General features: G+C 57.6%; 4 protein-coding genes across 23 annotated transcripts; 3 read left to right on the plus strand and 1 right to left on the minus strand.

The window, feature by feature from the left end:
- Positions 1-86,720: 86,720 nt before the first annotated feature.
- On the plus strand, positions 86,721-102,413 carry DUSP8 (dual specificity phosphatase 8). Of its 2 annotated transcripts, none has more exons than XM_060019517.1 (7): positions 86,721-86,847; positions 92,786-93,124; positions 94,568-94,706; positions 98,822-98,988; positions 99,492-99,651; positions 99,776-99,899; positions 100,148-102,413. In XM_060019517.1, the coding sequence occupies exons 2-7, from the start codon at positions 92,894-92,896 to the stop codon at positions 101,190-101,192; spliced, it is 1,866 nt and encodes a 621-aa protein (XP_059875500.1). In that variant the 5' UTR covers positions 86,721-86,847; positions 92,786-92,893; the 3' UTR covers positions 101,193-102,413. The 2 variants fall into 2 exon arrangements, with proteins under 2 accessions (XP_059875500.1, XP_059875499.1); XM_060019516.1 differs by lacking the exon at positions 86,721-86,847 and adding an exon at positions 89,358-89,503.
- LOC132430352 (uncharacterized) lies at positions 101,816-103,569 on the plus strand. Its single transcript, XM_060019738.1, is given in 4 exon segments — positions 101,816-101,841; positions 102,400-102,620; positions 102,623-102,731; positions 102,733-103,569. Coding segments are annotated over 4 exon segments (765 nt in total). The 3' UTR covers positions 103,142-103,569.
- A 13,079-nt stretch (positions 103,570-116,648) lies between these two features.
- On the plus strand, positions 116,649-166,927 carry MOB2 (MOB kinase activator 2). Of its 3 annotated transcripts, none has more exons than XM_060017576.1 (5): positions 116,649-116,752; positions 156,910-157,070; positions 157,816-157,909; positions 165,485-165,609; positions 166,083-166,927. In XM_060017576.1, exons 1-5 carry the CDS (start codon positions 116,736-116,738, stop codon positions 166,391-166,393), a joined length of 708 nt encoding a protein of 235 aa, XP_059873559.1. In that variant the 5' UTR covers positions 116,649-116,735; the 3' UTR covers positions 166,394-166,927. The 3 variants fall into 3 exon arrangements, with proteins under 3 accessions (XP_059873559.1, XP_059873558.1, XP_059873560.1); XM_060017575.1 differs by lacking the exon at positions 116,649-116,752 and adding an exon at positions 150,105-150,248; XM_060017577.1 differs by lacking the exon at positions 116,649-116,752 and adding an exon at positions 155,374-155,396.
- Positions 166,928-170,820: 3,893 nt separating this feature from the next.
- On the minus strand, positions 170,821-235,217 carry BRSK2 (BR serine/threonine kinase 2). 17 transcript variants are annotated; one of them, XR_009520448.1, is made up of 23 exons: positions 235,007-235,217; positions 194,381-194,475; positions 193,323-193,408; positions 190,708-190,848; positions 190,096-190,212; positions 189,307-189,340; positions 189,023-189,091; positions 188,792-188,938; positions 187,950-187,981; positions 187,458-187,622; positions 187,252-187,349; positions 187,026-187,176; positions 185,264-185,329; positions 184,114-184,137; positions 183,257-183,317; positions 182,329-182,536; positions 181,553-181,601; positions 178,023-178,146; positions 176,525-176,705; positions 176,341-176,430; positions 176,076-176,170; positions 174,052-174,099; positions 170,821-172,355 (listed from the first exon to the last, which is right to left on the minus strand). XR_009520448.1 is itself a non-coding variant. In XM_060019525.1 (22 exons), exons 1-22 carry the CDS (start codon positions 235,098-235,100, stop codon positions 172,336-172,338), a joined length of 2,100 nt encoding a protein of 699 aa, XP_059875508.1. In that variant the 5' UTR covers positions 235,101-235,217; the 3' UTR covers positions 170,821-172,335. The 17 variants fall into 17 exon arrangements, 12 of the variants coding, with proteins under 12 accessions (XP_059875508.1, XP_059875504.1, XP_059875501.1 ...); XR_009520449.1 differs by lacking the exon at positions 170,821-172,355 and adding an exon at positions 172,716-172,795; XR_009520450.1 differs by lacking the exon at positions 170,821-172,355 and adding an exon at positions 172,825-172,843.
- Between the last annotated feature and the right edge of the window lie 8,576 nt (positions 235,218-243,793).

The following is a 243,793-nucleotide window of genomic DNA, read 5'->3' on the forward strand; positions in this document are numbered from 1 at the left end:
AGTTCTTTTGCCTTCCATATAAATTTTAGAATCTATGTCTACAAAAAACGTTTTTCCTATGTTTTGGTAGGAATTGTGTTGAACCTATATAGATCCATTTAGGAAGATTAAATTAAAATATAAAAGCAATCTATGTAATTAACTACGTGGATGTACCGAGTGAATAACACTCCATAGATGACACCCAGGCTGCCCCAAACCCTCTGTCAATCACCTATTCATACCCTCAGCCCATTTTTCTGTTGAGTTCCTGGCGTCTTACTTATTGATTTGTGTAATCAGTTTGGACATTAGGGATATTCATAGTTTCTTATTATATTCATTAGGAGTATTTTCTCTGACTCTGTAATCCTTCTTTATGGTTGGGATTTTCAGTAGAGAGATGTTTCATTTTGAAAGAGTCGAGGGAATTCCCTGGTAGTCCAGTGCTCAGGATTCTGCACTCCCACTGCAGGGGGCACGGGTTCAATCCCTGGTCGGGGAACTGGGATTCCGCATGCTGTGAGGTGCGGCCAAAAAAAAAAAAAAAGTCGAATGTCTCAGACATTCCCATTATTTCACTCCACAGAAAGAGCTCTCCTTCCCCAAGATTGTATTAACATTCCCCTGCACGTCCTTTCAGAAACTTCATATTTTTATGTTTCTCTTTAGATTTTGGTTTGTCTTTACTTTCATGTCTAAGTTAAAATTTAATTCTTTTTTAATTAATTAATTAATTTATTTATTTATTTATTTATGGCTGTGTTGGGTCTTCGTTTCTGTGCGCGGGCTTTCTCTAGTTGCGGCAAGTGGGGGCCACTCTTCATCGCGATGCACGGGTCTCTCACTATCATGGCCTCTCTTGTTGTGGAGCACAGGCTCCAGACGTGCAGGCTCAGTAGTTGTGGCTCACGGGCCTAGTTCCTCCGCGGCATGTGGGATCCTCCCAGACCAGGGCTCGAACCCTTGTCCCCTGCATTGGCAGGCGGACTCTCAGCCACTGCGCCACCAGGGATGCCCAAGATTTAATTCTTTTACTCCAGATGAACTAGCTGTTGTTGCCCTTGAGTGGCAGGCTGTCCTCTTCCCTGTTACGTAAAGATGCCACATCTACCTTATCCTGAATCAGGACGGGTGGGCTTGCTGGGGTGCCCGGGTGGGCTTCATTGTTCTGTCTGCCTAATCTTGAGTTGGCACGCTGCTCTTTCATTACTGGTCCTTTGTAGTTTGTGCTAATATCTGTCTGGGAACTCTCATTCTGCTTCCTTTGTATTTTGCTTTCAAAAAGTTAATAGCTAGTCTGTATATATCCTCTTTAATAAGAACTTTAAGGAAACTTGGTAAGGTACAAATAGTCCATTCTTTTAAGTGGGATGGAATTAAATTTGTAGATTCACTTTTGGAGAATTGAAGTTATACTGAGTTTTCCCAGTCAAGGAACAGGTTGTATTTCTCTTCATTTATTTAGATCTTTTCTTTAGGAGAGTAGGCTCTTAGGACTTTTTTTTTTATATGAAATTTTCTTCATTTATTTTAGTTTTTTGCCAAGGAGTTTCCTATAGTATTCTATGATTTCTAAATTAGAAATGGGAAAAGTTATCACATGAGATTTTCTATACATGGTATATAGAAAACCTGTTGATTTACGGTGTTTTATCTTGTACTGAGATTTTATTTGTTCTAGCGGTTTTGTCTCCCCCTTTTAAATATTTTAAATTATATTTACTTTTTATTTCATCATGGTGCTGTCATCCAAAACAATGCTAAGTAAAATAGGTAGTAGCTTTTTTCTTCTAATGTTTCACCTTTATATGAAGTTTAGTGTCAATTTCTGATGGATGGACTTTAGAAGTTAAAGACATTGCTAGCTTTTTAAGTCTTTCCCTTTTTTCTAAAAAAATGAACGCTGAGCTTTAAGCTTTAGGCCTTTGAACTTGGTTGAACATATAAGCCTTTGCAGCTTATATCTGAGATATTCATCGATTTTTATCATTTGTCAGGTTTCAGGATTTCATAAATCGATTGTCTGCTAGCCTTATCTTTCGGGCAGAATCCATCGTTAGGTTAGTGCCCGACACAGAGTAGATGCTCGATAAACATTGGCACCTAAACAAGTGAGTGGAGGGGAAAGAATGTGGAGAAACCCCCTCCGTGGTTCTGGCACGAAGGGCCTGCGGAAATCAGGGGAAGGGGGGTACCCAGGCCCCACACCACAGCACACGGGAGTGCCGGCCACCGGCACGGAAGAGAATCCCAATCTCAGCCCTCCTACTGGCCAGAAGGACCAACCTCTCCCTGAGGTCCTGGCAGAACAAGAGAGCAGCCCATTCTGGACCTACATCCATGTATCCCATGTTCTGCTGCTCTGGCCACAGTGGCTGCCTTCAGCAGGGTTTTACAAGGTGACAGAAGAGGAAGGTATAGGGAATCGCTGTCGTTTGATAAAGCAGGGGGTTAATGGAACCAGCCTAGGAGACCGTCAACTGATGGAACTACCATGGTTCCTCATGCAACCACAGAGCTCGCTCCAAGGAGGACCTAAATGTAGGAGCTAAAAGTAAAACTGTTACAAGAAAACACAGGAGAAAATATCTGTAGCCTTGGTCCAGGCATGACTCCTCACATATGACACCAAAAGCAGGATCCGTATAAGAAAACACGGATAAATTGGACTTTATCAAAATTAAAATTTTGTTATGCTTCAAAAGACACCATGAAAAAAATAACATTAGGGCTTCCCTGGTGGCGCAGTGGTTGAGAGTCCGCCTGCCGATGCAGGGGACATGGGTTCGTGCCCCGGTCCGGGAAGATCCCACATGCTGCGGAGCGGCTGGGCCCGTGAGCCATGGCCGCTGAGCCTGCGCGTCCGGAGCCTGTGCTCCGCAACGGGAGAGGCCACAACAGTGAGAGGCCCGCGTACCGCAAAAAAAAAAAAAAAAAAACATTAACCCCTCATACTATCCCCTCATATTTAAAAGTGTCTGGGGGGCTTCCCTGGTGGCTCAGTGGTTAAGAATCGCCTGCCAATGTGGGGAGCATGGGTTTGAGCCCTGGTCTGGGAAGATCCCACATGCCACAGAGCAACTAAGCCCATGTGCCACAACTACTGAGCCCACATGCCACAACTACTGAGGCTACGTGCCATAACTACTGAGCTTGTGCTCTAGAGCCCGCGAGCCACAACTACTGTGCCCGTGTGCCACAACTACTGAAGCCTGTGCGCCTAGAGCCCGTGCTCCACAACAAGAGAAGCCACCGCAATGAGAAGCCCGTGCAGGGCAGCAAAGAGTAGCCCTTGCTCACCACAACTAGAGAAAGCCCGCGCGCAGCAGCGAAGACCCAACGCAGCCAAAAATTTAAAAAAGGAAATGTTTGGGGCTGGAGGTGAATTTTCCTGTTGACTGTTCTTTCCTTCACGTAAACTACCCCCGTTGTCCTCTGGGCCCAGTTTGGCTGGGTGGGCAGTGGGGGGAGGGTTAGGGAGGCCGGGGCCCGTGGTGCCCTCTGACGCTCACGTTCCTTCAACCTGGGAAATTTTAGGATTTGCCTCTATCATTCGTACTACAATGTACTTATGGGAAGGAGTGCGTTTCTTCTCAAACCCTCTTAATATGAGAGTTTTTAAAAAAGTGTTTCTTTAATTCCGGGGAAAACTCTCTCAATTATTTCTTTCCCTCCAGAGTTCCTCCTCTCAGCCTCAAATTCCTATCATTTACATGTAGGCCCTTCTGCTTTTATTGTCCATATCTTTTAGTTCCCCTTTTATATATCCATTAACTTTTCCTGCTTCTTTTGGGCAAACTCTCCCCACATGGTGTCTGCCTTGCTTGTTACATGGCAGCTCGGCACCCTGTATTCCTCCAGAGGCACCCAAGGGACACCCCCCCCCCCGGAAACACGGGAGCACACAACCACTAGAAGAGGGTGGGAGAGAACAGCAGTGAGGAGACAGGTCTCTGGGGTCAGGGAGAGGCTTTGGGGACGCCTTGGCGCTTGGTTTTAAACACAGGAGTGACGGAAGTTGATAGAAGGCGGGGAGCTTGGATACAGCAGTCACCGCACGGCTTCAGTCCTGGGGCCTGTGGGCAGCAGCTCAGCTCTCACGCTGGCAGCACACGGGCACCAGCAGCCGGAGCCACAGCAGCCCATGTTCTGGTGGGTGGAGGGTGGAGTAGGTCAGAGGAGCAGGTGGGGAGGAGGGCAGGTGCTCAGGTGTGGGGCCTCCAGGACCGGGAGCCCTTATATACCTGCCAGGGGCAGGTGAGATCTGGGCACATGGTCACCTCCTTGTGTCTATTTGTGCCATCATCCAGAGACATTTATTTCAATTTAAAAATAACCTGTCGTTCACTCTAATTAGTTCACACTTTGCATGCTTACTTTTTGCATTTTTGTGAAAGTCAACCTGGGAGGCTGTGGGGTTCCTGTCACCTCCATTTCACGGCAGAGGACGCAGGTCTGAGGACCCTCTGGCTGGAGGGGTTCAGCCCAGCCTCCTCATTGCTCTCTTTCCACAGCCTCTGTCCCTCCAGGCCCCCAATTGTCAGTGGGAGGGTCTGTGGAAGAGGTGGACCTTGTTCAGGGAAAGGCCAACTTTGACCCTGAAGCCAGAAACGCCCACGTGGGGTGAACCGAACAGCTTCTGGGGGCAGAAGACCTAGCAGCTCAGAGCCGTGAGCCTGGGGCTGGAGCCCAGCGGGTGACCCCAACCCTGGGCTGGGGGGCCCTGGTCCTGCTTGCTGAGCCTCCCTGGAGTCGGGAGAAGCTGAATGAGTGTCGGGTGATGCTGGCCTCAGACGCAGGGCCATCCCGGGCTTGGCACAAGGGAGAGGCTGCAGCACAGGTGGGACCAGGTACCGAACACCTGGGGGCGGAGGCGGGCGGTCACACGAGGGCTGGGAGGGGAAGGACGCAGCGCCCGGCCCCGCATGGGGTCAAGTACCAAGTGCCTCTCTATTCCATCCCCAGAACTAGAGGAGGCCTCAGCGCACAGCCAGTGAATAAATGTGTAAGTCTATCATGTGATAACTGGGGACCTGGCATCCTGGCTGTCATTTTAGGATGGTACCCACGACCGTCTCCTGAAGCTCTTACCTGGGACGTAAGCTAAGGAAGCGGCTCTTTGTGAGACCGTGAGATCAGAGCAATTCTCCGAGGAGGCTGAGACTTCAGAGCAAAGGGCATCGCGCCCAAGTCCAGGTGGGGCTCTGTCCGGCAGGTCAGGGGTCAGCACACCCGCTCCATCTCCCCGGCCTCTAAGCCTGGAGGTGCATCTAATTAACTTGCCCCAAAGCGCCCAATAGCATCTGTAACTGCCCAGCAGACCCCACTCCCCGCCCCAGCACCCAGCCCAGCGTCTGCTCATGGGAGTTACTATGGCGACATCCACAGAGAGTGACTTTGAGCCGCAGGGCTGGATGTCTGAGGATCACCAGGTGAAGACCTTCCTGGTCCCAGGACAGCATCACCAGCAGAGGTGCCCGGAGTCCCCATCCTCCGGCAGCAGGGAAACACACGCTCCAGGGAGTGCTGGCCGCTCATCAGGGACCCGGCAGGGAAGATGGTCCTGGCTGATGCCAGGTCAGTGGCGATGGTTGATGCCTATGTGCTGTTGAGACTGGTTTGGAAGAACCTGGGAAAGCTGTCAGCTCAATGCTGCAAGCCGTGTCCTGTCTCCTGAGGGCGTGGAGTGAATCCACTTTGGGAGAGTCAGCGCATCAGCAGCAGGGCTGTGTCCGTGCTGGTCCTGAGCCCGAAAGGAGGACAAGGAGGGCAGGGACCTCCTGCTTCCACCTGCCCTCACCTTGGTCCCGAATCAGGACGCCTGGGAGTCCACACGCAACAACTTTGGGGTGGAGAGCTGGGAAGGACGCTTCTCGTCCTCCGGACTGAGAATCTTCTCCTCACTTCCTGCCCCTGGATCAGCCTCTTGCTAGCAAAGGGCCTCCTCGGGACAATGGCACCAGAAGAAGGAGCAGATTTCCGGGGCTTCAGGCCTTCAGAGTCACGGGGCATCACGTATGGGACAGCTGCAGCCCAGTCAGCCCATTACACCCTCTCCTCCAGGATTTGGGGAGGGCTGAGCCCTGCCATGGTGATTACGAAACTCATAGAGCAATGCAAAGGACCTAGAAAGGGCTTCCCTGGTGGCGCAGTGGTTGAGAGTCCGCCTGCCGATGCAGGGGACACGGGTTCGTGCCCCGGTCCGGGAGGATCCCACATGCCGCAGAGCGGCCGGGCCCGTGAGCCATGGCCGCTGAGCCTGCGCGTCCGGAGCCTGTGCTCCGCAACGGGAGAGGCCACAACAGTGAGAGGCCCGCGCACCGCAAAAAAAAAAAAAAAAAAAAAGCTGCAGCTTCAGCTTTTCAAAAGACACAGAGAAAGGAAGCGAAAGACATGCACAGACTGGAATAAAATATTTGCAAACCACATATCTGATAAAGGCCAAGAATATAGAAATAACTCTCAAATCTCAACCATCAGAAAACAAACAACCCAATTCAAACATGGGCAGAAATGCAATGGTCATTTCACTGAAACATACAAATGGAAAATAAGCACATGGAAAAGTGCTCCCCGTTCTTAGTAACTGGAGAAAAGAAAGTAGAACCACAGTGTGACGTTGTCACACGTCGGACGCCACCCTTAACAAGGATGCGCCTTGGAAAACCGGACCCTATTCAGCAGGAACACGGGAGAGCCTCAGAATTACCGTGCTGAGTGGTAAAGCCAGCCCCAAAGAGCACACGTGTTATCCTTCCACTTCTATAAAAAATTCACATTAATACGTAGTGACAGAAAGATCAGGGGTCACGTGGGGATGAGGTGGGTTAGGCAGTCATCGGAGGGAGGGGTTACAAAGGCGTGAGGGGCTTTGAGGGCGTTTGGTGATGAGGTTAGCATTTAAACAGCCTTTAGAATTTCAGGAAGCAGCCTGTCCTCCATCGTGTGGAGGGCCTCATCTAATCAGTTGAAGGCCTGGCTAGAACAAAAGACCATCTCCCCGAGCAGGAGGGCGTTCTCTAGCCGGCGGCCTGCGACTTCACCTGCGCCCTGGGCTCTCCTGGTCTCCAGCCCACACTGCAGATTTTGGACTCACCAGCCTCTGTAATCACCTGAGCCGATTCTTTTTTTGTTTGTTTTTTGCAGTACGCGGGCCTCTCACTGCTGTGGCCTCTCCCGTTGCGGAGCACAGGCTCCGGACACGCAGGCTCAGCGGCCATGGCTCACGGGCCCGGCCGCTCCACGACACGTGGGATCTTCCCGGACTGGGGCACGAACCCGCGTCCCCTGCATCGGCAGGCGGACTCGCAACCACTGCGCCACCAGGGAAGCCCGCACAAGCCAGTTCTTGGTGAAGAATCTCTCCGTCTACACACATGCATGTACGTACATTTGTTGTTCTGTCTCTGAGCACTCTGCTATGACCCCCAAGGAAGGCAGGACTTGAGGGTCCACGATACCAGGGCAAAGGGAACCACAGGGTCATGGCATTCAGTCCGGGGCTTTCCCTCCCGGGATTTCTGACACCTCAACTGTGCCCACGTGGCGTGAGAAACCAGGCAGGAAACAGCGGCGCCAAGCCAGAATTCAGGTAGGGACTCCAGCAACCTTGTGGCATCGGGAGGGGGTGGTGGCAGCAGTGCAAGCCCTGCCCAGGTGAGGGGCCCCGGGCTGTGAGCTGAGACCCAGGACGAGGGCAAACGAGAGACTGGCCATGCCTGCATCACCGCGATGCGCGGTACTTTTCCTGCTGCTGGAAGAAGACGTTTTTGGCTCTGAGGGAGGTTACATCATTCAGACTCTTTACGGATGTTCACGCACGACATCTGATGCAACCGAAGCTTTTCGGGGTGCTGGGCCTCAATGTGTGTGACCTTGAGTGAGCTACTTCATTTCTCCAGCCTTAGCTCCTCAATGTGAACGGGGGGCGGGAGTGGCAATGCGGGCGTGAGGCATCCTGGTCCTTACGGCTCACAGGTGAACCGTCACTTTCCTCTCCCCTCCCTTCTGCCACAAACTATAGCACAAAGGCCAACTGTGAGGATGCCTCCCCCCCCCCCCAAGCTGGATGTGTCAAGGGTCCTGCCCAGGGCAAGCAGGGGTTTGATAGGAACAGCACACACCCCTGGCGGTGCTGCAGCGTCTGGTCACAAAGGCACAAAGCCCTGAGGGAGGGGACGCAGCTGCTCTGTGTCGGTGGCCCCTGGTGCCCCAAATCCCCTGTGAGCTTACAATCCACGCTTCACCTGAGCGATGGGGCGCTGTCTTATCAGGAGATGCGGCCAGGCCATCTGTCTTCTTACAAATTACTGTTCTACCACCGAGCTATAAAAATTGCTATTTTAGCATCTCAGGAAATGCTTCTCCCACGCAAAGCACTGAGAACTCGCTGTGCCCTTCACGGGGTGACCCGCTTCACAGTGTTTCTGATTCAGCAGCGCTTCCATCCAGAACCACGCCATTGGTCACCCTGCAGCTGCGGCGTATGTACAGACCTGCGTGTGTGTAATTATACGCACTGCAATCATCACTGCTTTGGACCCAGCAATTACGTTCTCCCAAAAAAGCAGACACGTGACACACGCCCACTGGTTTATCATCACACCATTGGAAAGATGGGACCCAACTCAGAGAGGCGGAGAATCGAGTTCAGCCTCATCCCTCATGCAGGCTGGAGCTCTGGTCCCCCAGGCGGACCCAGCTGGGCCCACGCTCGGCCCGAGGTACCACATGATGTTACTTTTGTGTCCTTATGGGTTGATCAGACACCTTTGAGAGCGAGGACCTCTTCTCAGTCCCCTGCTTTCCACCCGCCTTGCCCATTGCAAGTTAGTGTTCTAGAAATATATACACGTATTGACTAGAATTTCTGGAAGCCCAGGGGTCTTGAGACAGCATTCAAACACTCAGCTGAAGCTCTTTCTAAGGGCCTACCCGCTCCATGCAAAAGGCCGAGGGACGCAGACCTGAGCCCGGGGCCAATTCTCTCCTGACTGAGATGATGTCTGCGTGGGGACGTAGGGCAGAGTCTGCAGACGGTTTACACGGGGGCCAGACAATAAATAGCGAAGGTTTTGCAGGCATGTGGGCTCTGTAGCAGCAGCTCAGCTCCGCCATCTGAGCGAGAAAGTGGCCACAGAAAGTCTGCAAATGGACGGGGCAGCTGTGCTCCGGGACAGAACACACGGGAGCTGCAGGCTCTGAAACGTGAACTTCATGCAATTTCCATGTGTCACAAAGTATTACTCTTTCAATTTTTACCCAACTATTCGAAAATGTAAATCCCATTCTTAGCGTGTGGGCTGCAGAGGGACGTGGTCTCAAAGCCCCCTCGGGTTGGGCCTGGCGGGGGTGACCCTTTTCTCTACCGACCTTTGAGGGCTCCTGAGCCTGCAGGTGGGAGGGGAATCTGTTGAGAAATGAGGGGAGAGCCGGAGGTCCGCAAACACAAACGGAGCTCCACCCTTAGGGAACTGACCAAGACCAGCCCCGATGGGGGAGATGCTGAGCAGGGCAGATGGGGAAGGAAGCTCCCAGGCCAGGAAGCGGGGCAGCCGGGCCGAACGCACAGGAATCCCCTGCCCACCACAACCGGGCGACGTCCTGCTCCCAGAGGGAAGGACAGGGCCGGGGCCCAGCCAGCCAGCAGGGAAGCAAACTCACCACTGGCATTTGCCAGCGCGGCCACTGTCCTTGGTGCTGCCACGCAGCCGGATGCAGTATTGGGGCCTCCCAGCCCCAAATCCCCGCGTCCCAGAGCCACGGGCAGCCGGCCCTTCCCGGCCAGGCCCCGGCCCATCCGTCCTCCCCCGGGGTGGGGGGGCGTCTCCAGGGAGGGGCCCTGCCCCAGACCCTTCTCCCAGCAGAGTCCTCACAGCCAGATAAGCGCCCAGCTCAGCTCAAGGTGGGCGGAAAGGCAGAACTGCTTCCCTAATTGGTATTTTCCAGTTGACAGAACATTCTATGCTTTTTTTCACTTGTATCATTTAATTACCAAATGTTTTCATTTTTGAGAAGACCTAAAATTGCAGCGATCTCGGGGATTTAGTGAAGGAATGCAAGGCCAATTTCGCCTAATTACGAAGCGTCTCGGCGGTCACTCTGGCGTGTCCCAGAGCAGGCGCTGCAGACCCCCGGGCCTCCCCGGAGGTGGGGCTGCGCGCTGACACAGATGTTTACCTGAAGTCCTGGGCCAGAGCCTGGTTCACATTCAGAAACCAGACTGTTTACAGTGGCCACATCTGCCTCCCCTCGGCTTCGCTTTCATTTGGCTGTAACGTTCTGCAGGTCTCTGTGGCGTCCCTGTGGGAGTATCTGTGACACCACGCGAGTCACGCCATCTCCGGACGGCCCCACGGGGGGGACGCGTCGGCTCCCGGCCTGGCCACCCGGGCGGTCAGCCGGGCTCTGGGCCGGCAGTGCCGATGGGGTGGGTCCGGGGACCCCTGGGTGGGAGACGGACGGGCGTTCAGCCTGGGCAACGGCCTTAGGGGGAGGGCAGGGGGCTTCTCCATGCCCCCATCCTCGCAGGCCCAGGGGGTGCGATGCCGGACACCCTGGGGCGGTCTGGGAACTGAGGCTGCGGGTGGGCACCGGGCTCTGTCAATGTCCCCGGACTCTGAGGGGCCCTGCTTCACAGGGACCCAGTGTCCAGAGCCCAGAGCCCAGGGACCCAGGAGGGGGTCAGTACCAGCACAGGAGGAGGTGGGGGTCACAGACAGGGCTCCTGGAGGGGCAGAGCCACAGCGGGGTCAGAGGGCGCCTGGCACAGGGGTCTGGCCCCGACCCCTTCCCCTCCACCTGTCCCCAGACCTGCTCCCCCCTCCACCCACCAGAACACGGGCTGCAGCCGCTCTGGGGGCTGCAGCCCTGCTCTCACCTGCAGCCACGCCCTGGTGTCTGTCTTCTGGCTGTGCCGGACCCGCCCGAGTGGCCCACGTGCCCGGGACGCTGCCAGCTCCTCTGCAGACTCCGGCTCCTCCGGGCACCAGCCTCGGTCCCCGGGTTGCAGGACCGCAGTCCCCGCCCTCTCCACACACCCCATCCCCCGGGTGACCGCTCAGGTGAAGGGCATCGCCAACCCGTGCGTCCAGGTCAGAGACCCCGCGGTCGCTGGGCCTCGTCCTCGCTCAGGGCCCAGACCCCTCCTCAGAGCAGCTGTCAGGCAGCCCGGACCGGCCCGTCTCTGGGTTTTGGCCCCAAGGCCCCCACCTCAATCCCACTGCCCACCCCTCTTGCAGGGCCACCCCGCATCCCCCGGGCCTGCAGCCCCCCCGGGCATCCAGAGGTGCGCCCCCCCACCCCTGCTTGAATACCCTCAGCAGCTTCCCACTGCTTTTGGGAAACTCCAGCAGCCGGCGGGGACAGCAGACAGCACGTGGCTCTGGACCCCTTTGCCTCCAGAGACAGAGCCCTGGCGCCTCCTCGCCCACCTGCTCACCCCGAGGCCTTCCCGCCGGCTCCCCACTCTGGACACGCGAGGCTGCCCGGTCCCCACCCCCTCCGCCCAGGATGGAGCCCTGAGGTGTCGCCGCATGTGTCAGGGCCTCGCTCACACCAGCTGCGGCCACACGCCCGCATCCCGGGCGCCCAGAAAGGATGCTAACCTGTGGTCACCCATCCTGGCCGGCAGGAGCCTTCTTTACCCTTCTGGTTTTCCTTTGTTCCCTCTGTTTTCTCCAGTTGCGGTAAAATGTATACAACGTAAACTTTGGCATCTTAACCATTTTTAAGTGCACACTCACATGGGTGTGTTACCATCACACCATCATCTCCAGAACCTCCCGTCTTCCCCCCGACACGCTGCCCCCATAACACTCACTCCCCTCCCCTCCCCCAGCCCCGGCCCCACCGTCCTGCTTCCTGTCTCTGTGGATGTGATGACTCTGGAGACCCCATGGGAGTGGAGTCACACAGGATTTACCCTTTGTGTCTGGCTTATTTCACTGAGCACAATGTCCCCAAGGTTCATCCATGTTTGTAGGCTGTGTCAGAATGTCCTTCCTTCTTAAATTAAGGCTGAGTAGTATTCCACTGTGTGGATGGACCACATTTTGTGTATCTACTCACCTGTTGATGGAGATTGGGTTGTTTCCACATTTAGGCTATTGTGAATAACGCTGCTGTGGACATGGGTTTGCAAATATCTATTTGAATCTCTGCTTTCAATTCTTTGGGTCGACACCTAGGCGGTGGGGGTGGCGGGTGGCCGGGTCATATGGTAATTCTATGTTCAACCCTCTTTCTCCAAAGGAACACACTCTGCTGGCTAGTGCACTCTTTAGTCTTTCCCTCTGTGCTCCCTTCTGCTTTTTAGAATGCTGATGCAATGGCGGGTCCTCCAGCAGCCATCTTAAAACATGAAGGATGGATTCCTCCAGCTAGGAGTGTGGAGCAGAAAGACGGAAGGCGCTTGAACACCTGAGTATCTGTTGGTGCCTCTTCGTAAAGAGCCTCCTTGGAATCTAGATTTTAACACTGTGATTGAGGGCTTCCCTGGTGGCGCAGTGGTTGAGAGTCCGCCTGCCGATGCAGGGGACAAGGGTTCATGCCCCGGTCCGGGAGGTTCCCACATGCTGCGGAGCGGCTGGGCCCGTGAGCCATGGCGGCTGAGCCGGCGCGTCCGGAGCCTGTGCTCCGCAACGGGAGAGGCCACAACAGTGAGAGGCCCTTGTAGCGCAAAAAAAAACAAAAAAACTGTGATTGAGGCTTAGAATCCTATCTTGCTTAGGCCATTGTTACTGTGAGTTCCCTGTAATGCACTGGGTCTTTAAAAATAACACTAGAGTTTGGACAAATTGGAATAATTTTTTCATTATAGAAAAGAATGAAACATAAATCGAAGTTGACCAAATCTCACCACCCAGACGCGTGCAGACTTAGCACTCTGGTTACTGCTCCACTTTTTGCTACATCTGCCCGGACTTTTTCCTTGCAAATGTGTGTGATTATGCAAATAGAGCTGTCTACCTGTGTACTTCCCAGGACATTCATCTTTTTTCCGTCCAGGACTTTAATGGCTAATATTATTTGAAGTGGGGTTGTCTCTCTTCCGTTACTATGTTAGAAATCTTTAAGCAGCGCCACTTTTATGTGTCAGCCTGTGAGCGCTCCCATAGATGAAATTGCAGCAGGGAAATTGCTGTTTCCAAGCACAGGGAGGGTTTGAGGTTGTGGTCCATTCTGCCAGGCTGCTTCCAGAAATGCTTTCGTCCCTCCCTCCGCAGGCATGGGGCTCAGCAGTCAGCTGGCCTCAGAGCAAAAGCTGAGGCTGATACCATCTTCCCAGGCTGCCCTCGGAGAGAGAAAGGGCGCCTCTCTTTCCTTTCCCAGTTTTTTCTTTTCTTTTGTTTCCTTCCTTTTTTGTTTTTTTTCTTAACAAAATGCCGAACGTTTTTCATACATGTGGCTAACATCTTAGCTTGCCCATTTTATGTGGGTTTGGTGTATTCTTCAATTTTTAGATCCTCTAGATATTAATGGTAACAACCTTTGTCATTATATTTAGCGAGTGTTTGACCGCACCCTGAATTTGTTTGGCTATCAGTTTAATTTGGTTATCTGAAGATACCTGTGTTTGTGGGCTTTTTAATGACAAAGGGACGTGGCCTGAATAACCAGGACCAGCAGTGCTTCAGTGGATAGAATAAGATGGGCAAATTCTGTGACTTTTCTCACTTGAAGTGTGGATTGGGGAGATGACAAACACTTACTAGTCGCTGGTGCGATGCAAAGCTAAGGTTCTGCATATCCATGTAGTGACTTAATTATGTAATTACCATCCCGCCACCCCGCCCCGTCCTGGCTGACACAGAAACCTCTCCATCTTTACAGAAGAGGAATCTGTTCACGGAGCCCTTCCTTTGGGCTCACACAGAAGGGCTGGTCATAGAACTCCGACGGCAGGGAATGAAGGGCTGTTACCAGTGGCTCTTGGTCAGATCACGGCTTTTGGTGCCAAGGCAGAGGGCTTTATCCCAGAGGAAGGTTTTAGGCAGGAAACTAACGTGCAGGATGGAGGCCGCGTGGCCCTGGATTGTATGGGAGAAGCAGCCACCCTGCCGGGGCCCGGCTCCTCCCCCTTGCCCTGCAGCCCCGCCCAGCCCTGCCCCGGAGCAGGGAGGAGCCGCCAGGCCGCAGCCCAGCGCCCGCGCCTGCCACCTGCAGGGCAACGGGGCGCAGCGACCCGCGGCTCAGCGAAGGCCAGCGTGGGGGCTCTTGCTCAGCTTGTCTCTGTTCCGGTCCCGCAGCCTCGGTTGGTGCGGGAGAGACGTGAGCCAGGCCCCGAGCAGCCACGGCCCGGCCCGCTGTGCGCTCCGGAGCCGCACCCTCACCCCACGCTGAGGCGCCCCCATAGCCGGCCGCTCAGGCAGCGAAGCGGGTGAAGGCGCCCGCAGCGTGACCACCTGCAGCTGCTCCCAGGGGAGGGGGCCGAGCGTGCACGGGTGTGTGTGTGTGTGTGTGTGTGTGTGTGTGTGTGTGTGTGTGGCGGGGGCTCCCTGCACGGTTTGCCGCTTGCTGCCATGTTTGCTACTGGCTACGACATTGCTGGCCGTGCAAGTGTCATCTGGGCCCGTGGTCATTATGCCCCTCCATCCCTGCTGGGCACTCAGGGTGGCAGGGAACCAATGCAAGCGTGCTGACGTCCACACTGCCTGCCGTGCCGGGAGTCATGTGGCCTCTGTCTGTGACCCAGGGTGGATGGAGCCTGGCTTGGGGCAGTTCCTCTCCGTGGGAGGCGGCAGCTGCCTGGGTAATGCCTGCAGCCAGAGGATACTGGCTGAGGCAAGTGTGGTTATTTGCATCCCGAGACAGTACCAGGCTGACCTGTCTGCTCTGAGTAGGGCGCTGTGTCTCACCCAGCACCTGGCTCAGCCGTCAGGATCTTTCAAACAAACTCAGTGACACACTGGGGTCCTGTCTCCCGGGTGCCCGCCACAGCCGTCAAGCTCACCACCCTCCTCCCAAAGGGCTCCTGTCCCCACCTCCAGCCTCCTTCCCTGCCCTGCCTGGTCCTCCTGCAGCGGCTGCTGCTGTCTCCTCCAGGCAACGTTCCCAGCGGCCTCCTCTCCCCTTCCTCTTCTTTTCTTCTCTCTGCCTCTCCCTCCCCCCGACTTCTTTATTTGACATCTGTATGCAAGAAATTCCCGGCGTGACCCTCCCCCATAGCCGTGCTCCCACACATGCTTTTGTGATCCGCTACCTGCTGGACGCTGCACGACTCGTCGCGGGCACCTGCCCGTCCGCACAGGGCTGCCCCGGAGCCCCGTCCTCCCCATTGGGGGAGAGCCACGGCTCCCGGGAAGAAACCTGGGCATCGTGCTGGGGACGGGCTCTTCCTTCGACCCCACACCCCATTCATCAACAGAGCCGTCGCTCTCAGCCTGAGATGTCTTCACATTTGTGCACATCTTGAAGTTATGGCTGACGGCCCCCCTCGGGCCCATCATTTGTAATGTGCCGGAAGCTTTATTCTCAGAACTCGGCCGGTCCCTTCCATTCTTCTTTCTGTCTGACAACCTGTCATCACAGAGCAGCGACAGTGGTCTCTAAAAAAACCCAAACCATCCCCTCTCACCCCCTCTGCAAAGCCCCACTGGCTCCCCGCTGTACTTAGAAGAAAAGCTAAAAGCCTCCACGGAGGCTGGTGCTGCTGGGCTGAGCGCGCGTCTTCCCGTGGGGCTGTGTGAACACACGCCTGGGGTGTGGGGTGACGGGTCACCACGATGTCACGTGTCCCAGGACAGACGGATGGATGGTGTCTCTTTTCTGGCCCATATTTTATTATTATATAAAGTTAGTTAACTCGATTTTACAGTTTAAGGCATGTGGATCTCAACCTTTTCTGTTTAACTTATTTCTGGTTATTCCGTACTTCAGCCGCTTGTGTCATTGGTGATGTCAGGTGAAGCCGTGGGTTTGGGGTTTCGTGTATTTTTCCTTGTTCTCTCTGCCACTTCACGTATAAACACTGTCTTCCCCAGATGGACAAGGGCTGTGCTCCAGGCCAGGCGCACACGGGCATCCACCCAGCCAACACCGCCTCTTTGCTTTCTTGGTCTGATTTGCCAAGATTTGTCAAAGACCAAACGCCAGGTCTGTTGAGTTTTTTCGTCTTTTCCCTTCTTTTCTATTTCTTTATTTGATGCTTTTATCTTTGCTAATTCACCTCTTTTCGAAAAATTGAAGTCAAAGACTTTGTCTCTAATTCCCCGAACAGTTGTTTTTATTTAAATAAAAGGATTGCAATATGTGCGTCGTCCTGCATCCTGACAAGTTTTCTTTAATTTGTACATTCCTTTAGATAGAAAAAAAAATCTGACTTTTGTTACTAGGCAAACAATATAGCGGTAAATAAATTAAAAGTGAAAACTTCCCCCCAACTCCCTCTAATTCCAATACCACATTGTCAACGTGAGACATTTGGGGTATACATTTTCAGCTTTCTGTGCTCACGTGAACACAGAGAGACAGAGATCTTTTTTATTTCTCAAACAGGAATATTTTAAGGTCACATCTGTAGATTTAACTCATTCTTTACAAATAGTTGCATAATATTCCATACTTGAGTTGTATCATCATGTATTAAACAGTCACCCTGTTGGTGGAAAATCATATTATTTCCAGATCATTTGTTGTGTATTGTTTTGCAGTTTCCATGACACATAATGCCACGGTAGACATCCTTGTTTATGAATATCTCTGTGCTGACATGTTTCAATTAAAGCTAAGGTCCAAAGGGGTCTTGAAGAGACAAAGGATATTTGCAATTTAAATGCAAAAGACAAAAAGACTAGTAGAAATACGGACAAATAATGTAAATGAGAAATTCATATAGAAGAGGAAACACTGATGGCCGGAGCACACATGAAAGGACCAACAATAGTCGTACAAACGCAAAGGAAAACTACAGATGAGATCCATCACTCCTCCCGGGTCGGGGAGGAAGCAGGGGGCCATCAGTCACAGCCAGGAGCACAGCCCGCTCATCCCAGTGTGCACAGGATTCTTCCCGTTTCCCACTGAAAGTCCCGCACCCGGGAGACCCTGCAGACTTGAGCAGCCCCCATGGGTGGAGAAGTTCAAGCTCTCTCCCCAGTGATCCGTCAACAGCAAACAAGGGGTCTGCCGGTACCCGCCCCCCACCCAGGTTTCCGACTGCGTTTCTCTCCTGAGGCTTCTTCTGTTTTCCACCCCCGCAGCCCGGCCCCACCAGCACCACAACAAGTAACACTGGTGGCATGGGGGGGGGGCTCTGAACCTTCCTTTAGTGGCGACGGTTTGGGGTCCGTATTTTAAAGTTCTGGTCCTCACTGCCTTTTGAAAAATAATATTTTCCCCACGTAAGCCTTCTCTTTCCACCTTTGTTTGACGTGGGGTTTTGTAACAAGGGGGGTTGAGTTTTATCAGGTACTCCATGGGTGTATGAAGAGAGGATCCGTTATCTCATGAGGTTTTCCAGCAGCACCAGCTTCCTCTGGAGCGGATGCCCCGACGGGTACAGTTTGGAGGATGCACTTGTTTCCTCTGCCACAGCGGAGAAGCCCGAGCCTTCCTGTCTCCTGGCAGCTGAAGTCGGGCGAGTGGGACATCCGCTCCCCTCCCTCATTTCCAGACCTTCTCAGCATCTTGACCACATCGGAGGCCAGTTTCCTGAGCGAGGACCCAACCAGCATCCCCTCAGAGGAGGTGCCTTGCCCCGACCCCCGTGGCCTTCCACAGGTACGACTCAGCTCCGGTCTCTCAGGGCCTGTTGACATTGGATCTATGAGGACGAAGAAGGCTATGGCCACACGCCAGTCAGAGCCGAGCTGGAGGGTGTGGGAAGCAGGTGAGTAACGGGATTCCAGCCCAAACCCAAGTCAGGGCAGGCCTGGTAGGGATTTTGCCTCCGTCCTGCAATTGTCCCCTCGGTCACTGGACTCCCGGCAAGAGGAGGCTGGCACGGGCTGCCCGAGGAGCACGTGGACCCAGAGGTCACCAGCCCGCAGGACCCAGTCCATCAGGGGGACCGAAAGGCCCCGAGGTCGCTCTCCGGATCCATGAAACCCTCCGGTCCTGACCGTGCGCAGTCCCAGCTCGGGTTCAGAGAAGGACAAGCAGCTCCGTCAGATCAGGACTCTGAGAGCAGCCTCCGTCCGGGCCACCTGCCCTCCCGACCACGTCACCGCGGCCTCCGGCTTCCACGCAGAGCCGAGACCCGGTCAGCGTCTGCCTGCAGCTACGCAGACTTGCCCGTGTCTTTCTGTGGACGCCGCCAACACTAGGCAGCCCGGCTCTGTCGTGGGTCTGCGGGGACCCCGCTGGTACCACGTGGCAGGGAACCACGCCACCCGCACTCAGAAGACACCCTGCTGATGGGGCCAGAGAGAGGAGGCAGCTGAGCTGGGGGCCTCGGTGAGACCCTCGCCTTCCAGAAAGCGGGAGGTGAATTCAGTGAAGCCCCAGAGGGGACACCTCCGGACATGTCCAGGCTGCTCCAAAGTGCGGGGGCGGGGTGGCTGTCCCCTACACTCCCTGCCACTGAGCAAAGTACACAGCGACTGGTGGGCCTTCTAGACCCCTGGGTGTGACCCAAGCCGCATTCGCTCTGCGGCTGCGACCCAGTTACCAGGAGACCCAAGAGGCTCAGCCCTGAGTGAGACCAAGGTGGGGAAAGATCCCAGCGGCCCAGCAGCTCTGCTCTGGGCGTCATGTGTGCTCCAGATGCCGTGGGCCGATGGAGGGCCCACAAGGAGGCTCCAGAAAGCCACAGGGGAGCAAGGAACTCTTCTCTTTGTAAACAAAAAATAAAACCCCTGCTTTCTCCTGCATTTTGATGGGAAAATAAAGCCTTGGTCACGCGACAACAAGTGGCTAAGGGACTCCAAATGCCCACTGGGGCCTGGTCCCACCCAACAAACCTACTCCACCAGGGGGCGGGGGGCAGGCAGACCCAGCCTCGGAGGGAGCTCCCAATCGGGTAAGAGCGTGACCCACGGGACCAGTGACCGCATCACTCCCCGGCCCCGGTCCCAGATGCTCTCTAGGATACGGCGTCGGTCGGGGTAATCCAAGCTCTGCCGTGCATCAGACGAGGCCTGAAATCAAGGGAGGTATCTTCGTCTGTTTCTCCTCCAAATCAGACTCTGAGACACGGACTCACCAGGTCTTGGTTCAGGGAGAAGACGGGGTGAGGGGGTGAGGCAGACACTGTGTGTGTGGCTGCAGGAGCCCCTGGGGACCGTCCCTGGGTCTGCCTCTCTACTCCTGCCCTTCATGTGTCCTTCATGGGCTCAGGTTACCCCTGGAAGGGAGTTAAACCACCACACTCCCCGGCTCCCACACTGGGGTCCGCAGGTGACCAGAGGTGGCCCAGAACTGAGCAGGTGGGAACTCGCAGCACCTGCTACAATCTGCTTGTTCAGGGCACAAATCAGGGGCAGTTACGAAGCTCGTGGGAGAGAGCCCTCCCAGCAGAGGCTCGGGGACCTGGCTCCTTCCTCACATGTCCTGGCCTGGGGGAGTCTCTCACCTCCAATCACATAGAAGAAAGAGGCAGAGAAAGGGGAATGCCAAGGGGCGGGGCCGGAGGGGGCATCACTCCTGCCCACTCCCTTTCCCTGAGCCCCAGGCCCCACCTGACCTCAGGGGAGGCTGGGGTCGAGGAAAAGGGGCCCCGTGAGCACCTAGAAGGTCTCGCCCCGGCAGGTGTTTGGGGAGGATAAAAACTGCAGCAGAAGTGCACGTGGCTCTGCAGAATCTGGGGCATGGAGGCTCCGGCTGGGTGGTTTCTGAGACGACGCTGCCTGTCGTGCACACGGAACTCAAATGATGAGCCCACAGCAACAGAGTTCCATTTTCTCTGGTGTCCCGGGCTTTAAAGGGACGCAGAGCCAAAGTTTTGTCCCCAAAGGGAAGGCCGAGTGGCAGCTCCCCGAAAGCAGCTGCCCTCGGTGCCCCGCAGCTCTCTGTGGCGTTGGCCCCTCCGGGACTCAGACATCTCTGCTGCGTGGGCGCGGGCGCTCACTGCTCTTCCCTCGGCTCCTGGAAGGGGCTCCATCCCCGCCGGCCACTCCATGCTTTCTGTCGGGCAACAGTGCCATCTGGTGGCCATCTCTGCACATTCCACCAGTCCCCTTCCTGGTCAGAAAAGAACATCTCAGAACCCAAGATTCAGGCACAGAGTGATTTTTCTTTTCTTTTTTCTTTTTTTTTAAACATCTTTATTGGAGTATAATTGCTTTACAATGGTGTGTTAGTTTCTGCTTTATAACAAAGTGGATCAGTTATACATATACACATGTTCCCATGTCTCCTCCCTCTCGAGTCTCCCTCCCTCCCACCCTCCCTATCCCACCCCTCTGGGTGGTCACAAAGCACCGAGCTGATCTCCCTGTGCTATGCGGCTGCTTCCCACTAGCCATCTACCTCACGTTTGGTAGTGTATATTACTCGATCAAATGCAGAAGCTTTTACTGAATTCAACAGGAAAGAGTTAAAGCTCCTAAAAGCTCTCTTGCAAAAGCAACCAGGGGTGTCTATCATCACGACAGCCTCATCCAGAACATCCGCCATGGGGTGGATGAACTTGATCTTGGCGCGTCTGTCCAGGACGTCGGGGGGGAGGGGGGCGCCCGCAAAGATCTGCTCTTGTATCTTCTGAATGCTTCCCACTTTTGAAACTGTGGGACCATTTATGGTGAGAGGGGCAAACCAGTTCTAGCAACCACCTGGTTCATCACAGGTGATATCATACAATGTCAAAGTCCTGGAACCATGAAGACAGTCCTCCAGTGTTCAGGAGAAGAGAGCAGGCCATTTCAAGAGCATCTTGTATGCCTATTACAATGGTTAATTTTGCGTGTCAACTCGGCTGGGCCTTGCTGCCCAGCTGTTTAGTTAAACACCAGTCTAGATATTTCCTTGAAGGTATTTTTAGATGAGATTAACATTTAAATCAGAAGACTTGGAGTAAAGCAGGTCACCTGCCATTTGGTGAGCCTCACCCAATCAGTTGAAGGCTTTAAGCGCAAAGATTGAGGTTTCCCAGAAAAGGAAGATTTCAAACTCAAGACTGCAACACAGGAAGCCTGCTTGGGTTTCCTGCCTGTCCACCTGCCCACGGAGTTCAGATGTGCCCCCGTCCCAACTGCATGGACCAATTCCTTAGACTAAATCTTACAGAGAGAGAAAACCAATAGGATATATACACACCCTATTGGTGCGTTTCTCTGGAGAACTCTGATTGATACACATGCATCCCAGGAAACAATGGTAAAAAGCCCACTGCCGACTAGAGCGGGGCTTGGCCGGCGCCAGGAGTGGGTGTAAGGAGTTCCATGCCCCTCTCATGTCCTTGGTCTGGTGAGGCTGGAAGGTCTGTGGGACTTGGAAATGCTCCTTAATCCACAGGCTCATTCAATCGGCAACTCACCAATCTATCCACATACGGTCATTGAGCACCACTGAATGCCCCCACCTGACCCCCCAGTGGCCAACGGTAACTCTATAATTTTTTTTTTTTTTTTTTTTGCCATACACAGGCCTCTCACTGTTGTGGCCTCTCCCATTGCGGAGCACAGGCTCCGGACGCGCAGGCTCAGCGGCCATGGCTCACAGGCCCAGCCGCTCCGTGGCATGTGGGATCCTCCCGGACCGGGGCACGAACCCGTGTCCCCTGCATCGGCAGGCGGACCCTCAACCACTGCGCCACCAGGGAAGCCCTATAATTTTTTAACTTTGTGATTTGGGTGATTTTTCTGAACTATGAGCTCTCTGCTGGCAAAACCAGAAAGCCCGTCGTTTTTCCTGACCCAGTGTCACCTAGGAGACCCTCAGTGACCACATACTTTGACCTACTTCCTCAGAAAACAAGAGGTGCATGAGCAGACAGCGGGAGACAGCGGGGAGACAAGCTCATCTCGAAACCGGTGCGTCTTATTAGGAAAGAGCTTCACGCCAATGATATTTCCTGTCTTTCTGTCACCACCTGGAATTCTGCTGATCATTTAAATGTTAAGACAGTCTTGAGGTCTTATTATTATTACTGAAAGGTATCACGTGCAATGCTTTCTTCTTGGCTCTCTGGCCTGATAATTCCTCCACTGTCCCTGGGAATCTGAAGGCGGAAGGAGCCTTAGCCCAGACCCTCGTCCCTAAGGGCACGACTGCCCTAAGCGGGGTCCAGCCCAAGGAGAGACACGTTTTCATCCCTTTTCCCGCCTGGGTCTGCAGATGGTGGGAGGTGGGCGAGGTCACAGATGATGAGGCAGAAAGTGTGGGATAAGTGTTCCTCCCTGGAGTGAGGGGAGCAGCTCAGGGCTAGCCCCACAGTCGCCCACACATTTCTGGGGACAGCAAGCATGGCCCTGGTGGGTTTGGTCACAACTGTAAACCATGGATATCGCCTGGTACATGGAAAATCACATCCCAGCCCTGCCCAGGTCCTCTGGCTGCAGCCCCAAACGGACGCAGCTGCTGTTTCCCCCCAAAAGGAACTTTCTTCCGTCCCGTTCTTCGTCCACGAGGAGCCGCCACGCTGGGCATCTCATCCGCCAGACGGCGCAGGGGTGCCTGAGCGCCGGTCCCTGCAGACGCCGGCGGCTGTTTGCACCAGGCCTGTGAGGTCGGGCTGGAAGGCTGCTGAGGGCGGTCAGACATCCCATAATCGCAGCACAATTGCAGAAGGACTCCGGCCCCGATCATCACCGGGAACTCTGAGTTACTGAATGAGGTGTGGGTTTGCCCTCATTTTCCATGTTTCTGCGTTACTTGGGATTGGAAAACTCAAGCGATGTGTGTTTTTCTATCGTTGTAAAGGCAGCCAGGATCTCAGGCTAAAAGAGGGTCGTCTGTGGTGCTTTCACACTCAGAAATGAACGATTCCCGAACGTCACCCACTCCTAGCAGAACCGTGTCTCCCACTGCGGACGTGACTGTTTCTCTGAGACCAAGGGCACGCTGTCCCGCCAGGCTGCGCACGCAGCCACCCCCGCTGCGTTCCCAGGGAATGCTTTCTTCCGCGGCCCGCAGACAGCGCCTCTCTGGACAGCCGGCCTTATCTTCAAGCAGCAGCTGTAGGAGAGATTAGTTCTTAAGATGAGCTGGATTTGAAATATTTTCACCAAAGACAGAAATGTTTGAAGATACGAAGTTCCCAAAGTCAGTTTATCGAAAGGTATTTGGGCCTTTACAGATCAGGGCTGATGGCCGCTGAAATGCGTCTGCTGGGAACATTCCTCGGGGCTTTACAGCCTCTGGGCAGATCCGAGGCCCCTGGGGGGGCTGCTGCGGGGGGGGGGGGTTCAGGAGGATGAACTGGTTGCCTTTCCAAATCCCTGCTCTGGTCTCATGGTGGGAAATGCGTAAGAAGAAACATTAAGAAAAACACAGCTTGAAACCCATCCCCTACCTTAAAGAAAATTATATGAAATGATGATTCTTTTGTACAAGAGAGATATCACCATCAACACACTCACTGAATTTCCATTCTTTACACACACACAAATACACACCACTATTGCAGGCTCTCATTTGCCAACACTGAAATATTGCTTCAAAATCAATAGCCTTTGTGATTAATGAAAAACACCCACTGTCTCGGACTACGCTTGACTAATTGTCTATCTCGCTCAACATCACATCAATCCGATTTTCATATTTTAATGTCAGCTCCCATCATTTTGATGTGATGAGTAGATATGTAATATTTAAAACTCCCCGTGGATTCTATGAAATGCAAACTTTTAAGGGGACTTGTGACAGAGGAAGGCAGAACTAAGAGCAAGTTGAAATCATGCCTCCCCCCCCACACCCCATTCTTCGGCCCATGTAGTCCATCACTTTCGCCTCCAGAACGCCAAGAGTTAAACAGTAGAGAAATGTTGTTTGTTCCCAAATAGCCCATTAAGTTCCCTGAAGAACGTTCCCATCCCACGGTCCTGGGTTACTTATGGCCATTACTTGTTGTAGATAAGTTTGCTTTCAGCCTGGAAACCTTGCAAATAAGCAGAGATAAGACTGTAAAGTAAAAATAACTGCTAAGGACTTGAGGATTTGCAGGCGCCTTGTGATCCAGCCTGCGTGAGCAAGCAGAAGAACGAAGCAATGCTGCGCTTCCTTGAAGGCCAGGTGGCTCCAGGAAGTCTGCAATCTGCCTTCACCCTCTAATCTCAGATCCTCCTGCTTCCCCTTTCCCCTTCACACAAAAGAAGCCCGAATTCTACCCCGAATTCAGGTGGTTCTTTAGGACATTAGTCCGCCATCTTCTCGGTCTGCTGGCTTCCGAATAAAGTCACCATTCCTTCCCCAAGACTCTGTCTCTCAACTCACTGGCCTGTCGTGCGGTCAGTGGTACGAGCTTGGACTCAGTAACAGAAGGGCACTGGGGAAAAAGCCATTGACAGACAGTGAACACTTATAGTTTCGCTTAAAAATGCACCCTTCATTTTTCTTTTGAATTTTATTTTATTTATTATTTTATACAGCAGGTTCTTATTAGTTAATGATTTTATACACATTAGTGTATACATGTCAATCCCAATCTCCCAATTCATCCCACCACCACCACCCCCAGCACTTTCCCCCCTTGGTGTCCATATGTTTGTTCTCTACATCTGTGTCTCTGTTTCTGCCCTGCAAACCGGTTCATCTGTACCATTTTTTCCAGGTTCCACATATATAAAAATGCACACTTCTAATAATGTGAGTCCACAACAGATAGAATCACACTGCTTCCTGTATGGGGTAAGACCTCATTTTCCCGATTCCTCCCTCCTGTGTCTGTTGCCATGGTGATCAACATCCCACATCCACGTGCGCCCTAAGCATCCAACTCATCATGATCATTAGTGTTTTCAACAGTCCGTGATCTAGTAGAACAATGAAAAATAAGGAAAATACATTTTGCCTTCCTTTTTTTTCCCATTTCTGACACTTTTCCTTTGTCACACGGCTTTTGGGTGCTCTGTTCATTTCTTTTCACTCTTTCTTCTCTTTGCATTTCAGTGTATGTATTTCTCTGGCCCTATCTTTAAGTTCAGATTCTTTCCTCAGCTCTGTCAAGTCTCCTGATGAGCCCTTTTGGAGGCACAAAGTTCTGTTACTGTGTTTTCAATTTCTAGCATTTCAATTTTATTCTTTCTTATAATTTCAATCTTTCTGCTGAAATTGCCAGTGTGATTAGAAGGCCCCCACGTGTCTCGTCTCATAGAAAGCCTTCAGACCCAAACACCATCCTGGCCCATGTCACCAGAGGTGAGTGGCACCTTTCTTTGGACAAGCATAAGTAGAGATGGACTTATAAGGATGTACTCTTTGGAGGCTGACCCGCTCAACATTTAGGTCTGTGTTGTCACATGTGGCAGTTCATCTTTTCCTTGTCGCCAAGGGTTCCACTGGACAAATACACAATTTACTTATCTGCTTTGTAGTTTATGGACATTTGAAATGTTTCCAGTTCTGGGCTGTTTGGGATAAAGCGCCTTTGAAGATTTTTGTATCTGCCTTTTTGGTTAACATCACCATTCACTTCTGTTGGGTGTAAAATAATCAGGGGGATTTGCTGGGTCGTGAGGAAATAGTTTTTGAAAATGATTGAGCCAAGTTTTGCTTCTTCAACAGCGTGTGAAAGTCCCAGCTGACCTCACAGCCTGGCCATCATTTAGTATTTTGTCATTTTCATTTTAGCTGCTCTTACACGTGTATAGTGGTATCGTATTGTGACTATAATTTTGTATTTTTCTGCTGCCTGAGAATCTGAGCAGCTTTCTCTATGCTTATTAGCCATTTGGCTGTCCCTTTTGTGAGGTGTCTGTTAAAATCTTCTGTGCATTTTTCCATTGGATTATTTGTGTCTTTAAAATTATTCACAGAGGTTATTATTATTATATTTAAATTACTCATAGTAGCCTGCTACTAGTTCTTTGACAAATATGTCCCTTTTCAACATCTTCTCCAGCCCTTCTGGTTGCCTTTCCATTTTCTTAACGGTTTCTTTGTAATGAGAGATTTCTTAAATTTTAGACATCCCAAACTATTATATTTTTACCCTTTAAGAGAACATGGATCATCGTAAAGTTGTCCTCCTAGGTTTCCTATAAAAGTGTTATTATTTTTAAAAATCTTTCACATTTAGAAATGCAATGTATCTGAAACTGACCTTCGTGTATGGTGTGAGGTAAGATAGTCTATTTATCTCAAACCATTTATGGAAAAAATGACCCTTTCCATGTTGTACTAAAGCAACCTTGGTTATGATCACCTTGGTTGTAAATAAGGTTATCGTATAAGACGTGGGACCATTTCTGGACTCTCTGTAAGCGTGCTGTGCAGTGCGGTGGCCGTTAGCCACATATGGCTGTTTAAAATGATTAGTAATTATAAATAAACAAAATGAAAAATTCGGTTCTTCAGTCTCTTCGGTTACTATTCAAAGACTCAACAGCCAATGGTGGGCAAGCGTGCACCCCATCGGGCAGAGCACAGGTGTAGAATAAGGCCGACACGGCACAGACGCTCCTGTGGACGGGGCGGTGTGCCGCTCCATCATTCCCCCCCCCTCCACCCCCTCCACCCACCCCCACCCCCCGGCTTTCTTCAATCCGTTTCTCTTAAACTCTACCTTCACACTAACTTTGGATGTCTGGTAAGTAAATCCTCCAGCTTTGATCCTCAAGATGGCCTGGGTTCCTCTTGGCCCTTCGAATCTCCATATACATTTTATTTTATTTTTATCTTTTAAAGATTTTTGGGGGGAGGATGTGGACCATTTTTTTAAAAGTCTTTATTGAATTTGTTACAGGACTGCTTCTGTTCTATGTTTTTGGTTTTTTGGCTGTGAGGCATGTGGGATCTTAGCTCCCTGACCAGGGATCGATCCCGCACCCCCTGCATTGGAAGGTGAAGTCTTAACCACTGGACCACCAGGGAAGTCCCTCCATATACACTTCACAGTCAGCTTATCAATTTAAACAAAGTGAGCCTCTGGGATTCTGATATGGGTGACGTTGATTCTACATATAAACCTTGGAAGAACTGACATCTTTATAATGTTGGCTTTTCAAATCTACAAACATAATACTTGGCTTTATTTACCTACATCTTCTTTAACTTCCCTCAAAAATATGTCGCGGGCTTCCCTGGTGGTACAGTGGTTGGGAGTCTGCCTGCAAATGCAGGGGACACGGGTTCGCCCCCTGGTCTGGGAAGATCCCACATGTCGCGGAGCAACTGGGCCCGTGAGCCACAATTACTGAGCCTGCGCGTCTGGAACCTGTGCTCCGCAACAAGAGAGGCCGCGATAGTGAGAGGCCCGCGCACCGCGATGAAGAGTGGCCCGCGCTCACCGCAACTAGAGAAAGCCCTCGCACAGAAACGAAGACCCAACACAGCCATAAATTAATTAATTAATTAAAAATTTAAAAAAACAAAAATTAAAAAAAAAGTTATAGGAGCCTTTTATAAAACAAAAAAAAGTCGCAATTTTCATTAGTTCTTTCTTTCGTTTTATACCTAGGTCATTATTTTCTTAAATTCCCTTGTTAATGATATATTCTAAATTTCATCTTTTATGTTATTGTAGCTTGTTAGCAAAACACGATTACTTTTTATATTGATCTTGTATCCATCTATCTTGCTATATTAACTGATTGATTATAATAGATTTCTTTGAACCTCATACATTCAAAAATCATGTTATTCATGAATTACAGAAATTTTATTTTCTCCTTTCCAATATTTACTGTTATTGGTTATTTCTTTTTCTTGCCTTATTGAACTGGGTTCCCCAAGTCAGTGTTTAATTGACCTAGAGATCAGATGCAACCAGGTTTTGTTCATGATTTTAGGGTATAATGTTTAGTATTTCAGGATTTAGGTGTTTTTTCATACTTTTATTTCTTTATCCAGTAGCATATATTTGTTAGAATTCAGTTTAGTGTTTGCTGTACGTTTTATAGATTTAAAAAATCAGATAGGAATGTTTACTTCTAGTCACAGTTCGCTAAAATTTTTATTATGCTGTGGTTCTCAACTGAGGACATTTGGCAAAATCTGGAGACATTTGCGGTTGTCATGACTTAAGGTGTGTGGTGCTGCTGGCCTCTCGTGGGTAGAAGACGAGGATGTTTCTAAATATCATCCAATGCACAGGACAGTCCCCACGACAGAGAATTCTCTACCCCAGATGCCAGCAGCCTAAGACTGAGAGACCCTGTTGTTAGGATTGCTGTGGAATCCCGTCAAATGTCTTTCTGCATCAAAAGAGACGATCAAATGAATCTTCCTCTTTTTTTCTGTTTTGTAATGAATTATATCGATTGTTTTTGAATGTTAAACCACCCTTGCAAACCTGGAATCAATTCCACTTGATCATAATATATTATCTCTTAAAATGTTGTTACACTTAATTAACATGTATTTTGTTAAATAGTTTTGCATCTGTGTTCGTGACAGAGCTTGGTTTTACATTTTTCTTTCCTGTAATGGCCTTGAAGGTTTGGGGTATCAGAGTTATGCTAACCTCATAAAAAGTTCAAAAATCTTCCACTCTGTTTATCTCCAGAAAAATGTATGTAAAATTAGTACTCTTCATTTTTGTTTTTGGAATTCACTGATGAAGCCATCTGGGTGTGGGGTTTTCTTTGTGGGAAGGCTTTAGTAATGGATTCAGTTTACTTAGCAGACATAGAATGATTCAGATTTTCTCTTTCTTCTTCATTGACTCTGTAGAAATTTAGATTTCAAGGAGTTTATCCATTTATAGACATTGTCAAATCCTTTTATAATCTTTCTGATGTTTGTGGGGTCTGAAACGATGTCACCCTTTTCTTTCCCCGTGTTGGAAATTTGTGTTTCTTTTCTCTTGATTACACTACAACTCTTTTTTTTCCCAATGCACGGTTGGCCTGGTGAGAAAAGAAAGGTGATCATCATGAATTCTGACTCCACCACCTCCCTCCCGGTTCTCTGGGCTCCAACCTGAGGAGGAGAGAGGCAGTGGGATGACAGAAACATGGCATCCCCAGATGACAGGCCCAGCAAGAGGGTAGGGGTTGCCTGGGCCCTGGTGAGGCTAAACGTGGGCATTTATGTGAGAAGAAAGAAAAATGAGGCACACAGGTGGTTCACACTGCTGACAGCTGTGCAGGGTGTGGGGCTCACACCCGCGTCTTGGCTGTGACGCTCCAAGTCAGGGGAGAGAGGAGAACACAGGTGGAACGCACACTCCCATCACGGCTTTGAAAAAACAATGACCCTAAGGTGCATTTGGTCACAGGCTGTCCTTTACATTCTCATAAGTGTCTCTTGTATCTATTAAAGAAGTGTGAACAGCAGAGAATCTGTATCTAGTGCTTTTCAAAGCAAGGGAACAGAAAGTCCTGCTTTTCTCACAAGCCCAGAGACACACACACACGATCTACAAGACAACAATTTACATTCCTTCTTTCTTCCCAGAATTTACTGATATCTCTCAGTCCAGGAAGGAGACTCAAGAAGGGGCAGCTGTGCATCTGTTTGATTCAAGAAGCTCTCATGGGGCCCGAGTGAGGGCTCACGAGGAGGCGGGGGGTGCGGGGGCAGGAGAAACACTGGGGGTCGGATGGAGAGCCCCCAGCCCGGGCAGGACACCCCCTTCCCCAGCTCAGCCCCACCCGGTCCCCAGGCTCTGATGGCAGAGCCCTGACCTCCTTGGTATAAGCTGTGCTCGTCCACACAGCCTTCCTCCCTCCAGGGACGGCGCTGAGAGTAGATTCTAGACACGGGGATGTGCGTGTTCACAGAAACACGTGAATTGTATGTGCACGAGTGTTTATATCATGTTAAGGAATTACCCCATTGCTGTTTCCCTGTTACATATCAAGCATTGGTGACTTTGATCAATACCTTCTCAGGACTGTGGGCATAGCTGATGGGCCTCTACCCATGCAGTGGGGTATTCTCATACGTTTATCAATACTAAGCACATTTACATTCTTGGTACACATCCTCTATTGCCAGGACGTGTCACTGTGTAAACGCGACGTTGGATTTGCTTTGCCGGTACTTTCGTTCAGGAAGCTGGGCCCGTTTCTGTTACGTGGGAGAGGCTGCAATTCTGTGACTGTCCCGCTGTTGCCAGGTCTTCACATCTGTGTGATGGTGAACCCAGAATGAGGTCTTGACACACAGAGACCCGGAGGCATCCTGAGAAGGGGCAGCTCTCAGGGTCTGAGTGGCTCCAGGGGCCTCTGTGGGCAAGTCTGGGTTGTGAATGAGGTGGGGGCAGAGCAGGAAGGTCTGGGGGGAGGTGTGGGCAAAGAGCTGGAAGGAGGGCCCAGTGGGTGAGGAGGGGTTCGGGGTCCTCTCCATCCTGACGATGTGTCTCAGAAGCTTGGGCCCAGGGGCAATGAAGTCCCTGAGTGAAATCATGGGGAGGGGGAGAGAAAGAGCCTGGGACAGCGGGCTGGGCATCGGCACAGGCCAGCTGAGGGCCAGAGCCTCAGCTCTAGCAACGGCAGCAAACGGGGACGCAGCAGCTGGAGCCGGGTCACGCCATGATGACTGTTTACGGTGCTTCCTGGGATGTGCTTATCCGTTTGCTGGGCTCCAGGTTTTCGCTGACCCAACCCAACGCTTAGAAACTTTTCTCAGTTTTCTAAATGTTGCCACTTCCCTATTGCATCTGGACCTTATAATTGTCCTGGTCACCGGCTCCGCAGGTGACAGGCGAGAGGAGGGGTTTCCTGCAGGATCACCGGCCCCAACCAAGACGCCTTCCCTCGAATGGGCCACAGCCTCTGAAATATGGTTAACAACACACGTTTTCCTTTCTTTCTCTTTTTAATTTTGACTGGGGTATAGATGACTCACAGTGCTGTGTTAGTTTCAGGTGTACATCAGAGTGAATCAGTTATACGTACACATGTAACAGCACCTTTTTATATTACTTCTGACGCTTAAAATACAGGATGATCGTGCAAAAAAAGAAACTCAGGAAATATAAGAAAGACGTTAACGTAACCAACAATCCCAGCACCCAATGGTAACCTTTGGATCAACGTCTCCCCACCTTATCTTGCCACCTCTACAGCTATATTTCCTTTTCAGCTGTGATCTCCATGTAAGCATAGTTCTTTTTGACTGACCTTTTATCCATGTCATTAAAGAAGCTTACTTGAGAAGGATATTTTATATTCATACCCCATCTTAACACACCTGAGAGCGCTTGTTAATTCGGCCTTTCGGCCTCTCCAGGACATCAGTTTGCTCATAATTCTTGGCGACTATATGGACAGCCTCACGACAGTTTTACCATTTATTTTTAAAATCTCCGTGAATTTCACAGATGGAAAAGGGCATCTCATTTATTGCTTTAATTTCTTTTTAGTGAGGGTGATTTTCTTTCTTTACATTTTATTGTCTTTGAATTCTCTTTGTTGCTTTAAAAAGTTATTTCTGTATGGAGGACATAAACTCCTCGTGCTCAAACAACGTGGTTTGCTTTCCACTGCTGACTATGTGCTCGTTTAGTTTATAATGCTTTTTTTTTTTGTGGTACGCGGGCCTCTCACTGCTGTGGCCTCTCCCGTTGCGGAGCACAGGCTCCGGACGCGCAGGCTCAGCGGCCATGGCTCACGGGCCCAGCCGCTCCGCGGCATGTGGGATCTTCCCGGACCGGGGCACGAACCCACGTCCCCTGCATCGGCAGGCGGACTCCCAACCACTGCGCCACCAGGGAAGCCCAGGTTTATGATGCTTTTAAAGTCATTTTCACTTTTACTTGACTGGCCAGCACACTTAGATGGCATGAGGATGAGGATGTGAGAAGTAAAAGCCGGGTACCGTTGGGGAGAAGTGAGGCGGGGTGTCATTTCAGTTAATCCGCGTTACCAGTGGGGGTGGAGAGGTGGATGGTGGCAGAAATTCAGAGGACCCGTATGTGGGCCCCGCACGTGGCCCCAGCAAAACTCCCTGCATCTGAAGCCTGGGCAGCCCCAGGACGACAGTTTACACCTTCCCACCAGCTGGGACCAAGTCCTAAGAACTAGGAGGTGCAAGCAGGCCTGAGAGCTCACAAGCTCCCCTCCCCAAGCCGTACCCCAGGGCCACACCAACTGGACAGGACAGTGGGCGACCAACCACCCAGTGGGAGCTTGCAGCCTTGCCCGCAGACACTGGGGAGAGGAAACGAGAGATTTCTCATTTTGTTTCAACATAAATAGAGGGTGTACACAGGGCTGCCCAAACCTGAGAAAGGTAAAGAGATGTCCTGATAATGACGCCCAAAAAATGTAGAAAAAAGGAGAGGGAAGGAGAGAAGGGAGGGAGGGAGGGAAGGAAAGGAAGGAAAAGACAAATAAATAAATCTAAGTTAAAACATAATCCGGATGGACTTCCCTGGTGGCGCAGTGGTTAAGAATCCGCCTGTCAATGCAGGGGACACAGGTTCAAGCCCTGGTCCGGGAAGATCCCACATGCCACGGAGCTACTAAACCCCTGGGCTACAACCACTGAGCCTGTGCGCCTAGAGCCCGTGCTCCGCAGCAAGAGAAGACACCACAGTGAGAAGCCTGCACACCTCAACTAAGAGTAGCCCCCACTCGCTGCCACTAGAGAAAGCCCGTGCGCAGCGACGAAGACCCAACACAGAGGAAAACAAACAAACAAGGAAACATAACCTGGGAAACAAAAGTGCATTTCCTCTAAATGGTTGAGTTACGCAGCAAATCAAAATATGGCAGAATCATTTGAATAGGACTCATGGAAGAAATGATAAAACTATAGAAAAGTTTGAAAAGGGACACGTGGAGACCCGTAGACAAAAACTGACCATCAGAGATCATTATAGATAAAATCAGTGAAACAGAAAAGCACAGAGCACGACAGAGATGACTAGAAATTGAATAGCCATCATTGAAAAAAAAAAAACACTTGAGAGGTTCACAGCGTAGGTGAAAATGCAAAGCTACTAGTCACCAGAGAGAGGCTAACAGATGGGGGTGGGGAGCGCAGAGAAGACCCAGCCTTAGTACGGGCAGTAAAGACCTCAGTAAGAGGAACTGAAAGGTATCCTTTCTTTCTTTCTTTTTTTAACATCTTTATTGGAGTATAATTGCTTTACAATGGTGGGTTAGTTTCTGCTGTATAACAAAGTGAATCAGCTATACATATACATGTACCCCCATATCTCCTCCCTCTTGCGTCTCCCTCCCACCCTCCCTATCCCACCCCTCCAGGTGGTCACAAAGCACCGAGCTGATCTCCCTGTGCTATGTGGCTGCTTCCCACTAGCTATCTATCTTACGTTTGGTAGTGTATATAAGTCCATGCCACTCTCTCACTTTGTCCCAGCTTACCCTTCCGCCTCCCTGTGTCCTCAAGTCCATTCTCTACGTCTGCATCTTTATTCCTGTCCTGCCCCTAGGTTCTTCAGAACCTTTTTAGATTCCATATATATGTGTTAGCATACGGTATTTACTTTTCTCTTTCTGACTTCGTTCACTCTATATGACGGACTCTAGGTCCATCCACCTCACTACAAATAACTCAATTTCGTTTCTTTTTACGACTGAGTAATATTCCATCGTATATATGTGTCCATGTGTCAATATATATCTTATTTATCCATTTGTCTGTCAATGAACACTTAGATGGCTTCCATGTCCTGGCTATTGTAAACAGAGCTGCAATGAACATTTTGGTACATGACTCTTTTTGAATTATGGTTTTCTCAGGGTATATGCCCAGTAGTGGGATTGCTGGGTTGTATGGTAATTCTATTTTTAGTTTTTTAAGGAACCTCCATACTGTTCTCCATAGTGGCTGTATCAATTTACATTCCCACCAACAGTGCAAGAGAGTTCCCTTTTCTCTATACCCTTTCCAGCATGAAATGTATTTTTAAATGTAAGAAACTGTCCATGACCTGAAGGAAAGTCTGCAAGCTGAGCCCCAAAGAGTATAACATGTCCCAGGGGAAAATGGATATAAAATGCTTAAGACTAAGATGTACACTGACTACGTTGCAGAATTCCACGGTTTCAAAAAATGTTGAAAAACAACAATTTCCCGGTCCCCACGCCATGGGCTCGGGAGGGTATGGACACCTGGCCAACTTCAAACCTCCTTTGAAAACATCCTAAACCCAAAGATACATTAGCAATATCTTCAAAAACCTGGTGAAAACAAAGTCTGACCCAAGAAGAGTACATGTGGACACAACATCGTGTAAGTAAAAGAAAACAGACAAACAGTCCCAAACAGGACAGAAGTCCAGAACTACAGCACGCCGGGCCCCTTGACAAAACGATAACAAGGTCCCTCCCATCAGGACTGACTCACATCAAAGAAGAGTGATAGGAGACGCACTGGTGGGAACCCAATAAGACGGGGATTAATATTGAATAATTCACAAATGATGATCACAGCAGAGACCATCAACAGATGCCTTGAGCGGAAAGCTGTAAACTGCACAATCTTCTTCCTCCCCAAACTAATTCCTCTTGTATCTTCCAAGGGAGCGAGGAGATTAGCCATGAAAGCTGGTATCACAAAATTGCTTTTGAAAATTGTTCCTCCTTTACTTGGTCTACATTATTCCCATCCTGTCTCCCTGTTAAGGAGGGGCCGGACCCCCTCCTGATTTTCCCTTCTTCCCCAAGAAAGAACCCACACTGAAGCACTTCAAAGATACCCATGCCTGCGTGTATGTCCTGGAAACACACGGTGTGGCTTTTGATGTTTTTGTTTTAGATTCACATGCATGTTGTGCTGAAGATTTTATTTCATTCCTTTCACTGGCCGAATATTATATTGTGAAAATGCAGCCACGCTTCTTTGTATAAAGAAGTTCATCTTCCCGCTGGTCTGTAGTTTGCCGGCCTAAGCCTGTACCCCCCTCACTGACTGTCTTGGTTGTGGACTCCGGCAGTGACCCCACTTGCCTCTCCAGGAGCCGGGGCCCTGAGAGCATCCTGCTGCGTGGTCGTGGCTCTGAGTGCCTGCCCAGGACGGCCGTGATTCCATCATCTGTAAAGGGGCTTGGAGCCACTACCCGTCTCGGGATCTGTTGTGAGCATCAATGAGGCACTTCTGAAGGACACTTAGAGCATCCCCGACACATAAGAAATGTCACCTGTATGACCCGCCAGCATTACTGTCCCGGATTTGTAAGGCTCTCGGGTGCCGTGTCCCCACTGTCTCTGGCCTCCGCGCCTGCCCCGCCCTGACCCAGCCCTGCCTCTCAGGGCCCAGGCTCCACATCTGGGAGGCTGACTCTCCTTCCATTGTGATCCCTGGGACTTCATGCTTCCATATCATTTCAGAATTGCTTGTTCAGCTCCTCACAGAGCCTTCTGGGAGTTGTTAGAATTGGCTGTATAGGTCAGTTTGGAGAGAAGGGCATCCTCTGTCCATCACCACGTTGTGCCAATGCAGGTGTTCACAATGGCCGGTGGTAGTTTAGTAGAGGACAAGCCTCGCTGGGGGCGATCCTGGTAGCTGACACTTGTTCTGCATGGGGTGTTCACCGCAAGCGCAGCCCTGTCCTGAACATTCTCCCTTGTCAGCCTCTCTACAAGCCTGCCAGTTTCCTTGCTCAGCTAAATCCATTAGCATTTTACTATCTTAAAAAAATGTTCCTTTGCTCTCATTGTCATTTGGTTCCAGGTGGTAGAGGAGGAAAACCCACGTGACCCCCGACCAAGTCCCGTGGGACGCCCACAGCACACGGGAACGGGAAGTGCCCTTCTGTCCCTCTTCCCTGGTGCCTCTGTTTCTAGTAAATTCTCAGTCTGGAGCCTGCGGCCCATGGATGGATATTGGGTCTGATGTGGAGTCTTTAAGCTTCTATGCAAGGATTTCCCTGGTGGTCCAGTGGTAAAGAATTTCCCTTCCAATGAGGGGGACGCGGGTTCGATCCCTGGTTGGGGAACTAAGATCCCACATGCCACAGGGCAACTAAGCCTGCACGTCACAACTACTGAGGTGGCGTGCCTCAACCAGAGAGTCCGCGTCCCGCAAAATACAGAGCCCACGCGCTCTGGAGACCGCAGGCCACAACTAGAGAGAAGCCTGCACGCCGCAACCAGAGATCCCGCATGCTGCAACTAAGACCCGATGCGGCTAAATAAATAAACATATAAAATGAATAAATAAATAAAACAAATATTTTTAAAATAAAATAAAATATACTTCTATGCAAGATTGTGAGCTTATATGCAGATCTGAACACTCGTGTGGAGAGAAGCTATTAGAATTTCAAAGAGGGGTATAGGCACCGAAAGCACTTAAGAAAGTGTCTGCAGGCGTGCTGCCTGGCGTGGAACAGGAAAAGGATTTTAAAACACGTTCCACCTTCACAAAGATGAAAAGTCACTAACATGCAGTACATGACTGTACAGGAGCATTTGTACAGTACGGAAATGCACGTCTTCCTGGGTGCAGCTCAGAAGCTCTTTACCGATGGCTGACCGTCGGGAGGGCAGAGGCCCCTGCTGTGTCGATGGCTCAGCCTGACGGCCCAGGAGCCCCCTCCTCACCTGCTCAGGCCTGACACCCACTCTGCAGGACTCAGTGAACCGAGCAGTCATCAAAGGACCGAAGCGAATGAAGGCCTTCTCTAAAGACCCCCCCGCAAGTAGTAATAAGCCCTCCCCCACCCTGGGGAGGGAGCTCACCCAGGGGACGTTATAGGGGTCCGCTGGACAGGTCAGTACCTTGTTCCCTGCACTGGATACAAAATGTTCTATGTAACTTCCTCAAGGAGGAAGAGCTGCCTCTGCCTGGGGGTGAGCTGCCTCCCAGCCTGTGGTCCAGCTCTTGGGAGGTCCTGGGGCGACATCGTGTGGCCGCAGGAAGAACAGCACAGCGTCTGTCCCCGCCTGAGCACAGATGCGGTATTTACACCCATGTTACATGTGGGACATCCTTCTTCCTAAAAAGCGTTTGTCTATGGGAAACCCAGGCTCCACTGGCATCCTGAATTTTACCTGTCAACCCTGCCACCTAGGAGATGGGCTGAGTAGAGACGTCTGAAAGGGCCTGAACCAATATCTTTGTTATCTCAGCAGCAGCCTTCTTACATGGACCACGTGGCAAAATTCTTAATCCATTATTCAACCAATACTCAGAATATCCCATAGAGTCTTACACAGACGAGAAACCTGAAGGCCAGGAATAGCCCCTGGCCAGGCACTCCCCGTGGACAAGGAAGGTGAGGGTCCAGGCCCCTCTAAGGCAGGAGAAGCAGCTGCAAAGATGACATCAAACAGTCCACGAGCTCAATGTCAGAGCCCAAGGCCAGGCTCTGCGTCCGCTGCTGCCTTTGCTGAGAAGACAGGAAAACATCCAATCACAAAGGAAGATAGCAAGGGAGAAAGAGCAAGAATACAAAACAGCCAGAAAACAGTTAACAAGAGGACAAGAGTAAGTCCCTGCCAATCAATGGTTAATTTAAATGTAAATGGATTAAATTCTCAAGCCAAAAGACATGCAGAGGCTAGTGAAGAAAAAGACAAGTCAGTCTAATTTAAAACAAAAGCCAGGAGACAAAAGTCATTTCCTAGAGATGGTTGAATTATGCACCAAATCAGAATATGGCAAGATCAGTTGAATAGGACTCAGAGCTGAAATGATAAAACTATAGAAAAGGTTGAAAAGGGGGACATGGAGACCTTAGACAAAACTTGACCATCAGAGATCATAATAGACAGAATCAATGAGACAGAAAGGCACGGAGCAGGACAGAGATGGCTAGAAACTGAATGGTTGACATTAAAAACATAATAATAATAAGGCTTTAGAGGTTCACAGCGTAGGTGAAATGGCAAAGCCACTACATCACCAGAGAGAGGTAAACAGATGTGTGAGGTGGGGGGCAGTGAGGACCCAGCCATAGGGCAAGTGGCAAAGGCCGCAGTTAGGGGAACTGAAATGTGTTCTTTAAACGTAAGAATCGCTATGACCTGAAGGAAAATCTGCAAGCTGAGCCCCAAAGAGTATCACACGTTCCCCAGCGGACAAAGGATCCAAAATGCTCATGAATAAGACGGATGGTGACTACGCTTTAGAATCCAAAGGTTTTTTTAATGTTGAACAACAGCAATTCCCAGTCCCCGTGCCATGGGGTGGGGAAGGTGTGGACACCTGACCGACTCCAGCCCTCCTTCAAAAACATCCTAAACCCAAAGGTCCACGAGTAATATCTTCACAAACCTGGTGAAAACAAAGTCTGACCCAAGAACAGTACGGTGGACACAACATCATTCAAGTACAAGAAAATAGGCAAACAGTCCCAAACAGGACAGAAGTCCAGAACTACAGCACGCCAGGCCCCTTGACAAAACGATAACAAGGTCCCTCCCATCAGGACTGACTCACATCAAAGAAGAGTGATAGGAGAGGCACTGGTGGGAACCCAGTAAGACGGGGATTAATATTGAATAATTCACAAATGATGATCACAGCAGAGACCATCAACAGATGCCTTGAGCGGAAAGTTGTAAACTGCACAATCTTCTTCCTCCCCAAACTAATTCCTCTTGTATCTTCCAAGGGAGCGAGGAGATTAGCCATGAAAGCTGGTATCACAAAATTGCTTTTGAAAATTGTTCCTCCTTTACTTGGTCTACATTATTCCCATCCTGTCTCCCTGTTAAGGAGGGGCCGGACCCCCTCCTGATTTTCCCTTCTTCCCCAAGAAAGAACCCACACTGATGTACTTCAAAGATACCCATGCCTGCGTGTATGTCCTGGAAACACACGGTGTGGCTTTTGATGTTTTTGTTTTAGATTCACATGCATGTTGTGCTGAAGATTTTATTTCATTCCTTTCACTGGCCGAATATTATATTGTGAAAATTCAGCCGCGCTTCTTTGTATAAACCCAGTTCGTCTTCCCGCTGGTCTGCAGTTTGCCGGCCTAAGCCTGTACCCCCCTCACTGACTGTCTTGGTTGTGGACTCCGGCAGTGACCCCACTTGCCTCTCCAGGAGCCGGGGCCCTGAGAGCATCCTGCTGCGTGGTCATGGCTCTGAGTCCCTGCCCAGGACGGCCGTGTTTCCATCACCTGTAAAGGGGGCTTGGAGCCACTACCCGTCTCGGGATCTGTTGTGAGCATCAATGAGGCACTTCTGAAGGACACTTAGAGCATCCCCGACACATAAGAAGTGTCACCTGTATGACCCGCCAGCATTACTGTCCCGGATTTGTAAGGCTCTCGGGTGCCGTGTCCCCACTGTCTCTGGCCTCCGCACCTGCCCCGTCCTGACCCAGCCCTGCCTCTCAGGGCCCAGGCTCCACATCTGGGAGGCTGACTCTCCTTCCATTGTGATCCCTGGGACTTCATGCTTCCATATCATTTCAGAATTGCTTGTTCAGCTCCTCACAGAGCCTTCTGGGAGTTGTTAGAATTGGCTGTGTAGGTCAGTTTGGAGAGAAGGGCATCCTTCTGTCCATCACCACGTTGTACCAGTGCAGGTATTCACAATGGCCGGTAGTTTAGTAGAGGACAAGCCTCGCTGGGGGCGATCCTGGTAGCTGACACTTGTTCTGCATGGGGTGTTCACCGCAAGCGCAGCCCTGTCCTGAACATTCTCCCTTGTCAGCCTCTCTACAAGCCTGCCAGTTTCCTTGCTCAGCTAAATCCATTAGCATTTTACTATCTTAAAAAAATGTTCCTTTGCTCTCATTGTCATTTGGTTCCAGGTGGTAGAGGAGGAAAACCCACGTGACCCCCGACCAAGTCCCGTGGGACGCCCACAGCACACGGGAACGGGAAGTGCCCTTCTGTCCCTCTTCCCTGGTGCCTCTGTTTCTAGTAAATTCTCAGTCTGGAGCCTGCGGACCACGGATGGATATGGGGTCTGCTGTGGAGTCTTGAAACCTCTGTTGTGTGTTGATGTGCATATATGTATACTCGTCTGAAGAGAAGCACATTAGAATTTCAAAGAGGGATATATGCACTGAAATTACTTAAGAAAGGGTCTACAGGCGTGGTCCCCAGCATGGAGCGTGAAAAGGATTTTAAAACATGTTCGGGCTTCCCTGGTGGTGCAGTGGTTGAGAGTCCGCCTGCCGATGCAGGGGACACGGGTTCGTGCCCCGGTCCGGGAGGATCCCACATGCCGCGGAACGGCTGGGCCCGTGAGCCATGGCCGCCGAGCCTGCGCGTCCGGAGCCTGTGCTCCGCAACGGGAGAGGCCACAGCAGAGAGAGGCCCGCGTACCGCAAAAAACAAACAAACAAACAAAAAAACACGTTTCACCTTCACAAAGATGAAAAGTCACTAACTTGCAGTACGTGACTGTACAGGAGCATTTGTACAGTACGGAAATGCCCGTCTTCCTGGGTGCAGCTCAGAAGCTCTTTACCGATGGCTGACCGTCGGGAGGGCAGAGGCCCCTGCTGTGTCGATGGCTCAGCCTGACGCCCCAGGAGCCCCCTCCTCACCTGCTCAGGCCTGACACCCACTCTGCAGGACTCAGTGAACCGAGCAGTCATCAAAGGACCGAAGCGAATGAAGGCCTTCTCTAAAGACCCCCCCGCAAGTAGTAATAAGCCCTCCCCCACCCTGGGGAGGGAGCTCACCCAGGGGACGTTATAGGGGTCCGCTGGACAGGTCAGTACATTGTTCCCTGCACTGGATACAAAATGTTCTGTGTAACTTCCTCAAGGAGGAAGAGCTGCCTCTGCCTGGGGGTGAGCTGCCTCCCAGCCTGTGGTCCAGCTCTTGGGAGGTCCTGGGGCGACATCGTGTGGCCGCAGGAAGAACAGCACAGCGTCTGTCCCCGCCTGAGCACAGATGCGGTATTTACACCCATGTTACATGTGGGACAGCCTTGTTCTTAAAAAGCGTTTGTCTATGGGAAACCCAGGCTCCACTGGCATCCTGAATTTTACCTGTCAACCCTGCCGCTCTAACCCTAGACACAGAGTGTCTGAGTGGTTTTTTTTTAAGACTCAACTATATGATGCTTCCTACTGGGACTCATTTCAGACTCAAGGACACACATAACCTGAAAATGAAGGGAAAGAAAAAGATACTCCATGCAAATGAGTAGGGATAGATATACTTATATCAGAGAAAATAGATTTTATGCCAAAAACTGTAACAAGTGGGATTTTCCTGGTGGTGCAGTGTTTAAGGATCCTCCTGCCAATGCAGGGGACACGGGTTCAAGCCCTGGTCTGAGAAGATCCCACATGCCGCAGAGCAACTAAGTCCGCGTGCCACGACTATTGAGCCCGTGTGCCCAGAGCCTGTTGTCTGCAACAAGAGAAGCCACCGCAATGAGAAGCCTGCGCACCGCAACGAAGAGTAACCCCTGCTCGCTGCAACTAGAGAAAGCCCGCGCACAGCAACGAAGACTCAATGCAGCCAAAAATAAATAAATGAATTAATTTTAAAGAAAAGACCAAAAAAACTGTAACAAGAGACAAAAAGGTTATTATATAATGGCAAGAGGGTGCATTTATCAAAAGGATATAACAATTGTAAATACAGATGCACCCAACATCAGAGCACCTAAATATATTAAGGAAATATTAACAAATCTGAAGTCAGAAATAGACAGAAATGCAATATATTAATGAAATTCTATGCCCCACTTTCAGCAATGGATAGATCATCCAGACAGAAACTCAATAAGAAAACATTGGACTTGAATTACACATTATATCAGATGAACTTAATAGATATCTACAGAACGCTTCACCCACAGGAGCAGAATACACACTTTTCTGAAGTGCATGTGAAACCTTCTCCAGGGTAGATCATATGTTGGGTCACAGTAAAAGCCTTAACAAATTTAAGATTGAGATCATATCAAGTACCTATTCTGACCACAACAATATGAAACTAGCAATCAATAACAAGAAAATGGAAAAATTCACAAATATGTGGAAATTAAATAAGACACTTCTGAACAAGCAATGGGTCAAAGAAAAAACCAACAGGGAAATCAAACAATATCTTGAAACAAACAAAAATGGAAACACAACACAGCAAAACTTCTGGGATGCAGCAAAAGCAGTTCTAAGAGAGCAATTGCTGTGGTCTGAATGGTCGCACCCTCCCCAACCCCCAAGGTCCTTTTCTGAAATCCTAGCATCCAGTGTGATGGTATCTGACAGTGGGGTCTTTGGAATATGCTTAGGTTATGAGAGTGGGGCACTCATGAAGGGGATTAGTTTTCTCATAAAGAGACCCCACAGAACTCCCTCACCCCTTTCGTCATGTGAGGACACAGCAAGAAGGTGTCACCTGTGAACCAGGAAGTGGGCCCTCACCACCACCACACCAAATCCTCCAGCACCAGGATCTTGGACGTCCCAGTCTCCATAACTGTGAGAAATAAGTTTGTTGTGTATAAGCCACCCAGTCAGTAGTACCTTGTTAGAGCAGCTCAAATGGCCTGAGACAAAGCTCATAGCAATAAACTCCTAAATATATTAAGCAAAATATATTTTCCTATGTTAGGAAACAGAAAGATCTCAAGTAAACAACCTTTACATCTCAAGGAACTGAAAAAGAAGAACAAACAAAGCCCAAAGTTAGCAAAAGGAAAAAAATAACAAAGATCGGAGTAGAAATAAATGAAATGGAGGCTAGAAAGCAACAGAAAAGATCCACCAGACCAGGAGTTAGGCTCTGGAAAAGAAACAGAATCGACAAATATTTAGTGATATTAACCAAGAAGAAAATAGAGAAGACTCAAATAAAATCAGACACGGAAGAGGGGCCGTTACAACAGATACCACAGAAATAAACAGATCCTAAGAGACTACTATGAACCATCACACACCTATGTCGACTGAAGAAACATGCACAAGGTGAGAGTTGTGAGTTAAGTTTTATTTCGAGCACAATGAGGACCACAGCTCAGGAGACAGCCTCTCAGTAGCTCCGAGGAACTCTCCAAAGAAGTAGGGGAGAGGTCGGTATATATGCGATTTTTGGGAAGGGGGTACATGCGACCAAGCCCACATTTTGGCAGAAGTTTGCTGCTACTTGTGAGGATCAGATGTCCCAGTTAATGATTTTAGTGCTTTTCTAGATGGGAGAAGATGCAAGAAATTGGGCTCGTAAGATCTTCTCCTGGAAAATCTCTAACTCTCTGAAGGCCTGTCCTGCCAGTTTTTCCCAGAGCACAGAGGGCCTCATTCTTGATCTCCACCCTAAACTCCGTTCAGGGGGTGTTGAAGGTCAGTGACTACAGTGGCCAGTGATTTCATTCGTGTAGAACCAGATGGGGAGTGACAATTTTTAGTTGGCACCAACAAATTGGAAAACTCCAATGTGTATTTTTTCAATACCACCAAACAAGTCTATAGTTCTCAGTGGTCACTGACTGGGTATCCCACAAATTTAACTCAATTTCATTCTGACACTATGTATCTGGAGTTAGTGTCAGACCCCAGAGGCTAAGGGCTCAGTCCTACCAACTGCCCACTTTCAACTTCAGACACCAATATCAAGTCCAGGTTATCACCTGTGCTTCTAACTGATTGGTCACAGAGCAGAAGTTCAGCAGACCTCTGTTTGATTGATTGATTGACTGATTTGCTACAGCAGCTCACAGAGTTCAAAGAAACATGTTACTGACTAGATTATTGATCTCTCATAAAAGGGTATAACTCAGGAACAGCCAGATGGAAGAGATGCACAGGGCAAGGCGTGTGAAGGGGTGCATAGCTTCCATGCCCTCTCCAGGTGCCCACTCTCCCTGAATCTCCCTGTGTTCACCAACCTGGAAACTCACTAACCCTCGCTGTTGAAGTTTTTATAGAGCTTAGTCCGTAGCTCCCCTCTCCCCCTTCCCAGAGGTCAGCGGGTGGGCCTGCAAGTCCCCTCTGATCACTAGACTTTCTGACGACTGGCCCCATCCTGAGGCTCTCTAGGGGTTCCATCTGAGTAACCTCGTTAGCACACACACAGGTGCTAATGAAGGACAAACACTCCCATCACCCAGGAAATTCCAAGGGTTTCAGGGGCTCTGTGCCAGGAACCAGGGACAGAGACCAGATGTACATGGCAATGAGGGCGGTAAACGTCAGACCCCAAATATCTGTCAACAGCAGGACCAGCGGGGGCTGGTGTCACGGAAGGAAAACCCAGAGCCTGCGGCGTCCTGGCTCCGTCCCTAGCTGCCCCCTCCTCTCAGGAGTGGCTCCCCCACCTCTGAAATTCCTTCAAGAGCTGAGACGCAGGCCCCCCGTGCTCCCTCCCCATCCACCCCTCTGCCCCGCCCAGAGGGTCCAGGTTTGATCCCACGGGTCTCCTTACCCCAGGGACGAGGAAGGGCCATCGGCTCCTGGAAGTATTCACTGGCCAGCTGACCATTTCTCAGATGATTCCCCACCCAGACAGCTCACCTGCCTGGCAATGCACTTTACACCCCACGCCTGCCGGGTCTCTGTAGGTCCAGCTGCTGAGGCAATTGGCTGAGCGTGTGGGGAATGAACTCCTGCCTCACACTCACCAAACACAAATTGAGTTTGAGATCCATCATAGAACTGAACGTAGAAACAAAAACTAACGCTCCTATAAGGAAAGCTAGATTTTTTCAGAGGGGCAGAGGAAGGCACTAACCCTCAAAGATAAAAGTGTCAAATTGGATCATGAAAGTAAAAAACATTTCCCTGTCAAAGCATGCTATTAAGATATCAAGACAATGAGGAAGCAAGCCAGATACTAGGAGAAAATTGATAGATAAATAAATAGATTGATAGATAGATATAGATGATAGGTAGGTAGATAGATACATAGATGATAGATATAGTAGATAATAGAATAGATAGATAGATGAGAGATAATAGATAGATGAGAGATGGATAGATTGATAGATTGTTGACAGATAGATGAGAGATAGATGAGAGGTAGATAGATGATAGATGGATAGAAGATAATAAATAGATGATAGATAGACAATAGATAGGTAGATAGATAATAGGTAAATGGATAATAATGATAGATAATAGATAGATAGATAATAGATTAGATAGATAGATGATAGATAATAGATAGCTAGATATAGATATATACACACACAGTTTATTTAGCTGGAATTTATGAAGAATTTCAATAAATTAATCACAAAAAAAGAAAAGCAAAAAAAAAAACCAACACAATAAAAATGGACCCCCAAATTGAACATTTTTCCAAGAAAGCATATAAATGGCCAATAAACACATGAAATGGCACTCAACAACCCTCATCACCCGAGAAACACAAACCAAGGCGAACACGAGACATCATCACACACCACGAGAACGCCGAAGACTGTTCAAACCTGTAAGTATTAGGGAAGATGGGGAACCACTGGTGCTCTCAGGCATGGCCGGCAAGGATGAAAATGGCGTGAGCATCGTGGAAACTGTCAGTTTCTTATAAAGTTAAACCTCCCCCCGCCTACGCCCCAGCAAGCCCACTCCTACATGCATAAGCAAAAGACACGCGTTCACAAAAGACTCCTATATAGATATATGTGTGTGTGTAAACATATATAATTGAATCACTTTGCTGTACACCTGAAACTAACACGACATTGTACATGAGTTATATTTCAATCAAATAATAATAATGAAAGAATGTTCGTAAAAGTTCTATTCATTGCAGCCCAAAGCTGAAAACAATCCGGATAGCTGGGAACAAGAGAACGAACGGGGTCCCACTGGGGCACACCTTCACCTGGAACACGACTTGGCGATTTTAAATATAGACACATCACTGATACACAGGGTAAGATGTTGAGTGAAAGCAGCTAGAATATATGCTTCACGGCCCCATTTATGTGCCTCCAGCAACAGGAAAAACCAGTTGGAGGAAAGGGAGGCTGTGGGGCTGGGGCTTGGCTGGAGGCGGGGGAAAGTGGACCCCCTGGATGACGGAAATAGTCCATCACGACCAGGGTGGCGGCTACCTCAGAGCACGATGAGCAAAACTGGTGGGATCACATATTCAAAATATGTGTGTTTCATTGGATGTAACTTTCACCTCAATAAAAAAAATTAAAAGCGACTTTCTAGGAAACGAAGGTCCATCAGAGAGGATGGCTAACCAAAGGGTGGCCGGTCCACTCAAACTATTTTCACAGCCTTCGAAGATGGTAAATGTGAATTATGTCCGTTGACTTGTGCAGTTTTTATAAAAACTGACTGAATAAACTAAAAAGCATAGGAAGAGTAATAGGAATTTGTGAAGCCGGGTCCCGTGAAGAGAAAGAATACCGGATCTAATTCCTGTTTCGGGGGTGGTTAGCCAAGAGCGGGGGGGGCAGGAAATGAGCAAAGGGGGAAAAGTCAGGACACCCTGAAAGCGAAGTGCTTCAAATCTTGCTTTTCAAATTCAACAAAATATTAAGACTGGTGGTTTGGATGCAGGAACTATAAGTAGTCTTATTTTTCTGCTCGATACTTTTATTTACAGAAATGACACCAACTGATTTTTAAGTAGAGAAACATAAACATTAGAGCCAGGGACAGAGGATCTTTATCAATGAGCAGAAACTGGAAAGCCGAAGACGGTGACTCACTGCCTACGGGTGACCAGATCTCAGGGGCTCCCCGAGCCGGGAGCTCAGGCTCGGTTTACGAACAGAAATACCTTGAGGAAGAGGCCGCATTTAGAAACCAGAGAAGCAGACCTCAGCTTGAGCTATTGGGAGCTCATGGGACGGCAAAGAGTTTAAAAATAACACTTGTGGGGCTTCCCTGGTGGCGCAGTGGTTGAGAGTCCGCCTGCCGATGCAGGGGACACGGGTTCGTGCCCCGGTCCGGGAGGATCCCACATGCCGCGGAGCGGCTGGGCCCGTGAGCCGTGGCCGCTGAGCCTGCGCGTCCGGAGCCTGTGCTCCGCAACGGGAGAGGCCACAGCAGTGAGAGGCCCGCGTACTGCAAAAAATAATGATAATAAATAAATAAAAATAACACTTGTGCCTTTGAAATAAGTAAACACATAAGAGGAAGCCATCGTGTGTTGAGTATAAACACTGGCAGGTACACAGAGGCTCCTAACCCAGGAGGCTCCACACCTGAGCACCTGCCCTCTGTCCCCACCTGCCCCTCTGAACTACTCCACCCTCCACCCACCAGAACATGGGCTGCTGGTGCCCGTGTGCTGCTGCGTGCCAGCCTGTTCCTGCTCCAGCAAAGGGGGCTGTGGCTCCTATGGGGGCTCCCAGTCCAGCTGCTGTGTCCCCATTTGCTGCCAGTGCAAGAGCTGAGATGCTGACCACAGACCTCAAGCGGTTCCAGCCGATGCAGCATCCCTGGCCACGAGTGGTGACACATCCCATACCCCCAGTGCACACTTCTCGGTCCATCCTCTCCAGGAGTGATGTGGTCTGAATCTTCAGGACCAGAGATCCTGATGGAGAAGGGGGTCCCCCTCACGCTCTCTGAGCCATCTGAGGATTCACTGCCACACTCGTAACTCAGAATCTTCCTCCTGCCCACTGAGCTTTACCATCTGCAGGCCCTTCAGGGGCTAAGCCACAGAAAACCCACCCACCATGCTCCGAATGGGGCACAGAGCTGTTCTAACATCTTCCTGGCCTCTTACTGCTGGGTCCTGATTCTCATATAACCTCAGGGCTGGCGCTCGCTGCCCAGAGCCTGGGGGCCCAGACCCACTAAATACCCCTCCCCTCTTCCCTGACACCAGCTCATTCTGATTCTTGGTCTAGGAAATTCTATTCTGGACTTTGTGAAGCCTCTAAATAAATTCTCAACAACAAGCCTTGTCTCACTATGATTCTCTTCTTACAGCCTTTCTCAGAAGAAACATTTCTAAACGTCTGGTGCACCATCAGTGGTAGCAGAAACCAGGGTGTGTTGGCAATATTTACTAAAATTTAGTACATGTACACCTTTTTATTCTGTACCTTGACTTCTCAGTATTTATCCAGAGGAAAGGATACTGGATGTTCACAAATTTTGTGGGCAAGGTCAGTTAACACAAAATTATTTTTAAGACGATGAAAGTAGCAACCACCTAAAATCGAATGACTGAGACTTGTTTATATGACTTATGATATATTCTTTGGGTGGTTGTACAGACAACCAGTACAAATGCCGGTGGGATCTTTGTAACCTGGGGATGTGGTTTTGTTATTAGGTAATGAAAAAAAGTCACAAAATGTTATAAGCCTGTGATCACATCCATGCGTGCCCAACCAAAGAGAGATGGAGGAGGTAAAGTTTCCTTAATCTTTTTTTTTGGCTGTGTTAGGTCTTAGCTGCAGGATCTTCATTGTGGCTTCTCTCTAGTTGTGGTGTGTGGGTTTTCTCTCTCTAGTTGAGGCGTACGGGGTCAGTAGTTGTGGCACGTGGGCTTAGTTGCCCCACGGCATGTGCGATCTTAGTTCCCCGACGAGGGGTCAAACCCATGACCCTTGCATTGGAAGGCGGATTCTTTACCACTGGACCACGAAGGAAGTCCATAATCTTTTTATTTTTCATTTTAAAAATTAATAAACTTTTTAAAAATATGCAGATTTGGGACACTATGAGCATTCTTTATTCTGAAATGGGCGGTGGTTACATGGTACAAAAGTTCAGTGAGCTGTAAACTTTTAAGGTAGGTACACTTTCCCACCTCAAATCAAAAGCAAAACACAAAAATGAAAATAAATTATGCAGATGTTCTTAAGTCACACGAAGAAATAGATCACATCAAGCCCAATGTCGGATGTCAGAGAAAAATCACTTGCCTGGTTTCGCCAGATACAACACCATGCGGTGAGCAGGCACCTCTGGCCCTAAGCAAAGAGCTCGCCTCTACATGGAGTTTTCCGAATATGCTGCTCCTCCAGGAACTGCTGGCATTGTCAACACCAAAGAACGGTGGGAAACTTTTCATGAGGAGCCTGAAACCTTTCGTGAGACCCAATCCTGTCTTCCACAAACTCAAAGTTACAAAAATCTCTGGAGGGACAAGAGCGGCGCAGGCCAAGAACACTGGCAGGAAACACAAAGACTGCACAGCCAATCACCAAAAGGGCAGTAGGTGTCAGGGAGGGCTCTGCAGACAGGATCAGTGGGTTCCAGGGGCAAGGAACACCGACCCCAGTTCCCTCTGGGCTCAGGAACACTGACCCAGCATCAATCACTGGAGATCGCCATCAGCCAGGTAAACTTGTGGGGATGGATCTATCTAATGGGGAAAGAAGAGTCTTTCAACAAATGGTACTGGGACCACTGGGTACCACATGCCAAAGTATCAAGTTGGGCCCTTATTTCACACCATACACAAAAATTAACTAAAAATAGACCCAAGACCCAAATTTAAGTGCTAACACTATGGAACTCTTAGAAGAAAACAGAGGTGTAGATATCCATGACCTTGGACTTGGCAAAGCATTCTCAGATATGACACCAAAAGCACAAGCAACAGAAGAAAAATGGATAAATTGGACTTCATCCAAATTAAAAACATTTGTGCTTCAAAGAATATCACTATGAAAGTGAAATACAACACAGACTGGGAAAAAACGTTTGCAGATTGTGTATCTGAAATGGGCTTTTATCTGAAGTATACAAACTTAACTTTGCCTGATGGTGATTGCCAACGATTTCCGCTCAGGAAATTGGAAATAGAGGGAAACTTCCTCAACTTGATAAAGAACATCTACAAAAACCTGCAGGTAACATAATACTTAATGGTAAGAAACTCAAAGCTTTCCTACTAAGATCAGAAACAAGGCAGAGATGTACTACTGTCTCACCACTGCTTTCCAACATCATACTGGAAGCGCTAGCTAATGCAAGAAGACAAGAAAAGGAAATAAAAGGTATACAGACTTGGAAGGAAGAAATAAAACTGTCTTTGCTCACAGATGACATGATCACATGTGTAGAAAATCCAAAATAATCAATAACAACAACTCCCAAGGACAGACCACCCCCCATCTCATGTCCCCTGCCTCCTGTCTGTAGAAAAGTTTTAGCCTCCTAGGCCTTCCCTAAGTTCCAAAGAGCTAATTTAATCAGAGAGGTGAGAAAATGCAGAAACAAAGGAAAACGGTCAAGCAAGACAAAATAAGAGTTTAGCCATAAAACAAAGTCAAGAACTTTAGTTCTTCCTTAAGGGCTATAGATAATATCCTGAGCCATATCTCTGAGCTGTTTTGCAGATACTGAAACCCCCACCAGGTGGGAAAAGTTAACTGCATGCTGACCACCAGCACAGAAGCCCCAGATCAGCTGGAACCAAAAGGTTGATGATCGAGAGTCTCGAAACACCACCCTGTTATGTCACCATCGACCAATCAGAGAATTGTGCGTGAGCTGATCACCCACCCTGTGACCCCCCTCCCTCACAGAGTCTTTAAAGACCCTTCCCCCAGGAATTCCCTGGCAGTCCAGTTGTTAGGACTCCACGTTTTCACTGCTGAAGGTGTGGGTTCAAACACTGGTCGGGGAGATAAGATCCTGCAAGCCATGGCCAAAAATAATTAACCAATTATTTAATTAATTAATTTTTTTAAAAAAAGACCCTTCCCTGAAAGCCATGGGGGAGTTCAGGTCTTTTGAACATGAGCTGCCCATTCTCCTTGCTTCGTACTGTGCAGTTAGCACTGCACTTTTCTTCATCACAACCCAGTGTCAGTAGATTTGCAGCGCTGTGTGTCGGGTAAGTGGACTCAAGTTTGGTTCGGTAACCAATACAGAATTACCATGTGACTCATCAATTCTACACCTAGGTATATACCCAAAAGAATTGAAAGTAGGAACTCAAACAGGTATTTGTACACTCTCCTCCTGGCAGCGTATTCACAATTGCCAAAAGGTGGAAATAACCCGTGTTCAACAGATAAATGGGTTAAAAAAAAAAAGTGATCTATACACACAATGGACTATTATTCAGCCATAAGAAGCAATGCAGTTCTGATATATGCTACACCATGCATGAACCTCAAACACATAGGCTTAATGAAATCAGCCAGACACAAAATGACAAATATTGTTATTATTCCATTGTTATGAAATGTCTAGAATGGGCAAATTCATAGAGACAGAAATCAGACCCTGAACCACCAGGGCTGGTGGGAGAGGGAATGAGAGTTATTGCTTAATGGGGACAGAGTTTCTGTTTGGAGTGAAGAAAACAATCTGGAAATGGATGGTGGTGATGATTACACAACATCATGATTGTACTTAATGCCACTGAATTGTACACTTAAAAATGGTTAAAATGGTAGATTTTATGCTATGTGTGTTTTTTCACAACTTTAAAATTACTTTAAGATGACAGATGAATAATAAAGTAAACCGGAAAGTTTATTCAGAAATTAAGATTCCCTAAGGAATCCCTAAAAGAGGGGATCCTAGAATCGGGAGTGAACAGGGGCTGTCTCCCCTCTACCCTGAGCTACATGGTGTTGGAGACTCCTGGGTAGAGAAGGGGCATCAAAGGCACCTTCAGGTAAGTGAGGGTCTGGGCTTCATTGGGGACTCGGTAGAGAGAACAGCACACACCTAAGAACTGCAAGTGTCCCATTCCTAGAAAATTCCAGAAAAGCTAAAAATTCTGGAAATTAATTTCCATTAATAACTGCAAAACAACCAAAAATTAATAATAGCTGCAAAACAAAATGGCAAGAGGTTAAATTTAGAAACATGAGAAAGAGGATGGTGGGCAGAGCCAATGAGAGGCCAGGGACAAGAATCGTGCACGTGCACACACACACACACACACACACACACCACACACACACACACACTCACTCAATGTGCCCTGGAGAAACGGCACAAACAGGAAGTAGGAAGCCAGTATGTGGTCAGCTTGACCCTGGCAAGTGTATAAAGACTCCTAGCCCAGAAGGCCCCACACCTGAGCACCTGCCCTCTCTCCCCACCTGCTCCTCTGAACTACTCCACCCTCCACCCACCAGAACATGGGCTGCTGTGGCTCCAGCTGCTGTGTTCCCGTCTGCTGCTGCAAGCCTGTTGTGCTGCTGCGTGCCAGCCCGTTCCTGCTCCAGCTGTGGCAAAGGGGGCTGTGGCTCTTGTGGGGGCTCCCAGTCCAGCTGCTGTGTCCCCATTTGCTGCCAGTGCAAGATCTGGGGCTCTGACCTCGGACCCCCCTACAAGTGGCTCCAATCTGAGCTCCCATGGTCATGACCAGTGAGACACCCCATATCCTCAGAGCCCAGAGCCTCGTCCATCTTTATCAGGAAAGGCATCACCTGAGACTCTGGGTCCTGACAGAGCCGAAGGGCCACCTCATGCTCTGTCCCCATCTTGGAGTCCCTCCCCCACTCCTTGTCTCTGCACTTGTGTCTGATGCTCATCGGGGTTTGAACCAGAAACACTCACCACTTTCCTCACTGAACTCCAAGGATCAGCTAGTACTGTTACTGCCAGAGACCTACCTATCTCCCTGTCTCCATCACCTCTCTTCTGCTCGACCTGTAATACCTGAGCTGGGTCAGGGCCCCCAGAAGGTAGCTAATGCCCCCCCTGCCCTGGGGCTGCCAGGTACCCCCAAACCATCTCTCCTCTTCCCTGGGCCTTGCCCCCCCAACACCTCTCACTGTCCTCTGTCTGCCAAGGTCTGCTCCAGACCCTGAAGAGCCCCTAAATAAACACATTCTCCAACACAAGCCTTGGGCTCACTGTGATTCTTTTTTACATTCTTTGTAGATGTAAAACCTAGCAAACACCCAGTGGGAGTGAACACTGATGAAGTTTCATGATATTTACAAATGTTTAACTGGCATAGCCTTTTTGAGAGATACGTTTTCTCAGAATGTGTCCTAAGGAACAATTCCTGGTTATTCCCCAGAAAAAAACATAATAAGGCTGTGAGTCAGATCGTTATTTATAGAAGCAAGAATTCAGGAGGTCCCTAAAAGTACAGCCAGTGTGACTTGGTGATGTGAGAAAGTCTTCCACCCACAGGGTGGGCGGCAGGTGGAGGGTACAGACACGTGTGCATCCTTGCCACCTGAAAGGACGATTCTGTTGTCAGGAAGGACCTGCCAGGACGCAGCCTTTTCTCAGCTTCTGTGCACTCAGGACCTTGAGTAATGTTTCTGTTTCTCAGCTTGGCTGGGGCTCCTTCCTGCTCTGACACAGTCAGGACCAGTCTCTTAGGAGAATCTGAGCTTATCTCATTTGCCTTTTTAAACTACACGTTTTTTATGTTGATTCAAAAACATGGTTTAAAATAACATACAGGGGGTGGAATCAAGATGGCAGTGTGGGAAGACGCAGTTAGCATCTCCCCACAACTAGGGCACCTGCCAGCCTCTGGTGGGGGACTCTGACGTCCAAGAAGATGGGAGGAACCCTAAAAGTGAACCAGTAGGACGTAGGGGGACTGAGAGGGGAGGAGAAGTGGAGGCCAGACAGGATCGGCACCCCTGAGGCAGGGGAGATCAGGAGAGGCAGGTGGAAGGGACTCTCTGGGAAGAGAGGGAGAGGAGTCGAGGGCGGTCGCCTGGCCCATTCGGGCTGGGGAGCTTGCTGAGCTCCCAGGCTGGTCCCCTGCCTTCCAAGGCCACCCCCCTCCCCAAGCTTCACTGGTCCTGGGGGCATAGGGGTGAGACCAAGGAGATCAGGTGAGGCAGGCAGGAGGGGCCCTCCCAGACCGGAGGAGCAGGAGAGGAGAGGAGGGTGTTTGCCCCACCCACTCGAGCCCAGGAAGCCTGCTGGGCTCCCAGGTGAGGTCCCTGCCCTCTGCACCAGGGGTGGGGGGCACACCTAGGCCCCTTCCATTCCTTGAGCCTAAGCCCCACCCCCCACATCCCCCAGGGCCTTTCCCAGCTCTGTGGGTCCTGAGCATTGGCCCCGCCCACTGCCCAAACCTCGCCCTTGCTTAGGCCCTGCCCCCCACAGCCAAGGCCTTTTCACCCCGCTTTTTCTTTTTTTTCTTTTCCTTCCTCCTCTTTTTTACTACTGTGGTACTGACGTACCTTCCGGTGTTGATTCATCTGTATTTTTATATTCTTTCTAACATATCTGTTAGTTTACTAATTCCTAAAGGAAGACATTCTAGACATTGGGAACCATGGTGTCTCAGGAGAGAAGCATCTCAGGTTCTCAGAAAAGGCTGCAAACCTTCACTGACTCCACGAGCTCTTATTCAACACCTGCTGGATACCAGGCCCTGTTCTGACTCAGGAAACAGCAGCGAACAGCGTAAAGGACCTGCTCCCCAGGTCCTGACCGTCCAGTCGAGAGAGGCAGACAGGAAACATGTGAGCAGCCAGCGGGTGATGCCAGGCGCTGAGAAGGTGCCGTGGAAATGGGAGGGAAGGCTGGAAGGACGAGCGTGCAGCCCGGGGCCACAGCATCGCGATGCCCAACCCAGATGCCACGTAGACCACTAGGCACGTGGGGACGCAAATGAGGATGGCGGTCTTTCTCCACCTCAGTCTAGAGCAGCGATGCTCCCCAAGGCCAGAGGCAGACGGGCTCCCGTTCATGACAAAACTCTCCCCACGCACAGAATAATGAGGAAAAGTTTGTTTTTCATGAAGTTAAAAAAGATTCAATGCAAAAAGCTAAACTTGACACTGAGATTCTACCTTTGCTCATGATCAATGCTAAAATCTCCCTGCCTGACACTGATGTCAGTGGTGGGTGCTTTTCCAAGTCCTTTGTCAGCAAAGTCAAAAGTTGTCAACAGGGGCTTCCCTGGCGGCGCAGTGGTTGAGAGTCCGCCTGCCGCTGCAGGGACACGGGTTCGTGCCCCGGTCCAGGAATATCCCACATGCCGTGGAGTGGCTGGGCCCGTGAGTCATGGCCGCTGGGCCTGCGCATCCGGAGCCTGTGCTCCGCAACGGGAGAGGCCACAACAGTGAGAGGCCTGCGTACCGCAAAAAAAAAAAAGTTGTCAACAGTAAGCCGGTCCTTAGCACCGTTTTGTAAAATTTTACAGACCCATGAAATTCAGAACGCTGGGAACCACTCTCTTGGGCCTAATAAGATATTAACTGTACCCCTGATGCAAAAAACCTCTCAAATAATATAGTGGGTTTCTTGATTTACTGGTGTGTCCACTTTGAAATAGGAAAATACCCTGTGGATATCCACAGAAAAGCACACAAGCTCTCAAATCAAACACTGCTGATGGGTGCATTTTAACTACCCTCTGCAAATACCAGTTATTGGTTTGGCCGAGAAGTTCGTTCGGGTTTTTCCGTAACATCTTAACAGAATAGAATAGAATTATACTATTCACGTTTCTTTGTAAGCAACTTGATTTTTTTCACCAAAACATGTATCACGGATATCCATCCTAGGAGGTAGGTGTAGGTCGGACTCTTTCGTGGTTTTTATGCCTATACATGCATACCTTTCACATAGCAGGAGCACGTAACACACACGGGACTCACTTCTATATTGTCCTCTTCTTGGCCTGCCTCCTACCATTCCCCCATCCCACCCAACCACCATGCTAACCGCCCCCCCCACCAGGGACATACCCAAAATACACGTGAGATATTTTGTACTGTTTGTAACAAAACCAGGATCCTATGATGCTCATTTCTCTGCATCTGCATTTATCACCAACCAGTGCCTAGGGGAAATGTCTCCCATTCAACTGGTATGGCTTAATCTAATCTTCGTACAGGGAATTATTATTGGTTTCCAATTTGGTGGTACTTTTTTTGCCAGTGCTAACATAAATATAAAATATATATGTGGGGCTTCCCTGGTGGTGCAGTGGTTGAGAGTCCGCCTGCCGATGCAGGGGACACGAGTCCGGGAGGATCCCACATGCCGCAGAACAGCTGGGCCCGTGAGCCATGGCCGCTGAGCCTGCGCGTCCGGAGCCTGTGCTCCGCAACGGGAGAGGCCACAACAGTGAGAGGCCCGTGTACCACAGGAAAAAAAATATATGTGTGTGTGTGTGTGTGTGTGTGTGTGTGTGTGTGTGTGTGTGTGTGTATGCTTATATTTGCTTTTATTTTTAGCAATTTCAAGGCTAATTGTGTTGATATTACCTAATTGTATTAATTGATGCTTTCAAAACCAGTAAGTTGTAACAATCTGTATTCCCAGGCAAAATGTATAAGTGCACCCTTTTCCCCAGTTTCACCAGCAATAGGTGCTATCGTTCTCGTTAATTTTTTCCAGACTGGTAGATATAAAATATCCCATTCTTACTTTAATTTGCTTTTATCTGACTACCAGGGAATTTGATCTACTTTTCATATTTTTATTGAACATTTCTCTTCAGTGAATTGCCTATTTTCTACCCAACTGTTTGTGTTCTACTGGTGAATTTTTAAGAGCTGTTAATGTTCTACAGATCTTAGAACCGATAAAAGACCCCAGCAAGTTTTCAGGATACAAGATCCACCTCCAAACCTTGACTGCATGTCTATTCACTCACAATGAACAATCTGAAATTGAGCAGGCAATTCCACAGTCCCACAAAGAGCAAATTATTTCAGTGTAAATTTAACAAAGGAAAAAGCACTCTGAAAATGATGAAACATCATGGAAAGAAATTAAAGAAGATCTAAATACATTGAAAGACAGCACACGTTTTGTTATGTTTATGTGCCCCCGACAGTCGTACGTTGAAGCCCTAACCCCCAGTATGGCTGTATTTGGAAGTGGGGCCTCTGAGGAAGTACTCGAGGTTAACTGAGGTCACAAGGGTGGGCGTTGATCCTATAGGATTACTGTCCTTATGAAAAGAGACAGCAGAGAGCCCTCTCTCCCCACTCCCTCCCCTCCCCTCCCCCTCCCTCTCCCTCTGTCTCTCTCTCCCCCCACCCCCAGGCATGCACATGCTAAGGAAAGGCTGTGTGGGGAACACAGTGAGAAGACAGCCATCTGCAACCCATGGGGAGAGCTCTCACCAGAAACTGAATCAGCTGGCACCTTGATCTTGGACTCTGGCCTCCAGAACTGTGAGAAAACAAATTTCTGTTGTTTAAGTCACCGAGTCTATGGTATTTTGTTATGGCAGCTCGAGCTGACAAACACAAAGACTTGATATTATTATTATATATATATTTTTTGTGGTATGCGGGCCTCTCACTGCTGTGGCCTCTCCCGTTGCGGAGCACAGGCTCCGGACATGCAGGCCCAATGGCCATGGCTCACGGGCCCAGCCGCTCCACGGCACGTGGGATCCTCCCGGACCGGGGCACGAACCTGCATGCCCTGCATCGGCAGGCGGACTCTCAACCACCGCGCCACCAGGGAAGCCCAAGACTTGATATTATTAAGATGGCAATACTTCCCAAACTGATCTACAGATTCAATGAAACCTCTATCAGAATCCCAGCTGGCTTCTTTGAAGAAACTGACAAGCTGATTTTAAAGTTCCTATGGGAACTTAAGGGATCCAAAACAATCTTTGAAAAGAAGAACAAAGTTGAGGACTCGCACTTGCTGATATCAAAACTTACTACAAAGCTATTTTAGTCAAGACAGTGTGGTACTGGCATAAGGACAGACACATAGACCCATGGAACAGAACCGAAAGAAAGCCCAGAAATAAGTCCTCATATATCGGGTTGGCCAAAGTTTCATTCGGTTTTTTTCCATAAGATGTGGCTCTAGTAGCACTTAGTTATCTTTAATTTCATTTGAGACAATTTTGTTAGATCGTATTGTGACAGCTGTCATATCAGCGTTCATTTTTTTAATACTTTCATTTTATCTTTTCCCTCTCCCCTTTTATTTTATTACTTTTATGTATTTGTTTATTTATTTATTTTTGGCTGTGTTGGGTCTTCATTGCTGCGTGCAGGCTTTCTCTAGTTGTGGCGAGTGGAGGCTACTCTTCATTGTGGTGCGCGGGCTTCTCATTGCGGCGGTTTCTCTTGTTGCAGAGCACGGGCTCTAGGCGTGCAGGCTTCAGTAGTTGCGGCTTGCGGGCTCTAGAGTACAGGCTCTGTAGTTATGGTGCACGGGCTTAGTCACTCCACAGCATGTGGGATCTTCCCGGACCAGGGCTCGAACCCGTGTCCCCTGCATTGGCAGGCAGATTCTTAACCACTGCGCCACCAGGGAAGTCCCTCAGCATTCATTTTTTAAAAACTTCAAATTTGGTGAATTATTGTGTAGCCATTTTAATATTGATGATGGAAGAAAATATCAACATTTTCAGCATATTATGTTTTATTATTTCAAGAAAGATAAAAACAGAACTGAAATGCAAAAAAAGATTTGTGCAGTGTGTGGAGAAGGTGCTGTGACTGAGCGAACGTGTCAAAAGTGGTTTGTGAAGTTTTATGCTGGAGATTTCTCCCTGGACGATGCTCCATGGTCAGGTGGACCCGTTGAAGTTCATAGCGATCAAATCGAGACATTAATTTAGAAAATCAACGTTATACCGTGAGGGAGATCGCCGACATACTCAAAATATCCAAACTAATCACTGAAAATCATTTGCACCAGCTTGGTTATGTTCATCACTTTGATGTTTGGGTTCCACATAAGTGAGGCAAGAAAAACCTTCTTGACTGTATTTCCACATGCGATTCTCTACCTAAATGTAGTGAAAACATTTCGTTTATAAAACAAATTCTGACAGGTGATGAAAAGTGGATACTGTACGAAAATGTGGAACAGAAGAGATCGTGGGGCAGCGAAATGAACCACCACCAACCACACTAAGGGCCAGTCTTCATCCAAAGAAGGTGATGTTGTATATATGGTGGGAGTGGAGGGGAGTTCTCTATTATGAGCTCCTTCTGGAAAACCAAATGATTAATTCCAACAAGTACTGCTCCCAATTAGACCAACTGAAAGCAGCACTAAATGAAAAGTGTCCAGAATTAGTCAACAGAAAACGCATAATCTTCCATCAGGATAATGCAAGACCGCATGTTTCTTTGATGACAAGGCAGAAACTGTTACAGCTTGGCTGGGAAGTTCTGATTCATCCGCCGTATTCACCACACATTGCACCTTCAGATTTTCATTTATTTCAGTCTTTACAAAACTCTCTTAATGGAAAAAAATTCCATTCCCTGGAAGACTGTAAAAGGCACCTGGAACAGTTCTTTGCTCAAAAAGATGAAAAGTTTTGGGAAGATGGAATTATGAATTTGCCTGAAAAACGGCAGAAGGTAGTAGGACAAAATGGTGAATACATTGTTCAATAAAGTTCTGGTTGAAAATGAAAAATGTGTCTTTTACTTTTACTTATAAACTGAAGGAACTTGGGCTTCCCTGGTGGCGCAGTGGTTGAGAGTCCGCCTGCCAATGCAGGGGACACGGGTTTGTGCCCCGGTCTGGGAAGATCCCACATGCCGTGGAGTGGCTGGGCCCGTGAGCCATGGCCGCTGAGCCTGTGCATCTGGAGCCTGTGCTCCTCAATGGGAGAGGCCACAACAGTGAGAGGCCCGCGTACCACAAAAAAAAAAACAAAAAAAAAACTGCCAATGACTACTGACAAGGGTGCCAAGATCAGTGAGGAAAGGATAGTCTCTTCAACAAATGGTGCTGAGAGGGACTTCCCTGGTGGTCCAGTGGTAAAGAATCCACCTTCAAATGCTGGGGACTTGGGTTCGATCCCTGGTCGGGGAACTAAGACCCCACATGCTGTGAGGCAACTAAGTCCGCACGCCACAACTACTGAGCTCGCATGCCTCAATGAGAGAGCCCATGTGCTGCAAACTACAGAGCCCACGTGCTCTGCAGCCCGCATGCCACAACTAGAGAGAGAAAACGCGCATGCCACAACTAGAGAGAAGCCCAAGCACGGCAACGAAAAGACCCTGCACCATAACAAAGATCCCTTGTGCCACAACTAAGACCTGACGCAGCCAAAAAAATAAGGAAAATAAATAAATACAATAAATAATTTTTTTAAATGGTGCTGAGAAAACTGGACCTCCATATGCAAAGGAATGAGTTAGAGCCTTACTTTACACCATATACAATACCTAATTCAAAAGGGCTCAAAGGCCTACAATTAAGAGGTCAAAACTATAAAACTCTTAGAAGACTTGGGGGTAAATCTTTGTGACCTTGAATTTGGCAATGGTTTCTTAGCTATGACATCAAAACACAAGCAACAGAAGAAAAGAATAGGTAACCTGTACTTCATTGAAATGTAAAAATTTTGTACATCAAAGGACACGACCAAAAATGTGAAAAGGCAATCTGCAGAATGAGAAAAATATTTACAAATCACGTATATGAGAAGGGTCTAGTGACCAGAATATATAAAGAACTCTTACAACTCAAAAGTAAAAAGTGGGCAGGACTTGCCTGGTGGTGCAGTGGTTGAGAATTCGCCTGCCAATGCAGGGGACACGGGTTTGAGCCCTGGTCCGGGAAGATCCCACATGCCGCAGAGCAATTAAGCCCGTGTACCACAACTACTGAAGCCTGTGCACCTAGAGCCCGTGCTCAGCAACAAGAGAAGCCACTGCAATGAGAAGCCTGCGCACTGCTACCAAGAGTAGCCCCCACTCACCACGACTAGAGAAAGCCCGCGTGCGGCAACAAAAACCCAATGCAGCCAAGAATAAATAATTAATTTTTTTTAAGTGGGCAAATGATCTTCATAGATATTTCTCTGAAGAAGATATAGAAATGGCCAACAAGCACATGAAAAGATTTGCAACATCATTAGTCATCAGGGAAATTTAAATCAAAGCCAGAATGAGACACTACTGCACACCCACGGGATGGCCGTAATAAAGAAGGTCAGTGTGGTAACGACGTGGAAGAATTGGACCCTCCATACACTGCTGCTGGGAATGTAACTGGATCAGAACAATCCGGCCGTTCCTTGAAGAGCTGAACATCAGGTCATCATATGGTCCAGGAATTCTTCTCCTGGGTTTATAACTAAGAGAAATGAAAACATATGTCCACACAAAAGCTTGTACACAAATGCTCACAGCAGAAAAGAAAATGGATATAGACACAGAACTTACACCTTTCCCAAAAATTAACTCAAAATGGATCATAGACCTAAGTAGAAACCACAAAACTATAAAACTCCTAAAAGATAAGCGGAGAAAATCTGGTGACCTTGGGTTGAGTGAGGACTTCTTAGACACAACATCAGAAACATGATCTGTAAAGAAATAAGCTGTACTTTGTTAAAATTAAAAACATCTGCTCTGCAAAAACACTATTAAGAGAATGAAAAGACAAGCCACAGCCTGGGGGGAGAATTAAAAACCTTTCCAAAACACATCTCAGATACAGGACTGGTGTCCAAAATACACAAAGAGGGACTTGCCTGCTAGCACAGTGGTTAAGGATCCGCCTGCCACTCTCTCACTTTGTCCCAGCGTGAGAGAGCAGCATGGACATATAGACACTACCAAATATAAAACAGATAGCTAGTGGGAAGCAGCCGCATAGCACAGGGAGATCAGCTCGGTGCTTTGTGACCACCTAGAGGGGTGGGATAGGGAGGGTGGGAGGGAGACGCAAGAGGGAGGAGATATGGGGATATATGTATGTGTACAACTGATTCACTTTGTTATAAAGCAGAAACTAACACACCATTGTAAAGCAATTATACTCCAATAAAGATGTTTAAAAAAAAAGAATCCCCCTGCCAATGCAGGGAACAAAGTTCTGATCCCTGATCTGGGAAGATCCCACATGCCGTGGAGCAACTAAGCCTGTGTGCCACAACTACTGAGCCCACGTGCCACAACTACTGAAGCCCGCGCACCTAGAGCCCGTGCTCCGTAACAAGAGAAGCCACCGCAATGAGAAGCCCGCACACCGCAACAAAGACGAGCCCTTGCTCGCTGCAACTAGAGAAAGCCCGCGCGCAGCAACGAGGACCCAACGCAGCCAATAAATAAATAAATAACAAAATATACAAAGAATTCTTAAAACTCAACAATAGAAAACAAACAACTCAATTTAAAAGTGGGCAAAAGATCTGAAAGTACACATCACCAAAGAGGATGTTCAGATGATAAGTAATCACATGAAAAGATGCCCCATGTCATAGAGCACTCAGGAGTTGCAAATTTAAATGACAAGGAGATACCTCTCTATACACCCTGGTGGGAATACAAAATAGTGCAGCCCCTTTGGGAACTAAACATGCTCTTACCATACTATTCAGCAATCACGTTCCTTGGTATTTACCCAAAGGAGTGGAAAACGTATGTCTACACAAAAACCTGCCCATGGTTGTTCATAGCAGCATTACTTATAATGACCAAAAATTGGAAGCCACCAAGATACCCTTCAGTAGGTGAGCGGATAAATAAACTGTGGTCCATCCAGACAATGAAATGCTATTCAGTGCTAAAAAGAAATGATCAAATAACTAATAAGGACCTACTGTATAGCACAGGGAACTCTACTCACTACTCTGTAATGGCCTATATGGGGAAAGAATCTTAAAAAAAGAGTGGATATATGTATATTTATAACTGATTCACTTCGCTGTACACCGGAAACTAACACAACATTGTTAATCAACTACACTCCAATAAAAATGTTTTCAAAAAGAAAGAAAGGAATGAACTATCAAGCCATGAAAAGACAGAGAGGAGCCTTAAAAGCATGTCACTAAGTGAAAGAAGCCAATCTGAAAAGTTGACGTAGTGTATGATACCAACCACGTGACATTCTGGAGAAGACAAAGCTGTGGAGACAGTAAAAAGATCAGGGTTTTGCAGGTGGGGGGCGAGGCAGTAAGGAGGTGAGATGAGTAAATGGAGCACAGGGAATATTTAGGGCAGTGAAGCTATTATCCTGTATGATACCGTAATGATGGATACGTGTCATTACACTTTTCTCAAAACCCACAGAGTGTACAACACAAAGAGTGAACTCTAAAGTAAAATATGGGGACTTCCCTGGTGGTCCAGTGGGTAAGACTCTGCGTTTCCAATGCAGGGGACACGGGTTCGATCCCTGGTCAGGGAACTAAGATCCCACATGCTGCAGGGCAACAAAGCCTGTGCACCACAACTACTGAGCCCTCGTGCCTCAACTGAGACCCAACGCAGCCAAAAATAAATTGATTGATTTTTTTGAATACATAAAAAAATAATAAATAAATTAAAAAAATAAACTATGGACTTTGGTTAAATGGTAATACATCAGTATTGGCTCACCAATTGTAACAAATGTACCACGCTAATGCAAAATGCAAAAACTATGGGAAATTGGGTGGGTAAAGGGTGTATATGGGAATCCTCTGTACTTTTCACTCCATTTCTTCTATAAACCTAAAACTGTTCCAAAAAAATTAAGCCTATTAAATGTTTTTAAATCTGTGTGTGTGTGTGTGTGAGCACATCTGACTCACCTAAGCTACTCTTCATTCTGTTTTGTTCACTTGTCATTCAACTCCACCAGAAACTCCATTCTAGTAGGAGCTGGTGCCCAATCTCCTCATTCCTCCAACTCCGTCGCCCCTTAAGTGTGATGTAAGACTTCTTGCTGCCCCGTGGTGCCCACTCCACCTGCTAGGGCATCTGTGCTGGCTGCACCCTCCCAAGATGGGGGAGGCAACCTGGGCTCTGGCCCCGTGGACCATCGGCACAAGGCAAGGGTCAGACGCCGTCAGGCCGTCAGGTGGAATCCACCCTGCTTCCCAATGTGTCCACTGCTCTTCCAGGAGAAGAGAGGACCCATCCCTCCTTTTTCTTACCTCCTTGGGGACTAAGAGTGAGGACACTTGACTTGACTCCCCTCTACTCTGTGGTTCTCTGTGGTCCAAGTCCTTCTCCAGACCCACTACACCCCAATCCTTCCCCAGGCCAGGGTTTCTGACTCTTTCCCAAGTTCTCAATAAGCCCAGAGTTTCAAGGAAAGCCTGAAGCTTCATCTGCAACCCCATGCATGAGCTCCCTCCCCGCCAACCCTCACATGGGTTGGAATCAAAGCTGGCAGTCGAGGAAAGGTACTACAACTCAAGCTGCCATCTTCCTGGAATCCCCTCCAAATTTTACTTCTAAAGAGAGCTGCAAATTTTCTAAATATTAATCAACAGGATCCGACAGTGTATCAAAATAAAACACACACTGTGACCAACCTGGGTTTATTCCAGGCATGCAAGGATGGTTCGATAGCAGGAAATCTAGTCAAACCAGAGGGATGTAGAGATCCCCACCTGGCCATTTACGAGGAAGCCCTGAGATAAGGGCACAACCGAACATGGTGCTGCAGACTGGTTAGTGAACTTCACTCTGTAATCGAGTAAAAGGCTAACTTCGTGAGGAGAAATGTGCAGCTCTACCAAGATCATCACGTAATTCGCAGGATCCCTTGTCAGGGCCAGAATCAGAGATAGAGACTGAAAGAAAAGGGAAGGAAAGGAGGGGAATTCTCATGCAAAAGGGAAGATGTCCAGCCACGGGCAGCTGGGTTGGCAGCCCGAGGAGGAAGGTGGCCAGCAGGAGCGGGGGCCCGAGAGGATTCAGGAGCTGTGACATCTGGGACTCAGGCTTAAGTCTTCCTTTTCAGTAAAGTAATCCTCTTATGCCCTCTTCAGGGCTTAGAACCATCCCTTCAACAAAGTAGCCTTGTATCAGCAACAACTTGGTGTTTAAAGCTTTTTTTTTTAATTTTTATTGATTGATTGATTTTTGGCTGCGTTAGGTCTTCGTTGCTGCGCATGGGCTTTCTCTAGTTGCGGCGAGTGGAGGCTACTCTTCATTGCGGTGTGCAGCTTCTCATTGTGGTGGCTTCTCTTGTTGCGGAGCATGGCTCTAGGCATGTGGGCTTCAGTAGTTGTGGCACGTGGTTTCAGTAGTTGTAGTGCGCGGGCTCAGTAGTTGTGGCGCGTGGGCTTAGTTGCTCCACGGCACGTGGACCTTCCCGGACCAGGGCTCGAACCCGTGTCCCCTGCATTGGCAGGCAGATTCTCAACCACTGCACCACCAGAGAAGCCCGCGGCTTGGTGTTTAGAGAGGAACCTTCTTTCTCTCACAGAGCAAGGCTGAGGAGGGAGACAGACCAGCAGCTGAAAGAAGTACCCTCAGGAGAGAATGGTGTGAGTGGAGAAAGGAAAGAACAGGAACCAGAGGCACCTGTGAGGTTCAGAAATACTCAAGGAGGGGAAGGGATTTTCTTCTAAATACCAGGATGGGAACTAGACCATTCTTATTTGGATATTAAAGGAAAGGGTACCCCAAAAAAGCTGACAAAAGTCTCGGGTAAAATGAGGCAAAAATACCGACATACTTATTCATGCCTAGAAATCAACCAAAAAGTCATCTTCAGGCGACTGGATGATGGGCAATCTGTTTTCTTCTCTAGCTCTTATTGTTTCCAGGGAAGACCATGCATGACCTTTAAACTCCACCCATGTAAGATTAACACTGTCAGGGAGAAGCGAGCACAGCAAAGGTAAGAGCCCCTGGGTGGACCATGTCGTCCATAGGTCACCTGAGGTCAGCAGAGAGACCAGGTGACCAGCGCCCTGGGGCTCCTGCGGAGCCCTGGCAGCCTAGAGCTGAGGTCCTAATTACAGGGCCAAAACAAAGGGGAAGAGGAAGGACAGACAGGAAACAAAGAAAGTGGATGATCACCTTCCTCCTGGATGAACCACGAGGAAGGCAAGAGCAAAGGGGAAAACAGGGCTTAGAGTCACAAGGAACTGCACCTTGTGCACTCGGCACCTGGCCCCGGCAGGTATATAAGGGCTCCTGACCCAGGAGGCTCCACACCTGAGCACCTGCCCTCTCTCTCCACCTGCTCCTCTGACCTACTTCACCCTCCACTCACCAGAACATGGGCTGCTGTGGCTCCAGCTGCTGTGTGCCCATCGTGTGCTGCTGCGTGCCAGCCTGTTCCTGCTCCAGCTGTGGCAAAGGGGGCTGTGGCTCCTTCCAGTCCAGCTGCTGTGTCCCCATTTGCTGCCAGTGCCAGATCTAGAGCTCGGGACCCAGACGTTGGGTGTCTCACTGTTTGGTGAAACCCGTATTCTTGTGGTTTCCCTGAATCAGCTCCTTTGCACACACCCTCCCTGATATACCCACGACCTTCTACTTCTCACTTGTGTACGTATCTCGCTCCACGGCTCAGCTCTCCCTCTGGGACCTGTCTTTACCCTCCTCACTCAGGAGACGTGTATTTTCTAGTCACTGGAGATGCATCTCCTTAGAATCAGGTGCCGCTGACCACGACGATTGGCCTTTCTGACTCATGTGTGTGTCAGTTTCTGCTCTTCCCGGGCCGGCTGAGATCTGCAAGGCCAGGTCCGTGTTCAGAGTGATGGCCGAGGACCCTGTGTCCCACTGGGCCGCGTCCTGTTTCCCTGGAACCCTCCTCTCCCTACAAGAGCTTCCTTCCTTCCTCTGCCTCCAACTTCATCTGTTTATAAAAAAAAAACAACCAACTTTCCCTTCAATAAAACTTCTCCTGTCTCTTACGCCAACTGTATACTTGGTTTGACTCCTTCCTCGTAGCCTCTTTCACGTGTGGTGATGATTAGCATCTTCCTCGTAAATGTGCTTTGGATCCGTCAGCTGTGCTGGGAGATCCAGGCCGGAATGCCCAGCGTGTTCACAAACCGTCCACGGGCTTCTGTCTTTCCAGAGACCACCAAATATCCTCACCCTCTCTGCTTCCAGGACAAGAGGCTCGGCCCCAGGGGGGTGGCAGTGGGTGCCCACACAGGAGGTCCCGATGGGCAGACGGTCGTGAGTGCTGACAGCCATTGGAGCAGGGACTTGGTGTGTGCACCCAGTTGAGTAAGAGATGCCTGGCCTCCCGCCTCCCTCTCCACCCAGGTCCCAGTACAGGATTGGTGGTCCTTGGAAGGACCCCAGAGCCAGCCACATTCAGGAGGGGAGGTGTAAAACACCAGGATCCCCTGTCCATCAAGGCACAGCCCACCTTTTATTTTTAATTGAATGAAAGATTCTTTAAATTCTATAGAGTGCTTTACAATTTTCAAAAGTTTCACGCATAGGTCAACGTAACAGGATAGAGAGACCAGAAGTAAACCCATGCACCTATGGTCAATAAATCTATGACAAAGGAGGCAAGAATATACAGTGGAGAAAAGACAGTCCCTTCAATAAGTGGTCTGGGAAAACTGGACAGCTACATGTAGAAGAATGAAATTAGAACATCCTTTAACATCATATACAAAAGTAAACTCAAAATGGATTAAAGACCTACATGAGACTTGATACTATAGAACTCCTAGAAGAAAACATAGGCAGAACACTCTGACATAAATCGCAGCCATATTTTTTGGATCCATCCCCCAAAGTAAAGGAAATAAAAGCAAAAATAAACAAATGGGATCTAATTAAACTTAAAAGATTTGCATAGCAAAGGAAACCATTGACAAAATGAAAAGACAACCTACTGAATGGGAGAAAATATTTGCAAGTGATATGACTGATAAGGGGTTCCAACATATATAAACATATTCAACATATATAACATATATATCCAACATATATAAGCAGCTCACACAACTCAACATCAAAAAAACCAAACAACCCAATTAAAAAATGGGCAGAAGAACTGAATAGACATTTTTCCAAAGAGGAAATGCAGATGGCCAACAGGCACATGAAAAGACACTCAACATCGCTAATCATCAGGGAAATGCAAATAAGAACCACAATGAGATGTCACCTCACACCTGTCAGAACGCTGTCGTCAGAAAGAACACAAATAACGGATGCTGGCGGGAGTGTGGAGAAAAGGGAAACCTTGTGCACTGTTGGTGGGGATGTAAATTGGTGCAGCCGCTATGAAAAACAGTATAGAGGTTCCTCCAAAAACTAAAAATAGAGCTACCATAAGATCCAGCAATTCTACACTTGACATATAATCTGAAAGATACAAAAACACTAATTCAAATAGATACATGGCACCCCAATATTCATAGCAGCATTATTGACTATTGCCAAGGTATGGAAGCAACCTAAGTGTCCATCAACAGATGAATGGACAAAGAAGATGATATATTGGGCTGGCCAAAATGTTCGTTCGGGTTTTCCATAAGAAAAACCCAGTATACACAATGGAATACTACTCCCATCCTGGGGAGAGGGGGCAATATAGGGGTGCAGGAGTGGAAGGTACAAAATATTGGTTGCAAGATGGGCTCAAGGATGTACTGTACGACGTGGGGAATATAGTCAATATTTTGTAATAACTGTATATGGAAAGTAACCTTTAAAATTGTATAAAAAATAATATTTAATTTAATTTTTAAAAAAAGAAAAAAGTTTCACACAGATGATTTCATATAATCCCTTAATAACCCTTTTTTTCTCCTACCCCTATCTTGCCTCTCCCCCCTCCCTCTCCCCACTGGTAACCACTAGTTTGTTCTCTATATCTATGAGTCTGCTTTTTTTGTTTTAGCTACTAGTTTGTTATATTTTTAGATTCCACATGTAAGTGATGTCATACGGTATTTGTCTTTCTCTGACTTATTTCACTGAGCATAATGCCCTGCAAGTCCATCCACGTTGCTGCAAATGGCAAAATTTTGTTCTTTTTTATAACTAACATTCCATTGTACATATACACCATATCTTCTTTATCCATCCATCTGTTGATGGACATGGGTTGTCTCCATACCTTGGCAAGTGTAAATAATGTTGCTCTGGGGGACTTCCCTGGTGGTCCGGTGAATAAGACTCCGAGTTCCCAATGCAGGGGGCCCAGGTTCAATCCCTGGTTGGGGAACTGGATCCCATATGCTGTAACTAAGAGTTTGCATGCCACAACTGAAGATCCCGCATGCCACAACTAAAAGACCCCCATGCCTCAACTAAAGATTCCGCGTGCTGCAACCAAGACCCAGCGCAGCCAAATAATTAAGTAAATATTTTTAAAAAACCAAACACAATTGTACACAGTAAACTTACGCAATGTCATATGTCAATTGCATTCAATAAAAATAATTTAAAAATAACAATAACGCTGCTGTGAACATTGGGGTGCGTGCATCTTTTTGAATTAGTGTTTTTGTTTCTTTCGGATATACGTCCAGTAGTGGAATTGCTGGGTCGTGTGGTAGTTCTAGTTTCAGTTCTTAGAGGAGCCTCCACACTATTCTCTCAGTGGCAGAGCCTTTGACTGCACAGTCCACCTTTGATTCAAATACAAAATTAAAATTTTAGAATTTAAACTGAAGAGTGACCAGAAAGTTACAGCACTGCTCACAGCACCACAAGAGACCCATCTCCCCACAGGAAAGGCAAGTTCAGTGTGGCACATGTGGGGGAAAATCTGAAGAAAGTAAAATTGTCTTGTGTTGGCATGTCCTTCTCAGAACAGTTTACATGTTCAAGGTTTTAGAAATTACATCATTTCTGGGGAGGAGGGGACATGAGTTACTCAAGAAAGTTCTCCAACGAAATGAACACTGAATGAAAAGAGAGAGGAAAATACAACAGCCAGAAACATTGGTGAGCAATGAGTTCCAATAAAACATGCAGTAAGATCTAAATAACTGTTGATAATTAGGGGGAGAAATCTAATGTAATTTTGAAGAAAGGAATTCTGAGATAAAGGAGGGACGATGTGAGGGAGAAAAATAATCTAGAAATAAAATCTTAGAATTTTCAACTACATTGAGGAGGGGAGGGGAGGGAATAAAAGAATGCCAAAGGTCTCATCTCACTAGGGAACATGGTCGTTGTTTATCTGATGATGTTTAAAGAAAATGCTGTTTAACATATTTTGGTCAAGAATTCAAATTTGGGGAAAAATAGAATTCAAATAGGGGAATTCTAGAAAGGTGCCACCAGTAGTGGACACATAGTTTTTGTATATTCCTATATCCCCACGTAAAAAAACAGACAAAGCAACTAGACAGGAAAACAAAAATTCATAGCTGAAATTTATAACACAGTGAGGTGAACCCCAAAGTACAAAATTCCAAGAGCCACAGGTCCTCACGGTATCAGTAGCCACGCAGGAGAAACAAAGGGACAGCTGACAGACCCAAAGACAGGAAACCATCAAAACAACCAACAGGTATTCATCAGAAAAGCACAGCACTGAGCATGTGAAACCACAAGGGTTTTCCTCACTCCAGCGGAGAATGGGAGCAAGGGTCCTCAGCAAGTCCTGACGGGCAAGGGACACAGAGCAGAGAGGCCATGAAACAGACAGAAATGCAGCCTGCTCGTGAACAGTGGAAAGAAAGTACACAAGACGCGGATGGACAACGCAAATCAGAAATAGAACATTTGAGAAATGAGGTGACGGCACTCAAGGGAAAATTAGAGACCAAAGAAAAAGCATTTTAGAAATAACGACTAAGGGACTTCCCTGGTGGAGCAGTGGTTAAGAATCTGCCTGCCAATGCAGGGGACATGGGTTCAATTCCTGGTCGGGGAATTAAGATCCCACATGCTGCGGGGCAACTAAGTCCGCATGCCACAACTACTGAGCCCACGCACCACAACTATGGAGACCACGCACTCTGGAGCCCACATGCCACGACTAGAGAGAAGCCTGTGCACTGCAATGAAGAGCCTGCACGCTGCATCTAAGACCCAACACAGCCAAAAATAAATAAAAAAACATTGGGGGAAAAAAAAGAAATAAAGGCTAAAATGAAAGGGACACAAGAGCAAACAAGCACAACAAACTTTAAAAGCCAAAAGGCAATGAAGAAAGATAAAAAAAGGATTCAAGAGAGAGGGATCAGAAAGAGGAAAAGAAGATCCAACGCATAAATAGTAGGGGTCGTTGGAGACGAAAACCAAAGCTGAGTATAACAGTACCTACTACGGGGAGAAAAGAGAATAAGGGAAAAGCATTAATCAACCCAAGGAATGTAAGAGAAGTGAGAAGAATATAGATCAATTGATGTAATATTAAATACAAGATAAGAAGGTGGATTTAAGCCCAAATGTGACAGAAATTACTTTAAAAGGAAATGAACAAAATGCACTAGTTTAAATACAAAGATTGCGAGACTAGATTTTTAAAATCCAACTACATGCAATTTCAAAAGCGACATTTAACCATAAGGATATAGAAAGGTTAAAAATAAAAGGATTGAAAAAGAGATGACAGGCAAAGAAAGCTATATTGATACTCAGTAAAAATGAAATAAAAGCCAAAATGAATTACTAGGGAAAGAGAATCACTTCAATAAACTAAGAGTTCTAACCATTTAAAATCTATGCGTCCATAATGACATAGTCTTTTTTTAAAAAGTAAAGCAAAATGTGACAAACTGCAGGGTGAAAAAAGACGAAACCATAATCACAGTGGAAGATTTTAGCATTCCTATCTTAGTAATTTATACACAATCAGACAAAAACAATATCAGGGCAGATCTGGAGTATCTGAACCTCAAAATTAACAACCTGACCCACCGACTTAGAACACACATGCTTTTTAAGCACACATAGAACACTTTCAGAATTCAACAGGGCTGGCCATAAAGGAAGTCCACAAATCTCAAAGGGCTGCAGCCGCATAGGGCCCCATCTCCACCGTGGAAATAAACCAGAAGCCAGTGACAGAAAGGCAACTGTGAGTTTTCCTAATGGTTAGAAATGAAGAAACAAGCACTTTGACTGATTCAGCATCTCACTGTAGGACGAGAATGAAAATGGGGCGAAAGCGTCACGAAAATAGGCGAGTTACGTGAGATATGCAGTGTGGTCCCATTTCGGGGCAGGGCAGAGAGAGAGATACATCTTCAAACCATGACCCATGGTTACCTCTTCCATTTGGACAAGGTGAGAAGGGAGAAAGCAAGACGTTCGCTCCTTTCTCTGTATGGTTTTCACATCTCACACTGAGTACATAGTTTATCTCTGTAGTTGTAAAGGGCTTGTATCACCCAATTGAAATATGCATCTATAGAACATCCAAACGCACACATTTACGCATCGTATATGTGCCGAGAATCGTATGGAAGCTAATGATAACTTAATGAATCTCCCTGTTTCCTTATTTAACTTTTTTCTCCTTCCTCATCATCCCATCACCCCCAATCCCATCACCCTCTCCACCAACAGGCACCCAAATTGTGCACGTCTTTCTAGTCTGTCTTCCGTAAGTTTATATATGTGCATACAGTCATGACAAGTACATAGTATTTTTTCAGCATGTATCTTTATAAAGCTTGTCCTGTTTCTCACTTTTTAAAAGCAAATCTGGGGAATTCCCTGGGGGTCCAGTGGTTAGGACTCTGCCCTCTCACTGCTGGAGCCCGGGTTCAATCCTGGTCGGGGAACTAAGATCCCACAACTGAGTGGCGCAGCAAAAAAAAAAAAAAAAAGGCAAACCTGATGTGTTTGAGATTTATTTGTATTGGCACATGAAAACACAGGGTGTGGGGACTTCCCCAGTGGCGCAGTGGTTAAGAATCCGCCTGCCAATGCAGGAGCCAAGGGTTCAATCCCTGGTCTGGGAAGATCCCACATGCCGCAGAGCAACTAAGCCCGTGAGCCACAACTACTGAGCCCACACGCCACAACTACTGAAGCCTGAGCACCTAGAGCCCTTGCTTCACAAGAGAAGCCACCGCAATGAGAAGCCTGCGCACCACAACAAAGACCCAACGCAGCCGGAAGGAAGGAACGAAGGAAGGAAGAAAGAAAAAAGAAAACACAGGGTGTGATTTCTGGCCACTAAAGAGTGTTCCCCGTTGCATTGGTACCCACATTGCAGGCATCCACCACCCTTTGGGGGGCTCTTTGCAACCACAGAAAACACCACGATTAACACCCTTGACCTTAGCATCTGCCTGAGGGCTTCTCGGGGTGTGTACCCGGGAGGAACCCCCCTGTCAAGGGTACGTGAATACTCAGTCTCACTGAATACCTGCAGGGTGCCCTCGATCGGGACTGTGAGAGTGTTCCCTCTCTCCAACACTCAAGTGGGGTTTTGTTTCAATTTGCTTTACTCTAATTAAAAATGAGGGCAGGGCTTCCCTGGTGGCGCAGTGGTTGAGAGTCCGCCTGCCGATGCAGGGGACATGGGTTCGTGCCCCGGTCCGGGAGGATCCCACATGCCGCGGAGCGGCTGGGCCCGTGAGCCATGGCCGCTGGGCCTGCACATCCGGAGCCTGTGCTCCACAGCGGGAGAGGTCACAGCAGTGAGAGGCCCGCGTACCAAAAAAAAAATGAGGGCAAAGATCTCCTCATGTCCTTGAGAGCCACGTATGGGTAGCCCTCCTGTTGATTTGCAGGGGTTACCACTACAGTCTAGACATTAACCCTTTAGTGGTTATAAACACAGCAAATATCTTCGCCCAGATATCTAACCATCCTTGTGCTGCAGTGACCTCCACTGAGCTGACACACATCTGTGGTTTTGATGTGGTTATATCCAGCCTTTTCCCAACTATTACTTACGCTCTGGGATCATGTTTAAGAATTCCTTTCCTACCCCGGAGAGGATAGACACGACCTCCGACTTTATCCTCTACTCTTTTTTACGTTTTCCCTTTCCCTTGCACATATGCTTTTAGATCTCAATCCATCTGGATTTAGGGGGTGTGAAGTAAGTATCTAATTTGAACTTCCTGTATGGAGTGAGCCATCGTCCGTGTTCAATTTATTAAAAATTAAGTTTCCCGACGCACAGTCTTTTCTGGGTTCCTACTCTGTCCCTTCATCTACTCATCTGTTCCAGCGCCAGTAGCAAACTGTTAGCAACTGAGAGTTTATCGAGTGGCCTAACATCTGCAGAGGGTCCCCTGCTGCCCGTTATTCATAATCGCCTCAGTTATCCATGAACTTTACACGTAAGTTTTACATCTACGGAGAAATTCCAAAATTAAATCCTTCTGGGATTTCTATTGGGATTGAACTGAATATATAGAGTAATGTGGGGAAATTAACATTTTATAATGTTAACTCTTTCTACCTGAGAACATGGTCTATTTCTCCATTTATTCAGTTCTTCTAGGTTCTTTAAAAAAAAAATAAAAGATTTTTACAATTTCCCCTTAGAGGTCTCAGGCATTCTTTATAGATTATTTCTTAGATACATAAGATGTGTTGGTATTTTAACTAATGGCTTACTTTCCATTAGATTCTCTAGTTATTTATGGTGAAAAGGAATGACTTGTTTTTGTTTCTTGATCTGGAAACCTTGAAAACATGAATTTGACTTTGCTACCCGTTGGGTCTTTGAGGTTTTGATGTAAATTGTCACATTCTCTTCAAGAATATAACGATTTTCTCTCCTCCCCAGCGTACCTCGACAGCAGCCCCTTCTTGCTACCAGGCTTCGGTAGACGGTTTCCAGTTTCTGCCCTGAGTGTTACGTTTGCTGCCAGCTTTCGGTGGACAGGCTTTATCTGGTAACGGAGTCTTCTATTTTCTTAGTTTTCTAAGAGCAGTTGTCACAGATATTCGCCTCTGGTCTTTCCAGCCCCCACAGGGGCCAGAATTGCCTTGAGGATCCGGACTCTGGGTTCCCAGCCCTGGTCCAGGCCCGGCAGGTGCCCACAGTCCCCCGTCCCTTCCCTTCCCTCATCTCTGAGAATCCACCGCTCGACCATGGTCCCCAGCAGCCTGATCTGCGTGGCTGCTCCAAGCATCAGCGCCTTCAAAATACGCTCTGGACACCAGGCAACCAGCCTCCTGCTGGGGCGGGAGGGCCCCCAGGCCACTGCATGGCGGGCAGTTAGTAAACCACCCAACAACAAGTGCCCCGCCCTGCCCCCGCCAGGGAGCCTCCTTCTCTTCCGGTCTCCTCTCTGCTCAGCTCCACTGGAGTAAGAGACATTCTCCAAGATCAAAATCAAGGAGGAAGTGAAAGCAGACAGGTGACTGAGGGGGCAGCTTCTGATGAGAGAAGGGCGGTGGGCGGGGGAACAGGCCAAGGTGGCGGTATCTTGGCCAAACTCAGACCCCCCCCAGATGGGGCTGTGCGGGAATAGGGACTGCTCCCTGCACAAACCCGGACCTTCACTCGCGGGTGTTAAAAACAAGGCAACAGGCCAAAAATCAAGTTGCTGATGCTACCCCCACGTCACCAAACCGAGACAAGACTTAATTACAGTTTCAGCTTCTCCCAGAAATGGAATCTTAAACCAGTCCATCAGGAATAGGCTGGTCACTCTGGTGAGGTCATCTGCCTGACTGACCCCTGCCAGCCCCTAAAGAAAAGTGACCTTGACACACCCAGCCACTCTTGGCTACTATAACTGCCTTGTCCACAGCCTTCGGCCTAGAAAAGCCTTTCATTTTGTGCAGCTCCTTGGAGCCCCTTTCCATCTGCTGGAGGGGATGCTGCCTGATTTATGAATTGCTGAATAAAGCTAATAAGATCGCTAAAATGTAGCAGAGTTTTGTTTTTAATACAAGGAAAAGGTGGGCCAGAGAAAACCCAAACACCAGCAAAGGCGGCTGACAAGGAAAACCTATGTGACTCAGTGTGGCACCTGGGGGGAACACGGGCCTGCCCTCATGTGGAGTGCACAGCAGTACCCCCTGTGGAGCCACGGGGCCCCCAGAAGTGGTCCCATGTCGGGAAGTAAGAGAAGGTCTCTCGAGGAATCCACCCCCGGCTCCGGCTTCACAGGACAATTCCCACGGGTTAAGCACAGATGAACGTGCAGTCACAACCCAAAATTAGACACCGTAGGAAAAACCAAACCACCTGGGACAGGTGTTGTATGAGCCGAAAGAACAAGCAGCAGATTTAGAACCCTGGAACCTCTGAGATAGGCGTCCTCAGTTGAAGGATAGGATGTGCTGGAAATATTTCAGCATTAAAAATTGGAAAGGTAGCAGAACAGTTTCAAAAAGACCTGGCATCTTTGGGAAAAGACAGTCGAACTTCTGACATCTAAAACTCAAAGTAGCCTTCCGTTAGCTACAGCTGAAGGGGAAGCTGAATCCAGAGAAAATACCCAGAATGTTGCCCAGGAGGCAAAAGACAGTGACTGAGAAAGTCACCTCGGACACACAGGGACAGGTGGGCAGGTCCTTAAAGGTTCAACCATACGACCAACAATTCTACTCCCGGCATCTATCCAAGAGACATGAAAACGCACGTCCACACAAAAACTTTAATGCACATGTGTAGCGGTATTACCCAAAATAGCCAAAAGATGGAGACAACCCAAGTATCCATCAGCGGATGGAGTCGTAAATATAAGGTGGTCCATCCACATGATGGAATAACGTTCGGTGACAAGGAGTGAAGTTTTGATGAAGCACTGAAACACCGACAGCATGGAGGACCCCTAGATACGACGTGCTGGGGGAAAGCAGCCAGCCACAAAGGACCTCATGGTACGCGGTTTCATTTCTGTGAAATACCCGGAACAGGCAAATCTAGAGACAGAAAGTAGCCTAGGATGGGGGGCTGGGGGTGTAGGGTTGGGGAGTAACGGGGAGTGACTATAATGGGCATGGGACTCTTTTGGGGAAGAGGAAAATGTTCTCAAATTGACTGTGGTGATGGTTGCATGCCATCACCATCGAATTGTGTGGTTTTTTTTTTGTTTGTTTGTTTTTTTTTTTGCCACGCAGCTGGCGGGATCTTAGTTCCCCGACCAGGGATCGAACCCGCACCCTCGGCAGTGAAAGCACAGAGTCCTAACCACTAGGCCACCAGGGAATTCCCTGAATTGTGTGTTTTAAACGGATGAACGGTATGATATGTGAATTTTATGTCCGTAAAGCTGGGGTTTCTTTTTAAGTCCCGCGGGGACAGAACAGCAGGTTTGACATTTGTCCCATTAGAGATTAGAGAGACCAAGGAGAGGCCATTTCCAAAGAGAATCTCCCAAAATGGTGAAAAGCAAGAATCCTCAGGTTCGTGAAGCACACTGCACATAAAGCAGGTTAAACAATGAAACCCGCAGCAAAGCTCTTAGCAAAAGCGAACACAGAATGGCAGGTGCCTAGAGAGGAGGGGCCGCCAGATGGACCCAGCAACAGCAGCAGAAACAGTAGGTTGGCCTCTTTAAAGCACTGAGAAAAATAACAGCCAACCTGGAAGCTTGTCCCCAGTGAAGACAGTACCAAGAGTGAGGGGGGAAATCCAGCCACTCTCAGGGAAAGTGGAGTCTGCTAAGAGATGCTCAGTGAGGGAGCTTGCCAAGGATGGGCTTCGGGAAGGAGGAAGGACTCAGGTGCAGGAAGGAATGGTGAACAGAGCTACTGGCAAACACGCGGGTGAGTTTAATCAAACACTGACTATAAAAATAAACAAAAATGAGCCCAGAGGCAACAGGAAAACAGATGGCGCTCAGACACTGGACGCACCCCCACGCAGGACGGGAAAGGGAGCAGGGGCGAAGTTTCCTGAGTTCCTGCACTGCTCTTGGAGGCTGGTAGAAGGCCAATCGCATTTAGACAATGTGTTGTTTAAAAATACATAGGGAGGGGCCTCCCTGGCCATCCAGTGGTTAGGACTCCGCCTTCCAGTGCAGGGGGTGTGGGTTCGAGCCCTGGTCGGGGAGCTTAGATCCCACGGGCCTCGAGCCCCCCGAAACCAAAACATAAAACAGAAGCAATATCGTAACAAATTCAATACAGACTTTTTAAATGGTCCACATCAAAAAAAAAAAATCTTTAAAAACCAAGTAGGTATGAAATGAATAGGGCTGTCAGTAACACAGGGAATACGGTAAACAACTTCTAAATCAATCAACACGCACACACACAAATCTTTAAAACCCCATACACACGAGGAGAAGTGAAAGAAAGCATAAAAATAGGACAGTTAAGTGCAAAGAACGTAGGGACAAATGTAAATGTGTCAGAAATCACACCAATCCACATGGATTCGGCTCATGGATTAAAGGACACAAGCCCCTGAATACGGGAGCTTTCCAAGTAGCTTTACACTAGTCAGAAGAGACACGCTTAAAACGTAAGCACACAGAACGGTGGAGAGAAACTGGATGGGAGAAGGTACACCAGCCACAATCAGCACAACTCTAACTCCGTGGGTACCTGCTCACGGGGCCTCCAGTTCTACCGGGGGGAAAACTGGCAGCATCACAAGCAGAAATTTAAAACTCCAGAATCGAGTGGGAGGTTTTCAACACACTTGTTTTAGTCATTGATGATCAAGCAAGCAAAGAGTTAGCTAAGGATGCAGAATATTTACAGCACCATAGGTTGATGGAAAGGATTTATTGAGCCTGGAGAACACAGCGGATTCTTCAACACGTTTGGGCCTTTTAGGAAACATTCCCACGTGCCCGCCGAGGGCGTCCCCACAAAGACCAGATGGCCGGGACCCTGTGCTCTGGCCGCCTCACGTATCCAGCAGAAATCAGTCTGTGGCATCAGCCACAAAACCCTGGTCATTAGGAACATTTCGACCATTGCTAGATAATGCATGGGCCAAAGAGAAAATCAAAAGAGAAATTAAAAAATAGTTAGAACTGACTAATAACGAAAATAGTATGTATCAAAACTCGGGTTATGGGCTTCCCTGGTGGCGCAGTGGTTGAGAGTCCGCCTGCCGATTCAGGGGACACGGGTTCGTGCCCCGGTCCGGGAAGGTCCCACGTGCCGCGGAGCAGCTGGGCCCGTGAGCCATGGCCGCTGAGCCTGCGCGTCCGGAGCCTGTGCTCCGCAACAGGAGAGGCCACAACAGCGAGAGGCCCGCGTACCACAAAAAAAAAAAAAAAAAGAATCCAAAAGAAGGCAAGAAAGAAGGAATAAAGGAACAGAGAAGAAATGAAAGAAATAAAAACAGCAATTTAGGGCTTCCCTGATGGCGCAGTGGTTAAGAATGTGCCTGACAGTGCAGGGGACACTGGTTCGAGCCCTTGTCCGGGAAGATCCCACATGCTGCGGGGCAACTAAGCCCATGCGCCACAACTACTGAGCCTGCGCTCTAGAGCCCACGAGCCACAACTACTGAGCCCACGTGCCACAGCTACTGAAGCCCACACGCCTAGAACCTGTGCTCCGCAACAAGAAAAGCCACCTCAATGAGAAGCCCACACACCACAGTCAAGAGTAGCCCCTGCTCGCCGCATCTAGAGGAAGCCCACGCACAGCAACAAAGACCCAACACAGCCAAAAATAAATAAAATTTTTAAAAAACAGCAACTTAAGCCCAACAATATCAGCAATTACAGCAAAAACACAAATAATCTAAACACTCCAAGAAATGTCAGATTGGAAAAGTAAAAGTAAACTCAACTACATGCTATTTACAAAAGGCACACTTTAAACATTGGGACCCAGAAAGGTAGAAGGTGAAAAGGTGGGAAAAGGATATACCATGTAAACACTGATTTTATAGAAAACTAATGTAACTATATTAATGCCAAACAAGGTAGACCTTAAGATAAACTATTACCAGAGATAACAGAGAGCACTTCATGATGCTGAAGGAGGCAATGAGGCCAAAACGAAAACAACCCTAAATGCCTATGAACCAAAAACAGCTTCAAAATATACGAAGCAAATGTTGACGAAACTAAAAGAAGAAGTATACAAATCCACAAATAGGATTGAGGATTTTAATTTTTATATCTCAGTAATTTTAATTTTTATATCTCAGTAAAATTAAATTTTTTAATTTTTATACCTCAGATACAACAAGGAGATAAAACAAATCACTAAGGATATAGGCGATCCGAACAATGTGATTAGCCAACCTGACCTAATTGACATCTACTGAAATGTTACAGAGTATGTTCTTTGACAGAGAGGAATCAAACATGTCCTCAATAGGAGAAAGATATATTTTTTCAGTCCCCAAATGTTTGAAAATTAAATCACAGACTTCAAAATCACCCATAAGCATAAGAAATCACAGTGGAAATTAGAAGATATTTTGGACAGCAGTGCTTAAGGAAAACTCTATAGCTCAAAACACATGTCTTAGAAAAGAAGAGTAGGTGAAAATCAAATAAATTTCCATCTCAAGAAGCTGGAAAAAGAAAGGCAGACTGAATGTGAAATAAAGTAGAAGAAAAGAAATAGTAAAAGTAGGAGCATAATTCAATGAAATTGAAATCAGATGTAAAATAGAGAAACTTCATAAAGACGAACAAAATTTACAGGGAATTCCCTGGCGGTCCAGTGATTAGGACTCCATGCTTTCACTGCTGAGGGCCTGGGTGCAATCCCTTCTCAGGGAACTAAGATCCCACAAGCCATGGGGCACAGCCAAAACAAAACAAAAACAAACAAACAAAAAAACCACCACCAACAAAAAACAAAATTTACGCACCACCAGCAATACTGATCAAAAAAATAGAGAAAAAGATAAATTACAAATAACAGACATAAAAAGGTGACGTCACTACATATCCTACACCCGATAAAAACATAATAACTAGGTATGAGAACAAATTTACACGAATAATTTCAAAATTTAGATGAAATAGGCAAATTCCTTGAAAAACACAGTTTTATCACAACTGACATGAGAAGAAATAGAAAGTGTGAATAGTCCTGTATCTGTTAAAGAAAATGAATCTGTAAATGAAAATCTTCCCATGAAGAAAGCGGAAGACCAACGTCTTCAACAATGAATACTTCCAGATACTTAAGGAAGATATCATGCCAGCTGTGGGAGACAGAATTATGGACACCCAAAGATGTTCACATCCTACTCCTCAGAGCCAGTGAATACCTTACATGGCAAAAGAAACTTTGCGGATATGACTTAGTTCAGAACCTTGAAATGAGGAGGTGGTCCTGGGTTATCAAGGGGGGCCCACTGTGGTTATCAGGATCCTTGTGAGCACAAGGGAGAGTCTTAGGAGAACTGGTCTGTATCTTGACTATGATGATGGTACATGAACCTACACATGTGTTAAAAGTCACAGAACTACACATGTGTTAAAATTCGAGTCAATTGTGTCGAGGATGTTGAGAAATTGGAACCCTCATGAACTGCTGTTGGGAATATAAAATGGTGCACCGGGCCTTGCCTGGTGGTCCAGTGGTAAAGAATCTGCTTTACAATGCGGGAGATGGAGTTTTGATCCCTGGTCCAGGGAGCTAAGATCCCACATGCCACGGGGCAACTAAGCCCTCGCACCACAACACTGAGCCCACATGCCTCAACTAGAGAGCCCGCGTGCCACAAACTATAGAGCCCACACACCCTGGAGCCCGCATGCAACAACTAGAGAGAAGCCCACACACCGCAACAAAAGATCCCGCAATGCTGTAACGAAGATCCCGTGAGCCACAACTAAGACCCAACAGAGCCAACAATAAAAATTAATTAATTAATTAATTAATTAGATTAAATTAAAAAAATAAGGAATGAAATTCTGACACATGTTACCACAGGGTAATCTTGAAAACATTATGTTAAGGGAAATAAGCCAGTCATAAAAGGACAAATCTGTGGTATAGCACAGGGGACTACATTCGATATCTTGTAATAACCTACAATGGAAAATAATCTGAAGAATTATATATATATAAATATATATACACACATATATATAACCGAATCACTTTGCTGTACACCTGAAACTAACACAATATTGTAAATCTACTATAGTTCACTTTAAAAATAAATAGTTTTTTAAAGGACAAATCCCTATAATCCCACTTACATGAGGTCCCTAGAGGAGTCAAATCCATAGAGACAGAAAGTAGGACAGCGGGGGCCAGGGGTTGGGGAGGGCAGGGAAGTGAGGGTTTAATGGGAACAGAGTGTCAGTTTGGGAGGATGAACAAGTTCTGGGGATGATGGTGGTGATGGTTGCACAACAATGTGAACGTGCTTCACGCCATCAAATTGTGCACTTAGACATGGTCAAGACGGTAAGTTTTATGTTACGCATATTTTACCACAATAAAAAGTCAACAAAAAAGTCAATTTTATGGCACAATGATTGTAACCATTAACTAAAATGGTGCCAAAAAAAAAGCAAAAAATCAAATGTGGGGGCTTCCCTGGTGGCGCAGTGGTTAAGAATCCGCCTGCCAATGCAGGGGGCACAGGTTCAAGCCCTGGTCTGGGAAGATCCCACATACCGCAGAGCAACAAAGCCCGTGTGCCACAACTACTGAGCCTGCGCTCTAGAGCCCACGAGCCACAACTACTGAGCCCGCCTGCCACAACTACTGAGGCTGCGCGCCTATAGCCTGTGCTCCGCAACAAGAGAAGCCACCGCAATGAGAAGCCCATGCATCGCAACGAAGAACTGCCCCCGTTCGCCACAACTAAAGCAAGCCTGCGCGCAGCAACAAAGACCTAACGCAGCCAAAAATAAATAAATAAATATTAAAAAAAAATCAAATGTGCCTATGAATCTCCCAGAGTTGTTAAAACACAGATTCTGGCTCCGCAGGCTTGGGGTGGGCGCTGAGAGTCTGCGTTTCAACAGGCTCACAGGTGATGCTGACACAGCTGGTCCGGGATGACTATGAGTTACGAGTTAGGTGGCGCTAGGAGATATCTGCTAGAATGTTCCTCGCAGCACTGCTCCATGTAGGAAAACAAACCAAACGTCGACAGAGGAAATCCATTCATCAACGGAAACCTGCACAACAGCTACAATGGATGGACGAGCCTCATCTGCATCAACAAAGATGAACAGACTGCAACGTGAAGAAAAGCAAACTGAAAGAGAACAGTTACTATGATTCTTATACGTAAATATCTTAAAGCGTACAAGATAATACCATGTGGTGTACATGGGGCTTAAACATGCAGCAAAATGATAAAGACAGAGCCAGGAAGACACTTGCCATCATGAGTGGAGGCTGTCTCTGGACAGAGGGGCAGGAGAGGTCCAGGGAGCCCGCGGGGGTCTGCACTGTTGCTTTCTAACCTGAAGCAAAATGGGAAAATGCTGACATGTTTGGGTCTCAGAGTTATAGGTGTCTGTTATATCATTCTCTGTATTTACTTGCACATTCTAAAACTGTCATAAGATACTAGGAGAGAAAATAACCTGAAATGTGTTAGTAAAAGCTAAGAAGGAGGACTTCCCCGGTGGTCCAGTGGTTAAGACTCCTCGCTTCTGCGGCAGGGTCACTGGTTGGATCCCTGGTCAGGGAACTAAGATCCTGCAGGCCCTGAGGAGTGGCAAAAAAAAAAAAAAAAAAGCATATAGAAGGATGCTGCTTCACTGCACTGCTTTTAATAGCCAAGGTATGGAAAGAATGTAACGCATAGAAATGGAGAATTGGTTCAAGTGTCACCGCACACCCACAAAATACAATACCACAGACATTTACAGTCAGGTTGTGGGACACGGGAACGTGGATGAGCCTCAAAAGTATTGCCTTGAGTGAAAAAAGCGAGACACAAAAGAATACACGCCTCCTGTCTCCGTGTCTATGAAGTTCAAGAACAGGCAACATTAACTGACGGGGATCTTCAGGAGGGCGGGGGAGAACGGGCTGGGAAGGGTCGCGAGGGAACTTTCTATGACTTGTTATGCCACGGATACAGGTATACTTATTTGTTGAAACACTGAGTTGGGAGTCAGCAGGAAAAAAGGAACCCCGCTTTTCCTTTGCCCGGAAAGAAACTTTAAGAAATGCCCGGGAGGGCGCGGTCCCGCGGCGAGGCGGGCGCAGGCGGCCGGCAGGGGGCGCGCACGGACCGCGTGGACGACCGCGCTCGCACCTGCCGGCCGGGGGCGCGGGTCCCTCGGGGGCTGCGGGCTGCGAGCGCGCAGGGCAGGCCTGGCCGGACCTGAGCCCTCGCGGCCGCGGCTCCTCCCCGGCCCCGTGCAGGGCCCTGCTCCACCCTGGGGACCCTGAGGCGGCGGCCGCGATCACCTGCCCGGCTTGGACTTTGACCCGCCTGGCGCGGCGGCCCCAGCCGGAGGCCGGGCCCCGCTGGGGAGACGTAACCCCCGCGAGGCGTTCCTGCCCCTCCACAGCCGCGCCCCGCGGAGATGCAGGCTCCCCGCGCTGACCTGGGCGGGTCTGGGGGCGTGAGCGGCAGGGACCACCGCCCAGGCAAGGCGCCTAGACCGCTGGCCCTCCGCCTGGGCGGAGTAGGGGGTTGGGGGTGGCGAAGGGGGAAGGGATAGAGTCTAGCCCCGTGCTGCAGAGAACCCAGGGCCAGAGCTGGTGGCCTTGGAAGTCACTGTCCTCTCCAGAGTGGGTACCACTGCCCCATCGTTTTGCACGAGAAATGACCCTTAGGATTATAAAATAATCCTGGCCTGGGAACTCCCTGGGGGTCCAGTGGTTAGGACTCCGTGCTTTCACTGCCGAGGATGCAGGTTCAATCCCTGGTCGGCGGAACTAAGATCCCGCAAGACGCGAGGTGAAGCCAAAAAACTGAAATGAAATGAAATAAAATAATCCTGGCCCAAACACACTCCCCTGGCCAAGCACAGAAGGGGGAAGCTGCAGGCCACCGCCACCCCCCAGAAGGGACACTAGGACACCATCCCCTTCCCTCAGTTTACTGCTGCCTGCTCAGGCCTAGAGCCAGAAGCTGCTCCTGGGGCCACATGCAGGTGCTAACCACATCTGGGCCAGGAAAAAGAGCAGCCCACCTGGACGGCCCTCCCTTCTCCTCTCCACTGTGCTCGTCCTGGGCCTGGCCCCGGGACCAAGCCGAGCTGGGCATCCTCCCACCCCAGGCAACAGCTCCTCTATCCTCCCACTCCTGCGGGTCTCAGGGCCTTTGGGGGGGTCTGTCCATGCTTCCCCAAGGGCCTCAGTTACAGGCTCAGGCCACCAGGCCAGCTGGGGTGCTGAGCCTGAATCCTCCTACCCCCTCCCAGGACCCAGCCTCCTCCACTTTTCAGACATGGAGTGAGCCCAAAGGTAGCAAGGCCACTGCCACACCCCACACTCCATCGCGGACCTGACCTGGCCATGCACGGGGGTTGGGCATCTCCCTGAGCTCAGGTTCCACCTCCAGCCAGGGCTTCTCCCCTAGGCAGGACCTTCCTCCTTTGGGGCCCACCTGGGGCAGGGAAAGAGGAAGGACCTGATCCCAGCCGCAGCCCCATCCCCCCTCCACCCCCCACGGATGTTTGTTATTCCTACGTGCTGGCTCTGAGCCAGGAACACACTCTTCCCCCCCCCAACACACACACCCCATATACTCAAAGTTACCTGGGCACTCCTCAGGCTTGCAAGGGAGGGGCCCCAAGCACTCACTAAGCACCTACTGTGTGCAAAGCTCTGAGGCCAGAGATCCGGAGAACTGAGCATGGGAAAGCCGAGAGGCCCTCCAGAGCCCTACCCATCCCCCTCCTGCTGCCCTCTCCCAGTCCCACTCAGAGCTCTGGGGTCCTGAGTGCCCACCTGTCCCAGGACGGTGCAGGAAGCAGTCCCCTGCAACGTTTTTTGTGAACCTTCATTCAAACAGCCTCTCAGATCCCTCCCTCCATGGGAAGGGGCTGCACTCCCTGGGGGCCAAAGCCTCTCTTGGAGCCCTAGGGTGGCCCCCCGGGGACCTGCCATGGCTGGGGGTTCCAGGCTGGAGGAGGAACTGCCCTCGCTCTCCACCTGGTAGCCCTGGGGGAGGAGTTTTAGGAATGCTTAGGCCGTCTGGTCACATCTCCCCCCAAAAATAATTACCTTCAAAGACTCCCAGGGCTCCTTGGCTCCCTGGGCAGGGGTCTTTTCCCCTTTCCCAGAGCTAAGCCCCCAGTGTCCGACACAGGAGCTCAGTACACATTTGGCCCATCGTAGATGCATGATAGCATGTCCCCTTCCGCCTCACCCCCTCCCCCTCAGCTGCTCTGGCACCCGGCGGAGAGAAAAGGCCTTTCCAGCCTGGGGTGGTCCCTGCTGCACCAGGGCGCTTACTTGGCCTCCAGTCACTGCTTGCACGTCCCATCTTGGGGTGACCACCCGGACGCCCACCGGCTCCAGGGTATTTCCGCTCGACACTTGCCCAAGGTGTAATTACCTATGTTTGTTCCCGCTCTGGACAACCAGCGTCCAAGCGCCCAGTGGTTGTGTTCCAACCGCGGTCGGCTAGGGGCGGACCCTCAACTGCCTTTACGGAGCGGTGGGGGTCACGCTGTCAGGTCGGGTCCCCTAGAGCGCTGCTTAGGGGCCACTTTTCACTGTAAGCGACAAAGTCTGGAGGTCATCGGTGGGGCTGGGGGAACAGCGCTGCACTGGGGACCGCCCCCCACGCACACCACAGTTCATGAGACATGTGACCTGAGGCAAACTTTCTCGCCTCTGAGCTTCTCATTTCCTCCCAAGTAAAATACAGACCCAGGTTCCCACCTCCAGGGGTCGTGGAGAGGGGAAGCGCGGATGCCGCAGGTAAAGCGCCGCGCAGGGCCGGGCTCGCAGTGCGCGCTCTTGCCGGGCCCCGGGCTAAGCAAGGCTCTCCCCGCGGCAGGCCCCGCACGAACAAAGGCTGCGGGGAGAGGAGGGGGCGCCGGCTCCGGCCAGGCCGGCGGGGAGAGAACCCTCGTGCTCGGAACCCGGACAACTGGACCCTCCGCGGGTGTGTGTGCGACGAGTCTTAGGGTCTCCGGGTGGGGCCGAGGGCTGGGACTGAGAGGTCTTCCAGGAGGTGGGGTCCCGGCGCGGGATCGGACACCGCGCGGCCCCTTTAAGAGCCGGTGCCGGGGTGAGGGGTGAGGGCAGAGGGCGCCGGGCGGCGGCGGTGAGCCTGGCCCCCCGCCCCCTGCCGCCGCCGCCGCCTTTAATCTGCACCCGAAGCCCGGGCTCCGGCTGACGTCACCTGCCCCCGAGCCGTGCACGCTGATTGGCTGCAGGTGACGTCAGGGGCTTTTTTCGCTCGGCATGACCTCATCCCCGCCGGCGGCCCCGCCCTCCGCCCCGGGCCTGTCACTCGCATCTGAGCGCGGCGGCCGAGCCGGCTCCGCGGCCCCCCCGCCGGACGCCGGAGCCCGAGCCCGAGCCGGAGCCTCACCGGCCGCGCCCGCCGAGCCGCGGGGTGGGATGCGCGCCGCGAGCGCGCGTGCCCGCCCGCAGTGCGCGCGCCCGGGCCCGTGCGAGCGCTCCCCGCGGCGGCGGCGACGGCGGCGGCGGCGACGCGGCCCGCGCGCTCCCCCGGCCCCTGCCCCGGCTGCGCGGGCCCCCGCCGGGCCCATGGGCTGCGCGGCCGAGCGGGCGCTCTGAGCGCGGCGCGGGTCCCCGGGGCGGCCCGGAGGCGAGCGTGAACGAGGTGAGCGGGGGCGCCGGGCGCGGGGCGCGGGGACGCACGGGGCGCCGGCGGGGTGGGGGTTAACCGGCGCGCGGCCGGAGCGCCCTGCCCGGCCGGGGGGGCGCCGCGTAGGGAGCGCTCGGGGGGCTGCGCCGGGCGGGCACCCGAATGGAGGAGACCGTCTGGAGGTGAGCGGCGCCGGCCCGCGGGGCGCTGGCCCCCAACCCGGCTTGCGGGGACACCGCTGACCGGGCCGATAAGTCCCTCCCCCGCCTACCGCGGCGCCCAGCGGACCCCGGCCCGGCCCACACCCGGCCACCGCTTCGCCACCTTTCTCCGCGCAATTCCTTCTTTTTTTGGTGGGGGAGGGGCATGAATTAAGGACGAGGAGGACCATTGCGATCCAGCGTGGATCTGTACGAGCCTCTGCGCAAGCCCCAAACGCCCCCGGACGGCCCCCTGCTGGGGCCAGAATTGGAGAAGATCGTCCTTTCCCGGGCCGGGCTGGGAGATGCGGAGGCCTGGGCCATAGGAGCAGAGGGTCTTTGGCCGGTGGGAGCCTCAGGACAGAGGTCGTTCCGCGTCCGGCGGGGAAGGACTAGAGATCCATCTCCCCGGTCTGGCCAAGCTACCATGGGCTCCCCCACCTCGGGGTGCTCAGCTGGCCTCTGCGGAATAAAGGCCATCCGCCAGCCTGCTGCAGACGCGGCGGGGGCTGGGGGAGGGGCTGGCACTGCCAGGCTGAGTGCAACCGTTCTCGTTCAGCCTGTGCGCCCACCTTGGGGTGGGGGGTATGTAATAGTCTGGCCTGGAGGGGAGGGGGCAACAGTGCGCCCAGCCCCCACCAGGTCATCCCTTCTGGGAGAATTTGCCTTCTAATTTCCTGCTGCAAAAATGCACTGGCTTCTGCAAAGTGGAGCGCTGGGGCCTGGGCTCCGCAGTAATGAGGGGGCGGGGGTAGGCGGTTCCATAGGATGGAGGAGAGAGGTGACAGGATCTAGTGTGGCGTCTGCAGTTTTCTTGTGCAGCTTGTGGGGGGGTGCTGGAGGCCAGGGGAGCGGTGTTCTTCCTGCCCTGTGCCCCTGCTGCTGGGAGTCTGCGGAGGTCTGAGGGTCTGTGCACTCCCCGTCATCTCCCTGAGACCTTGCTCCCAGGGCAGCCCCGGGAATGAGTGTAGCATCCAGCGCCCCGTCCTGCTCAAGGAGGACAGATGTCCCATGTGTTCGCTCCTCAGATGGTTGATAAGCACCTGCCAGAGATGGCCAGATCATGTGACCAGGAGCTGGGAGTTCATCTTGAAGTCTGGCTGGAACACCTCCTGCTGTAGTCAGCCTAGGGCCCCAGAAGAGTTGCTGGGCAGGTTCTGGTCCCCTGCTGCCCACAGCCCTTGGGAAGGCTCCTGGGCCCCAGAGGCTGCCTCTGGGAAAAGCAGGTTCCATGCACAAAGATGCAGAAAGATGCCTAAAGTCACCTTCTGCTCCAGGACCCTTCCCAGCATCACCTCTCTTCTCAGGCTGAGACTGACCTTGGGGCCCAGAAGCTTCAACCAGGCAGAGAGCTCGGGGGACCATGGGCTGGGGGTGGAGGAAGCCAGAGAGTGTCTGCACATGTCCTAGATGTGCAGCTCATAGGGAAAGGAGAGGAAGGGGCCAAACCCACAGCAAGAGTGATGTGGGTCAGACTCTGACCATCGGGGCTGTATAGGCGGAGGCCGCCTCTGCCTGAACCCCTCGGGACAATGACGGGTAGATGCTGGCGCAGGTATTTAACATGGCGGGGGGTGTGGGGGGGAATGGTGACCCGCAGAAGTTTTGCAGATCAGTGGGGCTAAAACAAGCCAGGCAGGAACAGAGGAAACCTAGATTCGTAGGGTCCCGAGCCTGCCTTTCCAAGGACCCACACGCCATGCTAAGCCCTCCTATCCCAGTTCAGCCCCGATCCGCGGGAACTGAGCGGGTAGGGCCTCCACCCCACTGTCTCCCAAGTCCATAGCCTCCCCAGGACAGGCTGGCTCTGCTTGGCCTTGCCAAGCCCAACCGGGACAGATGAAGGCCAGCTTGGGTCCTGTGCCACTCACCCCAGAGAGCTGAGGGGGAGCAGAGAGTGGGGGCGAGAACATCTGGTAACATAAAGGGTCAAGCGAGCTGACCTGGTCTGTGCACGTGGGCCCCCTGCCGCTGGAAGGTCACCCCCTACCAGTCTCTCTCCTGGCCTTCTGAGTGTAGCAGTTTCTGCCTCCAAACCTTCCCCTGGGTCAGAGTGAGCTGACACCCAGCATCTTGGGTCCGTCCACCGTCAGCTCTTCCTGAGGCCTGCCTGTGTGACCAGGCTCCGCAAGGGCTGGAGATACACTGTGAGTGAGCTGCGGTCTCTGTTTGCCCGTCTCTGGGGGTCATGGATCCCTAGACGCTGAGCGCAAAGTCCTCTGGTGAAGATGCCCTTGATTGGGAGTTTCCTGGTCATGCATGTGCTCAGGGACATGGATGTGCCGCGTGGAGGATGTGGGAGCCCGTGTGAGGACATGCGTCAGCTGCACCTGGGGTTCAGGCACCCTGGGGTCTCGGGGCATTCAGCATACAGCATGTGAGAACGCACGCGTCCAGTGACCACATGAATGTGCACACGCACTGTCATGAGAATAACTGCACACAGAGCTGGGGTGGACTCGGGGAGTGGGGTAAGTACCAGGCCCTGAGCTCAGCCAGTGTGCCGAGGGGCGTGTCCAGCCTGCATGCAGCACGGGGGCCAGGCAGCGCTGCGTCTATGGACCTGGCCTCGGGGAGCCCGGGTACTGCCTGCGGCCTCCTAGGCCATGCCCAGCCAGGGCAGGGGCGGGAGGGGCCTCCTTCTGCTGTTGGGCTAGGAACTGCTGTCTCCCTGGCCCTGGGCCCGCTGATAGGGGTGTGTGGGGCTGTGCCTCCCTCACACCTGGCCCAGGCTCTGGGTGCTCTCTCCCCAGGGAAGGGGTCTCGCTGAGCCTGGGGTGGGTCTTAAAAGCGGGGAGGCCCAGGCCCTACCATGTCTGTTGCCTCTGTGCCCACCTGGCCTATTCTAGCCCCACTGCTCTGCTCAAGGCTGCCCTGAGCGTCTCCACCCCTCCCACCCTGCTGCCCAGCTCCAGGCCCTGACCCGTGTGTTGCACCTCAGGAGGTGACGGGTCTACGCCGCAGGAGCTCCAGGTCCGAGGAGGCCCTGTGGGTGCGGGTGCCCACCCAAGAGGCCAGCTCGGTGTAGGTCTCTCAAAGGAGGGGTGCTCTGGCCAGACCTTGGTCTTTCAGAGAAGGCCTCCCAGGGGTGGGAGGGAGGGAGCCTGTGCACGTGGCTGCTGGAAGGTGAGGAAGGTTAGGACCCGGTGGAGCAGGATGGAGAGGGGCTGGCCCGGCTGGGGTGGTCCAGGCCCAGCTACTGGGCACCTGCAGGGTGGAGCGGGGTGGGAGCCAGCGAACGAGGAGGGGACCTGGCTCTGCAGAGCGAGCTGCTCCGTGCTGCTGCCGCAGGAGCAGCGGTTGCCTGGCACCTCTGCTGTTGCCATGGAGACGACGGAGGTGCCAACTTGCTAATGAGTCCCCCTCGGCTGCAAATAACAATACTACACTGGTTAATAGGGCCGAGCCGGAGGCTTCCTTGGGAGGTGGCGGCCGGGCGGGGACCAGGTACCGGGCCTGGGATCAAGCTGCCCCCCACTCCAGCCCTGCCCCCACTCTCCTCCCTGGGTCTCCAACCTCACCTCCCTGCCCCTCCTCTAGCCTCCTTTCCCATCTGTGGAGTGGGCAACTCTCCACGTCCCTCCGGTCATTTAAGGACCAGAGGGCGGGAGGCGCGCAGGCTGGCCACGGGGAGAGCGAAGGCCTCTCCCCTCCCTCCCCCTCCCTTGTCCCCGCACCAGAGTTCCATTTGGCTTCTGTCGTTTTCGGTGGGAGGTAGCCCACCCCCACCTAACCCATGAGGATAGGACCCTCTGGCCCACGGTGTCCTCAGCCCACTGCATCCCTGTCAGGGTCCTGGGCCTCTGAACTGGGCTGTGGTCCACATCAAAGGGTGGGAGGCTCTGCTCAGGCCTGCAGGAGCAGCGTGTAAAGGGGACCTGGTGGCCACGGCCTGCCACAGCCTTGACAAGGTTCAGGTTAGCACTCAGGAAAAGCGTCTCAGAACAGCTCAGACAGGAATCGAATTGGGGACCCCTTGGCACACAGGCAGGGACCCCCTTAGTAGGCAGGCCCTGTGGCTGTTGAACTTGCTTGGCGTGGCCTTCAGGAGGGCAGCAGCCCCAGCTACACCCCCAGGCCTTGCCCCGCAGTTGAACTGGAGTGCCTGAGGAGTGGGGTGTCTGTGAACGGGACCCCAAGGCCCCAGCACTGTTCAGGGCCATCCTGGCAACCCCCTTGTCAGCAGCTCCGGTGGCCCAGCCTGGGGCTGCCCACACCACGCAGGCCCGGTCCCCACCTGCCTTGCACCTCTGTGACCTCCGCCATCCCCCTCCCCAGCCTAGGAGCTCGCCCGAGGGGGTGGTCCAGAGATGGTGGCAGCTGTCCCCAGTGTCATCAGCGCTGTTTGAAAGGTGACGAGTGTCCTCAGGTGCCGCACCCCAACGCTCTCTGCAGCTACAGGCTGGGGGCTTGCAGAGGGGGTTCCCTCTCTGTGGTCCCTGGAGGGAGCATCTGTCTCCCGGCCTCCCCCACCCCCAAGATGGCTGGGGATGTGGCAGAGGGAAGACCCTGAGTGAATGGCAGCCGTGGACGCCCCGGGTTCTGTCCAGTCTCATTAATCGGGTTGATCCCACCCCTTCCCTGAGCCTCAGTTTCTGCAGTTTTAAAGCAAACTCATCGTCCTGATGCTGCATGCCTCCGGGGGGCGCTCTGAGGCTTGGGGGTGCCTAGAGAAAGGCCAGGCCTGGCAGGTAGGACGGGGGTGGCAGAGCCTTGGCACAAATTGTGGGAGGGGCCTTCCGCCCAGGCTCTGGAGCCCCCGTGTGCCCACCCACCTCCTGCTCCCTCTGGGCGCCCCTGAGCAGGGGGTCCTACATGCGGGTCACCCACACTGACCTTTGTCCTCGGGTGCCCCCCACCACACCCCATCCTTGGACCTACTGGTCCCCAAAAGGGGCCCGCTAGACCCCCGGCCATTGCTGTGCCCGGGGTGTCCCGCTGCACTGTCACCCCTGCAGGAGGAGGACGCTGGCCCATGGCATGCCTAAACCTTGGCCTGCAGAACTCCACGCCTGAACCCCCTCCAGCGCCCCGCCCTGGCTTCTGCCTCCATCACCTGGTGGAGGCAGCCCCTCCCCCCCCCCCCCCCCCCCCCCCCCCCCCCCCCGCCATCCAGATTATCAGCTTATGCAGCGATTGGGCTGCAGGGGCTGGAGACGGAGGGTGTGCCACGGACAGACGGGAGGGCTTGGCAGTGGGGGAGGGTGGGGGCATGTTCCGGACCCTGCCTTGCCCTGGGTGCGGGGAAGTGGGAAGATGTGGAGGCCGGATTGGGGAGAGGTCTGCATCCCAGGGGTGGGATGACAGGAGATGCAGGGGCAGAATGAGGTGTTCTGGAATGAGTGAGGGTCCGTGGACCCAAGGGCCCAGGAGAGGGGCCCTCAGGCCTCGTCCTGCCTTTCCAGCCCAGCCTGAGCCCCGAGGCCCTTCCCTCCGTGAGCCCCCACTCGCCTTGCCGTGTCCTGCGGAGAGGCTGGCGCCGTGACCGGGAGGGTGCAGCAGTGGGCGGGCCACTCCCGAGCACCCTTCCATGGGTCACAGACTCCCCGAGTCGAGCCCAGAGGGGTCAGGGAGCTCGACCTGCACAGAGGAGCCAGAGGAGCCAGAGGGAGGGAGGGCCCCACGGGCATACGTCAGGCCCAAACGCGCCGGTGCCCCTGGACCAGTGCCACCGCCAGCCCCTCGGAGGCCGGCCCTGCCGATGCCCACCCCCGGGGCCTGCAGCGCCTCTCACAGTCTGCCTGTCCTTACAGGTCTGGCGCCATGCCCAGGCACTCGGAGCCCTAGGCCACACCCGGGCAGTGGGAGCGGCCCCTGCTCACTCCCGGGCTCACCCCCTCCCCACTGCCCACTGCCACGCCATGGCCGGGGACCGGCTCCCTCGGAAGGTGATGGATGCCAAGAAGCTGGCCAGCCTGCTGCGGGGTGGGCCCGGGGGCCCACTGGTCATTGACAGCCGCTCCTTCGTGGAGTACAACAGCTGGCACGTGCTCAGCTCCGTCAACATCTGCTGCTCCAAGCTGGTGAAGCGGCGACTGCAGCAGGGCAAGGTGACCATCGCGGAGCTGATCCAGCCCACCTGTCGCAGCCAGGTACCGCCTCGTGCCCGCCCATCCCCTCCAGGGTCCTCCGGGGGCCTGGGCTGGGGCAGCTCCCCTTCCTCTGCCTTCGAACCTAACCTGGGCTCCTAAGGGTTGGAATCTGAGCCATTGTAGAGCAGTTCCCCGCTCCCTCTTAGGGCTACAAGAAGGCCCCTCCCCCCTCCGCTGACAGGTTCAACACCCGTCCCCCCTTCCTTCCCTCCCAGAGCCACTGACCCCGTCTGGGTCCCCACTCGGCCCGCACTCTGATGGCTGTGTGGACTTGGAAGAGGACGGGCCTGGTGGCCGAGGGTCTCACGCAGACAGCTCATGTCCCCAGCCCCCCGTTCTTTCCCCTCCGGAGTCTTGAGGACCCGGAATTCTCTCTGTGGCCCCCAAGAATGTCTCAGGTCACCTGCAGAGAACAATCCTGTCTCTATTCCCAAGGAGTGTTGAGTCCGCACTGGGGAGGGACCGGGACTGCTGGGCCGTGACCTGGGAAGGCAGTGGCACCTCCAGTGGGGGAGGGGTGGCCCGCCAGGCAGCCCAGAGCCTGAGGGAGGGGTCTTGGTCTCAGGCCCTGCCCCGTGCAGAGCTGGGATGTGAGAGGACCCAGATGGGAGTCCCCCCACCCCAAGGGCAGAACCGGCTCCCTATGGCTACCGTGAGGGGAATCCAGTGATTAATAACCCCTAGCGAGGTCTCCCGGCCAGGACGCTCTCCCATTGGCTGCCGGTGACATCATCTGGCCCAGGGTTGGCAGCTCAGCTGGCTTAAGGGCTGAGCGTGCTTGGGGGGCGGGGCATCAGCTGCCGTCTGAGCGGGAGCTGCTCCACATCTGGGCCCCGGTGGCATCCGAGGGGCGGGGGCAGCCGGAACCCCCCGCTTCCTGCTGCTGCTGCCTGGATCACTGGGGGGAGGGGTCTTGCCGCAGCCCTCAGTTTCCCCATCACTGGCCGGGGAGGAAAGGAGAGCCCAGACCCAAAGACCCCCCCCACTTAAGAACCCCCGAAGTGTGCCTCCCGGGTCCCTAAGGAAGAGTTGATTTCCCTCAGCCTCCCTGGGAGCCAGCAGCCCCGGCCTCCCTGTGCGCCTGCCACCTGGCCCCTGTGTGCACCTGCCGGGAGCCCCACTGCCTTCCCCGTGTCTCCTCCACGCGGGCCTGGCCCACAGTGTCTGTCACCTTCACTCGTGTGAGTGCGCGCACCGGGCTCGGCCACGTCGGGGATGCGTGTCCCCCTGGCCCTCCCCGCTCCGAGGGTCTGCCCGTGTGGCTGTGGGCATTTACACCTGTCCAGGTGTGAACTGTGGCTGGGTGCCTGCCCCCACTCCCCTTGGGGCACCCAAGCGGCAGCCCCTCCCTTCCATCCCCCGACCAGCGGCAGCAGTGGCAGCAGGGGGTGTGGCAGCTGGCAGGTGCCCAGCCACCCTGACCTCTGCCCTCTTGGCCCCCAGGTGGAGGCCACGGAGCCGCAGGACGTGGTGGTCTATGACCAGAGCACAAGGGACGCCAGCGTGCTGGCCGCAGACAGCTTCCTCTCCATCCTGCTCAGCAAGCTGGACGGCTGCTTCGACAGCGTGGCCATCCTCACAGGTGCGTCTGGAGGCCTCTCTCCCCGCCGCCGGCAGCTTGGCGGGGGCGGGGGGGGGGTCTGTCTCAGGAGTCATGTTCTGGCTCTGCCTCTGCTCTCCTCTCTGAGCCCGGAGACCAGTGTGTGCTGCGGCAGTGGGGGCCTGGTGGGGATGAACCTCCGTAGCTCTGGAGTTCTCAGGGGCTCCAGGGACCCCTCCTCTGGGCCACCACACTTCAGAGCCCCCTCCAGCACAGGCCCATCCCCACCACCAGCAGGTGAAGAGGGGGACAGGAGGGAACCCCCGACACAGGCCTGGGGCAGGGGAGATGGGGGAGGAATCTAGGCCAAGACCCGGTCTGCCTTGGAAACCAACCCCACCCCGCCACACACACGCACACGCACACGCACACACGGCACTGAGCCAGAACTTGTCCCACACCGGGGGGGGGGGGTCCCCTGAACACTCCAGCTGGCACAGGTGGCCTCACAACAGCCTGCTTGATCATGACTGCTGTCTGGTGGGCGAGTGGAAGTCCCCACAGGGCTTCCCATTCCCCAGAAGCAGCCTGGCCAGCCCCCCATACACACACGCACGCATGCAGGCTGCACTGTGGTTCTTACCCACTCCTTCCTCCTGTAGGCACTGGCTAACATACTTCTGCAGAATCCACCCCCTGCCCAGGTGGCCCAGGGCCTGTCCCAGGGGCATGTGGCCTCCCTGCCTGGGTGCCCCTGGCCTCTCGTTGCCCAGGGCCATAGCAGGCGGGGGGGGGGCACGCTGGCGTCACCCCCACCACCACACAGCTGGTGGGATGCTTCGGTTCATTCGGCACACCTGCCCTGAGCATCTACTGAGCACAGACGGGGGTGCTGGTCGGTGGGCACGGGAGAGGGGCGGCTGCAGGTGGGCTCCATCAGCTGCAGGAGCCAGGCAGCTCTGGGCAGACCTCTCAGAGGAGGGGCTGCACGAGTGCATGCTGCCCTCTACACGTGCGTCGTGTCCAGGAGAGAGGGCTCTGCAAGGCCGGCTCTGCGAGGTCAGAGGGTGTCTGCACCTGGCTCTGTGTGTGTGTGTGTGCGCGTGTGTGTGTGTGCATGTGCGTGCGTGTGTGTGCGTGTGTGTGCGTGTGTGTGTGTGAACTCTGGGAACCAGAAGCCACAGAAATGCAGATCCTCTGATTTAGCCGCTGGGCTCGGTTTGGGGACCAAGCAGGGGGGCAGTTTTACAGGGGTCCTGGGCAGAACGGGAACCCTCCCAGGGCCCAGATGGGAGCCCCTGTGTGTGTGTGTGGACGCACGTGTGTCCCAGCCAGAAGTGACAACCAGAGGTCCTTCTGGGAGTCTGAGAAGAGGGTACTGGAGCAGCGCCCTCCCTTACCCCTGGGCTGTCCAGGGAAAGCCCAGAGCCTCTCATGGTCTGTCTCCCTGGGGGGCTGAGGGGGGTCACCTGGGACCCGGCCGTGCCCTACCTGGCTCACTCAGCCTTAGGAAGCACTGCCTCACCCTGCAGGGTTAGAGTATTCGCTCCCATTTCTCTGAGGGCCAAGCCAGGGAGAAGCCGTGACCCCCCACCATATGGGGAAGGCTCACAGTGACGCCAAATCAGGACCCGAACTTGGGGACGGCCTCCTGGCCTGGCCCACGGTGCCCACCTGAACCAGTGAGAACGGCAGGGCAAGGCTGAGGGGATTAGAGCGATGCTGCCCGCCCACAAAGGGGAAGTGAGTCTCTTCTCGGGGATCACCAGCACCGCAGAAGCCAGAAAGGAGGACCAGGCCCCCTCCGTGGGTGGGGCACAGCCAGAGAGAAGGCAGCTCCAGGACATCGAGGTTTGCTGGAGAGGGCCGTGCCGGGGTCCAGAACCGGCTGCCGTGACCAATGCCGCGCCCCTCCCCCCACAGCTGCTCCGCTGGTGACGTCCGGTGGGGGCGGGCATGGGAAAGGGAGCCTAGCCCTTTAAGCGGCGGGCGGTCCTGCCCGAGCCGGCTGCGCCCCGGTGCGCGTCCCTGCGGAATGCGGGCTGGTGATGTCGCCGCAGGCGGCTCAGCCCGCGCGCGTCGCCCTCGCACCCTGGTCGGAGACGGCGGAGGGAGCAGCCCCTGCGCGGAGGGTGGGTGCGGCCCCAGCCTGGGACCGCGGCGGGGCGGTGGGGGCTCCCGGGCGCGCCGCCCCGGTCCGAGCAGGAGCGCGTGGTGGAAGAGGCGGGTGGGGCCGGGAGTCCTCCCAGGACGTGCGCTTTTGTGCGGGTTCGGGGTTTCATTGTGAAGCCTGGGAGCTGCGTGTGGCTTCCCCTGACCTGCAAGGCAGAGAGAGCAGGGGGTTGGGGGGGGTCCCTCCGGAAGGAAGGTGCCCTGGAGAGCCCTCGGCGAGGCCCTGAGAGTCCGGGCCGGGGTGGGGGTGGGGGACCTGCAGAGGGTCCAGGGCTGCTGGCACCCTCCCTTGTCACCCATCCCCAGAACCTGGGGTGGCCCTGAAATCGCGGAAGGACTGCAGTCTCAGGCCGTACCAGACCTGGTGTCTACAGCGGGTTTGTAGGGGGCACCCCAAGCTGCCTGGCTCTTCCTGGAGGGGGTTCCTGGGGGTTCCAGGAATTGCAGCAAAGGCTGGCAGGTCTCTGCACCTGCCTTGAGACTCTCTTTAGGTGGGAGGTTCCTGATGGAATTCCCCCACCTCCATACTTGTCTGTCTTTGACGCTGAGAGAGCAGAGAGTAGGGGAACCAGGGCAGAGGAGTCTTGGGAGAGACGGTGCAGACCCTGCCCGTCCGCAGTGGGCGCTGTCCTCCAGCAGGAGTATCCAAGGGGCCCCTGGCTCTGGACTGTGAGTTGGGGCCCACCCTGGCACCCAGCTAAGCCCACCTCCCCTCCTGGGGACCTGAGAGCCACGGCATTGTCAGTCACCTGCCTCTCCCTGTCCAGCCAGCAGGTTTCTGAGGAAGGGACCCCTTTCCCTCCAAGGCTTATACCTCCACACCCCTAGGCTGGAGGTCCCCCACCTCTGTGGCCCCCCAAGGTCAAGGCTTTGTTGGGGGCACAGGGTGTGCACACGTCAGGCATTCTAGTTGGGCACCGAGCTGGACCGGGGCAAAGGCTGAGGCCACCAGGCATCTCTGTCCTCCGGAATCAGCCAGGTCTCTGGCACCAGCTGTGTCTGTGGGGCAGGGCAGGAAAGCACAGGGCACCTGCCTGGCTCCCCTGCCTCCTCCGCGGGATGGGGTAGGCCTTGGCCCAGTGGTTTCTTGGTCCTCTTCCCTGAGCCTCATAACAATGCCTGGGGCGCACAGGACCAGGACACTGAGGCCCGCGGTCACTCGCAGAGTCAGACGTGTGCCCGTGGGCCCCCCTCAGCCCTTTCTGGCCAGCGGAGGGTCTCCCTCCACCAATCTGGCCCAGCGCACACGTGCGGGAAAGGCGGCAGGACACATGCCAGCCACGTGTATAGCGCGTGGCCTGCGCGCTGCCGGTCCCCAGCGTTCCCAGCTCTCAGCCCAGCCTCTGCTCCTCCGTAGTCCCCTGCTGGGTGGAATGGAGCCGTAACCTGAGCGCAGATGCCCCTGCTGGCTGTGCCAGCTCCAGTGGGTGATGTCATGCCCAGTGTGGGGGGGCAGGCTGGCCCTCAGAAGCCCTTGCCTCCCGGTCCTGGCATCCAAGCCTGGCCCGGGGCTCCTGGCCAATTGGAGGCAGGGAGGGATTGCATCAGCCCAGGGGGAGAGGCAGGAAGGCCCAGCCTGGCCCAGGCCACAGTGTGAAGGGGCTGGTGATACCCCTGCAGGAAGACCCCCGTGGCCTCTGAGCCCGCCCCTCTGTGGGCCCTGCACGTGCAGGGCCCATCATTTTTATGGGCCCTGACTTTTATGGGCATCACAGCAGCGTCCTCAGCGAGGCCAGCCCCTGATTAGTGTGAGGAGGAATTAGCGCAGGGGCAGGTGATGTAAATGTGCCGGCCCACGCCCCCGCTGCGATGAGAATGGCCTTCCAGTACCAGCACGGAGACCAGGTGCTCAGGCCAGAGGCTCGCCGATTGGGCTGGGCGTCCGGGTGGGTGTGGCTGAGCCGCGGTGGTGGGTGGGTGGCCTGGCTCCCCTGCCCCAGCCGGCCCACCCCGTGACGCATGTCTCTCCGCTTCTCCTCCTGCAGGGGGCTTTGCCACCTTCTCCTCCTGCTTCCCCGGCCTCTGTGAGGGCAAGCCTGCCGCCCTGCTGCCCATGAGCCTCTCCCAGCCCTGCCTGCCCGTGCCCAGCGTGGGCCTGACCCGCATCCTGCCTCACCTCTACCTGGGCTCCCAGAAGGATGTCCTGAACAAGGTGCGTGCACCGCCGGAGTCCGAAGCAGGTCCTAGGCTGGTCTGGGGGAATGACGGATGCACACAGGTGTGGGGGAAGCACGGGTTGGGGGCGCGGGAGGACCCAAGGGGGCCTGGCAGGACCAGAGCAGGGCTCGGGCAGGGCCTGGCCAGGCTGGGTGGAGAGGCAACTCCCTGCCCCTTTGGCAGTGCAGCCCACATGCCAAACTGCTGATGTCACTGGGCCCCTGGCCAGCCCTGAAAGAACCCCGTGTTTTAAAAATGGTGACGAGGGAAGAGGGTAAAGCCACCGCCCAGGCAGCCCAGCCATAAAATTCCTGGGAGCCTACGGCAGGCCAGGCCACAGGTGGGGCTCTCAGGGCCCGCCAGCCTCCTCACCACCCCCTCCCCAACTCTCCCCTCCTCCCCGCATGGGGCCTGCAGGCTCCCACCACAAGAGCATCCCAGCTTTCGGGCCTCCTGCCCAGCCGCACCCCCTTGCAACCTGTTCTCCCACCCTCCCAGGACCTGATGACCCAAAACGGAATAAGCTACGTCCTCAACGCCAGCAACTCCTGCCCCAAGCCTGACTTCATCTGTGAGAGCCGCTTCCTGCGCATTCCCATCAATGACAACTACTGTGAAAAGCTGCTGCCCTGGCTGGACAAGTCCATCGAGTTCATCGGTGAGGTGGACAGCACCCTCCTGCCCAGTCCCGGGGGAGGGCTGGAAGCAGGGGGCCAGGGGTCCTGAACCTGGGGTCGGGGAGGACTGCAGCCCCAGCCCTCACCTGGCCCCCCTGCCCTCAGATAAAGCCAAGCTGTCCAGCTGCCAGGTCATCGTCCACTGTCTGGCCGGCATCTCCCGCTCCGCTACCATCGCCATCGCTTACATCATGAAGACCATGGGCATGTCCTCCGACGACGCCTACAGGTAGCCCCTCCTTCCCGCCTGGGCCTGGCCCCTCCCCTCTCGACCACTAGCCACTGGATGGGCCCAGCAGTGAAGGGCACCCCCCTTTGGCTGCCCCAGCTGCAGATGGGGGCCTGAGCCTAGCCCCAGCACACTTGGGTCTGCACGTCAGCTCTGTGCCCCGGAGTGGGCAGTGGGGGCAGGGGAGAGTCAGGTGGGCAGCCTGGCCTGGCGGGAGCCCCGCCCCCACTGAGCGGCTCTCACCCCAGGTTCGTGAAGGACCGTCGCCCGTCCATTTCGCCCAACTTCAATTTCCTGGGCCAGCTGCTGGAGTACGAACGCAGCCTGAAGCTGCTGGCCGCCCTGCAGGGCGACGGGGCATCCCACCCTGGGACCCCAGAGCCCCTCCCGGGCCCTGCCGCCCCACTGCCGCCGCTGCCACCACCTACCTCAGAGAGTGCTGCCACCGGGAGCGCAGCGGCCATCACCACCAGGGAGGGCGCACAGGTGGGGGGTGGGGAGACCCCCACCCCCGCCCCCGCCCCGGCCACCAGCGCGCTGCAGCAGGGCCTCCGTGGCCTGCACCTCTCCTCTGACCGCCTCCAGGACACCAACCGCCTCAAGCGCTCCTTCTCGCTGGACATCAAGTCGGCCTACGCGCCGAGCCGGCAGCCCGAAGACCCCGGGCCCCCCGACCCCGGGGAGGCCTCCAAACTCTGCAAACTGGACAGCCCATCGGGGGGCGTGCTGAGCCTGCCCTCCCCCAGCCCCGACAGCCCGGACGCGCCGCCTGAGCCACGCCCCAGGCTCCGCCGGCGGCCCCGGCCCCTGGCCGGCTCCCCGGCGCCCGGCCTCGGCCTGAACTTCGGTGACGCCGCCCGGCAGACTCCGCGGCTCGGCCTCTCGGCCCTGTCGGCGCCCGGGCTGCCCGGCCCTAGCCAGCCGGCCGGCCCTGGCGGCTGGGCGCCACCGCTCGACTCCCCGGGCACACCGTCCCCCGACGGGCCCTGGTGCTGCAGCCCCGAGGGCGCGCAGGGCGCGGGCGGTGCGCGGTTCGCACCCTTCGGCCGGGCCAGCGGGCCGGGCGCGGGAGGCGGCGACCTGCGGCGGCGGGAGACGGCGAGGCCCGAGGCCCGGGACGCGAGGACCGGCTGGCCCGACGAGCCGGCCCCGGAGACACAGTTCAAGCGCCGCAGCTGCCAGATGGAGTTTGAGGAGGGCATGGTGGAGGGGCGCGCGCGCGGCGAGGAACGGGCCGCCCTGGGCAAGCAGGCCAGCTTCTCGGGCAGCGCGGAGGTTATCGAGGTGTCCTGACCGCGGCCGGGAGCGGCCCCTCCGCGGGGACCCGGCGCCCCCAGCCCCTCCGCTGCCCTCCCTCGGCTGGGCCCGCTATAAATACGTATTATATATAATGCAATGAAAGGTAAATGGTTTTACTGCGATTTTTATCGAGAAGTAAATATTTCCATTTTTTATTTATTTAAGCTGTTCATTCTGGCAATGACTTGGCAACAGTGCGGGCGGTCCTCGGAGCTCTATTTTTACTGTCTGGTATTTAAACTGAAGCCCACGTTTCTAAGCAATATGAGGCCACCTTCAGTTGCAAGCTGGGGTGCCAGGCCTGGGGTTCCCCCCTCCCCCCTCCCCCAGGAAACACTGCTGACCGTTGCAAAGAGGCTGCTGAGCTTTCGTGCACTTTTTACATAAGGGGAAAAAAAGATGAAAAAACCTTTGCCACAAACTGAGCCGCAGAACCTCCCTGCCCCTCCCCCGCCCCACGACCTCCTCTCCTCCCTCTTCCTTCTCTGCTCCTTTCTGGGCACTTCACCAAAGCCATAGGTGGGAGGAGGTGTCCCGGGAGCGGAGGAGGCACCGCCAGCCCCCCGGCCACCTCCAGGCGCCAGGTCTCGGTGCCCTAGAGGGCACCCCCACCGCCCATGCCCCCGGGCCCGTTGCCTGGCAGGTGTTGGGGGCCCAGGGTGTTCAGAGGACTGGGGTCTGGAAGAGGGGAAGAGCGCAGTGAAGGGGGCTCCCGAGTGTCAGATGACATGGGTCCACAGGGCAGGGATGCAGGTGGAATGCCCCCACCCCTGCCCGAGGGGAGGCTGCTGCCCTCTCCTCCGCTTTGGGGGTGCCCCCTAGCGCCAGCTGCCAGTGGGAGAGCCAGCAGGAGGGGGAGCTTGGCCCCTGGGGGGTGGCAGGCTGGAGGAGCTGGGCCGCCAGTGCTGGCTCGGCTGGTCAGAGGGGGCAGATAGATTTAGGGGCTTGTTCTGCAGGTGGAGGTCCCTCCAGGAGGAGTGGCTGCCTTGCAGAGGGAGGGGGCAGTCAGCGCCTGGCAGACCCTTATGCCTCCGGGGGTGGGGGCCTTAGCTTGGGAGGGCCGCCTCCACGTAAATATCCCTGATGTGAGCAGATGCAGGAGGTGTCCCCCACGTCTGCCCAACCTCCATAGGGGCCTCGGAGGAGAGAGACCCCTGTACACCCCTCTCCTCTCCTCTGAAGCCTCCCCGGTATCTTCCAGGTGACATGCCAGTCCCTACTCCCAGGTGGCTTTTTGGCCCAGGTGGGCCAGCCTGGGGGTGAGGGCAGGAGCAAAGCCCCAGCTACCCCTCCTCGGTCAGTGGGTCCCAAGGCTTTGGGAGGCAGGAGTGGGTGTCCCCCAACCTTCAGATGTCCTAGAGTGTCCAGGAGTGGGGGCTGGTCACCTTGGGGAGAGGCCAGGGGCTTGGCAGAAGGGGTGGCCTGGGCAGGACTGAGTCCTCAGGCAGGCCTTGCGGGGGGGGTGGGGGGCGTGCCTGCCCCCAGCTGCCCTCTAGCTGTTTCTTCTACTTGTTCTTCTTTTGACCCCCGCCTTATGTCCCGTCATCCCCCCTTTGAACAAAATTTCTGTTCCTGTTCCCTGTGTCCCCACCCCGTCCCCCAAGAGCATAAGCTATCATTGTTGTATTTGCAATCTATGGACTAGAGGTTTAACTATTTATTACTATTGGTTAATTATTATTATTATTATTGATTATGTAAATTTGCCTCCTGTCTGTCTATCGCGTTGTGTTCCTGAGGTGACCCCGGGTGTGGAGGATGCACTGGTCCCCACTCCGCGCCCTACCCCTAAGCTGTCCAGGAGACAGTGCTCAGGGCCGCTGGTTGGGCCCCACCACCCTGGGAGCGGGTCCCACGGCCCGTTCTCCCCGCCCTCCGTCCTTGTCCAGGGCTGGAGCCGCTGTGGCTTCTGTCCTGGGGCGCGTGGGGGCTGTTGCTCATGAGACGCTGGTCGAAGTGAGCAGCTGTGATGAGAGAAGGTCCCGTCTCGGCTGCCCCCTGCCCCCCATGCTGGCGGCACCGGGCACCGGGCAAGAGCCCCTTCCTGGTCACTTCCACCCACTGTCCCAGGCAGGGAGGGGAGGGGGCAGGGCCCCAGCTCTCTCCAAGTCTCTCTTGGCCCTCCCACCCCTCCTGCCGGCCCAGTGCCCCGGCATCAGGGGTCCCCCAGAATGGACCCGGCCCCCTCCTATTATTTGCTGGAAAGTCCAGCGGAGGAGAGGTGGCAGGTCCCCCCGCATGGCTCCCGGTCCCTCTGGACGGGGCTGCCCCACCTCAGAACCCCTTCCCAGCGCGGCCGCTCTCTCATCCCTGTCCTGTCCCCTTCTTTTGTATTTGGAAACGACGTGTTGTAATAAATCCTAAGATGGATGTTTTCTCCACGCCTCCGGCTGCCTCCTTCTTTGGGCTGGTGGGCGGTGGTGTAGAGGGGCTTCCTGGGGCCAGGAGGCTGGGGTGTGGGGCCTGGAGAGTCAGACTGCCCCCGACTCACTGCTCAGAGCCCCGAACCCAGAACCCAGTGGGCCTGCTGTGGCGGAGGGGCAGGTGTACGATGTAGCGCAGCCTTTTTTGCTGTTTCAGGCTACTGACAATTTAAGTAACTTAGAACCGTATAAAATGGAGGCTCAGTTTTCCCCTCAGCTGCCCCCACCCCACTCTCCAGAAATAACCACAGCTCCCTGCACACCTCCGTGTGTGTGCACGCGTGAGCAGCGTGTGGGTACACGCACGTACGTACCACACCACAGCTTGCCTTCCCAACAGAAATGGGGGTCTAGCTATACAGAGTGTCTACAACTGGCTTTTACGCTGTTGTTTAAATTACTCGTTGAAGGTTCAAGGCCCAAAGGCACACAAGGGTACCTGGTGGGAAGTACTGGTGTGTGTCCCCAGCCACCGGCTTCCTCTCCCTGGCACCAGCGCCCCCCTGCAGGCCTCCCTCCCTCACTGCCAGGGCTGCAGAGACTGCAGTGTCAGTGCGGCGGGGCTGAGGCTCCCCGGCCCACGTGTGTTTACAGCTGCAGCTCTGAGCGTCCGTGCCGTGCTCTCATGGGACACATTGTAGACCTGACTCCTCTGGGCCATTCCAAAGTGTGCCCGGCCGTTACTGTAACGACGGCTCTGACACGCTGAGCGCTAGCTCTGTGCCAGGTGCCACTCTCAGCATTTCCGGGGACCCTCACCTCCCAAGTCTCTGGGCAGCCTCCCCAGCAGGTCTGTGCCCTCAGCCCCAGCGTCCTCTGGCTAATGCAGTGCAACCTCCCCGCAGGGGGTCTGACCCTTCCGGAGGTTTGGCCTGCTTATCCTGGGGACCCTCCCCCTCTGCAAGCAGGCAGGTAGCCCAAACCAGGGCCACCGGCCAGACCTGTGTCTGTGCATGTGTGTGTGGCCACACACACGTGTTATATGAGCACACACACGCGTGTGTAGTAAACGTGTGGTCTCAAGAAGCAAGAGAATGTGCAAGGGCCAGGCCGGGAGGGCCAGGGCTGCCGAGGAGTTGGGTCCTTGAAGCTTGCACCCGCAGGAGTCCTCAAAGAGGCCGAAAGCTAGAAACACTGACTGCCTCTCTGGCGAGGCTATTTTTAGCCCGAGAACATCTATTTATAACTCTGGCAGCCCCCTGGAGTCAATGAAAGGAGGACTGGAAAAAGCTGACGGCCGTTTGGAGCAGCACCTAACCCTGAGGGAGGTGGGGTACCCAGCAGGGGCCCTGGGGCCAGTGGAAGACTCCGAATCCCCCAGGCTCCCAGGGGTCCACTTGCCCAAGCGCTGAACAAGCCAGGTCGTGAGGCTAGATCTGAACCCTGGGGGCTGGCCTCCCCCCTGCTCTCGACCACCACAGTCTGGTCCCCAGCACACCAGGTCTCCTAGATGCTAGGCACCCCTGCTTCTGCCTCTGTGTCTCCCCCCTAGGCCAAGGACTTTAGGCACTTGATGGCTTTGGGATGCGGGGGTGGGGGTAGATGGGTGGCATGGGATTGTCTGCGGCTGGTCTCAGCCTATAGACAGCGATGCCATGGGCTAGGGATGCCCACGGCCCCTGCCTGGGCCTGTCTTACTTGTGGACGCCCCCATAAGTAGGACACACACATCTCGGCAACGACCATCAGGGAACTTTGAAAAAACAAGGTTAACTACCGGGCCTGAAGGTACACAGTACGCCTGGGGTCACACAGAGAGGTCACCGGTAGAGAGAGACAGAGTGTGGGCCTGGGCTTCTGCTTGTATTGGGTTCGAGTGGGGGGTGCCTAGGGTTTCGCGGGTTCACTCTTTATTGGTAAATTAAGACATAGGAGTGGGAATAAGGGAAGGGAAACACGGGGTCACACAAGGGGTCAGTTATCTAGGTCACCCAGGGCTTTCTTCATGGGGACCCTCACGGGTGGGGCGGCCTGGCTCTTTAGCCGTGTAGTTGGCATTGTGTTTATTCCAGATAGATGCCTTTTTTTTTTTTTTTTTTTGCGGCACGCAGGCCACTGTTGTGGCCTCTCCCGTTGCGGAGCACAGGCTCCAGACGCGCAGGCTCAGTGGCCATGGCTCACGGGCCCAGCCGCTCCGCGGCATGTGGGATCCTCCTGAACCAGGGCGCAAACCCGCGTCCCCTGCATCGGCAGTCGGACTCCCAACCACTGAGCCACCAGGGAAGCCCCAGATAGATGTCGTTGAAATGAATGCCTCAGCAATCAAAAGCTTAGTGTCAGGCACTAACTTTACAATCAAAAAAGCTAATTATCAGGCATTTACATTACAGGGGTGGGTGGATGGGTGAGTGGGTAGATAAATGAGTGGTGAGTGGATGGGAGGGAGAGTGGATGGATGGATGGATGGATGGGTGACTGGTTGCATGGATGGGTGATTAAGAAGTGGATGGGTGAATAGGGGTATATGGATGGCTGGGTAGGGGGTAGAGGGATGGGTAAATGGGAGGAAGGCAGGGAGGGAGGGGAAGAAGGTGGGTGAGTAGTAACCTTCCATCACACCTAGTGCACCTCTATTAGTCGGCCGTATATTAAAGCTGTGTGCTTACCTCCATCCTCCCACTGGACCATAGGCATCCTGTCCTTGCTAAAGAAGGTGCCCAGTGGGGCTTCTCTGGTGGCGCAGTGGTTGAGAGTCTGCCTGCCGATGCAGGGGACAGGGGTTCGTGCCCCGGTCTGGGAAGATCCCACGTGCCGCGGAGCGGCCGGGCCCGTGAACCATGGCCGCTGAGCCTGCGTGTCTGGAGCCTGTGCTCCGCAACGGGAGAGGCCACAGCAGTGAGAGGCCCGCGTACTGAAAAAAAAAAAAAAAGGTGTCCAGTGAACGTTCAATGAATAAACCATAAACTACCAGTGTCGGAGCTGCACACCACTGTAGAGACCCAGTCAACCCTCTTCAAGGCCCAACTTCTCCAATGTCCCCCAGAGGGTCAGGGTCAGCCTCAGTGGCCCCTGAGGCCCCGTCTAGCTCAGACCCTGCTTCTGTGGATGGATCTGTTGAGGCACTCCTGAGGCTCAGAACTGCTGGGGCTCAGAGCAGGGCAAGACAGAACTGCTGGGGCTCAGAGCAGGGCAAGACAGAACTGCTGGGGCTCAGAGCAGGGCAAGACAGAACTGCTGGGGCTCAGAGCAGGGCAAGACAGAACTGCTGGGGCTCAGAGCAGGGCAAGACAGAACTGCTGGGGTTCAGAGCAGGGCGAGAGCGAAGAGGGTCAGTTCTCAGTAAGGCTGTGGGTGGTGGCTTTGCCTCCGGAGGCCAAGCTGCATGTGGAGAGGCTGGGGCATGTGTAGGGAGAGGGCAGAGGTGGGACTGTGCCCTGCTGGGAAGCTGACCACCTCTGGCCAAGGGATGGGAAGGGATGCACGGCTCTGCGTGGCTCTGGACGGCAGGTAGGCTAGGGGTGGGGTTCATCTCTTCTGCAGAAAAGTGGTCCATCCTGAGCAGGGGAGAGGCCCTCTGCCATCCAGGAGAAGCCATGGAGACTTCGAGGTCTGAAGAATGGAAATGGGGAGTTGGTGTCCCATTCTCCCAGAAAGGGAGGGGGCTGGGTGCTGGGCAGACAATTGGGGGTGGGGCTGACTCCCAGCAGGGCTTCTTGTGGGTGCCTAGCCCACCCAGTCAGTGGGGGCTCATGAGGCTGAGCCCCCAGAGAAACCTCATCGTTTTTGGCAGGGGGCAGGGGTGTCGAGACTAGTAAAAGGCAGTCCCAGGACCTGCTTCTGGCCCAGGGGTTGGGGGTCTCCAGACATGGGGTCTTTTTGAAAGAGTGGTGGGGCCCTGATTATGTGGTGATGGTTTTAGAAGGGAGAAGGGGTTGGGGGCAAGAAAGAAGCGGCTCCCCCTGAGGACAGGACCAAAGTTGGCCTTGGGCAGAAGGGAGGGAAAGATGCTGCCGTAGGCGACCAGTTCCCAGAGCAAGAGCTGGGGAGGGGGGCGGGGAGGACAAGTGAAACCCTGCTCCCCTCCCCCACCCCGCCAAAGACAGAAAAGCTGCGGGTCAGGGTAATGCCAGGGCCAGGCTTGGCCAATTCTAGGCAGGTCCCTGGGGGAGCTCCCTCCAGGCTTTCAAACTTCCCGGCCTGGGGAACTGCGGGGGGGGAGGCGCTGGGGAGGGGGAGGCCTCCGGGAGGCTGCGGCAGGCGGACCTCGGTTTCTCAGTCTCTGTGCAAACACCACATGTGAGACCAGAGCTGCGAAGGCCTTTCCTCAGGGCAGCCCAGCCGGGCAACTCTGGGAACAGAGGGGAAGCTGCCCCTTTCGCCGTCAATTAAGCGGGGTACCCCGCCCACCCGCCGCAGCACGTGCGCTCCCGGGACTCCTCGCCGGCGCCTCAACCCCAACCAGGGCGCTCTCCCCGCTTGCACACCTGGGGCCTCCGCGGGGGCCCAGCAGGGCAGGTGACTGTCCGGGACGGCTGTGTGGGCACCATGGGCATCCGGGCGGGCGGAAGCCAGACTCAGCCTGACGCAATTGGCGGACGTAGCTATAAATAGCGAAGGAGAGCTTGAAATAGACGTGGGGGGAAGGGAGAGGGTGGGTGGTGAGGGGCCGGAGTCCTGGAGAGCGGCGGGAGGAGAAAGGGTCTGAGCGCCAGACACCAAGGGAGGAAACAAAGCCCCACTTTAGAGCGCGCCCGTCCGGTGGGTGTTCACCCCCGGAAACATTTGCGGAAGCAGGGTGAAGCCCAGCCAGCCCAATGCCCACATTGGCGGGGGAGGGCGGGGTGGGGGGTGGGGGTCTGGGACAGGGTGGTGACCAGTGCCGGCCACAGCTCACGGCCTGGCTCTCAGCCTTCGGCTCCCAGGTGACCTGAGGGCAGAGCGGCCCCTCCTCCCGATGCCTCCCAGGACGGGCAGAAATGAGATTTCGTTCCTCTGCCCCTTCCCCAGTCAAGCCCCTGGCGCTGGAGACCCCTCCAACACACCCCCCCCCCCCCCCCCCCACACACACACACTCCGCAGGGACCCGGCATCAAGGGAAACTAGGCCTGGCAGGAAGGAGGCTCCGCCCCCTGCACCTTTACCTGAACCGTCCACCAGAACCTCCCTGGCTCAGCGGCATTGCCCACCTGCCCCAGGACACGCTGCAGCTTATGGGGGTCCCACGTATCTCGGGCTCTGGACATCTAGGCCAATACTGGGCAACCACAGGCCTGCAGGACTAAGACCCCACGTGGGCCCAGAGGTGGAAGAGAGAACCCCAGGCTCCTTCCCCGAGTATCTCCCCCCCACCCCCGCCCCTGCAAGTGATTTCACACCTAGTTTCAGACCGCACTCTCTCTGAGGTTCCCCCACCCAGGCGCCAGTCCCTCCGCTCCTGGCCTCTGCTGGGGGTCTGCCTTGGGGAGCTGGGCGGCAGGCGTTAGGGCAGATCAGGAACAAGAGGGTGGCGCGGGAGCTGCTGATAAGGCCCTTCCCCGTGAGGCAACCCTAACAGGAAACTCCAGGAAGGGCAGGATTTGGGGTCGAAGGACGGGCTGGGGGAGGGTACGGTCGGGGGCCTCACCTCACCCAGCCGGTGGCTGGCTGCCCTGCTCCTCCCCGAGGGGAAGGATGCGGCTGCACCGCCAGTGGGGGGACCGTGGGCGCGGCCCCACCGGTCAGTGCGGGGCTGTCCCGCTGGGCGGCGACGTCAGCCCAGGTGTAGGGGCGCCCAGAGCCTCTTGGCTGGGGCGGGAGCAGCCGGCCTCTGGGCCCTCCGGAAGCGCCCCCATCACACTCCGGCCCCTGGGGTCCCCCTCCTGGGAGCCCAGACCCCACCCTACCGGCGCGCACAGCCGGGCCAGCCCCGGGCTCCCGGGACCGGGAGGCTGGGTGTGGTGGGTGCTCCGCGCGCTCGCACTGAGCTCATGCCGGAAGGCCGCGCCCACCCCCGGACGCCGCCAGCCGGGCCCGCCGCGACGTCCTTCATCCTCAAAGCGCCGCTGCCCCTGGGCTCCCGCCCCTCCGCGCGCCCCGGGCCGCGAGTGGAGGGGGGCGCGGTGAGCACCTGCTTCGCGCCAAGCCCGAGGGCATCGCGCCCCAGCCCCCGGTCCGGCCCCAGGTGGGCAAACACCTGCCGGGCGGGGACGAGGCGAGCGCCCTTCCCTGCGTCCCGGGCCGAGCCACACGAGAGTAGGCCTGCCCGCTCAGGGGGCGCACGGTGAGCTCCTCTCTGGCCTCGGGCTCCCACCCCGCGCTCCCGGAGCCGGGCGAGCAGCCCGGCAGCGCCACCTGCTGCCCGCGCTCGGGGAGGGGCGGCCGGTTCGCGGGCCGGGACCCCCAGCCTCCACACATCCCGGGGGCCCTGCTGGCTGGGAGGAAAGCGTGGCTTGGGAGTTCGGGTCTTCAGCGGTCTCCAGCGCCACGGCTCCTTGCCCCCACCCTCCTTCTGAGGCCTCGCCCTTGGACATCTGAAGCCTCACCTGCTCCGGGCCTCCCAGCCCCACCGCCACACCCTCAGAGACACCTCTGCAGTCAACAGCCAGAGCTGTGTCTCCAGCCAGATCTCATCCTTGGCCTTCAGACCCGGAAAGGCCCAGGTGCTGGGTGCCACCTCCAGTCTAGCTGGCATCTCGTCTCCCTCCCCTGCCCCTTGCCCACACGCCCTCCCCTCCCTTCCCCCCCTCACCCCACGGCCCTCCAGTGAGCAGCACAGGCTGTGGCTCTTGCCTGTTGCTTCAGTTCCACTCCCTGCACCCCTCATCGGGATGGTGACGCCCACGTCCAGGCCTCCAGTCTCTGGTCTCCTCCAGCAGCCGCCACCCGCACTCACCTCCACTGAGCGGAGCACACTCCTTCTGCAGGTCCTTCTCTCTCCCTGGAAGGTGCCCCTGCCCTGGTCTGCAAGTGTGTCCATGGCTCCCCCAGTCTTAGGTGCATGGCCTCACTCAAATCCCCCCCATTGCTGAGCAGATATAGACACTTGTCCCCCTCCGTTGGGGGTCTGCCTCTGCCCCCACTGCCCAGCAGGGCGTGGCACTGAGAGTCCCTGATCTCTGCCTTCATGTTCGCGTGACATTCTCCTGTGTGTGTGTCTGTGTCCAAATATCCCGCTTATAAGGACACCGGTCATATTGGACTAGTGCCCACCCTCATGACCTTATCTTAACTAATTTCATTTGGAAAGACCCTATTGCCAAGTAAGGTCACCTTCTGGGGCGCTGGGGGTCAGGACTTTGGCATATCATTTTGGGCGGGACACAGTGCAGCCCATGGCGGGTGTCAGCAGGTAGACGCGCACACTTCAGGATGACCAGGAAGCCCCTCAGACCTTGCTCATGGCACTGCTCAGCAACCTGCTCTGGGAACAAGGCTTTATGGCTGCAGAGCCGGCCTACCCCGCTGACTAAATGGGGTCTTCGCAGATCAGAGCAGGCACCAGGTTGATCAGTAAAAGCCACTAGGTGGGGCTTCCCTGGTGGCGCAGTGGTTGAGAGTCCGCCTGCTGATGCAGGGGACACGGGTTTGTGCCCCGGTCCGGGAGGATCCCACATGCCGCGGAGCGGCTGGGCCCGTGAGCCATGGCCGCTGAGCCTGCGCGTCCGGAGCCTGTGCTCCGCAACGGGAGAGGCCACAGCAGTGAGAGGCCAGCGTACCACAAAAAAAAAAAAAGCCACTAGGCGCCTGCAGACTAGGAGATCTAGCATCTGGAGTCCCCCGATCTCGTAGCCTCCTCCCATTGGATGGAGAAGGGTGAGCCAAAGCAGGCTCGCGGCAGGGCTGGGAGGATGGTCCAGTCTCCTGGCTCTTTCCTGGGCCTGCTCGTTTCACGGCTACCAGCCAGGGGCCATGGGTTAGGGGTGCTTAGCCTGTCCTGCCCCAGCCAGTCAGGGACTCGAGCTGGGGAAGGCTGGATGGAACAGGGCAGAGGCTGGGGGGGAGGGGAGAGGCCAGGGGCCACCGGCGTTAAGCATTAGCATGGCCCCTGGCCAGTGGTAAGTGCCCCAGAAGTAATCCCAGGTGACAGTGATTCCTGTTGTCTCTATGGATACCTGGCCCTGAGCAGCAGTGCCCACCCCCTCAGGGCCCAAGCCAAATGCCCCCCAGAGGGGGCAGGGGGAGGGGCGCTGGAGCCTGAAGGCAGCTCAGCCCTCCTGCCACCGCCAGACAGAAGGGCCGCTGAGCGGGCTGCTCCCACGGGTGACGTCCTCCACCGTTCTCAAGTCCCAGGGAGGAGAGCCCCTCTGTGAGGCAGAAGGTAGTGGGAAGACGGCGGGCTTAGGAACAGAGGGTTCTGGAATCCCAGCTCTCCACTTGCTTACGGGGGGACCTTGGACAAGCTCCTGTCCCGCTAGGAGCCCTGGTCTCCTTCCTACAGTCACCGCCCAGAAAGGCGTGAGGCTGAAGTGAAGGCGCGTGTGTAGGGCAGCCAGCCCGGCAGCGGGGTCTGCAGGAGGGCGTTCTCTGCAGCATTGGCTGGAGGCTTGGAAGGACCGATGCCTTGGGAGGACCTTGCAGCTCCCAGGGGCTTGGCTTTCTGAGGTGCCTTCCCCAAAGCAGACCCCCAGGCTCGTCTGAGACAAGCAATGCTGACCCTCTGCCCCGTGAGGCCAGCCCTCTCTGCTGCCCTCGCGCTGCTGTCACTCACCCTCAGCCTCACTGGGGACTGTCCCACACGAGAACCAGCTCAGGAGGCAAGAGGGAGCCACTGTTCTCCAGCCTCCGAGGTGTAGGAGAAAGTGTATCCTTCTGGCCAGGCAGCCCGGCACTGGGAAGGATGCTCTGGACCTCCGACTGGCCACGTCCCCCATCGGCTGTTGGACACAAGGGAAGGCAGCCAGAGGCGGGCCCTCTGCCCACAGCATGGGCAGTGAGTGGGCCCATGGGACGGACAGACAGGGTCAGGCCGGAGACAGTGAAAGCGAAGGAGGACCCAGCAGGGCGCGCCTCGCACCCAGGGTCACTGTTGAGAGTCAGCTTTCTCCGCGAAGACTTGCCACGTGGTCACTGTTATCCTGGAAGCCTCATCCTCTGCCCCACAATGGAAGACAACTCCTTCTGGAGGATTCCTGCAGGTCCCCAGTCTACAGCAAAGCATAATTGGGAAAACCAAGCCCCTCGTTTCCCTGCCCAGGAACCCCCTGCTGGCACACAGCTCCAGGCGCCCCTCTGGGCAGAATCTGGGCAGAAGGCGGGTGGCTGGTGGAAAGGACAAGGTTGAGGGTTGGCGTCTGCATCAGTGTCCTGTGGCTGCTGTAACAAATGACCACAACTGAGTGGCCTACGGCAACAGAAATTTGTTGTCTCACCGTTCTGGAGGCCGGAAACCAAAATCTTTGGTGTCAGCGGGGCTGGTTCCTTCTGAGGGCTTTGAGGGAAGGCTCTGGCCCACGCCTCTCCTTGGCCTGTGTCTCTTCACACCATCTTCCCTCTGTGATCAAATCGCCCCTTCTTATAAGGACACTGTTGGACTAGGTGCCCATGCTATTTGCATTACGACCTTATCTTAACTAATTCAATCTGCAATTTCTCCGTTTCCAAGTAAGGTCCCATTCTGAGGTACTGAGGGGTTATGACTTCAACATACCTCTTTTGAGGGGTTGGGGGGGCACAATTCAACCTGTAACAGCCAGAACGCCTTGTCCCCGTCGTTGGCGTCCTCATTCTCCAGAGCGCTTAGCACTGCCTAAAGTATTATATGCCTTGATGTTTTCGTTGACTGTGTGCTCCCATTAGTCTGTAAGCTCTGTGGGGGTTGCTTCTTGTCCGTCTTGTCTGCCGTTGCCTTCCGAGCACCTATGGAGGGCCTGGCACATGGTTGGCACACAATACTTATTTGCCAAGTAGATGGATGAATGGAAAGAGGGCTGAGTGGAAAACCCTGCAGTTCTACCTCCCTGCCAAAGTAGTAAGACCACAAGCAGAACTGAACCTCCAGGGAAGTCACAGGGGTTGGTGCCGCCACCAGAGAACTGCAAGGCGCAGAGGGCCTGTCACGTTCCAGTTTCACTCATACGTGTTGTCTGTGCAGGAGATGGAGGCTGTCGGTGACTGACAGTGGGTTATTGCAAGTTTAAGGCCCTGATTATGTGGACAGCTACAGCTGGCCTTCCAGATGTGGTATCCTTCCTGGAGCCAGTCAGTACAACAGTCCCCACCCTACCCCCACACCAAGAGCACCAGGAATGGTGAGCTGTCCTTTGCCAGGGTTAGGGGTGCACCTCCACCATCTCACTGCAGGGTCACATCAGCACTTACTCCCTCCACCATGGTTTAGTCCACGCAGAGTCTGATTATGTCAGGATGCCACACCGTTCCATCACATGGACGATGTCCCGTTGATAGACTGCAGAACCCAGGACTTAGTGATATTCTAGACACTAAAATAACATATGTGGTTGCCAAAGGGATAGATCCCATGAAAATTTGGGAACTTGCCACACCTAAGTGAAATTTTAGAGGTTCAGTAATCTGGACATCCCCTCCAAAGTGAAGGACACCTTGAGCACCTCAACACTGGGAAGAACACACACATTTTGATGGATATATCAATCAGGCAATTGTCTTTAACTTCAAGTAACAGAAACTGGAAAGAACAGCGACTTGAGATTTTTTCAAATAAAGAAGTCCAGAGGTAAGAAGTTCAGGATTGCTGTGGAGGTTCCAGAGTTTCAGCAAGAACTCAAATTCTTTCCATCTTTCTGCTCTGCCGTCATTAGCATGCCTCATGGTCCCAGATAGCTGCAGAAGCTCTAGCCGTCATTTTCCTATTCTTGGCAGGAGCTAGGAGACTGGGCCAGGTTGGGGTGGGGAGGAAAGACAAAAAGAATTTCCTGGAAGCCACTCAACAACTTCCACTTCCATCTCATTGGCCACCCTGTCTACACGGGAAGCTGGGATAAAGAAGGAGGAGGGGGAGGAGGAAGGGAGAAGAAAAGCTATGAACATTGGGCAGGTGACGTATCATCTCTGACCAGTGCTCACTGAGGGTGCTAGTCTCATCTAGTTCGCAAGAGACCTGAGGGTTTGCCAGCTTTGAATGTGCTCCAGACTGAGGAGAAGATTTAGCTGAGGCTGCAGCACATGCAGTTCTACCAGTTGGCACTTACGACTCAATGGATCCAGTGGTGCTCGGTGGAGATCGTGGAGCTCTAGCGGGTGAACGAGATAGGAGGGCCCCAGGGTCTTGGAGCAAAGCCACATCCTCTTACAAAATAAACCATGATTCTTTGAGATGTGAGTTTTGACTTGCCACTGGGCTCCACTTCAGACCGTACATAAGACCACGGGACGTCTCATGACTGTGTGATCTGAATGGCCCATTATGGACTGGGTGACACAAAGCCATAAAGTGGAGTGTACCCAGCGGTAAACCACCATCGGGGGAAGGGGGATGGACCTTCAGCACAGGTAAGCAGCCTGCGCACGGGGATCACACTCCCAATACGCTGAGTCATAACTCCCTGCTTCCCCATCTTCAGCCTACACCTGTGACCTTATGAAGTTTCTTAGGGCACTATTATTGCCGTTCCACTAATAAAGAACTTGAGTCACAGGGACATTAAACAATTTCTCCAAGTCACCCAGCCAGTAAGTGGAAGAGCAGGGACCCGAGGCCCAGGCTACCGCGGGGATGTGGGATGGGGGGCTGGGGGGGGGCGGGTCGCGGGGCAGGAAGATGGATGCAACCTGGGGGGTGGCCCGAAGCTCGGGTAACAGTTTAGGGAAGATTACAGCAGCCGGATGCAGGCAGGGTCCCCAGGGGCTCATACTCCTCGGGGAAGAATGGTCTGGGTCGCTGTCCTAGGTAGAGATGCAACCTGCAGATGGCCGGCCACAGGCAAAGTCCTAACTACCCTGGCCACTTGTCCAGCTGTGGAGACGAAGGCCCTGGCCCATATCTGCGTGCTTTTCCTCCCTGAGATGGGACATGCGACAGGACTTCCCCTCGTCCCTCTGTCATTCCTCATTATTTCTTCTCAGGTGGCTGGTGGTCAGGTGCGCAATTTTCCCCCACAAGTTTCATGATCAGCAAGGCACCAGAGGGAGAGAGGCAACCTCCGCACAGGGGGCAGCAGCTGATGAGACTCAGGTGGGGCCGTAGGGTGGGGCGGGACCAGGGCCGAGGGCAGCGGCACTGGGCGGGGGGCGGGGGTGGGGTGGGGACGCAGCGTGTCATCCGTCCCAAGCGTCCCATGTGTCCCAAGCACCGTCTCCTCCATTCTTGATCTCAGCCAGCGGCTTCCACCACCGATGTGGTCCCTGGACAGGCACCCGTCCCTCCAGGCATCTGCCCTGTAGGGCAGCCAAAGCCCAGCGCCTGCCCCAGGCTCTCTCCTTCCTTGGGGAAGGAGCCGCCCCACAGACCTCTGTTTGTCTCGTTGACTGTCCCCGCGTCCAGGGCCCCATGGCTGCCAGGAGGATGGATGGAGGGGTGTCGCGGGCTGGTCTCCGCCGCCGGGACGGGCAGAGAGTGGGGCTCAGGTCACGGGAAAGGCCGCCGGGATGCGAGGGCGCGGGGCTCAGAGGGTCTCGCTCCCTTGGCCGAGCCGGGAGCGCCCAACACCGTGCCGGTCCTGTCCCCGAAAACTTCCCCTGCTGCCAGCTGACGGCTCAGCCTGACATGCGAAGCTTACTGAGCCTGGAGAGAAGCCAGTGGCCGAGGCGACCCGAGGAGGGGGGAGGGGCTGCGGCGTTCTGGCGACATGGGGCGGCCAGGGCGTAGGGGGCAGTATGGGGAGCAGGGAGACAGCGAGATGGGAGGGGACATCCCGGACGTGGGGAGACATCCAGGGTGTGAGGGGACAGTGGGGTGTGAGGGGACATCCCGGGGTGTGAGGGGACAGCGGCTTGTGTGGGGACATCCTGGGGTGTGAGGGGACATACCGGGGTGTCAGGGGACATCCCCGCGCAGGCTCCAGTAGGTGGGTGGGGGACAGGGCTGTGGGGGGGGGGGGGGGGGCGACAGGGGCGGCCCGGACTACGTTTCCCAGCAGGCAGCGCGCTCACGTCACTTCCGGTGGCGCCCGCGGCGCGCGTGTGGGAGTGAGCGAGCGAGTGTTTACTTCCGGCCGCCGCCGCCGCGAGCTGAGGGCCGAGAGAGTCGGGCGGCGGGCGCGGCGGTCCCCGCGCAGCCATGGACTGGCTCATGGGGTGAGTCGGGCGGCGGGGCGGCGGGGTGGCGAGGCTGGCGGGCCGGGCCGCGGGGCGCGCCGCGGGCTGCACCGGTCAAGGGCGGCGGGCCGGGCGGCGCGGGCCGGGCCGGCGAGGGGCGTCCCCGGGTTGGGCGCGGGGCCGGGGCTCCCTGGAGCGGGGTCGGGGCCGGGCCGGGAGCGGGGCCGCGTCCGGCCTGCAGTCGGCGCCCGCGCGGCGTGTCGCGTCCCGGGAGCCGACCCCGGGCAGGCGGCCACACCTCGCCTCTGGCTGTCGGGCGGCGGGGGAGGTCGGACGGAGGCTGCTCTCGCCGGTCGCCGCGTTGAACTTGCTTTGGGAAGAGGTAACTTTGACGCCGGCAGAGAACAACCCCTTGAAAAACGAGGGAAAAGAAGCAAAACAACCCAACTCTGCCAGCGTCCGCCGGGGCGAGGTCGGCGGGGCCGGGGTGCGATCGGCGTCTCCGCGGGCGGCTGCCGCAGGGCGGGGTAGGAAGGAAGCATCAGCACCGGAGCCTGGGCTGGGCTCTCCCTCTCGTCGGCGTGTGTGTTGGGCTTGCTGGAAGTTAGATAAACGTATAGAACGTCACGTCGTCTTCAATAAGTTATTCTCCCTAAAAACATCATTTTTTTCCTGTTCTTTCTCTTTTTATTTTTTACTTTTTGAGGATCGCGAGGGGCTGGCACTTTTCACCCAGTAACGTGGTCCGCCATCCGACCTGTGCCCAGCTCTGGTTTGTATAGCACCCCTCTGGAGTTAGGTTAGTTACTCCGGGAGCTTGGGGTGGGAGTGAGGGAGCGGTTGCTGTGTGCTTGGCCTCGGCCGGTGGAAGGGCTTGTCTAGACACTGAAGTCCGGGAAGGGAGGTGAAAGGTCCGATGTACGTTTCGTGTCAGTGTCTGTCAGGCCCTTTCGGGGTGTAGGCAGAGTGGAGGGTGCTGTCGGCGTAGTCAGGGACATGAATGAGACCCACCCTTCCTGGCAGGTTGGGTGGAGTTTAGTGAAGGGGGAGACCAGACAGCGTGAAGGGTGAATAAAGAGGCCAAAGAGTTGCTGAGTGTGACGGGGTAGACGTGGAGCCAGAGTGCAGGGCTGAGCGTGGCATGTGGGTGATGCAGGCGGCTAGCCGCGGGGCAGGGCCGCTCACCTGGCTTCTTGCAGAGGCAGCACTGCCGTCGCAGCCCCACTGCTTGTTAGCAGTGTGACTCTAGGTGGTTACTAATTCTCCAGACCTGCTTTTAAAAAGTCATCTGTAGGGTGGAAGTCATGGTCCTTGCAGCATGGTGTTGTGGAAGGGTCCACTAAAGCCTTTACCACAGTGCCTGGCATTGGTGGATGCTGGTTACTGTGAGTAAGGAGAGATGCTTGTAGGAGGCCTTCGTAACCCACGGGCACCAAGAGTCGAGGGCAGGCAGCTGTGTTTGCTTTAATTTGAGCCATAGATGCTTGCTTTCTATGTTTATCAGGAGCGACTGCTTTGGAGGCTGCCTGGCCTCCCGTGAGCCGGTTTCAGGGGAGTAGGCTGTTGATTGGCTGAGTTGAGTTAGCAGGGCTTAGGGTCGGAGGGACCAGCCCGATCAGCTGGGCTGCCGAGGGGGCAGCTGATTGTATTTTGTCTGTGTGTGGTTATTATGTGCTCATGCCCATAAGAAGCAGGCACTCTGTGCCTGGAAACTGACCAGCAGTCCGTTTTTTTAACTGCCTGAGGTCTGTGCTTTATGGACTGTATTGTCATCATTGTGAACAACCAGAAGTTTACCACAGCTAGGCTTAGAAGGGTCTGGTTCTCCAGGCGCTTGTCAGGACTGTCTGGGTAAGATCAGCGGAGCACTTACCTCCCTGTGGGGGGGAGGCCGGGCCCAGTGTTGGAGGAAGACAGCTTTGAAAGGGACAGGCTTGGAGCTGCTGCTTCTGTGGTCTCTGGGGAGGGAAGGAGCCGACTGGATGTAAAGTAGGCAGTAGGCAGTTCTGAAAGGGAACTAGAGATCTCCAGAAAGGGGTTAGGATGGAGTTTGCTTATCTTCGTGCATGTGTTTTTAAACTTGGTGGATTGCATATCAGACTTGGTGAATCATGAATTCTTTAACATTTCCTTAACTATGAACCGCCCCCCTTAAAAAAAAAAAAAGTGGAACAATCTCAGTAGTCAAGTTCTGATCTTCTCGAGAGCATGTTTCCAGGGTGGTGTCTGAGTATGCTAGAGCTGGGAGGGCCCGGGTGGCCCTCTGTCCCTCCCACAAGTTTACTGAGCATCTGCTGTGAAGTATGAGGATGCAGAGGCCTGGACTTCACAGCTGCAGAGGGAGTGAGCGGCAGAGACCCCAGCTCTCCCACTCTGGTCCACCTGCCACTCCACCTGGCCCCTCTTGTGAGGAGAGCCACCCGGCGGCTCGTGAAGGGCCTGGCTCCTGCCCGACGCCCTTTACATGCTTAATGCTAGGACTTCAGTTAATCCTTTAGCCAGGTTTCAGCCTGGAAGAATTGAGGAGATGTGTGATTTTTTTTTTACTGTTTCTTGATATTTTTATTAATTCACATCATTCCGTGTCAACCGGTTTGTTTGGAATAGAGTTCTCATGTTTTTAATGTTTTTTGTTCTTTTGAGAAGCAGTTTCTCTGCATTTGTCCATCACGGGGACAAAGTATGGACTCAGCTGTAGGCAAACGGTGCGTCCTCCTCCTCGTCTTCTGATCACTGTATGACCAGAAGAGTGGGTTACAGATGTTCGAGTGAGACCACACCTTCCCTGTCACTGAAAGGGCCTAGCTGAGTAATGCTGGCAGCCTTATCTTCAGCTCTCCCTGCCGTGTGTGAGGAAAGGGAGGCCTGCAGGAAACCTGCTCAGGGAAGCTAGAAAGAAAGCCAGCATGTTACGACTTGCTGCTGGACTTCGCTGGCGCTCACCTGCAGGAGAGTTTTGCGACGAGCAGCTCGCATCCGTCGTCTTACTGTATGTTTCCTCTGCTTGGCATTGAGCGCCAAGGTGTGTGGTAATTTTTTTCCTCTTTTTTTACAAAAGTAATTTCCAACTTGAAAAGGGTTGCACTTCTTGTGTAGGTCACCTCTGGGGTCCTTGGCTCTACCCATTCTGGACAGCAGCTGACAGGGTGGCACCCTTGCCCAGAGCAGAAGCTGCATGAGCTGGGGCAGCGCAGAGTGTGGGAGTGTGGAGAGAACTTTTGTCCTGTCCTCAGCTGGCAGCGGCAGCCATCTGTGAGTGGACGATAGGCGTGTGGTTTACATTTTACCCGACAAAGCTGGGTCCAGAAGCTTCCCAGCCAGCATCTGGGAATATAGAAGAGGAAACACACTTCCTCTGCTCCTGACTGGTGGGGGCCTACGGGGTGAAGTTTGCAGGGACCTGCCCGCCCGCGCCCTCTAGCCCAGCCCACACCCTGCGAGCCCCTTGCTGGGGCCGCTTGGGCCTTGACGTCAGCACCTCCTTTCCTACCCGGCGGCAGATTGAGGTGGGGTGAGGCGCAGGGTAGGGCTTCCTGGCTCTGGCCAGAGGAGACAGGCCTCCCGGCCTGGCGATTCACTCCACAGGGCGGTGGAGTTGGCGCTCTCGGGCAGCGCCCAGGGTGTGCTATGCGGTCGGGGGCTTTCGGGCCTGATGGGTCTGCCGGCAGGAATCTTGCACTCAGGTGAAGGGGATCCAACCCCGTGGATGCCACCTCTGCGGGCATTTGAACCGGGTGTTGATGACTTTCCCTTGGCACTTGGCCTCTGGGGAGGGTGTTGCGGTGGCTGGCAGTCAAATCCCGTATGAGGGCACCCAGGCTGAGCTTGCTCGATTCTCTAGGGTTTGGGGTTTTTTTTAACAGTCTCCTTGAGGTATAATTTACCTACCATAAAGTTTACTTGCTTTAAGCGTACAATTAAGTAATTTTTAGTAAAATTACAGAGTTGACCATCACCACAGTTTAGTTTGAGAATGTTCACCTCACCCCCGAAAGAAATCTCATGTTCAGGGTGCCCCGTTCCCTCCCTGCCCCTAGGCAATCAGCGTGCCCCGTCCCCTCCCTGCCCCTAGGCAATCAGCGTGCCCCGTTCCCTCCCTGACCCTAGGCAATCACTGATTTACTTTCCATCTCTACAGATTTGCCTATTCTGGGCATTTCGTGTGGAAATGGAAAGGAATCACATCACGTGGTCTTCTGTGGCCAGTTCACTTAGCTTAATGTTGTGAAAGTTCGTCGGTGGTGTTGCTGGTGTCAGCTGTCCTTTCTGTGGCCAAATGGTATTCCGTGGTGTGGAGATAGGCATGTGTTGCCTCTCCACGGACACCTGGATTGTTCCTGCTTTTTGCTGATCCTGAAGGATGCTGCTGTGACCCAGCCTCTTCCAGACGTGAGCCGGACCACTTCCTGCCGCGAGACCTCCAGTCCCGACTGCGTTCACCGTCTGTCCTGGGCCAGACCCCGAGCTCAGGATCAGTGTCGCCGCCGGAGAAGACAGTCCGCGCTCTGTCAGGCTGGGCAACAGGAGCAAATGATGTGGCGGCAGAGGGCGGGCCGGGAGGGCGGCTCGGGAGGGTGCACAGGAGTTTTCCAAGCAGAAAGGAGGAAAGGTCGTGGCCCAGGAAGGAGGAACGGCACGTGCAAAGGCATAGAGGCACGAGGAGAAAAACTGCGGCCAGTGGGCCCCGGAACCTGTGGTTGCAGGGCACACGCAGGAGCAGCTGCTTTCCAGGCAGGCAGTCACTGTGGCCTGGGTGTGTGGCAGTGCTCGCCTGGGGCTAGGGAGCCCTTGCAGAATGAGCCCCACGTGCCTGAACACCCTTGGCAACGCGTCATTTCTCATTTGTCCTCCTGCTTGGGGTGTCTGCAGGGAACCCTGCACAAGTGTCCCCGGGGACCCACCTGAGCACCGCAGGGAGGCTCTGCGGGGTGGGCAGGGCCCGGGGCAGCCGCAGTGCCCTGTTCCAGCCTCCGTCCTGGCTTCTCACCCCCAGGCGTCACTGTCTACTGGGCTCACCGAGGCCTCTTCTCAGGATGCTGGGAAAGCCGGGCGGCACTGGGGCGCTGGCTGCTGGACTTGTTGTCCAGAGCTCATGGTGGCCTGGGAGGGGTTCGCTCGAGTGGGCGCTGGAGGCTGCCTCTGTGTCGATGTTCTCACTGTCCCAGCCTGTCCCACATTGTCCTTGCTGTGGTCCTGGAAACTTAGACGCACCCAAGCACACGTTCTTGATTTTGTCAGGGACGGGCCTACGTGGCCTGGGAGGGAGGCCGAGCCCAGGCATAGGTGTGCTCGGCGGGGCACCCTCCGTGCCTGTGTTGGGCGCGTCGGCCCCGCAGGCTGGTCTGGGAGCTGGTCTCAGTGCCCAACGGTGACTTCTGTGCGTGTCCCCCGCCAGCAGTGGCCGTGTCCGGAAGAGGCGGTGGCGCGGGCTGTTCCCAGCTGACTTGGCTGGAGGGCCTGCCGTTCTTTGTCTTCCTCGTGTTTGTTTTTCTTTCTGCACAGGATTTCTCCCGGCCCGGGTACCCCCGGTGGTGTGCAGGGCTGTTCTATGGGATGGAGCCTGGGGACATGGGACTAGGAACAGTTGGAACCGAAGGATAGAATGCGGATACTTAAGGAGAAGACAAGGAGGTCGTTGGTGGGTGACTGGGCCACGTGTGACCCGTGGTCCTGTTTGAGCGGAGCCGTGTGGCTTTGGGCTGTGGCCATGTTCTCCTCGTCACCTGGTTTTCTTCTCTTTGAAGAAGTTTCCTTTGCACGGTCACCTGCGGTGGAATATGCGTGCGTCCTCCCTGCAGTGGTTGGCATGTGTGTCCTGGGATGATGCCGCACGGGGGCGCAGAGCTCCCACGGAGGGATCCTGGCCATGCCGGGAAGCAGGGTGGAAGCCGGTGGGTGGGTGCTCGAGAGCCATTTTAGTAGGGCTTCTGGAGCGTCTTGGAAAAGGTGCCGTTTGAGCTGAGACCTGGGGAGGTGAGAGATGGGAACAGGGCTCGGGGGCTGGATGGTTTGGGTTTGAACCCCGACTACAGCTTCACGAGTCATCCTGTTTTACCTCCCCAAGCCTCAGTTTCATTGTCTGTGAAATGGGCGTAGCAGTAACCTTCCCAGCGGGTGGTGGTGGGATTTTATGAGGTGTCCACCGTGGAGAAGGCCCTCTGTTCCCTCAGAGTGAGGTGGGGCTTACCTGGCAAGGCAGTGCCTGCATGAAAAGTGAGTGCAAGGGCTCCGCACCCTGCGGCCCCCAGGCCGCCTTGTCACTGTCACCTCTGCCCTGCCATTGGAGTGCTGCTGTGGCAAGGACCCAGCCCTGTGTCCCGATGCATGGCTGCCCTTAGCCCCGCAGCCCAGGCTTATGCAGTAGGTCTGGCTCTCGGGGTGACTTGTGTGGAAGGCGGGGGGTCGAGGGGTCAGGGGCTTGGCGCCCTGGAGGCCGCTTGACCCCGTTCCCTGCCGATGGCGCCTTCCATCTGTAACCTGCCCGCTCCCGGTCCCCTGGTCGTGCCACACACCCCTTCCCCCGCCAGGTGCCAGTGCTGAGTGTCGCTCTGGGGCTGATCCCGGGGTGGCGGGAAGGGCGCGGCCTGAACTGGCTCACCCGGTCCGCTCTCCCGCCCCCCAGGTGCTGCGGGAGCTCCCTGGCCACCCCTCGCGTCTCCCCTCCCGCCGAGATGGCGAAGCTCGGTATGGAAGGTGGAAGGTGCTGTGGCGACCGCTGTCGGTCCACGCCTTCTGCACTGAGAGTCTGTCCCGGGCTGCTAGAGGGCCATGTGCAGAGGGCGCAGGCCTGGCCTGCCAGGCTGGCTCTCCAGCAGCTCTGTCCTCAGATCCCACACTCGTATCCCCTTGTTGGTGCGGTCCAGCTCTGGTCGTGACAGGCCCCTCTGGCCTGTTCCCCGGGTTCCTCAGGACTGAGGGTTGCAGAGGGGCATAGAGGAAGCGGTTATCACCTGTCCCAGCTGCTCCTTAGTGAGACGCTTCCAAAACAAATAGGCCTCTGGGCGGTGGCGTTTTTATTCCACGGGGTGGGGCTGCCTGCCTCTTCCTGCCAGCCTGCAGGCTGATGGGAGCCGCAGACCCCCGGGCAGAGACTCTTCCTGCAGGCTTCTCAGAAGTGATGCTGGGCCCTGTCTCCCACGGGGAGGGCGTTCTCGGGGCGCGCCGGGGGCTGCAGAGGAGGCCTCCACGCTGGGTTCTCCAGCTGAGTGTGGACTCCTCCTCCCCTACTTCCATGCTGGCTCGGCAGGTGTCACGGCCCGAGCAGGTCCTCAGCGTGGCCCGGGGGACACCCTCGAGGAGGAAGAGTGTCTGGAGGCGTGGGGCTGCCCCCACCCTGGCCCTCACCGCCTCAGCCAAGGCTTCTGAGTGGAAGGAAAACGTGGAACCCTTATGACAGGGGCTTCACCGCCCGCTCAGAGCCCTCCGTGCTCTTCGGTGGTTTGGGTCAGGCCTGGCGTCGGGGCAGCGCTCCCTGCCGGGCCCTTTCCCTGCACCCCTGTGGCCGCTTAACCCGGCTTGGCTTCCTTGGCTGCTCATCAAAACAGCCCCGTGACTGGTTTACAAGGACTCTTCTGATTCAATGGACGGAGACGCTGGCCCAGTGGCCCCCGGGCAGGGAGGGGGACGGAGGTGCCGGGACGTGATGTTTACTGAGTGGGGTCCCCCCAGCCCAGCAGGCGGAGGGGAGACAGCCGGGCGCCCCCACCGCCGCAGCTTTATCTCGGCGGGGCCTTCCTGACAGCTGCGGGGGGCTGCAAGCGGAGGCGTGTTGAGTGGGGTGGACAGGAGGACCCAGCTCGTGGCCTTCACAAGGTCCCTCACCCTGCCACCCATGCCCCGTAGGAGTGGGAGGGAGCCAGTTTCCTTGCCGCGGCGGGTGGAGGGCACGGTCCCACACGATCCAGAGGCCCCTGACACAGGCTGGGGGGCCGCCAGTGAGGACAGGCGAGGTTGGCGTTCTTCATATGTCCCCATGTGCATTAGTGCTGGTCGGGACCGGAGGAGAGGTGGGCGTAGCGGGCACTCGGCCCCTGCACTCTGCTGGCCTCGGCGGGCGGGGGAAGACAGCGCTTTCGGGGTGTCGTCAGCTGGAAACTGAGTCTCTGGCTGCTCAGAGAGGGGGACCTGAGGCGTTGAGTTCTCTTCTCAGACTGTTTCCTGTGGCCCCGCGTTGATGCCGCGAAGGGACCCAGAGACACTGAGCCTGGCGGCACTGAGTTGCTTTCCTCGCCTACCGGGCTGTGCCCGTGAAGGGCCAGTGCTGACTCGTGCCCACTTTTGGCTCCAGGGCCTGGTGCGTTGGCAGCTCGGGACCTGGTCCCTACGTCAGGTGAGGGACCCTCCCGTTGCCCTCCCCACGAGCGGGCTGCCTGCCAGTGGGTCTCCACCTGGAGTGGTCTCACCTTCCAGGGACGCTGGGCAGGGCCTGGAGGTGTGGTGGGGCATTGCTGCTGCCCCTAGTGGGTGGGGGCCGGGGTGCTGCCGGCATCCTGCAGTGCAGTTGAGGAAGGCTGCCGGTCAGTCTGCGTCTCCTCGCGGGAGGGCTGGGGCGGGAGCTGCTCGTGTGCGCGGGCCGTGCGTGCTTCCGTAGTGCTCAGTGGTCTAGCTTCTTATGACTGGGGTGAGTCCTTTTACTTTAACGGTATTAAATCCCAAGTATTAAGATGATAGAACTTGTTCTTAGAGAGACAGCTAAGAGCAGAGAGAGGAACTGGGAGTTGCTAGAACCTAGTCAGGGGGGGCTGTCTCACCGGCCCCTCCCGGCTAGCTGTGCTTCCCTTGGGCATGCGTTCTGCTGGCAGATGAGGGGACGGTAGGTGCAGCTGTGCTGGGAACCTGACCAGGGAACCCAGACGGGTCGGCGCTGTCTGTGCAGCAGGAGGCCCGAGTGAGCAGTGGGACAGCGAGTTGCATGTGCGTGTGTCTGGGCCAGGAGAGCCCCGGGACCTGTGTGTGCGCCTCTGGGCTGCGGCCTGGGCAGGGCCGTAGGGACAGACAAGAGCTTGTGCGCCCTGCCCTTTTCCTTCCTGGCCGCGTGTGAGCCCACACACGTGCACACACACACACAAGCATGGGGACTGTGCGCGCCATTTAGTTGATTCTGTCGGGAAAGACATTCCATCCGTGCTGCCATCACGACGTGTTCAGGAGGCCCTTGCTGGTCGGGGCCGTGTGTGGTTCCCGAGGCCATGGAGAAGATGGCAGGCGGTGGGCGCAGGGGTGACACGGAGAGCTTGGAGCAGTGTCGTCCTCCAAGAAGCCCAGGTGAGCTTGGGATGCCCCCAGGCCCCTCTCGGGAGCTCTGCACGGCAGGAGTTCAGGGCTGAGCCGTCCCAAGCGAGCGAGCAGCTGCAGCCTGGCGTCGCCGACCCTGCGGAACACCCACCCGCACCACCCTCTTCCCAGTCCCACTGCCCTTGTTCTCTCTTAGCTGTTGAAGGTGATGAATGAACAGAAAAGGAGTCACAAGAAGAAAATCCAGGCCTTGGATCCCCCCCCTGGGCTGCCCTGCCTTTCACTCCTCCCCGCAGGGCTGGCGTCCTCTCAGAGGAACTTCTTGCTGAGAGTGTGGGGCGGGTCACGCTTGGTGACTTTCCTTCTGTGTCCTGGATGAGCTGCGTGGCATCCAGGGGCCGGAGGGGCTTCAGCGGGCGTGCAGGGCTGAGCCTGCCCATCTTCCTGAGAATCACCGACACGGGGTGTGCACTGGGGACCGCTGGGGCCGCGGCTTTTTCGCAGGACAGGGCTCACTCCCTGCCACGAGAGGAGTGTTTTCTGTTGGCCGAGGGTCCTGTGCCCTGCTCGCCCGACGAAACATGTGGCAGGTGCTTCCCTTTTGGGGTGTTCGTCTTCCCTCCCAGACCCACAGGTAGCTTCGCTCCCTCGGCACGGGAGCAGGCAGGCAGGCACCAGGGCACCCCGAGCCAGGCTGTGGGCAGCTGGCCGCGGGGCATCAGCCCTGCAGGGTCCGGTCCCAGGAGGGGGTGCCGGCGAGGAGGGCTGAGCACCCACTCTGTGTGCCGTCTGCAGGTCAGGTGATCTTGGGGTCACGATTGCTTTCTGAGCCCGGGCACCCGGATCAGGGGAGGGGGCTCCCAGCCCCTGCCCTGCAGACTGGTTTTGGCTGGGATGTGTTTTCTGGGAGATGCCTGCTGTGTGGCAGGTGTTCTTGTGACCGCGGTCAGGTTTACTAGCTTCAGGGACGCAGACGTGCTCATGCCCCACAGAGCGTTAAAAGCACCGAGGGCATGCGTTGGTGGTCTCGCGGGTCGCGCCCGTCATCACGCAGGCTGTCCTTGCTGCCTCCCTGCCCGGTCTGCTCCCTGCCTCCGAAGCAGGGCGTCGGATTGGGTCTGGGTTGCCACCTGCAGCGGGCCCTGGGTCTCGGGGTGCTGTTTGCAGAGCGCTGCACCGCCCCACATCTGCTCTGCGCTGTCCGAGTGAGACCCCGGCGCTTCTCTGGACGTGGGCAGTGCAGCAGAGACTGAGAAATGCCTTGTGATAAAAACCCTTGTTTTCTAGTACATTCTCGTGTTCCTGCTGGAAGGCCTCCTACCTTTTTGGCCGAAGAAGTGCAGGGCTCAGCTGAGTTCTGTCAGGAGCTCCCGGCATTTATAATTCATGTGAAAATAAATGTGTCCTCTTGTCATGACCTTGCTGGCTTTCATGCACTTCCTCCCAGGCCAGCCTAGTGCATCTGGGTTTTTTTTTTTTTTTTTTTTTTTTTTTTTTTTTTGCGGTACACGGGCCTCTCACCGCCGTGGCCTCTTCCGTTGCGGAGCACAGGCTCCGGACGCGCAGGCTCAGCGACCATGGCTCACGGGCCCAGCCGCTCCGCGGCATGTGGGATCTTCCCGGACTGGGGCACGAACCCGCATCCCCTGCATTGGCAGGCGGACTTTTAACCACTGCGCCACCAGGGAAGCGCCAGCTGGGTTTTAAGGATGCGTGATTGTCAGCCCCACGAGGCAGGAACGATCCGTACATCCTTGCTCGTGTGAAGCCGTGGCGGGGTTGGGGGGTAGCTGTGCTTCCTCTTGGGGTGCTTTGTTTTTTTCTTGTGTGTCACCTCCTCATGGGACCTGTGGTTGTAGGTGGGAGCGTTGGTGGTTTGCCGGCCCCTAAGTCTGAACTGTCACCAGGACAGCAGTGGGGCCTGGTGTTCATGGCAGATGTCCCCTCTCTCCTGAGATGGCTCCACGCCAGGGCGCAGCGCCGCCACCCTGATGGTGGAGCCTGTGCCCCTGGGGGCGTCAGTGGAGCTCATGTCCCATTCACGCAAGATCCAGGGCCTGCCCAGACACCAAGCTGGAGTCCCTCCCTGCCTCGCCCCACCGGGGCCCCCCGTGGCCGTCCACACAGCACGGGGTTGGGGGGACGTGCATGGCGCCGACCTGGAAGCAGGTCTGTGCCCCCCGGAAGCCCTCCCTTCTCTGCTCCGCTCGGGGACTGGGGCGATTCCAGTTTACCTCCCAGCTGGAGACCTCCCTGGGCTGCACGTGTGCTCCGTGCGACCTGTGTGGTCGTTTTCTGGGTGGAGCAGCTCTGCTGTGTGCCGGGGGCGTGGGGTTGGAGTGGCAGGGGCCCGAGGGGTCTGCTGTCGGTATCCGCCCTGCCTTGGGTCCACCTCCTCCTGCGTGCGGGTCCTCCCTGCTCCCATCAGCACAGGCAGGACCCGTGGGGACAGGGCTGGCCGAGGGCCGGTGTTGGTGGCAGTGCATGTGGTGGTCAGAGACACTGCCTCTGCCATCTCACAGACTGGCCTCCGGTCCCCCGTCCACCACCAGCTGTGTGACCTTGGCTGCTGTGTCAGGTCTCCAAGCCTCAGGCGATCCCCGTGTGTGGGGGCCTTGGCACCTCGCTGGCGGGTGGCGGTGTCCTGGTGTCTGTTCCTCTCGTGCCTGCCGCGGTGACTGTGTGGTGGGAACAGGCACTGCTGTGAGGGACATGGTGGCTGCGTCTCCATGGTGCCCTCGCCCTGCGTTTACCCATGGTGGGGGGATGTCAGGGCTGGGCACACAGCTGTGCTTCCACAGCATACGTGGACCTTCAGGAATCAGCGCCTGTGGCGCTACAGGGGGACGATGACGGTGCTGGGCTTGGGCTGGCTGTCCCCAGGGGAGGGAGGCCATGGGACTGGACGGTGGGGTGGGGGTGTAGTGAGGGAGCTGCCCCACCCTGTGACTCTTCCCAGAGCCCGGGGAACTATGGGACCACAGGTCACTGGTCTTTGAGTCGGCTCTGATAGTTCAGGTGTAGGATCAGGACACTGCACCTGCAGATGTCCCCAGCTTTCTGCTGATTCGCTGTAGTTGGGGGTCACAGGATCCTCCTGGTCACACAGCAGATGGGAGAGCAGTGGTAATCACGGGCCCCTGCTGGCCTCCGGGAGCTGGGTGTACCTGCCAGGAGCAGTTCACAGGCACCACTGCACTGTGCTTTTCCATCTCTCATCTCTTTCCCAGAAGTCCGGGTCACTTGGTTTCTAACAAAAACAATAAAATGTCCCCTAAAATGACGTTTGGAGGGTCTGCGGTGGAGACTGCACTGTTTGGCCTGTGCGCCTGGTCCTAGAGCCTGACTGCTCACACACCCCACGGTCCTGGCTGCAGGGCCTGATTCAGAAGCCAGTTGTGGGTGGTGTGACCACATGAGGGTCACAACTTCACTGGGCTCCCTCCAGGCAGGCCCATGGTTCCCTGGGCTGACCCAGCTCCAGGGCCACAGGCTCTTCTAGACCTGGGCACCCATGGGTGGAGTTGGGGAGCGTGTCTTTGTCTTTGGCTCAGATCTTCTGCAAACCACCAGAGTACTGACCGTGTTGTACTCCTGCTTAAAAGACCCTCTGGACTTCCTTGCCTAAGGGATGAAGTCCCCATTTCCTTCCATCCCTGACCCCCAACCAATGGGTGCCCGTTGAACTGCAGCCTGCTCAGGCCTCTGATGTATCCTCTTCAGCCAAGACCCCTGGCCTGTGCTCACGCTGCCTCCTCGGCCTGGAGAGCCTCCCGTCTGCCTGCCTGACTCCTGTGTGGCTTTCTGGCCATGGGCTCCTAGAACATTTGACCTCCACCTTCAGGGCCCAGTCACAAATGGGGGCAAGGATGGAGCTTCCCAGCTATCTTCTTAAAGATGCTTGCCTGTCTGTTAGAAAGAGAAATTAAGAAAATGATCCCATTTGCAGTAACATCAAAAAGAGTAAAATATTTATGAATAAACTAAGCAGGTGAAAGATCTGTATGCTGAAAACTGTAAGACATTGATGAAAGAAATTGAAGAAGACATAAAAGATATTTTATGTTCATGGATTGGAGGAATTAATATTGTTAAAATGTCCATACTACTCAAAGCACAAGCTACAGATTCAGTGTAATCACTATCAAAATTCCAATGGCATTTTTCACAGAAATATAAAAAATAATTCTAAAATTTGTATGGAGCCACAAAAGACCCCAAAGCAATCTTGAGAGAGAAGAACAAAATTGGAGGGATCACCGTCAGTTATTTCAAACTATATTATAAAGCTACAGTAATCAAAACAGTATGGTATTAGCATAAGAACAGACATAATGATCAATGGAACAGAAGACAGAGCCCAGAAATGAACCCATGTGTATATGGTCAACTAATTTACAACAAAGGAGCCAAGAATATACAGTGGGGAGAGGACAGTCTCTTTAATAAACGGTACTGGGAAAACTTGACATCCACATTGAAAAGAATTAAACTGGACCACTTTCTTATGCCACACACAAAAATGAACTCAAAATGGATTAAAGATTTGAACATAAGACCTGAAACCGTAATACTTACAGAAGAAAACATAGGCAGTATGTTGACATTGGTCTTTGTGATGATTTTTTTTGCATCTGACACCAAAAGTAAAGGCAACAAAAGCAAAAATAAACTAGTGGGACTACATTAAACTAAAACCATCTGCATGGCAAAGGAGACCATCAACAAATGAAAAGACAGCCTAGGGAATGGGAGAAAATATTGGCAAACCACACGTGATAAGAAGTTAATATCCAAAATATCCAAGGAGCTAAAATGTACAAAAGGCCTAAATAGACATTTCTCCAAAGAAGAGACACAGATGGCCAAGAGGTATATGAAAAGATGCTCAACATCGCCAGTCATCAGGAAAACGCAAATCAAAACCACAAAGTGATACTACCTCACAGCCGTCAGAATGGCCATCGTCAGAAAGAGAAGAGGCATCAAGAGTTGGCGTGCTTGTAGAGAGAGGGGAAGCCTCGTGCACTGCTGGTGGGAGTGTAAATTGGTGCAGCCACTGCGGAAAACAGCATGGAGGCGCCTCAAGAAACTGCAAATGGAATTACTGTATGATGAGCAGCCTCACTTCTGGGAGTGTATCTGAAGGAAATCATCACCTTGAAGAGATTTCTGTACTTCTACATGCATTGCAGCACTATTCACGATTGCAAGGTATGGAAATAACCTAAGTGTCCATCGATGGATGAATGGATAAAGAAAACATGGTACGTGTGTATGTATATATAGATCCTTCAAGAGGGAAAAGGCCGGCCACCCGGGGACACATAGTGCACACGTCACTGACAGAAGGCACATCCAGACCCTGTCAGATCACAGAGAAATGGGCAAGAGGCTCCGCGAACGTACAGCTCCCAGGTCTCGCCCTGGTCAGAGGAAGGGGCCCGGCCACGCTGCTCATCGCCATGGGCGAGGGGCAGCCCAGGGCTCAGGGTCGCCTATCTCTGCTGACTTCACGTAACTGGACAACCAGACCTACGTAGATAGTCTTTCCTTTTAACCCTTTTACACTTAGCGTGCACACGTTTAGGTTCCATCCTTCCCGAGCTGTGGGCCGAAGCCCCACTCACGTTGAGGCACACGTGCACCTTCAGCTCCTGAGGCGCCAGGCGGTGTGGACAGAAGGGGGAGAACACGGTGCCAGGAGAAGCCCGGCCGCTGCCTCTGGGGCCAGAGGCAGAGAAGCTGCAAAACGAGAGGGGCCCCAGATAAGCGTCGGCTGAGTGACTGGCATGGCCCACGTCTCTTACTGAAGGATTTTGAAAGCAGCCTTTGTTAATGAAAATCAGCAAGACCCTTCCTTTTCATCTCTGCTGATTCTGGAGTAGTTAGTTGAAGTTGCCTAAAAAGAAGGCCCACTCTCCCCACTGCTGTCTGCAGGCTTTGCCCTTGCTCCGTGTCGCTGGCCGGTCATGCCAGAGCCCCTCTGCCTGGTTGTGATGTCGGGGATGCCAGCATCCGCTGGGATTTCTGGACAGGCTTTGCTCCAGTCAGTGTCCTTTTCCATCAGACCTCGCGTGAACACCTGGGCTCTGGTGGCCCTCCCGATAGAAATCTGCTCTGTGTCATGGTGGGGCCCACACTAGTGCCCGTGGCGTGCCCCTCCCAGATTTCCAGAATGTGCTGGGCCCACTTGTAGCTTCTCCCTCTGTTCCATGTCCAGTGTCTTCTTCGTGCCACAGTCTGTCTTCATCCACTCCTCCACTGGGGTGGCTGGAGGCCGCCCAGGAAGGCCCCCCGTCCCCAGTCTCCTGTGCTACCGCAGTGTTCTGGCCTCCCTCCAGCCTCTGTTCCTTCTGTCGGCTCCCCTTGCTGGCCACCCCTTTGGAGGCAGGGCAGCGAGGTCTTGGGTCTGTGAACCAGGGTCTCCTGTGGCCGGTCTGGGGGGGGGCGGTGCCCGGTGCCCCGTGCATCTCAGCCCCCTCTGCTGGCGTCTCCTGGCCTCTTGCTAGCATCCCAGAGAGGCGGCGGGGCCCTTCCTGCACGCCAGCCTGCCCGTGGCCAGAGTGCCCGGCAAGACAGGTCTGCCTGGCCATCTGCCTTGGAGGAGCCCCTGCGAGGCACCTTGTGAGGCGAGTAGCTGGACACCCAGCGCAAGGTTCCTGGGTCAGGTGTCAGAGGGGATCCCCAGGCTGCCTTCTTGTGTATCCCGTGTGGCTGTAAGGACCCAGCACTGCAGAGCTTCTTGTGAGCCAGTGGGGTCTGAGGGCATGAAAGCAGCCACTTTGTAAAGGGGACCGTGGCATGTAGTGGGCACCATGGCAGCTCAGGACACTGCGACCCTGCCCCCTCTCGCTCGCTTACCCACACTGGGTAACTGGGGATTCTGGGGAGAGGGAAGTAAACCCTTAGCCCCATCAGAGCTGACGGACAGATGAGCAAGGCCCCGTGGGACAGCTGACCACTTCCTCTTGCGCTCCAAGCATCCTCTGGGCCCGCAGAGGGCCCATCCTCGCATATGGCCCATTCTCTGCCCACAGAGGTGATGGGAGAGAGGTGATGCCAGGCTCTCACAGTGGCCATAGGCAGGCCGGGAGCTTGGTCTAGGAGACATCTGACACAGACCTCTCTGTGTGCCAGCCAGGAAACGTCCCTTCTCAGAGCTCACAGCCTTTGCGTGGTCCCCACTCGCCTCCAAGGTCAGAGCTGGGCACTCACTTTTCTTTACTTTGTGTCTCATTTTCTCTTCATTGGGTGAGAGGGAGAGAATAGGTGTGAGCCTTCACCTTTCTGAGGTGTGGACGCACTGATGAAGGCTGTGTGCCAGTGTAACCCGTGTGAGTGTATCATAGTTTACCTGAGGTGGTTGTTTCCTGTGAGGTGGTCATAAACACCGTTGTGGGTCCATCTCTCTTTGCTACTTGTTTTTTTTTCTTTTGCGGTACGCGGGCCTCTCACTGTTGTGGCCTCTCCCGTTGCGGAGCACAGGCTCCGGACGCGCAGGCTCAGCGGCCATGGCTCACGGGCCCAGCCGCTCCGCGGCATGTGGGATCCTCCCGGACCGGGGCACGAACCCATGTCCCTTGCATCGGCAGGCGGACTCTCAACCACTGCGCCACCAGGGAAGCCTCGAGAGGTGCTCTTTGAGAGGTTCCAACAGACACGCTAATTGCCTTTCTTTTTTTTTTTAAAGAAAGAACTGGAAATTTTTATTTTAGCCAAATTTGAGGATTATAACCTGGGAAGAGTATCTCAGAAAGCTCTGAGAACTGTTCCACCCATGAGAAGTCAAGACACAGTTTATATCAGATATGTGGTTTGCAAATATTTTATTCCAGTCTGTGCATGTCTTTCGCTTCCTTTCTCTGTGTCTTTTGAAAAGCTGAAGCTGCAGCTCTTTTTTTTTTTTTTTTTTTGCGGTACGCGGGCCTCTCACTGTCGCGGCCTCTCCCGCTGCGGAGCACAGGCTCCGGACGCGCAGACTCAGCAGCCATGGCTCACGGGCCCAGCCGCTCCGCGGCATGTGGGATCCTCCCGGACCGGGGCACGAACCCGTGTCCCCTGCATCGGCAGGCGGACTCTCAACCACTGCGCCACCAGGGAAGCCCGCTACTTGTTTTGTAGGAAGCCCGTTGGGGGCCCTCCCTTGATGCTACATCTTGTCACACGCTTTCTGTTACCGGCTGCCTGCTGGGTGGCCCAGGCCCTGCCCTGGCTGGCGCTGTCCGTCCTTTATGGTCCTCCATTTGATGGGTGACGTGTCAGTCCACTCTCACCGTGTTTCTTCTTAGTGGGGCTGAGCCTGTTTTGATGTCTTTTATTACCTTTTATGAGCTTTCCTCTGTGAACTGCTCGGCACAGTCTCGGGATGCTGTTCAGGTGCGCGTGCTGTGCTCACTGCCGGGAAAGGGACTTTTTCTTCCCGTGCTTCTCGCGCAGAGGGACTTCCCTCCGGTGCCAGGAGCTGGTGCCACACTCAGATGTAGTAAGACCTTGGAAGCAGCTGGGCTTGGCGTCTTGTCTTTGCACAGCGGGGCGATTTCACTTTTCTACCCGCAGACACGCTTGCCGGGGCTCTTCTTTCTCTCACCGCGTCAGTTCCGTTCATTTGGAAAATGCTCCCTTCCATCGTGTGCCCGAGGCTCCCGTGCTCTCCTGGCCAGGCCCAGGGTGCCCAGGAGCCAGTCGGCCTCCGGCCCGAGCCCCACGCTCTGCGAGTGGGGACACGCTGGACTGGTGGGCAGCTGCCATTTCACAGACGGAAGGAGGCACAGAGTCGGGCAGCTGCCCCGTCCCGAGGCCGGGAAGTGACGGCCCCCCTCTCTACTTGGAGCCCACCGAGCCTGCTCTCGAGGCCTCTGGGCTGTGTCTAGGGGCCCCCAGGAGGAGGACCGACCCACCTCTCGGCCCTGGGCTCTCTCTCCAACACAGGCTCTGGGCCGGGGGTGGGGGGCGGTGAGGGGCACGTGGAGCACCTTGCCGGACTTGCTGGAGGAGAGAGGGGGGCTCCGCAGGTTGAAAGCGCCGCTTTTTCTCCCCGCGTGTGGCTCCTGCGTCCACCAGAGGGCGCGCCGGGCGCGCCGGAGGCCGCCAGCGGCGCCTGGGGCCCGGGGCGGGGCTTGCGGCCACTGGCCACCGGGAGAGAGGAGAGGCGCGAGCTGGAGCGCACGGGCACTGAGTGGTCCCTCCTACTGCCGGCCGCCCCTCACGTCCGCGCGGGCTGCTGGCTGCTGCCGGTCCGCTGGGTGGCCCGTATCATACGGCGGACCGGCAGCGGCCGGTGGGCTTGGCTGGAACCGCCCGATCGCCTGGGAAGGTGGGAGCTGCGGGCGGACGCCCGGGCCTGCACGTGATTCCCACTCCCACCTGCGCGGGGGCGGGGGGCGCCCCGCCTCATCCCCTCCGATGCTGGGCGACCTCAGTGTTTCAATCTCTGAGTGTCTGGAAGGTGAAACAGGTGTTTTGTTGTCTCAGGCGGTCCGCCGCTGGCCTGTTCATTTTACCCTGCTTCCCGCTCCCCCGCCCCATGCTGGGATTTTGTTTGAGGGATTCTAGACAGCCTGTGCCCACTCCGTCTGGTGACACCCGTCAGGGTGACGGACCTCAGGGGAATGTGTCCATTTTGTGCCCGTGTTTGGTTCCTTGCTTAGCTCTGAGCTCTGGGGAGGCCCAGCTCTGGGCCCACCGCCACTGTCTGGCTGTGTTTGAGCACCTTTCTAAGGGGCCGCCAAGAGGAGGGTCTGCATTTTGCTGCTCGCTGACCTTGAGTGAAGTGTTTACTTCTCAGGGTCCTCATGAAAACAGCAACCCCACACGGAGCTTACTTTCTACTTGGCCATTCTGCCATGATGGCCTGAGGCCTGGGACAGGGGCACTGCCAGGACCAGGGACTCTGCCTGTGGCCCCAGCAGAGGGGGTGGGGACCTCTCTGAGACACACAGGCCTTCTCCAAGGGGTGTCAGAATCTCGAGAGAGGATAGGGTATGGCTGGTGGCAGTGCGGTCCCACAAACGCGAGGTGCCGTGTGCACCGGGGCTCGCCGGGGGCCCCCCTTTTTGAGCAGGCCTCCCGTGTGCCGCGCCCTCCCTGTGCAGGCAGGAGCCTGGGTTAGCAGCCTTGGCCGGGCTCCGGGTGGAGGGTCCGGTGGGCGACAGACATGTCCTGTGTCCTTGACCTCTGGCACCTCTCCACAGAGACAGTGGTGTCCGTTTGGAAGCCTTGGGCTGGGACTTGGGTTATATCCCATGGCCTTGGACAGGGTGCAACTCACCCTCAGTGTTGGGTCAAGGGGTTTTCTTTATTTTATTTTATTTTTTTAAAAGAGAAAGGTGAGTATATGATTCAATTTTTTAAAATTTTATTTATTTATTTATTTTTGGCTGTGTTGGGTCTTCGTTTCTGTGCGTGGGCTTTCTCTAGTTGCGGTAAGCGGGGGCCACTCCTCACTGCGGTACGTGGGCCTCTCACTGTCGTGGTCTCTCCTGTTGTGGAACACAAGCTCCAGACGCACAGGCTCAGTAGTTGTGGCTCACAGGCCCAGTTGCTCCGCGGCATGTGGGATCCTCCCAGACCAAGGCTCGAACCCGTGTCCCCTGCATTGGCAGGCAGACTCTCAACCACTGCGCCACCAGGGAAGCCCCCAAGGGGTTTTCTGACTCCCTGGCATCGGAAGGTGGGGGATGAAGGGAGAGGTTATCCTGAGGTGCTGCCTGGGGTGGGGGGTTGGGCAGGGGCTGAGCTGTGCCGGGAGACTGTCTAGATGAGGCCAGCCAGCCTCGCAGGCAGGGCAGGGCCTGCCTCTGTGAATCTGCCTTAGCTGGGTGGGAAGCCCTGCCCACAGACGGGCACAGGAGGTGTGGGCATCAATTGGTAGCTGAGTGTGGGGGCCGTCAGGAAGGGGAGAGCCCAGGGGGCCCTTGACGGAAGGGGAGCCGGGGGCCACCTGCCAGTATCCTGTGTGGCGCTTGGCCCTGATGCCTGAGTAGGCTGGGCTGGACTTGTGTGTGGAACCTACCCCCTGCCCAGGCCCACTGGAATGAGAGCTGAGGGTTCTGGAAAGGCAGAGACCCACGGGAACAGAGGTGGGAGAAAACAGCAGACAGAGGAGGAAGTTGGAAAGCTGGTGAGCAAGTGGACGCAGGCTTGAGGAAGCTGGAACCTGAGCGAGCTGGGAAGTTTCTCCTGAGGAGCCTCAGGATGGCTTCCGGATCTGTGGGACCTCGGAGCCTCCGAAGGAGCCGGTTGCAGGTCTGGAGGTGCGCAGGAGAAGCAGCTCGACACCCTGCTCCCTCCCACCTACCTTGAATCTGAGGGTTACTGTCCGGAGAGCACGAGTCCAGCACTGCACCAGGGCCGCCAGCGTGCAGGTGAAGCCTTGAGGACATCCCGCAACCACAGTGATGAGCTTCCCCAGCCCAGTCTTGGACCCCAAGACCTGGCAACCGCAGTCCACTCTCCAGGTAGAAGAGTGCCTGGAGTCTGACCCGCCCAAGAGAAAAGACCTGCAGACGCTGACAGTGGGGAGCCGACGGACAGCACCCGTGCTACCTGCTATAGGGAGGCACACGGTCCCCCAGTGACATGCCCTGAGTGCCGCCCGCGCACTTCAGTGCCACCTTTAAGTGTGAGTGGGTGGCCAGGGCCACCAGGTGTTTTGTGGAACGTGTGAACAGGAACGGCAGAGACCAAAACCTAAAGAAAAAGAGGGAGCAGACTCTGAACAACCAAGTAAAATGGGGCTGTCGTTAGTTTCCTCAGAGACTTACAGACCATGGAGAACCCCGGCAGGTAAGAACTGACTGGTACAAAGAAGGAACATCCAGAGAATTGAAAAGAACGCTTGCAGGTTAGAGGTGCGATAGCAAATGAAAAACCTGGTAAAGGGATAGGAGATAAAATTTGGGTGTATTTCCCAGCAAGTAGAACAAAAAGTCAGGTATGGACACCGGGAGTGCAAGAGTAAAGACATTAGAGCATCAGTGCAGGGGGCTCTGCGGCCACAAGGGAATTCCAGAAAGAGCAGGAAACAGAAAGAGGGAATTTTAAGCAACTCAAAAATTTTCCAGAATCACAGGAAGTGAGTTCACCCCATGCCCCACACAGTGAATGCTCCCTGTTCCCACAGCAGGGGACACGGTTGTGACATTTCAGAGCACAAGGGATAAAGAAAGGATTTCAGAAGAGAGGAACAGAGAGGAACAAAACAAAACAAACCAGGAATCCGAACAAAATTCCAACCCGGAAACTAAAAAATAATCTTCAAGAGACTGTCAGAAAAGGACTTGCAACATGGACTTAATTTCACACCAGCCAAACGGTTAATCCTGCGTGAGGACAGAATAAAACTTGCATGTAAATTCTGAAAAAAATAGTGCATCTCATCAGCCCCCTTTCAGGAAACTTCTGAGGAGACCCAGTGCCGAAGGGAGAGGAAGGGGGTCTTCGGCCTTGGGAGGGACAGCAGCCCTGCAGAGGGCTGGGGAGCTACCTGGTCAGAGCTGGTCACCTCCGGGGGTGCAGGGAGGGGCTGCAGCTGAAGAGCCCCGGCTGAGACTTTCATTCCGGGCTCCCTGTCAGGAACCCACTCAGAAAATCCTGAGGGTGGTTCAGGTTACTTCCGAGGCGTTGGATCCAATCCTATGTCTTGTTTGGGGCCTGTCCTTATACAGACCTCCTCAACTTACCATGGGAACGACATCCTGACAAACCCACCCTAAGTTGCAAACACTGGAAGTTGAAAATGCATTCAATACGCCTGACCTCCTCGCCTCCCTTAAATGTGCTCAGAACACACAAATCAGCTTGCAGTTGGCCAGGTCATCTCACACAAAGCCTGTCGTATAATAAAGTGTTGAATGTCTCGTGTAATTGATTGAATATTGTACTGAAAGTGAAAAACAGATGGTTGTGTAGGTCCAGAATGGTTGTGGGTCAGGTTCACCCTTGTGATTGCGGGCTGACTGGGGGCTGCACTGCTGCCCGGTCTCACTGCTGGGAAAAGGTCAAAATGCCAAATTCCAAGTACAGTTTCTACTGAACGTGATTTCCCTTTGCACTGTCATCAAGTCAAAAAAATCACAACTCGAACCATAAGTCAGGGATGTCTGTATTCTTAATTTTCCCAATTAATAATCCCTGGCTTCAGTTTTTAGACACGCCACATTAAACCTAACTCCGTGTGGTCGGCGTGCCGTGCCTGGGGTGGCTGTCAGCTCGCAGACACGCGTGTCCACGTTGCTCCCCCAGCGTCTTTCCGTCCTTCCTCATCCTACGTGCAGTGCTTACTTTTTAAAGACATTTTTTGGGAAAAGGCATGACCAGTGGAGGGAAGCTCACCCATAATCCTGTATTTCATCATGAAGTGAGTTCTGATGACGTCGGTCACCTGGACCCTGGGCGCAGGCAACCACCTTTGTGAACACCTTTGTGTTCACCTGGCAGGCGCAGGTCACAGGCTGGACATCCTCTAGGCCTGTCTTGGTAGCGATCAGCCCCGCTCTTGTCTCCGAAGTTACGGGATTGCATTGGAAAAGCGTGCGTGTGTGAGTAATATGAGTGGTGTTGAGGTGTAATTTACGTTCCACGGCGTCCTCCGAGTTGAAGTGCGCCCCTCGATGAGGATGGATTCTCGTGGGCAATGGCGTTCCCTTCGAGGCACTGCCTCCCCGTGCCCTCCTGCCGCTCCTCTGCTTTCTGCACCGGTTCTGCCTCTGCTCTGTGGTCACCGGCAGCCATGCGGCAGCTCCTTCTCTCGATTGCAGGGCAGACTCTGTTGTGTGGCGGCGCCAACTTGCAGTGGTGGGCGCTGCCGTCTGCACCCCTGTCCCGCGAGCGCCTCTTCCCTGCGGCTCCTCTGGCCTGAGCGCTGCCCTCCTGCCAGCCGGGCCTCCCCTGGAGGAATCTGAGGTCTGGGCTGCAGCATATCTCGCTCCGGCTTTCCTCTGACTTTCTGACACTCCCACGTCGGATGCCTTCCCTCTAATTTAGAGAAGAAAACAGATCTCCAGTCGGAGACGAATATGCCATGGGGACTGCTTGACTGCCGGCTGCCCTTTGACCTTGGTGAGCCGGGTGTCCAGAGGAAGAGTCTCCTCCTTCTCCTGTGTGACCGACTGCGTCCCCTTGTTTCTCCCATATAAAACCCCCAGGTCCAGGCCCTCACCAGGCCTGATGGCCGCAGTGGGAAGTGGACAACGGAGGACACCAGCCCGGCAGGGTGGCTGGAGCTCTTTGATGATCGTTGACCCTCACGGCCTTCTGAGTGCCGTGACCCAGGCGCTGCCAGGTTTGTAAGCATGCCGTGAAGCTGCTCAGCTGGCTCAGCGCATCTTATGCTCATGTGGGGCGTGTGGACGTCTTCAGGTCTGCAGCTCTGACAGTCGCCGCGAGTTCTCCCCGGACCCCTGACGAGTGGCGTTCCTGGCGGTGGTGAGGGGACAGCCTGGGGCCCACGGGTGGGGGGCTGTGGGCAGGAACTCATTCTCCGCCTCCACTGGGCTCCTAGCCTGACCTCTCTTGGGGTTCTTCCCTCTCTGGAAACTTCCTACAGCCCTTCCATGTGCAGTGGACCTCTTCCATCTCTCTCTGACGTTTTTCTCAGGAAAGACTGTTTCTTGATTGGATTTTAGTGTTTTGGGTGGGGGAGATTCCCAGTGTTGGTGCTGGAGTGCCTGCGGGGACAGGCCTGTGCGGGGACAGGCGCAGGCGTCTCCCTTCTGCGTGCACTCTGAGCCTCCTTCCTGTGGACTGAGCCTGGGCTAAATCTTGCCTCCGAGCCTTTTATACCAGCGGGGAGGGCGGGGCGACTTGGCAGGACCCACATCACCCTTTATCACCCTTTACTTAGGCGGCCTGGGCTCCGTGCCAGCTTGGCTTGTGATGACTGGGCGGGGGGGGGGGGCAACAGTGTCCCAGTCCCTGGCCATGAGCTGGCCTCTCTGTGGGCGTGGAGCGCACTGGGGAGCGTTGCTCCTGGTGCCCCCAGGCCCTCGCTGGTCACCACCTGGCTCTGCGTCTGCTCGTCTGGCAGCCAGCGCTGCAGGGGTCAGACGTGGCTACTGTGCAGTCTGGGCGCCCCTGTGGTCGGTGGTGGCCAGGGGCCCAGCAGACCGACTAGGCTCCACCAGCCACTCCCACTGGGTGGCATTTGGCTGGACTTGAACCTGAAATGCCACCATGACGTGTGGGGCATTTCTCTGCCTTGTAACTTTGTGCTGCTCTCCTGGCCCTGAGCCCTGCAGGGGTGCAGCCTGCCTCCCCCCTTCCCTTTCCAGGCGCTCTTCCTGCCTGGCCTCCGCCCTGCTCCAGCATCTGGGCGTTTCCACGCTCACCCTGGCAGCCGGGCTCCAGGCCGGCGCTTGACCTCCACCCTGACCCCACAGGGTGCTGTGCAGGGGTGTTGGACAGGTGTGTGAGGGATGTAGGGTTAGCCCTGGAGGGCGATGGGCCGGAGCCCGGCCCCGTTCTCCCCCAGCGCCAGCAGACCTAGCCGCACTCAGGCTGGGAAGGGGCGAGCCCAGCAGGGGCTTTCTCACACCGGAGGGGAGAAGGTACAGCAGCCCTTTCTCCTCTCTGGTATGAGGCGTGGTGGCAGTTTCCTGGGAGCGGTGGTGGTTTCGGGGCTTCTAACTGCAGCCGCTTCCTCTGCCGAGCAGGGCTGAGAGGGAGGCGCGGATCCGGCCCTTGCAAGTCGGACTCACCCACCTGCCTCCTGAGCAGCTGCCTGGGCTGTTTGTGACGAGCCGCTGAGGGCCCTGCGCTCTGCCGGGGCAGCTGAGCTTTAGCCAGGCATAGAAATAAGCTTCCTTCCCTTCCAGAGGTGCCTGTCCCCTCGGGGGAGGGGGTTGGTGTTAAGAGCAGAGGGTCTGGAGCAGGTGGCCTGCGTCAGATCTGGACTTTGCCTCGGCTGTGCCTCCGTTTCCTCCACTGCAGGATGGGGACGTCAGGGTTCAAGTGAGTGAACACTGGGAAGTCATCGGAGCCCTCAGGGAGGCCACAGGAATGGAGTTGGGGCACCGAGGCCCAGGAGTTGGGATTCCGGGAGGTCATTTCCTGTCTGTCGTTGCTGGTGCACGTGCACGGGGCTCCCGGGCCAGCGCGGTCTCGGGAAGCAGAGCGAGGCTCTTGCCACCCGCCTCGGGATGTAGCAGGTCCACTCGCAAGCAGGGGGAGGTGAGGAGATGGCCTCAGCCCGCTGTGGGAGGGGCTTCTCCTTCCTCCTCTGTCCCCTGGGTGGTGTGGGATGAAGACCTCTGTCCCTGCACCAGAGGGTGTCGCTGCAGAAACCCTTCCACTCCTGCCTCTCCCACCACTGCCGCGTGTGTCCTGAGTGCTCTTCCGTTGGTCCCAAGCTGGTTTCTTGGAGTGGAACTCTAGTTTTCCCCTCTGAGATCCAGCGTGGTTACCCCATGGAGTGGTGACCCCGCGGAGTGGCGACGCCATGGGGTAGCATTGGCTGCGACATTGGCAAGACGTCCCAGCACTTCTGACTGAAGTCACAGAAGCACCTTTTTCAGTCACTCCCCGGGACCTTTCCACTCATGAGAACAGTGACTTTACCCCAGCAGTTTTCCCATACTCCAGGGCACGAGCTGGCTAGGCTCTTTGGGGCATCTGGATGTGGCCCCAGCGTGGGTGGGTGGCAGTGGGGGATGGGCTCAGGAGCCTGCGGGGGGAGGGGCGGACACTGTCTGCAGGCCGGTGCGCTCCAGGTGCTGAGGAGAGAGACAGGGCAGGCCCGTGAGAAGATAGCCTCTGTGTGGCCGTTCCAGTCCCCTAAAACCTTTGCCTACTTTTTCATTTTTGAAAACATAGACGAAGCTATTTGTTACCATGAAATGGATCAGTCCTACAAAAAGGAGTTGAGAAAGTGGTAGTCAGCCCGGTAAGTGCCGTCCAGTGTAGAAATAAGACATCCCAACACGGTTGTCTTCTTTTTCTTTCCTGTGTTTCTAAAGTGAATCATTCATTGCAACATAACACATGCAGAGAAAGCACAACTCCGAGTGCACGTGTGTGCGCGGGTTTCAGGTTAGCGCACCACGCCCTGCCCATGTCACAGAACCGGCAAGGAGGCAGCACGCAGAGGCCCTGCGACCCTCCTGTCCTCGCCTGACATCTGGCACCTGGTTGCCCTTGGGTGTTCTGTGAATGGAATCCCGTGCCAGTGGCCCTGGGGCGGTGGCTTCTTTCGCTCTCCGCAGGCCTGCGGGACTCGCTGCTGGTGCGCCAGCAGGAGTCCTGCTCTCTTGTTGGTGTGTTTGCCTCTGGTCAGCTTTTACGAGGTGTAATTTACATTCCACTGAATCTAAAATGTAAGCTTTGTTGAATTTCAACAGAGGTGCGTAGCCTCTGACCACCCACAGGGACAGTATAGAACACTGGACGTCCCCTCAACACCCCCTTGGGCCTTGGCAACCACTGACCTGCCTCCTGCCTTCTGTTCTGGCTAAAATCCGTCTAGAGGGCTCCCCGAGCGTCTGGCGTGTGGGGTCTGCCCCTTCTGAGCCTGCTGCTTTGAGGCTCACCCAGGTGCTGTGCGTAGCTGCACTTTCTTCCTTTTGTGGCTGAGAAGTGGGCTCTTTCACAAATAAGACAGTTGGCTCAGCCGGAGGCCATTTCCGCTGTTCCCCACGTGTTCGCAGATCATGAATCGCGCTGCTGTGGGCACTGACGGTGTCTTCGTGTGCCCGACGCCTTCGTCCTTGCTGCAGAAAGGAGAAGAGTTGCTGGGTGGCTGGGGAAGGGCGTGTGTGGCTCTGGAAGACTTTCGCCCTGTCCTCTCCACCCCCTCCAGCGGCTCTGGTTTCTGCACGTCCCGCTCAGCCCTTGTTAGCCTCCGTGGTCGGACTTCGGCCATCCTGGTGGGTGTGGGGTGTAGCTTCTCTGGGGAAATGTCTATTACAGTCTCTTGTCCATTTTTCAGTTGTTGCATTTTGAGAGCGCTTTGTCTGTTGGGGACAGAAGTCCTGTATCAGTGTGTGATTTGCAGACCTCCTCTCCCAGGCTGTGGCTTGTCTTTCCATTTTCTTACTAGTGTCTCTTGGGGTACAAACATTGTTACTGTTGATGCTGTCCAGCTCCCCGTCACCTTCCGTGGACTGTGCCCTTGGCGACTTGCTCTGTTACGTGCAAGGACTGAGCGTTCGTTCCCGCTGCTTCCGAACAGAATTCCCAGTTTGGCACATGGCCCTTTCTGCGTGTCTGGGGCTGGCCTCCTGGAGGGGTCAGGGGCAGGCAGGCAGGGTGCCTGGGTGGACGTGAGCACCTGAGTCTGTGTCTGCCTCCTTTACTGGAGCTCACGCGTGTAAAAGAGGTGCAACTGGGAGGGCGAGGAGAGACGCATTCTGACACCAGCCACGTACCTGTGAAGGAGTGGGAGGGCCGTGGCCCCCGGCTGCATGAGCTTGTTCACGGTTCCGTCAGGGGCCGGCGGGGCAAACCTGGGGTGGGGGGCAGGGGCACTGGGGGTGGCCAGGGGAGGAAGGGTGGGAAGAAAGGGCACCATTGCCCGGCAGCTGTACTCGCAACTCACACGTGTGCTCATAAACACGCACATACACTCACAACACAGACATACCCACATAGATGCACATACGTCACACACATGCTTGTAAGTACACACATCCACTCACAGCACACACAACACACGCTCGCATAGACACACACACAATCACGCATTCATACCCATTCGCGTGTACACACATGTATACATGACTCACACACATACAGATACACACACACACCACTTTATTTTGTTTTTAAAAACGCTAGTTTTTCCCCCAGTTTTTTTTAAATAAATTTATTTATTTATTCTATTTTTGGCTGAGTTGGGTCTTCGTTGCTGTGCGTGGGCTTCCTCTAGTTGCGGCGAGCATAGGCTACTCTTGGTTGCGGTGCACGGGCTTCTCATTGCGGTGGCTTCTCGTTGCGGAGCACGGGCTCTAGGTGCGTAGGCTTCAGCAGTTGTGGCTCACAGGCTTAGCTGCTCCACGGCATGTGGGATTTCCTGGACCAGGGCTCGAACCCGTGTCCCCTGCGTTGGCAGGCAGATTCTTAACCACTGCGCCCCCAGGGACGTCCCCAGGGTACCTTTTGTCTCAGATATTTTAGTTTCCATATCTACAAGTTCAATTTAGATCTTCAAAAAAAAAAACCACGTTTTTTTTTTTAAATCTCCTTATCACGTGTCCAGTGTTTCTCTTGTCTCTGGAACAGATGGGATACAGTCATGGTGACGTTTTAACACCACTGTCTTCTGACTGTGTCATTGAGCCATTTTGGGGTCCTTTTTGATCGACTGCTTTGATTCCTAGTAATGGATTGTTCTCCTCCTTTCCTGAGGTTGGATGCAAGGCCTTGGGGTCTTTGCCTTGTTCGGTGCTGGTTGTTTTTGTGTGTCTGTGTTCCTTGGACTCAGTTGGAAACGACTGAGTCTTTTCAGTTCTTGTGTTTGTTCTGTGTTGGTGGGATTATGGCGATGTTTCATTTCAGGCTGGTTTTTGTCACCACTGACACAGGACCTCTGGAGGTCTCCACCTGGTGCCACTCTGGCTGGTGGGGAAGGAGCTCTTTTTGGGCCCATGCGAACCTTGAGGAGGGTCCTGCAGATCCTTCTGGGTGGCTTGTCCCTCCCGCAGCAGTTCCTTGTACATGTGCCCTGTCCCGAGCTCAGCCAGGGACCCCACGGGGCCCCTCAGCACGTCTGCCGAGTTCTCTCTGCAGCGCTTTCCGCTCAGTGTCCTGTCCCCCTGGGGCGCTGCCCCCTGACCTCTGGCTGTTTGGCCTCTCAGACTCCCCGCTGAGACGCCTCAGCTGGGATCCCTCGGGGCCCTCCTGGGTCCCCTTCCTACCATGCCGATCCATCCAGGCGGGAGCAGGCCACTGCAGCGTCCCCTCGCCGGTTCCCGTCTTGCAGGGATCACCGCGCTCTGTTGCCTGACGTCCAGTGTCTTGAAAACTGTCATACATTTGTCCAGTGTCCTGTTGTTTGAAGCAGGAGGTAAAAACCAGTCCTCATTACTCCCTCTCGCCTGGGAGTAGACGTCCCAACTGGCAGTTTTAGGGCTTTCTGGTTTAAAAGGTGCACAGGCTACAACGTGGATGAGCCTTGGGGACATTATGCTCAGTGAAATGAGCCAGACACAGAAGGACAAATCCTGTCTGATCCCACTCACGTGAGGTCCCTAGAGGAGTCACGTCCATAGAGACAGGAAGTAGACGGTGGGTGCCCAGGGTTGGGGGAGGGGAGGGGAGTGAGTATTTATTGGGGACAGAGTGTCCATTTGGGAGGATGGAGAAGTTCTGGAGGCGGATGGGGGTGATGGTTGCACAGCAGTGAATAATATACTTTATGCCCCTGAGCCGTGCACCTAAAAATGGTTGCAATAGTAAATTTTATGTCGTGTATTTTGCTACAATAAAAAGAGTATTTAGAAATGTTTGTTTTTTCAAGCAGCTGCCTTTGTGAAGCCCTCAGTCCCGCCGTCTTTTGGCTGTTGTCTCTTGGTTCCCTCACAGGAGCAGTGTTGAAATTAGCTGGACACCCCTGCCGCTCCCCTTCCTCTTGCATCTTCTGAGTTGCGTCGTGTCTGGTGCTCCTGTCATGCAGGGTTGGCTCTCCAGGTGGGATGTGCTTGGTTCTCACACCGCCCTCAGCAGGTGTCCTTAGAGCGCCGCGCATGTCAGGTTCGCCTGGAGAGCTTCTTCACCCACATCCCGGCTTTTCTGCAGAGTTTCCGGTCAACCGGGCTGGTGAGCCTGAGAACTGGCATTTCCGACAGGCTCCCAGGTGATGCTGGTGATGCTGGCCCAGGAGCAGGTGGAGAAGCAGCCGTGTAACCGTGTGGAGGCCTCGTGGGCGCGGGAGCACGTGAGCTGCACGCCCCTCGCGGAGTGTCTGCCGCCCGCACAGCACTGTCGATGCTGGGGCAGGACGGGTCTTTGTGTGGGGCCTCCACCCACAAGACACCAAGAGCACCCCTCACTGGGAAACTGCAGACATTCTTATACATGCCTTTTCAGAACATAGAGGAGGAAATACTACCTAACTACCTAATTCAGTGAGGCTAAAATAAGACAAGAACCTAACAAGAAAAGGACAATTGCAGAGCACGGTCCTCCGTGAACACAGGTGTAAAACTCCCTAAGAAAGCATTAGCAAAGTGAATCCGGCAAAAATACATAAAAAGAATAACAGGTCATAACCCAGAGAGGGTGTTTTCCCAGAAGTCTAAGCTTAGCTGACCTTTGAAAATCAGTCAGTATAATTCACCACATTAACAGAATAAAGGAGAAAAAAATCTCAATTAGATGTAGAAACAGTGCAGGACAAAATATTCACGCAAGCAATCAGCAAACCAGGAGTAGAAGGGAATGTTCTCAAGTGGTAAAGGGCACCCGGAAAAAATCTAGAGCTCATATCAAATGTTCAATTGAAAGACTAGACTGAACATCTTGCCCTGCGATCAGGAACCAGGCAAGGATGCTGTCTCTCACGACTTCTGTTCAGCACTGTGCTGATGGTCTTAGCTGTGCCATGAGGCAAAAAAAAGAGAGAGAGAGAGAGAGAAGAAGAAAAAGAAATAAAAGGTATAAGTATTGGAAAGGAAGAGGTAGTTTGTTTGGGAAATAACAGGGTCATATATACTTATAAAATTATAGGAAACTGCAAAAAGTCTGCTAGAGCTAAAGAAAAAAGGTGAATTTAGCAATATCTCAGGGTACGGGATACAAGCTGTTTGAGCTCACAGCTCCTGTAGCTGCTCTTCTCCATCCTGTGGCCCTCAGCTCAGTGGTTGGCCAAATCCCCTTCCATCTTCTGTTTCCCGTGGCACTGCCTTGCTGTTTCTTCTAGTCTAGACTTCATTTCAGGAACTTTCATTTGTGGTTCTTACTTTGAGTTCTTTTGTCTCTCTTTTCAAATCTTTCTTTTTTTTTTTTTGCGGTACGCAGGCCTCTCACCGTTGTGGCCTCTCCCGTTGCGGAGCACAGGCTCCGGACACGCAGGCTCAGCGGCCATGGCTCACGGGCCCAGCTGCTCTGCTGCATGTGGGATCTTCCCGGACCGGGGCACGAACCCGTGTCCCCTGCATCGGCAGGCGGACTCTCAACCACTGCGCCACCAGGGAAGCCCTCAAATCTTTCTTTAAATCACTTTATTTCTGAGGTTTTCAAATTCCAGTTTATCGAGGTACAGTTTTCATCTGTTTTGTGTGTGTCTTTTTGGAGTGTTTTAGTTATTACTCTCCCTTATTCTTTTCTATTTTCATTGGACTCAACCTTGTAGCTTTTCCCACTTGCTCTTAAGTGCACCACATTTTCCTGCACCTTCAACTAGGGTTCTGGGCCCGATGGCTTTGCTGCCTTCACAGCACGGGAGCCTCTTCTTCTGTGGTTTCACAAAGCCACTCAGAACCTCCAGGTTTATCACCATCAGTGGGGGAGGTCGGAATGATCCCCGGGGGTTGGATCAGAGATGGAGGCGTCAGGATGAACTCACGTCTAGCCTAATGTGGTTGCAGTGTCCACGTGAGTGGGGATGTAAACATACAGATTGGCATGCACACCCGTCTCCTTGCTCTGTCAGCTGAGAGGGTCTAGGAAAACGACATCCCAGCAGCAGTGGGATGACCAGGTCAGTTCTCGGTCTTTATTTTTATCTATTCATTTTTTAAAATTTATTTATTTTTGGCTGTGTTGGGTCTTCATTGCTGTGCATGGGCTTTCTGTAGTTGGGGTGAGTGGGGGCTACTCCTTGTTGCGGTGTACCGGCTTCTCGTTGCAGTGGCTTCTCTTTGTTGCAGAGCACGGGCTCTAGGTACGCAGGCTTCCATAGTTGTGGCACATGGGCTCAGTAGTTGTGGTTTGCGGGCTCTAGAGCGCAGGGTCAGTAGTTGTGGCGCACGGGCTTAGTTGCTCCGCGGCATGTGGAATCTTCCCAGACCGGGGCTCGAACCCGTGGTCCCCTGCATTGGCAGGTGGACTCTTAACCACTGCACCACCAGGGAAGTCCCAGGTCTTGGTCTTTAATTTTCTCCAATAGAGGGACCCAGGGCTTCTTGAAGAAGTGGCTGGTTGTGGGACCAGGGCAGGGAATATAACAAGATGAGCCTAGAGGCACCTTCTGCTCAGTTATTCCAACTGCCTGGAGGCTGTGTCCTCCCAACCCAGGGCCTCCAAGTCTCACTCGCTCACTGGGTGAGCGCGGTGCCTGGGTTCCTGCCCTGGTCCTCACGTGCAGCCGGGACTCTGTCGGCGTCCCCAGCTTTGCCCGGGCAGTCAGCCTGCCCCACTACACGTCAGGTAGTCGTCTCGGTGGCTTTGGAGTTGCCGCCGCACAGAGCTGGCCTGAGCCTGGACGGATGGTTGGCCGGGCCCTCTGTGGGACACAGCGTCGGGGACAGAAGCCTGGGCTGAGGCCGGGGTGCTGTGCTGCCGCTGGACGGGGCTTCTGGACAAGCGTGGCCGTGCTGCCCCCATTGGCAGCTGTCCCCATGGTCAGCCAGAGATGAGGGCTGCGGAGAGCGTCGTCCTCTTTCACACGTTTGCTTCTGCAGTCCCTGGTGGTCTCCTGTGTGTGGCCCAGCTGTAAAGGAGGCCTCGGCCACACAGCTTCTTGTGCCCCCTCGGGAGGCCTCTGGCCGTGTCTGTTGGGGTCTCCACCGCCCACTGCCTACGGCAGCTCGGCTCCTGCTTGGGGCGCCCCGGCCTTGTCTTCCCAAGGCTGTGGATGCAGACACCACACGCCCGTGTCTGCACTCTGCAGGTGCATGGTCAGCCGTTCCCTGCAGCCCAGCTGGGGCGCCCGCCCAGCCCCGCCTGCTCAGAGAGCTTTCCCGGCCACATCGGAAGGGCCCTCGTGCCACGGCGGGGCCTCACTGACGGGTCCTCTCTGGGCTATGCCTGTCCCCTCGGCAGTGGCCTCGCCCCACGCTGCGCCCGCACGGCGCCACTTTGAAAAGGCGATTGAGACACTCCCTCGTGTAACCAGACTTGGCCGGCCTCCGCCTGTAAAAGGAGCAGCTGTTTGTCCCTGCCCGGCCAGAGCCCGTCTTCCTCCCCCGCTGTCCTCATTGGCTGGCGTGGCTGGCTCCGAGTCAGGGCGAGTCAGGGCTGCTCGGAGGGCAGGGCAGCGGGGAGCAGCGCCGGTGCCGGGGCTCCCACTTTCCCAGCCTGCTTCCGCGCTGCCCATCATGCTGGGAGACCACAGCAGTGTCCCCACAGACCGGGCTCTGCTCAGCCAGCCCCCGAAGACCGGGCTCAGCTGCAAGATGGTGCTTCAAGCAGTCGGCAAAGTGCTCAGGTGAACGTGGCAGGGACGGCAGGGCTGTGTGACTGTCCCTAGTCCCTGCCCCAGGGTTCAATCTCGGGAGGAGTGGCCGTAGTTGTCCTCCGGGTCAAGTTGCCGTGGTGTGCAGACCCCTCCGGTGGGACTGGGGGGCTGGTGGGCCCCGGGCAGGCACGGCCCCACCTGTGGATGCCTGGGAACCAGCTGGACATGGTCAGAACTGTGTTTGGAGTGAGGTTCTCCCTAGAGTCCTGTGCTTCCTGCTGTTTGGTGGGGGGGGGGGGGGCCTGAAAGGGAAGTGTTTGGCCCAGAGGGTCTGGGTAAGAACAGGGGGCGCCCATGACCGGTGTCCGTCTTTCTGATGAACCACGTCTCAGACCGCAGCAGACCTGCCTCGTGCCCTCCCGAGCCTGCTGGACAGAGCCTTCGCTGCCCCCGGCGTCTGGCCTCTGGTCCCCGGGCAGGATGACCAGTCTGTCCACCAGCGGCCTTATCTAGAGAACTGCCCTGGGCCTTGTCTGCTGTAGGGGCGTTACCAGAAAAGCAGGTTCTGACCTCTTTTCTCACCTCTTTTTCTGACCTGCTGCAGCAGAGCCTCCGGTGTCCCACACGAGGGGTTTGGAGAAACTCCAGCGCCTCTTCTGTCTCAGGGTGGAAGCGTCTGTTTCAGGCATTCGGGAGAGCACTGGGGGGCCCTGCTCAGCCCAGCTGGGAGGGGAGGGGGCCCAGGGTAGGCTCCTGGCGGGGTCAGGAGCGCTGTCCCTCCTCACCCAGGATGTGTCACAGTTTAGACTGAAATCAGGTTTCCTTCAATGTAATAATCTTGTATTTGCCTATAATTTGGGTGGGTCCTAACTTTTAAGTGAAAGTATCTTTTGCTTTTCTAATCTTGTCTTTAATTGCAACCAAGCTAAGCAGGCCTCTTGGTCAGGGTCTGGGGTGAGGGCCAAGTGTGGCTGGTGGTGGGACCAGCAGTGAGCTCTATGACCTGTGTCTCCGGCTTCCTATGGTTTGCACCCTCCTCTCCCACGGGGGCCGCCCTCTGCCACCCAGGGAGGACTCACGGGGAGTCTGCCCTGCGATGTAAAGGTGTGGGGCAAGCTGGCAGTGCCCCCTCCAGGTCATTGGTTCAGATCAGGAACGGTGACGTCCCCACAGCGAGTGGGGGCCGGTGCGTGCCTGTGTGCACATGGCATGGTGGGAGGGGCCCGGATGCCGAAACAGGCTCCACGGAGGACAGGAAGGCAGGGCCAGCCCTCTGAGCTGTCTGCGAGAAGGAGGCCAAGACCGTCCCCCTGGGGGATCCGAGAAGACTTCCCAGTGAAGGTGGCGGTCCAGCCAGGTGTTAGAAGAAGAGCAGCTTATTAGCTCATGGGTAGGGGAGGATGCGGGCTCTGAGCAGCGTGGCCGCCTCGTGGCTGCGGTTCTGGACGGAGCAGTGCCCCGAGCACCTGGTGTGCATGGACGGTGGGTCTCGGGTGTCTGCAGCCCTCGCTCGTCTGCCCCGGTGGCTTCCCTCTCAACGGGCCTCTTATTTTGTAGGGGACGTGGCTTCCCTCTCAACTGGCCTCTTATTTTGTAGGGGACGCGCGACTGTGAAAGTGCGCTTTGTTTGGGTGCTGACTGCCAGGCTGTTAAACGAGAGGTGACCTGCGTGTCTCTCTCCACAGCGTCTGCCTCGTGCAGCCCGTGGGGATTTGACAGGGGTTCTGTGGGGGTCTTCCCAGCCCTCAGCCTCTGAGTTTCTGCTCTGGGAAGGGGCTGGTCACCAGGGCCAGTTAGGACCGGTGAGAACATGGTCCAGGCGGCGGGGTGGGGTGGGGGGGTGTCTCTAAGTGTCAGAGTGCGGTTTTCCCAGTCCCACTGCATAGAACTTGGGGGCTTGGGAGGGTGGGCATCCCTGTTTGTGGGCTCCTCCTTTCTAAGACCACCTGTGGCACCGCCCAGTGTTCCATGGGGCCTTCCTGTGGGACCTTCCCGGCATCTGTGTTTTACTCTGAGTCCACATTCACACATCTGCAGGAGCCTCATAACCCCACTCCCCACCCCAGACCTTCGACCCCCTCTGTCCCACAAGGCTGACTCCAGGCCGCCCCACCTCCAGACTTGCCCACCCTCCTTCAGGCCTCCAGGCTCCCTTGACTTCCTGCAGGTGCCCCCTGCTGAATCTGCCCTGCATCCCCCTCCTGGTGAGAACCTTGGCCGCTCTGGCATCTGTGCCAGCATCTGGGGAGCACTGCGAGCCAGGCACTGGCTGGGGGGGCTGGGGGGGAGGACAGCAGTGTGGGCGGGGCCCTGAGGAGAGAGGGGAGCCTCCCCCACCTGCCCGTCTCGTCCCCTGATCCAGCGCCACCTCACTGGCTGCAGCCAAGCCGGCTCTGCCTGGAGACCACCGGCCCCTTGCCCAGCACTAACGATGCCTGGAGGATTCATTTGTTTGTAAAACCCGGAAGCTGCTTGCTACCCCCTGGAGGGCAGGACCGTGCCGACCAAGGCGTCCTTGTGGTGGCCCCCAGGGGTGGCCGTGCCTGGGGTCTGGAGTCTGGGCCAGCCGAGTTGCCTTTGGATGGAGACAGTGAACTGAGCTCGAGGCGTGGGCCTTCGGCGTTCGGTGGGTTCCCTCGGCCGCCGCCCACCCCAGCACTCGGGGCTGTGTGCAGGCGGGGCCCGCGGTGCATCCACGTTCCTTGGGCTGGATCCCTCCCACACGCTCCAGCCGTCTCACCCGGTGGGCTGGGCTGCATGGCCATCTGTGTCTGGCCCAAGCCACACTGAGCCGAGGGGCCATCCCAGGGGACTGGGCGGAGTGACCTTGGGCGGGGTCGTGTAGACAGGAATGTGCCAGGCCAGGCACACTGGCGGAGGGACCCAGCTGGGTCCACGCCTCGGGTGTGGGGACCCTGCCCCCCCGCCGCAGTAAAGGCCTCAGGAGCAGGGGAGGCTGAGGGGTGAGGCTGTGTGGGCGTCCACTGGGGAGACCGTCAGAAGGTGTTTCCTGCGGAGCCGCGCCCCCTCGCAGGTGTTTGGCGTCGGCCGGGTGGGACTCGGCCTCGGAGCCCACAGTAAGACGGGGGTGGGGGGTTCTCCGCGTGTGCCCACAGCCGTATTCTTTCTCCCAGGAGGGCGCGGTGGACCCTGGGTGGGCTGAGGCCTGGCATCCACCCTCCTGCCCGCGGCCCAGGGGTTCCACAGTTGTCCCTCCACACCGGGGCCATGCCCAGCCTTCCCTTTTGCGGATTTGTGGGAGCCCCAGCTGGTAAGAGGGTGCCTGGCCCTAGGCTGGGCAGGGCCCGTTTAGGAGCCTGGTGCCTCTGGGCGGAGAGTCCCGTCCTCTCTGCTGACACGGCCTCAGGGACTGAGGATGGGTGCCGCCGCTATGTCACACAGCAGCCTGTCCCACTTCCAAGGTCACCATGTGTTGTCTGAAACTCTGTGCTCTAAGGGGCCGAGCTTCTTGGCCAGGAGCCTTCACCTCTCTAGAAAGGACAGAACTTGGGGTGGTGGCACTCAGGTGTGGCAGGCCCTTCCACGTCCCCAGACTCGCCCCAGGCCGGCTTGTCACTCAGTCCTGCCACCACCTGGTCAATGGCCGTCGTCTCCTGGGGGAGGGTGTGAAGGAAGACTCGAGGACAGGGCAGAGAGGTCTGGGCTGGCCGACCTGGCAGGAGAGCCGTTCCCAGCCATGCTGGGTCTGGGGGCCCTAGGCCAGCGCTGGGTGATGAGGCGGGGCCTGGGGACCCCGGGGCGCTCCTGCCCGTTGGTTGTAGGAGGGCAGGTGCGGACGGAGGAGTGAGGCGGGGCGAGGAGGTGGAGGCCTCTGACCACACAGATCATGGCCCAGAGCCCCCTACGCCTGTCGCACGGAGCAGAAACCCAGGTCCTCCTGGGGCTGCCCCCACCGCCCCTCTGAGAACCAAACACGGAGGGTGCCCTCAGCCGGAGGGGCTCTCGGTCTCCCTGGAAGGGACGTGTGGGCACGAGGACACCACACCCTCAGCACAATGGCACCCTGGAGCAGGCCTGTGCCCGAGGCCCCGTGACGCCCCTCTGTGACGGCCGCTTCCTGCTGCCGCTCTGCCCGTGGTCGCTCGTGTAAAGGCCACCCGGCCGCGGTCGCTGCCGTGTGTTCCCTGAGCGCGGGGCGAGGAGGCGGGTCTGGCAGTGGCTTCACAGCCCAGGCCCCCGCTCATCCCACCCTCTACACCCAGACACTGAGGCTCCGAGTGGGTGGCTGGCCCAGGCCAGGTGTGCACTGTGGCGGGGGACGGGCAGGTACACGCTTGGAGCACAGGCGAGGGGGTCGGTTAAGCCTGGCCGGGCTTGTAGCTGGGAATCTGCCCAGCGGATGGACACTCAGGGGTGACCAGAGCAGAAGTTGGCTTGAGGTTGGAGGTGCATCCTGTGTGCTTGGGGCTGTGGACATGGGGGCCTTCCAAGCGAGTGCAGGCTTTCTGACGGGTGGCACGTGGCTCAGCACAGACCCAGGGTCAGGAAAGCACCCCACCCACCCATCTCCGGGGAGCCCAGGGCGCCCTCAGCCCTTCTGGGGCCCTGTCCCCCTCTGTGTACACTGGGAGCGGCTGCAGGGCCCCCACAGCCCGTGCCCACACTTGTCCCCAGTGAACAGCCCCACCTGCCCGCCGTGGGGACCCCCAGAGTGCCCCCTGCTTGTGGTTGTGTTTGTGCGGTGTTCACACCCGCGCTCCAGCTCCAGCCCCCCCGGGCCCGTCCCCAGGACACTGTGGCCCCTGCCCAGCACTGGCCACTGCCGGCGCTGCACCCAGAGGCCAGGCACACATTGCCTTTTAAGGCAAAGATCTGCTGTGAGAAGCTGAAGGGAAAACATTTCCCTGGCATTCAGGGAGCATTTTTCCTTCCTGTTTCTCTTAAATAAACCACTAGCAACTTTTCAAAACAGAAGGGAAAAAACGGCAAGGTCAGGAGCTGCAGACCTTTCATCCCGTGTGACACCCCCCGTGCCGCCAAATGTGGGCCTCAGCGGGGCTGGCGGGGGTGGGAGGGACACAGAGCCCTTGGGACAGAGGACGGCAGTGTCTAGTTTGCGCCCTGTGCGGGGCCGCAGTGTTTTCACCCAGGCGCCGGAGGCAGCGACGGGAGCGCCTCTCCTTCTGCGGGCACTGGAGACCATGGGGGTATGAGCTGGTAGGACTCAGCCGCGAGCCCCAGCCCCCGGGCCCAGGTCCCCGGCCCGCCCGCCCTCCCCTGCAAGGCAGCGTCCCTCCGGCCTGTGGCTGCCCCTTGGGGTGGGAGGCCGCACTGGGCTTTGTGCCGGCCCTCAGTCTCCCTCGATCATCCTCTGTCCCAGGTGATCCCTCCTTGAGAGTCTACAGCCGGAAGTGGCCTCTTCTGGTCAGTGAGACTCAGGACGGTTTGACTGATTTGCAGTTTGTTTTCTGGAAATTGTGATGTCTGCCACTAAAGATTTCAGCCATTCAAGTAAAAGAAGCAAGAGACTAATCCGCGCTCTTGGGGGTTTTTTCCTTCAGTTTTTCAACCCACGCCGGCCCAAGAACCCAGTCTTAACCTTGAAACGTCGTGGGCCTACAGGTGCGGGAGAGAGCAGCCTTGCTCCACCCTGGCTGACGTGGGGCGGCGGCGCCTGGAAGGCAGCCCCTCGGCACACCACTCACTTCGCCCAGCTCGGGCTCCAGCCTGTGGCAGACACGGTGGCTCGGGCTGGCGTCCCGGCCGCAGGCTCTGGGCCACTCTGTTGGGCAGTTTTCCTCCTTAGGGGATGCGCCATCTCCTTGGCCTGCCTGGGCCGCACACACCGTGGCCCCGGCTCCGGCCTTGGGGGCAGCTGGCGGGAGGCTGGCTCTGGGGCCGCCGCCTTCTCCGCCGAGGTGGGGCTGAGGCTCCCTCAGCCCCAAAGACTTTGCTTCCCAGGTTAGGTACTGACACTCGCCGTAGGAGAACAAAGACGTTGCAAAAATACGTATCCGTGCATGTAAAAATAGCCGCAACAGGCCCATCCTGTGCTCTATGACAGCATGTTTTTAATGGAAAAGAACTGTTTTCCTGACCAAGAAAGATTTAGTGAAAAGTGGCCATTTCATCAAATCTCTGTAACATCTGCTCACGCCTACTTCTGTCTCTGCCTGGAACCTGCACCGTGCACTACTTGGGAGAGAGCACAGGCCAGCGGGCAGGTGTCAGGCGGGTGAGCCATGAGCTCGTGATGACAGGAGGCCTCAGTGGGGTGGCCTGGGGCGTCGGCATACAGTGGGTGCTCAGCAAGGGCGGGCTGCTGGATCATCTGCGCAGCAGGACGCATGGTGGGACTGCACAGAGGCTCACGGCCTGGCCGAGTGGTGCACATCCCTGTGTCCCTGCAGCGGGACCCCAGGCCCAGGTGGGGGCCAAGAGGGGCTGCAGGGCCGCGGTGCCACGTGTGGCAGGTGAGCCGGCTGGTGTGGCCACCACCCCACACCCTTCGATGGTCCCGGAGCTCCCTGCCCGCCCTGGGTTCCAGGTTTGGGCCCTGGGCCCCTGACGGTGGCAAGGGAGGGCACGGGCGCAGGGCAGCTTCCTCCCACGCCTGGGCCCACAGGAGCAGAAGCACCCGAGGCGTCCCCCGGCATTGCTCGTCTCCCGGGCCGGCCCGCAGCCTCCACGCCTGCATCTGCCGTGACCCCGCGCTCCCTTGTCTCTGCAGGAAGTCCAAAGCCAAGCCCAACGGGAAGAAGCCCGTCGCCGAGGAGAAGAAGGTGTACCTGGAGCCAGAGTACACCAAGTCCAGGATCACCGACTTCGGGTTCAAGGAGCTGGTGGTGCTGCCCCGGGAGATCGACCTCAATGAGTGGCTGGCCAGCAACAGTGCGTGGGGGCGGGCTGGCAGGGCCAGGAGGGCAGCCCCCCGTTTCCCGCAGGACCCCCCGGAGCTGGTGCTCAGCACCGCCCCCCCAACCACCCGCGTCAGCTGGAAGCCGAGGCCTGGGGTGACCAGCCCTGCCAGGCACTCAGGGTCCCCTCAGATGCGGGGACTCAGTGCAGGTCCTGGTCGCACCGGGGGACAGGACACCAGGGCCAGGGGGGCACCGTGGGACAGGAGCATGGCTGCAAGGCCGGCAGTGCTGTGGTGGCGGGAAGGCCATGGCCTATGGGAAGGGTGGCGGACTCACCCCCGCCTGCCGGACAGGCTCAGGGTTCGTGGGATGCCCCATGCAGGGCAAGGCGCCAGCTCTCCTCCTGAGAGCGGTAGGCTTTGTGGCCGTGAGCTGGTGCTGCCGCCTGCCTTAGCGGTGTCCCCGATCAGCTGGTGACCATAGAGCAGGGTGTGGTCAAGGGGCTGGGGTGGGAGGTTTGCTGCCCCACCCCTCGTGGAGGGGACTCTGTCTCAGTCCTCGGGCACCCTGCCCCGCTCAGCACCGTCTGGTCCGTGCCGCCCGCTCCCGAGGATGATGCTGCGCTGGGGCCTCGGTCTCTGGTCTGAGATAAGCACAGCCCCCACAGCAGGGGCCCGAGGAGAGGGGCTCTGGTCCCCCCGGGCCTGCAGGACGCTGCAGACGCAGAGTGGCGCCCCGGTGTCGTTTTCACGCCCGGCCTTTCTCTTCCCTTCCAGCCACGACGTTCTTCCACCACGTCAACCTCCAGTACAGCACCATCTCAGAGTTCTGCACGGGGGAGGCGTGCCAGACGATGGCCGTGTGCAACACGTGAGTCACTGCCTGGTGCGGCCCTGTCCTGGGGGCTCGGGCAGGCTGTGGCCGTGCCCCCGGCCGCTGCACTCCGGCTTCTCAGACCCCACGCTCGCGGCCTCCGCTCGAGGTCTCCCAGTGGCTCAGTGCCTTCCTCAGCAGGGTCCTCGCCAGGCTGCACCTCCTGTCCTCACGGGCCCGGGGCCTGGCAGGGCGACGGGAAGCAGAGCCCTGCAGAGGTTGGGACCCCAGTGGTGTGGGTCCCTCCGGGGCACGGGTGCCGGGAGCCAGCCAGGGGCTGACAGGACGCGTTCCTGGGGGCAAGGACATTTCCCCAGGACGTGCCCGCTGGGCTTCCTGAGACAGCAGGGCGTGCTTCTCTGCTGTGGCTCCTGGCCCTACCGGCTGATGGCTCTAACCCAGAGCTCCTGCTCTGTGTGGAGGCGGCCCTGCCACACCCCACCCGCTGCTGGTCCGTGGAGCTGGTCCGTGGGGCTGGGCCGCCTTGGCACCTTCCCGTGAGGTGACGTCCTGCAGGCCTGGTGCAGGCTGTTCTCTTCTGGAAGCACGTGCCATTCGTTTCCTCAGTAAGCAGGCATCCCTGAGGGGCTCCAGGGTACCCCACTGCCTCTGTGGCAGCTCTTGGAGGCCACATGGATAGGAGAGCCACCACATGGCCCTGAGCTTGCCACCGGCCCAAGTAGCAGAAGCCACAGAAGAGGCCACAGGCAGGAGGCCAGGTCTGCAGGGGCTCATCCCGGGCGGGGTGTGGCTCGGGGGCACAGAAGCTCCTTTCTGACGTCTCCTCTGCAGGCCAGGGGCTGATAGGAGCACATGTGAGCAGCGGGCCTCCACTAGTGGACACGTCAGTGCTGCCGTCCTGAGTTCACCCTGCCTGTAGGCTGCGGGCAGACCCAGCTCAGGCCCAGACATGTGGGCCCTCCTCTTGCTGAGAGCCCACCCAAAGCCTCAGCACAGGCAGAGGGTAGAGTTCCCCCGCCCTTCAGAGGGCACAAGTGCAGAAGACAGCTGCTCTTCACTCCTCACTCAGCCAGCGAGACCCATTGATGGTATGCTCAGGTGTCACGTGTGTCCCCAGAGAGCCACAGCCAGGCATGGCCCAGGGAGGATGGGGCAGTGCTGGGTGGGCAGTGCTGGGAGCAGGCTTGAGGTGAGCTTGGGCAGGAGAAGAGCATGGGACAGAGTGGCCTCTGTAGAGCAGACGTGGCCACAGCAGCTGGAAGTGGGCAAGGGCAGCGCTGCAGAGCCATGTGTGTGGCGTCCTGGGAGGACGTTTGCCAGCTGTGTGCCTGACCAGGCGGCATCACAGCTGGCCTGTGGGCTGGCGAGTGGGGAAGCCGGGGCCCCTCCGTGGCACCACTGCCCTCCCAGTATCGATGTGTTTGAGGAGAGGCTCCTTGAAAGAGCATAGGATTTGGTGGCAGGCGGATGTGTGTCTAGATGCTGGCCCTGCCGTGTAAAGCTTGGAAACCTGGGGTCTGGAGAATCTACTGTTCATCCTTCTCATCTGTAACCTACTTGGTAGGGTTTTTGTAGATCTATATGAATTGATACGCATATAAATGCTTTCCTAGGAATCATTTGAGATCAAGGAATGGAAACACATGAAGTAGTTTAGTAGGAAAAGGGAGGCCCGTCAGGGTCCACAGAGCCACTTGCTCTCCCGGGACCATCCAGTCCACCCGGCGCCTGGCGTGGGGCTGAGCCCAGGCCAGAGGCCCTTCTCCACCCTGCTGGTGCCTGAAGGACAGAAACCAAAGGCTAATGTTGGAGTCCCAAAAGAAGAGGAGAAAGGGCCATGCCCAAAACATATTTGAAGAAATATGGCTGAAAACTTACCAGGGTTGGTCAAGACACAAACCTGCAGGTTCAGGAAGCTTAGTGAACTCCAAGCAGCATAAACGCAGTGAATCCACCGCAAGCACATAATCAGACTGCTGAAGAGGCTCTGCACCTTCAGAGCAGCAGAGCCAGCAGCGCCGCCCCGTGCAGATGCGGTGCCGGCGGCTGCGGCTCTCCTTCCCCCGCTGGGCCAGGAGGAGGCTCCAGAACACCGTTCAGGTGCGCAAAGGAAAGAGCGGCCCCCCGGGAGTCCACGTAATGCTCCTCAAGAATGAAGGTAAAATAGAGACGCTTCTCAGAGGAAGGGGGAACAAGAGGGTTAACTCGCAGCCAGCAGAGCTGCGCAGGGAGCTCTTCACACAGCAAGGAAGTGGCGCTAGAAGGGAAGGCGGGACAGCAGGCTTCGGGGAGAGCAAGAGACGGGAGATGTGATGCGCCGCTCCACTCTCCTTCAGCTCTTTAAAGCGTGTCTGGTGGGTGAGCAAAACCCATCACCCTGTCTGATCGTCTTCAGCACGTGTGGATGGAACACTGAGACAGTAGTAGTGTCCTGGGGCAGCAGAGAGCCCTGTGTGCTGGTCGGCTCTGTGATTCCACTTGTGGAGGTGATTCTTGGCTCCAGGTACAGCACGGAAAGGTCATATGCATTTTATAATCCTTTGAGCAATCTCTTAAAAAAGTTACATAAGTGACACAGTCAAAATCATAATAGATGAAAGGAAATACTAAAAATAACGCAAAAGAAGGCAGGAAATACAAGGAGCGAAAACAAAGGGAACAAATAGTAGATGATGGTAAACTTAAATTCAGACAGATCAGTAATTACAGTGAATGTCAATGGTGTGAACGTGCCAGTGACAAGACAGATCATAAGAATGGATTTCAGTGTACACAAGAAATTCACTTTTTTTTTTTTTTTTGCCATGCCACGTGGCATGTGGGATCTTAGTTCCCCGACCAGGGGTTCGAACCTGCGCCCTCTACAGTGGAAGCGTGGAGTCTTAACCACTGGACCGCCAGGGAAGTCCCAAGAAATTCACTTTAAATGCAATGACATTGGTAGGTTAAAAGTGAAAGAATGCGAAAATATATACCAACAAAGATATACCAAATCAGAAGAAAACTAAAGTGGCTATGTTAATACCAAAGTAAACTTCAGAGCAAAAAGTAACTAGGGATAAAGAAGAAGATTGCGTTATTTACAAAAGAGTCAATTCATCAAGAAGTACTGCCCTTGAATGTGTATGTACCAAACAACAGGGCTTCTACACAAAGCAGATGGACAGAACCAAAGGGAGAAACACACACAATCACATTATGGTTGGAGATTTCAACACTCCTCTCTTGGTCGTAGACGGAACTAGTAGGCAGAAAGTCAGCAAGAAGCTGGAACTAAATAACACCATCAGCCAACTGGACTGAATTGACGTTTACACAACACTCCACCCTCCGCAGTAAAATGCACGTCCCTTTCAAGTGCACTGGGATTATTCATCAAAATAGTGTAGATCATATCCTGGCTCACAAAACAGACCTTAGCAAACTTTAAAGGACCGGAGTGATACAGAGCAAGTTTTCTGACCATAATTACATTAGAAATCAATAAGAGGACAAATCTCCAAACGTTTAGAAATTAACATACTTTTCAATAGTCCATGGGTCAGAGGGGAGGTCTCAAGGGAAATTAGGAAATGTTTTAAACTGAACGCAAATGAGAATGCAACATATCTGAACTTGTGGGGCGCAGCTAAAGCAAGGGTTAGAGGAAAGTTTATAGGATTAAACCCTTGTTTTAGAAGAAGATCTCAATTCAATCTAAGCTTCCATATTAAGAACCTAGAAAAAAGAAGAGCAAAAAAAAAAAAAAACCCAAAGAAATGGTAAAATAAGAACAGAAATCACTGACGTTGATTTCTGCAAACAGTGGGAAAAGTTCATGAGACCGTAAGCTGACGCCTGAAAGGATTGGTGAGGTTGAGAACCTTTAGTAAAGCTAACAAAGGTAAAGAGAGAAAAGGTTCAGATGATCCGTATAAGGAATGGAAAGGGGACATGATGATAAACCCAGGAGATAATGGAGAAACATCACCAAAATCTCCGCGTACATTAAATTTGACAGTTTAGACTAAATGGACCAATTCCTTGGAAAGCACAAAATACCGCAATTTACCCAAGATGGGTCATGCAGTGAGGCAAGAAAAGAAATAGCAGTCCTTCAAATTGGAGAAGAAGAAGATAAAACTGTATTCGCATACAACATGATTGTCTATGTAGGGAAAAAAAAACCCCCAAGGATTCTAGCAAAAAGTCTAATGAATACATTAGCAAGGTCAGCACACAAAAATCAATCATAGTTTGTATACTGGCAGTGTACAATTGGAACACGAAATTGATAAGATTATATCATTTACAGTAGCTCCAAGCACAATGAAATACTTAGGTACAGACTTAAGGAAACATGCACAGGACCTTTATGCTGGAAACTACAAAATGCTGATGAGTGGAATCAAAGACTGGCGTGAATGAGAGGCACACTGTGTTCATGGATGGGAAGACTCAACACACCAGAAGTGTAAATTCATTTATTGCAATCTCAGTTAAGATCCTAGCAGAGTTTTTATTGATAGAAACAAGCTGATTCTAAAATTTATATGGAATAGCAAAGTCACTGGAATAGCTACAGTGATTTTGAAAAAAGAACAGTCGAGTTGGAAGAGTCCCACAGCCTATTTTGAAGATTTACTATAAAACTGTGGTAATCAGGACAGCATGGTGGTGGTGAAGGAAGAGACACAGAGATCAGTGCAACAGAATAGAGTCCAGAAATGGACCCCCACAAACATGGCCCCTTTGATGTTTGACAGATACAAAAGGAATTCAATGGAGAAAGGACAGACTTTTCAACCAGAGCTGTTGGAAAACCCAGTCAGCTGCATGTCCTCTTCTGCCAGAATTAACTTGAAGTGAATTCTAGACATAAAACATGAAACTTCTAGAAGAAAACACAGGAGGAAACCTTCGTGATAGCGTTAGGCGAAGCGTTCTTGGTCGTTGACACGAGCCGCAGTCCATAGGCGAGAAAGAATCCGTAAACTGGGCTTCATCAAAATTTAGAACTTTTGCTCTGAGAAGGACACTGTTAGGAGAGAGGGCAGACAGACTGCAGAACAATCCCATATCCGAGAAAGGACCAGTGCACGGAATGGATAAAGAGCCCTCACGGCCCATCAGTAAGAAAATCTGGTCACAAGTGGACAAAGGACTTGGACAGATCATGGAAGAGGACCCAACCAGGGCAGATGAGCACCTGTGAGGCTCTGCCTCATGAGCAGGTGGAGAAATGTGAATTCAGACCACGCTGCAGGAGCGCCTGATAAAACGCGCCGGGTACCGGTGAGGATGGAGGGGGTCCTGGTAGGATAGCCGCTCCGAGAACGTGTTGATGGTTTCTCAGGAAACAAGGCGTTCACCTACCGTGGGCCCAGCTGTCCCACTCCTGGGCGTCCACCCTGGAGAAACGAGAACTAGTGCTCATACAAACACCTGCCCGGGAGGGTTTTAACAGCCTGACCCGTAATTGCCCCAAACAGGAGGCCACACACATGTCCTTCGGCAGGTGAATGTCTGGACAGACTGGCGCGTCCACAAGGTGTCCATCTCAGTGGCATGGATCGCAGAGCCCGGCCCAGGACATCGCGTGGCGTTCCTGAGGACACGTCACTAGTGTGCTGGGGACTGACCAGCAGGCCGGGGGCCAGGGTGGGAGCTGTGCCCCGTTGTGGGTCCTCTATTTGGGTTAAAATGCATAAGACTGCATGCCCAAACCAGTCAGCTTTACTGTGTGACAGTTCAAAAATAAAATGAAAACGAAGAAGAGGAACGTTGAAAGCAGAGTGTTCCAGCTGTCACGCAGGCGGGGCGACCACAGTGCCCCGAAGGGGCTGGTCTCTCTGGGCCTGACATCATGAAAATGTTTCCCATTTTCTAGCTCCGGCGGTTTTTTCTGAGTGTGGCACCCGGGGCCAGTCGCATCCAGCACCAAGCAGGGTGGGGAATCGCTGGGGCCGGTGTCTGACCTCTGGCTGGGGCCCCTCCCGAGCTGGTCCGGGGACCCCAGGGGCTGTTGTGAGGAGAGGGACGATTCATTTGTCCTTTCACTGAGCATGTCCTCAGATGGTGCCGATGTCCGGGCCGGGGAAGGACGGGCAGCAGGGCCACCCTGTGGTGGGGAGGGCTCTGGATCCCTGCTGGGGACCGGCAGGGAGCTTGGCAAGCTTCTTGGGGCTTTGTCTGACCAACTCGGGGGCCTGGTGGGGCAGCCTCGTCTCCCTGCGGGGCCAGCAGTGCCTAGGGGCAGCCTGGGAGCAGGCGTGGCAGGGAGGGCTCTGCTGAGGTGGCACTGAAGTGTAGTCTGCCTGCTAGTGGGTGGGAGGAGCAGGGGTGGCAGTGGGCGGGGCCTGATACCCAGTGGCAGTCAGGGCTGTGTCCCCTTGTCCACTGAAGGTTGGCCTTTTTCCTGGTGGCCTGTCCATTTGTGTGTGGGCTGTTTTCCCTGTCTTGCAGCCTGACCCCCACCCAGCCCTGCCAGGGGCACAAATAAGCTAACCGGTCCTGGGGGCGGGGAAGAGCCTTGGTTCCTGCTAGAGGCAGTGGGGGGCAGGGGCGCGGCGGGCAGCAAGGCTGCCTTGAGGTCACGTGGGCAGGCTGTGCCTTTTTATTTTGGCTGGAGTCAGGCTGGCCACGAGAGATGGGGACCTGCTGTCCTGACGACAGGCCTGGCAAGGTGGTGGAGGTGGGTGAGCCCACGTGGCTGTCACCCAGGGGTGCTTAGTGAGCTCAGGAAATCAGGGCAGGGTGCTCAGAGCCAGCCTGGGGTGCTGGCCTGGGATAAGGTGGGATGGTGAGGTGTTGGGGGAACCTGGTCTAAGCCAGTTCTGAAGCCAAGTAACGTCATCTAAATGGGGGCGGGGATGCTGGGCGGAGGTCTCCATGAAGACCTGCTGGCTGGGGCAGGGTTGTGGCAGGGTTGGCGGCTAGGCCACGGAAGGGGGTGCTCTGGTCACTCGCTCGCTCACTGACAGATGCAGCCTGTGTCCCCCCAGCCCCCGCTGTGGGCTCTGGTGCAGCTCTTGGCGAGCCAGCCTTAAGGTACAGGGCCTGCTGTTGGGAAGACTGGAGCCCTTGGTGGGAGGGATGCTGGTGGCTGCAGGGGGAGCCCACCAGGGGTTTGTGTTTGTTCTGCTGGAGGATAGGTCATGTTTACATGAGCTAGGAGACGCGCTTGGTTTCACGGCTGGGCTTACGCAGTAAGAACACCCAGGTGTCCACACCCCGAACACCCTGGCCCAGGGCAGCCTGAGGACTGTCTGCCCGACACCCACCCCCGTGTACGGGGCAGGCTGAGGTCTTTGGGGGGCGTCCAGGGGCCAGATTCCCATGTACAGAGGCCTCCTCAGCACCCGGCCCAGGGCAAAGGTTTGACCTCTATTGGTGGCAGCCGGGATGCTACTGAGGCTCGAGGCCCAGCTGACAAGTCACAGCAGGGCCTCCGGGAAGGGGTAGGCACAGAGCGTGGACACATCTAACATAATGCGTAAAACAACACGCGTTCCTTTGAGAGAACGAAGCCTGAGGCCACGTGTAGAGCAGAAGGTGCGCGTTGGTTTCCTGATGCTGTGCACAGCCAGCTCTCCTGGCCGCGGGCGTCACTGCCCCCCTCTGTCCCCACAGACAGTACTACTGGTATGATGAGCGGGGCAAGAAGGTGAAGTGCACGGCCCCCCAGTACGTCGACTTTGTCATGAGCTCCGTGCAGAAGCTGGTGACCGACGAGGACGTGTTCCCCACAAAATACGGTGCGTGGCCCCTCCCACCCCAGGCTCTGGGACCTGCGGCCTCCACTACCCCGCCTCCCCCCATGGCCAGGCCCTCGAGGTCCCCTTGCCGGGGAGGGGGGGCTTGCAGCTGTCGAGCAGCACCCCCAGCTGTGTACAGCCCTGAGCAGGCCCGGCGGGGTCCCAGACCCATCCTGAGCTGCCCAGGGCAGCACCTGGCCGACAGGAGGTGCCCGTCTCCCGGGTCCCCCCTCCTCTGCGGCCCAGGCCACAGAGAGCACCCCGGGCGCCTGTCCCGGCTTTAGGCCATGTGCGGCGGGGTCGCGGGCCCCTCGTCACAGAGGCACCCAGTACAGCTCGGCGAGCAGCCACCCTCGCGGCCCCGCCCCAGGTGCTGGGTCACTCAGGTGTTGCGGTGGGCGGCTCTGTGAGGGCTGCGGGGTCGGGGGGCGGCGCCGTGGGGCCAGGGCGGGCTGACGGCCCCCTCCCCGCAGGCCGCGAGTTCCCCAGCTCCTTCGAGTCCCTGGTGAAGAAGATCTGCAAGTACCTGTTCCACGTGCTGGCGCACATCTACTCGTCGCACTTCAAGGAGACCCTGGCGCTCGAGCTGCACGGACACTTGAACACGCTCTACGTGCATTTCATCCTCTTTGCCCGCGAGTTCAACCTGCTCGACCCCAAAGAGACGGCGGTCATGGACGACCTGACGGAGGTGCTGTGCGGCGGCGGCGGCGGCGGGGGCCGCGGGGGCGGGGACGGGGCGGGCGGGGCGGCGGGCGCACAGAACCACGTGAAGGAGAGGTGAGCCCGGCCGCCCGCGTGCGGAGAGGCGGCGCGCGGAGTGTGGGCGCGGGCGCTCTGTGCCGCCGGCACCGAGAACTTTGGGACTCCGCTCGTCTGCTCAGCAGACACTTAGGGACCGCCCCCGTCCAAGTCCCCTTCTGTGGGTCCGTCTCTCCCGGTCTTCTGCGCCTGCCCCGCCACCTGGCTCGGCCTCCGGGGAGACACGCGACAGGCGGGGCTCCTTCCCCCGAGGTGGGGACCGCAGGCTTCGCTTCCACCGTGTTTTGTCTTGGTTAGGGCTGGGGGTGGCCTTCTCCTCCTCTCTCCCGCTTGGTCTGGACCTCGGCTGTTGGTGGCTCAGGGCGGGTGGGGAGGGGGAGGCCGCAGAGCACCGAGCTGCGGCCCTGTCTCCCTGCGCTGCCCCCGCTGCCCAGGAGGGGCCCCCTGGGCTGCCCGGCTCGGATCCCGGTGCCCTGGCGGGCGGCTTGTGCGGAGACGCGGTCGGGGGCAGGGGGAGAGCCTGGCTTCCCTGTGCGGGTGTAATAAAAAGACTTCTCTCAGGTCAGCGCCTGCGTGTGTCCTCAGCGTCTCGGTGCCCTCTGGTCTGGCCACACACCCCTCTCCTCTGCCCTCCCCCGCCCCTCTGCGCCCCTGGGGCAGCGCCCTCCCCTGCAGCCCGGGCGGTGGAGCCCTCTCGCTGACCAAGGCTGTGCTGGCCAGGGGCAGGTGCCACCCTTCTTGCAGGGGCCGACCACAGGCCCCCCTGCTGAACGTGTCTGCGGGGGACGGGGGCTGTGCTTTGTGTCTCGAGTCTCCAGGGGCCCTTGACCACTCACTCCCTGTGCTGTGCCCTCTCCACGCAGGCGGCAGGGACCCTAGAGGGTGGGCTGGAGTCAGCTGGGGGTGCTTCCCAGGCAGCCCGCCCGTCCCAGGGGCTCTGCTGCAGGGACCACCTCTGGACAGGGCAGCACTGCCTGAGGGGTGGGCATAGGGAGAGCTCGAGAGAGGGGTGTGTGCTGCGGCGCAGGCTGGGCAGGGTGGCCGTGGCACGAACAACCCTGGAGCTTGTCCAGCCCCCTGTGGGCAGAGGTGAGGGGCTTCTGTGGGGCCCTGTCCCCCGACCCTGCACCTGGCATCTTCTGCCTGTTCTACCATCGTAGTTTGGAAGTAGATAACTTTCCTAGGTCCACAGGCTCAACATGGAAAGGAATTTTGTGCTAGGGTGGATCATACTCGAAGTTTCACTTTTACCTGATTCAGATGATTTAGATGAGATTTGGGGTTTGACTTGAAACCATAGTGGGTTGAGACTTCTGGAGACCTCAGGAACGGGGGGTGTTTTACACGTGAGGTAGATGTGGGGCTTGCTAGAGGGCAGTCTGCGGTAAGCAGAATAATGCGCACCTCCCCCCCGCCAAAAGAAAGAGTCCACAGCCTAATGCCTGGAAACTCAACATGTTACCTTCCATAGCGAAGGGGGAGTAAAGCTGCAGGTGGAAGTAAGGTTGCTAATGAGCTGAACTTGAGATGGAGAGATTATCTGGGCCCAGTGTAATCACAAGATTCCTCAAAACTGGGAGGGGGCAGAAGAGGGAGAAGCAGAGAGATGGCAGGGTGAGAAGGGCTCATCTGATGTTGCTGGCTTTGAAGACCGAGGAAGGGGCTGCGAGCCAGGGGTGCAGGCGGCCTCAAGAAGCTGGAAAAGACAAGGAAATGGATTTCCCCAGGGCCTCCAGAAGGAACGCAGCCCTGCCAGCACCTTGATTGTAGCCAGTGAGACCCAGTTCTCGGCGTCCAGATCTTAAGATGGCACATTTGTGTGGTTTTAAGCCACTTGGTTTTTGGTAACTTGTTACAGCAGCAGTAGGAGACTCATACATCTGTGAGCCGGGCCATGGAACTCTCACAGGGTCATTCTGAGGGCCCACAGAGATGATCCACTTCACCCAGGGCCTGACTCCAAGGATGAGTGTGACAGACGGCAGTGCTTGGGCTTGTGACTAACAGCACAGACCCCGCAATCCCACCTGAGGCCCCGAGGCCGGCACTTGGCTCCCCTCCCTCGTGTGTGTCCGTCTCTGCTGCCCTCCTCCTCCGCAGACGTCCGTCCCTGCCTGGAGCTCACACAGGTTTTCTCTCCTCCTGGTCCCGGCCACTGTCTGCTCCGTGCCAGAAGCCCCACCCCTCTCTGAGTCACACCGAGGACCTGGGCTGGTGGTGGGGAGCGGCGGGGGCCCAGGAAAGGCGAAGTGTGACGGGGGAGTGGAGTGGACTCGGTGGCCGGGGGTGAGGGCAGGAGGAGTGGGCACTGAAGCCCGGGGAGAGGGGAGGGCAGGATGAGGCCAGCCCACCTCCAGCAGCGCGCTCCCTGGAGCAGCCTCGTGACGCCAGGAATCGCTCCATCTCACGGCCGAGGAGCCTGGGGCCCCTGCCCCACCTGTCCACTGAGCGCATGGACAGAGTCTAGGGTGGGCTCCTGGCAGAGCAGGATGAGGCTGGGCCGCTGCTCACACATCCCCTCCCTCGTGTGTGCCCCCGCCCACTCTGCCTCTGCTGCCCGGAAGCACTCAGCCCCTGTGGGGACACGGGTCAGACTGTCTCCCCCACCCCCATCCATGATTGCTTTGGCGAGCACACCACGTTGTTTGTTCACCAGGGACCCAGCTCCCAGGCCAGTCGGGCTGGCTACCTGAGAGTGGGGCCTGAGAAGTCATCCTCTCACCAGCTGCTGGACCCACCACATATCCTTTTTGTTTTTCACAAGCACCCATTTACGTTTCTACTTCATAGAAAATGGCGTGAGGACCATTCGGCTTAATGCTCAGCGTGAAGTGCTCAGAGGTATCTGGCACGTAGCGAGTCCTCGTGTGTTGGGTTTTATTTCCTATTTTAGTAAATATGTGACACTAACAGTTTTTGAGCCTGCTTTGGTTCAGAAGTGGGATCGCAGGGAAGCGGCCCCTTCCCGCTAAAGGAGTGCGGTGGTGGGCATACGGAAAGCTGGCCGTCTGCTGGGTGTTCTGTGGTATTTCCTTCTGGGGACTCCATCGTGTGCCCGCTAAGGCTGACACATCAGACTGCAAACGTTGAGAGGGCCAAGTGGGAGAAGAGGAGGCCTGTGTGTGTCAGCGGCTCTCTCAGTAAAGCACATGCAGAAGCACAGGTCAGGGAACCCTGGTGGCTTGGCCAGGAGCCACATAACCACGTTCCCTGGCGAGACGTAGCAACCGAACCCCCTCCTCCAACTTGGCTTTTAAGCTAAAGTTAATGGGACACCATGCAGCCCAGAGACAGCAACAGGACCTGGCCCCAGAGTACCTTCTGAGGCCTCCCTCAAAGGGGCTGGGCAAAAGAGGACCGCAGCTCCACGTCAGCAGACCCTCATCCGTGTCCTGGGCCTTGTGCCCTTCCAGCAGAGCTCCCGAGCTCACAACTAAGCCAGTGAAGCATGGCACGCGCCTGGCGCTCTCCAGCAAGGGGGTGTAGGAGGCAAGAGCGCGAACTCTTTAGGGCTGATCTGTCCACCCTCAGGGCTGGATGGCAAGGTTGGAAACAGTTTGTCACGTGGGGCTGGGAGGCTGCTACCGGCATCTAGTAGGTAGAGGCCCTGGATGACGCTGACATTCTGCCACGGGCAGGACGGTCCCCACCACGGAGAACCACGCAGCCCCAAGGTCAGTAGTGCTGCGGTGGTGTAGACGGCTGGGTGCAGAGTGGCCAGGCCACACCTGACCCCCTCCACACGTGAGAGGCTGGGGGAGGCTTCCGAGAGCGTTGTGGTCTCTGCTGGGACCCCCCGTCGGGCTGCTGCTCGTCCCTCCTCAGGGCTGCGTGGTGACTGCCAGGTGCTGCCCTCGAGACGTGCGGCTGGGTGGTCCGTGGCACTCGGGAGGCTGCACCTGTCCTTCACGCCGCAGCGGCAGAGGGGGTGGCTCCCTGGTGCGTGGTCATGGTGCCTCCGTCCCTAGCTGGCGGGCATGGTGGGCACGGCTGGGACCACACTGCCCTGCCAGCCGCCGTCTCCAGGGCCTGCCCGCCAGCCTTGGCTCATCACTTGCAGGGCTGGGCCACGCTCCCCATCTGCCTCTTCCCATGGAAGGAGTGGAGAGAAGGTTCACCCTCCAGGAAGAAGCCCAGGTGCTGGTCTCGGGCTGAGGTCTCGGGGTGGCAGCAGAGCTGCAGTGGCCGGGCAGGGGGCCGTACTCGCCAGGCACCCCATCCCCAGCAGAGCTCCGTGTCAGCCTCTGGTGGTGCTTCCCTGTGCTGCTTCCCACCTGGCCCAGCCCGTGTGATGCCCGCGCAGACCCGCGGCACAGGGCCCGTCCTCTGGCTGGGGCGGAAGTAGCACACGCACACCTGGCAGGGGCGGTCCCAGGTGGTCCCACATCCCTGCCCACCCGCCTGCCCGCCCGCCCGCCCGCCCGCATGGAGACCGGCGTGGGTGTCTTTGCTGAAGGAATTTATTGTTCGGAACTAACGTTGCTCACAGTTACTTGACAGGGGATACACGGGGTGGGGCTTGTCCGTTTCCGTGACGTCTGTGTGTGTCCCGAGTACAAAAGAGGAAGGCTAACGAGAGGTATTGCTTTCTGGACCTCCGCTTGTGCCGCGGCTTTTGCTGTTAGAGGTGTTTCATTTTTTTGTTATGTATTGAAATCCCAGCCTGTGGTAGGGGGTCAATGGAACAGAAGCATTAAAATCTATGCACGACAGGAGAGGCAGCAGGGCGGGCAGGAGAGACGCCAGATGCGAAGTGGACTTGCCCCAGCGAGGGCGCAGCCACACGTGCCTCGCGGCCCCTCCGGGAACAGAGAGCACGCTGCCGAGGACGCCGCTACCGTTCTCTCTGTCCTTTGTTGCTTTTTGTTTTGTTTTGTTTTTAACTTTTTTTGTCATTTTAGTAAAAAAAAAAAACCCTGCAGTGGCCCTGCCATCTTGCATGTGGTGTATAGGCGGCCGGCTCGGGCCTTCCTCCCGCCCCGCACTCGGACACAAAACCAAGATGGCCCCCAGCCCGGGCCTGGCGGAGGGGCCCTGGCCGTGCCCGGCCCCCATAGGACTGGAGTCGCTCCTCCACGATAACGGCACAGAACCGGGGACGGAGCGAACCGTGCCATTCTCTAAATATATTTATATGCATGTGTATAGTAAGAACCGGACTCAAAGCCTAGCCCTGCCCCGTGGTCCCCCCCGCCAACACCCTTCTCCAAAAACAACCAAGAAAAAAAGTTTATAAAAATATCTTGCAGGAATTCTTTAAAGTTTACAGTAGCTTGCCGGCGCTGCATCGGCCGGCTGCCCCCGCGGCCCCGGCACCCCGACCGCTCTGTCCACGGGGCACCTTGGCCCAGACCCCACCCTGCCCAAGACACACACACAGACAGACGGCAGGACGGCGCTGCTGCTGCCCCTTCCCTGAACGGAGAAGTAAAGAAACTCAATAAGTTAAAACAGCAAGTAAATAATACTGATCTCGGCCTGCCCTCGGGCGGGCGGGTGGGCAGGTGGGCAGGTGCTGCGGGGCCCCCGGGCTTTCTTTCCACCTGCAGCCCCCGGGGAGCTGGGGGGTGGGATGCGGCGAGGCAGGTGGGCGGCGCTGAGGTGCATGGACGTGGACGAGGAGGGAGCAGCAGGGAGGGGACGTGCTGAGGAGAGGCCGTGCCGGCCGGGCCAGACGGCTGCTTCACCCCCTTGGGCCTGCCCCAGAGGCTGGCCGGACCCGCCGGGGGCACTGGTCACCGCGCGTCCAGTCGGGTGGGCCCGAGGCGGCCTCCCGTCGGGGCCGGGTCCTCCTCCCCGTGGCCATGCGGAGCTGAAACTGGGCAGAGCTGGCGGGCGGGCAGGGCCTCACTGCCCAGTGGGCGGCAGCAGCAGGAGAGGAGAGAGGGCAGGTCCACGGCAGCTGCCTTCGGTCAGCCGGTATCCGGTGCAGAGCACGGAGGACGGCCTCGTGGAGATGACATGTTAACTTTTCGGGATAATTCCTGGTATCAGAGCGGAAACAGTGGCGTTGTCAGAGACAGGCAGGGAGAGAGACAGCGAGAGAAAGAGAGAGCGGGCGCGGGTGGCCCAGCCGCGGCTGTGGCCCCCGGTGCCCCCTTTCCTTTCCTCCCCGGCTTCACAACAGTCTAGACGGACAGACGGGCGCAGCCCCGGGTCCACACCGGGCGGGCGGCGGGCGGGCGAGCGGGCGGCGAGGCGGCCTGGGGGCCACTGTCGGGGCCGTGCAGGGGGAGGGGGCTATGTGTCTAAGGCTGCTCTCGGCGGGCGGCGGGCGGCCCCGTCCTGGCCGTGTCCTTGCCCGCTGGGTACTCGGCGTCCCCTCCAGGGCCGGGGCCAGCGGCCGCGGAGTCCCCGAGTGGGCCGTGGGCACTCCGCTTGGCGGGCGTGCTGGGGGCCTGGGCCGCCTGCCCGTTCTTCTCGTCTGAAAAAAGTTGTTTAATTACGTCAAAGAAGTTACTCAATGGGCTGCCTGGGTGCACAGAACAGAAGACAAAAGAAAAAAAGAAAAGAGAGAAAAGGAGGGAGGGAGGGAAGAGAGAGAACAACAGACGAATGAACGAAAGGCCCGTGAGGGGGTCCGAGCGGGTGAGCGGGGCCGCGGCAGCAAGCAGGGCAGGCGGCCGGTGGGGGCTCGAGGCCTCTGGGCTGCGGGGCGGAAGCTGGGGCCAGTGGGCACCTTCCTCCCTCGCCAGGCCTCCCGAAGGACCGGCCCTCCCTCCACCTCAGCCTCGGCCTCCCAGTCAGCCCCGCAGCCTGGCCAGCGGGCCGGCCCAGCTCTGGAGACAGACGCGTAAAGGCCGGGGCCGAGCAGGACCCTGGGGCTGGCGGCCGGGGAGGCTGGAGCCAGCAGGCCTGCCACACTCCTCCCAGGAGGCCTGGAGCCCTGCCCCCAGCCAGCCCGGGTGGCACAGCGTGGACACAGAGGTCAGCAGTGGACAGACGGACGGATGGGTGGGTGGACAGGCATGGAGCTGGGGTGTAGGGGGGCTGGGCAGGCAGCCACAGTGGGGGCCCTGGTCCCAGAGGGCATGTCTGGAGGGCAAGAAGGACGGGGCAGAAGCGGGGCCCCGCCCCACCCGGGGGCCTGTGCTCACGGTCCAGGTGCGCGACTGGGGTCACCTCAGTTCTACCTCCTAAACCTGGCCCCCACCTGAGCAGGAGCGGGCAGGGCCCTCTCCCTGCCAGCTGCGGCAGGGCGAGCGGCCGGCGCACCTGCGGCCAGGCAGCTCAGGGCCTGGGCAGGAGCCGCTCCCCGCCCCCCTCCAGTGGGCAGAGAGGGCATGACGCCAGCCTCCGGCCCAAGGACTAGGGGCCACCCTGACCCCCGGCCAGGGCTCAGACGTGAGACCCTTGCTGGCCTTGGGGCTTGGGCACCCTTTCCTGCTGAGCCTTGGGGTCCCTCCGTGGCCTGCCCTGATCCTAGGGCCAGGCCTGTGCCCGCCCTGGAGGGTGACCGAGGCTGCCTGGGGCAGGGGCTGGGGGGCTGGGCACGGCTGGGCGCCATGGGGGCCAGCGAGGCCACGTGCGCATGTCCGGGCCCCTCGTGTACACAGGGATCCCAGGACAGCCCCGGGGGGTGGCGGGGCAGCACCCAGCCAGGAGCAGGCTGCAGGGGGTGCAGGGTGAGCGGTGGGGGGGACAGGCTGGGGGGCCCAGGTGAGCGTGAGGGGTTCTTACCACATTTGGAAAGCCTCCCCGTCATCATTTCCATACAGTTAGTGGTGTCTGGAGCACAGAACGGAGAGAGGGGGAGGGAGACGTGTGAAAAAGGCTTCCGGCTCAGACCTCAAGCGGGTGCTGCCTGCAGCCTCGGCCAGGCCCTGGGGGAGGGGGCGGAGCCTGGAGTGGGGTTGCGGGGCTGTGGCCAAGGGGTGGGGCTCAGGTGGGTAGAGCCTGGAGTGGGCGGCTCAGAGAGGAGGGGCTCAGCAGAGGGCCAGCCTGGAGTGGGGCCCCTCTCCTGGGCAGTGGAGCGTCCTGCCTGGCCCGCCCTCCCTTCTGCCCTCTGGGCCCAGGACACACGTCTCGGAGCCGAGAGGGCCAGGTCCCCGGCTGCGGTCTACGCTGCCACCTCCGTGTCCTCACCCTGGCTCTCTGTGGCTCACGTGGCCGCAGGCTCCCATTCGCCCCTCGACTCACGGTGGCACACCCTCTCCCGCTCTCTGCTGGGCTTGGCCGTGTTAGGGCTGGGGGTAGGGAAGGCAGCAGAGCCTGGGGTGGAGGGCGGCTGCCTCCCGGCCCTCACTGGGGCCTCCCCTCCCTGGGCTGGGTGGGGGCCCTATTGGAGTGGCCACCAGATCTCTTGGCCTGGTGCCCGAGGGGCCCCCGCTTCTGCCCCCTCCTCCAGTGGCTCTAGGACTGAGCTTGCTGGGCAAGAGCGTCCAGTATGGGGGGAGGGTGTTGGGAAAGGCTGACCCCTCGGGGAGGCCTGGGGACGTGGCCAAGGGATGGGCTGGGGTCCCGGAGTGGGCTCCCCAGGCCCAGGGCTCCCTGAAGGAAGGCAGGGGAGATGGGCTTGGCCCAGGGCAGGCACCCAACAGTCTCCAGGGACGTGGGCTTGGGCCCAGGGCTAAAACGGGGACGGGGCCCTGCAGAAGGGCCGTGTCCGCCCTGCTCACTGCTGGGCCTGGGACCTAGAGCAGGGCACATTCGCCGACAGACAGAATGGTATCCCTTAGGGTGGGACTCTGCCTGGCCAGGAGCAAAGAGGGACCGTGGCGCTGGGCGGGGTGGGTGCAGGCACGGCTGTCCCCTGGGCGGCACACCAGGCCCCTTGCTTGCCTCCCTGAACAAGCTCTGTCCTTCCCCAGCCTCGGTTTCCCCCTCTGAGCACTGCTCTGCTCCGACGTGGAAGCCTTAAAGGCACCGGCCCCCGGGCCAGCCTGGCTCCCAGGGCCAGGGTGTCGGGGCTCCTCCAGCCCCAACCCACCAATAGGGCAGTGAGGCACACGCTGGGGGGAGAAAAGGGGGGCAGGTGAAACACAGACGATGGAATGAGGATGGCAGGGGCGGGTGGACAGTGGGGCAGGTCTGGCCTCTAGGACCCTACACAGAAGCACAGACGGCTGGCCACAGGGGGCTCTGAGAGGTGGGGCTGGGCTGGACCCTGTGCTCCCCAGACCCCACACCCCGACACAGGCCTCGTGGTGAGCTGCCAGCTCCCGCTGAGCGCACACGCGCCGCTCGCCCTCCCTAACAGCTCATGCACGTGCCCCCGGGGCTCACCCGCACCCACAGGGCTGCAGCCACTCCCCGCCAGGTGCCGAGCGGCACAGACCCTCAGGCTCCCGGGCCCCTGGCGCCTGCAGGCCTGGGCAGCCCCATTCCTGTGTGGCCCCCTCTAGGCCCAGCTGGGGAGCCCCTGCTTTGACTGGACCTCAGGGCCCCCGTGTCCTGCCAGCCAGTGTGGGCACCAGGCCCACAGCCCTGGAGGGTGCTACGTGGGGGGCCCTTGAGGGCGGCAGGGCTCCCGGCAGCACCTTGGTCACTGCTCTGCCGGAGCCTGCTCTCGCTGGCCTGGGGCCGGGCTGCCCCTGTGTCCAGCCGTTCGGCTGGGTGCTGGGCCTGCGGGGCCTGTCCAGGGCCGGGAGGTGGCCGCTGGACACATGGGTGGGCACAGGGTGCCTCCTCGGGGCCAGTCTGGCTCTCGCAGAGGACCTGCCCGCAGCCCCTCCCTGCCCCAGCGGCGGGGCTGGACACCTTACCTGCCAGCGTCAGAGGCTACTCTCGTAGCTGGTGGCCACCTTCTGGCCCTTAAGCCCAGCACCCCAGCTTAGTCCCGGAGCTGGCGGGGGGGGGTCTACAGTGGACAAGAGGCGCCTTTCAGTGTGGCGTGCTGGGCCTACCCCCCTGGTGTGCAGAGACGGCCGGCCACTGTGCCGGGAGGGCCCTGCTCCCGGGGGTGCACGCGGAGGGGCCACACCCCATCGCCAGCCCTCAGGGCGGCCCGAGCTGAGCCCCCCCCCTCACCTGACAAGTGCTGGGCAGAAGGCTGCTCATGTGTGCTCAGCAGCTGGGTCTGAATGGTCTCCACGACCCTCTTGAAGCGGCGGCTGGGGCCTGGGGGAGGTGGGGGGGTGGGTGAGGCGGGGGCAGGGCTGGCCCGGAGCCCCGCCCCCGGGAGCCCCGCCCTCGGCCTCTGCCAGCAGCTCACCTGACAGGAGCGTGAACGTGACGGAGTAGACGCCGTTCTCCTTCTGCGCCGCCCCGCCCTCGGTGTAGGTGATGTCCACCTGGAACTTGACGGGCTTCTGGAACACCGCCGGGCCCCCCGTCGCCTTGTGCTCGGCCCGGAAGCTCGTCTGGGAGATGACGCTGTGGCTGAGGCTGGGGATCTGCGGGCAGGGGGTGGCGTGAGCGAGGAACCCCCAGAGGGCAGGGAGCCGGCCGCCGCCCGAGGCCCCAGCAGCACTGGCTCCCCAGGAGCCTCAGCGAGACGGAGCTGCGCACGGGTCGCAGATGGATCGCGACACGGCAGCAGAGAGCAGGGCTCTGAGGGGCGGGCGGGGAGGCCCCGCAAGCGGCAGCAAAGCCTGGGGCTAGAGCCCATGCCCCGTATTGAGACAGAGCCCCCGGCACCGCTGACAACAGCGCCCGCCGCTCTGCTGGCTCCGGGGTCTGCGGCCCTGGGCGCAGGCGAGGGGCCTCTGCGTGACTGGGCTGCGCAGCGGCCAGGGAAATGTCCGGCAAAACAAACCCAGGAGGCGGTCTTGCCTCAGAGGGGTCGCCCCCAGGACAGGGCTCTGTTGCTTGGGAGAGCACAGTGCTGGCTCGCCGGTTAGAAGGGGCTGAGTTCACATCACGGGGGAAATCTTGGTGTCCCAGGAGAGGCCTGGGGGGCTCCAGGGAAGGCCCAGACCCGGGGCCCGGAGGAGAAGAGGCTGCAGTGGCGGGGTTGGGGGGACTCAGCAGGGCCAGGGTGCCCACACCCGGCACAAGGCCGAAGTCCCCACCTGGTGCTGAGCTCTCCCGTTCCTGGAGACCTCTGGGAGGAGTGCCAAGCTGGCCCCCAAGCCCTAAGGGAAACTTCGCTGCGCCCAGGGAGGCAGGGTGGCCACCCCGGCAGGTCCCGCCCATACCAAGGTGGGGTCCCGGGCTTGGGCTGTGGGGATGCCGAGGGACCCCTAACCTGTGATCCCGGGGGGCCCGGCACAAGACAGGCCCCACGCAGGGCAGGGCGGGTGAGGCCTCCTGACACGAGTGACTGTGGAAGACACTCTTCAGGGCTTTCTGCCCCACGCGCCCAAAAATCCCAGCAAAGACAGATGGAAACCCACCCAAGGCCCAAGCACAGCCCACCTCAAAAGCCACCAGTGGGAGGCGAGGGACTGCAGGAGGCCGGCAGCACATGGGAGTGGGCAGGGGCACACAGGACACGGAGCCAGCCCTCCAGGACCGTTCTTGGGGCCGTAGGCGCATCCACCAGACCCAGCAGAGGCCCCCCCCCCCCCCCCGTGTCGAGGCCTCAAGTTCCCTCCTCAAAGCTGCCTCGCAGCCGCCCATGCTTCACCCCCGTCTCAGCGAGGTGCCCCCCCGAGGCCCGCCCCACCCCGGGCCTGTGCACAGCCCGTCTCCCGGCCACAGCGTGCCTGCTGCCCTGGCCCTGCCCAGGCGGGGCCCCAGGGGCAGTGGCCGCGCGGCGCAAGGCTCACCGACAGGAAGGCGTGGACGATGTCGGCTTTGATGGAGCTCAGCGGCTTGTCCTTGATGACCGCGAAGACCTGTTCCTCCTTCTCCAGGCTGATGAAGTTCCCAAACCAGGACCTTTTGGCGAGCCTGGGGGCGGGGCGGAGGGCTGGGCAGGTCAGGGTACGCCGGCTGAGCCCCGAGCCCCCCATCTGGGCTGCAGGCCAGCTTGCTGTCCCAGCCAGACCCTGCCCTGGCCCCAGCTCCCCGCCCTGACCCGCCATCCTGACCCTGACCACCCTCCGCCCTGCCCTGCCCCTCACCCGACAGCCCTGATGCTAGTCGCAGAGCCCTCGGCCTCGCACCTCACCCCAACCACCCCTGCCTGCTCGGGCCTGGGCTGCGCCCACCGGAACCCCACCAGGAAAGAAAGGAGGGTGGGGGTAGGGTGTCCTGTCCTTGAGCCCACCCTGACCCCCACCCTTGCTCCTCTCTGTTGAAGCCACCATGTTTCGGGGTAACTCGCTAAGCCGCAATCCTGCAGCTTCCTGGAGAAAAGTGCCCCGCCCAGGGCTATGTGGGGGGCAGGGGTTGGGGGCGGGGGGCAGGCCAGGGACCCCTGCACAGGTATGTACAGGGGTGACATGGCGCAGAGGGCCGGGGCTGGGGGCCCCGGGTGCTACCTGCCCCTCCCCGTGGCGGACCACCCTCTGTCCTTGGGGACTGGTAGCCCCCTGGCCATCTGCAGCCCCGCTGCCCCAGCCCAGGTCACTCTGTTACACAGTGGTCGCTTCGACCCCTGGGGGCCCAGCCGCTGTACGGGGCAGGGCAGGGCCCACCCCAGGGGTCCCGAGGCCGGCAGTGCCCTCCCGCACGAGACCCCTCATCTCACGGGCATCACGTGTACGCCTCCCTGCCCTCTACGCCATCATGCTCCGGTCTCGTCACTCTGCCCTGCTTCTGGGGCCCCCCTTCTCTGCGGCGGGGCCCTGCCCTACGGCGCACACCAGTGTGGGGGAGACCCCTTGCCGGCCCCACCATCCTGCCTCCGGGGTTCAGCCTGTGCGGGCCCCTCCCTCGTGTGGACGAGGCCCGGGACTTGCTCCTGACCGTGAGAACGGGGAGTGGGGGAAGGTCGCGTGCGACCTCAGTCTCTAAAAGGCTGGACTTCCGTCTGGCGAGCGGGTCTCCACCTCTTTTTGACGAAGCCGACGGACGCGGCGGGGACGGACGGATGTGACAGCGAGGCCCACGTGGCCAGGAACCTGAATCCTGCCCGTGACCCCACGAGCCCGGCGGAGGATTCTGCCCCAGCTGGGCCTTGAGACGAACACCGCTGGCCAACACCCTGAAGCAGGGCCCGGCCGGGCCGTGCACGGGGCCTGACCCCAAGCCACGTGCCGTTGGGAGCGACTGCTGACTGTCACTCTCGCCCAGGCAGCTGTAGTGCGGAGACGGTGAGGGCCCCGCTGGCAGACGCGCCCAACTCAGGCTGGGCGGGGGCCAGGGCCGGCCCGCTCGGGCCCGGTGTCTTGCCCCGGCGGTGCTGGCAGCGTGAGCCGCGGGGTCTGAGGCGCGGCTGCTGTTTCCTGCCGTGCACCTTCTCTTTTCCTGCCCGTTTCCAGAGCCTGCTCTCCAGCCCGTGGCGATGTGGCGGCAGCAGGCAGCTTGCCAACAGAGGCCGTCCGCTCCTGCGGCTGGAGCCGGCCCGAGACCTGACGGAGGCAGAGCCGCGGGGACACACATCCTTCCCGATGCCACGCCATACTTGGCCACCTTCGCCTCCTTCCCCACATCCTGCCGTCTCTGTGGCTGCTGGCGTGCTCAGAGCTCTGGGGTGCAGGCCACCCGCGCTGCTCACCCCAGCACCGCACTGGGGCCTGAGCCCAGGACGTGGGCCGGGAGGCAGCTCTGAAGCCCGCGGCGAGCGCTTCTGCCCCTCCTCCCTCGATGAAGAGACAGCAACAGAAAGGCTCCGTGTTGTACTTTGGTGTCTGGTTCGCAAGCAGCCTGGATGAGCCGGGAAGGCCTGTGACAGTTAATGGGCGTCAACTGGGCCCATTTGGTAAAGGTTGGGTGTGCTTCTTGAGAGCAACTTTGAGACGTGGTGACGAGCAGACTCTGGACGTGGCGGGCCTTGGAAGGTCCTGAGAGCAAAGGCTGAGGCTCCTGGAGGGGAAGCGATTCTCAGCACTGAGACGGAGAAGCCGCCCTGATTCCCGCCTGCGAAGCCTACAGTCCCCAGGCTCGCCAGCCCCACGGGCCGGTTCTGGAACACGCGGACGCACACGCTCCACTGACACGAGGCTGCTGGCCGCTGGTGGAGGGGACGTCTCAGGGCGGGCAAACACGTCCTTGGGAGGAGTGGGTGCTGGGGGTGCAGCGGCCCCCCAGGGCCACCCGTCTGCTCCTTCCCGTCAGCCACATGCACCGGGTGGCGACGCTGGCCGGGGCCCTCAGGAGGGGGACGAGGCCTCCAGGACTCGAGAATGGGCAGGGGAGGCTGCAGGCCACCTGCACGGTGGTGTCAGCTGCTCTGGGTGGCTTTTTTTTTTGAGTTTTCTGATAAATCTAACAATTCTGTTACAAACGTGGTCGCGAGAGCTTCTGATGACAACAGGAAACCGTGACCGAAGGGAGACAAACGGTGGGATCACGGAGATCCCGAAACCCCACACTTCAGGCTGGCTGCCCTTCAGCTGCACCCCCGCCCGCTCCTGCTGTGTCCACAGGCCCCATGGGGGGTCACGGCGACAGGGTAACGGCAGCTTCTCCTGCCGGGCCGAAGGCTGCCGGTGAGGTCACGACAGGGCACTGCCCTGTGTCCACTCCGCACTTCACGTTCACACGAGGTGGTGGGGAGCGAAGGCTGGCGCCTCTCTGGGGTCTTCACCCCAGACACACGGGACTCCCGTCCAGACATCTGGCTGGGCTGCAGCACTGCCCCGCTGCCGCCTCAAGGCCCTGCTTCCTGCCCTTGCAGGACGGTGAGCCGGGGGCTCGATGTGTCCTGACCTTGGCCAAGGCCACCCTGCCCTGAACACGGTTCCCGCCGGCCGCCCCTCCTCACCTCCTCCCTGAGACCCTCCATCCCTACGAGCCGCCAGGTGTCCGGCCACACTCCGGGCTGGGCTCACCCTGGGAAGCCCCAGTCAGCACTGCCCAGCGCCCCTCCCTGGTGGAGGCCCCCCCGCAGGCACCGCACCCCTGGTCACCAAGGGCTGGGGGCCGACACGCTCCCCCATGTGGAGGCCGGGGCTCTCAGCAGGTGTGGACACTCACCCTGAGGCGTGGCTGTGCTCTCCCCTGCCACCCCCAGTCCCAGGCACCCCCAGGCTGTGGCTTCTGAGCACATCTGGGAGGAGCAGCTCCCTCACCGCCCAGGCCCTGACCCCTGGCCTGGCATTCGAGGTGGAGACACAGAGACCCCAGCGCTGAGGGGCCCCAAAGCCCTCAGTGGATCCCCCGGCCTGACACACGGGAGGGTCCGTCACAGACCCCCATGCACTAAGAAGGCGGCGACAGGTCACACTTGACCTCGGGCAGGGCCACTTACTCTGGGGACGACTCCGGGGTCAGGTTGGACATCTCCTCGGGCGTCGGAACTGCACACGGGAAGGACGGGGAGAGTGTGGTGACCACTCCACCCTTCCCCCACCAGGGCACCTGAGCCACGGGTGGGGTCTCGGGAGCCACGGCACTGTCTCCAGCGCCCACAGGCACAGGTCAGCTCCCGGCTCCTGCCTGCCGCGGCCGCAGGAGCCTCGGGCCACAGGGAGCTGTCCTGCCTTCTGGTGCTGAAACCGGGCCTCACCGCCTCTGGCCTCCAACCAGCCCTGCTGTCCCGGGATAGATGGTACCGCCCGTCGACCGTGCAGGGTGGCTGGTGGGGCCTGGTGGCCTGGAGGTACCAGTTGACCCTCGAAACCCAGCACACAGGGGCAGGCTGCCTGTCACTGCCCCAGCCCCGTGGGCTTCCTCACCACACCCACCCATGCCCGCCCACTGGCCTGCTCTCCTCTGTGGGGCTCAGGCAGCCCGGCCTGAACAGGCCACTGGGCCAAGGGGTAACAATGGAGGCAGGAGGAGTCCCAAGGCCGCACCCGCCGGGCAGGCATCCCTGCACTGTGGGGTCCTTGACACACAGTGGGCAGGCTTGGGGACACGTGGACACTGGGGGTACCTCTCGCCAGCGCCTTCAGGAGGGGGAGGGGAAGACCCTCTGAAGCCGGCCCCTGCCTGCCCCGCTCGCCAGGACGGGCAGTGCTCCTCGGGGCCCCCGCCACCAGCCCCCCCGAGCCCCGCCCACCCCGCGTGTCCCGCCACACTCACCTTGCAGTTTCCGGCGGTGGAAGCGGGGTGACCCCAGGAAGCTGTTCTTGATGGAGTTGAGCCGTGTCCTCCAGGGCACCCCTCCCACGCTGGGGCTGGACGGTGGCGTGGGGTTGGGCGTGCCGGCCGGGCTCTCCTTGGGCGTGTGCACAGGCGTCCCCTTGGGGGTAGGGAGGGGACTGCCCCTCGGAGAGGGGTGAGGGGTCACCTGTATGGTGGGGACAGATTTGGTGTTGGCTTCAGTCCCGGTGGGGGGGAGCCGGGCAGGGGCCGGCAGGGTGGGTGAGCCCGGGGTCAGGGCCAGCTGGGGGCTGAGGCCTCCCGCAACAAGGGGCCGGGCCTGGGTGCCCGCCGGGAGCGGGTTGGACTTGGTGCCCTGCAGCGGCTTGTCGGTCAGCTTGGCCTTGCTCGGCAAGGTCTGGGTCTTGGGGTTGGGCCGCGGGGCGGCCTGTGGAGGGAGGACGTGTCCGGGCCGCGCGGCGCTCCGGCCAGCTTCGGGCTCCACGGAGGTGGCCGGGGGGCAGGCCACAAAGGGGAGCTCGGGGGGCGGGGGCGGCAAGACAAACTTTCTAACAGGCTACAGGGCAGCGCCGAGGGCGGGAGGGAGAGCGCACGGGCCCCCGAGAGCCAAGTGGCCCCAGCGCGTGCCCCGCCCGCCCCGCATGCACACACAGCACCCGGGGACCCCAAGGCAGGACCAGCGGGGGCAGGCAGGCGGGGGGGGGAGCGTTCGCCACAAAAGAAAAGAACACACGAGGAAACAAACAAAACAAAACAAAAAACGTGCAGTTAGCGAAGGCAGCCGGAGCCCACAGAGCAGCAGCTGCCACCACGCGGGCGGCCCCAGCAGCAGGCGGGGTTGGGGGCCCACCGAGCCGCCCCCCACCCGGGCGCACGCTGGCGGCGGAGCTGGGGCGGGTTCACTTACCCGGGGGCTGCTGAGTGGGCTGGTGGAGAGGCCTGAGGAAGCGCCGCTGATGGACCTAGACCTGGGGACACAGGTGCAGAGGGCGGCTCAGACCAGGAAGGGGCCTCCGGCTCTCGGCTTCTCTCTCCCCTCAGGTGGACCCTCCAGGAGGCCTGGAGCCCTGGTTGAGAGCCCCGAGGCTGCCCCAGTCTGCAGCACACCTGGCCGTGCCTGGGGCTGTCCTGCTGTCCCCACCCCGCCTCTCACCAGGCCCAGGAGAGCCCCCCGCCCCTTGGGGGCCCCATCAGAGCCCCAGTGGTGCAGCTGGAGACCGTGGGACTCCTTTTCCCCCACGCAGAAGGTGCCCTGTGTCCAAGGCCCGAGGCCCCAGGTCCAGGATGGCACGGAGGAGCCCTCGGCAAGGATCTCTCGGGCCCGGGGTGAGAGGACACAGGGCTTCCCGTGAGCCGATACCAGCCCCGGTGCCCTGAGGCAGCCCAGCTGAACCCCAAGGCTGAGCTGTCACAGGCCCCGAGTCCTGCACTCCGCCCGGCGCCTCACACCCTGCCGTTTGGGCCACCAGCTGGCACCAGCCCAGCCCCTCCAGGCCCACGGCCCTCCCCTTGCTCACACCACAAACACCTGGGACGGGCATCAGCAGGGACGCGAACTCGGTCCACCCCGGCCCCATGTGGCCTGCAGACCTGGCCTGGGCCTGGCCAGAGAGAGGCCACCGGCCCAGCGTGCCCAGCGGAGACACGCATGTAGCCGCCGCCCCCTCAGGGCAGGAACTGGACACCTCTCGGGGCAGGGCCAGGCCTGCGGGGCCTCGCTCCACCACCCCGCGTGGCCTCGGGGGAAAGGAAACGCCCGCTCACCCCTGGGCGCCGGCACCTGCCATCCTTAGAGCAAGGAAGCCGGAGGGGTCGAGGCAGCCACGGGAGAGAAGAGGACAGAAAAGAGTGAAGGGCGTCCACACCGCCCACCCGCCAGCCCAGCCACACTGCCCACACCGCAGCTGGCCCCTGGGCCTCGGGCCGGAGCTGAGCCCACGCTGGCCGGTCCCCCAGCACCTGTGGGCCGGGGCCCCATGGCGATGACCCTCCGACTCCCACCCCGCGAGCTGACACAGCCCGGAGCTGGGGGGCAGCGCTGACCCTCCTCTCAGCACCCCCGACCCAGCCTGCCCGAGTCCAGGACTGCACTCAGAGCCGGGCCCGAAGCTTCCCGATGCCGAGAACGGGGCCGGAGGGCTGGTCGGTGGCAGCTGGTGCCCACCCCAGCAGCCACAAGCCAGCCGTGAGCTTGCTGCTGGGCACAAGGAGAGCGGAGCAGCAGCAGCAGGAGAGAGAGGGGAGCCGCGTGCACGCCCTCCTGTCTAACCAGGCGGTCCCTGGAAACTGAACTGAGGAAGGACGGCGCCAGCACGAGAGCAGCCAGGGCGCGGAGCAGAGCGGGCGAGGCGCAGGCAGGTGCAGGGGGAGGCAGAGGGGGCCCGGGGGCGAGCGAGGTCCCGCCACTGTCACCGCCGGGCAGGAGGCCCTGCAGGGGCGGGGCTGGGGCTCTGGAAGGCCAGACCCTGTGCTGAGACCCCTGGGACCGGCACACCTCCTGCCCCTTCCTAAGGAGCCTGCAGCCGCCTGGGGCTGCCACGTCTACTCTGGCCCTTGCGGGATATGGGCCAGCGTGGGCTGGGGGAGGGGAGCTTAACGAGGGCCACGGAGGCCCACTGACCACAGGGCAAGGGCCGGCCGGAAGGGACCTCACAGCCTGCAGCCCAGGGGCCCAGGGCAGGCAGAGTCTCTGGGTCTCCCGGCCCCTCTCGGGGCCGGCCATGGGCCTCGTCCCAGCAGCCCCGCTCCTCATTCTGGGCCTCAGTCTAGCCTGACCCGGGCCCTTCCCCGGCTCGCTGGAAGGTTCCCTTGCCAAAGAGGAGAGGGCCAGATGCACCTCAGGCCCAGCCCTGCCACCAGGCCCGCCGCTGTCTTTGGGACTGGGGGGCGGGGGATGGGTGGGCAGGGTGTATACCTGTCTTCTTTGCTGAATTGGGGGTGGGCTTCAGCGATATCCAGGCTTTTACTGAACATTGCTTTACTACAGCGGGAACAAAGCGAGAAAAGAGAGTTACTGACGCAGCCCCAGCAGGCGGTCCAGGAGGCCAGACCTCCACACGGCTCCGAGCTGGGCACCACCCACCTGGCCCCAGGCCAGGGCGCACAGACGTGAGGGGCGGGGTCAGGCAGGAGAGCACCAGGGCCACAGCACACCCGGCCCGGGTGACGTGCCTGGCAGGGTGGCCTGGCCGGGCCTTGGAGGATGCCTAGCACTGCCGCCAGCCCCGGGGACCCCTCCAGCCCCAGCGGGTGTGGCCTGTTGTGGTAACAAGTGGCCAAGCCAGAGAGGAGGCAGAGCCTGAGAAGCAGCAGCGGGTGGGGAAGCGCCAGGGCAAGGACGGCTCGCAGCTGAGCCCACCCCACCCCTCCCCGGGCACCCCCGGCCCCCGAGGCGCCCAGGCCGGGAAGGCAAAGCAGAAGCCGCGACGGGGGGCCTCCCACGCCCAGCCCCTGCCCCTGCGCCTGCGCCTGCCCAGGCGGCTGCGGTGTGCGGGGTGTGGGTGGCTGATGCCGGGAGCGCTGGCGAGCCTTCAAGCTGCCCTGCAGGTGTTGGACCGGAAGCCAGGACAAGGCTCGGGAAAGGTGGGCTGGGGAGAGGTGACCTCTCGCCCGGGCCGCTGGAGGGAGAGGTGCACCCCCAGCGAGCGGGACACAAGGCACAATCAGGGCAGGACCATGGCCAGCAGAGACCTTCCCGCTGCTCGTCCCCCCACCCAGTGCACGAGCCCGCGGCGGGTGGGCCACGCGGCCTGGAGGCCTGGAAGGAAGCCCCGGAGGCCAGGAGCCCAGGTCAGAGGCCGAGCCAGCCTGCTTCCCCGGGGAGGGCCTGGCACCACCACGGGGCTGTGGCCTGTGAGCTGGGCAGCCAGTTGAATCCTGACGGTGGGGCCCAGTAGCCCTGCGGGTCCTCGGAGGCCTGGCCCAAGGGGCCGTCCCCAGATGGCTGAAGCCCCTGCCTGGGCAGGAAAGCTTGGTCTCACCCAGCCAGCCCCAAGTCAGCAGAGGCTCTGCAGGACCTGGGTGCCCTTCCTTCCTCCAGGGGGCACTCTGTTTGCACAGCCCAGACCTGCTCCTCACCCACCGCCCTGCCCCCGAATTCCACGTCCCTGGGCCCTGCACTGCCACAGGTGACCCAGACGTGGGCTCAGCGTCCATCGGGGATATGCCTGCTGGGCTGCAGCTCTGAGCACAGCTTCATCTCTGAGCAGCCGGCTCAGCCCCCTGAAGTCCAGCTCAGCTAAGCTCAGCTTAGATCTCAGTTTAATCCACTCCAGCCCAGCCCAGCCCGGTCCGGTCCAGGATGGCCTGACCCAGCCCAGTTTAACCCAGGCCAACAAAGCAAAGCCCTGCCCAGCTCAGCCCAGCCCAGCCCAGTGTACTCCAGTCCAGCTCAGCTCAGCCAGTCCAGCCCAGCTCAGTCCAGCCCAGCCCAGCCCAGAGTTCAGCCCAGATCAACCTACTTCAGCTCAGTCCAGCCCAGCCCAGATCTGCCCTGCCCAGGGCAGTCTAGCCCAGCTCAGCTCAGTGCAGCCAGTGCAGCCCATGCAGCCCAGCCCCAGGGCCGGGGGCGCAGAGAAGAGCCAGGCCAGGCCCAGCACAGCCCGTGAGGGGCCCCGTCGCTGACTGGGCCGGGGCACCAGGAGGCAGAGCGCTGGGCCCTCCCAGAAGGCACGCACCTCTGGCCGTGCTGGGCCATCTCGATGGCCCGCCGCGCAGGCACCGGGGAGCCGCCATCCGTCACGCTCAGCACCTCCATGGACTTGCGCTCAGGCCGCCGCTTGCCGTGCCGGTTCAGCATTGGGGAGTCCACGCGCTTCCGGGGAGGGTCTGCGTGCAGATGGGGGTCAGGGCCGGGCAGCCTGGAGGGGGCAGCGTGGGCCGGGCCACCCGGGGACCTCATACCTATCTCGTTCCTGGGCGGCAGGTCCTCGTCCTCGTGGCTCGGATACCTTTCTTTCCGGTCCAGGAGGAGGAAGTAAATCATCTTCTCCTGGTTCTCCCTGCAGCGGGCGAGAGGCGCCAGGAAGGGTGGATGGGGGTTCCTGGGGGGCGGTGTTCCCACCCACAGACTCCACCAGGCCCCGCCCCGGCGCGGCTCCCAGACGCACTCCTCGGACAGCAGGTCCTGCAGCAGCTTGTTCCGGTCCCGGAAGCAGCCCAGCGAGTGCATGCTGTCCAGCACGTCGGGGTCGATGTCCTCCAGGCTGGGCAGCGAGCGGATCTGCACCTTGCGGGGGATGGGCTGCTCCGGCTCGGGCTCGTTCTTGCCTCCTCTGTGGGTGACAGGGCACCGCCACCACCAGTCACTCACCTCTGGCCCAGCCCGAGGCTCCTCCGCCCCCCCCCCTTCCTGGGGCCCCGAATCCTGCTGCCTTCCCTGTGCCCAGCCCCTGCACACTCCTGCATCCTGCATGTGCCCAGCGCAGGCCGGCCCAGAGGCCCCCAAGAGCTGGCCGGGTGGCCCGAGGCTGGAGGCAAGCCTGCGCTGGGCCCCCTGCCCCGGGCCCCCTGCCCCCCCCCCCGCCCCCCGCCTTCCCTAGCAGGCCCTCCAGGCCACAGCGCAGGCAAAGCAGGCGATGAGGAGAGGAAAAGCTACTTACATATACCAAATGTGTTTCTGAATGTGCTCTAGCTACAAAGAAAGAGAAACAGGGAGTTAGTACGAGGAAGGAGCAGAGGCCACGTTAGGAGGCCATGAAGGAGCAAGGAGGTGGGGGCCTGAGTGTGGAGAGAGCAGGAGAATGGGGGAGGGGAGGAGGGAGGGAGGAGGACCCGGGGGTAGGGAGAGCCTGGAGGCGGGGGAGGGGTGGGGGGACCATGGAGAGTGGGGGGAGCACGGGGCTCCAGGCCAGCACCCCTGACCCTGCCTATGTCAAGTGGAAGAGAAAACGCCACCCTAGAGACAGCAGAGAGCTGGGGAGAGTGGGGGCTGCAGGCACGGCAGAGGGAGTGGGTGGGGGGTGGGAAGCAGGAGCCCCCAGGGCTCAGGGCGGGAGGCCTGAGGGAGGACGTCAGGGGGAAGCAGCCAGGGCTCAGCCCACCCGTGCGGGAGGCGCTGGGTGCAGGTGTCAGCAGGAGGCTGGGGCTAGCCCCGCCCTCCACCCTGACTAGGGGGGCTTGCTTGGGGAGGGCGGCCTCTTGGGCAGTCCTGCTGCCCCTTCCCCGAGGGGCCTGACATCCTGGCACGAACCGAGCCCAGAGGAGGCCAGAGACGGCTGGCTGGGGCTTCCCTCAGACCCCGGCCACCCCCTGGCCACTGGCGTCGGTCATGAGGAACTATTCGCGCATACAGGGCAGGCCCCGGACAGCCGGAGTGGCTCCGCGCTCCTGGACCGCGCTCGCGCGCGGACGGCCCTGCGCACGTTCACGCCGGGCGCGCGCCCGCGGCCTCCGCCCCGCGCCCGTGCGCCCAGGTGCGAGCTCGGGGGGAGGAGGGACGCACCGTGAGGCGCCGCGTGGCGTCCACCTCGATCATGCCGCGCAGCAGGCTCTGGCAGTCGGGCGGGATGAAGTGCGGCATGTGGAACACGCCCCGCTTCACCTTCTCCAGCAGCTGCCGCAGGTTGTCGTCGTCGAAGGGCAGCGCCCCCTGCCGGCGGGACCGGGTCACCGCGGGGGCGGACCGACGGCGGGGGCGGGATGGGGGCGGGGGCGAGGGCGGGGGGAGCCTCACCACAAGCAGGGCGAACAGAATCACGCCGCAGCTCCACACGTCTGCCTTGCGGCCATCGTACTTCTCTCCCTGTGGACAGCACTGGGGTTGGTGCGGGCGCAGGGCCGGGGTCTTTCCGGGGATCGAGGGGCCCAAGGGGAGCGTCTGGGAGGAGCTGGCCCCGTGGGCGGCGCCAAGGACAGGAGGCCAGGCCCCGGCCTGGGGGTCCACGATCTCCGGGGCAGGGAGGCCCCCTAGGCGGGACAGGGACCAGGGTGGGGGCGCGTGGTGGGTTGGCTACTTACCCGGATCACCTCCGGGCAGGCATAGTGGGGGGACCTGGAGGCAAAGGCAGCAGTCAGGGCAGGAGACTCAGTACCCACCGCGCACCCAGCCGTCCCGCCCCCTGCGCTTCTGGACCGGCCCCAGGACCGCAGCAGGTGGAGACGGAGGGGAGGGGGAGGGGAGGGGGAGGGGGGAGGGGAGAGGGGGAGGGGGAGGGGAGGGGGAGGGGGAGGGGGGAGGGGGGAGGGGAGGGGCCCTCCCCGCTCCCCCCCCGCTCCCCCCCCCACCGCAAGCTCTGCCTGGGACGGATGCCCCACTGTGGGACCCTCAGGCCCACCAGGAGGCCCCAGGGCTTCGGTGCCGATTCCCTCACAACCTAATCCCCCTGCCTGCTCCTGGGGGAGGCCCAGGCCTGGGACCCAGGGGCCCACCTGCCCTGCCCAAGGAGACGGTCACCAGAGGCTGGACCGTGAGGCACCCCCATGAGAGTGCTTGCAGCCAGGAAGCTGGCACGCCAGCCTCACTCCCAAGCACGGCAGGGAGCTCCCAGGGCAAGACCGGCCTTTCCGAGCCTGGCCACAGAGCCGAGGGATGTAATGGGCCAGGCGGGTCGCCTGCAGCCCCTCACTGCACCGGGGAGACGGTGCCAGGAGCAGAGCCGGGGCCCTGCCTCCAGCCCAGGCTGTGGGGTGCTGGGGGGCCCTGGGGCTGCGGGGCCACCTGGCTGGGCAGCCGCGGGGTCAGGCTGTGGGCGGGGCAGCAGCCCCTGGCCTATGGAGAAGCGGCAGCCGGTCCGGGGCTCAGCTCACCCGCAGCTCGTCTCCAGCAGGCTGTCGCCAACCTGCAGCGACGCCATCCCGAAGTCCGCGATCCGGATGTTATTCTTCTCGTCCAGCAGAAGGTTTTCTGGTTTCAGATCCCTGTGGCTGGGAAGGAAGGCGGGATTGAGGCTGACAGGGGTGGGAGCTGCCGCCCCTCCCGAAACCCCGCCCTCACAACATGAGGCCAATGGCAGCGCTGCCTGGTGATGTCACCAGCAGCCAATCGGAAGTCTCCTACGGGGCAGACGGCTTCAAGGTGGCAGGATAGGACAGGGACTCTGCCAGCAAGGGGCAAGTTCTGCTTTGCTCCCTGAGGTCGCGTTCCCCTTCGCTGCTCCCACCACCACACCTACTCTGGGCCGAGGCCAACCTGGAGCCCCCAGACCGAGGGTGCCCTGACCCCAGGACCCCTGAAAAAACCAAGACTTGGGTGGGCACCTGGCAGAAAGCTTTCTGATGCCCCTGGGCTGGGGGGCCAGTAGAGGATACACTGCCTGATCCAGGGGGAACGGGGGGAGTGCAAGAGTGGGGGGAGGCACATCTGCAGGGACGGGGGCTAGCGGGTGGGGGACAGGGCACCTGGAGGGGCGGGGGACGCACCATATGGAGTGACTGTGGCAGAAGTCTAGCGCAGAGATGATCTGCCGGAAGAACTTTCTAGCCTCTTTGGGGGTCAGCCTCCCCTTCTTGACAAGGTAGTCGAAGAGCTCCCCACCAGACACGTGTTCTAGCACCAGGTATCTGCGGGGGACGGGTGGGCGTCGGGTGGGCGCACCCAGCCAGGGCACCGCTGCCCAGAGGCGGTGGGCCACCACCCCATCCCGGCGCCATGCTCCACCACGTCCCGGCACTGGGCACCCTCAGCGGGTGGGGTCCCCGCCCGCCTCCAGGGAAGCAGGTCCAGAGGAGCAGGGCCACACTGGGCCCCAAGGCGAGAGGGGCACTGCAGCTGCTGACCTTCTTGCGAGCCTGAGGCTTGGCCCTTCCAGGCCCTCCCTGGCCACCCCGGGCTGGGCTCCCAGAGGAGCGGGGGGACACACAGACACTCAGGCCCTCAGGGAGCCCTGGCCAGCAGGGCAGACCACAAAAAGGCATGGGTGGGGGACAGAGCACAGCTGGTCTCGGAAGATAGGGGGCGGGTGTGGGACGAGGGACTGGGTGGGTGTGGCCGGGAGGCAGGTGGTGAACGCCCCCAGCTTGGCTCACGGCTGGGGTGATGCCGGAGGGTAGGGGTGAGCTGCTGGAGGCGTGGGCTTCCCATGGCGCCCCGGGTTCCATGGGGACCCCACGCCCCTCTGCGGTGAGCAGTGGGCTGTGTCCAAGCTGAGCCTCCCTGGAGTGGAATCTGAGGGGCTGGTTTCTAGGGGTGGGCGGGGGGGTGGTCCAAGACACGTGGACACGGATGCCTGCGGGCCTCAGGGGAGCTGGGCCTGGAGGGCTGAGCACAGGCCCCGAGGAGCCCCTGGTGGGAGCCAGGGAGGGGTGGTTCTGGTGGGCTGCGGTGGCTTGGGGAGGGGAGGTGGGTGACAGGGGACGTGCGGGACCAGGGCTGGTGAGGATGAGGGTGTGGGCCTCGGGGGGCTGTATCAGGAGCTGGTCTTGCAGGAATGGAGGGGCTGGAGCGGGCGGGGGGGCAGCCTGTCTGCAGAGAGGAGGGGTTGGGGGGAGGAAACGGCTGGAGACACAGGGTGGGGACACTGGGTGGTGTTCGAGCAGAGGCGGGGCCAGTCCCAGGGGACCTGCCCTGCTCTTGAGCGGGAAGCCACAGCACAGGCCCAGCGGTGCCCCAACCTCGGTGGCAGAGGTCCCCTGCCCGCTCCCCTGCCTCCAGGCTCCCTGGGCCGCCTTGGGACCCCCGGGAGGGCTGGGCCCACCAGCACCAAGGCCGGCCGCTGTCCACCATGCTCCCGGCATCCTGTCACCCCGCCTCTGCTCAGCTGCGCCCCCGCCTGGCCTGCTGTCTGGGCCCCTCCCTGCTTCCTGCCCCTCCTGGGGGCCTCTCCCCCTGCCTGGCACCCCCACAAGTGTCTGAACAGAAGGAGGCAGTGTGACCGGTCTCCTGTGTGCAGAGGTGGGCAAGGCCTGCCCAGCACCCACCCATACCCCAAACTCATGGATGTCATCAAGACACTGCCAGGTGGGTCCCCAACGTGGGCCTGTGGCCCTCACGGGGTCCCGATGGCGGCTTCAGCTCAGCAGTGTCGGGGGCCCAGGACCACCACCTGCTTCACACCCCCAATCCCGTGGTAACCGGGGCCCTGCTCTTCCCAGGGCCCCCAGGGGGGGTGGCTCTTGTCATCCCATCTGCAGTTAAACACTCAGAGTTGGGCACTCATGGAGCGCTGGGTCTCCGGCTGGCACAGGAAGAGAGGGAGGCCCGAGAGCAGGCGCTGCTTGTCGGAGGGGCTGGGGCTGAACCCGGGCCCCCTGCTCCCCCAGGGCCACTTCCTGCCCCCACCTCCCCTGCCCGAGACAGCGCTGCAGCGGCTAAGGCCAGCCTGCATCAGGGGCCCAGTCAGGGCTGGGCTCGAGGCCTTGAGGGCCCCTGGGGCAGGGGGCCTGCGGGGACCGTGCCAGGCCAGACCCCTGCCCACACCCCCTCGCCCAGCTGCCCGTCCCCTCCCCGAGGGACGCGGCCCAGCAGCCAGGCCTTTCCTACAGCCACACACGGGGCAGCGGCAAAGCTGACTCCCCCGAGGGGACCCTGTGAGCGGCCACCCACATCCCCAGGGAAGCTCGCGGAGGCCACACAGCGGGGGACGGGGGGTGCTGCCCACGCGGGGAAACGTCCGCCAGCCTCAGTGGCCTCGGTGGTGACAGGTCAGCCACGCTCAGCATCCCAACAGCAGGCAGGGGGAGGGGCCTGGGTGGCGACAGTGCGGTCGGCCGGCCTGGGGTCCCCACCCACGTGAGGGAGCACGCGGGGGCTCCGAGGGGCTTGGCACGGGGTCCGTGGGAGCCCCCAGCAGAGCGGCGGGGTCCTGAGGCTCGCTGGGGCCGGGAGAAAGGGCCTGAGGTGCTCCTGCCCCTCAACGCCCCCCTCCCCCGAGTCTGCTCCCCACAAGGCCCCATCCTCAAGCCAGTGGCTCTGCAAGTCCCCGCTGGCCAGCCGTGGACCTGGTCAAGGAGCAGTGACCGCCATGGCCTGTCCTGCAGACCCCCTCCCGGGACGGCCCCCCTCTGCCCCCCAGCTCTCCGGACCCAGCAATACCTACAAATATTTTTTGTTTTCATAGACGTCGTGCAGCTTGAGGACATGGGGGTGCTCGATCAGCTTCAGGATGGCAATCTCCCGCTCCACCTGCGGGGAAGGGGGCGCCGTCACGGCAGGCCGGGCTCATCCCCCCACCCGTGCGCCGCCCACCCACCCGTCCAGGCTGTGGGGTCACAGAGCCCCCGGGATGCTGGGCTCCTGGGGCAGGTCCAGCCTCGCACTGGCATCTCTACCCCGTGGGCCGCCTCCCTGCCCTCCCCCAGCTGCACTCGGTCCCTGCCAGGCCTCCGGGGGGGCCCGGTTACACCCCCGGGTCCACTTCCACTGAGATAGCTCCTGTCTCCCCACTCAGATATCTTGTGGCATCTTGACCTTAGCGCCCCAAACTGACACGTAAGACCCGCCCCCAAGCCGGGCGCTGGCCAAGGCAGGATGGGAATCGGTCAAGCCGCCACCAGCACCGCCCACACCCCATCCAAACGACCGCCACCTCCCCTTAAAACCAGCCCGTGGCGCACCCCCAGGCTTCCCCAGCTGGGCCCACCCGGTCCCCCCCGCCCCCACCGGCCAGAGGGGTCCTCACTGTGTCACTGGCCGGCGCCCACCACGGCCCACCTGCTTTCCTGCCCCCCCTCTGCCCCTCACCCCTGCCCGCTGAGAGGACAGCCGTTCGGACAGATGAGCAGACAGACGGGGAACAGAGCCTGGGCAGCCCCTCCCCGCTGAGTGTCTGGTCCCACCCAGGAGTCCTCCAGTCACGTGGGGTCTGCTTCAGTCCCTAAGGGGACCGGACTCCACCAGGGCTGAGGGGATGCTGAGGTGGGGGGAGCGGGGAGGAGGAGGGGCTGCGAGGCCTCCTGGGACCCCGCACTTCCTCTTCTCCCTCAGAGACAGGGGTCTCCTCCTGATTCTAACGGGGGAAACTGAGGCCAGCCAGCCCTCTCAACAGATGGGGCAGCAGGACCCAGCAGGAACCCCCTTCCCAGGCAGCTCGCCTGCAGCCTGGCTCCACCCCGCCCACTGGGCCTCCCCACCTCCCCTGGCCGCCCCCAAGCTCACCTTCATCAGTACAGACTCGCTGAGCTTCTCGCGGTTGACGATCTTGACAGCCACCTTCTGGCACGTGACACAGTGAATCCCCAGCTTCACGAGGCCTGGGGGCGAGGGGAGCCCTCAGACCCCGTCTGGCCACCGCCCAGGCCCGACCAGCAGGGCCCCTCCCGCACCCAAGCCCGGCCCCTCACTCAGTGCCGGGATCCTGTGCCCCTGCCCCCCAGCCTGTCTTGGGCCAACCCCAGGCCAACATCTGCCCTCCCGCGCTCCCTGGTCACTGGCCAGAGGCTGTCCCCAGTGTGGTCACTCTGACCCACGCCACATACGGGCCGTCTGCCCCTCCAGCGACACCTGGAGTCCCTCCCCCGGACCTTAGCCGGAGCTCAGCCCCTCGGCAGGGGAGCCAGGGTGCCCTCAGGTCCCACAGGCCCCTCCCCCACCTGTCACCCTCCTCTTGGCCTTCGGACCCCTGGACAAGGTGCCCCCGACACCTGTGTCCAGCTCCCTGCTCTCCCCAGGACACCAGCACAGGCCCAAGGCCCCTCCCCCGGCAGCTGCGGCCCCGCAGCCCGCCTCCCTGCATCTCCCGTTGGACGGGACACTGCCGATTCACCTCTGCTGTCGTCACCACGCTGCAGGGAGCCGCGGTCCTGGTCACTGCCCCCTGGCCTCCTGGCCTCCGCTGGACCTTCTGTGGCCTCAGACCGAGATGCCCTGCATTCTCCCCTCCCAAGCCCGGGCCCGACCTGGACGTTCCCCCAGGTGGCCTGTGTTCCCCGATGGGCACGGAGGTGACCACCACAGTTCGGGCCACCCCTGGCATTCGGGCGCCTGGATGCAGCGTAGGACGACCTGCTCCCCACGGCACTGCAGCCTGCGTTTTGAGGGATGTGGAGCGCTGGACGCCCCTCGGTTTCATTCACACTTTGCCGACTCTGCTGCTGCTGCTTTAGTTACGACCTTGACAGTCTCACGGTTCCAACCACTCGGGTTTGCACTTGCCCCTTTTTACGCTGCTGAAGGGCGGCTCTAACAATTTGCAAAGCCCTTTGCTTTGTACGGGAAATGAATTCTTTGCCATGTGCATCGAAAACACGTTCCCCTGAGGGGCACATCTCTTTATCAAGCCTTTGGGGCCACGAGCAGTCACACCCTCCCAGCAGTGTCGCGTCCTCCTCCTTCCTGCTCCCCGTGGGCAGTGAGCCCGTTGGCGGCCGGGAGATGACCTGTGCCCCCCAGACACGGGAGCAGCAGCAGGCAGGGCTGGACGAGGGGCGGGGGACCAGGCCCGGTGGAACCCCTGAGCCCTGAGCCTGGGGGCCCGGAGCTCCTCGGCTCAGGGAAGGACAGAGGTCCCGCAGGGGGGCCCGCTGAGCCCCGGCTCCCACCCGGGAAGGGCTGCGGGCTCCTGGGGGCTCTCCCCAGCTGCCTTTGATCCAGAGCCCGAGCCCTGGGATTGCAGGTCAGGAGCCGAGCACAGAGAACAGGCCCCGGGCAGCAGGAAGAGCGCCACCGGCATCTGTAATTCAGAGCCGTGGCCCAGGACTGCTCTCCACAGCCTCCAGGATGGGAACCGGGCCTGGCACTGACCCCTCCACCCCGACTCCAGGCAGGTCTGGGCCCAGACGCAGAAACGGAGGGGGAGCCGGCCTGAGTGAGAAGCAGGCTTCTGCCTGGCAAGGCCCCCAGACAAGGTGCACAGGCCTCGAGGAGCCGCAGCAACGGCGGCCAGGCCGCTCCCCGGGGGCACAAGTCCCTAATGCCCAGGACAGATGGCCCAGAAACGCCCCTCAGATGAGCCTCACACCCGTGCACACACACCCCTACACGCGTGTCCTCAGGGGTCAGGGGCACGTGGGGAATAAAGGGAAGTGAGCTTCAACTCAAAAGGGAGCTGGACAGGGACGCAGGCGACCCTCCGGAAGTGGAAAACTAAGTGGCCTCGAACGCCACCCCCATCACTGACCACCACAGCAGCCAGCCTGCTGACAGAGTGCTGGGGCCATGCGACATCGGGGACCTCACTTCACAGATGAGAAACTCCATCACCAGCTGGTGCACAGAAAGGCCAGGAGGACAAAGGACCCAGTGGACAAGGTGCCCTGGACGAGCCCCATGCCAGGGCGCGAGCCTGCCAACCCCTCACAGCCGCTAGCGGGCCTGTGGGCTGGGCCCCCGGCCAGGACGCGTGGCTGGGGGGCAGGGGGCTGCCCTGGGCCGCGTCCTAGAACTCTGGTGGCTATCTCCCTGCCTTCACCTTCCTCCGCTTGCTGCCTCTTTCCCCGAAAGTCCTCTGCCCACAGACTCCTACACACCCCTCAAAGCCCAGCATGGAGGTGCCCCTCCTGGGTGAAGCTTCCAGGCTGCCCTGGCTGTGCTGGTCTCCTGCAGCCCCGGGGTCCTCTGGGGTGGGATGTGTGGGTTCCAAGCAGTCCTGCCACTTCCCTGGAGGCAGGAAGCAGAGTGCACCCTCGGGAGGGCGTGCTAGGGAAGCCCAAGACCGCCCTAATTACCCCACCCTCCAACAGCTCTGGCTCATTTTCCAATTGTGATTTCACCTCTAATTATTGCCTTTGCAGCAAATACCGCGCATGTCAAGTGAAGGCAAGGACAGGGCGTCACAGATAATTGCGGGAGGAACAGAGGCAATCCCGCCCGGCGGGTGCTTGAGGGTGCTGCGCTGTCTGCAGGAAGGGGCTCCTCAAGGGCGTCCTGAGGACCCCAGGCCCACCCACGAGCTCCCCACCACACCCCAGGCTCAGGCACAAGGACGCGTGTGCACGAACACGGGCCCCCACCTCCCGGGGCTCCTGAGCACGGCTGGGAGAGTCAAGGGGATCCAGGAACCGCCAACTGAGAGCAGACTCCGCCCCAGGGCGCCCAAGTGTGCGGGACCTCCCCGCACCTGGGCCAAGGGCACGGGGCAGCAGGACAGCCCTCTCGAGCACCCCGGCCCCTCCACTCATCTACTATGGCTCGAGGGCCAAGAGGCGGCCACAGTGCTGGGGGCAGGAAGCTCTCCAGGCCTGGCTCAGCGCCCTCCGCAGCCCCCGCTGGCCCCTGGTTAGCCGTCAAACCCAGGGCACCAGTCTGGTCGGAGGAAGGAGGCCAGGGCCCCGGGCGGCCCAGGAGTGGTGGGGAGCAGAAGGTGCAGCCCGCGGGGTTCTCAGACCTGCAGGGGTCCAGCATGGGAGGTGGCTGGACAAGCCTGTGGGGTCAGAGGTCAGGCAGGGGTGGTCCTGAGCAGACGCCTCACCCTACGGCTCTCTGGTCATCCTTGGCCTCCCTTTTCTTCTTGGTCAGGTACCTTCAGGGAAGAACCCTGCCGGAGAGCCCTGCACCCAGGGGGCTGCCAGCTCGTAGGAGTGAACAGAGCACGAGGGACCACCGCCCAGTGGGGAGCCCCCAGAGGGGGGCCCAGACTCCACTGCCCAGAGACTGCCATTGGGGCTGGACAGGGGTCCAGGCCAGGTGACACTGCTGCAGCTGTGGGGGGTGGGGTGGCAGGGAAGAGGACCCTCTGCACCCCAGGCTCAGCCCTGTAGCCCAACAGGGCAGTCAACACTGGGGGGTGTCAGCGGGGCCGCCGGAAGACTCCCCTCCCTACAGACACAGGGGGGTCACTCCCTCTAACTGCACGCCAGCCTCCAGCGCTGTTTCCACCCCCAAGTGATGAGCCTCTGTGGGTGCCCAGGCCCACCTGGGAGGGGAAGGCCCTGGTCTGGTGCGGTCGGCATCAGGCTCCCCTCTCGACCTCTCAGGGTGGTCCGGCCAAGGCCTGCTGCCCCATCCCTGCAGCCCCCATCCCAGCAGCCCCAGCCCTGCAGCCCCAGCCCTGCAGCCCCCAGCCCCGCAGCCCCAGCCCCGCTGCCCGCAGCCCCCAGCCCCGCTGCCCCCAGCCCTGCAGCCCCACTGCCCCCAGCCCCGCAGGCCCCAGCCCTGCAGCTCCAGCCCTGCAGCCCCACTGCCCCCAGCCCCGCAGCCCCGCAGGCCCCAGCCCCGCAGCCCCCAGCCCTGCAGCCCCAGCCCGACAGCCCCCAGCCCCACTGCCCCAGCCCCGCAGGCCCCAGCCCTGCTGCCCCAGCCCTGCAGCCCCCAGTCCTGCAGTCCCTGTGGGCAGACAGTGCGGCTCCCAGGAGCCTGCCCCTCCGCCCTTCGTCCTGAGCTCAGAGCCGCTCCAGGCCCTCGGCTGTCCCTGTCCGTCTCCTCTCCAGGTGCCAGGCCACTGCACGGCCTCCCTCAGGGCATGCTTGGAGCACCTCCTGGAGGGCCCTTCTCCCCGCCCCAGGGCCCCTCGCTCCTCTGCCTGTGGCCACCAGGTCCTGAGACCCCAGCTGGCCCCACCCCACCCCTTGGGGGCCCAGTGAGCGTCCTGCACCCATGGCTTTCCTGGCCACCCCCAAGTGGCAGCTGCAGGGGGGTCAGGACCAGAGGGAGGTCCCACTTCTGTCAGCAACATTCCTCTGTCAGGTTCCACCTCTGATTACCATCCCCCCACCCACCCAGCCCACGCGCTGCCCACCTCATCTGAACGCCCGATGGCGACGGGGGCACCGTGGCTCGGTCTGTCAGCCCCCACCACACGGCACTGTGACCACCCTTCCGGAGGGGCGGCGTCCCAGGGGTGGGAGCCTCCCTCCCAGGATTGGGGTGCCTTTCCTACACTTATGGCCCCTGAAGATGGCCTGTGGGTTCCCATCACCCAGGGCCTTCCCAGCACCCTCTTTAACAGGCCGGGAGGGAGGTTCTCAGGGCCTGGGGGCCACGCTCAGCCGTGGTCTGTGGCAGGAGAGCTTCGTGACCTTCTCCCCCGCGGATGACCTGTGTCTCACACACCGCGTGACAACACAGGAGTGTGACCTCGAGCCTACCCTGGCTTGAGCTCCACGCTGCCAGCCAGCGCTCACCGGCCGTGTCCTCTGCACATCCACCACGTGCCAGCCTGGGAGTCCTCTGCACACAGGAACCAGGGCACGAGAGGGGTGCACGCAAGCTAGCGCACACACACGCACGTGGGTCCCGTGCGTGGCTGCCCCCACCCGCGCCTCCACACCGCCGACTGGCCGTGTGACCTCGGCGACACAAATCCCACGGGCTCTGCACAGCGGCCGGGTCTGCCCCGGGCCCTGCTGGCAGAGTCCTGCAAAGTGACACGTGCAGGGCGCATGCGGCGCCCACACAGATGGGAAAGCAAAGAGAGTAAAGGCTGGTTTTGCCATTTCTCGTTTAAATCACCGGATCTAGACCATGCTGCCACCGTGAGCACCATCCCTGGGGCATGGACCCAGCTGAAGGAAGAGACAAGGCCCCTCCACCCCCGGGCCGGGCTGTCCCCTGCGTGGGCCCCTCCCTCGGTGGCGTCAGCTCTGCAGGGCCCTGGAGTTTTTGCCTAAAAGGCCCTTCTCCCCGCCGCCCCGCCGTCTCCATACCGCCTGACACACCGAGCCGCAGCTTCACGGGTTCCGGGGTCCCTCCTGCCCGCCCGACCCCACGGGGGAGTCCCCTGCCTCAGGGGCCAACCCCGAGACCCCCTCCTGTGGCTTCTGCCTCGCGCCCCCCAGAAGAGGGCGAAGGTTCAGATAAAGGGTGGGGGTCAGCCTGTCTCCCCGGAAGCGGGCCCCGAGGCTCTGGCGGAGGGGGAGGGGAGTCGGCACGTTTCTCTGTTACTTCCGCGGGAGCCAGCGGGAGGCGGCCTGGACACCAGAGCCCGCTCTGCCGCAGCGCAGCGCCAGCTGCTGTCCGTGGTGCTGACAGAGCCGGGCCGCGGCCTCCGACGAGCCCAGGCCTTCGGGGGACAGGAAACAGACCCTGGGGGGAAGGGACGGGACACACTCGCTCCTGCGAAGCCCCCGTCCGTGTGCCCACACCGGCCTCCTCGCGCTGGGGACACGGGCACGGGTGACCAGACGGGGTGGAGGGCAGGATGCGCCACAGCCCAGCTCGGGTCACCTGGCAGCTCCAGTCCCCCGTCAGGCTTCTGCTGAGCCCGGAGGAGGGCAGGGCAGCCTGCCTGGGCCCCCCAGAGCCCCTCTGAGCACCCCGGGAGGCAGCAGCATCCAGCCGCTAGCACAGGACCACCGAGCACCACTAACGCCCGGGGCGGTGACCGGCCCTCCTCGCGCATCACTCCCCACTGTGCCTCTGGACCACGTGGCCAGCTAACGTGGTGCCAGGGCCACAAGCACAGCTAACGGCGACCCACTTCCCGCCCACTGTAGGGGCGTCGGGGGATGCTGTTTTCCTGGGGTGGAGAGGATGGAGCAGCCCTGTCACCCTCCCGCCCAGGCTTTCGTTGGACGATGGGGGAGGCGGCTCCACACCGGCTCTTGGGAAGAGTCAGCAAACCTGGTCACCCTGCTGCCCGGCCTGCTGCCCAGCCCTGCTGCCCGGCCCTGCTGCCCGCGGCTGGCACCAGGGGAGCCTTAGAGAGCGATCGGGGCGAGACGGGCTCGGCTGCCCTCACTGAGACGGGGCAAGAGAAGGAATGGGGCTGAGTCCCCAGCCTGGGAGGGGACGCGTCTTCTGGCATCAGTGCAGTGGCGCCTGGCCTCCCGGTGCAGGTCCTTCCTGCCACCTAGGCACTGGCTGCTCCGCCCGCCTCGGTGGACTGCAGCCCCACGAGGACCCCCGGTGACTCGTGCCTCCTGGAAACCGGCCCCGGGCAGTGTGGTCGCCCCCACGCTGCACCAGAGCTGGTCTGTGTGGCCAACGGAACGTGGCAGAACAGACGGCTTCCTGTCTCCAAGGTCAGGTGCTAACAAGAGCACAGCTTCCTTTGGGGTCCCTGGGGTCTTGCTCGGGTGGAGACGGCTGCCTTGTCTCTAGGCAGTGCCCCTTGGAGACGGCCACATGGCCTCCAGGTGACAGCAGGGGCAGGGGGAGCCTCCCGTCCAGCCCACAGCTGGAACCTCGTGAGACCCCTGAGCCCCACGCACCCAGCTCGGTTGCCCTGGACGCCTACCCCTCAAGGGTGGTGAGAGAATGTTTGCTGTCTCAAGACGCTAGGTTTTGGGGGCAGCTTGTTACACAGCAACAGAGATCAAAGAAATACACTCAGCCCTACAACCGCCAGGCCTCAGAGGAACGCCTGGGACGGTGTCCAGTGTGAGCTGAACACACGTGGGGGACAGCCTCACAGACAGGACACGTGGCCTCAGCGGCAGTCGAGCCTGGTGGTCCCAGCCAGTGCTCTCAGATGAGACCCCGAACCGCCCCAGGCCTGAGTTTCCTCACCTGAGGAAGCAGGAAAACTAATCCCCCAACAGGCCCCTGGCCGGCCCGGCCCAGCCCCATAGGACGGCAGGAGGTGCCTGTGAAACCCTGGGACCGGAAGAGGGGCGGCCTCTCCCCCTAGGCAGCCCACCCAGAGGGCGTCCCAGGGCCAGAGCCTCAACCCTGGTCTGTCTCAACCCCCAGCCAGCTGGCCGGCTCCCGCCATCGCTGGGGGAGAGCAAGGGCCTGCCCGGCTCCCGGGACTAAACCCTCCCAGGCCCGGCCAGGTTGGGAGCCCTACGGACAGCAAGGCGCACGGATGCTGGTGGTGGGTTGAGGATGACGCACGGCCCTCCCCACTCCCGGGGGGGTGGGTGGAGGGGGCTGTATCCTTGTCTTTTAAACCTTGGGGAAGCTTCTGCCACCGGGAGGCCGCTGAGAAAAGGGGACTCCTCGGCCCGTCCTCTGTCTCCTACACTGACCCCGTCTCTTCCCCGGCACAGCCCCCTCCACTGTCTGCCTGCGTGGGTGGGGGATCCTGACGGGGGGCAGGAGGCCACCCCACTAGGGTGACGGTTAACCCCACCTGGCTCTCCTGCCATCACCCCCCACTCGGGGTACCCAGCTGTGGGGGAGGAGCCCTGGTGGCACCCGGGTCCAGGCTTCCAGGAAGAGCACCCCCTCCCTCATCCTGCAGGACCAGGGATGGCTAGGTGACAGCCAGGCGACGGCCAAGGGCTCCCGGCCGCAGCGGAGCAGCTCTTGAGCCCACGGGCAAGAGCGACAGTGCAAAACGGGGATCCGCTTGGGGCCCCAAGCCCAGTGTGCAGGGGCTGAATGGTGGCCCCAGGAAGATGTGTCCACGTCCTAACGCCCAGAACCCGTGAGCGTGAGCCTGTCTGGGAAAAGGGCTTTTCCAGAGGTACTTACGTTACAGATCTCAAGAGGAGATCACCCTGCATGGAGGGCGGGTGGGCCCTAAGTTCAATGACAAAGTTCTTATAAGAGAAAGACAGAGGGAGACTAGACACAGGCGCACGTGAAGAGCGGAGGAAGAAGCCGTGGGGACGCTTCTAGAAGAGCCAGCAAGCCACCGGAAGCCGGGGGAGGGGCCTGGAACCAGCCTCCCTCAGAGCCTCAGGAGAACCACCGCAGACTTCCGGCTCCTGGAGTTGAAGGTAAGATTCTGTTGTTCTAGGGACCAGGGTTGTGGCAGTCGTGTGGGGCCCCAGGGAACTGTGCAGGGTCCCTTCAGCTCACATGGTATTTAGCTGAGTCTCCTCTCACCCCAAACCTCCCGGTACGTTTCAGAAGGGTTTCCGTTCACTCCAGAGGCCTCTATGTAAGCACAGACCTTCACGTCACTCAGTGTAACGGGAGCCCCTCCCCAGGCCCACATACACGCGGCAAAGGCCTCTGTGCCCGCCGCAACGGGCGGCTGCCAACAGTGCTGGAGCACCCAGGGGCCCTGGAGAGGTTAAGGACGGGACTGGGGTGGGCTGTCGGCTTCCGCTGCCTCTGTGAGCGCTGAGCAGCTCTCACGGCAAGCCTGGCTGGCACCCCCCTCGCCCTGCCTGCACCGGCGACATCTGGGGCACAGGCCCTGGGGGCCGCAGACCTGGTCAGCCTGGCGCCATGGCTGAGACCCTCGGGCGGGCGGGCTCTGGGCAGTGGTCAGGCCTGGATGTGGCCCCTGCTCCAGCCACGCCACTGTCTGGTCAGGACGAAGGTTCCCGGCTATGTTCCACTTGAACCCTGATCCTTGCAATGGCTCCTCCCTTTCTCCAAAGGGGACACAAGGCCAGGTGAGGCCTGCAGGACCCCAAGGTCCATTCACTGCCACTGCCCAGGGAGTCAGGGTGAAACAGCCCCGGAGCCGGGGCTTCCCCAGCTGGTGTAGACACAAGTTCCATCCCCATCACCCCCTCATTACAGGCTTGGGGAGTCGAAGGTGTGCTGGGCAAAGAGGTGGAGGAAAAACAGATGCTGGAAAGAATGCCTGCAGCTGCCCGGGGCTGCAGGAGGGGCAGGTGGTGGGCGGTGGCACGTGAAGTCCCTTTCAGCACCACGGACAGGAGCCGGCGCGGCCCAGGGACAGCAGGCGACTTACTCCGGACCACACTGCAGCTGGTGGACGCCAGAGCCAGGATGCCCTTGGAAGACAGTTGGCGATCCTGGGGCACCTCCCCCGGCCACAGCCCTGGCTCTTCCCTGTGCGGAGCAGGAGGCCTGCCTGCGCCACACCCTGGGGACGTGGCACTGTTCTGGCCTGTAAACTCAGGACACCAGGGGCACGCACACCCTTCTGCACGGCCCCTCGTGCATCAGCCCCCACCTCAGGAGATGCCGCCGGCCCCCCCAGGTTCCAGCGCCTGGACGCGCAGCCCCACCCAGGCCCCCCACAGGGTCTCCCACGGCTCGGGCCCACAGAAGGGCCCTCGGAGTGCAGGAGAACACCCCCCTCCAACCGTGGGGTGGGAGGTGCTACAGGAGCTCCCACCCCTCGGAGGGAGTGCACCAAGGCAGGGCCCGGAGTTGGGCCGGGCAGAGGATGGAGCTTGGTGGCCCAGGACCCAGGTGGAGCCCTGGGAGTCGGAGGCAGGGCCCAGGCGGCTCCACCCGGGGAGGGACCCTCGCCCCCTCCAAGTCTCTGAAGCCGGTGCTCAGGGAGGTCCAAAGCGCCCCCCCCCCCAGCAGGGGCTGGGGGGACTGCCTTCGCCACCTCCAAGGCCCGAGGGGGAGACCGTGCTGGGAGAGGGTTCACGTTGCTCTGGGCCAGCGAGGGTGGGAGGTGGGGGGATCGCGCTGAGGCGAAGCCCCCCCACACCTGCAGCCCCCCCGCCCCCCCAGCGGCCCGGGCACCCAGCTGCCAGCGCCCTCTCCATCCTGCCTGACTTCCGTTCACACCCGACCACCAGGGGCCCCATGGCTGGGCTGGGGAAGTTCGGGGACTGCAGGCTCGGCCTACAGTGGGCCTGATGAATAAACGAAGAATGGCCACAGAGAGGCCAGCAGCGCGGCGGGGCTCCACCTGCGTCCGCGGCCGCGCCCCAGTAATCCCTCCTACTGGACGGGAGAGCGGGCCTTGGAGGACGTCTGGGGGCGCTCTCCGCAGCCGCCCCCTCTTCCTCCCTCACGTCTGCTCCTCCAGGCGCAGCGCGGGGGAGGGAGCACAGCACAACGACCTGCCCCGGCCCCCCGGGTCCCTGCCCAGGGGCGCCCACGCCCAGGGGGTCCACTTCAAACACGCGCTGCCTGCGCGCCGCGGGCCTCCGCGGACTCAGACCCGCGCGGGAGGGGGCGGCCTCTTTGAAGTTGCCGCCCGACATCAAAGCGCGCGCGTTCCCTCATTAGTGGTCCCGCCTGGTTCATCCCGCGCCCCTCCACCCCGCGCCTCCCTCCTTTCTCCGCCCGCCCGCGCGCACTCAGCCCTAGCTCTCGGTGGGCTGATAAGGCGCCCCGGTTCTCTCAGCCTCTCCTCCTGGGGTCGGAGCTCCCCAACCTCCTCCTCCCCCCTTCCGGTTGGCGGGGATGCCCCGATCGTGCGCCCCAGCTTTGCGCTGCATCCGCCCCCGGTGCGCCCACGCTTCCGGGCTCCCGGTGACACCCCGACACCCCTCACCGCGCTCCCGGGGGGACGGGGGGGGGCGCGCTCTCAATATAGATTCCGCTATTTCCTTCGCCCACCAGCGCCAGGCAGGAGGGAGGGGGAGGCGGTGGCGGCGTCTCTTGGGAGACAACTGTTCACGCTCCGAAAAGGAACCTCTCAAATTAAATTAATTAAGCCCTGACATATTTCACACGCACTGAAGCCACTCAGCCGCCTCCGCTGGGCTCCCTGCCTGCCCCGCCCACAGCACCCAAACACAAGGGGACTGCTGCCCCCTCCGTGGGACAGGCCGGAAGCCCCAGGGCAGCCCTTGACCCACGGGAGGAAAGGGACATGGGGGCCGCTCCCCACCCATCCCCAAGAGCCCTTCCCACCTGCACGGCCATTCTGCGCCCCTGACGAAGCCTCGGGGCGCTATTCTGGTACCTGAAGGCCCTTCCCCCGCTGAGCCAGCCATATTTGGACAGCGGTGGGCACAATGGCCGTGGTCAGGGCCGAGGCTTTGAAGCCTGGTTCCCCATCTCTGCCTGGGGTGGGGACTTGGGTGGCCCCTCCAGCCACAGGGGTGTACTAACACCCTCTCCTGATGCCAGTAAAGATTAAATGAGAAAACACTCCATCCCCCTCTCTCACACACACACACACATCTCAGTCCTAAGCATCCTACACTTCCTCTCTCCCCCTCCCAGAGGCATCTGGGATTGCACCCACGAAAACGTACAGCTGAGGGTTCTAACCCTCAGCACAGCCAGGGGGTCTCCAGGGTGGGGCCAGCCACCCTCGCCCCACAGCCCAACGCAGCCCTCAGGGCCTTGGAATGCTTTCAGGCCCAGAACCGCTGAAAAAAGATGATCACCCAAGCCTGCCCACACCCCCCTCCCCCCAACACCACCAACAAGCAGCTCCCTCTCAGCTCTGTGCCCGGTGGGAAACTGCTGATAGGAACCACCAATGGAAGCCCTGGGATGAAGAACTTCATTGGCCAGGACACAGTTGGAGGGTTGCGGGTGGGTGCCGCAGTGATCCTGGGGACACAGCCCCTCCTTCCCGAAGAGACACTCAGGCCAGGCTCCCAAGGTCAAAGCTGAGAAGGGGCGAGATACTGGGCACCTGCTGGTCGTGAAGGGGATGCCAAACATAGAGGCCTCTAGGCCCAGTAAAGGGGCTCTGGAAGCAGCTAGGAACGGGAACATGCCCTGTGGCCCGGAGGTGCCCAGAGGCGCTTCCTAAGCAGGCCACACAGAGGCGTGTGCTCAGAAGCATCTCCAGTGGAGACAGACTGGGAGTCAGAAGACGGAGCTGGACGGAGGAGGGCTGAGCCCAGAGGACTCTGCTGGCCCAGGTGATGGAGGAGACGGCAGAGCTGGGTGGAGTTCTGGGGAGGAGGGGCCAGGAGAGATGCTTGCGGGGAGACCCTAGGAGGAGTCTGGGCTGGGAGCCAGTACCTGGAGAAGCTGCCAGGGCCCTGCTGGCCAGACAGACCCAGGTCCCTTGCAGTTGCCTCCTTCTGACCCCACCCTCTGGATTAAAAAAGAGGGAGCCTGGTGGTGGAAAGGAGATCTCAAAACATTCCAGAAATCTCTTGAAGAAGGAAGACAGGGGGCTGGTGATGGGGGACAGGGCAGGGGCCGGGCCTGCCGGCCTCCAGGGTGCCCTAGAGAGACTCCAGGTGCCAGCGTCAGCCAGGAGCAGAGGGCAGGCCTGGGACGGGGCTGCAGAAACAGATGGGCACGTATCAAGGGCACAGATGTGGGGACAGCCCGGGTCAGCATCCCCTCCCTCCAGGCCAAGACTGAGACACAACCAGGGACAAAGCCCAGGACCACAGGGGCCAGGAGGCTGCCCTGCTCGTCCCTGTTGTCACACGCTGAGTGCTCAGCCCCTGCCATCAGCGTGCCCCCACCAGACACCCCACGCTCTGAACTCCAGGCAGGAGACCCCCTGAGGAGAGACCCAGGCAAGAAAATATTCCTGCTTCTCACACAGAAGGCAAACAGCCAACCACGCCACTCGAGGGAGCCCGAGAGAGAAACAGCGCTGACTCGGTAAAAACAGACATTTTAAAATTATGTTACTGTTTATTGCATTGACTTGCCAGGATTTAATCAGCTGCTACACCTATAAAACAAGAAATCTACAGAAAGGATGAGAAAGCAAGAGAGAGCTCTAAGATATAATAGTAATGGCTAGAGAAAGGAACTGCTGAGATAAGGGCTAAAGGCACGAGAAAACTCGTTGCTCCCCCAATGAGGCGGAGCAAAAAGCAAAAAGCAAAGGTGAAACAGTAAGAGAGGATCAGTCCGGGATGCCCGATGTTTGTCCAAGGGGAGCAGCTAAGAGTGAGCAGAAACAATGCCCTGGAGCAGATGGGCGTGCCAGAGCAAGAGGCCCTTGGTCGGCCCACGCCCTGGCTGCAAGCTGGCCCACGCCCAGGCACGGCCTCTCGAAGGTGAGATCCCGGGAGCCTGCCTCATTCCTTCATTCGCTGACAAGTATTCACTGGGCTTCTCCAGGGATTCAAAACAACAGCAACGAAAAGAGGGTCCACAGCGTGGCGCTTACGCCCTTGAGACACCTGGCTAGAGCTGAACAGAAACTCGCTGAAGTACCACTTAGTCCTGACCCAGAGAAAGTCCTACCACCCTACAGGCCTGGCAGAGGGAAAGGCAAGCCCTTTCTGGGGAAGCCTTACCCACTGCGCTGCTCTTTTCAATAAAGAACGCCTGGCACACAATAAAGATGACGACATACACAAAGAAGCAGGAAAAGAGGAAAAGGAGCCACAGCAGGAGCAGGCTGCAGCTGACCCAAAACGCAGAAGTTTCTGGAAAGGATTTCGCAGTGATATGTATATATCTATATCTATCTATCTATATATTTTTTAATTAGACGAAAAGATGCACAAGAAGAATTCACTGAATGGACTTAACAGCAGACTGGACACAACAGAAGAAAGGACTAGTGAACTCTAAGACAGGCCAATATACAGCATCCAAGCTGAAGTATGGAGGAAAAGAACAAACAGAAAACCAAACAGCACGAGAGACCTGGGGGCAGCACCCGACAGTCCAACATACCTGTAATTGGAGTCCCAGAAAAAGAGAAGGGGGGGTTGGGGGACAGGGTGGAGAACATATTTTAAGAGAGAACAGCCACGCATTTCCCTAAATTATTAGCTATTTCAGCCCACAGGTCCATGAGACCCACTGAACCAAAAGTATGACAGAAACACAGAAAACCACACCAAGGCATATCACTGCCAAACCGATAAAACTGAGAGGAAGAGAAAATCTTAAAAGCAGCCAAGACCAAAAACGCACATCACATCACGGGGAGCACCAGTGGTGCCTGACTTCTCACCAGAAACAGTGTGACCAGGAGGCAATGGCTTACACATCCTTGGTGCTGAAAGAAAACCTAAAGTTCTATAACCAGCAAAAATATCCTTCAAAAGTAAGGCAAAATAAAGACATCTGTAGCTAGGCAAAAGCTGAGCGGATGTGTTGTGAGCGCTGTAACAGCACTAAAGGAAACTCTTCAGGTTGAGGGAGACCCAACCCACAGGCAGGAAAGGGCGCCCCAAGGAGGGGACACAGGACGAAACGGGAACACCCTCCCCGGAAAGAGCATCTCTTTAAAGAAGCGACTCTGCAGAAGCAGCAGCAAAGTACTGTGGGGTTACCACCAGGCAGAAGCCAGACAACAGGGGCCCAGAAATGAAGGGCTGCGTCAGGAGGCCCCTCCCCTCTGCAACGTGGGGCAGCGCCAACTCCATGAGGACTGTGGGGCTGTGGCAGGCAGGCACGCTGCAGCCCCTAAGTCAGAAGGTCTCAGCCTCTGTGGCCTCGTGGTCCCCTTACACTCATAAAAGTTACCGAGGACACCAAAGAGCTTTTATGTATGTGGTCATATCTACTGATATTTATTGGATTAGAAATGAAAACTGAGAAATTTTACAAATATTTATTAACTCGTTAAATATAATAAACCCAGGATTTCCCTGGTGGTGCAGTGGTTACGACTCCACGCTCCCAGTGCAGGGGGCCTGGGTTCGATCCCTGCGCAGGGAACTAGATCTCACACACATGCTGCAACTGAGAGTTCGCATGCCACAACTAAGGAGCCCGCCTGTCGCAACTGAGACCCGGGGCAAATACATAAACAAACAAATAAATATTTTTAATATGTATATATAATAAATCCAGTATACACAAACATAAATAATTTTTATCAAAAATAGCCATTTTTTTCAAAGCTCTAAAGAGCTAGTGGGAAGAGCGGCACTGTTCTACATCCTGGCAGATCTCTTTAACATCTGCCTTCAAAGAAGACACGTGGGGAACCTCCGGAAATTTCCCTGTGTTGAGGCGAATACCATCGTATAATGATATCCTATAATGTATGAAAACGGTCTGGGCCTCATGGACCACCCCCCACAAGGATCTCCCCAAGGGGTCCCTGGTCTAAGACTTTGCGAACAACTACTCTACAGTAACCGCTAAAGAAATAATAAAAGAGGTGCAGCGAAAACACTAAAAGAGGAAAGAAAGTGGAATGACTAAAACAATACCTGGTTGACACCAAAAAAGCCAGGAAAGGAAGGAAAATGTACAAAGAACAGACGGACAAATAGAAAACAAATAGACAGCAGGCTTAAACCAAAGCGTGTCAGTAATTACACAAAATGTAATGGATCTAAACACTCCAACTAAAAGAGACTCAAACAGGGGAAAAAGGAAACTCAAACCCAAGTACGTGTGGTTTACAAGTGACACTTCAACTGTAAGGACACACACAGGTTGAAAGTAAGAGGATGATAAAAATGGGCCATGCAAACCCTAAGATGCAGGAATGGACAAGGTCACCCGGGTGACCATCAGCAGAGGAAGGCCAAGCTGACCGGGGGCACCCCAGCTCGCAAGCTGGCAAGATGAGGACGGTCCAGAGAAGCGGAGTGGGGAGGAGGGGGAAGAAAAAGGCAAACGTGGGGCTTCATAAGTTAAGTGAAGGAGGATGTCCAACTGCGTCTGATGCTGCTGACGGGGCAGGGACTGCCAAGTGACCACTGACTTGGCACTGTAAGGGTCATGCATGCAGCAGGGTGGCCGGGTCAAGAGGTAGAGGGAAAAGATGGGGGTTCAACGGGAATCACACTTTCGAGGAGCTCTGATGTAAATGGGGGCAAAGAAAAAGGCAGGTGGGTCAGACTGGCATCTAATCTCCCATCAGCACTTGAGGTCGGGAGCTAATGGGGAGGAGCATGAGTCCGCAGAGAAGGTGCCTCCCGTGTCGCTTTTCCTGGGAAGTCACCTGACAAAAGGAGGTGGCAGACCAGAAGGAAGTTAAGATCCCATCCGGAGAGGAGTCCTGGGAACTCCCCAAAGGAGGCCTCTTAGAGAAACACGGCAGACTAGAGCAGGACGGAAGGCTCCGGGAAAGAGGTTACCACGAGAAAAAGGGGACTTGACAGATCGGATGGCCTGCCCATAAATACGTGTAATGAGTTTTATAATAATAGTGCAATGAAGCGGCTTCCCTGGTTGGCGCAGTTGTTGGGAGTCCACCTGCCGATGCAGGGGACACGGGTGCGTGCCCCGGTCCGGGAAGATCCCACATGCCGCGGAGCGGCTGGGCCCGTGAGCCATGGCCCCTGAACCTGCACGTCCGGAGTCTGTGCTCCACAACGGTAGAGGCCACAACAGTGAGAGGCCCGAGTACGGCAAAAAAAAAAAAAAAAAAAAAAAAACAAATAGTGCAATGAAAAAGAAAGGCAACTGGGAACTCCAGGAAAATCAAAGGACTCTTCAAGAAAGTCATGGTGATGCAAATGGAATGTGTCAAGAACATAAACATTCATGGGGTCTCAGAAAAGAGATTCCGCTGATGGACTCCAAACCCCTGATTCTCCCAACTCCTTAAAGACCAGGCTGGCGCACAGGCACAGCTTCCTTCAAGCGCGTCACGTGACCAGGACGGGTGATCCCGGCACACTACCTAGCCCAGCATTGACCAACAATTCCCGAGTGACATCTAGGAAAACCCTCTTTATGATTTTTCCCTTTTGAGAGTCAACCAACAGTCAATCCCACAAGGCATGGGTGGGGCTGAAGGACAGAGATACTGTTCTTAAAAAAACAGGTAAAAGTAGCTGCTAGAAAGGAGGATGGGAGGGAAAGAGAGGTGAGGACGGCAGGACGCTCATCTGCTGCAGCTAATGGACAAGACAGGCGTTCACTGCGGTATCTGCAAGTACAGACAAACCCAAGGACGCCCCGGGAAGAGCCACAGGTATCCACCTCGGGGGCTTGGGGGGAGATGCAGGGGTCACTGGGGATTGCCTAACTTGGCCCGTCAAGACCCTGAGGTGTGAGTTCACCCCCAAAGCAGTGCAACTGGAAACGGTTCAAAGAGGTAGCCTTGGGGGCAGCGCTCAGCAAGCCATCTGCGCCCGGCCCCTCCGAGCGGCCAGTGGACCAGGGTGCACTCTCGTTCCCGCCACAACGTCGCAGCAACTGGACCAAATGATCTTACATCTGGTGAACCTAGTAAATGGTAAATTATACGGGCTTGTGCTGCACAAGGTTTGGGGTTTTTTCCTCACTTTGTTTTATTGCATTTCACTCCCACGGACACGTCGAGGCACCGCTGGGCCCCACCCCAGCCAGAACACAGCCCTCGACAGTGTGGCCTCTCTCCCTCCCCTGCAGCCTGGCTTCCCAGCCGCGGCCCCTCCCCAGCCCCTCGGAGGCCACACTGCCCTGTCTACTGGGAGGTGCCCCATGCACTGGACGAAGCCCAGGGCTACCACGGGAACCAGTGGTAAACTCTGTCCACCATGTTGTTCTGGGTCCCCGCTGGCAACAGACTTCAAACTCTCGACTTGTCCAAATCTATAAAAACTGAGACACAGAACAGAAGCGCTGAGAGCCCCAGGCTGGGCGCCCAGGGCTCCCACAGCTGCCTTCCCAAGCGACAGTGGCCGAGGGGAGCCGTGGCCACCACGGAGCCCAGGACAACAGGCAGGCAGCAGCCCAGGGAGCCCCCACCAGGACCAGGACCACCTGCGAGCATCACACAGATGTCGGCGAGTCACACCCTCCCTCTGAGCCAATACATTCTGCAAAGGAAGAGCGGACGGTGGTAGGGTGGGCAGTGGGGGCCACCCAACGGGTGGGGGTAGGCAATGGGGGGGCCCTGTCTGTGGAGACGTTAACGGCAAAAATAAACTGACTAAAATTGGGTCCATCAGAAAGCAGCGTGGCCGTTCTTCAAACAATTAAACCTAAGGGTCGCCATTCCCAGGTGTGTCCCCAAAAGAACCGAAAGCAGGGACTCAAACACCCGCAGCAGCCAAAGGGGCAAACAACCCAAGTGCCCATCGACAGATGAACGGATAAAACAATGTGCTCCGGGGGTGAGGATTCGGCGCTTCCACCGCCGGGGCCCGAGTTCAATCCCTGGTGAGGGAACGAAGATCCCGCGAGCTGCGCGGCCTGGCCCATGTGGTCCATCCGCACAAAGGAATATCGTTCAGCCTTAAAGGGGGACACAGGTTGACACAGCTACAACCTGGACGAACCTTGAGGATTTTCTGCTCCGGAAAAGCAGGGAGACACAAAAGGCCACGTATGCGTGATTCCATTTCTGTGAAGCATCTACAATAATACATAAACCCACAGAAACAGGAAGCGGATTAGCAGCTGCCAGGGCTGGGGGAGGGGCATCAGGAGCCTCTCCTTACGGGCTCCGCGTTCCTCTGCGCGATGAGACTGTCCTGGAAGCGGAGGCGGTGACCGCACCACACGGAACACGCTGAGCGCTGCAGAGCTGTACGTTTTAAAATGGTCCCTTTTATGTCACGTGAATTTCACCTCAACTTTTTAAAAAAGAAAGACACGGGTCTACTTTTTGCCACCACACACCGATGCCAAACGTCAGAGATAAAATAAACACCCATCTCCCCCAAACGCAGTCCGTCACCCTCCCAGTTCCAGACAGTCGCTGCCCACAGGTGGGTCTCTGTCCCGTGTGTGGAGGCGGCGACAGATGCTGCATCTACATGGAGGACGAGTCCTCGAATCCCGACACACGCCACCTTCTCCAGGAAGAAAGTTCTGGCTGCCACTCGGAGGCTCCCACCGCCCCAGAGCCTCCCCTGCGCTCACGGCTCAAAGCAATGACACAGGGTGAACCTCGGGCTGTGATGTCTTTGGAAGGTGCAAACCTTGGTTCATGCGCGAAATACTTTAGTGTCTTTGAGTCTGAAAGTAAAGTCTTCTTTTTAAATGAATCAAATTAGTTAATGAGGATAGTTTTAGATCCAAAGAACGAATCAGGAAAGCGGTTATCACCGACTGTCACCGATTATCACCAAACACACTTGTCCTAAGAACCGTTCAGCTACGGCCTGTTCTGGATGTCAGGATGCGAGGGGGCACCGAGCCCCCAGGGAGGGGCCGCTCTCCACGGGGGTCCGGCAGGGCTGGGGCAGGCTGCCACGTGTCCCCACAGGTCACCAGGAGGTGCCACGGGCACGGGCAGCCCCACTCACATCCAGGCCCCGCGGATGAGCCTGTGGCCCCCGAGGGCGGCCCTAGTCCCCTGCCCTGCAGTGCTGGCCACTGGCTAGGGCTGCCCTTGGCCTTGGTGTTCCTAAGCCCACCCCAGGGGGTCACCTCCTTCTCTCTGCCTGCAGCCAAAGCTGGGACCAGTGGCCAGGGCACCTGCCCGGGAGTCACAGCTGCCCTGCCCCTCGAGCACCCCAAAGACAGTGTGAGGTGGAGGAAGGGGTAAGGCAGGTTCCGCTCACCCCGGGGCTCAGGTCAGGACCCCTCCTCCTGGCTCCCACCAGCTCCACCCAGGAAGGTACCACCTGGACTCGTGGCAGACAGGGGAACAGTGTGGGGATCCCCCAAGACAGGGCTCAGCTTCCGCACCGCAGGCCCCAGACGCCCTGCGCCCACTCCCTTCCTGACGGGGGGCTCTGTCGGGGAGCTGGGGGCTGGGCCGGGGGCAGACAGCAGCACACCTGGAAGTGAGGGACGGGGCTGAGGGTGCCGCTGGCGGGGCAGGACGGCCACAGGGCCCCGTGTCTCACGCCTCCTGCAGCTGCACCGCAGTCCCCTGGCATCTGCCTGGGCACCCGGCCCAGCCTGGCTGCCCCACGTCACGTCATTCAGCGGCCTCACCCCAAACCTGGGCTGGCTCTGGCCTGCCCCTCCCCCACCTTCCAGGAACAGTTTTCTTAAACTGAAAACAGTCCAATTAAGTCCCCCCAGAAAAGGCGGGCATTTTACCAAACCAGCCACAAAATTCTCTGGCTTCCCTGCTGGCAGGCAGCTGCCCTTGGTCTCCAGTCACTTCCCCAAGGGTGGGGGCGTTGCGGATGCTGCCCTGACTCTGGAAACAGCCCCAGGGAAAGGGCTGGTGAGCTGCGCCCACACCGGGGCCTGGGCTGACCCAGGGGTCCTTTCCCCCCCTCCCCCGCAGGGGCCTGCAGGAGGCAGTGCCAGGGGCCAAGCTTACCCCGCACAGAGGGGCAGCACGACCACTCTCACCCCAGGCCTTGCTGCCCTGGGACTCCAGCACAGTCTCCCCGGGGCGGGGGGCGGGGGTGGGCACAGGGCAGAGAGAAGAGGGGCCCCCACCAGCCGGCTCTCTGAGCCACTCCCCACCCTGGGGACAGGTCACTGTGTCTGCCCTGGAAGCTGCCTGGGCTACACTGCCCCTCCCCCCCTGCCCAGCCCACCCTCCACCCCTCCCCCTTCTGGCTAGTGCCAGGCAGGAGTCGGGAGCTGCCCGAGAGCCCACCGTCATGGAAAGACACACACACACACACACACACACACACACACACACACACACACGTGTGGCTTTGACATCCCCACCCATCACCACACACCTCATTCCCCCAGAAAGGTCAGGAGCCAGCCTGCAGCCTGGGCCCCCCGACCCTCTGCAGTGAGGGGACCTCGACCCAGGCCCCAGGCCTCCTGCTGTCCAGGCCCTGAAGGAGCCCCAGGCCTCCCAAGGCGGGGGGGCGGGGTGGGGGGGGTGGGGGGTGGGGGGTGGTGGTGGTCAGTCTCACCCGAGTGCCAACCCAGGCCCTTGACAAGTCCTGAGAAAGGGTCCCTGGAGGGTCTCCGGGGATCAGCGCTGGGGCCTGGGGCTCCAGAGGTGGGGTCCCCCGGCCTGTTGAGAGTGGGTGGTGGGGTCAGGGCAGAGCCAGGGCAAGCTCTGTGGAGGCACTGAGCTGAGACTGCAGGGGGACGTGGCCGGATGCTGGTGATGGGTCGGGGCCCCACGGGTGCTCGCAGGGCGCTGGGGCACACCTGGCGTGCCGACCTGCTCGGCCGGAGACCCTGGCCTAGGCCTGAGCCCCGGGAGCCACGAGAGGTCTCAGAGAAAGGGGCCCCAGAGCCCTCCGGCCAATCTTCGCGAGGAGGCTGTGTGCGGCGGCTGGTCCTGGGCGGGGCCACAAGCCTGCAAAAGCAGCCGGAGCCCGGTGGGCGGGGTAGGAGGAGGGGCCCTGTCCCCGCCCCCCATTCCACCCGAGCTGTGCTGTGCTGGGGCTCAGGGCCGATGCAGGGCCTCCGATGCCAGACTGGGTTGGGGAGCCCGCCCTGCAGTGGCCCAGGCAGGGGTCTCCAAACCTCAGCAGGTGACCGGCAGCTTCCTCACCCACGGGGTGGGCGGCACCAGGCCAAAGACTCAGCTCAGGCGTGCACTCTGCCCTGGGAACCCACAGCTGGGGCTCAGCTGGGCCTGATGGACGTGCACAGGGCCCTTCCCCCCTCTCACGCTCACACACGGGCTCACGCTCACGCTCCTGGGAACAATCAGGGCCGAGCCCGGACTGGGCCTGCAGGTCGGGAGGCTGTCTGCAGGGAGGCTGTCTGCAGGAAGCGCCTGCCTGGCCTTGGGGAGAAGCGGCAGGTGCAGTGGGAGGGAGGGAGGCAGGTGCAGGGGTGGCGGTAAGGGCCCTGCTCAGGTGATCACCCCGGAAAGCCTGGGCCCCTTCCCTCCCCCCTCTCCACAGGCAGAGGGAGGCTGGCCAAGCGGAGGGGTCGCAGCGCAGGGCTGGCTGGGACTCGGTCATCCTGGGATGGCGCCCCGTGGCGGTCGCCCCTGCAGCCGGTGGCAGTACAGGGTTGAGGCTCCTGTGCTCCCGCCGGGTCTTCTCCCCATCCCCAGGCTCGCGGGGTGTCCAGGTGGGGGCACTGGTCTCTTTCTGATTTGCAGCCCTGGTCCAGGAGCCAGGGGAGAGAGAGAGGGAGGAGCGAGCAAGGGGGGCCAGGCGGCCACTGGGAGCCGGGGCGGGGCCGGCACTCCAGAGAAAGGAAGCTCAGACTTGGGTTTCTGTCTAAAACCTGCCCTGTGAACGGGGGCTGCGCTGGGGGCCCAGGGGAGGAGCTTGCTCAGCCGCGTCGCCAGAGCCCCGCCCTGTCCCTGAAGGAGCCCAGCTGGTCTCCAAATCCTGCGCCCTCCTCATACAAAGCCCTCCCCCTCCTCTCTCCTGCCAAACCACCATCTGTTGCCATGACAACGGGAGCAGGAAAGGCAGGGGCACCGAGCGCTCTCCCCCACCCCCTTCCTTCCTGCTCCCTTCAGCTGGGCCCTGGACTCAGAGCAAGCCACTGGCTGCAGCCCTCACCGGCCTCAGAGACCCTTGCCCCCAGCTACCGGGCATGGCCTCAGCCGCCTCCTGCACAAAAGGCCAGGCGAAGGGCCCCCACTCCAGCTCCCCCCACCCCCACCCCCGCCCCCTGCCCCGCCATGGTGCCAGCCCTGCCCAGGGCAGGACCTGTCTCGCACTAGGGAATGGCTGGTGCCCTGTCTGGCCCCTGACCCGTCTCCCATGCTGCGCCCCCACCAGCAGGGCCCTGGCCTGCTGCAGGCCCAACCCAAGGAGCACCCCCAGGAGGCCAGCCTCCCCCCACCCCATCATGAGACAGGCGTGGGCTCCGGGAGTCCTGGCTGCCCAGCGGGCGGTGCCCAGCAGATGACCAAGCCAGGGAACTACAGCAGGCAGCCCCGCCTACACATGCTGCCCAGATAAACTCCAGGTAGACCAAGGAGACCACCGAGAAGGAAAGCACCGCACTCGTTCTGCGGCCAGGGCACGGCCATCGCGGTGACAAGAAGGCACACGGCTGCAGCCATGTCACACCACACCTCTGCCAGGCGGACACCATGACTGCCCCTCTCACAAGGGCCCCAGGCTCAGAGAGGTTCAGTGACTTTCCCGGAAGCACCCAGCCCGAGACCAGGCGGAGTTCAGGGTTTTCCTTTTCCTTGTGTTTGTTGAGCCCTGGTTTGCTCCTTAAAACCTGCTTCCCCAGCAGTCTCCCCTTCTCAGCAGCTCCATGGAGGTGTCAGCGACGGGCACACTTAAAGTGCCGGAGTGTTTCTCCCTGGGCCCTGCGAAAGGGCGTCCCAGTGCCCCGTCACCCCGCCCTCCGCAGCAGCCTGGTCACTGTCCACAGCCCACCTTCCCTGGGATTTCGTGTCAACGGAACCACTGGTCGAGCCACAGCCAGAGTGACTCAGAGCATCCCACCCCCAGACGGAGGGAAAGGCCCAGTGAACCCGGCCCTCGGATGTGAAGAGCTCCTTCAGAAACCCGCCAACGCGGCTGCTTCAAAGGAGCCAAGGATGAGACCGGTGATTCCCAAGAGAAACACAAACGCCCAACACACCAGAACAGGGGCTTCAGCCAGGCTGGCCAGGCCTGAGCCGGACGCACCCTTGAACAGGCGCGGGGCGGGCTGAGACGCTCCCAGTGCAGTCACAGCCCCCCAGGCTCAGGCACAGGCCCCGGCAACGGGGCAGCCAGGCCGGGCTCGAGGCAGAGTCACGGGGGCCACAGGAGCAGGAGGGCCCCGGCCCTCCCCAGTCCGTCCTGCTCTTTCTGCCCAGCGGCCCCCGTGGGCCTGGGAGGCGGGGGCGGGAGGGAGCGGGGACAGCCCGAGGCTGCAGTGTGAAGCCCCCCTGCCCCGTGATACCACGCACACCCCGGCTCCTTCCAAGGGCAGCTGCCCTGGCACCCGCCCACCGTGGTGTGGCCAGGACGGGGCTCCTTCCCACCACAGCGGGGACTTGCTTGGAGCTGTGGAAGGAACGCGGTCAAGGAGGGCGGGGTGTGGGCCGCACACAGGGCTGCAGGGACAGAACCAGGGAGGCCCCGGCCGTGCGCTGAGGGCCACCCCAGGTCCCCACACCCCCGGGCTGGTGGGAGAGGGCAGGGGGGCCATGGCTTCCTTCCTGGACCAAGGGCCCAGCCAGCAGGGCACCCTCTCCGCAGAGTCACTGCCCCAACCTCAGCAGCCCGGTGGTTGCCATGGTGACCACAACAGGGCTCCCCTCCCCCCCTCCAACCCCAGTGCCAACTCCCCACCCCCGCCAGGACCCCCTCCACAGTCCCACCCGCAGAAGCCGGGGCACAAGGGTGGACGCTTCTCCTTCAGCCGAGGTACCCTGGCCAACACCCAGAGCATGGAAATCATCGCCCCTACCTCCAGGCCGGGTCTCCCCCAGATGCAGCAGGGCCCCCCAGGACATCCCTCAGCCACACCACGGAAAGTCCACCCACGCAGCCAGTGTCCCCAAGGGGCGTCCACCTACTGTGTACTCAGCAGCACGTCCTGAGAGCCCCAGATACTCGGAGGCCTGACCTGTGCGCCCCGAGCCCCCTCTGCGGGGAGAGGTGGAGGGAGAGGCCAGCACCTGGGCCCCTCGGCCCTCTGACTGCAGCCTCGGGGCGGGATGGCCAGGGGGACCCGGCGGCCTTGTCTGGGGGGCACGAGTGCTGGGAAACCATCAGTTCTGGGGTGCGCTGGGGGAAGCTCCAGCCAGCAGCCGGCCGGGCCCCCTTCCTGCCCTGCCTGCCCATACTTCTGCCTGCTCTCGCTCTGAGAGCCTCTGGGAGGAGCAGGGCTTCCCAGAGGCCAGCGAGCGGGCCCCGCATCTCCGCTTCCCATGGTGGCAGATGACCACGTGAGCTTTTTATTAACTGCTTTATCAGTTCAACGCTGTAAAATTAGCCCAATGAAACATTTTGATTGAATTCAGTAACTATTCAGTAATTCAATCTGGTAAATTGTTGTTGTTGTTTTAAGCTGGTGCCCTAGTTTCAGAAGCCTTAGGACTGGGGACTGATGCTGGGGTCGCCTGCCAAGGGCCTGCAGGAAGGAGGGTGACTGGCCCAAGGGACCCAGGAAGGGGAGGGGTCGGAGGCTTGTGGGGAGCAGGTGGCAGGGGGCGCAGCTGCTGTGAAGACAAGGGTGCCGGGTCCCGCACGCGAGCAGCCAGCTGTACGAGGGGGCTGGACTCCAGGGGACCAAGGTCACACGTGCAGCGTGGACGCCATGCTGCGACGTGAGCATGCACCACCAGCAGCTGTCCAGCCCTCCAGGGACATGGGGGGGCAGTGGAGGGACAGAGCCATGGTGACCGGCAGGAGTGCTTCAAGGTCAGTGACCCAGCGCCTGGTGGGGGGGAAGAGAAGGGGTCGCCAGGACAGGAAGGCTGCCTACAGGCCAGGCCCCAGGGGGCTTCAGCAGCAGACACGGACCGCCCCCGCCCCCCCCACCCCCGCACCAGGCCTTCCCTCCTTCCTGCTCCACCCCCTCCAGGCCCCAGGGATGGTGATGGGGTTGCCTTGGTGACGAGGCTGGGATGCCTGCCCCGGGAGGCCCAGGCACACACACCAACAGCCTCTCTGGCAGCAGATGCAACGCCACACAACCCCACTCACACCTGCCAGGCGTGGGGGGCCCTCGGGGTGGAGCCAGGCCCAGAGCCGCTCACAGCTAAGCCAGGTGTGGAAATACCTCCCAGAAGCCCCTGGGCCTCCCCTCAGCCCCCACCCCGAGGGGCAGGAGCTGCAGGTGACCAGACGCCAGAGGCTGGCCGCGCTCCGCCCCTGCCCGCTTCCCAGCTCCCACCGGCCCCCTGGTCGCGCCTCCAGGCCCCGACACAGGCCCCAGCGAAGCCCTGTGCAGGGAAGGTGCCCCTCATCTGCGGGCCGGCCTGTGGCCACCAGGCACCCCCGGCAGCCCCCTGGCCTGGCACACCTGGGAGGGCTGCCAGGGTTGGCCTCGGAAGCCACACGGGCACCCGCGGTGCAGTGGGCAGGGGAAGAAGGAACAGGAGGGTGGGGCGGGGGCCGGCGGCGGGGCAGACAAGCCCTCTGCGGTCTGTGGCTGAGATCCCGTGTCCCCACCTGGGAGGGGCTGGGGGCCAGAGGACCACTCTGCAGTGTCAAGTCTGCATTTATCATTAAAAAAAAAACCCCAATCCACGTTTTACAAACTATCTGCTGAGTTAGTTGGTTTCCCCAGCCACGAGGTAGGTCTGGTGTCCCACCCTCCCCCGGGCCAAGAAGCCTGTGTCCCCCACCCTGCTCGCCGGTCGGGGAGCTGCAGGCCCCATCCTAGACTCGTCTCAGAAGCCAGCCGTCCGATGCCCCTGGGTCAGGGCGCCCGGGCGGGAGGGGAAGGCGCTGGCACCGCGGCACCTGCCCCGACCGTGGAGCTTCAAGACCGCTCATGGCGGGTGCCTGACCTGGGGGAGCCGGGGGCTGAGGCAGCTGCTGGCTGCCCAGGGGCCCGGCCAGTGCTGGGCACCAGATGGACACCAAGGCGCTGGGCCAGGCAGGCCGTGTGCAGACTGCTCCCACCTGAGCCAGACAAGTTCCCTGCCCAGGTCCCTGGGACGGACGGACGGATGGACGGAAGGATGGTCAGACAGACGCACACCCTGCCTGCGGTACCAGCAGGAAGTGGGAAACACGCCTGTGGCCCGAGCTCCGCCCCCGCCCAGCGGGATCAGGTGCCAGGAGAGTCTGCCCATCCCCAGAAGGGCGCCGGCAGATGTAACCTCCAACGCGGGTAATAATAGAAGCTGCTTGGCGGTCAGCGGGCAGCTTCTCCGAAGGACAGAGAGGAGGAGAGAGGCAGAGACCCGCCTGCCCGCAGCTGCCCCCTCGTCCTCCCAAACATCAGCCCGGTCCCTGAGCGCCTCTGACTGTTTCCAGGAGGCCCACCTGCCCGGAGCTGTCCACGGTCACGGAGCCCAGGCAGGACGCCCACCTCTGCCACCTCCTCCCCGCCCCCAGGGCTGGCACCTGCGGAGCGGCCGGAAGGGCCGGGCAGTGGGACCTGCCACTCAAAGGCGCAAATGGGCACGAGGTCTCAGGAGAGGAGCCCAGCCCAGAGGGGGTGCAGAGCAGCCCTGCCCTGGTGCGCCACCCACAGGCCCCTGCTCAGGGTCCCCTGGGCCTCTGCCCTGACCCCCCGACCCAGGCAGCAGAGACTGTCCCGCACACCTCCCCCCGGCACATCCCCCCAGGGACGGGCAGGCAAGGCGCTCCATTACGTGTACATCTTTGCACCTGCAAACTTGAGGTTGGCCTCAGCGCTGGCCACGGAGCGCAGGCCTGGTTTATGAAGTCCCCAACCCAACACCTCCAGGAGACCGCCTGTCCTGAGGTGCACACACCAGAGAACCCCACATGGTCCTGCCAGCACGGGATCCCCAGGCTCTCACTCTGCTGACCCTGCTGACTGACCTGTCCCCACCTGCCCCAGCTCCTTGAGCAACGGGAAGCGGAGGAGCACGGGCGCCCCCCGCCAACCACTCCATCAACACCCACTGTGAGCCTCCCGGAGCTGACGGCCCCCCGCACGCCCACGCTGTTTCTGGGGCCCGCTCCCCCAGGGTACAGGCCACTTGGTGTCCAAGAGAAGAGGCACCCCCATGGGGATGGGTGCTGGCCTGCAGCCCCCCAGGCTCGGCAGGACTCACCCAAGTGGTGAGCTCCTGAGGCCCAGCAAGGGACCGCAGAGCCCCCAAGACGCTGCCTGGGGCACGTGCCCACGGCCACCATGCCCGAGGTCCTGCGCAGGGCCAGAGAGGCTCCCCAGGGGCCATCTTTTCTCCCCAAGGCCCACTGCAGCAGGCGGGGGGAGGCAGCCTGGGCCCCAGACCCAGCATGGACTGGCATGGACAGGCCCAGGAGCCGGCCTCCCCCGAACCCTGGCTGCCCAGTCGCTCTGCCCAGGACAGGACTGTCCCCAGCACAGAGCCCGGCCAGCTTCCCAGAGGTGCCCCCAGGTGTCCACTGGCCAGAGACCAGCACCTCCCCAGCAGCACCAAGAGGGCTGCCAACCAGGCTCTGGTCAGCGCGGGACCCCACGCACACCACCTGGCATGGTGGGACTGGCACCCAGAGGCCACCCACCCAGGGTGACTCGGGATGCCACAGCCCCCTGGACAGAAGGGGCAGAGTAAGCCTGTGAGGTCAGAGGCCCTGGCTGGCCCCCCAGCCCCTGCCAGGCCCTGAGCACCTCTGGAGGCCCACAGCACTGACCAGCCCAGCCTGGCCCCCTCAGATCCAACTCTCCTGCCCCACGAGCCTGGATCCCGACGGGGGCATCACCAGCACCACCGACAGAGAGCCGGTTCCCATGTCCCCTTCTGCAGACACCAGGGCCGCGCACAGATGCCCACAGGAGGGTGTGCACTGCACACAGGGTGGCGGGAAGCAAGGCCGCCGAGGTCAGAGGCCCTACGGCCAGCTGACGCCAAAGACGGGCTGTGGGACAGGGGTCTGAGCACCCCTCAGGCAGAGGGACCCAGGAGGGGGAGGTACGGACGTGGGTGGCACTGAGGGCAGCAGCCAGCTCTCTGAGGAGGCCGAGGACACCGTGTGCCCTGCCAGGGCCGGCAGCGAAGCTGGAAGTGAATCTGGGAACCCGGCCCGTAGACCCTGGGCCACTGGGCATCACCCAGAGGGGCCCCTGTAGCCCCCACCAAGCCCCCGACACGGCTGCCCTGATGCCCAGGCCGACGCAGCCCACGGCCGCCCACAGATGCCCTCAGTCACCCCGCAGCATCTGCTGGAGGGTGCCCTATCCGTGCCACTTTATGATTAGTTATAAATCCCTTGGGATTTGGGGTTTAGAGTCAGCAAACCTCCAATCAGAGACGAGCTCTTGCCCCTAGAGCTAAGCCAGCATCTAACCCTTCCCATCTGCCCAGTCCAGCCCCACCGCCCCCCACAGGAAACAGTCCCTCCACCTCCAAGGCCTCGGGCCTTCCCAAACGTCTCCTGTCTCCGGTCTCCCCGCCGAGCCAGCCCAGGAGGCTGGTCTGGATGCGGGGGGTTAGTGGGGGTTGGAGCTGGGGGCCTGCCTTCCTGAGTCCGGGCTCAATTCCCCCCAGTGCCCAGGCCTGGGGAGGGGCTGCAGGCATGGACTTTGAGGTCAGAGGACCCTCCTTGTGTGCACGGGGAGCTCCACAGATCAGCGCACGGCAGAACCAGCGGGAGGGCAACACCCGTGCCTTCACACCCACCACATCCCTGTCCCCATGGGTAGGGGCTCAGGTGGGCAGACCCCTGACTCAGAGGGTCGGTGCACAGCCCGGGCCCCAGCAGGTCTCCCCTCTCGGCTGCCCCAAGGCCAGCACTGATGTCCCAGCGTGCTGCAGAAACTCCTGCGTTTCATCCACCCTTGGGCCACAAGACCCTTGAAATAAGGGGACGCAGGAGGGAGCCAGGAGATACAACTGGCTGGTGTGCACCAGAGCCTCTCACGGTATGCCTGCCCCTCCCTGGGGAGCCCAGGCGACGCGGGGCACCCACAGCCTACAGAGCACGGGGCCGGGTGGCCAAGGCCTCCCTGGCTGCTCTGTGCCCCCAACGGCACCCACACCCGGGCGACGGGGGTCTCCAAGGGCTTCTGGATGGGAGGGTTCACTGCAGCAGCTCCTGCCACCTCGGAGACACCAAGCGCACATCAGGGACGCCAGGGACTGCCCTGCAGAGTCACCTTGAATCAACCCCAGGGCCAGAGAAGGTGCCGGCAGCCTTGGAGGGCAAGCAGTACTCATGTTCACACTCTGTGGGGTCCTGGCCTGCCCCCTGCCCTGGCAGGTCAGCAGCAGCCCCAGGAGAACTGGCCACCAGTTCCTCCTGACTGAGGAGGGGAGTGGAGGCCGGGGTCTCCCCTGGGAGCACACCAGGCAGCTTCCCCCTTCCCACCTCCTCAGCACAGAGCCCAAGTCCCACACCGGGGAGACAGGTGCAGGAGCTCACCAAAGACTTACAGACCCTCCCACAGGTCTGCCCAGCTGCAAAGGAGGGTTGAGGACAAACTGCTAACCGCAGCCTCCCTCCTGGGCCGCGGAAGCTGCAGACTTCAGCACTGCCGCGCTGGACAGCTCCCACAGGCGGGCCCAGGGAGAGGGCCTGGCCCCAGGCTGCAGGGCCAACCCAGGCCCCTCGGCGCCCCCTCAGGAACAGGGGGCAGCCAGTGAGTGGCCCCAGCCTCGTCCCCACAAGCCGCCCTGGCAGAGCGCAGCAGAGATGGGGCACCACCTGAGGGCTTGCCGCTGCTCTCCTTGGAGACTTATGGAGGGGAGGGCAGGGGCCACCCTGCACAGTGCAGGGGTCCTAGGCTGCCTGCACACTGCTCACGGGTAGCTGGCCCCTGGACGCAGGGTCTCCTGGCAGCCCACGCCGTGTACGAACACGCTGGCCTAGAAGAGCAATTCTCCCAGGTCACCAGAGCCCACGGCTTCGCACAGAAGCAGGCGCGTTTGGGGAAGGCGCGGTGCCCCCAGCGTGAGCCCCGCTGCAGGAGCGTGTGCCCCAGCCTCAAGCAGCCTTGACACCAAGCGGAAAACCCCAAACCCCAGAGAGCACAAGGGGTTCGAGCTCAGCGGCTCCTGTGTGAGGTCACGTGGAGCCACAGGCCAGGCGTGGTGGCAGAGGGCCTGGGGCAAAAGCTGGAGGCGTGGGCCGGGCGTGGGCAGGCTGACTGTCCACCCTAGGCAGTGGGTGCTCCAAGTGGGCCTCCGTGACAGGGCCAGTGCAGCCAAGAGGGTGAGGCTGCACACGGAGAGGGGCCCAGCGGGATGTAAGGAGACCAGGCGCCTGGCGGAAGCTGGTCCAAGCTCCCCAGGAGGGCCTCCCCCACCGAGCCTGTTCCCTCACCTACACGCCCCGCCCAGGGCTGCAGCGGCTCGGGACCGAGGGACCAGAGAGTGACCGGCCGGCCGTCCTCACCTGCCTTACGTCCACCCCCGCAGGACAGAACCCAAACGGGGCACTCCTCACATGCCGTGACCCCCACTGGGCCTGAACCTCTGTGTGCGTGACGGCAGTGAAGCTTCTGGGCTCAGTGGACCCACCGCTCCCAGGCAAGGCCAGGCCTGGATTTCGCTGCTCACTGCACGCCGGCACCAATGTGTGCCGTCACATCAGGGTCGGGGCGGGAGTGAGGGCGGGACAGGCCACAAGCACACACGGTCTCCTGTCCAAGTGGGGCCCCGCCAGCATCAGCACCCCTGGGAAGTCAGAAACGCGCAGATCCTGAGGTTGAGGACCCCTGGGGGCAGCCCCGGCGCCGAGGCCCCAAGGCCTCCAGACGCCGCACGCGGGGGGCCACGGGGACTCGGGTTCCAGGAAACAGCCCTTACCCGCTACAAATGCAGTGTCTGACTGTATTTCTGCCAGGCTGGGAAAGCAGGGTTAACTTCTCAAGGTACTAATGGTGCTTCTTTTGAAGAGTCTCTGTCTTTTAGAGCCAGCCCGAAATCTTTACATTTCAGGGAAGTCTGGGGGTGGGGGGTGAAGCAAACTGACCCCGTGTCTGTGTCGCTGGGCTGGGGTGGGCTCGCGGGGTCCAGGGTGCTCTTTTCTCTACCTCTGCCTCTGGAAATGCCCGTTTGCAGAGGGAAACGAGAAGCCGGCTCCCACGGCGGCCCAGGAACATGGGGCCTCCACCCCAGGTGGGCCCCCAGAACAGAGGCATCTTCCAGCCAGAACACCGCAGGTCGGGCGCAAGAGGTCAGCGGGGGGGGGCCACAGGCAGGGCAGGCCGCGTCGCAGGGCACCATGTGGCAGAGGGAAGGGACGAGGCAAGCCCCTCCCCAGCCCAGACTGTGCCCCCACCCCCGGGTCCCTCAGCCGCGCAGAGCTGGCGGCCCAGCTCTGCCACAGTCCGCATCCACTGTCCCCACTCACTGCCCCGTGAACAAGCGATGCACGAAGATACCACATCCGCGGGGATAAGCAAACACGATGCCCATCTGTCCTCCCTCGTCCTGTTTCCTCCTCGGCCCCTGGGCCTGGGCCGGACGTGAAGGCTGAGCCCACTCTCAGGCCCACGGCCCGAGGGTGACACAGGCTGCCAGCCCCCTGCCTGGTCCCAAGCAAACACATTCCCTCGCGGTATCGCTCACCCTCACACCTGAGTCACAACAGGGACACGGAGGCCTGCAGACGCTGGCTTTCCCACCCAGTCTGGGCTGGAGGCCCTGCCCCAGGGGCTCTGCACGCAGGCTGACCCCCGAGACCCCGGATGACCCCAAATGCTCTGCGCCTCCTGGCTGACTCCTGGGGGCGGCCAGAGTGAGCCCGGGACGGAGCGGCCCATCCAGCTCCTTCCTGGCTCCATGGGCCAGCCAAGGGACTTTCTCTGAATGGTCTCGGAGGACCCTGAGCCCCTCACACACGCTCCAGGCGCACCCCTCTCCACAGGCATCAGGGATCCCCGCGTCCCCGCAGCCGCCCGCCGAGCACCTGTCCCTCACCCTTCAGGGAAGAAACCGGCCCACAAGGCTGCCTGGGCTCCACCGCAGGCCCCCGCCAGACGACCGAGCCTCTGCAGCCCCGGGCTCCCCACCGCCCTGCCGGCCCGAGCCCCGGACTCCAGCTCGGGCCCAGCGTCAACACCTGAGGAAGCTGGACCCGCGCGCCTCATACACGCTGGACCCGACTCAGGAAGCACCCGGCCTCAGGGCGCCCGCCCTGCCCTTCCCTGGGGCTGCTCTGGCCTCGTGGCCTGTGATCCAGGCCGAAGTCGGCCACGGGTAGGGACCCGTCAGGTTCCCAGGCGGCCACCCCTCAACACGTAGGCCCCCCACTTACCCTGCTCCTCCACCCAGGCCAGCGGCTACCAGCAACTCTAGAGTCGCCCGGGGCACCACAGCCAAGGCCCCCCACAGATGCCACATTCCTGGCATGACAGCCTCCTGCCGCCCCCGAAAAGCACCCACGGCCCTGAGACGGAGCAGGAGCCCGCCACGTCCCCAGCCACGCCCCCAGCCTCAGCTACACCACTTGGGCCATGCAGGCGGCCACGCAGGCTGCCCTCCCACCTCCGCCCTGGGGCCAGGAAGGCCAGCCCTGGGACCCAGTCTGAGCCCAGAGTGGGCAGCAATGGCGAAATGCCCCGCGGTGCTCCCCCACCCCCCAGCCCAGAACCACAAGGCCCCAGAATCTTCCACCCACCCTCGGCCAGGCCTGTGGGCACGGTCTGCGGGAGGCCCAAGTCGGGGCGGCCAGCCCTGGGGCCCTGTGTGGACAAGGATGTGACAGCACCTGCAGAAGTGCCTCTGTCCTCACAGGTCAGCGCCCCCAGCCAGGGTGTGTGTTCCCGGGATGCCGTGGCAGCGCTCAACAGGCATCGACCTCGGTGACCCCTGAAATCCACCCGGAGGCGCTGTCACCCCAGGGCACAGGGAAGAAACCAAGGCCCAGCAGCAGCCTCCCTGGGCCCTGAGGGACGAAAGCAGAACGAACAGGAAGAAAACCACCAGAAGAGAAGGGCCGTTTTCTCATCCTGGGGTTGGGGGGCGGTGCTCCCAGCTGCCCAGCTCCAGAACACTGGGCCCTCAGAGGCTGCAGAACAAGGCCTGGGCCGCCTCTCAGGGCCCAGCCCGCACAATCCCTGCTTTGTCCCTGCGGCCTCTGCCCCAACCCAGCCTCCATCCCATCCGGAGTCTGAGGCAGCTAGCTCGGGGCAGCCCCGCTTGGCAGCCGGCACCCCTGTCTGGGGTGAAACCTCGGGCAGGCGGGCGGGCAGCTCGGCCATCCCTGGCCAGGACCCAGGGCTCTGGGCAGGTTCATGGAGGCCCACCCGGGGCCCACCACCCAGTGGTGTGTGGTGGACACGTCAGCCAGCCCACAGGAGACAGTGGGGCTGGCCGGGCCTGGCACCGGGGAGAGCTCCGTTGGAGCAGTTGTCTGAAGGCACCAGCTTGCCCCATGTCTGAGAGGACTTCCTGCAGAATCCAGGGCAATGCAAGGTACCACCCACAGGGAAGGGGGTCCTTCCCCTCCCCTGAGACCCTAGCTGGGCCCTGACAGATGCTGGCCTCCTGCTGGACACCAAGCACAGCAGACGTGCCCCCGACGTTGCTCCCGTCCATCATGGCCTCACAGAAGCACCCCTGCCGTCGGGGGGCCTGAGGCTCAAAGCCTCTCAGCTACGGAGCACCAGAGCCTCGGGGGCCGTCCCTGGTTGTACCTCCGGGACCAGAGGCACAGAACCACCCCATGAGGGTCCAAGGTGGCCTCGGGGGCCTGGGGGCCCTGGCTGTACCGCTGGGGAAGCCAGGCCACGTGGGCAGCACACAGGGCCACAGGCAGGCGGCAAGGCCTCTCAACCACCTCAAATGCCCTGCCACGCGTGCGGCCGCCACCGTGCTCCCTCTCTGCGTGGCAGCAGGCCCTGGGGAGCACCAGTGTGCCCCGCTCCAAGGAGCCCAGACTGTGCGGGGGGACACAGGCAGGAAGCGCCCCGGGCCCGGGGAGCTCCAGGCATAGCCTGTGGGCGCGGGCAGACGGAGGACACAGCCTCCTCTGTGGGCACCGCCACCCAGCCAGGCCCCCACAGACACCGGTTCTGTGTCCACTGGCCTCAAAGGCACAGGTGCTCCCCAAACCAGAGCGCTAGGTGCCCAGGAAGTCGCCCTAACGCTCCTCGTAGCACCAGCCACGCACCCTCCCACTGCACCGCTGACTCGGGAGCCCGGCTGACACGGGCCATCCTCAGCACGGGCCTCTGACCTGGCAGGACCTGTCTGCTCCGGGCACACGGAAGGTGCCAGGCACCGAGCAGGGCTCATGCGCAGGCAGAGAGGATGCAGTCAGTGCTGCTGCCAAGCCCACCTGCCTCTCAGATGCCGGCCTCCTCTCCCTCCCCTGACGTTTTCAGGCCCAGTGGTCGCCCCACAGATAAGCCCCAGTGATGAACACCAGGCGAGGAAGTAGCCAGAAAAAGGCGCGTGTGGGCAGAGGAAGCGCACGCTCGCTTGGGCCCCCGTCCAGGCGCACGCCCAGGGCAGTGCCGGTCAGCCGCTGCCGTGGGCAGCAGGGGACCCTGCCTCCTGTGGCAGAGCCCTCGGCGGCCCCACACCGCCCTCGAGGCTGGTTGGGACGGGCCAGGAGGCAGGGGGAGCAAGCCCTGGAGGCCCCAGTCCACACGCGCCCCCAGCATGCACAGCCAAGCCTGCCGGTCACCAGCAAGGCTCGGGTACCCCTGGCCACCCTCCAGCAGACCCCGGAGTCTGAGACCCCTCTGCTCCTCTGCCCTGAGCACGGCGCAGATGGCTGTATATCCACAGGGTCCCCCCGTGAGTCCCGCACGAGGACCTGCTGGAGACAGGCTCTGCTTGGACCTCGGAGCCGTGGCCAGCACCGGCCTGGCTTCTTCCAGAAAGAGCCAGGCCTGGCCTTGCCCCCCAAACCCGCTCCGGACAGACGGCTCTGGGGACAACAGCCGGCACGTGGTGGACAGAGGCTGTGGCCACAGGTGACGCACTCTTTCTGCATCATGCTGGGGGCCCTGCGGGCGGGGGACTGCAGGCCTTGATGCCCCCTGTGGAAAACCCCCAGCACGGAGGAACCCACGGCCAGAGCTGCACTGGGCAGCAGCCGGCTCTGCAAAGAGCATGTCTCACCTCTGCCCCCTCGCCCGGGCCGTGCCCTCTGCCCCGCACGCCCTTCCTGGTACAAACACCCCTCCCCCCATCCCTGCAGAGCCACAGCCAGTGGTGAGGCAGGCGGGACACGTGAAAACTCAGAGGTGCTCAGAGCCACAGGGGACCACGGTGGGTAGGGGACACTCTGGGACCAGGGTCCTAGGGCTCTGTCCACCCCAGGACCCTCCCATCCCTACCTTCAGGAAAATGCCTATCCTTTGAGGCGAGACCCCCATCGCCCAGGAAGCCCGGTGCAGAGCTGCCCTCCATCAACCAGGACAGTCCACCAGGGCCAGCTCTCGGCTCGGGAAGGGGCCTCCCTGGGGGCGGGTCTGTGCCTCGGGAGGATGGCTGAGCAGCCTCCGCCCCACCAAAGTCACTGATGGGCTGCTGAGCCCTTCTAACCACTCCAGTGGGGCAGGGAGACAGGTGGGGGATCCCCACTGCCCCTCAAGGTCTGCCCACAACTATTTGAGAATATGGTCGTAACGTTTAACCAGGCTCGTGCAGTGAGCATCTGTGGGCTTTCCTGCCGTCCCCCGGGAGCCACTGCCCTGGACCCAGCTCAGGTTCTGAGCCCGTTCCCTCACTTATAAAACAGGTTAGGTGGACTGAGACCAGCCTGAGGCACAGAGCGGGGGGCTCTGGACTCAGCAAAGGGCAATGTGGCCTGCGACCATTCGGACCATGAGGCACAAAAGGCGGTCCACACGCGACCACTGGAGGCCACCCCCTCACTCTGCTCTGCCCACGTTCACTGTGCACCCCATGTCCAGTGCCTCCAGCCACATGGGGAGGCCCACTCCTTCTCCAAGCCTCAGCCCTCCATGGCACCCCAGGCCGGATCCTGGGCCAGCCCCTGCCTGTCCCATCCCCAGAGCCGACACACTGCAGCCTCTCGCAGGCTCAAAGCTGCCTCCGGACTTCCCTGGTGGTGCAGTGGTTAAGAATCCGCCTGCCAATGCAGGGGACACGGGTTCGAGCCCTGGTCCGGGAAGATCCCACATGCCACGGAGCAACTAAGCCTGCGCGCCACAACTACTGAGCCTTTGCTCTAGAGCCCACGAGCCACAACTACTGAGCCTGCGTGCCACAACTACTGAAGCCCACGTACCTAGAGCCCACAGTCCACCACAAGAGAAGCCACCACAATGAGAAGCCCACACACCGCAACAAAGAGTAGCCCCCGCTCGCCACAACTAGAGAAAAGCCCGCGTGCAGCAACGAGGACCCAATGCGGCCAAAAATAAATAAATATTTTTAAAAATTAAAAAAAAAAAAAAGCTGCCTCTTTATGCTCCACCTTGTAAAGCTGATGCGGCCCCCGCGCCCCAGGTGCCGCCCCGCCCGCCTCGGCCTCCGGCTCCGAGCTGGGCTCCCTCCATCTCTGGGCCATGGGTCACCGCAGGGTCTGCCAGACTCTCCCGCCAGCTCACCTGTCTCCCTCTCACACCTGTCTCTCCTCCCAGCTCACCCGTCTCTCCTGCTCACACCTGTCTCTCCTCCCAGCTCACCTGTCTCCCTCCAGCTCACCTGTCTCTCCTCCCAGCTCACCTGTGTCTCCCTCGCTCACCTGCCCCATCCCACCCAAGGAGTCCTCTCCAGCCTGCCTGCCACCAGCACCCACATTAATTCTCCTGAGGGTCCCTCGAGAGCCTGGAGGGGGCTCTCCCCCTGCCCACCCACCAACCTGCGAGCTCAGCCAGATGAACAGCAGGGACCCCTCACCGCCCCTTTCTCTCTTTAGCTGGACCAACCCCTTGCCTGAAAGCCCTGTCTCAGTGCTGCCCCCCGCCCCCATCTCCTGCCCACTGGAGAAGGGTTTCCGAGGGCGGGCTCCACATCTTACCGTGGACCTTGGCTCCAGGAAAGGCTCCCAGAGCCCACCGTCCTCCCCATCGAGCCTGGGGTCCTCCCGGCCTATGGGCGCCGAGCCCCACTTGGGCTTGCTGAGCCCTGGCTTGGGCAGGGCTCCTGATGGGGAGCCTGATGGGGCTGGAGGGGTGAAGACGGCACAGCCCACACCACTCACCTCCTGGGCCTACTTGGTCCCCGCTGGACCCTCTGGGGGTGTCCTCCCCACCCCCCAGCTGAAGAAGCCTCTCCTGGATGAGGGAGGGGCCAGGTGGAGCCTCCGCAGTGAACGCCACAGGGCACAGCGACACCCACCCCAGCAGGCCCGGAAGGCCCCATCGCTCGACCAGAAACCACGTCGCGGCCGAGGCGGAGGCACCCTTCCCGGGCTGCTTGCAGAGGTGGCGCCAGGCCGTCAAGGAGAGCTGGGCAGAGCAGATGACTTCTCAACCACGGCCTCGCCAGCCCTGACGGGGAGGCCCAACCCAGCAGGAGTGACGGACCCGCTCCCTGAGCCCAACGCCAAACAAGCAAGACGGAACCAACCAGGGGCTAAAAAGGTGCAACAAAGTGTGAGCTGGACCCTGCCAGCCCCAGCCGGGCGGAAGAGGCGGCTCTGCCCACACCTGCACTCTGCACCTGGCGGCACCCCCATCCCGCATCTGACTCCCCAGAGGCGGCGTTTTGGGGGAGAGCAGCGGGCCCGCCTCCCAACAGGCCCCCACTCGGGACACGCAGCCAGAGTGCCCGGATCAGCTGGGTTGAGAGGCCCAGCTGCCCCACGCGGCCCACAGCCGCCGACGTCTACCCTCCTCAGCTCCCCCTTTACAGGACTTGGGCAGAGGGCGGGCAAAGAGCAGGGAGAACGGAGGTGTCCGTGAGACGAGAAGGGCTGGGCTGGAGTCGAGGGACAAAGCACGGGCCCCACCGCACCCTGGGCCTGGGGGCTGCACGGCTCCGGGAAGCAGCTCCCAGCAGCACCGATGGCTGGCGAGGGAGGCGGCACACTTCCACCGAGCTGTCCTGGCAAGAAGCCTGGCCCCCAGAGAAGGTCAGGTTTATCTCGGGAGCGAAAGGACAGGCCTGGGAAATCAAGCTTTCCTGGCTTTTGGTGCCAAAGAGCAGCCAGCAAGCGGAGCAGCCGGGCCCGGCACACACACCGCGAGGCCCTACGTCCACCAGACTCCAGACGACCCTGCCCCAGAGAGGACGGAGAGACAGGCGCCAACAGGACAGCCTCCTCCCCAGCCTTCCTGGGAAGCAGGTGCTCCAACCGTCAGGACCCCGAGTGGCAGCTCCAAGCACTCAGGGAGGCCAGAAGGAACAGAGGACGGACAGACCCCCAGAGAGGGGGCCTCAGCTAGAGACCTGATCCCACTCACGAGAGAAGGGCCTGAGGAGAGAGGCCGCTGGATGCAGGGGCCACTCAGAGCTGCTTCTAAACATCACACAGCCTGTTCACACACTGTACATCCTTTTGTGTTCGTTACTGTTAATTACAGTGGAACCCTCCTGTAATTAACTGTACGACAGAATAGCTCAATGAAGAGTACGGAGACCAGCCCCTACCCTGGGAGACCTGCGTATAATTCACGGCTGTCATCGCTCGCGCGCCGATGTTTCCTTATAATAACATTCTAGTGGTAAGATAATTAGATTATTTCACTGCCTCCTGCATTCTGCTGCCCCAAGCCCCTCCCCCACTGAGAATTTCACCAACTACAGTTGTTCCTCCCAGGAAACATGCACATTTTGAACTCAGCTGATCACGGGCTGTCTGCCACCTCCTCTTCGAACCTGGCCTGCCACCCCGACTTCCAACAGCACTGCACTACTGCCCCGGGCCCCACGGTGCAAGGGCTGCCCGCCCAGCAGGGGGCGGGGGGGCTCCCACTGCCTCTAGCCCAGCCGCCTTCACGCGTTCTGCCTTAGTTACATCACAGCCCCTGCCCCCCACCCCAGCCCGGGGCTTGGCCCACTTTCCTTCCACCTCCAGGCTCCGCCTCTGGGCCACCCTGGGGGGCTCAGGGAGGGCCTGCAGCAAGCCTGGCTAGAGCGCTCCCTCCTGGGCCCCAGCCCTGCACCAGTGGGGTGGGCCCAGCCCTGCCGCACCCTCCTCCTCCCTTGCTCCGCTTGCCTGCCTGCCCTAGGTCTAAGGAACGTCCCAGAGAGGCAGGGAGAAGGAGGCAGTGCCCATCGGACCTCTGGGCCGCCAGGAGAGGCCCATCCAGGGAGAAGAAAGAAAATGGCTGAGCCCAGTGTCCCACAAAGCGACTCTGCGAACGCCCGGCCAGCCAGATGAGGGCACTGGCCTTGGGGCTGCGATCTAACCCAATCGCCAGAAGACGGCTGCCCAGCACCAGCCCCCTCCTCCCATAGGCTGGGGTCTGTTCCACCGCCGGTGTGGGATCCGTGGCCCAGGATCCGCGGTCGGGCCCAGTACCGGTCTCCCTCTCCCGCCCCTGGAGGAGTGCAGTGTCGCAGACATCCTGACAGGTTGGGAGAAGAGAGGCGCTGTCCAGCCCTCTGAGTGGCCCGGGCACTCTCCCACTCCCACCGTGGAGGGAGGTCCCGGCCTGGCCAAAGTGGCCCGGTCCCTGCAGGACGCGCATGGCGGCCTCGCTGCTCGCCGGCCGCGGGAGTTGGGGGTCGCGGCCGGGGTCGCGCGGCCCGGGGCGCAGCTGCTCGGGCAGCACGCCTATTAGCGCGGCCGCGGCAGACGGCAGATGGGCGCCCGCTCGGCCCCCTCCTCCCGCGGCACAATGGGCCCGGTCGCTCGGGCGCACAATGCGGCGGGGGCCGCGCACCTGCAGCCTGCAGCCGGGCCGAGGGGCGCTGGCCGGGCCAGTGCGCCGCCGTCCGCGCCGAGTGTCCTTGGGCCGCGCCCGGCCGACCGCAGCCGCGCGGCCTGCGGGGCTCCGCGGCGAGACCGGGCCCCCGGCCTCCCATTGTTCGCGGCCGCGGGCCGGAGACGTGGGCCGGGCCTGCAGCACCCCGCTCCGGGCGGCCTCCTTCCCGGGCCCCAACTCGGCGCGCCGGCGCCAGCCTCCCCGGCGGCGGGCCTGTGCGCCCCCGGCCCTCCCGGTCCCCCGGCGCCCCCGGCCCGCATCGGTGTTCCCGGCCCTCTGGGCCTTCCGTGTGCACTGTCTCCCCGGCCCCGGCCCCCGCCGGCCCGCACGCACCTGTCTGCCCCTTGCCCAGCGTCTTCTCCAGCCGGTAGGGCCCCACATACTGCGCGTGCTGCGCCCCGCTGCCGTCCTTCCCCGTCGATGTCATCGCTCCCGGGCCCGGCGCCGGCGAGGTGGGCGCCCCGGGCGGGCGGCGGCAGGGAGGGGCCGCGTCCGTGCGCGTCCGTCAGTCCGCTGGGCCGGGTCGGCGGCGCCCGGCGGGCCGCGCTCGCTCAGCGCCCCACGCGCCTCCCCCGCGCCGCCGCCCCCCGCGCCTGCGCCCGCTCTGCTGCGGCCGGCCCGCGCTGCCTCCGCCTCTCCGAGACGACCGGGCGGGCGGGGACACAAGGCTTCCGCCGCCGCCGCCGCCGCCGAGGCCCGCGCCCCGCGCCCCGCGCCCCGCGCCTCGCGCCCCCCGCGCACGCCCGTCAGTCCGTCAGCGGTCGCGCAGCCGAGCCGCCGAGCTGAGCCGAGCTGCCGAGCCGAGCCGAGCCGAGCCGAGCCGATCCGCCGAGCCCAGCCGAGCTGCCGAGCCGAACCCGTACGAGCGCAGCCGGATGCAGCGGCGGCAGCGAGTGGCTCTCGCGCCTGCCAATCAGCGGCACTGGCCAATCAGCGGCGCCTTCTGCAGGCCCCGCTCCCCGCCTCGCTCCGCCCCGCCGCGGAGAGCGCTCCTGGGAGCTGGTCTCCGGGAGGCGAGGCCGGGGTGGGGTCCGGGCGAGGCCCGGGCTGGGTTGGGGCCTGGGCGTCTCGAGCCCTTCGCCCGCCACCCACCGCCCTTAGTCCCCCGACCCCGCCCGGATGCCGAGCTGCGGCGGCCCTCTCTTAAAGTGCCTCCCGGGATGGTGCAGGCGGCGGGCCGTGGGGGTGGGCAGTCAGCTGCCCCGGCTCCCGGCGCCGTCCCTCTTGGCCGCGACCACCGGGGTGGAAAGGAGTTACGAGCCCCTCCCCACCCCCATCCGGGGGCGGCGGCGCTGCGTGGCTCTTGGCCCAGACGTGACCTTGTGCGTCCCAAGGCCGTGCCCGGGTTGCTGCCCTCCTCCGCTCTGTTTTCCCGGGTACACCACTGTGACCAGCACAGCGGGGTCAGGAACTCAACCCAGGCCACACAGCAGGCCTTTGTGCCAGCCCACCTTCTTCCTCGGTTGGGCCGAGGGTGCACCGGCACCGACGCCTCGAGGGCTCGACGCCTCGAGGGCTCGGGAGAGGCGTCTGCAGTGGAGCCAGACCTGGAGGACCCCTGTTCCTTGCGGAAAACACGTGCTGCCTAAGCCAGTGCCACAGAGGTGGTGGGAGAAGAGATGTGAGGGCCGGGAGCAGGGAGCCCCGAACCCTGCACGTGAGGGTCCCACGCCCTTTGAGCCGCTGGGTGCCCTGCCCTGGCTCGGATCTGCCACCAAGTCCTGGGTGGCCGAGTTTCACCTGAAGTTTTTCTGCGGCTCCCAGGGCTCCACAGCTAGCCCTCACTCCCGTCAGGCTAATCCTCTGCTCCTGCCCGCCCTGGGGGGAGGGCTGAGAGAACTCTGGAAACTCGCAGGTCTTCCCAGCACCCCTCCTGGAAGGGCCTGTTTGCATTTCTTTCTCCCCTGTCTGAACTCAGAACACCTGTCTGCTCCACGCGGCCCTTGCAGGTCCCCCCTTGCTTCCCACGCGTTTCTTAAAAGGTTGCAGATCAAGAGTCTTTAGGTGCCTCCAAAGGTGTGCAGTGCAAGTCGGGAACACTGCCGCAGACAGCGCCAGGCTTCAGGGGGGTGGTGCAGTTTAAACTGGATATAAGAAGAGTTTGGGACCTTGGACTAGAGAAATTTTCCAGGGGCTAAAGGCAGACTGGGAGTCGTCAGGTCAAGGGTGGGCAAGAGATGGGCTAGGGCCGTGGGCAAGCAGAGGAGGGATGGCATCCCGGTACCTGGAGGAGGGGCACCTGCCAGGGAAGGAACATGCCCCTGGCCTCCTCATCTTCCTCTGCTGGAGCTGTGCCTGCCACAGTCACCTGGGCCTCCCCAGCCTGCAGGACTTACCAGACGCATCATTCTTGTGCCCTCAGCAGCACTGGCCCAGCTGACCATTCTTTTTTTTTTTTTTTAAATAAATTTATTTATTTATTTATTTTTGGCTGCATTGGGTCTTCATTGCTGCGCACAGGCTTTCTTTAGTTGTGGCGAGCGGGGGCTACTCTTTGTTGTGGTGCTCAGGCTTCTCATTGCAGTGGCTTCTCTTTGTTGTGGAGTATGGGCTCTAAGCATGAGGGCTTCAGTAGTTGTGGCTCACGGGCTCTAGAGCGCAGGCTCAGTAGTTGTGGCACGTGGGCTTAGTTGCTCCGCAGCATGTCGGACCTTCCCGGACCAGGGCTCAGCCCATGTCCCCTGCATTGGCAGGTAGATACTTAACCACTGCACCACCAGAGAAGTCCCAGCTGACCATTCTTATCTGGATACTCTTGGGCTAAAATTCCTGGCTTTCAAGATTCCCACGTCCCCACCCCCACCTCACCCTGTGCTCCTGGGGTCTTCTTCCCTCTCTGGCCACTTCTCGCTTCTCTGTGTCCGTGCAGCCCATACCCAGCATCATTTCTCAGGGCTCCGTGGGGGACCCCTCTACTGGCCTCTCCATGTTCTCCAGGTGACCACATCCACTCCCATCTCATCCCTGAATCACCACTGCCAGCCCCCCTCACTCCAGGGCTGTGGGGCAGGCTCCCTCCTGCACTCCTCCTGGTATCCGTTGCACAAACTCTCAAACTTAGTGCATGCACAACAGAATAGCTCATCTTCCCATCTTTGTGGGGGTCAAGAGCACAACCCCTCGTGGTCAGGCTTCCATCTGCCTGCTCCAGTGCTGGCCTTGGTGCAGAGAATGTCAAGGTGGGAGGCCTCGCTGGAGGATTACAGGAGACCCTTAAAGGAGAAATAACACGGCCACTACAGAAGTGCTTTCAGAACACGGAGGAGGAGGGAGCACCCGCTAACTCTTCACGGGAGTCCATCTTAACCCTGGTACCAAATCCAGGTAAGGAAATGACATGAAAAGGAAATTAAAGTCCAATATACTTCATGAGCCCAGAAAAAAATCCTTAGCAGAATATTAGCAAGTTGATTCCAGCAATATATTAAAAGGATAATACATATGACCAAGAAGGGCTCATTCCAAGAATGTAAAGTTCCTTTAACATTTCAAAATTGATTGATGTAATTCACAATGTGATTGGTCCGAAACAGAAAAACCACACAATCATTTCAATAGATGCCCCCAAAGAAAGCATGACAAAATTCACCCATTTATGGTTTAAACACACACATGTACAACACACACACATAAACATGTCAGTAAACTAGGACTAAAAGGGAGCGCCTTCAGTTGATAAAGGGGACCTTCAAAAACCCACAGTGACATCGTACTTGATGGTGAAAGACTGAGTGGGAACGAGGCAAAAGCATCTACTATCACCACTTTACTAGAGAACCCAGCCTATGTAATAAGGCAAGGAAAACAAGTTATACCTTATATTTTTATATGATTGGAAAGGAAAAATGGAAACAATCTTGATCCACAGATGACATTTTTGTCTGCAGAAAATCCTAAACTACAAAATACTCGTAAAACTAACAAGTGAGTTCGGCAAAGTCACAGGATACAAAGCCAAAATATAAAAATCCTATCTCTGTGTCCTAACAATGGATAATTAGAATTTGAAATTACAAGCACAATACAATTTATAAATAGAATTGAAGAACATGAATTACTTAGAGGTAAATTTAACAAAATATGTGTGAGATATGTACCCAGAAAACTATAAAATACCACTGAGAGACTAAAAAAGACCTAAGTAAATGGAGAGTCATACTGTGTTCGTTACCAAACCAAACTTGGGTCCACTCACCCCAATGTGCAGCAAAGCCAATCTACTAACACTGGGTTGTGGTGAAGAAAAGTGCAGTTTATTGCAGGGCCAACGAAGGAGAATGGGCAGCTTCTGTTCAAAAGACCCAAACTCCCCCACGGCTTTCAGGGAAGGGTCTTTAAAGACACTGTGAAGGAGAGGGTCAGAGGGTGGGTGACCAGCTTTTGCATAATTCTCTGATTGGTTGATGGTGATGTTTCAGGAATCTCAATCATCAACTTTCCTGTTCCAGCTGATCTGGGGTCTCTGTGCTGGTGGTCAGCATGCAGTTAACTTGTTCCACCTGGTGAAGGTTTCAGTATCTGCAAAACAACTCAAGGATACGGCTCAGGATGTTATCTATAGCCCTTGAGAAGGAAACTCGACTTAGCTTTATGGCTAAACTACTATTATTTTGTCTTGCTTGACCACTTTCCTACGTTTCTGCATTTTCTCACTTCTCTGATTAAATTTGCTCTTCAGAACATGGGGAAGGCCTAGAAGGCTGAAGCCTCTCTGCAAACAAGAGGTGTGGGACTTAGAGGGGGTCTGTCCCTGAAGCCCCTGCAGGGCCCTGCTCGGTTTCACGTTCATGGATTCCAAGACTGAATATTGTTAAGATGTTGATTCTCCCCAAATTGATCTATAGGTTCAATGCGATTTCAAGCAAAACCACCCAGTTTTTAAAAAGACATTGACAAGCTGATGCTAAAATTTATAAAGAAATGCAAAAGGCAAAGGAAATTCCAAACAATGATAAGGAAGAAGGAAGTTGGGAGACTTATACCACCTTATTTCAAGACTTAAAAAGGTACAGCAGTCAAGACAGAACAGTGTTGGCTTAAAGATAGGCACATAAATCAAAGAATGAGGCTAGAGTTCAGAAATCAATCCTTGCATTTATGACAATAGGTTTTCAACAAAGGTGCAGAGGTCATTTAATGGAGAAAGGACAGTCATTTCAGCAAAAGGTACTGAAATAATGAGACATCATATATTAATACAGAACCTCAAAGCTTACGTTATCTCTAAATATCAACTAGATTAATATTTATTAACCAACAATAATACAGGCATAAATGTAAAAACTATAAATGTGAACCTACTAGAAGAAAACAGGAGAAAATCTTTGTGTCCTTGAGTTATGCAAAGATTTTTCTACGTAAGATGTGAAAAGCACAAACCATAAAATTTTTAAAATAATAATTGGGTCTCATCAAAATTAAAAAATGTTTGCTTTGGGGACTTCCCTGGTGGTGCAGTGGTTAAGAATCCATCTTGCAATGCAGGGGACGCCAGTTCGATCCCTGGTCAGGGATCTAAGATCCCACATGCCGCGGGGCAACTAAGCCCATGTGCCACAACTAGAGAGAAGCCCGCGCACCACAGCAAAGAGCCCACACACTGCAACTAAGACCCGATGCAGCCAATAAATAAATATTTTTTTAATCTGTGCTTCAAAAGACACTGTAAAGAAAATGAAAAGCCACAAATTGGGAGAAAATATTTGCAAAACACATCCTCAATAACAGATTTGTATCTTGAGTACATAAAGAACTCTTGCAACTCAATAAGAAGAAAACTTGATTTAAAACTCGGGCAAAACACTTCAACCAAGAAGAGAAATGGATGGCAAATAAGCACCTGGAAAAAAAATGGCCAAAGAGATTAGTCATGTGATCCAGGAAAAGTAAAACCACAACTACAGACCTATTAAAACAACTAAAACTCCCAACGCTGACAACACCTACTGGAGAGAATTTGGAGCGCCTGGAGCTCTCGCATGTCGCTGACGGGAATGTAAACATACGCCACTTTGGAAATCAGTTTGGCAATAATCTACAAAGTTCAACATACACTTACCACACAATCCAACAATCCCACTCGTAGGTATTTCCCCCCCAAAATGAAGACTTAGTCTACATGAACCAGCATACCAGTGTTCATAGCAGCTTCATTTGTAATAGCCAAAAAGCGGAAGCAACACAAGTGTCCTCCAGTGGGTGACTGGCTGGACAAGCTGTGGTCCATCCACACAGTGGACAACTGCTCCACAGTAAATAGGGTGCCCGTCAGGACTCAGGTGAACCTCAGAAACATCACGCAGAGAATCTGGTCTCAAGAAATAGTGTCTTGTGTGATTTTATGTATGGCGTTTTAGAAGAGGCAAGACTGCAGTTACAGAAAGCAGACTGGGGTTGCCAGGTGCGGGCTGGGGGAAGGAGATTGCCGGAAAATGGTGGAGGGAGCCTTGCGGGGTGCTGGAAACGCTCTAGGGCCCAATTGTGGTTACGCCACAGTGCTTTTGTCAACCTCATCGAACTACAGGTCGATTTTTTTTTAAATAAATTTATTTATTTATTTATTTTTATTTTTGGCTGTGTTGGGTCTTCGTTGCTGTGCGCGTGCTTTCTCTAGTTGCTGCGAGCGGGGGCTACTCTTCGTTGCGGTGGGTGGGCTGCTCATTGCGGTGGCTTCTCTTGTTGCAGAGCACAGGCTCTAGGCACGTGGGCTTCAGCAATTGTGGCACGTGGGCTCAGTAGTTGTGGCACACGGGCTCTAGAGTGCAGGCTCAGTAGTTGTGGCACACAGGTTTCGTTGCTCTGCTCCATGTGGGATCTTCCTGGACCAGGGCTCGAACCCGTGTCCCCTGCATTGGCCGGCGGATTATTAACCACTGTGCCGCCAGGGAAGCCCTACAGGTCGATTTTACTGCATGTGATTTTTACTTTAGTAAAGCTGACCGGCACAAATGGGATCCGCCCTGCGGGGCCAAGGTCCAGGTGGGGAGAGAAAGCCCATGACCTCTGCCCATTTTCAGCACCCCCCGGCTGTGGGCATGTGAGAAGGAGAGGGCTTCCTGGAGTAGGCGGGCTTGGGCTGCTTGAGGACCTGAGTGCACAGCAGAGACGGCAAGGATTGTCGTCCCAACTCCACTGCAGCCTAAAGGTTCCTTGAGGCAGGGCCGATGCTGCGGGTTCCCAGCTCCCACAGCCCCAAGCAAGGGCCCTCAGGAGGACGAGCTGGAAAGAGAAGGCTCGCTCGGCCCCCGTGAGACACACAGGGCAGCGAACAGCTGTGGCCACAGGTTGGGGTTGGGGCACAGGCCACAGCAGCTCCGCCAGGAGGCACTCTAGGTGCCATGCGGTGCGTCTGGCCGGGCTGTCACTGCTGCAGGGGTGCGCTCTCCCCCTCCCACCGTCCTGCCCGCTGGCATCCCCAGGCCCAGGGACACCGGCCCTGGCTCCAGGACTCCAGCACTTGTTTCCTGAGGCTAAGGGCAGACAGCGTCATCATTCATTCATTCATTCATTCCACATTGCCTGGGGTTCATGGCCACAGTGTGGCAGCCCCTTCCCCAGATGCTGACCCTCTGCCCTGGAGAGAGAATCACACAAATAAATGATTACAAAACCTGGGTGGGGGACTTCCCTTGTGGTCCAGTGCTAAGACTCTGTGCTCCCAATGCACGGGGCCCGGGTTCAATCCTTGGTCAGGGAACTAGATCCCACGTGCTGCAACTAAAAGATCCCGTATGCCACAACGAAGATCCCGTGTGCCGCAACTAAGACATGGCACAGCCAAATAAATAAATGTGAAAAAAAGAAAAAAAAATGATGTGGGTGGACCGCATAAGTGAGCTGGGGAGACATTCACAGCCCTGAGTCACCCCCATGGAGGTAAGTGATGTTGGGTGTGAGCGAGGCCCCCCAAGGAAGGTGTGCAGCTCTGAAGACAGGCCAGAGGGACACAGAGACATGGCACGGTAGGCGGGCCTACAGAGGAGATGGAGGACAAGCCATGGACCCAGGATGGGAGGGGCGGGAGGAGGGGCGGGAGGAAGGGCGGCAACAGGAGGAGTCTGCAGCTGAGCTTTGGAGGGAGGGGTGTGGAGGGAGGGGTGGGACCAATGTGTTCTAAAGGCTCTGTTGGGAAAATGAGGCTAACGTGACTCAATTACCAAGGAATGTGTGTTCATTGAGAGCATTTCAGAGCACAAGTGTTGTGCTTCTTTCGTTAAATTTATTCGTAAGTATTTTATTCTTTATGATGTTATTATAAATGTAAGTGTTTTCTTAATTTCATTTTCAGATTGCTCTTGCTAGCATATAGAAACACACATGGTTTTTTGCATCGCATCCTGCAAATTTGCTAAACTTATTAGTTCTGGTAGTTTTTAGTAGATCCCTTAAGTTTCCTATATTCAAGCTCATGCCATCTGCATATAGAGACAGCTTTACTTCTTCCTTTCCAATCTGGATGCCTTTATTTCTTTTTCTTGCCTTATTACCCTGTCCAGAACCTCCAGGACAGTGTTGAATAGAAGTGGTGATGGGCAGACATCCTTGTCCTGTTCCTGATGATGTCAGGAGGAAAGCACCTAGTCTTCTGTTGTTAATATGGTGTGAGCTATGGGTTTTTTGTAAATGCCCTTCATCAAGTGGTAGAAGTTCACTTCGATTCCTAATTTGTTAACTGTTTTTAATCATGCAAGGGTATCAGATTTGGCCAAATGCTTTTGCCAAGTCTACTGAGATGATGTGGCTTTTTAAAAGCCAGTTGATGTGGTGTATTACATTAATTGATTTTCGAGCACTAAACCAACTTTGTGTTCCTGGGATCAATACGACTTGGTCATGGTACATAATGTTGGTGGATTCAGTCTGCTAACATTTTGTTGAGGATTTTTGTGTCTATATTCATAAAGTAATTGGTCGGTAGTTTTCTTTTCTTGTGATGTCTTTGTCTGGTTTTGCTATCAGGGTGGTTCTGGCCTCATAGAATGAGTTGGGAAGAGTTCCCCCCTCTTCTTGGAAGGGTTTGTGAAGGATTGGTATTAATTCTTCCTTAGTGTTTGGTCGGATTCACCAGAGAAGCCATCTGGGCGAGGGTTTGTCCTTGTGGGAATCTAAATTATTAATTCA

The sequence above is a fragment of the Delphinus delphis genome, chromosome 8 (assembly GCF_949987515.2).
Source record: "Delphinus delphis chromosome 8, mDelDel1.2, whole genome shotgun sequence".
Classification (NCBI taxonomy): Eukaryota; Metazoa; Chordata; class Mammalia; order Artiodactyla; family Delphinidae; genus Delphinus; species Delphinus delphis.

Coding starts and splice junctions, on each gene's coding strand:
- DUSP8 (XM_060019516.1), top strand. CDS start 89,441: ATGTGCACACGCACTGTCATGAGAATAACTGCACACAGAGCTGGGGTG. Junction 99,652..99,775: donor CAAGTCCATCGAGTTCATCG/GTGAGGTGGACA, acceptor CCCTGCCCTCAG/ATAAAGCCAAGCTGTCCAGC. Junction 99,900..100,147: donor TCCTCCGACGACGCCTACAG/GTAGCCCCTCCT, acceptor CTCTCACCCCAG/GTTCGTGAAGGACCGTCGCC.
- BRSK2 (XM_060019518.1), bottom strand. CDS start 235,100: ATGACATCGACGGGGAAGGACGGCAGCGGGGCGCAGCACGCGCAGTAT. Junction 187,177..187,251: donor GCCGCCCAGGAACGAGATAG/GTATGAGGTCCC, acceptor ATCTGCACGCAG/ACCCTCCCCGGAAGCGCGTG. Junction 174,100..176,340: donor TTCTGCCCAGCACTTGTCAG/GTGAGGGGGGGG, acceptor TCTGTGCTCCAG/ACACCACTAACTGTATGGAA.
- MOB2 (XM_060017575.1), top strand. CDS start 150,139: ATGCTGGGAGACCACAGCAGTGTCCCCACAGACCGGGCTCTGCTCAGC. Junction 157,071..157,815: donor TGAGTGGCTGGCCAGCAACA/GTGCGTGGGGGC, acceptor CTTCCCTTCCAG/CCACGACGTTCTTCCACCAC. Junction 165,610..166,082: donor CGTGTTCCCCACAAAATACG/GTGCGTGGCCCC, acceptor CCCTCCCCGCAG/GCCGCGAGTTCCCCAGCTCC.